Raw genomic sequence first — 204,823 nt, forward strand, 5'->3', positions numbered from 1 at the left:
TTGTATCTCTAATTTGTAATTTTATTTTCTGTCTATGTGCTCTGCTATTGACTATCACCCTGCTAAAGGTTAGTTTCACTGTGCTGAGTGCTGAGGACTTGGTTATCCAATACGAGTTATTCATCAGTCTGAGCCTTCAGTGTTGACACATTTCTTCAGTTTCTGGATCTGCAGACGTCAATGTGCATTTTAGCACTTTTTCTTATTTTTAGAGGCATGTATACAGTATATAATAGTTTTCATCTTTTTGCTTTTTTGTTTGTGTTCTGGTGTTCATATCCTGATCTGATAGTGTCACTGTTATGTGACTAGTACGTGATGTTATAAGGGCTATTTTCTTTATATTCAGTTGAAGAACTCACCATTTTATCAGGTCTCTGTGAATGCATGTGGAAACAATGGAAAGTCTCAGCCAAAAGATGAAATGCTTTTTTTATTTTTCCAGTATGCTGTATCAGTGTTTACAGACAACTTGATGTTGATAGTTTAGCGACTTTGGTGTGTTCCTCTTTTGAGTTTTGATTAGACTTCTAATATAAAAAAATATATATATATATAAAAAATACATGCATAAACCAAAATTATGGCTAAAGCATTGCTAAGTAATTTGCTTCCTGAATCTTTGCTACTTCATTACAAATTTCCTATACTAAACAGTTCCTTTTGAGCCAAAGCAATCATGACAGTTAAGTCATTAACAGAAATCATTTTTGCTTTCAAGTCAACAAAGTTTCAACGTATATTAGTATTTTTCCAAATGGAAAAGAGCAATTGCACAAAGGCAGGGTGGAATAAAAGCTGGGAAACAAAAATTACAGGAGCACCCCAAATTGTAATCGTTAAACAGGTAGGGGTTTAGAAAGCCAGGGAAGTGAATCAGCAAAGCCAAAGTTAATAACCAAAGATCAAACATTAATTCCTCAAAGCCACAGTCCTGAAATGAACTTGTTTTGTTTTCTCCTAACTGTTGTTAGAATAGTTGTTTTTTTTAACAAAAAGAATCCAAATCTTGGCCAATGAGTAATGAGTTATTGGTTTTATAGATGGAGGGTGATGACATGTGTCATGTGACTTCTTCATCACTTGACCAGCAAGACGTGTGGCAATGGAAAGCTACTTGCCATGCAAGTATGGCACAAAATGGTGGTGATAAAGATGCAAGACCACAAAATGGCAGCAAGTTGACATCAATATCATAACAATAAAAATAATTGATCAAATAAATTCAAAGCAAAGGAAAACAAGTGATGACATCTACAGAGACCGGAGAAGGCCGTGCCCCTTTCTGTCAGGAACGAATAAAAGGGGGTATGCCTGGAGTCTCAGTCCAACTAAAGAAGGAACTCCCAAGCTGCCTGATGCCATGATCTGTTTTGTTCATGACGTGCTTTTTGTTTTGCTGTTATTTAGAGGATGGAATTGCTCTTTTTTTTTTTGTTTGCCAGCAACAATACTTCTGTTTAATTGACATTAAACTGGGTTGCCTGGCTCACTCCCCAATGATTAACTGGTAAACTATCCCTGGCATGACCAGGAATAAAATATATGGAGTATACCTACAGTATATACATACAGATGTTTGTACAAACATGCAATCGTGAAGTCATTTACTTGGTGCTTTAACACCTGGTTTAGTGCTGTCACATTACAGTGAAAAGAATGTCAATGACAAGCAAACTAAAAATTTAATTTAGCAAAAAACACTGTAGAAGAGCCCATGGAATCGAATAGCAGATGACTTGCGTCTTTATTGCAGAACACTAAAAATATTTTAAGATTTACTGAACTTGTAAAATACATCTGGCTTAGAAAATATACACAACTGATTTGCTTCACTGAGCCTGAGATTTTGGAAAAGCAAGGGACAAATTTAGAACAGATACTGTAAGTTAAGTTTCCTTATCAACATGTTTAAGAAAATATATTAAGCACAAAAGGCTCATATTGCTGCTTTCCTTGCTTCCAAGTATGACAACATTTGTTAACACTTCTGAACTTTAGATGACATTGGAAAGTCAGTGCTGTACAAAACTTGAACATTCAGATTATTTTTTTATTCATTCACCTACACGGCTATTTGTTTTGGTTAACATTGTTGAAAATACATTTGGATGTAATTTAAAATAAACATGTACAGGTGTCTGGGCAGACACACAAATTACAATATTTTGTGCCATATTTAGCTGGGTAAGGTCAGTAAGATTGCTTTTGCTCGCTCACACACATATTATAAAAATTATTTCCACACATTTTCAAGAAACTGACTTCAAAGCCTTATCAGGTTTCTTGACAAGTTGCATCTCATCAGCTTTCTTCAAGATCTCCTTGAAACTCTGGTGTGTTCAACAATTAACTGATAATTCATACAGACACATGACACCAGCTGTAATCTTCTTCTTCATTCGGCTGCCCCCCGTTAGGGGTTGCCACAGTGGATCATCTAAATAACTGTTGTCCGCATATTGATTTGGCAAAACATGACCAGCTGTAATAAAGAAAAACATAATATGGGTTAATATTTGTGAAAATCCACACAAAATTGTAAAGATCTATTTTTATTTAACTAGACTAAAATAAGAATGAATGTTGCAGTGGGTGCTGATGAACTTAAATGATTTTACCCCAGATAATAGTTGTATCCTTAGGCCAGATGCGGAACATTTGAATCACAAAAGCAAATTAAGTGGCAGTGCAAGTGAGCACACAGTGAAAGACAAAATTAAAGTGGAAAGAGAGCATAGCGTGATAGGATGGTGTCATTTATGATTTACTGCAACTGAGACGCTGACAGAGTACAAACATTCCTTTTGAAAAAGTGGATCACCCACGTTTTGAAGCTTATTTCAACAAGAAGAGGTGCAATTTCAGCACAGTGTAACTCTGCAAGAACTATTTGCCCCAGGGCTGCTTAAATCCTAAAACCAAACAACTTATCAAAATGTTTGGCTTAGTATCTTTTATTACTTTAAAACACACAGATACAAAAGACAGGCGGACTTATGAATTTTTAGGTTAATTAGGGTGCTTTAGGAATCATTCAAGCTGACACACTGAATCTGTATTCTGGGACTTGCTTCCAAACTGAACACATTAAACTTTATAACAGTATCCCTGGAAAGTGTTGCAGAGGAAAATAATTATCCCTCAAGTTGCAAATTTTTCATCACTCCATAAAAAAGTTATTTAAGGATGAAACATTTATCGTCCAGCTTTTTAGAACCGACAGGAATATTGACATTTCACCAAAACCAAAGAAGATACAATTTTGGCAAAGTCTAAATAAATTGAATATATGTCTACCTATAAATGGAAAGTAATGAAAGACTATAGCCCAGTTAGGCAGTGAATGCATTAGAAATGTAGGGCCGTAATGCCTCCACCTACAATGAGATAGATGAATGACTGCTATAGAAACAGATGCTAAGTCACTTATGATTTTTACTCCGACTGAGGGCTGGTGAGAAGGCGGTTACGGATGTGAGTTCGGGAGAAGACTAATCTAGCGAAGGGCATGGCACAAACCTTCTTTCAATATCTGGAAAGTCAGAACAGATGAATCCATGAAGTCTAAATGTGATTATCCAGCAAATATTACAAAGCACCTATTGCACAACACACCTTTACAAGGCATTTTACAAAGCACAATAATAAAGAATGCATTTAAAAGTATCAAGAACAATGGCAGATCATTAATAACAGTGAACTAATGCAAGAGCGATTGTATGAGCTAACAATTTTGAGAAGTCATAAACACTTCAGACGAGGCGATAGCTCCAGGAATAGCCAATTTAAAAGCGAGAGAGTAGAGATGTGATTTTAAGTGTGAAATAAGTATGTTACCAAACAGAACTCTAGGAGGAGTTTCAAAGAGTAAGCACCATAAAGCTACCTGGACATTCTCAGGGTGTTGGCTTTGCAAAAATGAGGGTGGCAGAGTCAGAGCATCACAGATGTCTAGCAAATCGGTATCTGCCAAGAAACAATGGCAGGTATCCTCTGTTCCTAAAAGTATAGCAGCTTTACAACCCATAAGACAAATTCTGAACACAATATAGTGTAGTGAAGCCAGCCAAAGGAGAATGTGGAGAATGGGTTCATTACACTTGGTCCGCCTAAGAACCTTTGAAGTAGCATCTTGAATTTGTTGTATTCTTTTGACATTTCCAGCAGGAAGACTGCTAAAAAAAATCATTGCAATAATCCAGCTAAGAGCCTACAGTAATGTTGCAAAAAGACCACCTGAGTGCTGCCAATATTTAACTTTCAAAGTAAATAGTGCAGTCATCCATAACCTAAAGATTGGTGAAAATGGATGATGGGAAAATCTTACAGGCTATGTCAAACTGGGATAAGGACTGAAGCTTTTAGAGATGAACTGAAGATCTCACAAAAGCTAATCACTTTTGTTGTTATTCAGGTGATGAAACTGGCAGATATCCATGCACTAATGCCATCAGGCAGGTGGTGAGCTTGTTTGTATTGATGTTCATCCAGAATGTAATTTCATACACAGCTGTGCATCTACATATGAAGGGAACATGAAGTTAGTGCTGACAAATCAAATATCCCAGGGGCAATTCATAAATGCTAAATACAACTTCACCAAGCACTTAGTCTAGGGTCACACAACTGGAAATTGCCAAGCTTAAGAGACAGCATCCATCCAATGATTAATGACCACATCAAAGAGTTGCAGAATAATATTGTTGTTGCTTTTTGCACCAGCACCTTTTATTCAGATGTCCCTTCTGGTATCGTCTTCATTCCTCTTTCCATCCTAATGAATTTTTGTAAAGCAATTCAAAATATAACATTCTAAAACTCACTCCAAGTCCAAATCAGGGTCACAGGGGGCTACAGCTTATCATAGCAGCATCAAAAACAAAGCAGAAACCTGCCCTGGACTGGCCACTGTCTTACTTGCGCATAAGCCCAAGTTTATGGCGAAATTCATTTTCATGTGTAAATAGTACAATTACATTTTTACTTGCATGTTGCCTTACAACACTCATGCACACACACACACACACACAAACTTCTGCATCTAATATAACACACAAGGCCAGAAGGAATACCCACACATAAGAAAAATGTGTAAACTCCATGGACTATGACTGCATTTGAAATAAGAATGCTGGATCTGTGAAGCACTACATTACATGCAAGCCTTGTTAAACCAGTACCTGCAGAAAGACCAATGTGTTTCTTCATCAGGAACGAGACCACATTGACCTTTTTAAATGGATGCAATTAAAGGAGACACGGGAAACTTTTGTACTTAGAGAACTGACTTCTCCATTTGTGGCCATTAGCAAGTCTTTGGAAAGTCTCTATAATCCCAGAGACAGCAGATCAATGCTTAACACCTGCATGTAACACAGCATTGCACCAATCCAAGACATTTTAATTTCATGTAGGCGTCCATCATAACCTTCTCTAAATGAGTTTTCCTCCAGATGGTATACTGTATATATTTTTTTTTAATTTCAGTTTCAGTTCATGGGACATATGTTGCTGAATTGACTAAAAAACAAAAACTCGCCTAACTTCACACCTCAGACAGGCTTATCAAATGCAACCTGGTTCTGTCTCTATTTAAGCGGTGAGTTGAATGGGGAATTGATGAATTGATGTGAATATTCCAGTGAATCCAATAAGAAAGTAATAAGCAGTAAAATCAAGAAGAGATTCCCAAGTCTTTCATATATTGAAGCACTATGGATTCATTTGTCTGTTTTTTCCTCTTAAACAACTTAAAGGAAAAACAGAATTATTCTAACCAACCATGCAGAATGCTTGGCCAAATACTGTACATGATGTTAAAGCTAGTCTTCAGAAATGTTTCTTAGATATCAGCTACCCTTGCGATTAGTTTTAGAAAGTGTTATCATTAATTAAAAAATGTCCAGGATGACATTGTTTTGTATCATATTTTATCCGGCTTAGTTCAGGGTCATTGATACTCGTGACGATCCTTGAAACATGAAGAAGAACACAGGAAGCAACCCTGGATCAGGTGCCATTTCATTGCAGACCACACTCATGCACACAACCATACTTATACAAGGTGAATTTCAGAGTTGCTAATTAATTTAACACATACTGTATATACTCGCGGATAAGTTGCTTTTACAGTAAAATTACTGGTATTTTATAAAGTCGTTTGTATAGGTTGAATGCGTAAATCTCATGCTATTGGTACAAGGGATTATGATATGCTAATGCCCACCTGAGAGAGTAACCATGGAGCACACTGCCTTTTTTTTCTGCTGCAATGCGCTGTATCAGTGAATGCTCCTAACCTCTCTCTCTCTCTATTGTGCCTACATGTCCACATGGTAATACTCAAACTATTCTGAAGCAACTTTTGAACTGTTTTGTGTTTTTTGTACCTTCATACACCTTTATCGTAAGAGAATCCCTTATCTAGGATGGAGCGCTCGATCAGAAGAAAATATGAAGCTGGTTTTAAATTAAATGTTGTTGAAGTAGCAAAAGAATTGGTAACTGCGCTGCTGCAACAAAATTCAATGCATCTGAGAAACTGGTGTGAGATTGGAGGAGGCAAGAAGATGAAAAAAAAAAAAATTATTATAAAATTATTATAAAATTAAGTGTCGCTTTTTGAATGGGTGTATAAGAGCCCAATACATGTCCCTCTGACATGTATTTCTGGGTCTGAAGAGATGGTTGGAGATACCCCTTCCTGTTTCAACAACAAAACAGAAACACACAGTGGTTAGTGGTTTCAAATATTGGCACTCCTTGTTGTGTTAGCATGTTTTCCTGTGCTCAGCTCAATAGGTACAAAATTCCTCTGTAGGCATCCTCAGCCAGACTTGCAGCTGTCAGCACCTAATGCCCGTGCTGTTAGGTCACCATTGCCTGTTTTGAATACAACATCTACCAAACGTTAAGGTGCCTTCCACCAGACTACACCATTAACCTCTTACAGCATTACAGACCTGCTCACCTTCTGTACTCCACTGCTGCTGGCAATCTTGTTGTGCCCCAAACTAATGTATGGTCTATGGGTGACCGAGACTTCACTCATGTTTACACCCAGAGTTGGCTGCACTAAAGTAATTTGATTTGCTACTCAATTCATTCTTTTAATAGGTGATTTAAAATACATTTGTTTAATAGGATATTTTACAAAACATTCTGACCATTTTTCCAACTCTCTCTGTCCCAGGGCTTCTGATAGTACATTATGTTTTCTGTATTTTTTCTAGCTTTTTTTATTTTGTTACTGTTAATTAATCTGAAGTAAACATGTGATGTGCCTTTTATTTGGTGATCAATGCTTCAATACTGGTTTGTATCTGTTGCTATTTACTGAGCTCTTCCTGTGTTTCTGCTCCTCTTGTGCCTTTTTGAATTTATATAAAGTGCTTTGATCATGAGAAAGGAACTCTACAAATATAATATATTTGTATTATTATTAAGAGTGTTTAGGCAGGCACTCTGCTTTCATTAACTGGACAGTCTGACTTTCAAACCCTTCTTATCTCCTTTTGATTTTGGTGATTTCAGCTTGTTTGACATTTTCTTCTACCTCAGTGCCATTTTTCTGTTACTGCTCTCTTTGCATATCAGCCATCTGCTTGACGTCTGACTGTTTCATGGTTACCTACTCTGATTATTGAACTTTTGAAAGCTTTAAACAGCACACTTTCTTGTCTAGAAAATGTTTATTCTTTGGTCTGGCCCTTGGCTTTTGTTTACAATTCCTGTGCCACACTGATCAGTTAAACTCTTTTACATTAACAAGAAATAGCTTAGTTATAGCTAATGCTTGTTAGATGAGCAATCAAACACATTTTAGCTGTGACATGTGTAATTAAATCAATTCAAGTTCTTTTGTAAATTGCTCTTTAATAGTATGCATTATAAAGAATGGTACATATTTAATAGAAACTGGAGAAATGTCCCTTACAATAAAAGGTGTCGTATTGGGTGTCTTTCTTTTCTGTTTTACTTACTGTATGATTAAAAATGTTCACAGTGTTTGATGTAAGGATATTTGTAAGGCATATAACATAACATATTATTTAGCATTCTTTTACTGTAAATTGTAAATTGATGCATGAATAGATTCATAACCAGTATTTCTAAATATTACAAAGGAGTGCAAAAGAATCAAATCACTTTCAAGATTTGCTGAAAGTGAAAACATTCATCTCCTACATTCACCTATATTTTTTCACAGTGGAAAGAAAAAAATAGCATTTAAAGTCATATCAGTTTTATAGTTAGTCTTTTGGTTTTAGAAACTTTTAGTCAGGCACTGATCCATAATAAACAGTATAAGGTGAAATCAAGTCACAATCCAAGTAAGTGTAAAGTCAATCAAAATGATTTACTTTTCATTTGTGCCCACTGGATCATTGATTTTCTCTTTTTTGTGAATGGTAAAGTTTAAGTACAACTTAAAGGCTCATCCCAGACTCACTCACAAAGAATTCAAGTGAACCTAAGAGAGTGGAATACTCCTCCATTGCTGACTAAACACTAAAACTTTGCTCAGGTACTGTGGAATGTATGAATTAACTACCGTATGGTATGGTATGAATTACATCTTGCCTGAAGAAGGGGCCTGAGTTGCTTTGAAAGCTTGCATATTGTAATCTTTTTAGTTAGCCAATAAAAGGTTTGCTTGGCTTCTCACTAAATAAGGAAAGAAATTTAGAGCAACACTGTGTCTTCAGCACAGCCAGTTACATTCTACTATGTAACGTATATGTTGCCATGCATGTACGTCAGAGGACCTCTGATCCCACTGGATGAGAGGTGGTGCTGTCGCTAACATTGTCTTCTCCTTCTCTCCCTGCTGCACAGAGAACCTGCCCAGTCAGGGCACTTAGCCACGCCCCTTTCTCATTACCCAGTTATAAGAACCCCGGCTCCATGGAAGGAGGCATCTTTAGTGACCTGAGCGACTCACCAGACGGAGCTCCTCTCAGACAGACCATGAATCTATGGCTAAAGCCAAACTCTTTCTGTTTAGTTAAAGCCTGAGGGTGGAAAGCCTACACCCCATGAGGCATTATTTTTGTTGGAACTTTCCATTAATTAAACAGGATTTCCCAATTGGCATCCCAACTTTTATTTTTCAATGCCAATGATATTGCACAAACTCACTATATACAGCATGTAAACCTGGTGTAGATGTTTAATTGATGCTGTTCAGCCTAACATTGGAATGGGCAGGAAGTATGGTATGATTGCTTGTGCTATTTCGTGGTGTTATAGACATCTCAGAAACAGCTTCTTTGTTTGCTTTTTATGGACCACAATCCCTAAGGATTAACAAGAAATAGCTTAGTTATAGCTAATGCTTGTTAGATAAGCAATCAAACACATTTTAGCTGTGACATGTGTAATTAAATCAATTCAAGTTCTTTTGTAAATTGCTCTTTAATAGTGTGCATTATAAAGATTGGTACATATTTAATAGAAACTGGAGAAATGTCCCTTACAATAAAAGGTGTCGTACTGGATGTCTTTCTTTTTTGTTTTACTTACTGTATGATTAAAAATGTTCACAGTGTTTGATGTAAGGATATTTGAATCTATGGCTAAAGCCAAACCCTTTCTGTTTAGTTAAAGCCTGAGGGTGGAAAGCCTACACCCCATGAGGCATTATTTTTGTTGGAACTTTCCATTAATTAAACAGGATTTCCCAATTGGCATCCCAACTTTTATTTTTCAAAGCCAATCATATTGCACAAACTCACTATATACAGCATGTAAACCTGGTGTAGATGTTTAATTGATGCTGTTCAGCCAAACATTGGAATGGGCAGGAAGTATGGTATGATTGCTTGTGCAGAAACAGCTTCTTTGTTTGCTTTTTCTGGACCACAATCCCTAAAATTTAAATACAATTGTGCAATAAGAAAACTTCTAGTATGTGGCAATTCTGTGGTCAAAGAACAACAGTGTTAATGAGATCTCGGAACAGATTTTCGATATTCATTCAACAGAAAAGCAACAAATATTTGAATAATGAGAAGAGCATCTCTGAAAAGTGCAACATTTTCTACCTTGAAGCAAATGGGATTCAGCAGCAGAAGACCATGACCGGTTCCACAATTGTCATGTAAGAACAAGAAGATTAGGCTTTAGTGGGCAGGCATTCAACAACACTGGACAACTGATGATGGACAAAATGTCCTCTGGTAACAAATCTGAAAATACAAATTAACAGCATGTACCCATGGATTCAACCTGCCTTGGTACAGGCTGGTTCAGGTAGTGTAACAATATACTGATTTTTTTTTGCACATATTACACATCTTAACACCAACTGACCATAATTTGAAGGCCAAGGCATATTGTCTCTAAGCTTTGTTGCTCATACATTGTCACTGCTTTAATGACCACTGCCTAACCTTTTTCTGACTGATACATTGAGCAGGGTAATATGCCATGAGAAAAATAACCCATCATCTTGGGATATCCCGAAAACATGACAGCTACTTTAGTTTATTCCAGTGGCCTGGACAGTCTTAAGTTCCCAGTCAAACAGAAGAGGTGGATTAAGAGGCTTGCAGCATGGAATTGGGGCAAAAAGATCTTCAGGAATTGAATGATGTTATTGAGTCTGTATAGACTAAAATATCAAAGGAATGTTTCTTTGTTAAATCAAAACCTTAAAGAATTCAGGCTGTTCTGGAGGTAAAAGTCATTCCCACATGGCACTATGCAGGTATATCTGAAAAATGTTTCACTGAGTGCATACAATCAAATTATAAATATGTGGGATGGTGTTTTATCTTGGTAGAGTAATATATATATTGCTCTACTGTCCCCTATTGTATTATTAATATGTAGCCTTAGAATACCTAATCTCACAGACTTACCACTGTTTATAACTAATCCCCACCTTCCCTTCTATATCTATAACCTCAGGCAATTAGATGTAGTAAAAAGACAAGCAGGAGTTAAGTTACACATAAAATAATGTATTACTGATAATATTCATAAATAATAACAAAATGCAAAGTACATTTGAATATTGGCAACCATACAACCTGATAAAATGGTGATGTGTAATTCAGGTGGCACACAGACTTGCAGTTACTTAAAATGTCTCTAGTTAAGGCATCATTGGTGCTCAGCTTTCAGCCACATGAGCTGTTGTCTTCATCATCACAGGTTAGCAAGAGAGATGCTTCTTTCATCATATGTTGGTGAGAGAGAGAATGTGGTTGAGCAAGCAAATTTATAGATGTTCTCTCCAATTCCTAGAACCAATAGGACATCATGGTACTTAAAGGCCTCTGAGACAAGCCAATTCCAAACAGCCATATCTCAGACCAATGGGAGAAATAGTACATTTAACACCTGCAACCCCCCCAAGACCATATGTTAAGCTAACCTGGCTTTGTGTGGGGGATCAAACTGGTTTAAGACACATCCCCAAATCCTGTCATAAAATTACAAAGAGACAGTCGTAAAAGGGTTGGGGGGCAAACATGAATACCTCTCACCACTTGGTTTGCCTAAATTATAAATAAAGACATACAAAACATTTATCAAGTTATATGCAAAATCCTACATCACAACACTCCACCCCGATGAATGTTTTGTACAATGTCTTTATACAATGTCTTTAAATTGTTTAAAGAGTCTGATGCATAACTTGTGCATTGATTGGCAGTATTTGCTCTCCCAGTGTTAAAAGTTGTCCGTGACCATTTGTCCATTACATATCTTCTTTATTTCAAAGACAATCTGAAGAACTTGGAAGCGCTCCTGATGACTTGTATCTGCTCCAGCTTGCTTCAACTGTTTCTTTAGCTTTCTGCAGTCTTCATATGTCATCAGATCTGGTGGTTCAAAATGAGACAAGTCCACACCTTCCACTAAACTAGCCCACTACAATTTAGTCTATTGTGTGAATTTTTAATCTGTACTTGTTCTCTGTCTAACTGCTAATTAGACCCCTGTCCCAAACTATCTGTTTAAGCATATGCAGCTGTACAATTAACATCAAAATTTGAAAGGTAACATGCCACAGGTGCCAGTACAACCACTTCTGCCCAAGTGACAGCACATGTGCCACTGCATAAACTGTTCACAAACCAACATTGTGGCCCCTCTGCACACATTTGGGGTTGACTTAGTTGCCTCTTGTGCTTTCCTACCCATGGTGCAACTCTTGACTGCCATCAGCCTTTACCAGTATAGGCTGGCATCACCACCATGAGACATCAAAGCTTTGCAACTCTCATCATTCCCCCCGTAGGCCACCCCTAGAGTTGTTTGCTCACCATATGCATACTCATTGTGCTAAACACCTCAGTTCAGAATTGGCCCACTGGTCCTGTGCCTGTACCATAGCCAACAATCTCAGCAGGGCTTCCATATTTTCCCAATTAGACTATACCTAAACATCGGAGCCCATATGTCTTGCAAATGTATCAGCTGCACCTGCTTTCCTGAAAAGTTCACCAATTTTCTTAGTATACATTTTCCTTAATAGTATTAATTATATTAATTATCCCACTTAATTAATTAATACCCAGAATGTATACTTTATGAGCACAAAAGTAATCCCCTTATTTTGGCATTCCTAACTGGTTTGTTCAGTTTCCACCCCTTGGAATATAAATTTGCTGCAGTAATGAACAAACCTTTCCTTTTAAACTATAGCTATTGTGACTAGCCTTATTATTGCATGACTTGTGGACTTGTTACTCACTTAAACCCCAGTAAGTGTCTTTTCCTGCTGTCTCTTCAGTTCTTCTTCATGTCTTTGTCTTTAGTCTTTGCTTTTGTCTTTGTGTCTTTTCCTCTTTCTTTTTTCATTCTGCTATGTAGGCAGGTCTGCAAAATGGAAGGTGACAAAGCAGTTTCTGTCCATCTCATTTTCTTGGTTGTCGACCTGGTGCCAAAACTCAAACTTTGCTTCCAGGCATTCATTGGAACAGCTTGGCACTAGTGCCACGCCACTCCAATGTGCCAATGGTAACCCGATCTCCTGCATGGATTTTACTCTGCTAATTGCCTTCACTATTTATTACCTGCACCAAACCAAAGTCCATAAAAACCTTACTATAGAAGTAGCACTATTGCAAAAGGCCAGAAAATTGAAACAGAAATAACTGTTTTCCCTTTCCTGTCTTCCTGCGCTACCCTTCTATTTTTTCATTGCCTGTGTGTCTTTCTTTTTATTGTATGGTAACTGCTACCTGAAAGTGTGGGCTGAAACCTCTCCCAAATCCAAGTTCTAAATCCAGCATTTCTGCTAAAACTGACCTGTGTTCTTTACTAAAGACCAGCTCACTTTTCTCCATTTTATTGCATGGAGATTCATAGGCTGTCTTTTTGAACAACTGGTCAGTCAGGTTTCGAATTACTGAACCTAAGTGTGTGTGCTTTTTAATTACTGCTGGCCCTAGCACAGCTGTTAGGACCCTCACACCCCTGTGCATTCCTGACTTGCTAGCTGAGCTTCCTGCTGCACCATCCCCCATCCTTTGTTCTTTGGCTTGTCCTGTTTCATTCAAACCAACTCCTAAACTGGTGCACTTTCTTTCCAACTCAGCCATTCTTGCACTAGCACATTCAGACCTTTCACACACAAGCACTTGAATTCCTTTCATTTCCATTGTTCCTTGTTTAAATTCCACACTTTCTTTACTCAGTACCAATATGCCAATATCCAGTTCATGCCCTCTAGTCAACAATTGCCATTCACACTCACCCCTTTTATCTGATCTCTTTGTCCTAAATCAAATTTCAATGCAGCACTGGTTACCTTTCCTAACAGTGGTGAAATATCTATCAGTGTAGCATGCTCTTTAAATACTGGACAGACCTCAGAATTACTTGGAGATTGTGGTGCAGTGGAGAATAAAGGAAGAAAACACCCTTGCTGTTTTCCTTCCTTTCATCTCTCTCCTTTTCCTCACACTCACATTCCCACTCTTTATCTGAGCACTCATCTGTCTCATGTAAGTCACCCACCCATGTTTTAGGGTTCCAGTCCGATCTGGTTACTATTGCCCTAACTTTCACCATGGGCGGTTTACATTTCTTTTTTCCACTTCTTTCACTGCTTTCTACTTTAGCAGTGGATGTTCTACATGCTAACACTTCACAATTATCACACCAACTGTTACATCTTTCAAAACTCTCACTCAACATTCCATAACTTTCACTTTCATTCACTTTGCTATTTTCTTCCTTATCATGATCTTCCTTATTACCAATAATACAAGCTAGTAAACCTCTTATAACAGCAGCTGTCTTCTTTAAACCTGATCTCTGTTTTCTTGCTTTTAATCCTTCCAGACCCCTTCCATTTTGTGGCACACTCAGCTCAGCTTCTGCTTTCTCTACCTGAACTACAGGTTTCCTAGCTTTAGCCTGCTTGCCTCTGCCACTCCACTGGAAGATGGCTGACTTTAAAATGAACTTAGGCATTTCTAAGTCTACAATTCTCTCTAATACAATTTGCCAAATTCGTTATGGGTTGGCCTACTTTTGCCCCTGTAAGCAAACATACACATACATACACAAAGATTCTAAACGAATAAGTACCGTATGAATGATGAATGCATGTCCCATCACTCCCTAGCACTTTAACCACTTAAATGCCGTATGAATGACGCATGCATCTTTCACCACTCCCTAGCACTTTAATTAGGGACTCACTACCACCAGTACTAACAAACATGCGGGTGTCCTTGTGACACACATGAAGTCTCTACACTTTGTTGGTTATATTCCATTCAGCAACCAAACAATGTTTTACTTCCACCGCATTTGTACACTGGGTGCCCTAAAATTCACATACATAAACAAACACATACATCAAAACAGTATTTGCAAACAGGGTGCAAAACTTGGTTACCCAAAATCCTGCCGACTACGCCAATTGTTTTATCTTGGTAGAGTAATATATATTGCTCTACTGTCCCTATTGTATTATTAATATGTAGCCTTAGAATACCTAATCTCACAGACTTACCACTGTATATAACTTATCCCCACCTTCCCTTCTATATCTATAACCTCAGGCAATTAGATGTAGTAAAAAGACAAGCAGGAGTTAAGTTACACATAAAATAATGTATTACTGATAATATTCATAAATAATAACAAAATGCAAAGTACATTTGAATATTGGCAACCATACAACCTGATAAAATGGTGATGTGTAATTCAGGTGGCACACAGACTTGCAGTTACTTAAAATGTCTCTAGTTAAGGCATCATTGGTGCTCAGCTTTCAGCCACATGTCTGTTCAATATGGCTGCTGAGCTGTGCTCTTCATTCTGTTGTCTTATCATCACAGGTTAGCAAGAGAGATGCTTCTTCATCATATGTTGGAGAGAGAGAGAATGTGGTTGAGCAAGCAATTTATAGATTTCTGTCCAATTCCTAGAACCAATAGGATATCATGGTACTTGAAGGCCTCTGAGACAAGCCAATTCCAAACAGCCATATCTCAGACCAATGGGAGCAATAGTACATTTAACACCTGCAACCCCCCCAAGACCATATGTTAAGCTAACCTGGCTTTGTGTGGGGGATCAAACTGGTTTAAGACACATCCCCCAAATCCTGTCATAAAATTACAAAGAGACGGTCGTAAAAAGGGTTGGGGGTTGTGCAAACACGAATACCTCTCACCACTTGGTTTGCCTGAATTATAAATAAAGACATACAAAACATTTATCAAGTTATATGCAAAATCCCACATCACAACAGGTGGCTAGGCTAACGATGGTGTGTCTCAAATGCTTTATGGCTTCTTTTTAGCTTTTCTTTTCTCTCTAATCAATTTTTGATTTATATTTTCCTTTTTGCCAGTGTGCAGTCTTACAATACATACCAACTAGTGCCTACGGGTTGATATACAATAATCATACCCATTACCACAGTGGGGAAACAATGCCTTTATATCACTATCACTTTTTTTTCTTTCATACTGGCTTAATTTAGTAAGGAATTTTCTTTTTTAGTCCAGTAAACTTGATTTGTAGTTCTAATGAGGGGTGTAGTATTCTTGGAATGTACAAAAAGTGAAATAGTCAAATACAATAAAATAATAGCAAATATACTTGGACATTTCTCTTCTCATTAACTTATTATATTATACTGTGCTCCCTAAAATTAAGGTTTGACAAAGTGGTATTTTTTATTTGTTGAGTTAGCAAAAAGAACCAAAACCCTATTCTTCATTAGCTAAATAACACCTTCAGAGTTGGCATTAAATGAGAAATGGTTTGAAATTCTGATTAACTTTCCTACAGCTGTAAATTTCTTTATGCTTTTTAATGCATGTTGCACTGAAAGTGTTTGTTAAGTAAATCATATTCCAGTGCTTTAGTGAACACCACTAAAGTACATTTTACGACAAGAGGTATACCTATAACGATATTAAAAGTATAAATTGAATTATAATTATTTGTTCTAGTTTTAAACTTCATTTCACTGCTAGCATGCATAATGCATTGCATCTGTAAATAATAATGTTGTACGTTGTATTATGAAAAGCCAACTACAAGTGGTTTAACTAGCACTGTTTATAGTGATTGCTTTAATTACAGTCACTTAATAAGAATGAAAACTCATTTGAAGTTTAAGTTTTATTTGTAAATCATAGAAGAATAAGGGCATGCATAATTTAATTGATGAAAGGGAAATAATATTCTTTAAGAAACTCAATTATTGCAATTAGTGAGAGCTGTCTCAGTATATTTTATAATAAAGTAAATATTTAACTTTAATACATTGCACATAGTGCATCCACTTTTTTAAAACGGCAAAACTATTATTGCAACAGTGGCACCAGCAAATGCAGCAGCAATAGCAACAACACAGCAGGCCCATTCAAGTAGAAAAAAATCATAGCATTATTTGGACCACTGACATATAAATGTCATTTATAGGTGCCCCCTATAAAAGGAAGCAACTGCACAGCCATGTTGTGTTCAGTCTTCTACTGACAACTGGGTAAGCAGTCCTTGCCAGGACAGCAAACCCATAAACAGTCATGAAAAAAAGCTTCATTTCATATGAGCCATACACACTAGCACTGTGCTTCACTTCACTGTCATAACAATAGCATCGTGAAACACCTAGGATGCTGCAAAATAAAAGCATCAGAATACATTAGTGCGTATCCTCTGCCTGGTCATCATGTTTCCAGTTCCGCCCTGGAGCAGACACATAAACTATCTAATTATCTGAGCCAAAGAAGAGCTTCTGTAGCTGGAAAGGCTAATGTCGTTGTTTACGGTTGGAGCAGTGCCATCACCGACTTGTAAATGTTTTAGACATCCATGTATAATAAGAAAATTAGAAAAATGTGATTTTGTGATGGCACAGTTTGCCTTCTGTATTTTGGCATTGTCAGTTTTTAGGCTGCGTCTTGGTAATATTCATCCATTCATTACGCATCATCCCTCACCACAGTCTGTATTTGCTTCCCCTCATCTGTGCTACAGTATTACTCAAAATCAAACACACCACTTTTATGTTGCTTTTACCTGAAATATTTTGCACATTAAAATCTTATTTTGTACAGCTAGCAATACGCTCTCTGTGTTAGCATAATGATTTACTTTCCATGGAGGATGTGTGTTATGACACATTTAGACAGTTGAAATGCTACATAAATTTAAGGCATGCCTCCTTAACTACGTGCATACAAAAATATGTTGCCAGCTTGTGGACATCTATATTCATCTTTATTCCTTCCTTTTCTAGGTTTTGTTCTTGCTTTGTTTGTTTCATTTGCTGATGATTTATGTATCGAATGTTAGGTCATGCTGATTGCATTGTGTGCTTCTGCTCCAAAACCTTTTTTTAACACTATGGACATATATGGTGATTTTCTAGTTTTACTTCATTGTAGAAGTGTCTTTTTGCTATTTTATTTCTTCCATCTGTACATAAACAAACTTGTGTATGCTGAGCAAGTAAATGCACAATCATACTGCCAAGTCGGCTAGGCAGACTGGCCAAGAACGCAGTATAAGCTGTTGGGAGTTTAATTCATATTATTTTAATTCATAATATAAAGAGGAACTTAAAAGAGGAATGCTCATAGTAAAAAGAGGAGTACAAATTAATTTCAGATGAAATGTCTTTTTTAAGCAGTCATAATGAAAAGCTGTAATCAAAGTCAAAACAATCAGAAACTTTAGAAGTACTCATAAACATATCATTTGGATCCTGTTAATGTTAATGATAATGTTGACAGATGCTTGAAAAAAGAGGTATGCTAAGATGTAATTCCCAAGAGACTTGGACATACAATAAAATTTAGCTGGGCTAGTAAAATATCCCCAATCTTTACATGTTTATTTAAATTCTTCATTTTAAAAAAATTAAAGCAAACATTCTACTCGATCTCTGATTTCAAGGAAACTCCTTGACGTAAGATTACTTCTATGAAAGATGCCAGCTCATCTAATATTTCAGGATAGAAATCATTAAATTTAGAGTGGAGGTAAAGTCAGCTGCACTAATTTAATGAAACTGTATGTATTCCATCAATGTCACAGGATGACAAACACTCCAATTCACAGAAGTAGTGACATGTGGATTATTGTTGGACATAAGCACAGGACAAGAACTGAACACTTTCAAGAGTTGTCAGTTCATAGGTTCAAGAACTTTTCAAGAAAACTATGGATTCCAACAACTAATTCTTTGTACAACACTTCAGAAGTCTCTACTTAAATATAAATATCTAGTAGAAGAGGGCTCACTTATTAGGGCAATACATACGTACTGTAGCTGTGGACCGTCAATATGGTTTGTCCATTTTGCTGCTTGGCTAGTGAACAGCAGACTTCATTAAGCAGGTAAATAAATTGCTTTGAGTTGTTGTCGATCCATCTAGGTCAATTGGGGTTGACAAGGTGTTATTGGTTGTGTCCCATTCTCATTCAAACAGGGTCTAACAACAAATTTTCCCTTGGTATAATACAGTCTAACCTATCTAAATCATATAATATATATATTTTTTTTTTTTGCTTTTAATATACCACTTTACTTTGCTAATTACTATCCATTTCCATACATGCAATATTGCTTTTCACATTTAATCATAGTTGATTCAGAGGAATACCTCCCCACCTTATCCTAACTAAACTATAAATGTACAAAGCCTTCCATACTGCTGTTGCTTACAATAACTTTGCAACTTGGCAAACCATCTGGCTCACAGGAGAATCACCAAGGTCATCAAGTGGGCCCCCTTCCCTCAACTGCTGTTTTATTAGATTTACGATCCATGACACTGAGAAGGTTTTAACCGTGCATGTACCATGTTACATGCACTATCCTCCTTTCTTGACAACAGAGGCCCAGCCAATTCTGTACATCTCCCTTAGTTTTAATTATACTAAAATAATCTAAAAAACTTATTATAGAATAATAACATAATAAAACCAATGAGTAAACTCACGTAAGAGCCTGTTCTGCCAACCTCAAAGGTAAACTCCTATCGGAGTCACACAAAACAGGCTTGTACTATGAGCTTGTCTCAGCAACCTCTAAGGTGAAGTCAGATTGGAGTCATGCTGGACTTGCTTGTATTATTTAAAACTGTCTAGCTACTACCTATTAAGTTAAAACCTATAATAAATACATCATAAAATCCTAAAACGTATGTTGCAAAATATGCATTCACCACATACCTTAAAAACCATAGCTAATTATTTGTATCTTAACATACTGTTAAATAACCATAACTACCTGCTGGGGTAGGGCCTCGTTTGAGATTCATAGTCTCAGATGCTGCAGTCATTAAGGCTGTGGCTACTTGAGGGGACTACTTAAAACTTTCACTAGTCTAGGCAATGTCCAATTCTCTTTCTAAGCCAGCTTGATGGCTAACATCTCTCAGTCACTGACATCATAATACTCCTCAGAAGGGGATAACTTCTTAGAAAAATAATCATATGGATATAAAGTATTCATATCAGAAAATGTTGTGATAAGATAATGTTCACTTCTACCTGAACATGTAGTGAAATATTTGGGTGACAGAGAATCAGGGCAGAAATAAACCTCTCTCTCAGAGCAGAAAATGTATTTTGAGGTTCCAGCATCCAAAACAAAAATGACCCCCTTCTTCTTGGTAAGATTTGTGATATGAGCAATTAATTCTCTGAAATTCCCTGTAAAAAAACATTTATAATAATTAGCAAAACTCACATATCTCTTGTTTTAGACAATCAGGTAGTTTCCAATATAAGATACCATAGACCTTCTTTGGGTTCATCTGAAAACATGCAAAACTGATATGATAGTCTATTAACAATGCAAAGGCTGATGAAATTAGCACTTTTATAGATTCAAAAATAACTTATTTGCTCTAAGTCATGAGAAAGCCTCCTTCATCAATATGCGACTCCAAATCTTAAGAAAGAATTAAAATATTATCAATATATAATAAAAAATGTGGCCCAATAAATTCTGGAAAATATCATTAACGAAAGGTTGAAATAACGCTGGAACAATGGATAAGCCATATGACATAATGAGACACTCATATTATCTTTTGGTTGTATTAAAGATCATTTTCCACTTGCCCCCCTCTCTTATGTGAATAACGGTGTAAGTGCTTCAGAGATCATGTTTAGTGAATATGGTGGACTCCGTAATTTAATGAAAAAGTGATAAGATCAATGATGGAGGATAATTATTTTTTAGTGTTATATTATTAGACTCTCTGTAATTACTGAGTAGGGAACTGACAAATAAAATGACTACTGGGTGTACTTAAAAATCCTTTACCAAGATTTCCTTGGATATATTCATCTGTTTCATTGGTTTCAGTACAAGATAAATGATAAATTCTCCATAAATAAAATTTAAATGGGCAAATGTGTGTTCTGTCACAACAGAATACACAGAAAAGATTTTGATTATAAGATCAAGAGATAAAACATGGGTCAAAAATAGGAGCAAGAGTCAATACCAAAAAGACAAACTAATCTTTCACCACGCCAGTAACATAAAACAAGAATCAGAAACCACTGAATGAAAAGAAAGAATACTGAAATCAGAACGACATAGAGTATAATAAATTAAGTATTTTTATCCAAAGCATGGATAAATTAGAATTACACATTTGAAAAGATGATTATGATATCACAATGAAGTGACATCTCCCCAATATGACCACTGTATATACCACACATATACCACAAATATGTACAGCCAATTGCAATGCTTTGATTTCAAGACCACACTCCCCAACAAAATCAATAGTAATGATGTTTTCAGCCGAACCTAAATCAATGAACTCCAAAGTCTTCTTATTTATGAATGTTTCAGGGAGTCAAAGTCAGAAACAAAGTCCAAACCAAAACAGAGAATCTTACTAGGGAAAATAACTACCGCTAAGTAAAAAGATGTTATATCCACTGAGAGATGAGGCAGTGTGTGATTGCTGCCATGTTTAATTCATCACAGCCTGTGATGTCATCATGGTCACATAACTGGAACCAAAATGGCATCACATTAACAAAGAAAGCTGAGGCATTAGCAAAAAATAACTTTGTAAATACAAATTAAAACATGAAACTAATATCAAACATTATTGAGGGTAGAAAAACCACCAAACTTACAAATTTAATCCAACTTTAATATTAGAGCTGTATAAACCTTTACATTTTATGTTTGTATGTGTATGTATATATATATATATATATATATATATATATATATATATATATATATTATGGAGTATGACCGGCCAGTCTAACTGGCCAATACCGTCAGGTTGCCAGGTGGAGCTCTCCCTCCAGCATGGAGGTGCCATGAATACCAGCAGGGAATCATGGACAGTGGAGTTTTCCTTTACAATCCTGCTGGATACCTTGGGGGCCAAAAGAGGAGGCAACAGTGAGGCCCAGAGACTCTTACGCGCCCTATAACCTGGAAGTACATCTTAGTCACAGCGACAGGAGGAATGACGTACTTCTGGGATGAAGAAGAGGACTTTTGATCTGACCCGGGTCAGGAAATATAAAAGGACTGTGGGAGATCCCAGTCGTTGAGCTGAGCTGGGTGGAAGGGTGGCATCGCGTCTGGGAGTGGAGGATTGGTTAGTATTGAATAGTGTATTGTATTTATGAGTATTGTGGAGAGGAGGGTGCTTTGTGCAGCGCCCCCTATCTGTCACTATATATATATATATATATATATACACTGAGTGGGCTGGCACCCTGCCTGGGGTTTGTTTCCTGCGTTGTGCCCTGTGTTGGCTGGGATTGGCTCCAGCAGACCCCCGTGACCCTGTAGTTTGGATACAGCGGCTTGGCTACTGGATGAATGGACTATATTAGTGATGTTCTATTTCATTATGTGATGTGCAAAAGAAAAAAGAAAAGGCTACAATTTTTGTGAGTTCAATCAAATGTACAGAAAGAAAAACATGTAGGCTTTGCTTGCAAAATATTGGAAGTTGACATAATATTGCAATAAGTAATCTGACCCAAATTGAGCAAATACATGTTGAATGACATATCATTTAAAACATAGCCGTAAGGAACCCTTGAGTATATTTGAGAGGCTTGCAGTCATCCATTAATATAAACAATGGAAACTCTCCGATACTGATTTAAAATTAAGAATATCTGACAACTGACAGAGACACCTTCATAACAATCCACATGATGAATTAGTCAATTTTCTATGCTTTACACTGTTCTTTGGTTTATAGTGTCAAAGTGAATGGTAAATGTATAAAGGACAAAAATGGACATCAAAGCTTTTTCTGCATGATTGTATTACCTAGAAACAATTGTCAACTATGGGTGATTAACTTCTGACATTAGGTATATATCACCACTTTTATATTTTACATGAAAATATTAGTATGGAAGATCTGACAAATATCTAGACTCTTGTGCATGGTCTGCAGCACAATACAAAAAACATACTAACCGTGATGATTGATGCAATGACTGGTGAAGTGATTTCAAGCACAACATAAAGGTGCAAAAAAAGAAATAATACGTTTCAAAACACTTCCACAACTCAGCTTTATCAGTTAATAAAAGCCTCGCCACCTCAGCCCAAGTTGCATGGGAATGTAAAAGAGAATGATATGCTTATCAAACCCCCTTTATTTTAAAGCTGTACTGGAAACTGCAAGGCACTGCTAACTGGCCTTTTTCACTTCATGTAATCTTAACGCAAGGATCAAGGATATGGACATGACATAAAACAGCTAATAAACATGACAAATGGCAAGAAAGAAGGGTTATTAATCAAGATACCAGAGAATGCAGCCAGTTTGATCAATGGACTTCAGCTCTTTATGCTTTTGTCAACAAAAAAGAGTTAGCAAACAATTAAGACTGTTACATAGGTTAACCAGTTAGATTATTAATTCAGCACACTGATAACAATTGATGCTTAGCATAAAGAAATGCATTTAACAGACTGATACAGGGTATTTTATTTGGAGGCGCTGGTACATCAAAGAGAGTCAATTAATTTTCTCCATTAGCCTCCAGCCATTATGGGATCTGTCAGCCAAAACCTAAAAGAAGGGAGAGTGAAGAAGAACTATGCCAACTGCTGCTTTTTGTCTCCCATGGCTGTTACTAACATAATTTACCTATTAGGAAGTATCTGATAAATTGAACTATTTTATTTTATTAGTAAATACTAGAATTACATTGTATTGCATAAAATTTGCATTATTCATTCACAAATATTGATGGAATACAAGAAACACATAGAGTGATATTTCTGAAGGAGATACCTTGATGGAGTAAGGGCATAACCACACACGTGTGTTATCTAGGGTAAGTGGGCCATTGTTCTCGGAGGGAATATAAAAAGAAGGCCGTGGATGTGAATAATATCACCTCATAAAGTATAAACAAATACATTATTCCTCTAAATAACTTTAAATCTTTGAAGAAAGTATGACATATTGTTTTCAGAATTATCTTCTTTACTGATCTTCCAATGATACTCAAACATGGTCTGAAAACACAAGGATTATTCCTATAGCCACATGACTATGCTTTAATCAAATTGAAATAAGTATATTACTGAACCACTGCCTCCTTGTCAATCATGTAATTGTGTACATGTTTTAAAATGAGAGGTAATCAAAACATTAAGTGAAATGGTAACAAAGCCAAACAAGTTTTATTTTTCAATATAATCCCCTTGAACAGTAATGCATTTTTATATGCTCACTAAGCTTTTCAATCCCGCTGAAATAAAATATTTTGTCACACTTAGGTGACCATTCTTCTGTAGATGACTTCATAACTTCATCATTGGAATAGCATGCCCAATGGGAAACAGGTGGTAGCTACATGCAGCAGGCAGGAGAATAGGTGGCTGTAGTCTCCATTCAAATCTAGTTTTGCAAAGTAGACTTTGTAAGCTGCGCTGAGTAACCTTACACTTCTTTTCTTTCCTTTTCCTTTTCTTCAGTCACATAAAGCCAATAGTCAACAACACAACAGTTCAAATCAATAATATATATTTTATGGCTTCTACAGCATCACAGTGGAGGAGTGCAATATGTTTTTTCACAAATGTGACTTGTAGTATTTTATCCATACACTAAAATATATCAGTATGAACATTACTGTGTTTTTTCTGTCATTACCTAGCAATCACTTTATTTCTGTTTCTTGATTCCTACAGATGAGGTTCCAAATATGTAAGGTATAAGCTATATGTAGGAATATAATGAGTATACTATCTGTCTCTGAAGCTTCTTGAGAACTGCAGTTATAAAGATTGTTGTCTTATTTGGCAAAGACGGTATCATACCACTAGAACAACCACTACACAAGTCTCATGACTCAACAAAATATCTACACGTGACAGGAGATTAGTCCAGTTATTTTGTTTTTCCATAGAAAACTTTATTTAAGCACGAAATGACAGACAGCCACATGCAAAATTAGCTCTTTAAAATGCCTTCTGACTGGGACTAAACAACTTTTCTCCTGCATAGTTGCAAATTTTGCTTGTTGTGAAACACCATTTGTTTTGAAAAATTCAATGTGAATTCACTTTTACATAAAATGTTAGCTTGTCTCTAGTCCAAATATTAACATGCTATTGTTCATAACAAGGACCTTATTGTTGTGCTACTGGAGGAAGGCATGCTGCAAGGGCAATAGAAAACAGGATCGCGAAATAGATGGGACTTGAAAACAAAATAAATGGTCAAAATCGGGAAGACCATAAACCTAGCATCAAAGTTCAAAAACTCGGTCCTAACTTGTCGTTGCTAACCAGGAACTAAATAAATGTCTTGAAGAATTTTAAATACACATGCTTTGAATTTTTATTGAGTATCAGTTAGTTCAGACAATGAGGAAGTCAAAAGGGCTGATCTTTACCCTCACTGATGTCATGGTGTCCATGACCCCTAATAAGCACACAGCAAACTCTAAACAAATCTGCATAAAATAGTGATACCTGACAGAAACAAAAATGGTTTTGCATTAAAAATGTCAAATTATTTTTATGACCTGTGGTGTACAGCCCGGACACAGACAGATAGACATGATCTTTCGCCACACACACGTTTATTTACAATCTTATTTACAAGTCTTAAGTGCACTTTCCCAGTGCCACAGCACCAATCACCCCTTCAAGTCCAGGCCAACACAATGCCTTGCTCAGTCTTCAGACCGTCTCCACTTCTCTCCTCCAAAGTCCGTCCACTTCCGCCCGACTCTCGTCATCAAAGGGAGGGCGGCGGCCCCTTTTATACACCCCCGGGTGGGCTCCAGGTGCTCCCTGAGGAGCCTCCGCCGACACACCCCCATGTGGCGGAAGCACCAGCTGTGTAGCCGGAAGCCCTCCGGGTGTCCCTGATCCTCTTCCCCCCAGCACTTCCTGGTGTGTCGGAAGTGCTGAGGTCCAGGGCTCCCAAGGCATTGGGGCACACCCTGGTGGTGACCACGGGCCCCAACAGGTTTGGGCTTCCAAGCCCTCTACCCGTGGCCCCCAACATAACCAGGGCGGTCGCCCCCTTGTGGTCTGGAGGAGGCACAAGCCCTCCTCCAGTCCTCCTGGGTGTCCCGGCTGGGTACCACCCCCAGCCGCGTGCCACAGACCATAAAACAAAACACCAAAAAATGAACGCCAGGACTGGGTTCAGTGACCACAGAAATGTATAAAGACAATAACATTCCAAAAACTTTGGATGTGAGTATCAGTAGACTTTGCATCCAACTAATCAGCACAGTTTGGCATTTTTCTGTCCAGCCATTTTATCTCTAGGCCATCCTCAAGAAACTGTGACACACAGACACACACACAGACAGACACAAACCCATCATCGAGATATTGATGTTTTCGATATCCATTGAAAACTGGAGATCATAATTTTTGATGAATCTAAAGCTTTTGCTCCTCCCCCATAAATAATAGGTTATGTTGAGGGAGGTCGCAAAGCAAAAAAGGATAATAACACTTCTAGACATGTTTGGCATCATTAGATTCACTTTGGGAGTTTGTTCCAATTCCTCATTTTCTTGACTCCCCCATGCTGGTTTGCTTATTTTTTTTTAAATAATGCCACCTGACAAGTGACACTAAGTAAGTTAGAAGCAGGGTTTTGAAACAGTTTTAGCTGAGGTATTTACAAAAATGGGTAACACTTTAGTTTAGGTACTGCAGAAATGCATCAATTACTCATTTGCTCTTATGTAACAAAACCTTAACAAAGGCTTTTTTGGTCTTCCTAACACTTGTAAAACATCAGTAGATGGGTTATTTATCTCTGTGCAGTGTGGCATATTGATATGGTGGTAAAATGACTTGTTAATATGAAGGATTCACAGGTCTTATACTGTGAAACCAAAGAAATGTGTCTCTGTGAAGCCAACTCAGACCATTACAAAACGGTGTTTTGTTAGTATGTCACATTGTAGAGATGAATAAACACTTTACTGATGTTGAGTACGTTTTATGAAAATTCAAAGATGTGTTTGTTAAGGTCTTGTTACATAAAAGTGTGGGTGCTCAGGAAGAAAGACAGTCATCCTGGCTGGGATAAAAGGAAGGTTTCATACCCAGCCAGGAGGCCATAATGGAAGGACTGGGAGAATGGACTCACCAAGAGCAGGACATTCCCCCACTATGGCAGGTGACAGTGTTCCTCAGGGCTAAACCCAATTAGGACACCCGCAGGGTTGCATGAGAAATGTAGTTCGGAAACACAACCCTGTCGGGGTCTTTGTGGTCAGTCAGAGGGCACTGTCGAGGGAGGACTGCCCTACTTTCTGCACAACCCAAAAGTGATCTGGATGACTGGAAGAAAAGACCGGAAGCAATTCCAGGGTAGGGCTTAAGCACACTGCTTAATTTGGACTGAGTCACAGTCAGGGGGCAGTTGGCTACACTCTTGGAGGAGTAAGGAAGATTTATTTTGTTGTTATTCCTGTGAAGAAGGCATTGGGGCTCAATAAAATCCTTTATTTGAATTGAAAATGTGTCTGGAAATTACTGTGTCTGAGGTTTGGGGCTCTCAGGCTCCACCTTGTGGTTCCAGCAGTAATTGAGTTATGGATTCATTTTTACAGTACCTAAACTAGAGTGGAGTGGCACGGTTGCTCAGTGGATAGCACTGCTACCTCTCACGGGTTTGCTTCCCGGGTCCTCCCTGTGTGGAGTTTGCATGTTCTCCAGTGTCTGTATGGGTTTCTTCTGGGTGCTCCGGTTTCCTCCCACAGTCCAAAGACATGCAGGTTAGGTGCATTGGCGATTCTAAATTGTCCTTGGTGTGTGTGTGTGCACCCTGCGGTGGGCTGGCACCCCGCTCGGGGTTTGTTTCCTGCCTTGCACCCTCGGATTGGCTTTAGCAGTCCCCCGTGACCCTGTAGTTAGGATATAGTGGGTTGGATAAAGGATGGATGGATGGATAAACTAGAGTGTTGCTCAAAATTGTTGTGGTTACTGTGTTTAGTTCTACAGCTGAATACATGAAACCATTGTAATCACAATTTCAGGCAGAAACATAACTGAAAAAAAGACTAATAATTTTTCATTAACACTTTAGTTTAAAGTACTTCAGAAATGCATTGATTACTCATTTACTATTATGTTACAAGGCAGTAGCAGATACTTTGGTCTTAGTAACACAAAGAATCAATTAAGTGTTTGTTCATCTTTGCAAAATGATCTACTAAAATAACTTTATTTTAAATTGGCGAAAGGTGGCTTACCTGATAAATGTTTCTCTTGAGAATTGCATATTTGATTATATGACCTGTAAAACGTTTATATTCGCAATTCATTTTACCAGCAGGTCAATATGACACACCCCACAAGGTGAATAACGACTTTACTCATAGTTTGTAAATAACAGTCATTGTTAAAGTCTTCCTACATAACAATAAATGAGAAACAGAGGCATTTTTGCAGTACCTAAAGTGGTACCAATTTTTCACAGATGTATTAAAGAGCTGAAAATAGAGAGGTAATGTTTTACTCTTACAAAGTTTTGTAGACATATGTGATTCAAGAGATAAGGTCCAGGGTGCTGTTCAATTCAGGTCCAAGGCTGGTAATATAACATGAACAGTTAAGATGCCAAGATAACTGATGTTAAACAGATAACTATTGAAAGAGTTACTAGAAGAGTAAAAAATCTGTTTATAATGGAGAGCAGGTCTGGAGCTTTGCCGATAAATTGTACTGTCAGAAAAATGCTCAATTAATATACTGTGCAGATAATGCAACTATGAGTTTGTTTTTATTATAACATACTGTTAACTCTGACTACATATTTGTTCACTCTATTATTAGAGAGCGAGGATTATGTAATTACTAGCAAAATACCCGTGCTTCGCAGCAGCGAAGTACTGCCTTAAAATTTTTATTAAGAAGAAAATTAAACCTTTTTAAACTGAGGAAAAATATACCAATAATTATTTGTTCAGGATCTCTTTGTATGCCATATTGTCAGTTCGGCCCTCCGGTTGTAATATGACCAAGCTGTGCACTAAGCTTACTCTTGAGCATGCAACGTACAGTTGGCCATGTGAACAGTAATCTTGTTTCAAATCTCACAGCTTGGATTGCTGCTGTCATAATCGGTTTGAATTTCATGGTTTGTTTCAATTACGACAGTATTTGTAGGACTTGTGTTGAAGTGACATTCGGCATCTGTCAAGCGTTGTAAGCATACAACCGGTTTCATCGATAACTTAACATCCAGCTTTTGAGAGTTTAAACATTCATAAACATCAAAGTGTCCACTACTGAAATCGTCACCTGTCAATCTAAGATGTTTAAGAGGCATTGGCGGTTGTCGAAAGGTGTAAAATATTTGGCCATTTCGGTACACTTGAAAGCGACAACCAAACAATTCAGCGGCAGCCATCAACTCACATGCAGAACCCATAGGTGAAGGTCTTAAGCATTTCACTCTTATAGTGCTCCTGTGTAGTATAATTATCTCCTGTACTGTCATCAGTCCACACCTTGAACCTGTCCCTGTCACTCAATACATAAGACACAATGTTCCTCCGGATATCAAGAGTGAGCCTGATATGGCCGTGCAAAATGTAACAAAGAGAATGGAAAAGGCAGGTGCCATCTCCGGGCATGGAAACCACTCGGTAAGTGACAGTTCTTTGATCGATGGTAATTACCTTGATAGACATGTTAAAGGGGGTACGGTTGGAACGATAAAGGAAATTGGTACCTGAACAATGTAAAGTAAGTCTAAAATACCTACACAATACTATAATCATAATAAATGAACAATAAAACAACGGAGAAACCGTGGATTAAATAAAAAGGCTGTAGTTAGCAGGGAGACGTGAATCCCGTGGCGAAGCAAGGAAGGGAATGTAGAGACCGGAGCGACGGACGGCCTTATATAGGCAGGCAGCCAAGAACGTGGGAGGCATTGGGATGGGGGACCCAACGCTGCCTCACACGGTGACCAAGCTGCAGGTTATGGACATATATATGTACGTAAGTAGGATTCAGTTAGCGTTGGGAACCCGCGTACCAAATTTCTTGAAGATGGGCCCATAAGTAACTGAAATAAATATGTACATTGGTTTCGGTTAGTGCAGGGAAGCCGCCTACCAAATTTTGTGAAGATGGGGCCATAAATAAGAAAGTTCAACATGGCGGACGTTGTCGACCATTATGATCGTTATGTGTAGTATTTCGAAATGAAACCTGCTTAACTTTTGTAAGTAAGCTGTAAGGAATAAGCCTGCCAAATTTCAGCCTTCTACCTACACGGGAAGTTGGAGACTTAGTGATGAGTGAGTCAGTGAGTGAGTGAGTCAGTCAGTCAGTCAGTCAGTAAGTCAGTGAGGGCTGTGCCTTTAATTAGTATAGATTTATCTTACATTCTTTTTTTATTGAATTTATTGAATCTTTTGCTGAATTTATTAAAAGCATGTAACATTACATACAACTAAGTGGAATGTAACTTAACTAAATTCAATTCATTTCATCTTACATTCACTTCTAGATAAGTGACTTTTTTTAGTCAGAAATGAGCTGGCGTACCACCCTGAGCACTTAACTAACTTGGTTTGGGTACCCGTTCAACTGTCTGGAATGACTGTCGGATGAGAAAAAGACGAAGATGCACAAGTTGAACCATCCTGTCTCATGAAATTCAAATGATTGGTAACATTTGAGTGGGCTTCATTTTTTTCCCCTCACACACAATAGAGGTTTTCCAAAGATGGCTTACTTAGCAATACTTTAGTAAAAATCCACTAAAACACTTTAGTGTTTGAGCCCCTGTGAGCATACTTCTGAATGACTTGATATGTGGGTTATACAACACAATTAATGTGATATGTTTTCATGGATATTTGAATATAATTACTATTGTCCAGTGTTGGTCACCATTGATGTCTATTGCATCAGAAAGTTTCTTATCTTCCTTTTGCATGAAAACATGAAATGAAATGTTTTTTTTTAATTATCAGAACAAAGTACATGAGATAAATAACAATCAAAAACATACCACAATTGGGTATTTCCAAAAGAACAATTTTTTAAGTTTTTTTTTTTCCCCCATAGCATAACAGGATTTAAGTTCTGATGCCTGACCCCTGTGTGGATTTTTATATAATTGAGCTTGTGACATCATCACAAAAAAGAAGAAACTAAAGTCAAATACATTTGGTAATGTTTTAATTTCTGGATTCAAGATAATATCCGGATTCAGGTTTCTAGTTTGAAATTGTATACTTTTTCTAAGGTCTGTTCATAAAACACTAAATCTGAAATATCAGAAGCATGAAAAAACTGCAAAATCTCTTAGCCAGTATTTTTCAAGGTTTTACATTAAACAGCAATGTTGTGATAATGACTGCCATGTCTGAGAGCCTCTTTCTCTGCCTTTTCAGGCAGATTTTCTGTCTAATTAGCAACAGATGTAGCTGTGCTTACTTTTTAGCCAAATTATCTTTGATTGTGTTTGAGTATTTAGGTAGACTTAGCATGTACTGTACCGGTTGATGGCCGATTTGTTCCTAGATTAGTGCTCTTGACATCTGCTTTTTTGGTATTCTTTGCTTGCACTTGCTCTAACTTCACATGCTCCTTTCATAAACTCTTCTACAGATACTCACTGATCTATGCTTCTTGTACCTATATTGTAATTATTAAAGCTCATGTCACTGATGTGAGGCCATTTTTTTGAGTAGTAATATTTTAAACAAAAAAAGACTGTAAGCATGTATAATGTGGGACCAGATATCACATCTTTCACTGTACATTACATCTTATTAAAGTTCCAATCTCTTTGAACTTACTATTGTAATAAAAAAAATGTTCCTCATTTTGTAAAATAAAAAATAATAATTTTTCATTGTAAAAGAGGCAGGCTACTTCATGCTAAGAAGAAAAGGTCACTAAATGGACTCGAATTGGCAGGATTATAACAGATTGGTTATTAAACCGGGTTCCAAGGAATTTGAGGTCACATATTTCAAGCATCTTTGAAGATCAAATCATGTATAATGAAAAACTGTGGTTTCTACAGACAAACCCTTTCTTATATGTTTGTGGTAGACCAATACCTTCTGCGTTACAGTTTGTACATTTGCCCTTTCATTTATCCAGACTGGTACCATACGACTTACTATAACCTCAGTAATATAAGAATGTCAATGGCAAGAAGAAAACAATAATTATAATAAGCTATGGATGTGGATTTCATCCAGCTTTTATGAATTCCATATTTTCTGTCCAGTTTTTATTGCCAACATAAATTCTGATTTAAGTCTGAAAGAATTCAAAAATTAGAATTAAGTCCTAGTGCAATTCCTGTTCTTTCATATGATAAAAAAACAAAATAGCTATTTAATGAGCTAAAACAACGCAACGCTTTCTTAGTTTACTTGACACAATACACAAAAGATACATCTCATCCACACATCAATTAAATAATAAATTATGTTAATGAATACTTTGAAGAGCTTTACTCTAACAGGAAAGTCACTATATGGGTTAAAATCTGATTTCTCAGGAAGGCAAATGGCAAAATTTCAGATTGGCATTGCTATAAATTAAGAACATAGAAGGAAACAGGAGAAGGTTTTTAAAGGTTAGTATGTGTAAGAGCCATTTTCCTAGTTCTATAAAATGTATGAATATTTGCTAGATGATAATGCATAAAATATGGGAGGTTCCTATAACCCCCGTGAATAGAATTGAGTTGGTATTTTCCTGTCATTTTTTAACAGTTTTGAGTAACCAATGTTCTTCAGTTAGTGTCTAGCCTCGCCTTGTATAAGGTATAGAGGCATAAGGTTTTTTAACCGTGTTCTTGTTTGTGCTCGCGTTCGTGCTTGCGCACGTGACCGTGCCTGGGCGCATGTCTATGTGCCAAGGGCCTACGGGCCTTTTGAGTGTGAAGTAACTTGTAAAATTAAAGATTTAAGTGTTGAACCGTATGTTTAAGGCATACGGAAGAAGAATTAAATAACCTTTAAATATAGAAATAACCAAAGCTTCTTAAGAAAAGCTAAGTTTATAGAAGATACATTTTTTCTTTTTTTTTGCCTTTATTCTATGTGTGTAACTATTTTTCTTTTTATTCTTGTATGGATTATTTGCTTTTCACTAAATATTTTAAAACGAACTTTTGGACTGAGAGATTTCTTTGACACGCGTCTTACCCGTGCCTGACATCGCCTTATACATTGGCGGCTACAGCATGTGTATACGTTTTGAAAAAGATATTGACATATGACTTTAAAATATCAAATTGAGGACAAGGCGGCACGGTGGCGCAGTGGTAGCGCTGCTGCCTTGCAGTTAGGAGACCCGGGTTCGCTTCCCGGGTCCTCCCTGCGTGGAGTTTGCATGTTCTCCCCGTGTCTGCGTGGGTTTCCTCCGGGCGCTCCGGTTTCCTTCCAAAGACATGCAGGTTAGGTGGATTGGCGATTCTAAATTGGCCCTAGTGTGTGCTTGGTGTGTGGGTGTGTTTGTGTGTGTCCTGCAGTGGGTTGGCACCCTGCCCAGGATTGGTTCCTGTGTTGGCTGGGATTGGCTCCAGCAGACCCCCGTGACCCTGTATTCGGATTCAGTGGGTTAGGAAATGGATGGATGGATGGAAGTTGAGGACAAACAAGCTCATGCAGAAAATGTTTCTGCAGAGTTTTAATAATCTAATTTCATATCAGGTAGTGTTTTGGTAGGGTATAAGAACAACTTCTGGATAAGTCAAATTGTAAAGATGTAAGTTTATTCCAAGACAGAAGAACATGAGCTTTGTGAAATGATTAATGATTTTATTTTTTTCTTTTAAAGCTGGAGGAGATTATTATATGACATAATGTAAATGGTTAAATTTGTAAAGAGAGTAGCCATGATAGCTTTAAGAGCAAGTAAATTCGGAAACATGTTACGAGTAACAGTTAGAAGTGCAGATTCATAGACATTGCTACTGAGAACTATTCTTGAACAAAGCTGCTTAGGGACCTTCTTATCTAATTTCAGTAATATCTGGAAGATGATTAAGATAGTAAAAGCTGAAGTCAGGACAACGGAGGGTCGGGATGACATGGAAGCCAAACAAAACCAAGAAAACCAGCAACAAAGGAGAAAAATGAAAATGAAAGTCAAATGCTGAAAGAGATCGTAACCAGAACACAGATCTTACCACTAGGGCCTAACAGTCTGAAAACTACGTTTCACTAAGAATAATGAGTTTTAAATCCACTGAGAGATAAGGCATTATGTCATCGATGCCCTACTTATATTGTCGCTTCCTGTGCCGTCAATCGTGTAAAAATTTTAGTTAACGAGGCGACACGTAATGAAAAAAACTTAACAGTAATGTAAAAATGAAGAGCTTTACTTTCAAGAAATATCATAAAAATAACTTCAGAATTTGATTCCTCATGTGTCAAGAACGTGAAATAAACAAAAATGCACATATTTATCAGATTAAACACTACACTACACTTGCACTAATGATGTCATGGGAAGTGACAGAATAAATATAGTGGTGACCGCACACTACTTAATCCTTTGGCTGATTAAAAAAAAAACCTTTGTTTTCCTTACCAGTAGTTAGTCTTCAAACAAGTAGGCTCTAGAGGTAAGATTTGTGTTCTGGTTCTGATCTCATTCTGTATTTGACTTTCGATTTTGTCTCATCCTTTTGATTTCTGATTATTTAGTTTTGTTTGGCTTTCCTGTTATTTTGACCCTAGCGTGTTCTGATCATGGCCACATCTGATCATCCACAACAGTGACCCTAATGTGTCCCTTTGACTCCTTTAATAGGAAAAATGACCACTGTGCCTGCATATCCTGATTTATTTTGCGAAATCATAACACTGTTGAAATTTTGTGTAACTGGATAACAAGATTGCAAGATTGTAGCAAATTATAAGCCACAAAAAAAGTTTAAAAAGTGCAAAAGGTTGTTCAAATGATTGACACACCTGATTGAAAGGAACCTTTTGGGAATATCTGTGGCTAATCATTGGGTAGATATAAATGAGGATTGTTTACTGGCATAGTGGAATATAAAGTAAAGTATTTTGGGTTTTTGGAACTGAAAAATGAAGAGAAGGAGTCAGTAAATAAATTACCAGTAATTGTGAGAAACTTTAGAAGCAGAGACATAAACAGTTTAGGTATCATAGGAACAAATTATTGAAAATAATGAATAACCTCTTTGATTTATTGGACCTTCTGTGGCTACATTTTCAAATGAGTCAGGGTCACCTAACATTGCCAATAAATGCCTCAAGAAAAGCCATAGCCACAATGGAGTAAATTTCAAAGTAGTAAATTTCAAAATTTCAGAAAAAAAACTAATATGGTAATATCATAATAATTATGGGGTCAAAAGTCTGCAAAAAAAAAGGATCCTAAAGACAGGGCTGTGCTGTTAGTTTGCAAGGTAAAAGAACAGAAAAAAGGATTTCTATTGTTCTGCAATAATAATAATATAACACTCCAAAAGGTATTCCAAAACACAATTGACTGAAACAGAATGATGCAAATGGAGGGAAGCTTAGTAGCCAGTCAATTTGTTCTATTACTTACAACTTTTAAAAAATCAAAGCTATGGCCCAGGAAGTTGCAGCTGAATGTTGAGAGAGAATAATTTGAAAGTAACAATAGTCAAGTATTTTGGTATACTTTCCATATTAAAATATAGTATTTATCTTATAAATATAACAGGGTTTATAAATGTCAGAAACCTGTTCAAGCATGTCAGGAAACCAGATAAAGGTCAAGTGAACAACAAAGACAAGGATGCACCAGGAGAAGGTTGATGTAATGCACTAAATGTACTAGGAGATGATTAACAGATCAGCAGATGTCCTGTAAATAACAAGATTGGACAGTTGTCACATACACAGAAATTGCAAGAGGGATGGCTAAACCTAAAGTTATTTGGGTGTGTAAGCCAATGAACCATATCAGAGTAAATTCCAGGTTATGTTTATGCATTGATCAGCACTGTTATGTAAATTAGGCCATTTATACAATGGATCTCTGCACTTATTATTTTGACCATTCTGATCATTCTGTGACTCATGATTGTGCCTGGATGAATGCTCCATCTTCAGGTATTTGATGAAGAGATAATTAAAGATGCAATGGACAAGTTTCCTCCTGCCTGGTTTTCCTACTCGGAGAGGTTTTATCAAACCTATCCTAGTAGACGATATTTTTCTTCTTTTAATTAATATGTTGATTTCTACCACAGTGTGAATACCAGTGCTAACTTCAAGAAGCAGGTTATCAAGACAATGGAAGATTCACACAAAGAAGAAGAAATTTGAAACCAAAGGCGGCAACAGAAAATCATTGAAAGATAATTACTGTACATAGAAATCATGGACTAACAGGAATACCTTAAGGAAGAAATGAGTCAGCTGCAGAATTTTATGTTTTTTGGTGGAATATGACTTTAATCAAAATTTATTGTGTGGCTGAAAAAATGATTAATGGAAATGAGTATTACTGATAAACAATATGTGAGCAGATGTAAAGAAATGATTTTGTTTTAAGACAAAGAAGATAATATTTTAGATTCAACCATTCTATAAATCTAACAATGAACAGCAAGCACAGCCAATGGATATAATGATGATGACTTGCATGTTTTGAAAACTAGAATGCTATTTTTTGTTTTGAAATGTGTAGTTCTGCTTTTAAAAATACCTTGTCAACTCGTTGTAACATCACTTACAAATTGTGTTATCTGTGCAATATAAAACGGAACTCCTACAAATTAAATACAAACTGCAAAGAATCTATACTAATAAAAGGCAAAGCCCTCACTCACTGACTCACTCACTCACTGACTCATCACTAATTCTCCAACTTCCCGTGTGGGTGGAAGGCTGAAATTTGGCAGGTTCATTCCTTACAGCTTCCTTACAAAAGCTGGGCAGGTTTTATATCGAAATTCTACGTGTAATGGTCATAACTGGAAGCAGTTTTTCTCCATTTACTGTAATGGAGATGAGCTTCAACGCCGTGGGGGCGGAGTTTCGTGTGACATCATCACGCCTCCCACGTAATCACGCAGTACATAGAAAACCAGGAAGACCTCAAAAAAGCGCTCAAGAAAACATGCATTATATAATTGAGAAGGCAGCGAAACAATAAGAAGTGAGCGAGTGACATATACAACCATATTCATGAGTTCTGCTACTTCGGAAACAAAGCACGATGTAAACCTACACTTTAAATTAAGTTCATAGACAGGCTGCCGCTGGCGTTTGTAATTTAGTGCCTGCCCATATAAGGCCGTCCGTCAGCGGCAATCCAATAGCAAACTCCCACTAAATATTCACGGGTTAAGGACTGTGCTTATGCAGAGGAAGATGAGATGGTCAGCGTGGTGTTTGGCACAAACTCAGCGAAACTGCAGAGAAAGTTTTAAGTGCCAGGACTAAGGTAACATTAAATACAGCCATGGACATAGCACGAGATGGCACCAGCACAACTGGGGAACTTCGATGCATGTACACCGAAGCGGCTCACGTGAACTGACGCAGTGCACAGATAAAAAGCAACAGTTCCAAAGAGCGCTGAACAAAAACCGAATTACACAATTGAAAAGGCAGCAAAAGCATATTCATAAATGCAGCTACTGTGGAAACAAAGCACACGGTGGAAAAAGTCAATGTCCCGCTAAAGGAAGACAGTGTAAAAAAAACCCGTGCATGCAGTGTGTCAGGGTTTGGATAAAGAAGAAGACGAGCTGTTTATTGATGCATAAAGAAACGAATCGATGAATGAAACCTGTTATCTTTACAACGATTGACAAACACGGAATGTAACTTGAACACAACACATCCTACAAATACGAACCTGATTGAAAGAAATAATGATAATCAAATCATTGATGACAGCAACACTCAGTAACACTCACAAAACAAATACTGTATATTGACAGTCATGTTACATTATTTTTAAAATGTTCCCTTTTCTTTTTCTAGCTTTTTTAACACACTACGTCTCCGCTGCGATACGCTGGGTATATATATGTGTATATATATATCCCGATCTACATACTCGAATAATGGATACTTAATTCGCCATCAATGATTGTTTTGGTAAAGCCATACTCAGTGTATTCATTAGATGAACGGTAAAAAGTAAGAGCGAGGAGGATGACTTATTGAGGCATGCAGGCTGTAGTGCGTCAACTCTATCTGAATTGCGATCACATTTGAAAAATATATCTTTTTTTTTTTTTTTTTATTTATTTATTTATTAATTTTATTACAATCAATACATAGCAATCAAGTTTTAACAAAAAAAAAAGAATTATGCTAAGAACAGATCGATCCCCACCCTTGAGAGAGAGAGCAAGCCAAACGTGTAAAATTTAAGGCTTTTAAAAATACCTAAATCAACAAATTCTCTGTGCTTTATAAATCATTTCAAAATATTACTGATTAGATCCTGCCATGTTTTGAAAAAGTCTGCACAGATCCTCTAACTGAGTATTTGATTTTTTCCAATTTTAAATAATATAACACATCAGTTTCCCACTGACTTAAAGAGGAGAGTTTGGGTTCTTCCAGTTTATCAGAATAAGTCTGCGTGCCAACAGTGTAGTGAATGCAATCACAGTTTGTTTGTCTTTCTCCACTTTAAGACCCTCTGGAAGAACCCCAAACACAGCTGTTAATGGGTTAGGAGGGATTGTGAGTCCAAGACTGTCTGAGAGGTAATTAAAAATTTTTGTCCAGAATAATGTTAATTTGGAGCAGGCCCAGAACATGTGACCTAGTGAGGCTGGGGCTTGGTTGCAACGCTCGCAGGTTGGATCATGCCCTGGAAACATTTTGAGAGTTTTAGTCGAGACAGATGTGCTCGATATATAATTTTGAGTTGTATAATTGTATGCTTTATGCATATGGAGCTTGAGTGAATTCTCTGCATTGCTACTTTCCACTCCTTTTCTGATATATTAATTGAGAGGTCATTTTCCCAGTGTCCTCTTGGATCTTTGAAAGGAAGGGATTGTAAAAGGATTTTATATATTGTAGAGATGGAGTCTAACTCCTTGAAATTGAGCAATAATTTTTCCAGCGTGGATGAGGGTGCAAGATGAGGAAAATCTGGAAGGTTCTGTTTAACAAAGTTCCTGATTTGAAGATAGTGAAAGAAATTTGTAGCTGGAATGTTAAATTTGGAACGTAATTGTTCATAGGATGCAAAGACGTTGTCTATATAAAGGTCTCTAAGCAAGTTAATTCCAAATTTTTCCAGATATTAAAACTGCATATGTTTGTGAGGGTTGAAAGAGGTGGTTCTTTTGCAGGGGTGCCACAGAAAGAAGCTTCTCCGTCTTAAAATGCTTTCTACATTGGTTCCAGATTCTAAGTGAGTGGAGCACAATTGGGTTATTAGTGTATTGCCGATAACGTGTGTTTATTGGAGCACAAAGCAAGGAATACAAAGAAGTACTGCAGGATTTTACTTCTATTGCGGTCCATGCCTGTGTATGTTCTTCTATTTGTGTCCAGGTTCTTATCGACTGTATATTTGCCGCCCAGTAATAAAACTGGAAGTTAGGTAGAGCCATGCCGCCTTCTGCCTTTTGTCTTTGTAGGGTCGCTCTTTTGATGCGTGGATGTTTAGAATTCCAAATAAATGAGGTTATTGTTGAATCTAATTGCTTAAAGAACGATTTATTAATGTATATTGGTATGTTTTGAAATAAAAAGGAGCTTAGGAAGAATATTCATCTTAACAGTGTTAATTCTTCCAGCTAGTGTGAGATGAAGGGTTGACCATCTATGCAAGTCTTGTTTAATTTTTTCCATACAGACGATAAATTTTGTTGATAAAGAGCTTTATGTTTACTTGTGATGTTTACCCGAGGTATTTAAACTGTTCTGCAATGATAAAAGGAAGGGTGTCTAATCTAATATTATATGCTTGCGAATTCACGGAAAGAGTACACTTTTATTCAGATTAATTCTGAGACCAGAGAGCTTTTGAAATTCTGTGAGTGCTGCTAAGACTGCAGGCACAGAATTTTCTGGGTCCGATATATACAGTACCATGTCATCTGCATATAATGAGATTTTCTGTTCCAGTCCTTCTCTGCTAATCCCCTTTATCTGATCAGTATTTCGACAATGTATTGCCAGTGGTTCAATGGCAATTGCAAACAGCAGTGGTGACAAAGGGCATCCTTGTCTTGTGCCACGCTCTAGTTTAAAGTAGTCTGAGCAAATGTTATTGATGCAAACTGAAGCTTCTGGGTTAGTATACAGTAATTTAATCCATGCACAAATGTTCGGGCCAAACCCAAACTTCTCCAAAATAGTAAAAAGGTATTTCCATTCAATCATGTCGAATGCTTTTTCTGCATCCAATGATAATAATATTTCTGGGGTGTTTGATTTAGTTGGTGAGTATATTACATTAAACAGGCGTCAAGATTTGAAGATAAGTGTCGGCCCCTAATAAATCCAGTTTGGTCTTGTGATATTATTGAGGGGAGCACTTTCTCCATCCTTCTAGCTATGATTTTAGAGAGTATTTTAACGTCGTTATTCAGAAGTGAAATTGGTCTGTATGATGCACATTGTAATAAGTCCTTATTTTGTTTTGGAAAGACAGTGATTAGTGCTTGGCTAAAGGTTTGTGGAAGAGATTGGTTATCTCTGGCTTCTGTAAATGTTGCTAATAGGAGGGAGCTAGCTGAGCGGAGAATTTCTTGTAAAACTCTGCAGGGTAGCCATCAGGGCCTGCTGCTTTTCCACCTTGGAGTGACTTTATAGCATCCAGTAATTCTGATAATGACAGAGGTTTATCGAGCTCCTCCACACTAATAGCGTCAATTTGTGGTATCTGTAATTTATCCAGAAATGCATTAGATTGTATATTGTCTTCTTTAAACTCAGTAGTATATAGGGATTTATAGTAGTCTCTAAAAGTGCACATTATATTTTTGTGTTCGATGATTTTATCTCCATTCGTGTTAGTAATTACCGAGATTGCGTATGCACTTCTTGCTTGTGAATTTGTTGCTAAAAGCTTATTAGCTTTCTCTCCATGTTCATAATAATGATGTCTGGATTTGTAAATTAGTTGTTCAGTTTCTTTAGTTGACAACTGAAAAAATATATCTTTTCAAGTTCTATTTAGTCCATATGTGTCAAATTTAAGGGCCACGGGCCACATCCGCCCGCGTAATTATATCCAGCCCGCGAGATCATTTTATATACTGTATTATTGTTATTAATGGCCCGGTATATGAAGCGCTGGTAACACAATAAACTACAGATCCCATAATGCAGCGCTTCAGCTGCCTTGCCGTTAACACTTACAGCGTTAATCAAGTCTACCTTATGATGCTGCAAGTTATTGCGGCTAGAGTTATTAGCACTGAGTTTGCACGGCGCTTTGGTGACTTTGAAGAACAAAAAAAGTCCGTCTACATGCGGCTCGAACCTTGTGAATGTTTGGTAGCACATATCTGTGTGAGAAGCTCTTCTCAGTGATAAAGACTAACAAAACAGCACACAGGAGTCGCCTCACTGATGAGCACCTGCAATCCATCCTGAGAATCTCCACAACACAGAACCTCACACCAAACAGTAACGAACTTGTGGCCAAAAAAAGATGCCAGGCGCCCAGCTCTAAAATGACATATGAGCAAAGACAACTGAATGATTTGATTTGTTATTGCACGTAAGAGCGGAGTCAACCGCTTTAACAAACAGCGTATTGCACTGATACTGAAATAGCTGTGTGTGTATATATGTAGATATGTATGTATATGTATATATATGTTTATATATGTGTGTGTGTATGTATGTATATGTGTGTATATATGTGTGTGTATATATGTAGATATATATGTATGTATATATGTGTATATGTATAGATATGTATATATATATATATGTTTATGTGTGTGTGTAAATATATATATATATATATTATATATATATATATATATGACAACAACACTCATCACTCACAACAGTGACAAAACAATTACATTGACAATCAGGTTACGTTATTTTCAAAATGTTTCCTTTTCTTTTCATTGCTTCTTTAACACACTACTTCTCCGCTGCGAAGCGCAGGTATTTTGCTAGTCAATGATAAAATAAAAAACATAATCAACCAGCTCCTAAGCACAGAAATACATCACATGCTGAATAAAAGAACAAAAAACTAAGTGCAGCAATAACATGTTCAAGGAACAAAAATCACAATGAAAAGAATGAAAGTTATAATGACAGAGACTAGCTTTATAGTAGTTTGGCTAAAGCTAGACATATACAGTACATATGGAGACAACCATGAGTGAAGTTTGCTTAAAAGTGGATGGTAACAACTAGATGTCCCATTGAGTGTCAGATTTCTAAACCAATTCATGAAGGTGGTGCTCAAATTAGGGGCTGTAATTTTGAACTGCAAATATTAGAGGTGCTCACGTTACCTTGGTCCAACAGACAGCAATGTTCTGTGTTCTGTTTATGACGAACCGTTTACAGTCGAAAGTCCCTTAAAAAAACTATTAGCCATATAAATGTGTGTCTTGTCTGCAGAAATCACATTACTAGTTTTAAAAATAAACTTAACCCGATGCAAGGTGAAAACCCCTTCTCTAGCATCAGATTATACATTAACATTCATCTGTATCAATGGACGAGTGGTAAATGTGAATGATACGTTGTCGAAGGTGCTGTGTTTGTGTTTTTTGTTGTTCCGTGTTACGGTAATAGTGTAGGAGTTCATGTATGTGTGAAATAACTGGCGGCCATATTCATGAAAATATGAACTGCAAAATATGCCTTTGAAGTAAACAGTGTGTTATGCTCCGTCAAGGGGTCTGCCATTAAGAGAGCTAATAACGAAGAGCAACCAGAGATGCAAATTTCATTACTCAAAACACATGAATCAACAAATCAGTCAAATGACAACAGTAAAACCCCAGATCAAGCTTCACCACATTCACTTTCTGACTGCACGTCTAAACAAATAACTAAAAAAAAAATGTAATATTGCGGTCTAATTGGAAATGAAAACATGCCATGACAAAACAGCCACAGCGTTTCTCAAACTTTAAGTATTTGCGACCTGAGTTTTCATAACAGTTTTAATTGTGCCTCCCCTAACATTTTTTTGAAATGTAGATGCATGTTTTATTATACCTACTTAACTTTTATCGACATTTATCTAACTCTATATTTATTTTTCTAGTATCAGAATGTAGTTTAGGTTAATTTGTTTTGGTTTCAACAGATGTTTTTTTTCATATTTTTGATTCTTGTTTTCTTTATTTCACATCTTCGCGCCCCCCTAGGGGGGCCTGCCACACAGGTTGAGAACCACTATTTTAACATATTATATATCTATAGCCCACTTTGCTTATCTAAACTCTATTTGCTGTTTATATGTCATATAGTGATGCAATAGTAAAAACAACAGAAAGATATAGAGAAAGATGCACTTCCTAAATGTATAGAGCCCAGTAGTGGTCTACGTGTGTGTGTCTGTCTCCTCTGTCGCAGCACTTATTACAATGTGCACATTCATTTTTAAGCTTACCTTGTACTATTGAGTTCCCGAATGGATAACAGCAATTTCAGCTTTTTATTTGCAAGACTTTTGTTCAGTATCTTTTGCTCTCTCCCTGAAACCCTGGCAGTGGTTTAAAATGCACAGACTAGAGTTAGAGGTAAATGTTTTAGAAAGAAGCCCTGTGGGTGTAGTGTTTGCAGCACCGAATGTTGTCGCTATTGACTACACACTTTTTAAAGAGTTGTCTCCAGGCACGCATCCTACTTTGAGGGTCATGTCTGCCACCTTATGACTAGCTTTATATTACTAACTAGAAAATCACACGGGCTTATCAGTGAGCTAAGGCATTTACCCTTTGCCATGTGATCTGTACTTGATCCACAATGGTGGAAGCAGTTAGTATTTCTTTTCAGATCCTACAAATATTAGGACTGGATACAGATAAATTTGTTACTTGTTAAAAAGTAAGCTTGAGCTCAAAATCCAGTTAATTTAAATCAGGTTGCATGGCCAATGAATTGGTTCACTTTTAAGAAAAAATAAAAAGAAAAAATAAGAAATTACAAAATTAGACCAACATATAAAATAAAAAGTTTGTTTAAGTAAGGATTGTTTTTAATTGCAATGGACCAAAAGCACAAAGGAAGCTGCAATAATTTACATTGTCAGTTGTACAAGGCAGGTGTGCTGTTTTCTGCCCTTTGTTTCCTCTACTTTTTATTTTGCATTGCATTGTTGTTATATGTCACATTATATAGTTTCAGTGACTTAAAACCAAAACACAATTCTTGTTTGAAAGATGAACAACATGCTGCAGCAGCTCCATGGCTCTGGTAGCACTGTTCACAAGGTTATTATTGGAAAACCTCATCACACTTCAGATATTAACAATATGTTAGCTTCTAGATCCAAGCCTAGAGGGTGACCTAGGTTATCTGTCCTGTTTCAAAGGCTAAGGGGCGAGAAATGTGGAGGCAATGGTGACCTTTGGGCCCTTAAGGTTCTCACTGCAGTTCCACATCTCTGGTTCTAACCTCCTGGTGCTGAGAATTTAAGAGGTCGCAGGCCATTGTCTCATAGACCCAAATTTAACATTATTAATCCTGTTTAACACTTCAATGAGACACCTAAGTTGTCATCCCCTGCTGTACTGCCTGAACCTCCGAGACCAGAACAATGTAAAAATGTCAAGCAAATTTATGTCAAAAGAGTTTATCTTATTTATTAAAGCACAAACATGAAATACACAGATAAAAGATTTAACGCAAAATATAAGTAATGAAGAAAATAATATGCTTACCACAGCTCGGCAATGATGGCACACATTCAGACATTCTTCTTTATCATCAAGATAATCTTTAAATCTTACAAATCCTACAGAATCAGACATTTCTGCTTCAGATAGTTTGGATCCTCATAGTTCTTAATTAAGTTTTGTCCCACTCTGGATTTTCCCTTCTGAGATGTTGTAATACTTCATTTCAAATGAATAGTTTCTTTTAATGTCTAACAACTAATAATACTTAATTACAATATACTGTACCTTTCTTTGCAAAAGTAACATTCCTTTATTTCTAATTCGGTTTTCACTTCCATGTATCATATACTTCATACTTACTATTATTTAAACATGTTATTAATCTGACCTGGGTTCGCTTCCCAGGTCCTCCCTGTGTGGAGTTTGTATGTTCTCCCCGTGTCTGCGTGGGTTTCCTCCAGGTGCTCCGGTTTCCTCCCACAGTCCAAAGACATGCAGGTTAGGTGCATTGGTGATCCTAAATTGCCTCTAGTGTGTGCTTGGTGTGTGGGTGTGTGTGCACCCTGCGTTGGGCTGGCACCCTGCCCGGGATTTGTTCCTGCCTTGTGCCCTGTGTTGGCTGGGATTGGCTCCAGCAGACCACCCATGACCCTGTGTTAGAATATAGCGGGTTGGATAATGGATGGACGGATTAGGATTCAATATTCAGCTAATTATTTCAAAGCATCACAACTAAAAAGATCAGCTTCCTGTAATAGATATGAGTATCAAAAACTGCCTTTGGTTCAAAAATTCAGTTTTCAGAGCAGAACTTGAGAAGAACTGGATTTTGTGGTCTTAACTGAGGCTCTTATCCTCATATTCAACCTACTGCTTAGTTTTCAAATTTGTCAACATAATGGCCACTTCATGACCTGCTGATTTGAGCCTTTTGTTATCTCAGTCCCTCCAATCCATTTCTGACTCAATTCAATTCTTGGGCCACTCTTTTTGCTGGTGGGCCAGGGTGGTCAGTTTTCTGACATTAGCAACATATTAAAATATTAAAATTGATGACAAATTTGAGCATTTTTTCATGTTCAAATATAAGACTGTAATACCATGAAAATTACATTCCACTGTACAGTTTCAGGCATCCTTGGTTTCTCCAAAAATTGCTCTTCAGTAACTATGAAGTTGAGAGGAAGAAGGTCTTCTATAGAATTGCAGTTTTGGCGTTCTACCAGTCTGTATATAAGACATTTCACAACCTACATCCAAGTCAGTTTGAAAGTTTACACCAGATACCAAATCTATACATCTGGACTTGATTGTAGTTCTTTCAAATGGGTTCATCTAATCATCCGACTAACTTCTTCCTCAAGGAAAAGAAAGCTCAAGTGTCATTAATCCTTTCATTACACGGCTTTCAGCACCACTGCCTTTCATGGTTTCTCATCTGCATGCATTTCTTTTTATATTGTAATATTTCAACGTACCATTATAATGGTGTAGTTTTCATGTGATCTTTTAATGTAATTGTGCACTTATTTTTATATTTTCTGGATTTCTTTAGTCTTAAATGTTTCTCATGGACCCCCTTCTCTTCCAGACCTACTTATACAAAATTATACTTTCTTTAGATCCTGAAAATCAGCAACATTCTACACAGCCTATAGTTCATTGAATAGTGATTATAAATCTACACAAGGCATCTACTGGTTTGTCCATTTGCAAGATTTTCAGCATTCAGCATGTTCAGTTGGCACAGCGACCAAAGATTAAGCAAAATACTTTTTTGAGAAAAAAAAAAATTGTATATATATATATATATATATATATATATATATTCTGAACTCTGGTATTTTCAGTTACTTGAAACTTGCTTGTATTTTACATATATTTTAAGTACATTGCTTGAAGCATCTGCAATAAACTAGCTGAACTCATGAACATTGCATATTTATAGCTTTTGTTTACAATGAAAAGCTTAATTCAGCTCTGAATGTATAAACTGTGACTTCAGTCTGCGGGTGGGAATTCTTTACTGTTGCCTTACTCCTAGAAGCTGGAGTGTTTTTATGAAGCTTAATTTACATTAAATCTTGTAATATACCAATGCTCCTTGAGAGATGTATATTTTTATGGTTTGTTGCAATTAAGCACACACCTTTTGTGTTTTGCAGTCAAAAAAAAACAAACAATCCGTTAGGTCAGATTATCTCGGGGCACAACATGAGCTACCACAGCTATGCTGATGACACACAGCTGTATTTATCAATAGCACCGGATGACCCCAACTTTGTTGATTCACTAACACAATGTCTTACTGGTATTTCTGAATGGATGAATAGTAATTTTCTCAAGCTAAATAAAGAGAAAACTGAAATTTTAGTGATTGGCAATAATGGATACAATGAGGTTATCAGAAATAAACTGGATACATTAGGATTAAAAGTCAAGATGGAAGTAAAAAACTTAGGGGTAACTGTTGACTGCAACCTGAATTTTAAATCGCATATTCATCAGACCACTAGGGCAGCATTTTTTCACTTAAGAAACATAGCAAAAGTTACACCTCTTATATCATTGAAAGATGCCGAGAAATTAATTCACGCTTTTGTTTTCAGTAGACTAGATTACTGTAATGCACTCCTCTCAGGACTACCCAAAAAAGACATAAATCGTTTGCAACGAGTGCAGAATGCAGCTGCTAGAATCCTAACTAGGAAAAGAAAATCCGAACACATTTCTCCAGTTTTGACGTCACTACACTGGTTACCTGTGTCTTTCAGAATTGACTTTAAAATTCTGCTTATGGTTTATAAAGCCTTAAATAATCTCGCTCCATCTTATATATCAGAGTGTCTTACACCTTACATTCCAAATCGTAACCTTAGACCCTCACATGAGTGTCTTCTTAGAATTCCAAGAGCAAAACTTAAAAGAAGTGGTGAGGCGGCCTTCTGCTGTTATACACCGAAAATCTGGAATAGCCTGCCAATAAGAATTCACCAGGAAAATACAGTAGAGCAGTTTAAAACACTGCTGAAAACACATTACTTTAACATGGCCTTTTTATAACTTCACTTTAACTTAATCCTGATATTCTGTATGTTAAATTCATTTTAATAACTATTCATGGTGGCTCTAAAATCCGTACTAACCTCTACTCTCTCTTCTGTTTCTTTTTCCAGTTTCTCTGTGGTGGCGGCCTGCGCCACCACCACCTACTCAAAGCATCATGATGCTGCAACATTGATGGACTAAAAACCAGAAGTCTGCATGACCGTCATTATCGAGTCCTTCCGTGAGAACCCTAAATACAAAGAGGACTGTTTCATTTATGTTAGGTAGAATACCCAGAGGGGACTGGGCGGTTTCTTGGTCTGAAATCCCTGCAGATTTTATTTTTTTCTCCAGCCGTCTGGAGTTTTTTTTTGTTTTTTCTGTCCTCCCTGGCCATCGGACCTTATTTTTATTCTGTGTTATTTAATGTTGACTTATTTTAATATCCTACTATGTCTTTTATTTTATTTTTTTTTATTTTTCATTATGTAAAGCACTTTGAGCTACATTTTTGTATGAAAATGTGCTATATAAATAAATGTTATATTGTATTGTATTCATTGTCAATTGATTCATTTGTCAAATCTGAATAATCATGCTGCCAGTATTTGTCTTTTATGTTTTTTTAACCTGCTGTACTGCAACAAGTTGTTATGTGTCTATTTAGGATTTCACATATATTCACATGATTTGTTGTGTATACATTAACTTCTGGATGCCATTTGGGTATTTAGTGAAGATGGCACAAACTTATAGTTTGGGTACAGTGGTGATTGCTCAGTTACTTGCAAACTACTAGTGGTCTGATTCGATGAGTCAAACATCCCATTTGAATGTTACACCGTCACTCACATGTCTTTCAAATACTACAAATGGGAGATAAATAACCAAGAGAACTTCCCTGAACCTGCTTTCAACCTTCTGCTAACTCCAACCTTTCTGGTCTTTAGGGTACAGTGTAGCCCAGCAGAGATCACAGATGCCTGTCAGGGTAGACCAACACATGCAGACAGTAGAGTGGTGTGTGGAGCTGCCCTGTCCTATATGCAGATCACGCACTGTGGGTGGAGCTCAAGATCAGATAACCAAGGTAGAGGAACCTGTTGGGAGTCCTCAGACCTCCGCGATTCAGCAGCTGTGCTGGACAACCACTTTGAATGCACGTTTTTGTCACTTGGTTTACTTCACTTGAGTCTGGTAACTACTCCCACAAACCTAATTTGAATTATAATGCAACCGGGCATATCGTGTAACAGCACTATTATATAATTCAAAAGGACAACCTCCTCATTGGAGTGGAGCTCAGGAGGTCCACAGCTTGACTCTAATAGGGTTATTGCTGTTTCGTGAATCATCAAATTAGCGTCATTGAGAGTCACCTGTTGTGATCATTTTAAATTAATGAGAAGAGAGATGGCTTCATTCAACACCAGTCCAGAGCACAGAAAAGAAAGAATAAAAAAAATAGTATAAAGAAGTTGCTCAGTTGTGTTTAGAAATCTAAATTTGTCCAACTTCCAGTGAGCTAGCGAATGGTGCATCATTTGCCAATACACTATAGCTAGCAGTTTGCTGGACTAATGGAGTAGCACTATGTGTAACAGTTTTGATATTGAGTGTTTAACAAATATTATCTGATGTTATAGTACCTAGCTGACAATTGGTTGAAGATTATTTATCACCACCATATAGACCTCAGGACCCATACACTTTGTTAAAGGCTGCTTATGTCAGTCGACATATGAAGTGCTCCGAGGGTTGTTACATTGAGGAGACATTTGTAAATATCACCAACACACAGACTTCTCTGCTTACTAGTTAGTTATTGGATGAACTGTGGAAAAGCACCAGGCAAGCAACTTCGATGTAATAAAACAACAATCAGCTCAGATTAACTTCAATTGTTGCTTCATTTTATTGGTAGCTAACACTTCTGATTAACTTAATGCCTTATGCAATCTGCTGTCATTGGAACGGCAAAATAAAGTTTAGATAAATTCATAAGTGTAGGTGATACATTCACATGTTCATTTTTTAAATATCTAAATATTTGAATTAATTTTGACACTTTAATTATGGCATTAAGTAAGTTTATAAAGCATGTTCAGTAATTGTAGTAATACTTTTTAATTTTATTATTAGTAGTAGTAGTAGTGGTAGTTGTATTAAAATTATTTTTGTTGTTCTATTACATGTCACAAGCGATACTGTTGGTTATCAAGAAAAAAGAGTAACAACAAACTGATACTCTGGACCATCATCATTATGATTATTATTAGTTTGCCATTCATTTATAAAGGAAACTAATCATGGTATTTCAGTTTGTAATCTATGAGTTTCCCAGAAAATTGCAGCAACCCTTCCAGTTACCAGTTTTTCAAAACTTAACATACCTGAGGTCTTGGTACAACAACATATAAGCATCGACTTGGAGCTCACACAGAAGCTGTCATGTCATAGATGATTTTGCATTTAGAAAATGTAGTCGTGTGCTGTTGTGATACGCAACAAAGAGACTGGAGAAATCCCTAAACGCTCCTTCTCTTTAACTTTTCCCACTTCTATGTGAGGTCGATGTACTTGATCGACCTTCTCCATACAAATCGGTCCTGCAGCTCCTCGCCAGTCAGACTCTTTTTACCCTGTGCATAGGAAACCCCTAAACATTCACTTTTAAATTTTGATCATAAAAAAAAAAGTAAATTATGGTTACATTTGTAAAATGTGCATTTTTATTTCTTTATTAATTTAATTATATGTATTGTTCAAATTAAAGCTGTTATAATAAATACTAATGTAGTATATTCAGTGGGGTGGGAGGTGTTCAAGAAGATTCATCCTAGGAACTCAGTTTGGCTAGGGGTGTTTCTTTTTGCCAGGTGGAAATAAATATTTTGATGCCAGGTTTTTCTATAGCTAAGAAGAACTAAGAAGAAACTAAGCCCATTCTCACCCTGGAATCTCATATTTCTTTTTTCAGGTCTTAATGACCGACTAACTTTTTAATCTCTCCCTTCATCTTCTGTAATGGCAGCTTTTCACACCTACTCTCACTTTTTCTCCTTTGATCTGTCTTGGCTTTGTTCCCCCTTTCCAATTCTATTTATGTTACCCGCTTTGCCTTTTCAGGTGCACACCTGATGAAGACTTTAAATCCGAACTTTTTTTTCTCTTTGCAGATGTATAAACATAAACAAAACCCTTTTTTCCTGTCATCTGACTGCAGGGGCTCCAGGTAAGCAGAGTTTGCTGGTGGCATCCCCTATATTTGAATAAAGTGCAGGTGCTCCTTCAGCATTTTTCCACATGAAGTAGAAACTACTGAAATAAATCAAAGCATTATTGATTTTGCATCTATGTAAGAGTATTAGGTGCCAAATAGCGCCAATGATTGGGCTGTCTCAACTTTTAGCACAGGAACTGCAGCAGAAGCAGCTAACTTAGGAACTATAAATGTAAAAGTAAATTAGTGGTAAGGAGTTAAATTATTTGGACAATACAAGGAAAGAATAAAAAGGAAGAATTTTGGTGAGGTGTGGAAAAAAATACATTACTTACTCATACTGCTAGGGAAAGAACACCCGACATGAAATGGAGTGGAGTAAGCCCTATATTTAGTCAAAATTTCCTCAGGGCTTGTACATCGATTGACCATTTTAATAGATTCCCCTTTGGAACAATGAGTTGATTCCCCCATTTGCCTTAATAACAGCAGGAATTTACTCTGATGTACACTTAACGAGGCGTACAAAGTGTGGCACAGGATGTTTGACCATGTTGACTTTGTTATTTGTGATAGTTGTTAGAAATGACATCTCATCCTAAATAAGTTAATTTATATTGAGAGATGAGAAGGCCACTGTATTAAGCTGAAGTTGCTGCTGTTCCCTGGCACCTGGTTCTTTGATAGAGGCACACTGCTCTTGTATAAAGATGTGCTTGATCCCTTCAGATGAACTGTGGCTTTCATGTAGGGCTTCATACTGCAGTCACCTTTAAAACACCAAACCCAACCATCATTTACTGACACCCAGCAGGATGGATACTTGGAGTCGCAAACGTTTTCCCATAACTTAGATCTTCCATCAGTGTGTATTTACAGTTCTTAAAATTCATCAGATCGGAAGAATTTTCTCAAGTTTTCATTGCCCCTGTGTTTCATTTATAAAAGCTTCTGAGGATTCAAACTTGAAAGTATGCATACTTGAAAAAAATCTGGTTTCTAAAACCTGCCATACGCATATTTCTAGACAGTTTACCGTTTATAAATCATTATCACCTTGTACATTTGCATACTTGAATGTGCCTTGCCACCCTTAAACAGCCATACACAGACTATGCTAATTAGCCTCATACATACATAATCAAGATACTGCAGAACCTTCATTGGATGGTAGAGCAGCCACTGACCTGACGCATCATGACACCATCACCTGCATTTGAGGTGTCCCATTGTGCACTTCACAACTGAGCATGCACACCATTATACAGTATTATCTCTCATCTACATTCTGGGGCCAGCATATGAGTGGGTATCTGCTATTACCTGGCACATATAGTGACTTGACTGCTGTTGCAATGAATAGTACAGGCCAGTTACCTTACCAATAATCCAGCTGTCACTTTCAGCACCATCAACATGTCGTCTGTCTATGCTATTTTGAATCAAGCTAAATGAAATGATGGAATCAGAGGTTGACCCAGGCCACAGAGCCACGAGATTTGTCAGCCTCATCTTGGCATCACATAATTTGTGCAATAACACCTTCATTCTCTCTATGTGCCCTTCTTGCAATAATAGTGCAGTCATTAGGAAAACTGGACAATGCTGCAGATTTCCTTTTTCCGTTGCCAATTTTATATGTTTATAAAAACATGTTATGTTTTATGTAGGCACAGCCACCAGAATGACTTAATTCTTAGGCCTCCCTGTAAACAGTGCATACACATAATTCAGTCAGTGACATTAAAAGATGGGAGACTCGGTGAACCTGTCAGTGATGGGATAACACATAGTAGACTGTAGATGTTTTTGTGATTGTATGTATTCTATACCATCCTTCCTACTTAATCCTTCCCTGCATGGTTATGAGACATCTATATTAATTGAAACAAATATTTATTTGTTTGGGTTTAATCTGGTTTGAAATTGAATCCGATTCTTAGCAGTGTTTGGCCATACCACAGAACTTCACACAGAACTTCATGTGTGCCTTCGCTTTTCATTATGGCTTAACTGCTTCAGAACTCCCTGATAGCAGAGTGAGCAATCAGAAACATGGCTATTGTATTATCAAAAGATATACAATCAGATATGCAAAACCGGGAAATATTACTAAAGGCCAACAGGTCAGTGCAAAATACTGTTTATTGTCATTTTAAAGAGTATATGTTTACACTTTGCTATAAAGAACAAGACATTTCAAAAATATTGAACTTTAAATCCATTTCTAAAACTAGGTTATAATAATGCCCAGAAACCTTGAATACAAATTCATGCAAATAAGTAGGTTTTTCCTCCTTCTACAGAATTAAAATGCATTTTATTTTTTTTAAATGTAATTTATATTCAGAGGATATTTTAATTGAATGGAACAGGCATCACTTTTTTTGCTAAAGCAGCTGTCAGCCTTTTACTTCCATCTTCCTCCTACTTTGCCCTTGCCAGCTCGGGCACCTTTGGCACTGCTGTCATGAAAGAAAGAAAAGAAAAGGAATTGCTTCTTTAGAGTACAGTGTGAATAGAGTCTTTTAATATATAACTTAAATGTCTTTCCTTCATAATAAACTGCAAACTGACTCACAAATATTAATGAAATGTATTATATTTAATTACTTCGGGGTGGCATGCTAGTGATGCTGTCTTGTAATAAGGAGACTGCAGTTCGTGTCTGGATGGATTTTGCATGTTTTCCTTCCATCTGCGATAACTTCCATGGGGTGCTCCTGTTTCCTCTCACAGTCCAAACAACTCCTTACCATTGCTAAACTGACCTGTGTGTGAGTGTGTGTGTGTGTGTGTGTGTGTGTGTGTGTGTGTGTGTGTGTGTGTGTGTGTGTGTGTGTGTGTGTTCACTCTGCGATGAACTGGCACTCGACGACTGCTGGGATAGACTCCAGGTGTCCCGTGACCATGCCCTAGGTCTGAAAATGGATGGATGGATATTTATATCATATATAGCATAAGTAAATAATATTTTTCATTATTTATTTAACAGGGATTTACTTCTTGCATTTTCATTTATTTACTATAAATTTTAGTGTGTTACAATTAAGGGTTTTTTATTTTGACATGCATAGTACTGATATTGTTTTTTACATATAATATATAGGTGATATAGTCAGATAGCAAAATTTGATAGTTAAAAAGGAAGTAGAAAATTGAATGGCTGCTTGGGTAGCATGATACTATAGTGTTTATCATTTATTTTGGAGTAAATCAGTCTCTACATAGTCCTACTGCACTTTGGGGTCTTATGTTATTTCCTCCTCCATCTCAAAGATTGAATGGTGATTACAAGTACATGTGTCAATGTGACTGTGCTTTGCAATGGACTGTGCGCTATACAAAGTTGTTTTTTATCTCAGTGATGCTAGCATAAGCTCCAATTCCTGGTGTCTCTGTATTGGAAGGATCAGGAAAATAAATGGAAGGAGTGACACAGCAACAAACGATGTACGTTCACCTCAGACTGAGAGGAACATGAAGTTATTAAATCAGCCAAGTTTGCACGTTGCTGCTACAATATGTTGAAAAAAAAATGTAACTGGTCACAGGAATATCTGAGGAGCAGTACTGAAAAATTACAGCATTAATCTAATACACCATTCACAGTTATCACATAAGAATATTTGCTATCCATAAAATTTTAATTGGCTTAATTATTTAACTTTGACCTTCCAACATTAACATTTTGAAATGAACTACCTATTATGCCGCAAACATTCTTGAAGTACCACACACTTACAACCACATTCAGTATTTCTCTCACTCATTCAGTCTATGAATCCTTTATTTTTAGTTATTAAATTATTAGTCTGTTTTGGCTGCCATCACATTCATTCCTAAAACAAGCTGCTGCCTGTTCTTGAACCCAAGTGAGGAGTCCAACATATTTCCTAAGAGAACTAACAGATTTGTGTCTCTAAATCTCACGGAACCTAACTTGAACAAACTGGTATGAGCAGAGTTGCCCTACTGTATATTAACTCATGTCAGATGGTTAATGACTCAGTGAATGCATGTGGATGTTGCAATAAAATTACACTTCAATCAAATTCCACACCACAGGCCATTCATTTTAGGTACAAACAATAATAAATTAAATTGCCTGTCATAATGATGAATAATAGAAAAGTACAGCACTGCGTGATGATCTCAGTGTAACATATTACATTTGACTTGCTTTCAAAGAATGCATTCATCCTCTGACTTTTTATAGTACTTTGTCTTTCAAGAGCATTTGTAATTTCAGGGCAAATTCATTTTTTCTAAATGATTTCGATATGGAAAACTAGTCACTGTGAGTAGTGTTTGTGTTTTTAATCAAAAAAAATGTAGGCAAAAGTTAGTTTTGTACTCTCAGTACCGTCTTTTTTGCTCAGTCTTGAATGCACAAACACTCTCAAAGTGGATCATTTAAGTCAGGGTCATGAGGACCAAAACTTATCCTGGGCACACAGAATGGAGAATAACCCTGGACAGAATGCCAGTCCATCACAGGGGGCACACAACCACATTCACACACTCACACTGCAGTCAATCTGGCGTCAACAATCCACCCACAACACACACCATCAGGGATTTAAAGTGAATATCAAGGACCTGACATGGGGAGAATGTAGACAACTCCATGTAGACAATGAATTGGTATAGGATTTGAACTGAGAACAGCGGATCTGTGAAAGAACAGCTCATCACTGCACTGCCATGTCTTTATTGTGATACAAGCTAATTATACAGTGATGTAAAACCACTACCTGAACACGCAAATTACTTTGAGAATTCTCTTCTTTTATTACTGTCCTATTATGGGTGTTGACATTTTTGTGATTGATTTGATATGGGATGGATCTCCTCCTGCAGTCAAATTCAAATAAATTTATAAATTACTTTAAAAACATTTCTACACACAATGAGAAAACATAATCTAATAAACTGTAACAGATTATTATTATTTGGAAAAGTAAGATTAGTTCATATGAAATCATTATAATACTTGTACTATAATTGAAACAAAGTAACAGGAAAACATTCCATCTTCAAACCCACTAAATCCTGAGCAGGGTCACACCGGGGTTGGAGCCAATCCCAGAGAGCACAGGTCACAAGGCAGGAACAAGGTGCCAGTCAATCACAGGGTAACACCCTCATACACCCACTAGGGCCAATTTAGCATCGTCATTCCACCTAACCTGCATGTCTATGGACTGTGGGAGGAAACTCACCCAGACATAGGGATGAACACACAAACTCCATGTAGGCAGGACTCAGGAGGCAAACCCAAGACTCTTTACTGCAAGGCAGCACTGCTGCCACTGTGCAACCATGCTGTCCATAGGGAAAACGTATTATTTTTAACTAAAAAGAAAGCTCGTAAGTTCCAAGCAAACAACTTTTATTTTAGTTCCAGTGAACACCATCATAAGGCACACCATAAACACCTAGATAAATGACAGTTGTTTAAATGCCATTTTGTTACAATTGGATTATCGACAGGTCAAGTGGCTTGCCTTGAGATTTAAAGTCCAGTGCCTTACCACTGGACTTCCCTACCACCCTACAGTTTAAAATAGATATAGAAAAGGCATTTTCAAATAAGTCAAGTTTTTGATGACAGCCTGTTTTATGTCTTCATTACTTACTGTTTCTGATGATCAGAGACTCTGATGCGAAGAACATTAATCTGAAAAAAGAAAATGTGATAATCCTTTGTAGCACTTACATCTGCTGAAAAGATATTATACTATATGTAAACTTAAAGTGTTGACACTACATTGACATCCTCACCATAATTAATGACTTGAGAAACTCATTGCAGACATTGGCAGACATTTGCACTCCTGTAATAATCAGTTAATCAGTTTTCATTATGTCTAAACTATTGATTTACTGCACTCTATGTGAATAGCAAGAAGAACTTCACTGTCATCATTTATACAAAAGCTGATCAAAAATCCTTCCAAAGTTTGTGTGATGGATATTCTTAAAATATTAATTGGATTATTTTTCTTGCTGTATTTTCAGCCGACGGCCACTTTACATGGTTATAAAAATAAAGACAGATTAAAGATCATATCATTTGACATATAATAAGCTGTTGTAAATAACCTGGAGCAAGCAGATCAGAAAGACGTGTACAGCATTTTCATTTTAATATTTATTTTAATCAGTCAATAATTCAGTGACTAATCAGTGCATCTTAAAAGTGCTGCTCTTCTGTTTCTGTCTTTACTCTTAAATAAAAGTATTTTCTTTTGCTTTGCTAACATTTTTATGAAAACTATTAAACATAACTTTTAGTCATTTATTTTAACCTAGTAGTCTGGCAATTAACCTTAAACAGATTGAAGTGACATTAAATTACTGGTCTTCTCTACAGAATAAATGGCTTGTTCCATTAGTCTGCACTTATTATTGCATTGATCCAGTTTTGTGGAAAGTTGAAGGCGCACAGTATGGATCACTTCTACAACACTTTCTGTGAATACACTATTTTTTTAATCTTAGCAGCTAACATACAAAATGTTAGTGTATTGTATGTAAACATAATTTGTCAACTACATTTTTGTATCATTTAATAGTAACATTTGTGTCATATAGCCCCTGATTTTTCTCTCCCTTTTCTCCTTCAGACCAATGCTTCGGACACAGGCTTGGGTGCCGTGCTGAGCCAAAGCGTCGCCGGTGTCGAACACCCCGTAATCTACCTGAGCCGGAAACTGTTGGATCGGGAGACCAGGTACGCGGCGGTGGAACAGGAGGCTTTGACCATTAAGTGGGAGGTGACGTATCTGCGGTACTACCTGTGGGGCCGGGAGTTCACACTGATGACGGACCATGCCGCCCTTCAGTGGATGGCCCTGCACAGGGAGTCGAATTCCCGGGTCACCAGGGGGTTTTTGGACCTGCAGCCCTACAAGTTCACCATCACTTATTGCCGGGGCTCTCTTCAGGCCAACGCTGATGCTCCCAGGTCCACGACCTCTCGGTTAGGGTCTCCCGGCCCGCCGGGTCAGGGATGGTGGGGGAGTCTTGTCACGCACGAGCACATGGGGAGTGGCTTAAGGACCCGCCGGGCGCCATGATTAGCCGTGCCGGGGGACAAAGGTGAAGTACTGACCTTTCTTCTTTTGTTTCCCTAGAAGGACCGAAACGCCACAACCGTAGACGTACCCGAAAGTCTACAACTCCCTCCAGCTTCCGGGGTCCTTTCTAACCTCCGGTCCCCCGGAGATGACATCATTCTTCCCATCACTCAACACTGCTTTCCCTGTCATTTCCTGTGCACCCTTATAAAATGTCTGACCCAGTTTATTTTGACTGGTCTGTTGTACTCAGTAGAAAATACTGACTAAACCTGCGTTTTTTTTGTCTTTTACAGTATACGGGGCTTAAAACACCCCAAACTTTTACGCTTGTCTGTGCTTTTATTACTATATATATATATATACAAGCCATTTTGAAAACAGACAGAACTGCAAAACAAAAAGCCAAACACAATAATGGCGAAAAACACAACAAAAAGAAAGCCATTTGAAACAGTATAGAGATGCGGTGCTGTGCACACTTTGGAGGTGAGCACATGCCTAGATAATGTTCAGTGTACTAGATGGAATTTCTTAACAGCGGCAGAATAAAACATTTTGCAAAAGTGTGCAGACAACAAAAGTGGGTCCACTGCATTGATGAGAATGACATGGCCAGTAATAGCTTGAGTGATCTGTTTGTAGAGACACTTACAGGAACAAAACAAGGCAAAGATGGGAACACAACATATAATGTGAATTGTTTCAAATTGGACACTGGTGCACAGGTTAATATGCTGCCAGACACAGAACTGGCAAGGATGAAATTTAAGCCTGGGGAAAGAAATTTCTACATGTACATGTACTTCGGTACTGGTTGTAAAAAATGAAAGAGATGATGTTCCATTTTTAATAGTTAAAGGTAATAAGCCACTTCAATGACTCATAGAAGAAATGTAAGAATTTGTTTAAAATGTTATAATCATATTCAAATTAACAATATAGGTAATTGATGACAGAGTTAAAGAAAGATGTTACTGTTTGAAATGTGTAGTTATGAAGTTCTGAGATGTGTAAAGAAATTTCTTGTCCAAACAAGGGAGTTGTGTCATATGGGCTGTATGTAATTTGTATATTATATCTGGATAAATTGGAGAGATTGCATCAGCATATTTATGGCGTGTGTTCTCAGTATTGTATCTGTTAGAATTCAACTTGTTAAATAAAGAGTTAAATAGCTATTAAGGCTGATCCTGAGTGTTCCTTGTAGAAGATAAGAACACCACAACATCTACAATCCTGTGTCTTGGCTTCTATGGAAAACATCTACTTCTTTATTTGACAGTTTTACTGGATAGGTAAGTAAGTCCAACACTCCATACGTCAGTTGTAGTCACTGGTGTATACTACTGAGCTGAACTCAAGTGTGGCCTGGGAGCCAGAAATAAGTAAAAAGAAAAATCTACTCACTGATACAAGAGTTTTACTGGCTCAGCAAGTATGTATGTCTGGTACCTCAGTAATCAATCAGATACTGCATACATCCTACATGTTAGCTTATTACCTCTTATTGTGCACAGTGAGACAAAACAGTGATTTAATTTAAAATAAAAATGCAATGCACATGCCATCTTCCTCCCCAAAGATTAGCACTATGAAGGAGATGGGGTCATGGGAGCTAGATTGGTTACTATGATTTTATAATTTGTAAATGTGTTTGTTTTGAGTATCATCTTAGTGTCCTTTTGAAGTTCAGCCTATATTGTAGAACATTCTGGTCAAATGCCAAAAATGTTTCAAGCATTTAAAGATATGTTACATATACTAGATACATACTGTATGTTATTTAGTCATGGAATAAATATATTTTTGCAAATAAATCATAGAAAGATGATTCAGAGATCACTCTTAACTCAAATTCTCACAAATACTTTAACATAGGCAAGCGTCTGAGCAAATAAACGTAACTTGAATTTTGGAGCTGTTTTGGCATTATAATTTTAAATACAGTTAATTAATCTTATCTTAAAGGTTAAGTACTATATGTACCAATGAAGTGAACTGCAAAGTCTATGGTGTTTAAACAGTCTTAATTAGTATAATGTACTCCTCAATTAAATCATTTGAGAAAAAGTTTCAAAAGTAAGGATTTTTTAAAACAATATTTAAAGTTACTATCAATATCTTACATGTGCCTATAAAAAGCATTCAACGCCATGGAAGATTTCTCATTTTATTTTCACTACAACATTGAATCATAACAGATTTAATTAGGCGTTTTTGACATTCATCAACAGAAAAAGACTATTGTCAAAGTGCTCTAAATTTCTTACAAATACAAAAAGCAAAATGATTGATTGTGTAAGTATTCATAATTCAGCATTTAGTAGATGTACCTTTGGTAGCAATTTCATCCTTGATTGTATGTGCACAGGTCTCTGTCAGTTTTGCATATTTGGACACTACACAAGCCCTGCCACGTTTTTTGGAGATCGTGAGCGAACAGACCTTTTCATATCCAGCCACATATTCTCAGTTGGATTGAGCTCTGGACTCTGACTTGGACATTCCCAAACATTAACATTGTTATTTTAAGCCATGCCTATGTAGCTTTGGCTTTATACCTGGGGTTGTTCTCTTACTAAAGAACAAATCTTCTTCCAGTACGTATCTTTCTTGTACACTGCATCAGGTTTCCCTCCAGGATTTGTCTGTGTTATTCTGCACTTGCTTTCCCTTGTACCTTAACTAGCGTTACAGGGCCTGCTGCAGAGAAGCATCTCCACAGCTTAATGCTGCCATCAACCTGCTTCACGATGGAGATGGTGTGCTTTTGATGTGCAGTGTTCAAACACAAGGTCTGGAAGCCAAAAAGCTCATCTCATCAGACCATAAAACTTTGTTTCAGCTGAATTCACAGTCACCCACGGACCTTCCAGCAAACTCTAACCGAGATGTGTTTTTTAACAGTGGCTCTCCCATGACTCACTGAGATTCAATGTTCTGTAATAATGAAATGTAAAAATACCCAAAAAGTTCAGTACTTTTTATAGTCAGTGTATGTTGTGGTACTAAAGAGTAAAAGTGGCTACAAGGTAAAGGTGCTCCAAATTGTGAATATTTGATATTGCTTTATCTCTGTGTACCTCTCCACTTCAAACACCCTTCCTGCACAAGTCTAGAGAGGAATTATTGAAGGTATTCAGATAGAGCTAATGCACAGAAAAAAAATGGAATTCAACAAAGAAATTGGTCTCTCTTTGTCCTGACTAATATTCGTTGACCAAAGTCAAGTCAAAATAAAGAAATTTCAGTTGGAGGGTACAAGAAGAGCTCATTTATCATTGTTTACCAGACAACATGAGTTGAAAGGATTTTCTTTTTCTGATTTTGCAATTATTTTTCGAATGAAATATTCTGTACAACTAATGCAACTTCAAGGAAAGACATTTGTATCTCGAAATAATTTGGTAAGCCCTGCAAGACATGCTGTACAGAATGTTTTAGAGGTCTCTCTTTGTTTAGTTAAAGTGTCTTTAAACATAATAATTTAAAAAGTGGCTAACTGACCATTCGTTCTCATGGATACTACTTTTAATTAATATAACCATAAAAAAATGCATTTACTTTCAATTGAGTGTTAGCTGCTGCTTAATGTATGAAATCCTCTCCCACAACTATTTTGCTTTTCCAGTTAAGTTCTCCTTACATGTGGCTACTGTTAAGAACTTGACATATACAGGAAACCCCGGCTATACTGTAAATAAAGAGATTTCAGTGCTGCACTTTTTTTTTAAATCTCAGGTGTTGAGTGTTAAAATAAAAACAACATACATCATATTTTTGCCTCTTCAGTTTTTCATTAAGGTCAAACTTTTCCCCTTCCAGCTGTAACAACCACTGATGTAGCTCATTCGCCTTCTCCCTGTAGGACAAAGCATAACATTAATAAAAAAAATTTAAAAAAACATGCTTGGAGCTAAATACTTAGTTTATCATGTCCTTTAGTAAATCCATAAAATATGTATATTGCAGTTGAAATCCATCTTTTATCAGGCATTCTCAAAAAAGAAATAAAAATGGATTGTGTTGTGTGCTTTAGAGGTTGAAGACACACTTATATTCCTTTTAGACAACAAACTGCACATACCACCATACTGTTCGCATGACTCTTTTAAACAAATGTCTTGATATCATGCCATATCTTCCCTTCTAATTTCTCTTTTGAAATTCCACTTCATGTGATAACTCTACAGTGGCACTCATTCACTACTGTTTGCTTACCATCATTAGAAGAGAACCTTAACACCAGCAAGACCAAGGAGCTGGTGGTGGATTTTAGGAGGCCCAGGCCCCTCATGGACCCTGTGATCATCAGAGGTGACTGTGTGCAGAGGGTGCAGACCCATAAATATCTGGGAGTGCAGCTGGATGACAAATTGGACTGGACTGCCAATACTGATGCTCTATGTAAGAAAGGTCAGAGCCGACTATACTTTCTGAGAAGGTTGGCATCCTTCAACATCTGCAGTAAGATGCTGCAGATGTTCTACCAGACGGTTGTGGCGAGTGCCCTCTTCTACACGGTGGTGTGCTGGGGAGGCAGCATAAAGATGAAAGACGCCTCACGCCTGGACAAACTTGTTAAGAAGGCAGGCTCCATTGTAGGATTAAAGTTGGACAGTTTAACATCTGTGGCAGAGTGACGGGCACTAAGCAAACTCCTGTCAATCATGGAGAATCCACTGCATCCACTGAACAGTGTCATCTCCAGACAGAGGAGCAGCTTCAGCAACAGACTGCTGTCACTGTCCTGCTCCACTGACAGACTGAGGAGATCGTTCCTCCCCCACACTATGTGACTCTTCAATTCCACCTGGGGGAGTAAATGCTAACATTAATTTTATTTTAATTTTTTTGATTTTTATTACTATTTAATTTAATATTGTTTCTTTGTATCAGTATACTGCTGCTGGATTATGTGAATTTCCCCTTGGGATTAATAAAGTATCTATTCTATCTATCTATCTAAAGATGTATTTTGTAATGTCTGTCATTTATCATTATTTTTAGTGTAACGCAAAACTGCTGTTGTATTGACTAATTGTCAAATGATTTTCATTACTATTATGTAGAATTCTTTTTTCTTTTTTGCAATGGACTCTTCAGTACAACCCAAAGATGTGTTTGTTAAATTAATGAGTAATAATCGGTAAATTATGAATAGGTTATGACCTGCAATAGACTGGTGTCCTGTCTTGGAGTGGTCCCTTTTTTTGAGCTTGATGGATAAAATATGAACACAGTTGGATTAATATACCAGTCTAAATGCAGACAGAGAACTTGTTACCTTAGCCTAGCAAACCCTGTTTGGCTGTTTATATTGCAACCGTTTGTTAGACATTTGCAAAATACGATTATGGCAGTCGTTAAGAACCATAACTGACGTTTCTTCTATTCTGTTTTTCTTTGTGATATCCTGCTGTGGAGACCTCTCTATAACATCAAGCTACTATTCCTGCCCATGAGACATGACACCAGAGATACTGGGAGCCTAGTAATTCAGCAATGATTTCATCGTCTTCATGTTACACTGCCCAGAACATAATTATTATGCTATAGACAGTGGAAGGTTGGCCTTGGTCACGAGAATTGTGACTGTGCCTGTGTGTCCCAGTTTAACTGGGGCTTTATATGTTATAACTGACTATGGACCCCAAGAGGTTTGTTTTTATCAGGAGTACCATTGACTGAAGTATTTGTTTTCCACTCATATGGCAATATCTTTTATGTGAAAATGTTAATGGACGTACTATATATTATTATGACTTATGTTAATGAAATTGAAATTGCTCGGTTTTACTCATGTATATAAATGATTTATGGTTTAATTATTGTTCAAAATTGTTCACACACCTTGATCCTGCACTCAATGAAGAGTACTATACAAAATAAATCAGCACTGAATTGAATATGCAGAATAACAAAAACAAAAGCCTGGAAATGCACAATATCATTTAAAAAACTATTGTTTTTCATATTTGAGGTTTGGATTTAAATTTCAGTTTATTCATGGAGTATGAGTAGCTTGCAACAGACAGCAGCTTTCTTTAAAGAAATATAATGAATTTAAGCTTTTTGCCTGTTCAGTCTGCTGGCACTGATTCTTGCAGAAATAGAGGCAGGGTCATTATCCTGTCTTGACATTGACATTTTTATTTAGGCCAAGTGAAAATAGGGCTATTTTATTTTTCACATCATTATACAGTAGATAATAGTGAAATACCATTTTACTTCCAAGGTAGATTTTTTTTTTTGCCTTGTGATAATCCTTCTTTAATTTTTTTGTATTAAACTGCTTGAGACTTCACTTGCATCATTGTTGGGAGAGACCTTTGAAAAGGTGAATAGGTGGTCCCTTTATTTAAAACCCTGTGGCAAATTCTATCATTCATTTTTAGTTCAAATGTGGATGAATTTAATTCGGAGAAGAGGTTCTGCTCCACATCTAGGGGGCAACAGTACAAGTTTACTTCCACATAAACATTATGTTTGAATGATTCTAGTGTTTCTTTATAAAACTGTTTTTAACCCTCTCCCAACATAATCTGGAATTTACACACTTCATGGGGTGATACAGCCCTAGCTGATGTGCATACATGAAAGGCATAATAAACTTATATTGCTAATAACTATAAGCTGGCCTGGCATAATGTAACTGTATTTTTTAATCAAGAAAAAATACTGTACATCATCAGTATGATTAAGAGCAAATGAAAAGTACAGATAAACCTACTGTATGTACATAAATGTAAGGGTTCAATAGGGTTCCTGATGACTGCTTTAGTATAAAGTGCTTTTTCTAAAGATTCTGCTTTTTCACACAATTATATAGAAAAACATATGTAAATGCAAATATTGTATGCTTAACTTATGTTGTAGTAAATTCTACAGAACAAAATACTAGTATAATGAGTATATTGTTTATGACATTTGCGTTTTGTGTGTGACATTGTATTCACAGTCTGTGATTGTTGTTACAGTTGCTGGTAATGTAGAACTGTCGCTAATCTATGGGAGACACGCAGGTAAGAATTTCATTGTACACTACAATGCTAACATATGATGCCAAACTTGAACTTAAACATGCCACCAATATTACTGGAGGTGTATTAAGTCTGAAGGGTGGGATATCATATAGGGGAATACTGCAGTAGGTGCAGTATTGTCATGTATTTTGTATGCATTTACTTAATAGCATGCATCACCAAGAAGATGACAGTATTTGTTAACCAATATAGCTCTCGATGTAATTTTGTCAAACTGTGACATGACATAATAGTTGACTATCTTCCATTACTTTGTGACAGCAATTTCTGATCTTTCAAATACTCAGGTCTTGAAAGTGCAAGTACTGTTACGTTTCTCCCAGTAGCCATTGAAACAAAGCAAAAACAAATTGTATATTGAACTTAATCTTTTCTAAAAGGAAGATCCTTGCTGCTGCCTAGTATAGTGATTTACTTAAAATGATTTACAATATACTCTCTGATGAAGTTCTTAGTCACATTACAGCCTAAACTACAACATCTAGGTACAAGCCACTCAGCTTAGATTTTATTATAATATTCATTTTTAGATTTGTCAGATTTTTTCAGATATGTTTATATGACATATTTATATGTCAGACTTTTTCATATATATTTAAAGGAATGTCTGACCCTCATTTCAGTGCCATCCATGAATTAACATTACCTAATATAATTAATACTGTAAGACTAAAAGATTGCAGTTTGCAGATAAAGCATTTCTCTCAACTTTCAACAACAATAAACTTTCCTTGGATAGAATAAATAGTATACACTTTGGGCTAATTATCCTCTAAACTAATTTACATTAGTGAAGCCAAGCAGAATATCGAGAAATGTTTATAGTTTTAATTATTCAGATAAATGATAATAAATCATGTTAAGTAGTCTAAAGCCTCCAGGGGCCCACAGAACACAAATTATTGATGTGCATGTGCCTAGGAAGGTTTACAAAGTAACACAAATGTTATTTAAAGTCAATTATCATACAGTATGAAGTATTATCTACAAAATGAAGAAAATCCAAAATCATATGTAACAGTGACTTGTTTCACTATTATACAGTATCTTCCATAACTGAACATAAGTAATCAAGTGAACTTTGCCAGAGGTAATTTAGAAATTTAACAAGGCTTCTGAAACATCATGTCACAATCTAGTCAGCTACAAAAATAAAATAAAAAAATTACAAAAAAAGAAAAAGTATTAGAAGAATGCATTTTCTTTTAATATGTCCAGCCTACTTGTTCATGGTTTGTGAGACACAAGCACCTAGACAGCAGACTAATCAATAATTTGGTAATAAATCCCTAGCCAACAATTTATAAACATTAGTGTTTCCTGATATGAAAGAAGGGAGACACCAAATCAGTATCAATAAGTTTTAACAAATCAATGTGTAACCGAGAGGTTACACCAAAAATCTGGAATATGGACAGGCTGGCGCCAAAGTCAAAGAATCAGAACCAATTGCAAACAGTTACATTACATTTCCCATTTTCTTAATAAAGTCCTCCCATGCTAAGCGGTTTTCTGCCACTGGTCTGTTTAATAAACTGATGCCCAGGGCCACCTCCTGCCTTGTGCCTAATACTTCCAAGGGGATCAGCCCTTGTGACTTTGAATGTTTTGTGTTCCAACTGTGATAATTCCAACAGTGGCATTTAGGAGATGATGAATGTATTCAAATTCTTAAAGCTTCCAAAAAGATATATCTTGTGATTTTAAGGTGCTATATAGGCGCCTGACCCGGCACAGACTGACTTAGAAGCACGTGTCAAAACACAAAGACTTTTTATTTTTTCTTCCCCTGTGGGCACACCTCTTCCCCGTGACCCACAGGTAATACACAGTCCCAAAGCACTTCAACACAACTAAACCAATCCTTCCTCTTGCACCATCACTCTTCCCAGGCAACCTCGTTCTCTTCCTCCAGATTCTGGCTCCTGAGTGGTGGATGCTGGCCCTTTTAATAGCCCACCCGGAAGTGTTCCAGGTGCTTGATCATCTGTGGCTAATTGCACTTCCGGGCGGGGCTATAGAGGTGTCCATACAGGCTCTGGGATCCATGCAGCACCCCTGGCGGCCACCCCAGATCCCCACAGGGTTGTGGAGAACTCCATCTCCCATGGAGCCCTACAGGAAACTGGGGCACCAACGTCACCCTGGGAGGCTGCCACCAAGCGTTCTGGGGGAGGTACTGAGGAGCCCATGGCTGTTCCCCTGGAACATATGCAGCAGGGCGTCCCGGGCGGGCATGGGACCCTGCCGCCCGTTACCATCTATATATTGTGGTATATGGCCGACCATTCATCCTGGCCAATACTCCTAGGCCGCCAAATGGAGCCCTCCCTGCAGCATGGAGGTGCCCCGAATGCCAGCAGGGAATCATGCACAATGGAGTGTTTATTCACAGCCCTGCTGGATACCATGGGGGCCGCTAGAGGATGCTGCAGGGAAGATCAAGGACTATTTTCCCTACAGCCCGGAAGTACGTCCCAGTCACGTGGACGGAAGAAATGATGTACTTCCGGGTTGAAGAAAAGGAGTTTTTATCTGATCCAAAGTGTTGCCAGTCACATGGACAGAGAGAGAGAAACACTTCTGGGTCGAGGACTATAAAGGACTGTGAGAGATCCCAGACGGGGGAGCTGAGTTGGGAGGAAGGGAACAACGCTTCTGGGAGTGGAAGATTGATTATTGTTTGTGTATTGTATTCATTTATATGAATATTGTGGAGTGGAGGGTGCTTCGTGCACATTATTATAATAAAAAGTCAACATTTTGGACTTTTATCTGGTGTCTGGTATCTGGTCCGAGGGTTCAAGGGGACAACAGCGCCCCCTATCTGTCCCAATATAAAAAAGCCAAACACCACTGACTCACTCCACATGAAATCAATGAAAACATGAGCACTTGAAATTTGGAATGTAGGTTACTCTTGGCCCATAGGTGTTCGCTAGGAAACGGTTTTAAAAATTTCGTGGTCGAAGAGAAAAATTTCTTATAGTTTTGTAGACCCATTTGTATGTCTGTCCGCTTTTCACGACAGAACTGCTTATCAGATTTAGATTTTTTCTATAATTTGCTTGCACATTCCATTGATTTTGTGACTTTCTCATTGCACTAAGAATTATAGTTTGCTTGCAGGAGCGATATATTCGCGCTAATCCAAGACAGAGGCTGTGGGACGAGGGGACAGGGAAGAGTGATGTCAGGAGTAGAGAGCTGGGCGGGCCCTCCTCACTGTCCTGTCTCACTTCTATGTGAGAGAAGCTGCAGGGGATGGCTAGTATATATATAAAAAAAAAAAATCTGACAGAGTCACCAGAATATCTGGCCAAGGGAGGTGGACAGTCGCTCCTTTCATGGATGGAGTCTAGTACTGGGTAGAATTTGGGGAGCTACTGCAAGAGAGGCATACAGGATCATTTAAAAAGGTATCAAAATTAAAAAACTATATATTCTTTAAACAGTTGATTGTTATTCTTTATCTGCATTTGAAAAGTGTTCCTCTAAATATTTTTCGATGAGCTGTTTTGTTGCTTTTAATATAATGTGAAGATTTAAAGATTACTGATTAAAACAAGGGAGGCACGGTGGTGCAGTGGGTAGCACTGCTGCCTCGCAATTAGGAGACCCGGGTTTGCTTCCCGAGTCCTCCCTGTGTGGAGTTTGCATGTTCTCCCCGTTTCTGCGTGGGTTTCCTCCGGGTGCTCCGGTCTCCTCCCACAGTCCAAAGACATGCAGGTTAGATGCATTGGCGATCACAAATTGTCCCCAGTGTGTACTTGGTGTGTGAGTGTGTGTTTGTGCCCTGTGGTGGGCTGGCACCCTGCCCAGGGTTTGTTTCCTGCCTTGCGCCCTGTTTTGGCTGGGATTGGCTCCAGCAGACCCCCGTGACCCTGTAGTTAGGATATAGCGGGTTGGATAATGGATGGATAGATGATTAAAACAATGACAGAATAAATAAGCAAACCAAAATAAGTCTACATGCTTTAACTGTGGTGTAGAATATTATAACCAGTTTCTCATAATGCACCTTAATCCCATGTGGTAGGTCTCCAAATACCACAGCAACTACGTGAAGAGTAATTTTAAATCCAAGAGTTTTTTTTTTTACTTAATTTTAAATCTGTCAAAGAGATATGCAAACATTTTTCACCAAAACAATTTAAGTGCCTGGCATTCATAGAATGGATAACCTAGCAATGACAATGCTCATACATTGGACCTTGCCTTTGGGTACTTTTTGGATAATTTCAAACAAGATATTGACAAAAAAATATATATTTTTTTGAATTAGCACCTATTGAACAAGAACAAGAATGTAATCTGTGAATTGGTGAGTTTCACTTCTTTTTAGAGATTTTAATTGTTTCCTATGATCATTGAAGTATAAATTCCTTTTATTTTTATATAGTCAGAATCACCTCAGGGAAAGGTATGGATAAGAGGTGTGGGATATTGACTACATTTATTTTAATAAAGTTTCTCATTAGTACAATAGAAAACGTATGTAGCTAAAAGATTAGAGTTGGAGTGTAATTGTTCCAAAGATGCAAATACATTATCAATAAAGAAATCTATATCTATCTAAAATCCCAAGCATTCCATATTGGCTTCATAATTTTGAAAAGGTTGAAAATGGTGATTATGATATGTAGGAGCAACACGTAAGAGCTTCTCTGCTTTAAAATGTGTCCTGCATTGGTTGCTTATCTTTAGTAAGTGGTGAACTTATTTTGCTGGATGAGAAGAATCCCAATCCACCTTCTATAATTCAGTAGAAAAGTGACTTACAATATTATCTCAAATTGAAAAAAATAATTTTTCTGTATGAGAATCTGCATGCTGGACCTGTACATTATTTTCTTATTTTGCTTGCTATTTAATAATATGTAAAGAAGTATTTTAGATTGTACTCCTCACATTCGGGCGGCACGGTGGTGCAGTGGGTAGCGCTGCTGCCTTGCAGTTAGGAGACCCAGGTTCGCTTCCTGGGTGCTCCCTGCATGGAGTTTGCATGTTCTCCCTGTGTCTGCGTGGGTTTCCTGCGGGTGCTCCGGTTTCCTCCCACAGTGGGTTAGGTGCATTGGCGATTCTAAATTGTGCTGTGTGTGTGCCCTGCCCAGAGTTTGTTTCCTGCCTTGCACCCTGTGTTGGCTGGGATTGGCTCCAGCAGGCCCCCTGTGACCCTGTAGTTAGGATATAGCAATTTGGATAATGGATGGATTCCTCCCATTTTTCTGTTTGGATGGGGACTGAATGCTTAGTTGTGCTTTATGGATTGATGATATTGATTTTTACTAAATTAATCTTATATGTTTTCAAATAAAAAGAAAAAAGACAAAGAAATAGAATATGATTGCACTGAAAAACAGTGTAGAGTGTCTGTAGGGTCATAAGAAAAAAAAGCAAGCTGAATACTGAAAATATTGGGAGAAAACAATATTTTTGTTTTGCTTAAAAAGTTTTTTTTTGATGGGTGAGATGAAGAAATATTGATTAGCGCCACTTGCTCACAACATCTGGGTTTCTGACAAAAATTCTACCTTTGATTTCCTAAGTAAAATCAATCAACTATCCTAACCAAATCAGTGAGAAATCCAACTAAAATACATAACACACTCTTCTTGAAATCATCAAGAGACCCAAACTGACATACTCAGTTCTTGATGCATTAACGTACACCATTCTTAAAGCTTAACCGACTAAATCGGATTTGGACCTACGTAGATACAGAAGTTATAATTTAAGCTTACCTTTTACTAAATAGTATCCTCCCAACTTCACTCCCATTTTAATCATTATAAATTCTTTTTAAAAGGTTTTAGGCTGGTGAGAGTGAGCCATATTATTTCAACCTAAAATTGTTTTTTCAATTGTGTTTGTAAAAAAGAAAAATTGAAAAGTACTCTTCTTGCCAGAGCTATAAAAAAATCACAACATGAAACAATGCAGCCTTTTTCATTTAAATCACTGGTGTAACTATTGTTCTTGGAAAACAACTGAAAAAAACTCCTGAATCAACGTAAAGGTTAGGGGTTGGGCTGGCCATTCACGGCTTGTGTTTTTTGCAGATCACTTCATGCTGTCATTATTTCAGGGCCCCCACACAATAGAGTGCTTTTAACTATTAAACAATAGTCTTCTTTAATCAACTGCTTCAATACATTTAAACAAATAACAAAATGTATACATGGCATAACATTTGGGTACTTTGGGGACTTGGTTAGCTGGTTTTAAATTTTCTTGTCACTTCATTAAAGAGTTTGTTGTCACAGTCTTGTTTATTAAATATTTCTGTAGGACAGCACATGGTAGCATTGTTGCCTTGCAGTAAGAAGACTATGGTTCATGTCCTGGGTCCTCTTCCCTGAATACAGTTTGTATGTTCTCCCCATATCTGCGTGGGTTTCCCCTGGGTGCTTCGGTTTCCAAAGACATGAAGGTTAGGGGAATTGGTGACGCTAAATTGGGCTTAATGTGTGTTTGTTTGGGGTGTGTGTGTGTGTGTGTGTATTCATAAAAGAGACTTGTAATTTCAGCATAATGGTCGTGGTGTTCCTTAAGTTGGTGAAAATCTGCTACTGGCGACAAGGTAAAAAATGGGAAATTATAGTAAGTTACACTGGCAATGAAGAGTCTTCAATTCAGTAAGCCAGAAACTAAAAGAGTAAAGTGTGTCACAAAATGGTGACATTTGGGCAAATAGAAGAATTTGAAGCAGATTCAGGAAGCACATGCGGATCTTCAATGTTTTTTTTTTAGGCTAACAACATTGAAACACCCGAGAAGAAGAGTTTGGTCCTTTTGAATGTGTGTGGGGCTGCTACTTAGATCTCTTGCAGAGCTATGGAAATCTTGTCAAGTGGCATATGCCAAATTAGTCAAATTTCTGCAGAAACATTATGACTCGACACCATCTATTACTGTGCAGAGGTTTCATTTTCAAAACTGCAGAAAACTACCAGGTCATCTCATTGTGAACATACTCCTGATTAAGGAAATTATCAATTACTCTTAATTAGGGGACCAACTAGAAAATATGCTGTGAGATAGATTAGTGTGTGGTGACCACAATGAAACACTGCAGTGCCAACTGCTAGCAGAGCCAAAGCTACCATTTAAAATGGCTGATGATAAAACACTGGCTTTTGAAATGACTGTTTAAAAATCTTGCGTACTAAGACAAGAACATGAAAACAACACTTCTGTTCAGTTGGAATTGTATTAGACAAGACCCCGAAAGTCTAGGTAAATTAGAGTCCCACATCAGAGCAGATCTTTAGATGTGGCAGTCCACACAGTGGTGGTGATTTTTGCTTTTCAACAGTAGCATCCTGAAACTGCGGCAAGAGAGGTCACATTGTAGGTCAAGTTTACAGAATGGGGCAATACTCTCTACAGCTATTGTCAATAAAACAGGTTCAGGACAAAGATTTCACAGAACATCCATCTAAGCAGCAAGATACTGAAATTACTGAATGTGGAATTAACAGTGTACAAATGGGAACTGTGCCTCCTCCAGACCGCAAGGGGGCGATCGACCTGGTTGTATTGGGGGCCACGGGTAGGGGACTTGGAAGCCCAACCCTGTAGGGGCCCGTAGCCACCGCCAGGCGGCGCCCTGGTGCCTGAGGAACCCTGGAGCTCAGCACTTCTGCCACACCAGGAAGTGCTAGGGGGAAGACGACAGGGGACACCCGGACGGCTTACGGGTGCGCAGTCGGTACTTCCGCCACACTGGGGTGTGGCCAAGACTGATTTCTGGGAAGCAGCTGGAGCCATTCCAGGTTCCCATTTAAGGGGCCGCCTCCCTCCAGTCAGCAGTGGATGTCGGGTGGAAGAGGACAGAACTGGAGAGAGGACGGGAGGCGGTCAAGAGAAAGGCAGAGAAACTGTGTGGCCTGGACTTGGGGGAATCGGTGCAAGAGGCACTGGGGTGTGAGTGCACAAAAAACTTGTATATATTGTAAATAAACGGTGTGTGGTGGAACTATGTTGTCCGTCTGCCTGTGTCCGGGTCCCAGTTCACTGAACACAAAGGAAAATGCCCTGTTATGCAGAAACAATGATTAACAATAAAAACTACAGAATGGAAGAAGATTCAGAATCAGCATGTACACCCATAAATGAGACAGCTTATTTTCTGTGTCCGAGAGATCCTCTTCAAATCATCCCCATAATGGCAGTGCTTAGACAATTGCCACCAACACCATTGATGATTCTTGAGGATATAAAAGTAAAAATGGAGTATCAAGGTAAGAGACACAAGTTTCCACTCCTCATATCAATAGCAAAGGTTCCCGTCTACTCAGGCTAGTACTGGTTTGAAGTTCTAGGCATCACAGCAACAGGCGTTAACCAAATCAAAAATTCCTCAACAGACATTATTATACAACCACATGCACAAGTGTTTAAGGACTGAGGGGCATATCAGGGTCCATCAGCGTGAATTCAGGTGGACCCTTCAATCACTACTGAATTCATGAACCCCTGAGCAGTGCCATTTGCTTTACGTCACAAGGTAGATGAGACACCAGACAGTTTAGTGCAGCAAGGAGTTTTCACAGCAGTGTGTTACTCCAAATGAGCAACCCCAGTTGTACCAGATATCAAAAGGGATGGAACATTAGGAATCTGTGGTGACTATCTCTGTATAGTCAATGCAGCTGTGAATCCAGATATTTAGTCCCTTCCTAAAGTCACAGAGATTTTTGCATCAAAGGTTGGGGGGACAGCTTTCCAAAAATTCAATTTGAAACAGGCATATCAACACCTAACCATGGATAAGAAGTCAGCTGAATTGTTAACAATAAACATGCATTGTGGCCTTTTCGGAGAAAACCATTTATAGTTTGGTGTTTCAACAGCTGCTGCTATATTTCAGGGCTTCATGGACACATTTCTGGCAGGGATAGAAGGTGTAAAGCCGTATTCAGAGGATATTCTCATATGTGGAAGAAAGGAGCAAGAGCAAAATGAACGGCTACAACAGGTGCTGCAAAGACTCTCCGCATGTTGAGAACATCTGCAAGAAGGGAAATGTATTTTTGCAGCTACTCAAGTGGATTTGTTGGGTTTTCGGTTTGTTTAACTCCTGGCATCAGACTAACCAAACAAAACGTAAAAGCAAGTAAAGAGTTGCTGACTCCTGGGAAATAAACAGAGCCACAAGTCTTCTTAGGATTGCTTATCTTTGACAATTGTTTCTTAAAACACAAGGCTATTGTACTTGAGTCACTATACTGCCTGCTAAACAAAACATTCACCTGGAAGTTGACCGGAAAACATGATGCTGCATATTTACAAGGTAAAGAGTTGCTTCAGGAAGAAGGGTTGTTGCTACATTACTATGATAAAAAAAACCCTGGCCCTGGTATGTAATGTTTCACGTTATGGAACTGGAGCAGTTCTGGACCTTGTAGAGCCTAATGGACAGGACATACCAGTAAGTTTTGTTTTGCACACACTAATGAAAACAGAAAGAAATGATGTTACAAATTGATACGGAGGAACTGGCTGTGATCGTAGCTGTAAAAAATGTAACCAGTATTTGAAGGTGCATCATTTTGTAATTTATGCAGACCACTAGCCTCTGGTTAGACCTCCTAAGTAACATGAAAACAGGTTTTTGTTTCCAAGGATGCCATGGTGGAGTTTCATGATTATGATTTGTGCCACAAGCCTGGAGATTTCTTTAATCTTTAGAAATTCAAAGGTTTCTTTAATGTTTATGCTTGAAATGTAACTTGTCGGCTACTCTCATCTCTTTTTTACGTTTGTTACTGGAAATGGCACGTCTTCATTGAAAACAAATTGCTGACTTCGCAGTGAAGGACTCAATTTTGTAACAGGTGCTTCATTGGGTACTAAATGAATGGCCAATTAAAATTACAATCCCCTTTTTTCACCTCATTTCCAATGGCAAAAAGAATTGATGGCTCACAAGAAGTTTGTGTTGTGGTGCTGTAGAGTTGTGGTTCCTTAGCTGATCTAAATTTCAGTTGAAAAAAGAAGCAACAATCTGCTTTGATAAAATTAAACAAAATCAATTTTCTAATACAACATTCCTCTAATAGACAGAATTACATTCTTAGCTTTGAAAAATTCCGTTTTTTTAAACCACAGTTGTGCACCCTTTAAAGAAAGGGTAACTACAATGCAATGATATCGAAGGTAAAGTGAGAATTGTTTAGAGCAACTGTTTAAATTGCAATCCTGGAACTTACTTCAGCTTGTCATCACTTAGATTATCAATGTTAAGTGGCTTTCGTCTTTCTGCCAAAACCTTTTTCTTCTTCTCTTTTTCAGTTTGCTTCTTAGCACCTTTTTTACGTACTTCAGCCTGAAAAACATGAATGTTTTAATCCAACAATTGATCTTTCACATCCATTTTAATATTAAGAATTATCCTAACCTAAATGTCTTGGGGAAATCTGAGGAAAATCAAAAATACCTGAAGAAAAACATACACTGGCAGAACAGAACATACAGAGAGGGAGAGGTTAGGAGTATGCACTGATACAGCACGTTGTGCACAAATTCTTCACAAACAGTGATAGGATTCACACCCTGTCAGATGTACAGAACCTGTGTGACAGCAGTATTAACTACTATGACACTATGGTGATTCCCAAATATTTTAATGAAGAGTCAAAATAATCTGAGAATGAAAAACGTAACCAAAAATGCCTTGTTGTGTAAGAACTATCCTTTATTCACCCATTTTTCCAGAACTCACTTGTTGGTTGGTGGCAGTGCAGTGTTGCCCAACAAGTAGCAGTAAGTCCAAGGCACCTAACCCTCACTTTTACCAAGTAAATTTATAAATGAGAAAAAAAACTAAGATACAAACTCTATGAATTCTGTAGCCACCGCACTTTTGACTGTGAGGCATCAATTGCAGTGTATTGCCTCCACATTAGCATTAACAAATGAGTTTCTGTAACATACACTGAAATCCAAATTTTATCCCGACAGAAGAATATAAATCGATCAGCCACAACATTAAAGCCACTGACAGGTGAAGTGAATAACATTGATTATCTCGTACAATGGTACCTGTCAAGTGGTGAGATATATTAGGCAGCAAATGAACAGTCAGTTGTTGAAGATGACTTGTTGGAAGCAGGAAAAATTGGCAAGTGTAAGGATGTGAGTGACCTTGACAAGAGACAAATTGTGTTGGCTAGACAAATGGGTCAGAGTATCTCCAAAATAGCAGGTCTTGCAGGGTGTTCCCCGTATGTAGAGATTAGAACCTACCAAAAGTACTCCGAGGAAGGGTGGCCAGGGACCTGGCAACAGGGTCATGGGCACTCAAGGCTCATAGATACCCATGGGAAGTGAAGGCCAGCCCATTTGGTCCAATCCTACAGAAGTAGTACTATAGCACAAATTGCTGAAAAACTTAATGCTGGCCATGAGAGAAAGATGTCAGGAAACACAATGCATCACAGCTTGGCTGTGTATGAGGCTGTGTAGCCACAGATCATTCACAGTGCCATGTTGCTCCCGTCCACCACTGAAAGTGCCTACAGTAGACATATGAGCATCAAAACTGGATCATGGAGCAATGGAAGAAGGAGGCCTGGTCCAATGAATCACATGGATGGCCGGGTTCATGTGGGTTCTTTATCTGGGGAACAGATGGCAGCACGATGCACTATGGAAGGAAGGCAAGCAAACAGGCAGTGTGATATTCTTGGCAATGCTCTGCTGAGAAAATATGGGTTTTAGCATTCATGTGGATGTTATTTTGACAGGTACCATCAGATTGTTGCAGACCATGTACAATGCTTCATGACAATGGTATTCCTTGATGGTAGCGGCATCTTTCAGCAGGATAATGTGCCCTGCCACACTGCAAAAATTGTTCAGGTTATTATTATTATTTGAGTAACATGACAATGAGTTCAAAGTGTGACTTTGGCCTCCAAATTCCCCAGATCTCAATCCAATCCAGCATTTGTGGAATGTGCTAGAAAAATAAGACTGGTGAATTGAGGCTCTACCTCACAACATACAGGATCTGCTACTAACATCTTGGTGCCAGATACCACAGGACAGCTTCAGAGGATCTACACAATATTAGGCAATTAAATTTAATCGTGTGGCTCATCTCTCTATTTTAGATATTAACTTGGAAATGTCATGTATAAAAATAATAAAGTGATAGTCACAAAGCCTCTCATCTGGCACTCGTATCAGTGAAATTGCATTCACCTTGATACATGCAGTGTAATAGAAGAAAATGACTGTCATCTGCTGCTATGACACAAGGGCTTTTAAAGAGTGACTTTTGAGTCAATAGCTTTCAGTGCCCTTCATACAGAGTAATTTAATCCAAGGTCATAATATTGCCTACCAGTATTTCTGCTTCATCCAGATGTTGTAGAAAGTAAGCACAGTACTGCTGCCAAATATTCTTTGATTTGATTATTCCTATGAGACCCGCATATGACAGGCATCAAATTTCATCAAAGAGACTCTTGACTTAAAGATTTGACACTGTAAAGGCCTCCACTTAAATATTTTTGCCACTTGTATCAATGGCAATCTGATTTAGTGTGGGAAAGGTGAGTCTGTGACAATGTGAGTCTCCCCAAATGTCTAAATATAAACTATAAAAAAATTCCATTCAAAAACAAACAAAATGCAACAATTTAGTAATTGCCCAGATATGAGTATAAGCTGTAGTACTGGTACACAGAGGTTTATTTACTGTTGCTGCTGGTGTTGTGATGTGACCACCATGGCTAATGTGATGATCTATGCTTTGATCATGATTATGCTTTAAGTGAGCTTATTTATGTACAGTAGTTACAGTACATCATAAATATGCCATTATGTTTTATAAACTTAGGCAAGAAAAAGATTGTATGTTCGCATGAATTATAATTAGGACTGAAAAAATTACAACATTGTGGTAATGTGGACAAGCTCTTTCTTAAAGATAAAAAGTGATAATCAACGAGCCATATTTCAAAACAGTGCAACAAATAAGGATATTTGAATGTTTTTAGTTATAATCAAACAAATTTCTCACCTTCTGCAGGTAGCCTCCATATTGGTAAGACCTGTTTGACAGGACCTTTTTCTTTTTAGCATCCTCTTCTTGTCTCTTTCTATGCTCTTCTTCCTCCTTTCTTGCTTTTTCCTCCTAATTGAAGACAAGTAGTACTCATATAAAGTTACTGATGCTTACTTTTTAAGGAACCATATCTATCCTTTCCCTGCACCCCTTTTACACAATGTGTGGGGTCACCATGTTTTGCAAAGACTCAGCTTTTAAAACTTCTAAAAACTCATTGGCCATGTCATAAGGACAAAAATAGCTAACATTCTAGAATACATCACTATAAATATAGAAAGAAATGTATTTTTCTTTTTTTGAAAAAATGTAGTGAAAATAAAAAATAAATATGTAGTACTGCAAAGAATCTTGGTCTTTTTTCAACATTCTGAAAGAAAAATGTATGTTTTGACTTTCTTCTCATTTGAGAAGGCGATAGTGAGATAGAACATTTTGCTCGATGAATACCATCTGACTGACTAGAGTTTGGAACATAGAGTATCATTAATACCACTGACAGAATAGAAATATTCGTCAAAAATCTCACTGCAGTAAAATAACCTTGCTTGAAAAATTGGTATTTAACACGTTGTAATACAAAAATCATGGTTACTGTACGTGTCTCTAATTAAGTCATATATTAAGCATTTATATCTAAGCCAGCTCTTGTTTTATGAACTGGTATATGTTCATATTAGGGTAATAATAACAGTAAAAGTTCTGAAATCAGATAAATCACTGCATTCTTTATGCATTTATTGCGATCTTCTGAATAAATATTTTAACTGTCTACCAATGTATGTTGTTTCTATATAAAGCCATTTACAGTTTTTTTAAGTGGTATATTAAAATAGAAGGTACTGAGATTGGAAACTGAGACATACTGATGTGGTGACATCATCCTTATGAGTTGAACTGGAAGAAGAATTGTGGTTTGTGCTGTGTTACTATTGTGTGAGAATGAAGTAAAGTACAAATTGTGCTCTTAAAAACATTTTTTGGTTGCCTCTACAGAGTCAAGCCAGAATTTGTGAAGCTTTTTTACCTTTAGCAGGGTTTTTTGCTCTTTTTTTCACTTGCACAGTAGCAAAGGTAGCTGAGTGTCTGTAATATTTCTTGTATTTCAAACTAGCGTTGGTGGAGATAGGAGCAGATCTGACAGGGTAGAAAGTAGTTGTAGAAAATGGCAAGTCCGTAAGTAAATAGCTTGGATCATAGAGTTGAAAATTTTAAAGTAACAGCGATTCCTTAGTGGGAAAAAGTTCTGGGTTATAAAGAATAATTGGATAGAATACTCGAACAGTAACGCGTTAGCTAAAGTAGAAAGCAAGGACATACACATTCATTCCTTAAGAAAACAGCAAGTTCAGTGAGGCAACTCTCTGCAAAGCAGTTAAGAGAGAAGCTCAGTGTTATGTAAACAGCTATCAAGAGAGGTAATGGCGATCGGGAGTAAGCAGCAGTAGAAACAGAATGGAACAGAATATTCATAGTAGAAACAGTAAATAAGGAAATAACTAACTGATAGAAAAGTTCTTAGTGGTTAGGAAAGTTAGCACAATTAAGAGGGTGACAGCATAAGGTTTCATTAATAAGAAGGAATATAAACCGTATAAGTGGAGAGTTTCAAAGTAAGGAAGCAAAAAAATGGGGCACAAAGTTAAGAAAACAGACAGGGAAAAGAGTAAAGTTAATAACTTCAAAGAAAGACGAACACCAGGCAGTCAAGGGAGAGAGTATTACAGGAGCTTAAGTGGTCAGAAGGTGTTAAGCAACTGCAGTAGTTCTTTAATCTATTATCTTATTAATTTTAAAATTTTAAATTAAATCATTTAACTTTAATAAAAAGTTAAGCAGTTTAGTAATCCAAACCAAAATGTTAAAACTTAGGCCCGTGCAATGCAATTCTTGTTGGATGTTGGACTTTTTGGAGGATGAGTTGGAGGAGTCAGTCCTCCTTGAAGGCTACATCTGCAGGAGATGTCAGCTATTTTAGCATCTTAAGTTTAGGACCACTGAATTGGAGGAGAAGTTGGTTATTCTGTGTTGTGTTAGATTGGCTATCCTGTGTTGTGCATGATTGGCGGACATTTCCCTGGTGTCCTTTAGGGAGATAATGTGCAAATCTGAGGTGAGGTGGGAATAGACTTAAGACCACTAAGGTAGAGATAGATAGGCCATAGTCACAATGTACAAGGCAAAGAGTGTATAATGTCCAGGAGCATCAACTCCAGAACTGGAAGTGTCAAATCAATTTCAGATCCTTGCGGAGCTGGAAGGTGTCTATGCAAACTCTTAGGTGGTAGGCAGGCATGAGAAGCCCCAAATGGCCTTCTGAAAAACAGTCCCAAGAAAGAGAGATAGTGGAGGATTCAATCAATAGGTGGACTGAAGAGCAGGTTTGCTTAAAAAACAGAGAGTCTTGTGCATTGTGCTGACTTTCGGGTGCACAAGTGGGAGACATCTCTAGAAGGCTGGAGGGCTTCTTGTCTGGACCAGTGGTGGATCTAGTTGTCATTGTTTTGTTGGAACAAATTACATAACAGCAGGCAGTCAGTTCTGCAATCCAAATTTAAACAGTTGGGTACTAGGCTGAGGAGAAGAACTGACAAGGTAGTCTTCCTTGAAGTTCTGCTTGTGCCATGCACTAGTTCAAGTAAGATTAAGGAGATTAGAAGAATTAGCATGAGGCTCTAATCTCAGTGTAGGATAGAAGGAAATAGTTTTATTGGGCATTGAGACATTGGGAAGTATATAACCTCCCAGCAGTAACAGTGACTATTAAGGAGGCACTGACTGATTTAGTAATTGTAGAGGCAGAAGTACAGCTCATATTAAATAGGCTGAAATCAAACAAATCATTAGGACCAAATGTAATATCACATTATATAAAAAGGTGAACAGACAGATCCAAGTAACTATAACCCAGTAAGGTTAAAGTGCATCACATGTAAATTAATGCAAAGAATTATTAAGGAAAAGATTGAGCAGCACATGGCAAGAACAGGTGTCTTACTGAACAGTAAGCATGGGCTGAAACGAGGGAGTTTGTGTTTTACTAACCTGCTGGAATTCTGTGAGGAAACAACAAAAGATTACAACCAGATTAGTGCATACGATATTATTTATCTTCATTTTCACAAAGTATTTGAAAAGGTTTCTCATGAGAGGTTTGGCATCAAATTAAAAGAGGTAGGAGTTCAGGGTGTAGTTTTTAGATTAGCGAAGAACTGGCTAAAACACAGGAAGGAGAGGGTTATGATGCAATCAACATTATAAGAATTGGGTAAAGTTAAGGGTGGTCTCCCTCGGGGGTCAGTGTAAGGGTATCTACTGTTTTCAATTAATATAAATGATTTGAATAGGTCTATAAATAACAAGTTGGTTAACTTTGCAGATGATATCAAGATAGGTAGATTATCAGATAATCTCAAATCCATTGAATCATTTCAGAGGGACCTGGACAACAAACAGGCTTGTGCAGGTTTTTTGGAAAATTAAATTTAATGAAAGTTAATATAAGGTACAGTATTACCTGCAGGAAGTAAAAATGTTATACTGCTAAATTTGAATAGACAATAGGAGGTCTGAAAATTGAAAGTATGCCTTATGAGAAGGATCTAGGCATCATAGTGGGGTCTACGCTATCAACTTCCAGACAGTGTTCAGAAGCCATCAAGAAGTCTAATAGAATGTTAGCTTACATAGAAATGTGTAGAATACCAGTCCAAGAAGAGTTTGCTCAAGCTTTATAAAACACTGTTGAGGCCTCTTCTGCAGTACTGTGTTTAGTTTCGATCTCTAGGCTACAAAAAGACATAGTAGTATTAAAAACGAATCTAGAGATGAGCAACTATGCTTATTCTAGGACAACACTGGATGAGTTATGAGAAAAGATTAAAACATCTGAGACCTTTCACTTTAAGCAAAATGGATTAAAAGGAGACACGATTGAAGTGCTTAAAATTATGAAGGGAATTAATACAATGAATACTTTAACATGTGTTCGACAAGAACATGGGGACACAGTTTTTGTTAAAGGCAAATTTTGCTCAAGTGTTTGGGAGTTTTTCTTTACACAAAGAACCATAGACAAATGGAATAAGTCACAATGTAGTGTGGTAAGACTTTAGAGACCTTTAAAAAATAGACTATATGCTATTTTGGAAGAATTATGTGAATAGGACTGACTGTCTTTTGTGGGATGAATGGCCCGTTATCATCAAAATTATTGTAATTGTTTAATACATGCATCTCCATATACAGTGCAAACACTTTGGGGTCCCAAACTGTCACTTAATTTGCTTATGTCAGGAAGCTGCCCTGCTTCATTACGTGCAATATGTCAACACTTACTGCCACTCTGTTTTGTCTTTTTTTTTCCCTTTCAGCCCGGTCTCTTTGTTGTTCGGCTCTTTCAGTCCTTCGTTTTTCCTGTGAAGATTAATTAAAAGGTTGATTTAAAATGAGCCTAATATGAATTTTCCTGGTATAAAAAAAAAGTCTGCTCATTTTTATTTTGTCTGAAGAGAAGACAGATTATTGTGAGCTCAAATTAACACTAGATGTTTGTGAACACGTTCATTTACAGCAAGAAACTCTCTATCCAAAGTCTATTGCCAAAACCATTTGAAAGACTACAGAATTCACTTAAAAAGTCTACTTATAAAAGAATGTCTTACACCTAATATTATCTGCTCAAATGTAAATTTAACAAATGACAGGAAACCATTAAGTCCATCTAACTAGTTTGTTTAGCTAATAGCTATGTTGTTCCAGTATTTCATTCTGATACTTCTTAAAGGTTGTCAATTTTTTTGCATTAGCTACATGTCTTGGTAGTTTATTTCAGATTCTCACAACTCTTTGTTAAAGAAGTGCATCCTAGCTTCAGTTTTAAATACACTTCCCCTTAATACAAGAATTCTACATAATCAATATATTAAAATAAATAGTCAAAAAGGAAAAGACCTAAGAGTTCTGCAGTTCAAGGATTATTGTTACTTTGTGGGTAGAGTTGTGTTTAGGCTCCATACCGATTCTGAAGAGATGTGCCTTCCAGGTGGAACTTTAACAATATCCACCACAGCATCTTTCCTCCTACAGTCCAAAATCATGTTGTTCGGTCATATGCTATCTATATTTTGTCCCTCTGCTACTGTAGGTGGTTTTATGACTGCATAAATTGTGAAGTCAGCTGCAATGCACTTTAAAGGGTTTCAGCTTCTTATACTGGAACAAACAATTTATCAAAGAAATTGATGCAGTTGTTCTATTGTTATCTTTGGCATTGGGTTGACTTGGTTTAAACACCTAAAATGTTTTATTATTTAATAAATTTGTAATTTGGTGTTCAATGAAAATAATTTTGAATATAGCTTTTATTCTCTGCACAGTTCCATACACTATTCATAATACACAACAACATCAACATTTATTTATATTGCATATTTTCATACAAATAACGTAGCTTAAAGTGCTTTACAAGATGCAGAATCAGAAAAGAGACAAAGTAAGAATTAAAATCAGAGAACAATAATTAACATAGAATAAAAGTAAGTTCTGATGGCCAGGGAGGACAGAAAAAACAAAAAAAACTCCAGACGGTTAGAGAAAAAATAAAATCTGCAGGGGTTCCAGACATGAGACCCATCTATGGCATTCTGCCTAACATAAATGATCAGTCCTCATTGTATTCAGGGTTCTCATGGAAGGACTTGATGACGACGGCCACGTGGACTTCTGGCCTTTAATCCATCAATGCAGGGACATCACGGTGCTTTAATTAGGTGGTGGTGGCGCAGGTCACATATCTGACCCAAGTAAAACAGCTCTCAAACAGCTTTGTTAATGTGTTCAAGTACAATGAAATGTTTAGGTGCATGTCCTCTCAGAATAGTGGCAGTAATGCCATAAGAGCAGAAACACTGAGCCTATTTAGAGTTGCTAATGTGTATCCATCATTATTATCATATTATTATGATGTGATTTTTGACATTATGTAATTTGAAATATGATATTTATAATTCATTTATTTTAAACTGTTTCAGTATCCATAATTACAATAAACATCTATATTCACAATTTTTTCTTAACTATTTCTATTGTGACTTCATGTATTTTACATAGGCACTGGTTGCTATTAATCAACTGTTTTCTAAAAATGTCAAAGAAATTGTCAGAGAAAAGAACTTATTTAACTGTAGAATTCCCATTATTACAGAAAAAACCTGACAAAACTAGAGACCAATGCATATAGGTGATTTGCGATACTGTATAAATCTGATACTCAGTCAGTGTATTTAACCAGCAAGTAACCTTTAGTTAAGAAACGCAGTAAATGAGATTTAATAGAATAAAAAGCATACTAGTTAAAATTTTACTTCTGTTTCTATTTTAAAAAATTGTATCAGTTTAAAAACCACTAAAGAGGATCGTTGCACTAAAATGGACTCCATACTGGTAAATCACAAAAGCTCTATTAGTTAACCATCATTTTTAAAACAGTACTTTCTGTGAACTGCTTTTTATTCAAAGCTGCTCACCATGTGTATATTACTGGGAAGGCTGTGGAAACTTTAGGGTCATGGGAGGTAGCACAGGCTGGCTGCAGGTGAATTCCAATTCTTGTGCCATTAAATATTAGGTTTTTTCTTACATTAATTAATTAACTATTTTCACATGGCTGTGTGGTTCTCTGAAAATTACTTCCTGCCACTGCAATAATGTAACACCTCTTTAAAATGTTTTATAAAATATCTAAGACGAGGATAAATAGTTGAGGAAAGCTATTCACTTTCTTTATATAAGCTCGAAATCTTAACTCTTTGCTTAATTTTCTCTCTATCTGAACTTTTCTTGCTGCCAGTCTTCAAACTGATCAACCTCTTTCTTTGTCTGCATTGTGGACCAATGGAATCTGATGAACAATGTGAAATAGTTTTAATATTCTCTGCCATTGTAAAAAAAAACATTATTTAATATATTGCAAAGGATTTTGTATTTGCTATGAGACATAAAGTCTGACACACAGATTTTTAAAAGTAGGCCGTGGGCACAGAGGAGCACACATCCACAGGCAAGTTCATGTCTAATGGTATGCTAAACACAAGGATTCTAAAAACATAAAACAAATTAACTTACTATTCGTTCCTTTAGAGCTATTAACTCTTCTTCCTCTTTCCTTCTTTGTATAAAGTGTGCCTCAATAAGAGACTGTAGTTCCATCAAGTCCTTCTCCATGCGCTTCCTATGAATATCCTGTAAAGGATTAAAAAATAAGGTTGAAATATTTAAGATCTGTTTTCCTTAGATTAATCTGGTTTATCAGCAGTAATACCCTTACTTTTATTCTAAATCTAATTTGGACTGTAAATATCACTACCATCATCCAGTACTTTTTAGGCTTTGTTAAAATATGTTAAATCCATCCATTGATGACTTTGCTTAATCTAGTTCCAGTTTGAAAATCCATTATCCTCCCTGGCAGCATCAGACAGAAGGTAGGAAGCATCCCTGGCAAACTCACTTATTCATATGGCCATTATAAATGTATACCTTTGGTATGTGGGAGAAAAAACAGAGTATCTGGAGAATGAAACCACAGAGACACAGGAAGAATGTGCAAACAGAGACAGGCAGTGTGTGCCTTCAAACCTAGTTTATTTAGCTTGAAATGAGAGGCAACAGCTTTTATAACAATTATAAATGAAAGGAAATTGCTTGACTAAAAATGAGTTTTTTTTGTGTCTAGACATCCAAAAATAGGAATGAACCCCAAAAAAGCTTGATATCATGCAAAACCAGACGTCAAGATGAGTCAAATAGTATATCATATGTGGGGATTTTCTCATATCAAAGAGTCAAGTAATTTCAAATCGTCCAAAAGTAATTTTAATGAATGCAAACATTAGGAAAATACAAAATAGAATCCCTCTGTGCATCTCCCACAGGAGGTTTACCATACACGGCCCACAGCAGGAAGACAGGAGGACAAATATATGGACAGTCAAAGTAGGTGAAGTAAAATGTAGTATTTGGAAGGTACTGATCTATCCACACCTTAAAAAACTTTAAATTAGTTTCACCATAGTGTGATCTAAGGAAGCCCTCAGACAATAACCAGAGGATCGTGAGGAAAATGGAGTATATTAAAACAACAATGATGCAAATAATTTATACTTAAAATTATACCAAGTAAGAAAAATAATAAATTATTTCTAGTCAGGAGGAAAACTTTAAAATCTGCTGATTTTGCAATGTGACATAATGTGAGATGTTGCTATAGCCCCACAAATACTTCAGAAATGAATACTAGATGGCACAATCATTCACTTTATTGGATAGTGGAGCATTGAAAAGAACTAGGATAAAATCACTCATACTCTTTCTGTTTAGAAGGAATAAACCTAGCGGTCTATAGCATATTGAAAAAAAAAGAAAGAAAACCCTATTGGACACATCACGATTTGTTAAAAATTAACCTATGGGAATTGCTGAACGCACATGATTGTTGTGGCGATATTTTGCTCCCAGGGTTGCCTTCCAGATCCCAACAATATGCCTGCTAGATCAGTTGGTTTCTCTGAACTCTCTGTTCTCTTTGAACAATTGATCAAACTTCCATTAAGGGCTGGATTTTGCATTATCCGCTTCTTGTGACTGTGTAGTAGGAAAGGCATTTAGTTTGTGAATTACAATACTGCACTCATTTCTGCATTATAAGGAAATTGTTTTCTAAAAACGGTGGCCTCCAACTTGAATGCCATCGTCATTTTTAAGGTATTCCAAGGAAATCAGAAAATGTTTTGAGAAGTTAAGTTAAATTGCTCAGCTATATTGTGCACTATCCTTGCAGAATGTTAACTAAGCTATTAAGTCTGTTGAGGCTTGAAAAAATGCTATAAAATATAATATACACACTTGGAATTTCATTTAAATATTGATTTATTTAGCATCACTGCCTACAGACTACGATATCATTAAAAATGTGCCCGTCACCACACAGAGTCTTATGCCACCACACACTTTAATATTTTGTTTTACAATTGAATAAGCTACATGTCACTGTATTTAATTGAATTAATTATTTTCTAGGTAAAGTAACAATTAAAGGATTATTGCTTTTGTTTTATATTGCATTATTGACGTGTAGCGTTCAGGAGGCTCCTTGTGTCTGTAGGTTTTTTCTTTTGGTATTCTAGTTTTTGTCTTACATCCCAAAGATGCACATTTTGGGTTAGGTGATGATCCTAAATCGGACTGTAAGAGGGAATGTAGATGTTTCCATGTGTCCTGCAATGGACTGATATTCCATCAAAAGTGAATTCCTGCCCTGTTTTAATGCAACCAAGGCTCTGGCCTTTGTGAGCCTGAACTGCATTAAGCAGGTTTGACAGTAGACATATTAAATTATTTTACTGGGACTTTTAATTTCCATCCATCCATTATGCAACCCGCTATATCCTAACTACAGGGTCACAGGGGTCTGCTGGAGCCAGAGGCAGGAAACAAACCCGGGCAGGGCACCAGCCCACTGCAGGACATTTAATTTACCATTACTTATTATTAATTTTTTAATTCTACTTGGAATATTTTTGCTTACATTTTAAATTATATAGTAACAACTATAAGTCAAAGTGGGCATTGCCCATTCTGCTAGACTTTAGTAGCGCACCAGGGACCTCATGTATATGCACTTATTATACTTCTATATTCCTTGTGCCTCAGTCACCTTGATATATGCAAGTCTAGAGGCAGAAAAACTGCTTCATACAAAAGAGAATGGTAAAGTAACTAAAGGAGGAGACTTGCCAGATTATTTGGTTAATTACAAATATAACCAAAGGTAGCACTGATGATTAATTAACCAAGTTAAAAATCACTCAGTTCCTACATTTAAATTGACTGTCCCTTGATGGGCAAGTTAACATGTCTTTTTCAGCTCCTTTACCACTTACTTGAAGAGTCATGTGATCAGTTTCCTGACATTTGATAGGGTGGTACCTGCTAGAATAGTTCACCGTTTATTAAGAGATGTTTTTTGTAGTATATGGATTATATTGTAAAAAGAGAATTTGACTTTAGATTTTAGTATTTTATTTATTTTTCATTTTTGAAACATCTCGTCTCCTTGTTTGGAAAAGCTAAACTCAAATCAAAGATATTTCTTTAACCTTTGTCGTTTGCCTAGGTAGTTCATGTAATTAGTGCCTTGGACTGAAATCCTGTGCTGGTTGTCGTCTGTGTGGGTTTTCCTCTGGACATTCTGGTTTTCCACTTAAATACCTAAAGATCAGTATGTTTAGGACTCTGTAGAGAGGAATGATTATAAGGAATGCTTAAAAGAGAAAAAACTTTTACAGACGTGCTATATATATATACAGTCATTGAGTTCTATATTTTCACATACTGGGATAACTAAATATAAAATCAAACTAGACATGGATTTCAAAGCCACTACATTCTTTGTGCAGTAAAGAGATAAAACCTTTTTTAAATCTTACTTTGGCTGGACATGACAAGTAAGGCAAAGGACAGATTAACTAGAGACATACTGTATATTAGGATGATAAAAACTGAGGACATTTCATTTAGCATTACTGTAAATGTATGTGGAAAAACAACTGTTAATCTAAATGTGATAGCCTTGCTGAGGTCAAGGAAATAGTGTCAAGACTTGACAGTGACTGCAGTAATGGCCTGCCCACAGCTTTAGTAGAGCAGGCAGCTGAGGTTAGAGCAAAGGCTCACACCACCATATAACTTCCTTAGGTGCAAGTGTGGAATCTCTGATCCCTGAATAGAGTATCTTTGGTTGCTCCCACTAAAGTATGCTGAATCTAGAATATGGAGGTGACTAAAGGAGGAAGGACGGGAAAGAGAAAGAAAGGAAAAGCAAAAATTATCAATAGGGAATTTGGCAAAGAGGAATGGGGAGCCATCCTGTGTGGCAGGCTGTTTTGAGTTACAAATGATTAGGACCCTAAAGAGCAGCCACGCTTTATTATTTTAGCTTGTGTATATATAGTTCTTCAGTTTTATGGGTACTTATGTTACACTTCTGCTAATAGATAGTAAATTCCTGAGAAAGTAAAGTAAAAAAAATTGCCTTTTATGCTGTGGTCTTTTTATTTGTTTGAATTCCTTGGTGATATAAAGGCACACAACAATTACAATTTTAAGAGGATGAAGTTATGAATAGACAATGAAAAGAAACATCTTCAAAAGAATTGAAATTTGCTCACACTTTTCTTCTCAGTTAATTGCTTCCTTTTAGTTAATGTTTTACACTTTTTATAATTACAAAGAGCCTCTTTTGTATTTAACTGACAACAGTATTAATTTATTGTTAGATAAAAGTTTTTTACACATTGCATGATTGCTAGAAAATGTCTGATAAATGCCTTACATGAATTAACTGAATATTGCCTATTGTTTCTTAATTTATTAAAGATACAAAGAAATTAAGTTCATTTCATAAGAAAAAACATCCATCCATCCATTTTCCAACTCGCTGAATCCTAACACAGGGTCACGGGGGTCTGCTGGAGCCAATCCCAGCCAACACAGGGCACAAGGCAGGGTCCAGTCCTGGGCAGGGTGCCAACCCACAGCAGGACACACACACAAACACACCAAGCACACACTAGGGCCAATTTAGAATCGCCAATCCACCTAACCTGCACATCTGTGTCTAAAATATTATCATGTCAACATTTTATTGCATAACATGCTACATGTCACAATTATAAAAGCTGCAAGTCTAGTGGGTTTTTTTTGTTAAAAGAGATGATCATTGCTTTGAGTCAAACATGATCCCTTTTTGTATCATATCCCTCATTATTCAGTGTCACTTGTCACTTTTTTACCAACCTCAAAGATAAGGTTTTCTCATTTGATGAAACCTCATCTGATAGAGTAAATGGGCACTTCACTTACAATATGGATATTTAATCAATTTATAGAATCTACCGCCTGCATAGCCCCTACAAGCAGAGAATGCAGTCTGAGTTTGTAACATGAAAAGTGTGAATTTGAGCGAAGCATCTACTTTGGAACTGGAGAAGTTGTCTTGGCCCACACAACAGAATAAATACCAAAGAAATGTACTATGGAGTAATGTATTTTTTTATGCCTTATTTAGTATTATTTTAAGTTTATAAGTAATTGCAAATTGAAACACCTGGCAGTTATGCAAGAAACAAATATGGTATAGTTTTCATTTTTTCGTTTGTGAATCATCTATTTGTCCATTTGTAAGGTCAGTATCTACTGTACTTGTCCTCCAGACTTATTTACCAGACAGGGACAGGAATGTTCTGGCACATCATATATTTGCACTGTGTATTTACTTTTATTGAAGGTTAAAGCCTTGTAATTATATATTAGTATTTCCTTCTTCAGTTATAAAAAGCCTCATATAAATTATATTAATGTGGAGTTCCAACGATACAAAATTGTAATTAGAAGACAAAATTAAAGGAAAAAACATGTGCATTGGGCATCAAAACAAATTAGCCAAGATGGAAGCAGAATCCCAATTAAAATGTGTATCTAGTCTACTGCTAGCGTTAATGCCAATCAAGGGGTACCCCTCACAAAACTACTGGTCTATCACTGTATAAAATCTCATGGTCACACCCATGTCATGTCCAGCTTCTATGCCACCATTATGGCATATGAGGACATCCTTAATGCTTTAAATATGAGCTTTAATGTTTTCTTCAATAATACTGATAATATGTATAGAATACTTTGTCATACTTTAGCTTGGTTATTCATTATAAACCATCTAGTATCAGTCTGTAAATATTTTATTAGCCTTGAAAAGAAATAATGTAATTAACAATAATACGTGTAATTAACTGAAATATGTTACTTTGTTGTATAACTTTTTTTTTATATATAATTTGAAAAGGCTAATCAATTTTTTATAGCGTTAAGAGTGCTAAGAGCTGCTAAACTGGATATAAATATACAAATATAAAGTGATGCAAACTATTTACATTTAAAGCAATCCAAATTTGTAGCCTATCCGTACATTCATTTTTCTAGGGAGGTTCAGAGGGAGCAAGAGCCTATTATGATAAGATCACAGGGCCCACTCGAACCAATCGGGTCAATTTACAGTCACTAATTAAACTAACTGGTACACCTTTGGGATGTGGGGAAAAAAAATGAAGTAAGCATGGAGAATATGAAAACTCCATATAAACTTGGCCTGGACAAAGATTTGAACCCAATCTCTGGAACTATAAACGAGAGGCTCTAACCACAGTACCACTATGCTATACATGTGTAACCCCCAAGTGATTAAAAATGGAAACAAGTCAAATATTACCACTGTTATTGGAGAAAAAACTAAATCAGCAGTACATTGCAATTTTTCATTCTATTGTTATCATAAACTGAATAGTTTCTTTGAATGGTAAGCTTTTAATGGGTTGGGAAATGGACAGCCTTAACCCCATTAGCCATATGTTTTTAGAAGAACATGGTTTTCTCATACTATCACATATTTTCCACTTTTACACACAAATGTTTTAATAAATCCTATTTTTCCTAAACAAACTATTTTAAAAGCACATTATAGGTTGATGCTACTGTATAGTTACAGTATCTAGCAGCTTACTTCCACAGATTTCAAAAACTGCATTATAAAGTTAGCCAATCATATAAAAAGTCTTACATCAATGTTCTGATTAAGCGTTTTCTTACACATATAAAAACTGGATGCTTCTTTAACTATTAAGTTCGCATTTCACAGGCTCATTAGAAATACACATTTTTTAAAAAATGAGAAATACACATGCTTTCCATTTCTACACAGCATCTCCCTGATTATAATTCATTTTATTCAGTTTATGTATTTGAAGTTTCTCCAATTGGAAAGCTAACGTGAACCACTGATTAATGGGTATTTTACAACAGATGTAAAAAAAATTGTTAGTGAAGCTCTTAATAAACGTAAACCACAAGCAATATACTGAGCATTTTGCTCTGAATTTGACAATATTTAACTGATGAGAAAAAAAAAATGACTAACTTACATCGAAATCAACTTTTTCTCCTTCTGGCAATTTAGGCATTGTAATATTTGGCACAAAAATCCTAATAAAAAAACAAGATGACAGACAAAAACTTCAGATTGTGGTGAGTAAACTTAATTTATGAATTAAGTGGTTTTTCTTATCCCTTTTGGTAAATCAAATGTTCACTATTAACTCTGTAATTTAACAAATAAATGCTCACATTTTCCATCATGACCTGCCCAAAAAGGAGGTGCACTCAGTAAGAAGCTTACTTGAGAAAGTTGAGATTTTGTATTCCTTACAACAGCACTGGCCCTTCTCACATGCCCTATAGAAATAAGTCGTTGTGAAGTAACACACGGTACATGTGCTGTAGATTTCCACTTGAAAAATTAGATGATATTTAAACACATCACACTCCAGTTTCTAAGTTTGAAAGGTTTTCTTCATATTTTCAAAATATGTGCCTTCCTCATCAGTTTGTCTTTAAAACATAGATAAAACAGATTTTCATATTTAAATCTTCTGTTTCTTGCTTCTTGGCTGTGCTACTTCAGACGACAAAGGCTAATCACATCCATTTGGTTGAGAAGATAAACATTTCAGGCCGAAAAAGGTGTTACTAATGATTTTATCTATTGTTGTAAAAATAATAGCTTTGGGACTGTTAAAATAGATTATTGTTATTTATTTTGATATCTGAAATGATTTTTATGGCACATTATTATTTTCTGACTCTTTTTTTTACCAAAGTTTCTGCCATTTTGAGACTTTTTTTTTTTTAACTAGCAGCCATTTTATGAATAGTCACAGAATCTCATTGCCATCACATTACACCAGGAAGCTGCATGTCCTGACCTTGTTACCCAGAACATTTTTAAAACTATGGCATGCTCCTCCTGGGGTCCAGAATCATGATCTGCTTCAGAATTACGTGATTTGTAAAGAAACAGGAGATGGGAGTAGTGAAAAACTTGTCAGCATCAGGTACAAGAAAAGCCCTGGATGAGGCAGCAGTAAACCTAATTAATACACTCGCCTTTGGGATGTGTGAGGCAGTTGATGAATGCAGAAAAAAAAATCTGTATGGCTATATGAAGGTTATACAAACTCCACAAAGATGTCATGGGGTTGGTATTTAACTAATTTATCCAAATGTTTGTTATTAGAGCTGCTGAGGTAAAGTTTTGTCGGCTCCATATGCTATCTGAAGTTCTTTCATGGAAGCAGCAACATTCTTTTCATCAACTCTCCCCACAAAATGGTCCTAATTGTCAACCAGCTAATACTGCTTAACTTTACAAATATGTTATTTCAAATAGTTTGCACACAGAATTCTATATTATTATGTGATAGTAAGGCTATACATAAAATAAAATTCTTAATATGTACTTTACATAATGCAATTCAGTGTCAAGGGGGCTGAAGCCTATCTAAGCAGCACTGGAGATATGAGGAATGGAAACAGCACTGGACAAGATGCCAGTCTGTTTCATTGTCTGTTACACAGTCCACTTAAACATGGACCAGTTGGGAAACACCAATCTACTAAACTTTCATGTGTGAGGGTGTGGGTGGAAACCCAGTACAGACACTGGGAGAGTGTGCAGACTCTATAACAGTGAGCGACTGGGTATGGAGTTTGAACCCAGGACACTGGCTCCATGAAACACTAGCACTCACCCCAATGCCAACCTATAGTAAGATCAGACAAGAAATAATTATTCCTACATATTTACATTATGTTACCAGGCTTTCATTTTTGTTAAGTGTAATAATTTGATTATTTGACGCTGAGAAAAGAAAACGAATTTGCTCTCCTAGGCACATAATACTTTTCCAAATAGTGTAAAATACAACGGAATGACTTTTAATTGCTTTTCTCCACATTGCCTCATTAAAATATGGTAAGATAAAAAGAAAATTATTGTAACATACCATAAAAACAAAATACTATATGATAGAAAATCGAAAAGTTGATACTTACTTTGGTTTGGGTTTTGCTTCATCTAAAAATGAACATGTGAAAAGAAAGGGAAATTATTCTGTACTATATATTTTTTAAAAAACAACAACTTCAGTAGCAGATAGATAAACAACTCTTGCTTTACATAATATTGATACACAATCTTAGTGCGCCATCTACAAAAGCATTTTTACATATGATAATCTCTTCCACAGGGCAAATACACAACATTGATACTCTTTCACTCACTGAAGTTTTTGCTGCCATCTGAACTTCCAAAGAGAAAAGGAATAAAAGTAAATGGATTACAAAGGCAACTTGATTAAAAAACCAACAAAATCACTATACATTATTCAGATATTTATTTATACATTTCTGGTGTGCCATTCACAGGCTGCATTAATTAAAGACTCCTATTTTTCATTAGCATTGCAATCAATGTACCACTGCGGAGGCCAAATAATAATTTACTGAAAATAAAGGAGATGAATATGGCATTAGAAAGTTTACATATTTCAAAACAATAAACAGTTCATTTAAGGCAGTAGAGGAGAAAGTGTTGCACAAGATTCAATCCAAGTTCTAAGAAAGCAACATTTCCTGGCTCTTTCATGTGTCATTTTTGATTAATTTTTGTCATGGTCTAAATGGGCAAAAGATACGTGTATCTCTGCAGTCTGGAGTGGGTTCAGCTATGATCATCTAGTTTTGGGATTGTGAAAACCACACATTTGCAAGGCTCTGTTTTGAAGACGAAGTATAGCTGAGATTTTTTAAGAGTTCTCCAAGAGCCTACTTGTATAGAACAGACAGGGTGCTTAACAACATGATCAAGAGGTACAGTATGTGCATCTTAAAATCCCATTACAAAAAAAAGAACAGTATTTCACACAAAAAAAACTATTGATTAACCAAGAAAAGTTCATATACACTGAAAAAATGTAAATATTGAAATTGTTTAATCTAGTTATCTAATCTATTTAATCTAGTTGTCTAATCTGTCAACAGGTTTTACGTGACTTGTAAAATTAATCATTAACTAGTATGATTAATTATCCATCCATCCATTATCCAACCCGCTATATCCTAACACAGGGTCACGGGGGTCTGCTGGAGCCAATCCCAGCCAACACAGGGCGCAAGGCAGGAAACCAACCCCGGGAAGGGTGCCAGCCCAGCGTAGATGATTAATTATGAAATCATTTATTAGTTAAAATGCAATAATAATTAATTTGTAATAAATGTTTTGCTGCTGTTTTACCATTAGTCCAATGTGAGTGTCATGGGGGACAGACAGCCATCCTGAGTGGGACAGAGGTTGACTTCCAGCCAGAAAAGGAAGCCACAACTGAAGGACAAGAGGCGTCTGTCACCCATAGGAGTATCCACAGGGCAGCCTGGTATTTGTAGTCCTATGGGACAGTCCTGTTTGGGTCATTGGTTGCCACCAGGGGGAGCTATAAGGTATCGATATGACATCTTCATAATAATCTTCATAATAATTATTCACAGTGGCTCCAAAATCCGTACTGACCCCTACTCTCTTTTTCTGTTTCTTTTTCCGGTTTCTTTGTGGTGGCGGCCTGCGCCACCACCACCTACTCAAAGCATCATGATGCACCAACATTGATGGACTGAAAGCCAGAAGTCTACGTGACCATCATCATCAGGTCCTTCCATGAAAACCCTAAATACAAAGAGGACTGTTTGACTAATGTTAGGTAGATTGCCCAGAGGGGACTGGGCGGTCTCGTGGTCTGGAACCCCTACAGATTTTATTTTTTTCTCCAGCCTTTGGAGTTTTTTTTTGTTTTTTCTGTCCACCCTGGCCATCGGACCTTACTTATTCTATGTTAATTAATGTTGACTTATGTTTATTTTTTATTGTGTCTTCTATTTCTCTATTCATTTTGTAAAGCACTTTGAGCTACATTTTTTTGTATGAATATGTGCTATATAAATAAATGTTGATTGATTGATCTTTAATAGACTTTCACCTGACCTGGAAGTGCCTCCAGTGTGCAATGCTGAGGCACCAGAAGTGCTCCTGGATCTGGCATAAAAGAAGACAAGTTTCCTGTCAGAGTAGTCAGAGCTGGGACGAGTGTGGAGGAGGCTTCAAGGGAGGTGTGGAAGAAAATGAAAGAGTTGTTTTGATAATTGTGTTATTAAGGAAGAGAATTGGGAGAATGGTGGAATTAAAAATACTAAAGAAGATTTTACATTTGAACCCAGTATTGTGTTGTGTGGTTGGGTCTGAGGTTAGTGTCTGTTCACAGCAAGTTGGTATTGTTGTTGTGTAGCTGCAAAATGATTTTATTTACTCAAACCTAAGGACTTCGCATATTATCAGTTAAATGAATATGTTCAAGTTCAACTACTTAAGGTGGTCCATTAAAATGAACACATACATTTTATCAACATATGCAATAAAACAAGAAAAGTTCTATGAAAACAGGCAATGATTCACACAATAATGTGTATAGTGAAAATGATTTATTTTCATTGATTGCACTTTCTGAACAGTCCTACAGTTAGTTAGCAGTCATGTTGCATTAGCAAAGAAGAAAAAAAAGCTTTTGTTATGTGGGGTGGGTTTGCCAGCGTATTACAAAATGTATCAAAAATTCTATTACTAAAAATATTTTATTCTTTAACTGTACTGAGGTTTACGGGTCACAATACAAAAAGGGAAGGCTGTGTTTACTAAATATCATAGTTATACAAATAATGGATAGTCATGTAAATAAAACCTGTTTAATTTAAATGAAATCCACTTAATACAACTGAGTACTGTAGAGTGAAAAAGAGCATGACATATACTGTATATAAAATTGTGTTAATTTTGAGTAAGATTATCATAAAATAGGTGAATGATGACAACAATTCCCGAGACACATTATGTCTCTATTTAAAAGAAATAATCTGATGGTGTTGTTTCAACGTTAATTGTGTTTTTATGTCAAAATAACTTAAAATAGATATATATTTTGATAATTACAGCAGTGTCACCTTGTAAAAGAAATTAGAAACAGAAGAATTTAAAAAAATGCTAACTGTAAGTGACTTGCTCAGTACTGACAGGTTGGAACAGAGTAAGGAACGCAAAAATACAGATGGAAATAATAATTTGTCACATCACTTTTTCAGGCGGGGCTGCAAATGCACATTTGCAATGTGCAAATACATAAAAAAGAAACAGTTACTAATTTAGAATAAATTAGACTGTCATCAGAATAAATTAATAAATAAGAAAATTAAAAATATATAGAAAACCATAAGAATAGGGCATCAAGATGTAGTGAATATATGAAAAAAACATACAGTAAGTCTCAATTTAGGTTTAAAATACATTTTAATTTCTAAAAAATGAGACCAGAAAAAGCTCTAATGATATCTGAAAAAAGCTAAGTTTTATATGAGGAAAAATGCAAATAAATACCAGGGAAGAGGTTTTTGATTAAAGAATGAGTTAATCAAACTTTTAACACAAGCCCAATAACTAAATAACAATAAGAACAAGCTGAGCAGCTTAACAACAGACTATTAAATGCCAAGAACTCTGCTGGGTGCATAGAATTAAAACTATAAATGTCCATTTGTGTTTGTTGCTTCATGTGTCAGTGTTGTTTTGAGACCTCCTGTATAGTTGAAAGACAGACTTCTCTATTACTTCCACTGTCGAGTTTTTTCTTTAGGGTGCTTCTTTTTAGCAGATGCACTACTTGTTGTCAAAGATTTAGCGAAAACAGGAAAAAGCACACGTGTCATATCTTCCATTCCGCTGCTACTTTTGTGGGTACTTTAGCGGAAGTGAAGTTATAAATATATGTTGCATGCTTATTGATGCCTTATTTTACATATAGTTCATAATAGATGCTCAAGATGTTCATGGGTTATTTTTTTAATTCCATCTGGAGAGAATTAGGCCGGGTTTATACTTCACACGATGCGACGCATGCTCCAGTGGATGCTACTGTATATGCAAGCGTTGTACTGTTAATACTTGTGCGTGTACTTTATGTAAAACTGGAAGATTCCACCAGGTATATATCATCATGGAGAGAAAGCGTTCGGCTTTGCTGTGTTGTGAATTGCCTGAAACATCCATTAATTTCCAAGGACACCTTGCCCCAATACAGTAGAACCTCGGTTCATAACCATAATTCGTTCCAAAACTCTGGTCGTAAACCGATTTAGTCATGATCCGAAGCAATTTCCACCATAGGATTGTATGTAAATACAATTAATCTATTCCAGACCATACGAACTGTATGTAAATATATATTTTTTTAGTTTTTAAGCACAAATATAGTTAATTACACCATAGAATGCACAGCGTAATAGTAAACTAAATGTAAAAACATTGAATAACACTGAGAAAACTAACACTGCAAGAGTTTGCGCTATAGTGCTAGGAACCACTTGCTAAAAACACTTTTTTTTAATGAGTTTTAAGCACAGGGAAAAAAATGAACATTTGAAAAATCCGTAATTAAATAAACCACCAAGAAAAGTAACATTGCCACAATGCACACTACAAACTGATCGCTGTAAGCAGAACTGAAAACAAAAACAAGCCTTTTCTACCTTATGCGTCCCGCTCTCCCTCTCTCGCTCGCTCTCTCTTTCTTTCGTGTGTGCGTGTGTCTCTTTCGCGAGCCTGGAGCGCCTGTGTGTGTGTGTGTCTCTTGCGCGCCTGTGTGTGTGTGTGTGTGTCTATATCACGTGCACCTGTGTGTGTGTCGCGCTCTGCCTCTCTTGCTCGCTCGCTCGCTGCATAGGAAATGCACAGGGAGAGACTTAACATGTACAGACCTAAGGGGAAACTGGCTTGTTCGTATACCGAGTGTGTGGTCGTGAACCGAGGCAAAAGTTTGGCAAACTTTTTGGTCGTAAACCGATTTCGTGTACCGAGACGTTCATTAATCGAGGTTCCACTGTATGTCTGAAAAAGATGTTTAATAATTACATCCATCAATCCAGGGACACGCCCATTCTAGCAAGCATCGGATGCGAGACAGAAACAATCCCTGGATGAGGAATCAACTCATTGCAAGGTGAACACAAGCATACACATACATTTGTGTCATTTTAGTGTCACCAAATCCCCAAACCTTCATGTCTTTGGAAGGAAACTGGAGCACACTATACAAACTCACCAGGAAAAACTGCAAACTCCAGGCAGGGAATACCGGGGACGTGACTCCCTGAGAGGCAGCAGCGCTACCGCTCTGCCACCGTGCCACCCCCATATGTGTAATTATTAACAGTATTCATTATTTAAATGAAGTTAACAGTTTATCTGTAAAATAGTGATTAACAACTGAGTTGGTTTCAAGATGACGTTTACGACGGTCTACTTTAATGAAAAAATAAACTATGTGGTTAAAGTGGACATTTCAAGATTAAAGAAAAAATTTCCACTTTAATCACAAAATAGACCTTTTCACTTTGTCCTTAATTCTTTTCTCTGTGGCTCAAATAAAAAAAGACAGCATAGAAGATGGTATGTGAGACTTTTAAAATGGGGAATATGTGAATCTTGAATAAAAAAGCTCCACAAATGCATTTATTTGTATGTCAGCATTTTGCTTCACCACATCAAAGCATTAATCAAACATCGAAGCACGCACATCGCTCCTGTAGGAACGGCATAGCAGCTTTCTGTCACATGCTGATAGTGAACAGATACTCTGACGTCACTTTCGACTTTATCACACTTCACCCCCCGACTTTTTGCTGGCACTACAACTTGTGCACATGTCACATTAATTTTTGAGGATGTGCTCAGAAGACACATCAAATGAACACTGGGAACATGTGCCAACCATGATGCGTGCGCGTACGCGTTCTAAACGTAAAGTATAAACCGGCTCTTAGAAACTATCACGTTGAGAACATCTTTGGGATATGTGCTAAATGTTATCATTAAAGTGATACCGCCAAATATTCTGTTCAACTTTCAGTGTACGCACTGTGCATGCTGTGTTAAGCCTTGAAAGCACCACTGCTAGTTTGTAAGGTACTTTTGTGTGCAAAAAGATCAGCAAAGCAATCATCTAAAGGTGCTGAACAAATCATACATCAACAAAACAAAATGTTTAGAAAAGAACTAGATAAACTTTACCTTCATCAGCTTCTGCAGAGACTACCCATTGAAAAAGAAACAAAACAAATTTAATATAGGGGTACTCAACTTTTTGAGTATGCAAATTTACTATATCATGTAACATATTTATTATTAAAAGGTTTAAATTATAAAGATTCTTTTGACCATATTTCTTAAAGGAAAATGTAAAAGATTTTTTTGTTAGTGCTTTCAGCTCATATCACTTAAAAATCTCTAAGGTGGGAGAAAAACTGAAATACTTGGAGAAGAAACCCACACAGACACTGTGGGAATATGCAAACTCCACATAGATAGTGACTGTGCTGGGGTTCATTAGTGGTATCTAAAAGATGTGAAGCCACATTGATAATGTCTTTTTAATTAGTTTAAATAAATATTTAATATTATTTAAAATTGACTTCTGAATACCTTAAAATGGAAAAAAATTAAATTTATTCCATTTGTTTTTTATATAAAATCAAACAAGTATATTGCCAGGATGTAGCTTTGCTTCTTGAAAAGCAATAGGCTTAGCATAAAATGTCTTGTTTTGATTTAATAGAATTTATCATTTTAATAAAATTCAAAAACAGAAAACATCATGATGCCCAAAGTAAATTCAAACCCTTTAAGCAATTTGCAAAGTACCCCATGGTAATCAGGGGGTCCCATAAGTGCTTCATTGTCTGCTGAGCACTAAAATCTTAATTTGCTCCTGTAAAATACAGAAAATCTATTTGGCAGAATGATGTTAATTAGAATGTACTGACATCAAAACTAAGCCAAGAAACATAAGCGGGAACCGTAATCAGAAACCAGAGCAGTAATTCATTAATCAGAACAACAACAATGAAATGAGAGCTATAAGGTTTGTGTGAATCTGTTTCTTGGACAAACAGCACAGCATAACAGCATTGTAAATAGCATTAGGCTAGTGACATCGTGTGACATGACTTTCTTGGGCATGGCCTAGCAACTGGGAACCGAGCCTTAGCATAGGTGCCCAATTTTTCCATATCTCATAAAAAAAAAGTAAAATGGCATCATGGGAGAACAGCTGTTAATATCAATAAAAATCACTCAACGTGGAAAAAAAAAAAAAATTATTCAGTGGTCTTTAAAATCCCAGTTTAATGTTTCACCAAAAACATGAAAGGTGCCGCCAGCAAAAATTAAATAAGATCCTAGGTCATGTGATTTCATGTTACTATATACTGTACATATTTTAAGTAAACAAATCACATCATATCTGGATATGCAATCTTCAAACACACTTCTGACAAGCATCACACAGTTTGTCACTTTTCATTAGACATCACATACATACTGTGTGTGCAAGGCTGAAATGGTTATTTCATCAGGCGGATTAAGCTAATTATATGCCATTTACCAGCTCACCACTTTGCCACAGACAACCGGTGCAGCATGTCATTTCAAGGGTAAAGCAGTGTTCCCCTACAATGTAAACTCTGTTAGTATCACAGTAACAACAATAGGGTATAGCGGGTTCATTGCCCAGCAATAGGTGGCTAAATAATAATAATTAATCACGCCCCAGAGAGGGTGCAGGCACCAACTGGGTGCGTGTGTGTGTGAGTGTGTTTAGCTCCGTGATTAATGGAGATGCTCGTTGGCAGTGCCGCATACATATGTGGATGCGGGCAGATCAGTTAAACTCCTCAATGATGTCGCAGAGTTTACGTTTTACATAAGATACATTTTAGGCATCCCTAAGCAAGCTTTTACCACTTCTGGAGTGAATTCTGGACATGTGGGTCAAAATGTGCATCTACATATAATAGCTCAAACCAAATACATCTCTTATCTTGCCAGCTGCTTTTCCTGGTGAGGGCTGCAATGGCAGCAGGCCAATCAGGTCAATCCAGACTTCAATGTCCTCCATTTACAGATTCCAGCAGTTCTTGGAGAATTTCAGGTTGTATCCATGGCCAACAACAGCTGAACTTAGTACAGTTTTTAACGGTGTTTACCAAGCTTGATTTACGACAAGGCTACTTACAGGTACCTCTGCATCCTGACAGCAGGAATTCAACTGCTTTTATGACCCACATGGGAGCTTTCTATTATACACAGATGCCTTTTGGGCTCTCTTCAGCGCCTAGCTGTTTTCAAAAAATCATCTGCACCATCTTGCAAAACATGTCTTGTGTTGTAGTGTACCTGGACAGCATAGTAGTGCATGGCTCAGATAATGTTTATGATATATGCTTCAATTTAGTGTTTGTTGATCTGGCCCAGAATGGGCTCACTGTGAATGCAGAAAGTGCCCCTTTTCTGCATCAGCAGCAGACTTTGTTGGTTTTTGCCTGTCAGCACATGGTATTTCACCATTACAGTCAAACACAGATGCTATACACAATATACCTGAACCATCAACTGCATCCAAAATAGTTTAATTTGTGGGAATGACGGCATTCCCACCTCCACTTTTTTCCCCAATTACCCATCAACAACTGTGCCACTATGACAACTGCTGCAAAAAGGTACACGGTTGGACTGGCAGAAGGACCAATCTAACCTGTATTCATGGGGAAACCTGGTGGTATCAGTCCAACAATTACTTCATCAATTATGACGACACTTGCTTTGATTGTAGGAAGGACCGTGCTCCACTGATTCCCAATCCTTTGGTTGACCCTTAGAGCGAATAGGGGTGGACATTGTCAGGTCCCTTGATCCCTAGGCTAGAGGATATAAGTACATCCTTATCCTAGTAGATTATTATGCCCAATGTCTTGAGGCTATCCCACTGAGAACAGCCACTTCCAAAAACATCATATGGGAACTAGTACTGGTCTTTGCGCGCGTCAGCATCCCCAAAGAAGTTTTAAAAGACCAAGGGACACCTTTTACCTCGGAAACGTTCAGGGAAGTCACCAAATTACTCAAAATTAAGCACTTAAAGACTGCAATATATCATCCTCAAACTGACAGTTTAATCAAACCCTTAAACAAATTCTTTGTAAGATGGTCAGTGAGGAATGGAGAAACTGGGATCAGTTACTCTCCTTCATAATTTGTGCCAAACAAGCCTCTAATAGATAACCTATGGAAAAAGTGCAGGCAGAACAGCCCAATGTTATTATTGTGGCAGGATCCTTTGGGAATTCAGGCCTAAAGACTGTATCATGGTCCATGTTACCACCTCCCATTGCAAATTACTTGCCCATTGGCAAGGCCTGTATGAGGTTAAAGGAGCAGAAGGTGACTGTTGACTATTTAGTTAAACAATCTAACTGTCAACCGAACAAGCAGGCTTACCATGTGAATTTGCTGAAACTGTGGAAGGAAAGGGTCCAAGATCCTTACTCTGGCCAGCCCAACTCTCTTTTAATTCATAAAAAAGAACTTAACTTTGACCCTAATTTAACAGCCAAACAAAGAAGGGAACTGAAATTAGTAATCCTATCAGTGCCGGTAGTGGTGAACGAGAAGCCCGGTCAGACCTCTGTGGTTGTGCATGATATCATAATTGAACCCTGGGTGATAATCAGGGAATGCCCTATCAACTCCTGGAGGCAAAACTACTAGAAGTGGGGCTTGAAATCAAGGAAATGTTGAATGTAAGCCTAATAGAGGAGAGTCATAGTCCCTGGTCTAGCCCGATTGTCTTGGTTCCTATGCCCAATGGGAGTTCCGTCGGCTTAGTCAAGTCTTCCAGTTTGATGCTTATCCTATCCTGAGAGGATTACCTGCTCGAGTGATTGGATAAGGCAAAATATTTGACTGCCCTAGACATGACAAAAGGTTAATGGCAAGTTCCTTTAATGGACTCCACGAAGGTCAAAACTATGTTTAGTATCCCTAGTGGACATTGGCAATATTGTGTTCTCCCATTTTGGTCACAAAGTGCTCCAACAATGTTCCAGTGCCTGGTGGACAAAGTGCTACATACCCACAATTCCTATAGTGTCGCCTACTTGGATGACATCATCATCTATTCAAACACATGGGAGAATTACTTAGAGAAGGTTCAGGCCATGCTTCATCCAAAACAAATGTTTATTTGGGACAAATATCTAAGCCTTTCTCAGATTGGTGGCATATTACCGCCAGTTTGTCCTGCGCTATTCTGAGAGAGCAACGTCCTTGATAAATTTAACAAAGAAAGAGGACCTGAATAATGTGCAGGTCGCAAAGTAAAGACAGAGAGCGATATTTTATGATAATTGAATTTACATAACAGTGTAGAATGAATGCTTACTCGGATTTGTTCACTAGCTTGTATTCACTCTAATTGGTTAAAAGACATGAGGTGTTTTAGCCGAGAGCATTAACTAGTTTACATACCCCAAAATAAAAGTCTTTATTGCACGTTATGTGCAATAACTATATTACACATAAATGATTATGTGACCCCTTAATTCTCATTTTTTCTTCCACAGTCCATGTATTGTGTGTAGGAGTTGAACCTATGATGGATTGGTGTCTATCACAGTTTCCTGCTTATCTTGTGTCCTTTTATCGCAGTAGAACCCTACACAAAATCACAACCTAACCTGCATAAATGGGAAAAAATGTTTGTATGTATATATTACATTAATGCCATTAGAGTTCATTTAACACTGACAATTTTGCTCTGTATAATAGCTAATGATGAAAGTAGGTTCATAAAATGTAGCAATAGAATTTTACAAGAAAAACAATCTTAAGACACTGCACAGACATAAAATAAAATCTAAAAAGTTACCAGCACTGATTTTCTTAATATGCCAAGAATGTAATATACACAAATAAGGGGCAATAACACAAACGTCCTGCTGTTTCCAATTTGAGTTTCTCTCTCATGTAATCTGAAGAGAGTCCAGTTAAACAAGACTTGAAAATATGTTACATAACACATTTACTGTTGCACTGCATGGTTGTACAGCAATCAAGGTTTTAAAGTATCCATATATTAATTTTATACAGAGTTTTCTTCCACTACCCATCTGTAAAACACAGACCTTGGATGGTATACCAATCCACTATGACTCACAACAGACCATTTTTAATGATGCTGATAAAAGTACCATTATTTCTTTGAATTTTGGCTGGAAAACAGAAGACATTAAAATTTAATGGTGGTTCAAGTGCTGAACTGCCAATTTTTAATAAGTACTTGGTTTTGCTGAGAGCAAAATTTTGCAACGTAATCTTTGTAAGAATGAAAAAAATTAATCATCTTCTAATTTTTTATGAATAAAGTCTTTTAGCTACTTTTGCTGTAGTAGATAAGTAATGTTGTGGATTAGAGTAGGAAAGGGTGATCTGAAAATCTGCTGCATAAGAAATGATTTTGAACTGTAAAAGAAAGATTCTTACCTTGTTGAACAAAACTGAAATAAAAATATCTTCAGCAAATCAGTGTATTAGACTAGACACCGAAGGTCAAAGCTCCTTACCTTGGTCTCTGCAAAATGAATTAAAAGAACATTAACTTTGGCAATAAAATATTATACATAGAATAATATTCCTCTTGCAATCATCATAGACACCAAAAATGTTACAGTACATGTCATGCATGTGCACTTGGGATCACCTTCAGGGCTTAAGAAATGTAAATGATACCACCCTGGATTGACAGGAGGCACTTAATTTCTTTTTTTCTTCACCTGCAGTACCAAGAACCCTAGTGAAAGCAAATGATCCTGCCTACGGAGCCTGAAGAAAGCCACCTGGTCAGGACCAGTTAAAAAGGGGTGTGTCCAGAGAACGGCATCTTATTCTGGACCCAGATGTCAAGGTGGAAGGAGATCCCTGAAAAGTGCATAACAATAATTCTTTACTTTTATATCTCACTGCTCAAAGTGCTTTCCATGCAGGGATGACCCAGAAATAAACAAATGATCTCCTTACTGCAAGGCAGCAGCGCTACCACTGTGCCACCTGCACACTGTCACACATGCATGTTTAGGAGACAACTAAAGGGCTTGAGTACATGTAATTCCATGCCGGACCAGGGGTGGTGAAATGCACTAATTCTCCCTCTTGATCTTTTGCAGACCATTCTAGGGAAATCCCGCCCAGCTCTGGGGCAGCCAACGACATCATTTCTGGTTCTGATGACACCACTTCCTCTACTGGCCTTTAAGCTGCCATCTTGTGTATAATGAATCAGTTTTGTTTTTGACTCTGTTGTGTGAACATGTCTGTTCTTTGGAATCAATTTTGCAGCTGGGAATAATTATACGGGTGGCTGCCCCAAACCTTCTCAAGGTCTTATGGTTGTTTTTGTGACAACACATAGTCTATTTTGAGTGCTATTGTTAAGGCTGATTTGGCTGAGTTGTTGTTCATTATACTGTAATTCAAACGTTTTAGTTTTCCTTTTATTCAATGGGGTTGTCCGGCTGGCTGATGTTCTGCTTATCAAAAGTTTATAATTTTTTAAATGTTAATTTCCTTATATTTTGAAGAGGGATTTTCATTTTAGTACATGTACAATATATTGCCTTGCATCGACTTGGGACTTGAGTAATGAGATTTCAGTATGTTGTGTGTAGCTGTGATGCCAAACTTTGTGTTTGTAAACAATTATTTTTTCATGATAAGTAATGTGGTGAATTAATCTTATTTGAAAGCATGCTTGTATCATAAGTAAACTCTTCTCTTTCTGCTTATTAAATGTGAACAGCTGGCACAGAAGAATAATGTTGAACAGAATCAGACAATCAATTAAATGCAGTCTTGATTAGGCTGCAAATTGTCAGCTTATCATGATAATGTGAATTAACACAACTCTATGGCATTTTATTAAAAGACCTGAAAACCAATGCAGCTGCGCTGTCAGGTGTTTATGATGACATTTTTAACATTCCACTTCCACTGAACTCCTTCAAATTTTCCATCATTGTCCCACTTCAGTTCCAAACTATTCTTATTACACATGAGAAACTGCTTATCACTCCACCCCCTCTACTATCACCTTGCCCTGCTCCATAACACTCCAATAAACGTAATAAGTTATAACGTAATAAAAATTGCATAATTAGATCTGGACCATATATATATGTGATATATGATATATCTTGTCACGCTTGGGTATAAATTTTGCACAGAGACACAGGAAGTTGTAGAAAACAGGAATTTTATTCAAACACTGCAAACAAACATTTGTTTATTTTTCAAAAGCTTAAACGTGCTCCATGACAAGTCAGAGATGTCAGTTCCGCTAGGAGCAGACAATGTCAGAGAGAGAGATAAAAGCAAAACAATCGATTCCAAAACTGACAGGTGCTGCACAAGGCTTTTAAGTTAGTGGAGTGCCACACGAGAGGTTTATCACGTGTTATAGCGCAAGTGAGAAGGGTAAGGAGCAATGTGAAGACAGAGTGTGTTTCAGGGGTATACCCAGGGGCATCTGTGTCCTCTTGGGGTGCGATCACCCTTCCAGCTTACAATATATATTCCGCCACACCAGGAAGTGCTGCCAGAAGATCGTCACAGAGCAACTGGAGCACATCCGAGTTATTATAAAAGCGGCTGCCTCCCTCCAGTTGGGAGGAAGAAGACGGAGCATGGGTTGAGAGGAGTAAAAGTGGCAGAAGTACTGAGAGACTGAAGGAAAGAAGGGACTGAGTTGGCTGATTAGGGCATTGTGAGGTGCCGTGTAATATTGAAGACCATAATAAAGGTGTGTGCTTTGGATATTTGGTGTCATGTCTGCTGTGTACAGGGGGTTTGGCTTACCACAATGCATATATATATAGTTTGTTTATGTCTGTAATGTGTTTCATTGCACATGCTATACAGTGCATCCGGAAAATATTCACAGCGCATCACTTTTTCCACATTTTGTTATGTTACAGCCTTATTCCAAAATGGATTAAATTCCTTTTTTTTCTCAGAATTCTACACACAACACCTCATAATGACAACATGAAAAAAGTTTACTTGAGGTTTTTACAAATTTATTAAAAATAAAAAAACTGAGAAATCACATGTACATCAGTATTCACAGCCTTTGCTCAATACTTTGTCAATGCACCTTTGGCAGCAATTACAGCCTCAAGTCGTTTTGAATATGATGCCACAAGCTTGGCACACCTATCCTTGGCCAGTTTCGCCCATTCCTCTTTGCAGCACCTCTCAAGCTCCATCACATTGGATGGGAAGCGTCAGTGCACAGCCATTTTAAGATCTCTCCAAAGATGTTCAATCGGATTCAAGTCTGGGCTCTGGCTGGGCCACTCAAGGACATTCACAGAGTTGTCCTGAAGTCACTCCTTTGATATCTTGGCTGTGTGCTAAGGGTCGTTGTCCTGCTGAAAGATGAACCGTCGCCCCAATCTGAGGTCAAGAGCGCTCTGAAGCAGGTTTTCATCCAGGATGTCTCTGTACATTGCTGCAGTCATCTTTCCCTTTATCCTGACTAGTCTCCCAGTTCCTGCCGCTGAAAAACATCCCCACAGCATGATGCTGCCACCACCATGCTTCACTGTAGGGATGGTATTGGCCTGGTGTCTGGTTTTCTACAAACATGACGCCTGGCATTCATACCAAAGAGTTCAATCTTTGTCTCATCAGACCAGAGAATTTTGTTTCTCATGGTCTGAGAGTCCTTCGGGTGCCTTTTGGCAAACTGCAGGCGGGCTGCCATGTGCCTTTTACTAAGGAGTGGCTTCCGTCTGGCCACTCCACCATACAGGCCTGATTGGTGGATTGCTGCAGAGATGGTTGTCCTTCTGGAAGGTTCTCCTCTCTCCACAGAGGACCTCTGGAGCTCTGACAGAGTGACCATCGGGTTCTTGGTCACCTCCCTGACTAAGACCCTTCTCCCCCGATCACTCAGTTTAGATGGCCGGCCAGCTCAAGGAAGAGTCCTGGTGGTTTCGAACTTCTTCCACTTACGGATGATGGAGGCCACTGTGCTCATTGGGACCTTCAAAGCAGCAGAAATTCTTCTGTAACCTTCCCCAGATTTGTGCCTCGAGACAATCCTTTGACTTCATGCTTTGCTTGTGCTCTGACATGAACTGTCAACCGTGGGACCTTATATAGACAGGTGTGTGCCTTTCCAAATCATGTCCAATCAACTGAATTTACCACAGGTGGACTCCAATTAAGCTGAAGAAACATCTCAAAGATGATCAGGGGGAATTTTGAGCTTCATGGCAAAGGTTGTGAATACTTATGTACATGTGCTTTCTCAGTTTTTTTATTTTTAATAAATTTGTAAAAACCTCAAGTAAACTTTTTTCACGTTGTCATTATGAGGTGTTGTGTGTAGAATTCTGAGGAAAAAAATGAATTTAATCCATTTTGGAATAAGGCTGTAACATAACAAAATGTGGAAAAAGTGATGCACTGTGAATACTTTCCAGATGCACTGTACATACATGTTTTATGTTAGGTTTTCATTTAAAATAAATCAAATGATTAATCTACACAGTGGTTGATGCAAAAATATGTTTTTCTAATAAGTTTTTATTGGTCATGAAACATTGGCATAGTAATTAATGCTGCAGCCTTACAGGGTATCAGGTTAAATTCCCAGCAAGGCCACTGCCTAAATCTTGTTGGTGTCCATGTGGGATTTCACTTTCTAGCACAATATACTGTAGAATATGTACACCTTTTAGACTCTAAACTGGCCCAGTCTGCGCTAGTGTGTGGCAGCAGCAGTGTGACCTGCGAGGGACTGCCTTATGTCAAGACAAACAGTACCTTCTTACGGGCGGCACGGTGGCGCAGTGGTAGCACTGCTGCCTCGCAGTTGGGAGAGCCAGGTTCGCTTCCCAGGTCCTCCCTGTGTGGAGTTTGCATGTTTTCCCCGTATCTGCGTGTGTTTCCTCCGGACGCTCCGGTTTCCTCCCACAGTCCAAAGACATGCAGGTTAGGTGCATTGGCGTATCTAAATTGGCCCTAGTGTGTGCTTGTTGTGTGGGTGGGTGTGTTTGTGTGTGTCCTGTGGTGGGTTGCCACCCTGCCCGGGATTGGTTCCTGCCGTGTTGGCTGGGATTGGCTCCACAAGACCCCCGCAACCCTGTGTTCGGATTCAGTGGGTTGGAAAATGGATGGATACCTTCCTACTTTATGCCTTAGCCATCTGCTCCATGCAAACAAGGCTTAATGGAAAACTTACTTTGTAAAAGAAAAGGACAGATGGATGACTATTTTCATGTGAAGAACCATTAAAGGTCGTCCAATAGTGCAAGTCAATGTATTTAATCAGTTGGTTTTGAGCTACACAAAATATATACAGTATGCATCTATTAAAGCATATCATCTGAGAGGCTTTTCAGCCAGAGTACAGATAGGTAACAAAAATGTAGCATTGTAGGAGTTAAACAGTACAAATACAAGAAACTGATGGGTAAAAATCAGAATCTAAAGTCACCTAAATAAAAATATTCTAAAAATACAAGCTTTTAATGAAGTAATGTTATGATAATATATATATATATATATATTTTACAGATTATTGGCTACTTCACAAAAATTTAATTTGGCAGATTGTTGTAAACAGGTGTATACTGAAAACCCAGACAAAAATTCCCTATAAAATGCCACCTGCCGGAGGTTTGTGCTCTCCAGAACTGCGTGTGCTGGTGTTTGTTGAACAGCACCATCTGGTGCACACAATTAACAAAACACATGAGCATCAGGTCACAGCGTCAGTCACTCTGCTGTCAATCAGACTGAATGCCAACGTTATGCTGCAATATTAGATTGTGTAAATAAGATGTTTAAAATTGACATTGTGCTTGTGATTTGAGAGTAGATTAATAATAGATCTTTTCAGTTGATTTTGATTCCCTCAAAGGTTTTTATTAATATTTTTATAAATGACTCAAGTGAGTTTCACTAAAACAAATATGTGTTCTTATGGAATCTATTATTGTCACTCATACTCTTTCTGCAATAGGTTGTTATTTATTATGTGCTCCACTACATCTGGAAGAATTTTTGGAAATTGAACAATTAGATGTTTTTTTATGGAACAGCTTTGCCAATAAAATGAATGAAGGAAACGCACAGTGAAAGCTTGTTACTTTCATAAAAGACTAACTAGTCACCCATTTTATTAACCTGCTTGTTCTATTACAGGAGTGTGCAGGCTGGAGCCTTCCCAGGTGACATCAAGCGCAAGGAAGGAACCATCCCTGAAATAATTACAAAAATGTAAGTTTCAGTTTCATGATTAAATCACTACCATTTGGGATTTCACCTAAATTGGTGAACACAGCCTGCCATCTTTGCCTGTGCTATTCATGTACTAAGTCTTCATATTTGGCTGACCTTCTTTCATTGGCCTCTTTCATTTATTTCTTTCAAGAGACAGTCAACTGTGGACAGTTAGGTGTTTCAGACAGACATGCTATGCCTAATCTAAATGTTATAACCATAATGTCAGCTAGAAATTAAATCTACCTTGTAAAGCCAGCCTATACCTGCTGGTTTTAATGATGTTCCAAAAAGCTCCACTAACTCTCCCATAGAAGCTGGGTCTCCTGTTCAAATATGGTGTCACACAAAGTTGGTCTGCCATAATTTTGTGGTCATGGTGCTAGTGATAACATGTCTCTGAGAGAACAACAACAGCTAAAAATCCAAACTAGCAATTTTTTTCTTGGGCAAGATGTATTTTGGGTTTATTCTATAAGTTGGTAATTTTGGTAAAAATTGGATGACATTGTACACTGAATAAATCATGAACACAATAAAGGTTAACACAATATTCTTAGAAATCGCCTTAGTCAATGGGTGGGCCTCTCTGGCAGTGTCTTAAATTGGTTTGAATGCTACCTTGCAGGGAGAAAATTCTTCGTTAGTTGTGGTAATTACAGCTCAAAGACACATGATATCCAATATGGTGTTCAACAAGGCTCTATCCTGGGTCCGCTGCTCTTCTCAATCTATATGCTTCCGTTAGGTCAGATTATCTCAGGGCACAACGTGAGCTACCACAGCTATGCTGATGACACACAGCTGTACTTATCAATAGCACCTGATGACCCTGATTCTATTGATTCACTAACAGAATGTCTGACTTGTATCTCAGAATGGATGAATAGTAATTTTCTCAAGTTAAATAAAGAGAAAACTGAAATTTTAGTGATCAGCAATAATGGATACAATGAGGCTATTAGAAATAAACTGGATACATTAGGATTAAAAGTCAAGATGGAGGTAAAAGGCTTAGGGGTGATTGTTGACTGTAATCTGAATTTTAAATCACATATTCATCAGACCACTAGGGCAGCATTTTTTCACTTAAGAAACATAAGTAAAGTTAGACCTCTTATATCACTGAAAGATGCTGAGAAATTAATTCACACTTTTGTTTTTAGTCGATTAGATTACTGTAATGCACTCCTCTCAGGACTACCCAAAAAAGACATGAATCACTTACGAGTTCAGAATGCAGCTGCTAGAATCCTAACCAGGAAAAGAAAATCCGAACACATTTCTCCAGTTTTGATGTTACTACACTGGTTACCTGTGTCTTTCAGAATTTACTTTAAAATTCTGCTTATGGTTTAAAAAGCCTTAAATAATCTCGCTCCATCTTATATATCGGAATGTCTGACACCCAATATTCCAAACCGTAACCTTAGATCTTCAAATGAGTGTCTACTTAGAATTCCAAGAGCTAAACTTAAAAGAAGTGGTGAGGCAGCCTTCTGCTGTTATGCACCTAAAATCTGGAATAGCTTGCCAATAGGAATTTGCCAGGCTAATACAGTGGAACACTTTAAAACACTGCTGAAAACACATTACTTTAACATGGCCTTGTCATAACTTCATTTTAGTTTAATCCTGATGCTCTGTATATTCAATTAATTATCATTACTATTCATGGTGGCTCCAAAATCTGTACTCACCCCTACTCTCTCTTCTGTTCTTTTTCTGATTTTCTGGGGTGGCGATCTGTGCCACCACCACCTAATCAAAGCACCGTGATGTCCTTGCATTGATGGATTAAAGGCCAAAAGTCCATGTGACCGTCATCATCAAGTCCTTCCATGAGAACCCTAAATACAATGAGGACTGATCATTTATGTTAGGCTGGGCAGTCTCATGGCCTGGGACCCCTGCAGATTTTATTTTTTCTCTAGCCGTCTGGAGTTTTTTTTTTTTTCTTTTCTGTCCTCTCTGGCCATCGGACCTTACTTTTATCCTATGCTAATTAGTGTTCTCTTATTTTAATTCTTACTTTGTCTTTTTTCTCTTTCTTCATCATGTAAAGCCCTTTGAGCTACATTATTTGTATGAAAATGTGCTATATAAATAAATGTTATTGTTGTTGTTTCATTAGATCTATACTAATAAAAGGCAAAGCCCTCACTCACTCACTGACTCACTCATCACTAATTCTCCAACTTCCCGTGTAGGTAGAAGGCTGAAATTTGGCAGGCTTATTCCTTACAGCTTACTTACAAAAGTTGGGCAGGTTTCATTTCGAAATTCTACGCATAAGGGTCATAACTGGAAGCTATTTTTCCCCATATAATGTAATGGAGTCTTGAGTTGGAGATGGCCGCGGGGGGCGGAGTTTTGTGTGACATCATCACGCCTCCTACGTAAGTACGTAGAGCACAAGGAAGAACTCCAAACAGCGATGAGCACAAAACGCCATTTCACAATTGAGAAGGCAGAAAAACATTATGAAGCAAATGATGCATACAAGCATATTCATAAGTACAGCTACTGCGGAAACAAAGCACGGCGTGAACCGTAAGTTTATATTAAATTAAGTTCATAGGCTACCACTAGCGTTTGTAATTTAGTGCCTGCCCATATAAGGCCGCCCATCAGCGCAATCCAATACAAACACTGCCGGTAAATATTCACGGTGAAGGACTGTGCTTATGCAGAGGAAGATGAGATGGTCAGGGTGGTGTTTGGCACAAACTCATTGAAACTGCGAGAGAAAGTTTTAAGTGCCGGGTCTTAGCTGACATTACGAGATGGCACCAGTACAGCTGGGAACCTTCGATGCAAGAACACCAAGTGGCTCACGTGAACTGACGCAGTGCACAGACAAAAAGCAACAGTTCCAAAGAGTGCTGAACAAAACCGAATTACACAATTGAGAAGGCAGCAAAAAATATGAAGCGCCTTATACATAGAATCATATTCATAAGTGCAGCTACTGGAAACAAAGCACACGGTGGAAAAAGTGAATGTCCTGCTAAAGGAAGACAGTGTAAAAAAAACCCGTGCATGCAGTTTGTCACATCACAGATAAAAAGGAAGACGAGCTGTTTATTGATGCAGTAAGGAACTAATCGATGAATGAAACCTCTTATCTTTACAACGATTGACAAACACGGAATGTAACTTGAACACATCCTACAAATACGAGCCTGATTGAAAGAAATAATGATAATCAAATCCTTGATGACAGCAACATTCAATAACACTCACAAAACAATTACTGTATATTGACAATCATGTTACGTTATTTTTAAAATGTTCCCTTTTCTTTTCATAACTTCTACTTCTCCACTGTACACGGGTATATATATAAATGTATATATATACCCGATCTACAATACATACTTTAGCATAGACAAGCCACAGCTGTGGCTAATTGTAGAGTCTTAAGCCTCTAACGCCGACATTCGAGGTTCGATTCGAGAGGGATGTACTGACTATGTACGCGCTACCGATTCATTTTACCTTCGCATCTCCTTGGTTTGGGACGTATGAAAAATATTAGGTTAACGAGAATCATGTTACGTTATTTTTAAAATTTTCCCTTTCTTAGCACAAGCACAGCTGAGAAGCTTCGATGCATGTACTCCATAACGCGTTAAAAATAACGCATTTAATCACACTTTCAATTCCAAGCAAACGGAACTTTTGTCAATGCATGATTTCCTGGTACATCCATTACACTGATGCACACATCACAGCTACAAAAATGTTAGAGTCGGAATAAAGCGCGTTCCTACGACTGATCATTTCGACTACCCGAGCGAAGCCTTGATAAAAGCATGGTTTTGTGCACACTGAAAAGCAAGCAAAATTAGATGCATTACAGAAAGCGGACTTTGTGGCTCTTACTGGGGATCATTGGACTTCCGTGACCGTTAGTAATTCTAAATACATCTAATTACAAAATGTTCAATGATCACACTGTTTTAGCCTAATGTACAAAATAATTTTGGCTAATGTTACTCAGAGTTTAAAGAGTAAGCTGGTCAAATTACCTTTTATGTTTCTGACTTATTTTTTGAAGAAGAAAAACTGCACTTTATGGTGAAATTTTGGTTATTATTATTTAAAGACAATACTATTCTGAAAATGTACTTAAAGTACTTAAACTACCACTTTATTTTTAAGTCTGCCCAATTTTAACCAGGGATGATATTTTTGTTTCTGTTTTGAATTCAAATGCAGTTTAAAGGCTTTTTTTCAGAAATTAAAACAGCTTCAGTTTACAATATTCATGTCCATGTCTATTATTTGATTCTGTAAGCCCACTAAAACCGTTTTAAATAAAAAAAAAAAACATTTACGATTTGGGGCAAATTTACGTGTGCGATTACATACGATTAATCAAGATTAATTCTTACACAGCCTCTAATTAATTGGATTAATTTTTTTAATCGAGTCCCACCCCTAATATATATATATATATGTAGATATATATATGTAGATTTGTATATATATGTGTATATACAGTATATATGTAGATATGTATATGTGTATATACAGTATGTATATATATGTGTGTGTGTATATATATATATATATATATATATAAACTGCTCAAAAAAATTAAAGGAACACTTTGAAAACACATCAGATCTCAATGGGAAAAAGAAATCCTCCTGGATATCTATACTGATATAGACTGGGTAATGTGTTAGGAACGAAAGGATGCCACATCGCTTGATGGAAATGAAAATGATCAACCTACAGAGCCCTGAATTCAAAGACGCCCCAAAAATCAGAGTGAAAAAATTATGTGGCAGGCTAGTCCATTTTGCCCAAATTTAATTGCAGCAACTCAAAATTGTACGCGGCACTTTGTAAGGCCCCTGTGTTCTTGTATACATGCCTGACAACATCGGTGCATGCTTCTAATGAGATGACAGATGGTGTTGTGGGGATCTCCTCCCAGATCTGGACCAGGGCATCACTGAGCTCCTGGACAGTCTGAGGTGCAACCTGGTGGCATTGGATGGACCAAAACATAATGTCCCAGAGGTGTTCTATTGGATTTAGGTCAGGAAAGTGTGGTGGCCAGTCATTGGTATCAATTCCTTCATCCTCCAGGAACTGCCTGCATACTCTCACCACATGAGGCCAGGAATTGTCGTGCACCAGGAGCCACTGTACCAGCATAGGGTCTAACAATGGGTCCAAGGATTTCATCCTGATACCTAATGGCAGCCAAGGTGCCTTTGTCAAGCCTGTAGTGGTCTGTGTGACCCTCCATGGATATGCCTCCCCAGACAATCATTAACCCACCACCAAACTGCTCATGCTGAATGATGTTACAGGCAGCATAATGTTCTCCATGGCTTCTCCAGACCCTTTCACTTCTGTCACGTGCTCAGGGTGAACCTGCTCTCATCTGTAAAAAGCACAGGGCACCAGTGGTGCATCTGCCAATTCTGGTATTCTATGGCGAATGCCAATCGAGCTGCATGCTGCTGGGCAGTGAGCTCAGGGCTCATTAGAGGACATGGGGCCCTTGGGTCACCCTCATGAAGTCTTTCTGGTTGTTTGGTCAGAGACATTCACACCAGTGGCCTGCTGGAGGTCATTTTGTAGGGCTCTGGCAGTGCTCATCCTGTTCCTCCTTACCCAAAGGAGCAGATACTGGTCCTGCTGATGGGTTATGGACCTTCTATGGCCCTCTCCAGCTCTCCTAGAATAACTGCTTGTCTCCTAGAATCTCCTCCATGCCCTTGTGACTGTGCAGGGAGACAAAGCAAACCTTCTGGCAATGACATGTATTGATGTGCCATCCTGGAGAAGTTGGACTACCTGTGCAACCTCTGTAGGGTCCAGGTATCGCCTCATGCTACCAGTAGTGACACTGACTGTAGCCAAATGCAAAACTAGTGAAGAAACAGTCAGAAAAGATGAGGAGGGAAAAATGTCAGTGGCCTCCACCTGTTAAACCATTCCTGTTTTGGGGGTCATCTCATTGTTGCCCCTCTAGTGCATCTGTTGTTAATTTCATTAACACCACAGCAGCTGAAACTGATTAACAACCCCCTCTGCTACTTAACTGACCAGATTAATATCCCATAAGTTTCATTGACTTTATGCTATACTCTGATTAAAAAGTGTTCCTTTAATTCTTTTGAGCAGTATATATATATATGCGCCAGCAACTCTCATATCAATGACAAAACAATTACATTAACAATCATCTTACGTTATTTTTAAAATGTTTGCTTTTCTTTTTCATAACTTCTTTAACACACTACTTCTCCGCTGCGAAGCGCGGGTATTCTGCTAGTATACAATAATCAGCAAAATGTCACATTTATAGTTGCTCACATTGTTTCACCATGGGTGGTGAAGAAAAAATAAATCTGATAACTGTCACCATTTCAGTTATTTCAGGTAGGTAAACAATGAGTACAAACTCACTTGAAATGGCATTTCAATGTTTTCAGCACACCATGGAGTACAGAGTAAATATTCAGCATAAATCTGACATGGAGAAAGGAGAAAATGCAAAGTGGCACATACTGGACAGAGCGAATGAGCGGCAAGAGAAGAGCACAATAGCGAATGATGATTCACTCACTAAGTTTCTGCAGACAGAGCAGACCTGAAAATGCAAGAACGAATGTTGGGCTTTACTTCTGAAAATGAAAGAGTCAATGTAATGTGGTACTTTACCATATATATCGCACCTTTAAATGCTGAAATCTTCAGCTTTTATTCAGAACTGCATTACCAGTTATAAGCATGTGTGATGTCACATAACCCGATCAGTACTCCAGCTGGATTTGCACCCTACAAAAAAATTTTCATCTATGAGGCAAATTTGCTGTCCATAATGAGAATACTATAAAAATACTTCATTGTTCTGCATAGGTTTATTGTATGTTGTGTGTTCACTGCTTGATTAAGCATGTTATGCCCCTCGCTATGTATCAGAGATCAGGTAGTGACAGGGACAGCCTGTCTAGTATACAATGCTGATCCCCGGCATCACAGATTCTGTGGGTGTTGGTTAATCATAGTGATAAGTGCTTGGAAGATGCAGAGAAAGGTAAAGGACTTAGAGTAATCTTGACTTGGAACATAACTTAATCTCAGGGAAACACATTTGAGCAGTGGTTAGCACTGCTGCCTCACATCTTAGGTCACATTTTTGACCACAGTAATCAGTCCAACATAGCTGGTAGATGATTCTGTAGCCCGCCATGCCACTTTTTGCACTATTTTAATCCACTTAAAATTAGTTCAGTTATTCCTTCTCCCCTACTTCAATGTATCTTGCAGAGTGCACAGAAATTCCCAAATATTTCCAAAACTTTCTGCTGTGCTTGTGGAAAAAGTGAATTCAATGTGGTTTATTCATCACTATTAATCATTGGTAAAAAGGTTTTTGAGAATATCCATAAACTTAGACAATGAAGAAAACCTGGCACAGACTTACAAATTGTCTTGCTGATGACATCATGTGGCACAACTTTCAGGACAATGACACTAGCAATGGATAATTGTGTCATAGCAAACACTCCTTAAGATGGTGGAGTAGTAGGTTTAGAAATATAATGCTTAAAAAAATGAAATGTTTTTTGAATACAGTGATCCCTCTCTATATCACGCTTCGACCTTCGCGGCTTCACTCCATCGCGGATTTTAAATGTAAGCATATCTAAATATATATCACGGATTTTTAAGCTAGTTCATGGATTTCTGGACAATGGGTCTTTTAATTTAAAGTACATGCTTCTTCAGTTTGTTTGCCCAGTTGATTTCATACAAGGGACACTATTGGTGGGTGGCTTAGAAGCTACCCAGTCAGAGCACGTATTACGTATTAAATAAAACTCCTCAATGATATACGATATGCTTCCCGCGCGGTGCTTGATTGTTTGCTTTTCTCTGTCTTTCTCACTCTCTCTGCCTGACGGAGGGAGTGTGAGCAGAGGGGCTGTTTGCACAGAGGCTGTTTGCGTAGAAGATACGGACGCTCCTCTACAAAATGCTGCTTTATCGCGGTGCTTCAGCATACTTAAAAGCACATATTGATTTTTTGATTGTTTGCTTTTCTCTCGCTCTCTCTCTCTGACATTCTCTGCTCCTCACACGCATTCTTTGAAGAGAAGATATGTTTGCATTCTTGTAATTGTGAGAAAGAACTGTCATCACTGTCTTGTCATCGAACACAGTTTAAACTTTTGACTAAAATGTGTTATTTCATGTCTAGAGGGCTCTAATAATGTTAACAGCGTGGGAGAGTTTATAAGGGCTTAAAATATATAAAAATAACCATACAAATATATGGTTTCTACTTCGCAGATTTTCATCTATCGCGGGTGGTTCTGGAACGCAACCCCCGCGATTGAGGAGGGATTACTGTACTTTTTAAATCAAAGTAAAAAATGATCCATCTTATAAGAAAAATTTACAAAGCAAAAAAATGTATGAGCATGGGAAAGATGCTATATAAATAAAACATATTATTATCAAAATATCACAAAAAAATTCCAAACTGAAAATGGGATTGTAAAACCATAACTTCAACAAAATGTGTCATTTAGCACAAAAAAATGCTCATAATTTCAAGTTTTTTAATTGTGGCATGATTCCTCATGTTTCATCCTTTCACACAAAAGACAGGGAAGGAAACCTCTTTATGAATTACTCGGCTTGTAGTAAATGGAACAAACCTTTTCATAAAGCATGGCAGTATAAACACCAGTGCAATTTTGCTTGAAATCAACCATATTCACTTTTTTCATTTACAGAGAACTACACGTTAAGTACGGTAGGAGTTGACCATTTTCAAACACAAGAGATCGATATTATAGTTTTGTAGAATTCAGCCCATATGGTATGTAATGCTATAGTTTCTTAAAGAAACATGTAACTTTTTTTATAACTTTCTAATCTAGTAGCAGTAGCAGGTAACTCAGTGGTTCTCAACTTGTGGGGCGGGCCCCCCTAGGGGGGCGTAAAGTAACAAAAAGGGGGGCGCGAAGATGTGAAAAAAAGAAAACAAGAATCAAAAATATGAAAAAATCTGTTGAAATCATAACAAATTAACTTAAACTACATTCTGATACTAGAATAATAAATTAGGAGTCAGATAAATGTTGATAAAAGTTAAGTAGGTATAATAAAATATGCATCTACATTTCAAAAAAATGTTGGGGGGGAGCGCGATTAAAACTGTTATGAAAACTCGGGTCACAAATACTTAAAGGTTGAGAAACGCTGAGGTAACTATTATTGAGAATGAAAAAGTCTTGACAGATATGCTCTGTTGCACCATGACCTTCACCAGAAGAAATAAACAGAAAATGGAATGAGATAAGCACTTCAGAGATATACTTTAGGACAATTGTTTACTTATATTTAAACAGAAACACTGGCCAGTTAAGTAACTGTGCTTAATGTCTCACAGTACATTAGTGAGATCCTCATGCTTCTAATTTACTTTCCAACTTCTTAGGTGCAAACAAAATACTTCCTTTAACAATCATAAGCTTAAACTTTTGCGTTACTATTTAATCTCATCAACTGATTTTAATGTGTATATATTTACAAGGCACATTCAAGCCCGCGAATAAATCACTCATACCACACCAATGCAAAATTATCATTTTACATGCACGCCTTTGGGACTTACTGGAGGAAAACACTGGAATATTTAAAGAAAAAGCTCACATGGACCCCAGCTTGGCATTGTCCAGGCTGGGAAAAGAAAAAAGCCCCAGAAGTTGTGAGCCAGCAGCACTGACTACTTTGACACCTTTCATCCTACTAAAAGGTATACCTTTTCTTAATAATCTAGTAATTTTTTTGTTACTTACTGTGTTTCCTCAATGACCTCTTCAATATCTTCCAATCTGTCACCTGGCAAGAGGAAAGCAGAAGCCTCAGAACCATTCTATGCTTCTTTTAGATGAGAAATAACATAAAATCAGTTTTGGTTAATCTGTCCCTGTATTCCAGAGTTATAAACGTGGAGCCATTGAGGATTCTTATACTGGGTGATTAACTCTTTCAGGGCGGATGTCAACGTTTGTCGACATTCAGGGGTAGAGGACGGTAATCAGCTGTATACTTTGACAAAACTTGCCATTCTGTTTTAGTTGGACCCTCTTTGTTAGAAGGAAAATTCGCTTCATTGCCTTGACCTTCAATTCCCTGCACATGAGAAGAGTAGCGATGAGTAAACAGCCTCTAAAACGACATAGACATCTGGCGACAGACCAAAGCAAAATTTGATGCAAGTGATCTGGAGATGGATAGCGAAAACGAGAGTGAGGTGTTCAGCTCATCGTGGTGCTGAACACATTCACGTAGCTGACGCACCTTCAGGATGGCAGTTTACAATGACAGGTTGCGTCTCACTGCGACTGCCACCACCACCTACCTTCCACGTAAAGACAACCAGGCAGCCGGCCCACCATGCATCCCTGTTGGCCATTGAGCCCACAGTCAGGCGCATGGAGCAGCAGATGCTTTATGTTGATTTATATGTGAAACCCTCACTTTGTGTGATTTTTAGAAAACTTGGGGAAAAAATATTCAGCCCTCAAATGGTTAAGCAAAGCTTCAAGGTTCACTATTATTTCCCATAACACAATGAATTACAGTTTATCTAAAGCTAGTCAGATATATAGAGAGAGAAACAGAGAGATCGAACACAGCTTGGTATCAATTTAGCTATTAATCATATCTGGAAAAGTTACAGTATACTTGAAATTTAGTTTTTTGGTTGGAAAAAGTATTGTCAGATAACAATACTAAAAACAAACATGGAAAAAATATATATTTACCTTCACCTAAGAAATTAAAAAACTATTTAGCAAAAATGTTCTGTATGGATTCTATGGTAAAGGTAAAGCAATCTAACCACTAAACAAAGTCAAAATTTAATTGATAATGAAAAATGCATCCATTATTAAAACAATGACTGTTTTTAAGCAGGCAGTGCAAAGTTGGATTGAAAGTTTCCCTCTGAACTTGGGTCGATCACTGATTTCAGAATATTTTTAATTTTAATTATCATAACTATTCATGGTGGCCCCAAAATCTGTACTAACCCCTACTCTCTCTTCTGTTCTTTTCCCAGTTTTCTGTGGTTGCGACCTGCGCCACCACCACCTCATCAAAGCACAGTGATGTTCCTACTTTGATGGATTAAAGGCCAGAAGTCCACATGATCATCATCATCAAGTCCTTCCATGAGAACCCTAAATACAAAGAGGACTGTTTCATTTATGTTAGGTAGAATGCCCAGAGGTGGCTGGGTGGTCTCATGGCCTGGAACCCCTGCAGACTTTATTTTTTCTCCATCTGTCTGGAGTTTTTTTTGTTTTTTCTGTCCTCCCTGACCATCGGACCTTACTTATTCTATGTTAATGAGTTTTGTCTTATTTTAATTCTTACTTTGTCTTTTTTTTCATCATGTAAAGCACTTTGAGCTACATTATTTGTATGAAAATGTACTATATAAATAAATGTTTTCAAGAATTAACCATGAAAGTGAAAGGAACTGCTCTTCTTCTTCATTAACACACTTTAGCTAGTAGTTCAAGCTTAAATATGTCATCATCCATTTTTTATAATTAATTCACTCAAATTAAAATCAATAAATTTTATTTAAGACTTTTATGATGTCTTACTTACTTGATCTGGTAATTTTACACATTTGTACACTTCTTGCAGGTAGAATATTCCTGGAGATCTGTTTAAGCAACCCCTAAGCAAGCCCAGGATGGAGATCACATTGTCATGTTGTCCTTTTTCAGGCTGTGGTTCCTCTCTGTTTTTTGCCCCCTGGTTCTAAAGACTTATTTTTCCATAACCACAGTAGCATTGTACTGTACACCTTGCATTGCAGTGCTTTGGCATACAACACATTTTTGTATAAGAACGCACCCCCCCTCCCCGTCTCTGTGCCATTGCTTTACCGAGTGCAGGAGAAACTGTGCTTTGTGCTTCCCAAAGACTTCAACCCTTTACTGCCATTGATTAGATGGGTTGGAATGAATGGAAGAGGAAGAAATCTCTGCTACTCAATTCTTTGTTTTCAAGAGACAGAAAAAAATACAACTAAAACTAAATTGCATAACCAAACGCTGATACAGAAATATTGTGCCCTGGAATGAGTTTGGGTCCACTTGTCTTAGCAGACATTAGAGTCTGTTGTGCCTGTTTTGTGAACCCATGTTTTGCCACACAATCATTGATTTGAATTCTGCTTATTTATATGACTTTGTGGATTTATTTTCCTCATCTCTCTCAATGAAGAAAAGTGTATAATTATCTAGCAATGCAAAGTGCAAATGGGATTGTAACAGTGCTAAGATTAGAAATAAATAGGGGTACTAAGAAGGCCAAAAAATAACTCTTTCAAATAACTAGGAAGCATACCTTGTACTGAGTAGCAGCAAGGTTCTGCTAAAGACTAAATGGGATAAAATCATAGCAGCTTTACTGGCTGTGTCTTAACTTTTCTGATTAAAGTTTAGCCTACACAGAAGAGACTGAAACTTTTCACGAATAATAATAATAGTAAATACTGCCTGTTTAAAATGGGATGCAATCTAAGTAATCAATTTAGACCAGTAGTGGGCAGTGTTGGTCCTGGAGAGCTGGAGTGGCTGCAGGTTTTTGTTCCAAGCCCGTTTCTTAATGAGAAGTCAATTGTTGCTGATGAAGTACTTATTGCTTAAGTGATATTTGGATGCTTCATTTTAGTGGTCTCGCTTGTTGAGGTTCCCCACCCTTAATTGATTATTTCAGTTTTAAACAGCAGCATTCACTGTTTTAATGGCTCCTCATAAGCAAAAAAATGCAAATGCAAAGGAGCCCGCAGTTCTTCATCTAGCTTGTTTCCATTTATATTTGTGTGAGTTCATCATGCACTATTTGATACAATAAAACACTTAAGAGAAAATGTAACAGAGTGAAAAGGATCTGCTTCAGGCTTCAAATCATTTAGATGATATTCTGGGAAAGGAAAAAAATCTACTAAATAACAGCCTAACATTGTAGACTAACAAGCCATAAAACTAAATAAGGTCTGATATTAGCAAGGATTGGTTTCTAATGAAGCAGTTGGGTTGGAATGAAAACCTGCAGCCACTGCGGCCCTCCAGGAGCGACATTGCCCACCCCTGACCTAGACCTCAGCATTAACGTTTGCAGTGCGCCATGCAATGCTTATGTCTCACATACTGTATATGCCATTTGTTATTAGATTCATAAAAGCAGTGTTAATGTTTGTGATGCACCATCTATTGGAATGGCAGAAACATAGCAAACAGGACAGGCACACGGCAGACACACAGAGACATATTCTTTTATTAAGTTGGACGATGAATGTTATTTATATAGCACCCTAAAATAGCATAGTCATCCATGGGTGCTTTACAAATTAAGATAGTTAAAACAATAAATACAAACAATAATACTATTTAAAATTATAAATTAAAAAAAGGAAACATTTTAACAGAATAAAACAGAAATAAATATTTTTTAACTATAGATTGCTAAAAGCACATTGAAACAAATATGTCTTTCATTTTTTTTTAAAAGTAGTCAGTGTCTCAAAGCTTCAGACAGACGGTGGGAGATTGTCCCATAGGCAAGGTCCAATAGAACAAAAGGCTTTGTTGTCCACTGCACACAGTCTCATCTGTGGAACAGCCAGGAGGTTAGGGGACTCGGAACTGAAAGAATTAACAAACGTACATGTGATAAGTTAGTCTCAAAGATGGACAGGCACAGTCCACCCAATACATTTGTAAAGAGTAAGATCTTAAAACAGATCTTCTCTTTAACAGATAACTATTGCAAGGATCATAAAATTGGACTTCTAAGAATGAATTTATGGGTTTTTGTTAAAACATGTGAACCACTGTTTTGGTGTGTCGAAGAGGGAATTACAGCAGTCAAGACGAGATGTGACAGAAAACATAACAAACTTCTCGGCCTCATGCATTCATAGAACAGTTCTAATTCTTTCTTTATTCTGTAAATAGCAGAATAATGTTCTGGAAAAGGATGCAATGTGACTTGAAATGAAAGTGAAGAATTACATTTAACCGTAAGATTTGTAACCAATGAGGAAACAGGTATTAAGTGAATATCAATACTGAAATATTTTATGTTGGACTTTTTTACCTGACAAGCCGTGCCTACAAGTATAACCTCTGAGTTATTGCTATTTAACTGGAGATAATTATTATTAATCCAATTCTGAATATCACTAAGATAGCGAGTGTCTTGAGTCTGTAGAACATGAGTACGGGGACTGGCCTAGAAAGAAATCTGAGAATCATTAGCATAACCGTGGAAAGACATGTTACACTGACTTAAGATTTTACTCAAAGGTAGCAAATAAATCAAAATAAAATGGGGCCAAGTACAGACCCCTGCAGAACTCTAGAAAAAGAACCCAACTAGTTTTTAACTGATGTTTCCCAATAGCAGTTAATTCCTTTCAGCATTTGAGATAACTACAGAACCACTTCAATGCAGCACCAGAGATCTCAGTATCAGTCAGACAATAGAGTAAACTTCCACGATCTAAACTATCAAAAGCAAAAGTTAGATTAGGCAAAATAAGAAGGCTTTGTACCCCTAAATCTGTAGCATTGAGAAGATCTTCTACAATCCTTACTAAGGCAATCTTAGTGTTGTGGAAAGCTAGAAAACCAGACTGATAAATCTCATGTAGCTCCCCTGCATCTAAATAAGACTGAAACTGCAAAGCAACAGTCTATCCACCATTTTAGAGATAGATAGATAGATAGATAGATAGATAGATAGATAGATAGATAGATAGATAGATAGATAGATAGATAGATAGATAGATAGATAGATAGATAGATAGATAGATAGATAGATAGATGGCAGTCACAGTGAGGCATTATGCAGACATATCTCTGTTGATATAAAATGGCACTACTGCAGCGGGTGGAGGAAGACCTGTCCAGACACACTTATCACAACTATGCTCTGACCCCTGCTGTGTTATGTCTCTATTATTAAAAAATTCCTAGTTTTTCAGCTGGTTTTGAGTATATTTCTTTATATTAATTTTATGTTTGCGTTTTTTTTTTTTTTGTTATGGGGAGTTATTTGGAGTCATTATAAGTTTTGTTGCCATTTTATTTATTCTCCTGTTGTCGTTTTGGTACTGATCATGTAACCATGACCTTCACCTATGCCGATATCTTCAGTATTTAACAGTATAAATATGGCAGCAATTGGACATGGCAATTATCATTCAGTGAATAAAACTGTTAGTGGAAAATTTGTAACTTAGTTTCTAAAGCAAGAACTGAGGTTCGTTTTAAGTTTTCTGACTTTGACTTTCTGTTTTGTTTTAGCCAGGGGTTTTTCCTTGGCTTAGGTCTACATTTCTTTTCTTTATCTTCTTTTTTTAAGCTAAAGTATTCGTTCTGCGAGTATATAATTTTTGTTAATATTGTTATGTTTATGCTTTATTTATTATCAATGTATAATAAACTGTTTTATTATGTCTCTTGTGCCCTGTGTGTCAAACCCTCAAGAGGCAGGGCCACCCTGATGTCACCATTCCCAAGACTTCCCTCTGGATATTTCAGATCCAGAGAAGAGGACATTCAGGTAATGGTGCACTGAAGTTTTAAGTCATTTTATAAGTATTGTTTTTTTATTAAATTTACTGTTTTTTAAACCTTCTTTTGCTCTGTTTGCTGGATTTTGGCTTTGGATGATGAACTGGGGCTTGTTTTCATTGTACCTTCAGATGTACCTAAGATATTTTTGAAACCAGACCCTCTTTTCAGGCCTGTGCAGGCTGAAGCAGGTCAGTAGATTTTGTGATTAAGATGTCTGGGATGAGTTCTGTTCTGGGCTAGCCTTGTGGGCTTATTTTGGAGGCCTTACAACCTTTTTGCAATTTCTGGGACTCTGCATAATAACACTTTGTTATAAGACTATTCTCTCATTTTGCCCCTAAAAACTTGTCATTCCTATTCTTGTGTGTTGCTGGTTACTCCCTACAACTGTTTTAATCAGGTAGTTTTGATTAAATCACCTTCTGTTTATTTGCTTTATCACAATAATATTCAGGTAAGATACATGCCCACATCAACCTAATCTGCAGTCTTCTGTATCAAACTAGGAATGACCATCAACCAACATAACATGAGGGTGATTAAAAACATAAAAAAGAATTAGAATCACTGAAATGCACAGAAAAAAGCAAGTTGAGAGAGAAACCTTCAATAACTGAAGTAAAGCTAATCTCTATGTCATAGGGCTATGTGACACACTACTGTTGTATACGTAGGGCAATGTTGCAATGAGAAACTTTATTATAAACCTGAGGGCAAAATAGACAGCCATTTTCTTTGACGAATATGATAACATATTCCCTCGCTATATCTCGCTTCGACTTTCGCGGCTTCACTCTATCGCAGATTTTATATTTAAGCATATCTAAATATATAACGTGAATTTTTTGCTGCTTCACGGTTTCTGCAGAAATGGGTCTTTTTACTTTTGGGAAATGCTTCCTTAGTTGGTTTGCCCTATTTGATTTCATACAAGTGATGCTATTGGCGGATGGCTGAGAAGCTACCCAATCAGAGCACGCAGTTAAGTTCCTGTATGCTGATTTGCTCAGCAACGGAGCTCTGAATTCGATTCCACTGCGTTAACCAGGAAGTCTCGTCTCGCTTATTCAGCATCAATGTGTTTCGCTGTGTAAAGAGTTAACTTTTGTGCTCTTTTGTGTTTATCTTAACACATCTTTAACTTTGTTAAGTTTGTTCGACCCTCTCCGCGTCCCCAGTTCACCTTCAGCCCCTTGTGATGTAATAGTGGTAGGTGATTCTATTGCTAGAAACCTTAATATCGCATGCCCTAATGGGAAATCGTTTGTTTCTTGTTTTCCCGGTGCTCGTGTCCGAGATGTGATGAGACGTGTGGCGATAATCTACAAGAAGCACAAGGAGAGGGCAGTTGGAGCAATCATTTTGCATGCCGGGTGTAAACGATATAAGGCACCGACAATCAGAAATCCTCAAGGCTGACTTCACAGCTTTGATTAAAGACACGAAGGAGAAGACCCCATCAGCAAAGATCTTCATTTTGGGTGCACTACCTCTCGTCAGGCGATCCAACGAGTACTACAATCGTCTGCTAGGATTGAACAACTGGCTACAGGGTTTCTGCAAGAAGCAAGACATCGGTTTTGTCAACAATTGGAATCTCTTTTTGGAAAGGCCGCGTTTCTTCAAGCGAGATGGCCTGCATCTGAACAGTTTCGGCGCCCGGTCCTCTCCGAAAACATATCTAAGGTAATTCGTTTATCTTGACTATCTATCTCTGCTCTTAACCCCTTCCGAAATGATACTGTTGTGCTAGGAAATGATAAGTGTTTAATAGAATCTTCCGTTAAAGTGCACAACATTAATACTGTAATAAGCAATTTTAATGAACGTAGAAAATCTAGGTAATACGGCATAAACTCCAATAATCTAATTAAAATTACTATTTTAGAGGAACAATGTATTAAAACTATAAAAACAGATCACAGATTAAACAAAAAATACACACAGAGCGGCGCTAATAAAAATAATTTAGTTCCTATTCCAAATATCAATAACGCATATAGTATTCATCTCTGCCCATCCGCAAACATTAAATATGGCACTATTAAATGTTAGAGCTTTAACTAACAAAACGTTTTTTATCAACGATTTTATTAGTGATAAAAAAAATAGATTTTATTGCACTAGGTGAAATGTGGCTTAACTCAGACGGCGCGACTGTTTTAATCAAATTTGCGCCTCTGGATTACCGTTTTACTCTTTGCAAACCGCTAGGGAAAAAGGGGGGCGGCTTGGCAAACATTTACTCGAGACGGTTAAAATGTAAAGACGTCAGTTTTGGTAAGTTCAAGTCCTTTGAGTATCTCGCCGTTGTTATCCATGGAGTTTCTCAAGTTCTAGTATTATCCGTGTATAGACCTCCAAAATTCAATGCGTCTTTTTTTGAGGAATTTTCTGACTTAATGTCAGTTTTAATTACGAACTATGACACACTCCTAATAAATGGCGACTTTAATTTTCAAATAGATAATCAATGTGACCTAAAAGTAAAAGAATTTATGAACCTCCTGGACTCTTTTGATTTGAGACAGCTCGTTAATCAGCCTACACATAAAGCAGGTCATACGTTAGACTTAGTGATTACTAAATGAGTAAAGTTGATTTAAAGCAGATCATTGATATCGGTCTATCGGACCATTTTCTTCTACTTTTTAATATAGAAATAATGATAAAAAACACCCATGAGAAGCATATTGTTAAAAAACGCTTCTTTGACTCAGCAGCTTTAAAACTTACAAACATTCTAAGCAATCAGTCCGTTTATAGTGCCAACTATAATAGTGAGGATAATGTAAATAGTAAGGTGGAAAGATTTAATACTAAAGTGAGAGCTGCTGTTTACATAGTTGCACCTGAAAAGACAGTTAAAAAATCTTCTAGCATTATTATACCATGGAAGACCCAAAGAGTGTCGAATTTAAAGATAACATGCCATAGAGCTGAGCGTAAATGGAGGAAGACTAAACTAACTATCCACTATGAAATATTAAAAGTTAAAATAACAGAATACAATAACACTGTCCGTCTTGATAGGTGCTGCTATTTTTCTAAGATTATAAATAACAGTCTTATTCTCGACGATTGATCATCTGCTAAACCCAGGTAACTCAAAAGAATGCCTCCTAAGTACTTTCAGTAAAACCTGTGAGGCTATTGCTGTATTTTTCAACCAAAAAATTAATATTAGAAATAACATAGTGTATCTTTGTGCATAGTCAAGCCCTTTGTTATGGCTCCAAAACGATCTGCTCCTGCTACTGCTTCAGGGGTCATGCCCAAGCGCCAACAGAAGATGCTAATGATTGCCGAAAAGGTAAAAGTTTTGGATATGTCGAGGGAAGGGAACAGCTACACCGCTGCAGGATGCAATTACAGCATCAGTGACTCCACGATTCTTTTTATATAAAAAGGAGGAAAAGAATATAAGATCTACGGCCACAGTGTCCTTTAACCAGGGCGCAAAACGAATTGTAAGTGGACGTCATAAGGCGGTAGTCCAGATGGAATCTGCTTTAGGGATTTGGATTGAAGACTGCCGGAAGAACAACAACGGCGGTGCTACACAGTCGCCTGAAGAGGCTCCTTTGGAAGAGCTGTAATGCTGTCCTTTGTTTTGCAGTAAAATTAAACTTATCGTCATCGAACAAGTCGTCGTGTCATTGTTGGTGAATAACCATAATTAATTTTCTATGTACAGTACTTAGTATATGTATGTATGTTTAGTTTCACTGTACACACATTTTACTGATACAATTTTTCTTGCATTGTATGTATTTATTGCTGGTGGCCTGTCGTAATGGCTGTAACATGTGATATCGGAGATACTCGATATCTTTAAAATAATATTTAGGTTTTACTGTATATAAACAGTGTGTTTACATACATAATTTTAATGAATCTTACCTAATATCTAAGAGAATACAAAGGGTTTATGCTGTATAACTGTGCGGGAAATGTTTATAAGAATGTGGGAGAGTTTTTAAGGGCTTAAAATATATAAAAATCACCATATGAACATATGGTTTTTACTTCACGGATTTTCACCTTTCGCAGGGGGTCCTGGAATGCAATCCTTGCGATTGTGGAGGGAACACTGTATTGTAAACCAAAGAAAGTTCTCAGATAAGTCAAGCAACTCCAGATAAACTAGGCTAAATGTAAATGACTGCAACTGTATAAGAAAAAAAAGCTTCAAATCATTTTTCAAACATTCCATCCAAGGCAATAATTTACTGCTGCTGTCAAGAGAAGAAAAAATGTGATAATAAACGAAGAACTCCATGTCTTGATGATCACTCTAAGCAGCACCAAAAGAAAGACATATACAAATGCCCATATGAATACGAAAAAGTGTGTCAGAATCTGTATACTAGCCAAGGACCATCTGTCTCAGAAAGACAAAAGCGATATCCATCATCTCAGCTGTGAATTCAATTTTACTGACAGAATAAAATGGGCAACCTTAGAAAATAAAGCAGCCATTGCCAAATGAGTAAATTGATTCATTAATATTGTATACACAATTAATGACTTGGGAGGCAAGGCAATTAAGAGTATGTTGTGATGTGAAATTTTGCATACAACTTGATAAATATTTTGTATGTATTTATTTGTAACTTAGGCAAAGCAATGTAATATTAGTGTTACATTAGTGAGAAGCATTCATGTTTACCCTAATTTAAGGAATGGGTCTCTTTGAATTTTATGACATGGTTGGGGGGGAAGTTCCTCAAACCAGTTTGGTAAGTGTTTCTCTACTAAAGTCTCTCTCTCAACTCCCACACAAAGCCAGGCTGCTCTCTATGTCAATACAAAGTGGTGCAACTCAGGACATGTAAACGTTAAAATCTCCACTTGCTGCAGGGACATCGAACTGTTGGCCGTAAGTCTGCGCCCCTATTACTTGCCCAGAGAGTTTGGACACGTGATTGCTGTTATTGTTTACATCCCCTCAAGCTTAACGCGAGATGGCGAGTGACATCATCCATTCCGCAGTTGCTAAGTTACAAACGCAGCACCCTGAGGCACTTGTGCTAATCGCTGGAGACTTTAACCATGTAACGCTGGATAAAACATTACCTGCCTTCTCCCAGTATGTGGATTGTAACACTCGGGAAACAGGACTATCGACCTACTATATGCAAACGTTAAAGACGCATACAGTGCCACCCCACTGCCTGCGCTTGGGAAAGCAGATCATAACCTGGTTCTGTTTCAGCCTCAATACAAACCAAGAGTGAGGGCGCTACCTACAACCACACGCTCATTCAGGAAGTGGTCCCCTGAGGCAGAGCAGGCTCTGAGAGACTGCTTTGGAACTACAGACTGGGATATATTGCTGAGATCACATAGTGAGAACATTGAAGAGGCTGTTGAATGCACAACTGATTACATCAACTTCTGTATGGACATTGTAGTTCCAGTAAGAACAGTACGCTGCTATGCTAACAACAAGCCATGGATTACAAGTGACATCAAGGGCCTTTTGAACCAGAAGAAAAGGGCTTTTAAAGGTGGTGATAAGCATGAGCTGAAGTGCGTGCAGAAGGAACTCCGAGTCCAGCTCAGGGCGAAAGAGCAGTACAGGAGAAAGCTGGAGCAGAAGTTGCAGAACAACAGTATGAAGGAAGTGTGGGATGGGATGAAGATTATCACTGGCTGCAGCTCAAGCGGGTGCCGCCATCGAGACACGTGGAGAGAGCAAACCAAATGAACAACTTCTTTAATAGGTTTGATCACAGTAACCCACTCTCACCTCGAGTACTGCATCCTCCAACCATCCTTCTGCTGATACCAGCATAGGTGAGACATCCCCACCCACAATTACAGCAGCCCAGGTGAGCAGAGAGCTGAAAAGACTTTGTGCCAGCAAAGCAGCGGTCCAGATGGTGTATCGCCACGATTGCTGAAGGCCTGTGCGTTGGAACTGGGGAGTCCTCTACAGCGCATCTTCAACCTGAGCCTGGAACAGGGAGAGTCCCAGGCTTTGGAAAACATCTTGTATCACTCCTGTCCCAAAGGTATCACGCCCTAGTGAGCTGAATGACTTCCGCCTGTTGCTCTGACGCCACATCTGATGAAGACCATGGAGCGGCTGCTGCTTCACCACCTGAGGCCACAGGTCCGCCACGCCTCGACCCTCTGCAGTTCGATACCAGGAGAAGGTGGGAGCGGAGGATGCCATCATCTATATGCTTCATCGATCCCTCTCCCACCTGGACAGAGGCAGTGGTGCTGTAAGAATTATGTTTTGGACTTCTCTAGCGCCTTCAACACCATCCAACCTCTGCTCCTTAGGGATAAGCTGACTGAGATGGGAGTAGATTCACACCTTGTGGCATGGATTGTGGACTATCTTACAGACAGACCTCAATATGTGCGCCTTGGGAACTGCAGGTCTGACATTGTGTGCAGCAATACAAGGGCGCCGCAGGGGACTGTACTTTCTCCGTCCTGTTCAATCTATATACATCAGACTTCCAATATGACTCGAGTCCTGCCACGTGCAAAAGTTCGCTGATGACACTGCTATTGTGGGCTGCATCAGGAGTGGGCAGGAGGAGGAGTACAGAAAGTTAATCAAAGACTTTGTTAAATGGTGCGACTCAAACCACTTACACCTTAACACCAGCAAGACCAAGGAGCTGGTGGTGGATTTTAGGAGGCCCAGGCCCCTCATGGACCCTGTGATCATCAGAGGTGACTGTGTGCAGAGGGTGCAGACCTATAAATATCTGGGAGTGCAGCTGGATGACAAATTGGACTGGACTGCCAATACTGATGCTCTATGTAAGAAAGCTCAGAGCAGACTATACTTTCTGAGAAGGTTGGCATCCTTCAACATCTGCAGTAAGATGCTGCAGATGTTCTACCAGACGGTTGTGGCGAGTGCCCCTTCTACGCGGTGGTGTGCTGGGGTGGCAGCATAAAGATGAAAGACGCCTCACGCCTGGACAAACTTGTTAAGAAGGCAGGCTCCATTGTAGGATTAAAGTTGGACAGTTTAACATCTGTGGCAGAGCGACGGGCACTAAGCAAACTCCTGTCAATCATGAAGAATCCACTGCATCCACTTAACAGTGTCATCTCCAGACAGAGGAGTAGCTTCAGTGACAGACTTTTGTCACTGTCCTGCTCCACTGACAGACTGAGGAGATCGTTCCTCCCCCACACTATGCGACTCTTCAATTCCACCCGGGGGAGTAAATGCTAACATTAATTTTATTTTAATTTTTTCATTTTTATTACTATTTAATTTAATATTGTTTCTTTGTATCAGTATACTGCTGCTGGATTATGTGAATTTCCCCTTGGGATTAATAAAGTATCTATCTATCTATCTATCTATCTATCTACCTATCTATCTAACTGCCAAGCTTTACCTTAACATATGGTTTTGTGGGCAGGTATGAGGGTATTCTTTTCCCCCCATTGGTCTGAAATATGGCTGTTTGGAACTGGCTTGTTTTAAAAGCCTTTAAGTACCACGCCGCCCTATTGGCTCTAGGGGTTGGACAGAAAACCTATAAATTTGCTTGCTTTACCTCACCCTCTCTCTTTTACCAAACTGATGAAAGACCATCTCACACACAATGAAATGAAAAGGACAACACAAAGAAGAGCACAGCTCGGCAGCCATATTGAGACAGGCATGCGGCATGTTCTAAAGAAAGCTGACCACAAAATGATGCCTTAACTAGAGACATTTTAAGTAACTAACAAGTCTGTGTGGCGCCTGAAACTACACATCACCATTTATCAGGTTGTATGGTTGCCAATATTCAAATGTACATTGGATATTGTTATTATGCATGAATATTAGCAATAATACATTGTTTAAATTGTAACTTACCTCCTGCTTGTCTTTTAGTACACCTAATTGCCTGAGGTTATAAATATAGAAGGGAAGGTGGGGAGAAGTTATATGGTACAATACCTTATAAATGTAAGTCTGGGAGATTTGAGGCATTCTGACAAAGGCTACAAATTAATAATACAAAAGGGGAAAGTAGAGTAAAATATTACTCTGCCAAGACAAAAGAGAGTGGATCACTAATTGAGTTCTTGGGCTGCTTGTAAGTAAAAAGTGACCCACTATCTTCAAACACAGAGAGCAAAGAAAGAATAGCCCAAATAAAGGGAACTGAACAAACGACCCAGAACAGCCGCAAAGTCCACTTCACCCAAGGGTGCTCACCAATTAAAACAGTCTGCCCTCAAGGCACAACAGCTGTGTCTCAGAAGTTGGGCTAATTATGGATACAGATAATTTTACCTTATCAAAGAAATTTTATGCATTCATTTTAAGATCTTCAAACTGATATGCCGGGGGAGTCTGTTTTATGCAAAGAGAAATAACAAATCCAAAAACCTTCAGAAGAGAAAGGCAATTTAGCACCTCTAGGGGTAAGCTATTTAGTTGAGTGTAAATTAGACTGATTATTATTATTATTTAGTAAAAATTACAAGTGGAAGAAGTGATTTCTTTGCCAAGTGTTGCTATTATTGTGTTTCTCTATCGCCAAAGTCAACGATGACAATCATTAATTTCCAATATCAGCATTTTGTTTCTTCACATTAAAACAGTTTGAAAGAAATGTACAAATATGTAACACTCAGAGTAGACTAAAGGGTTGTCAGAGCACAGTTTCAATCACCAGACCAAGTCACTTCACCCAAGGGGGATCATGATTATTGTGTAATGGCTTGAGGAAAAAGCTCCTTTAAAGTATTCAAAAGCAGTTTATGCCTCAGAATGACAAGTAATATAGTATATTAGGGCCACGGTGAATAAAAAAAAATACAGACACAGTGAAGAAAAAAAAAATCTAAATGTCAAGATTAAAGTCGACATGTTGACTTTATTCTTGACATTTCCGCTTTATTCTCGTAGTTTATTTTGTCAGTAGAATGTCACAAACTAAACTTCATCTTAAAATGAATGTTTCATTTACTAGATTTTCTCAAACCCTATCATAAGTTAATGTAGCACATTAGAAACTTTATATTAAGTGTTCTCCGACCCAGTTGTTAATCTCAACGCACTTCTTAAACTGACTTCCTCTTACACTGAGGAGGCACCAGCAGCGATCGCCGCACATTGATTTCATGATATTTCTGCTCTATGAACATTCAGAATACTAAGATAAATACTTGATATCTTTTTCACGATGAAATGCATTAAAGCATGTATTAAACGTGGGTGGCAGGGGGCATGGTGGCGTGGCTGTAGTGCTGCTACTTTGCATTAAGGGGTCACCAGGTCTACATTCAATGTAGAGAACTTTATGGCAGGTGTGATGAGGCGCCAAAAAACTGGATGTATTAATGGGTATTGCACAGGTTGAACTTAAATACAGTATTGTGTAAATGTTGGGTTTGTAATCTGGTGGTCGGAGACACAAACGCAGAATTCAATGGATGTTCTTCTGAGCCGGCTTTCTTTATTGCATGCATGCTGTCTCTATCTGACGTACTAAACCTCCAGTTCCTATCCTTCCTTTTTCTTTCTCCACATAACCAATCACCCCACGATATACGTCTTTGTGAAATTAAAACTAGTTATAAATTTAGACCTCAGAGTTTTCAGAACTTTAAATATATTAAAGCATGTGGGGACACGGTGGCGTGGTGGTTGCACTGCTGCCTTGCAGTAAGGGGGTCCCGGGTGTTCCCTGCCTTGAGTTTACATGTTTTTCTGGTGGGTTTACTTGGCGTGCTGAAAACTCTGAGGTCTAAGTTTATAACTAGTTTTAATTTCACAAAGACGTTTATCGTATGGTGATTGGTTAATTCCTCCAAAAAAGTAAAATAGATAATTAAAGTCTAATATGGCAACCCAGTTTCATTATTGGAGGTGATTATTTTTGTTTCAGATTCTCAATTCATTACATACCATTCGCCTTATGATAACTTTCTTGCTGTCTCTACCCAGAATCCTCCACCTGTTGTTAATATGTTAATTATATTACCAAAATGGACTTAGTCATTCTTTTAAAATGATTTATGGGCAAGGCAAGATAAATAGTTTTGTGTAAAATCTGAACTGAATATTGTGTCTGCCAGATCACAACTGAATCCTAACATTTAGCTGTTGTCATGTGTAGGCACTGAGATACAAAATATGAATACTTACTAAGAAGCAGCTTTCTTTTTTAAATTTAATATTAATGTTTCATGTAGTTCAACTATATTATGGTGATGCAGGTAAGATGAGTAAATGTTTCAGGTTTAAATACAATTAAAAAAAAAAGTCTGCACCTCTAAACACTGATAAGATGAGCTACAACATTTAATAATGCTTTAATGATTGTTCCTTGTACACTGTGCTTAGAGAAATAATAAAGCAGAGGATTAGGTGCCATATCGGCATGAAGGAATAAAATGTCATGCTCTGATAATTCCCCTTTGAAAGTTAAATATAGCAAGCATGAATAGTAGTACATTTTACTCAATGTAAATTACCCCATGTTATTTTTTACACCTAACTTTTTAATACAAATATTTTTGCCATTCAATAAGATTACTTGTATTCAGTTATACAAATATTTCACAGAAATGTATTAATTGCTTTGTAGAATGTTAAATGTACAGGTCAAGTAATCTCTCATCTCTGAACATGTCAGGCACAGACCTTAGTAATGGTGTCAAAATAGATGTGCAGTAGAACTGTAGAACCTGAGGCATCAAAATCCCCCACTATATCAAGCACGAAAACTGAAAATCTTAGTCAAATATTTTTGCCAAAAAGTCTGTGTCTAAGAAATTGTAGATTGAAATCACATGCTAGCTTTCTAGAGGTTTATTCACAAACTTAACAATTACATAAGTAAATGGGCTGGCAACTCCACCAATGATGGTCCCAAACCCGGCTACAAAAGGGTTAACCAAGGAAATCAGGCAGGAAACCACATGTTAATTCAATCAGACTTATTTACTTATGTTACCACATCTGGGTTAGTCGATGTGCTGGCACTGGTAACCCAGGGTGCTGGTTAGAAGTAGGCTACTGGCCGAAGAAGAAGTGGCAAACATGTAATGCCTAAGTCAGAAATCTGCATCACAGCATGGAATGTCAGAATTGGCCATTACGTTGGACAAAAGCAAATTATTGCCAAAGAACTGTCAGCATGCAAAATCTCGATAGCAGGAATATCCAAATTATGACTTACTAGATCAGGGACACTAACCATTCCACCACGGATGATTGTGAGATAATGATGTTGTACTACTACTCCAGTGGTGAGAAAGAGAGTTGGGTGTTTATAGTGGACAAGCAGGCGAACAAGACTATAACTGCCTTTCAGCCAATATTACGCTGCCTGACATTGTTTACCATCGGTGGCAAAATTAAGATTCATATTTCTTCCATCTATTCACCAACTAAGCCCAGCACAAATGTAGTCAAGGATGACTTCTATAACCAGCTGCAATATATTCTGGACTTGACTGTAAAGACTGAGATTATCATTCTAGCTGGTGACTTCAATATCCAAGTTGGTAGGATCAAACAATGAAAATAGATTGTGCCTCCTGTCTTTCACCTGTACAATAATCTCATCATTGGAAACAGTTATTTCCAGCATTCTCTGAAACACCATCTTATATGACAAAATCCATCTGACAAAGACTGGACTATCCTGAACTATATCTTGATCAGCAACCACTTTCGATGATTGCTCAAGGATATGCTTGTAATGAGGGAACCCGATGGTTAATTGGACTACTGTATCATCCATGCCAAATTCCAGTTCCAGCTCCAAAAGGCATAGTGCAAAGCAACACCAGCATCCAAATTGAACAAGAATTAATTGAAATACAAATTCCAGATTGCCATGTTAAACAAATCAACAGCATTCAGTATGTTGGGTGGTGTGGAATTAGCTATCAGCGTGTGGTGAGCAGCTGGGGGCAGTACCCAGCTGGGACAGCTGGGACGGCTGGAAGGACTGGGAGAGGGACTACGCCTCCTCCGGACCACGAGAGAGCAGCCACCCTGGTTGGTATGGCGACCACGGGAATGGAGCATAAAAGCTCAACCCTATAGGGGCCCGTGGTCATCACCTGGGAGCCCTGGACATCTGCACTTCCGCCACACCCGGAGGTGCTGGTGGAAGGAATACCAGGGACACCAGTAGTGCTTCCGGGTGCTCGTGCGGCACTTCCAGGAAGTGCCGCCAGAAGCTTCTCTGGAGGCACCTGGAGCACAGCCAGGTGGACTTAAAAGGGGCTGCCTCCCTCCATTCGTCAGCTGGAGTCGGGTGGAAGTGGACATAGCTCGGAGGAGAGGAGTGGAGGCGGTGAAGAAAGGCAAGACTGTGAGAGGACTGGACTGAGGGTGTGTGGTGCAGGGGCACTGGGTTGTGTGCGGTAACTGTATATATTGTACAAATGGCAAATAAACGTGTGTTGGTGACTAAACCATCGGTGTCCGCCTGTCTGTGTCTGGGCTGGTTCCCCCGCTGGTTCCTGTCAATTCCAGGATGTGCCATCCCTCTATGCCTGCTTATCTATCAACAAACACAGCCATGGAGTTTAGAGGAGTTTCTGGACCTGGTGCATGAACTCAAGCAAGCTAAGCTCACCACCTCTGAAAGATAGCCACAGCTGAACAGAGTTCAGAGTGCCAGAAGATGAAGACCGAATGACAAACCTACTGGAATAACACTGCAGCTGACCTCAAGCAAGCAGAAGTTAAACATGAATATCGATTTTTGTATCAAACCTTCAAGAACTTGAGTGGATAGCCTCCCTTTACTTCTTGCTGCACAAAGCTTCCTACAATAGCCTATCACTTTCCATTCCCATAGAAAAATGAAATACTTGTATGATATATGATGACTTATATGATATAAATGATATACTACTACCTATTTGAATGCATTTTAAAATATTTTATAAAATAGTTAAAAGATACATGTATTATACTATCTTGCAGTTTACTGAAAGGTATTATAAACTATGTTAAGTACTTCTGTTTTTATGCATTGGAATATATTGTCCAAAATATAAAAATCTATTATTAATATAATTTAAAATACTAGGAACATACTGTAAGAATCATTTAAGAAAACTATTACAATTTATTTTAGAATGCTAGTTATAGTGTACTGTACACTATATTTTAGAGTTTATGTTTCAAGATACCTCTCATTTTTGTATGTTGCGGTATATTTTAAAAATATATTAGCCTAGAATTGAAAATAACATCCAACAGATATCTCATCTTTGTTACTTATATTGAGATACAGTGTATCCAGAAAGTATTCACAGCGCATCACTTTTTCCACATTTTGTTACAGCCTTATTTATTCCAAAATTGATTAAATTAATTTTTTTCCTCAGAATTCTACACACAACACCCCATAATGACAACATAAAAAAAGTTTACTTGAGGTTTTTGCAAATTTATTAAAAATAAAAAAACTGAGAAATCACATGTACATAAGTATTCACAGCCTTTGCTCAATACTTTGTCAATGCACCTTTGGCAGCAATTACAGCCTCAAGTCTTTTGAATGTGATGCCACAAGCTTGGCACACCTATCCTTGGCCAGTTTCGCCCATTCCTCTTTGCAGCACCTCTCAAGCTCCATCAGGTTGGATGGGAAGCGCGGTGCACAGCCATTTAAGATCTCTCCAGAGATGTTCAATCGGATTCAAGTCTGGGCTCTGGCTGGGCCACTCAAGTACATTCACAGAGTTGTCCTGAAGCCACTCCTTTGATATCTTGGCTGTATGCTTAGGGTCATTGTCCTGCTGAAAGATGAACCGTCACCCCAGTCTGAGGTCAAGAGCGCTCTGGAGCAGGTTTTCTTCCAGGATGTCTCTGTACATTGCTGCAGTCATCTTTCCCTTTATCCTGACTAGTCTCCCAGTTCCTGCCGCTGAAAAACATCCCCACAGCATGATGCTGCCACCACCATGCTTCACTATAGGGATGGTATTGGCCTGGTGATGAGCGGTGCCTGGTTTTCTACAAACGTGATGTCTGGCATTCACACCAAGAGTTCAATCTTTGTCTCAACAGACCAGAGAATTTTGTTTCTCATGGTCTGAGAGTCCTTCAGGTGCCTTTTGGCAAACTCCAGGTGGGCTGCCATGTGCCTTTTACTAAGGAGTGGCTTCCGCCTGGCCACTCTACCATACAGGCCTGATTGGTGGATTGCTGCAGAGATGATTGTCCTTCTGGAAGGAGCTCCTCTCTCGACAGAGGACCTCTGGAGCTCTGACAGAGTGACCATAGGGTTCTTGGTCACCTCCCTGATTAAGACCCTTCTCCCCCGATCGCTCAGTTTAGATGGCCGGCCAGCTCTAGGAAGAGTCCTGGTGGTTTCGAATTTCTTCCACTTATGGATGATAGAGGCCACTGTGCTCATTGGGACCTTCAAAGCAGCAGAAATTTTTCTGTAACCTTCCCCAGATTTGTGCCTTGAGGCAATCCTGTCTCTGAGATCTACAGACAATTCCTTTGACTTCATGCTTGGTTTGTGCTCTGACATGAACTGTCAACTGTGGGACCTTATATAGACAGGTGTGTGCCTTGTCAAATCATGTCCAATCAACTGAATTTACCACAGGTGGACTCCAATTAAGCTGCAGAAACATCTCAAAGATGATCAGGGGAAACAGGATGCACCTGAGTTCAATTTTGAGCTTCATGGCAAAGGCTGTGAATACTTATGTACATGTGCTTTCTCAGTTTTTTTATTTTTAATAAATTTGCAAAAACCTCAAGTAAACTTTTGTCATGTTGTCATTATGGGGAGTTGTGTTTAGAATTCTGATGAAAAAAATGAATTTAATCTATTTTGGAATAAGGCTGTAACATAACAAAATGTGGAAAAAGTGATGCGCAGTGAATACTTTCCAGATGCACTGTACATTATAGGCCGAATCACGCTGTGAAACAACACAAATTATAATCTTATTATTAACGGAGTACAACTTACATGGAAGGCTACATATGCTAGCGGAACAACCTACCTGAACTTGAGTTACAGATTTTTCAAAAGAAATTGGAATTGTTTGGATGTCTGTGTTGCACTTTTTTCAGGTAAAATGATAAGGCATGATTGATCTGTCCTGGGTCTGGACACACAAAGCATTCCATATCTTATAAAAAATATATTTGTAAATGTGTTTGTTACTGTATATTATAGAAAGTATGTTTCTTTAGATTAAAAAATAAATATTTGAACAACATATGTGTTACATTATATTGAAAGATCAAACCACATGTTTTGGATATATTGCCATTTATTTTCCTTGCTCTTTCTCATTGGGATTCAGTCTCATCTATTTGCTGGCTAAATGTTGGACTGTTATCCCCTTCTGGGTTTTTTTTTTGTTTCCTTTAATTACATTCACTAGTACCCAAGAAATGATGGGATGAGGGTGTTTTGGTGTTTTCTTTTTTCTGTTGTTAAGATCAAAACAAAAAAAAAACTTTTCATGGTTTTCTGTTATGTATTTATTGAACAATTCTAACAAAAAAAGATCACAAGGAACAGAAAACCTTGCATATATTTGATATGTTTGAGGAAATCAGAGTACCTGCTGAAAATGAACATGATGAGATGCAAAATTCAACACAGATAATCGAGGCAGCAGCACCAAACACTCCACCATCAGGCTTCGCAAAATGCAACTTGCAAATATAAAATGTCAATAGCACATTAAGGTATTAAGTAGACCAACAGTAAATTAGTTTTATATTATATCAATATAATGCTATAAACTCTTCACAGGATGTTAATGCTTTTACTGATTCTAAATATACAGTGAAAGATTAGTTATAATATACGAACCAAAAATAACAAGAATTTTTTTCTGGAGTTCTTTAGTTCCAACGTTTGCCAGCTAGGTGCATGTACTAGACTGCCCTCTGCATCATTTGGCCAAGTGGCATCCTTGGGGAAAGGTCTGTAAGGTCAGTGTAATTTTTTTCTTGAGCTTCTGTTACTGTCTTCGTCGATTTTGTAATGGCAGACTTGAAAGAACAATGTGTTTGCATCAAGTTCTGTTTCCTTTTGGTGAAAACAGTAGCAGAAGCTGGCACAATGCTTCGAGAGGCTTTCAAAGGAGAAGCTTTGAGCTGCCAAGGGTTTTTACCTTACCTTAAAGTGCTCAAGTGATACAGTGTAGAGAAAATGACCAGAATTGCAATGAAAAGACGAGTGGCTTCTGCATCACATCAACACTCCCGCCCACACAGCATTGAGTTTCAGGGCTGTCTTAACACATGGGCACACTGAGCAGTTGCCTGGGGGCCCCACGCTAATCTATGTATGTTGTGACTTGCTGAGTGAGGGGTTGTGTAGGTAGCGGCCCCAGTGCGCTGCTTTGCCCAGTGGCCTATAATGCTGTTAAGATGACAACTGTTGAGTGTGTGACAGTTTCTCATGAAAAATAGGATGACAATGGAAATCTCCCCCATCTCCCCCATCTCACAGAAATGTATTAATTGCTTTGTAGAATGTTAAATGTACAGGTCAAGTAATCTCTCATCTCTGAACATGTCAGGCACAGACCTTAGTAATGGTGTCAAAATAGATGTGCAGTAGAACTGTAGAACCTGAGGCATCAAAATCCCCCACTATATCAAGCACGAAAACTGAAAATCTTAGTCAAATATTTTTGCCAAAAAGTCTGTGTCTAAGAAATTGTAGATTGAAATCACATGCTAGCTTTCTAGAGGTTTATTCACAAACTTAACAATTACATAAGTAAATGGGCTGGCAACTCCACCAATGATGGTCCCAAACCCGGCTACAAAAGGGTTAACCAAGGAAATCAGGCAGGAAACCACATGTTAATTCAATCAGACTTATTTACTTATGTTACCACATCTGGGTTAGTCGATGTGCTGGCACTGGTAACCCAGGGTGCTGGTTAGAAGTAGGCTACTGGCCGAAGAAGAAGTGGCAAACATGTAATGCCTAAGTCAGAAATCTGCATCACAGCATGGAATGTCAGAATTGGCCATTACGTTGGACAAAAGCAAATTATTGCCAAAGAACTGTCAGCATGCAAAATCTCGATAGCAGGAATATCCAAATTATGACTTACTAGATCAGGGACACTAACCATTCCACCACGGATGATTGTGAGATAATGATGTTGTACTACTACTCCAGTGGTGAGAAAGAGAGTTGGGTGTTTATAGTGGACAAGCAGGCGAACAAGACTATAACTGCCTTTCAGCCAATATTACGCTGCCTGACATTGTTTACCATCGGTGGCAAAATTAAGATTCATATTTCTTCCATCTATTCACCAACTAAGCCCAGCACAAATGTAGTCAAGGATGACTTCTATAACCAGCTGCAATATATTCTGGACTTGACTGTAAAGACTGAGATTATCATTCTAGCTGGTGACTTCAATATCCAAGTTGGTAGGATCAAACAATGAAAATAGATTGTGCCTCCTGTCTTTCACCTGTACAATAATCTCATCATTGGAAACAGTTATTTCCAGCATTCTCTGAAACACCATCTTATATGACAAAATCCATCTGACAAAGACTGGACTATCCTGAACTATATCTTGATCAGCAACCACTTTCGATGATTGCTCAAGGATATGCTTGTAATGAGGGAACCCGATGGTTAATTGGACTACTGTATCATCCATGCCAAATTCCAGTTCCAGCTCCAAAAGGCATAGTGCAAAGCAACACCAGCATCCAAATTGAACAAGAATTAATTGAAATACAAATTCCAGATTGCCATGTTAAACAAATCAACAGCATTCAGTATGTTGGGTGGTGTGGAATTAGCTATCAGCGTGTGGTGAGCAGCTGGGGGCAGTACCCAGCTGGGACAGCTGGGACGGCTGGAAGGACTGGGAGAGGGACTACGCCTCCTCCGGACCACGAGAGAGCAGCCACCCTGGTTGGTATGGCGACCACGGGAATGGAGCATAAAAGCTCAACCCTATAGGGGCCCGTGGTCATCACCTGGGAGCCCTGGACATCTGCACTTCCGCCACACCCGGAGGTGCTGGTGGAAGGAATACCAGGGACACCAGTAGTGCTTCCGGGTGCTCGTGCGGCACTTCCAGGAAGTGCCGCCAGAAGCTCTGGAGGCACCTGGAGCACAGCCAGGTGGACTTAAAGGGCTGCCTCCCTCCATTCGCCAGCTGGAGTCGGGTGGAAGTGGACATAGCTCGGAGGAGAGGAGTGGAGGCGGTGAAGAAAGGCAAGACTGTGAGAGGACTGGACTGAGGGTGTGTGGTGCAGGGGCACTGGGTTGTGTGCGGTAACTGTATATATTGTACAAATGGCAAATAAACGTGTGTTGGTGACTAAACCATCGGTGTCCGCCTGTCTGTGTCTGGGCTGGTTCCCCGCTGGTTCCTGTCAATTCCAGGATGTGCATCCCTCTATGCCTGCTTATCTATCAACAAACACAGCCATGGAGTTTAGAGGAGTTTCTGGACCTGGTGCATGAACTCAAGCAAGCTAAGCTCACCACCTCTGAAAGATAGCCACAGCTGAACAGAGTTCAGAGTGCCAGAAGATGAAGACCGAATGACAAACCTACTGGAATAACACTGCAGCTGACCTCAAGCAAGCAGAAGTTAAACATGAATATCGATTTTTGTATCAAACCTTCAAGAACTTGAGTGGATAGCCTCCCTTTACTTCTTGCTGCACAAAGCTTCCTACAATAGCCTATCACTTTCCATTCCCATAGAAAAATGAAATACTTGTATGATATATGATGACTTATATGATATAAATGATATACTACTACCTATTTGAATGCATTTTAAAATATTTTATAAAATAGTTAAAAGATACATGTATTATACTATCTTGCAGTTTACTGAAAGGTATTATAAACTATGTTAAGTACTTCTGTTTTTATGCATTGGAATATATTGTCCAAAATATAAAAATCTATTATTAATATAATTTAAAATACTAGGAACATACTGTAAGAATCATTTAAGAAAACTATTACAATTTATTTTAGAATGCTAGTTATAGTGTACTGTACACTATATTTTAGAGTTTATGTTTCAAGATACCTCTCATTTTTGTATGTTGCGGTATATTTTAAAAATATATTAGCCTAGAATTGAAAATAACATCCAACAGATATCTCATCTTTGTTACTTATATTGAGATACAGTGTATCCAGAAAGTATTCACAGCGCATCACTTTTTCCACATTTTGTTACAGCCTTATTTATTCCAAAATTGATTAAATTAATTTTTTTCCTCAGAATTCTACACACAACACCCCATAATGACAACATAAAAAAGTTTACTTGAGGTTTTTGCAAATTTATTAAAAATAAAAAAACTGAGAAATCACATGTACATAAGTATTCACAGCCTTTGCTCAATACTTTGTCAATGCACCTTTGGCAGCAATTACAGCCTCAAGTCTTTTTGAATGTGATGCCACAAGCTTGGCACACCTATCCTTGGCCAGTTTCGCCCATTCCTCTTTGCAGCACCTCTCAAGCTCCATCAGGTTGGATGGGAAGCGTCGGTGCACAGCCATTTTAAGATCTCTCCAGAGATGTTCAATCGGATTCAAGTCTGGGCTCTGGCTGGGCCACTCAAGTACATTCACAGAGTTGTCCTGAAGCCACTCCTTTGATATCTTGGCTGTATGCTTAGGGTCATTGTCCTGCTGAAAGATGAACCGTCACCCCAGTCTGAGGTCAAGAGCTCTGGAGCAGGTTTTCTTCCAGGATGTCTCTGTACATTGCTGCAGTCATCTTTCCCTTTATCCTGACTAGTCTCCCAGTTCCTGCCGCTGAAAAACATCCCCACAGCATGATGCTGCCACCACCATGCTTCACTATAGGGATGGTATTGGCCTGGTGATGAGCGGTGCCTGGTTTTCTACAAACGTGATGTCTGGCATTCACACCAAGAGTTCAATCTTTGTCTCAACAGACCAGAGAATTTTGTTTCTCATGGTCTGAGAGTCCTTCAGGTGCCTTTTGGCAAACTCCAGGTGGGCTGCCATGTGCCTTTTACTAAGGAGTGGCTTCCGTCTGGCCACTCTACCATACAGGCCTGATTGGTGGATTGCTGCAGAGATGATTGTCCTTCTGGAAGGAGCTCCTCTCTCGACAGAGGACCTCTGGAGCTCTGACAGAGTGACCATAGGGTTCTTGGTCACCTCCCTGATTAAGACCCTTCTCCCCCGATCGCTCAGTTTAGATGGCCGGCCAGCTCTAGGAAGAGTCCTGGTGGTTTCGAATTTCTTCCACTTATGGATGATAGAGGCCACTGTGCTCATTGGGACCTTCAAAGCAGCAGAAATTTTTCTGTAACCTTCCCCAGATTTGTGCCTTGAGGCAATCCTGTCTCTGAGATCTACAGACAATTCCTTTGACTTCATGCTTGGTTTGTGCTCTGACATGAACTGTCAACTGTGGGACCTTATATAGACAGGTGTGTGCCTTGTCAAATCATGTCCAATCAACTGAATTTACCACAGGTGGACTCCAATTAAGCTGCAGAAACATCTCAAAGATGATCAGGGGAAACAGGATGCACCTGAGTTCAATTTTGAGCTTCATGGCAAAGGCTGTGAATACTTATGTACATGTGCTTTCTCAGTTTTTTTATTTTTAATAAATTTGCAAAAACCTCAAGTAAACTTTTGTCATGTTGTCATTATGGGGAGTTGTGTTTAGAATTCTGATGAAAAAAATGAATTTAATCTATTTTGGAATAAGGCTGTAACATAACAAAATGTGGAAAAAGTGATGCGCAGTGAATACTTTCCAGATGCACTGTACATTATAGGCGAATCACGCTGTGAAACAACACAAATTATAATCTTATTATTAACGAGTACAACTTACATGGAAGGCTACATATGCTAGCGGAACAACCTACCTGAACTTGAGTTACAGATTTTTCAAAAGAAATTGGAATTGTTTGGATGTCTGTGTTGCACTTTTTTCAGGTAAAATGATAAGGCATGATTGATCTGTCCTGGGTCTGGACACACAAAGCATTCCATATCTTATAAAAAATATATTTGTAAATGTGTTTGTTACTGTATATTATAGAAAGTATGTTTCTTTAGATTAAAAAATAAATATTTGAACAACATATGTGTTACATTATATTGAAAGATCAAACCACATGTTTTGGATATATTGCCATTTATTTTCCTTGCTCTTTCTCATTGGGATTCAGTCTCATCTATTTGCTGGCTAAATGTTGGACTGTTATCCCCTTCTGGGTTTTTTTTTTGTTTCCTTTAATTACATTCACTAGTACCCAAGAAATGATGGGATGAGGGTGTTTTGGTGTTTTCTTTTTCTGTTGTTAAGATCAAAACAAAAAAAAAACTTTTCATGGTTTTCTGTTATGTATTTATTGAACAATTCTAACAAAAAAAGATCACAAGGAACAGAAAACCTTGCATATATTTGATATGTTTGAGGAAATCAGAGTACCTGCTGAAAATGAACATGATGAGATGCAAAATTCAACACAGATAATCGAGGCAGCAGCACCAAACACTCCACCATCAGGCTTCGCAAAATGCAACTTGCAAATATAAAATGTCAATAGCACATTAAGGTATTAAGTAGACCAACAGTAAATTAGTTTTATATTATATCAATATAATGCTATAAACTCTTCACAGGATGTTAATGCTTTTACTGATTCTAAATATACAGTGAAAGATTAGTTATAATATACTGAACCAAAAATAACAAGAATTTTTTTCTGGAGTTCTTTAGTTCCAACGTTTGCCAGCTAGGTGCATGTACTAGACTGCCCTCTGCATCATTTGGCCAAGTGGCATCCTTGGGGAAAGGTCTGTAAGGTCAGTGTAATTTTTTTCTTGAGCTTCTGTTACTGTCTTCGTCGATTTTGTAATGGCAGACTTGAAAGAACAATGTGTTTGCATCAAGTTCTGTTTCCTTTTGGTGAAAACAGTAGCAGAAGCTGGCACAATGCTTCGAGAGGCTTTCAAAGGAGAAGCTTTGAGCTGCCAAGGGTTTTTACCTTACCTTAAAGTGCTCAAGTGATACAGTGTAGAGAAAATGACCAGAATTGCAATGAAAAGACGAGTGGCTTCTGCATCACATCAACACTCCCGCCCACACAGCATTGAGTTTCAGGGCTGTCTTAACACATGGGCACACTGAGCAGTTGCCTGGGGGCCCCACGCTAATCTATGTATGTTGTGACTTGCTGAGTGAGGGGTTGTGTAGGTAGCGGCCCCAGTGCGCTGCTTTGCCCAGTGGCCTATAATGCTGTTAAGATGACAACTGTTGAGTGTGTGACAGTTTCTCATGAAAAATAGGATGACAATGGAAATCTCCCCCATCTCCCCCCACCAACGGACCTTACACTGTGTGATTTTTTTCTTATTTCCAAGAATGAAGAGGGACCTTAAAGGAAAGCATTTTCAGGATGTAGAGGAGGTCAATAAGCAAACGATGGAGGCACTGAAGGCTATCACTTTGCAAGAGTATCAGAACAGTTTAGAACAATGGAAAATACTCTCAGGGGGATTAAATTTCAGAAATATTCTGCGAAATATACATTTTTTTTTTTTAAATTCTCATTATTTTTTTGGTCCCCCCCTTGTATGATTCTAACATAAATTTCATTGAAACAATTTGCTAAAAGAAACTACAGGTTGTTAGTGTGTTACTAACAGTAAATAAGCTGTAATGTAATAGATTAATTATTATACACTACTGTGTATCTTTTCAACATACAGTTTTTTACATATTTCAAAAACAGGTTCAATTCTTTTTAACTGTGCAATTATTCATGAAATATTCAGTCTTAAATTGTCTTACCTTCTTGCTCACTTCAAAAAGATTAAAAAAAACGAAATGTTAGATATACAATTTATTGCATAAATAAGATTTCAAATAACATAACATTCTGAAACCTGATTAATCCAATTCTGGGTTTACAGATGCTGAATTTAAAAAATGCACTGCATCTAATTCATCAGTTATCCTGGTAAAGATTAACAATTATAACCTGTTCTTTAATACAGTACTATATCAAACTTACATATTTAGGTTTTATTAATACTTAATACAACTTTTCCAAGCTTGATACCTAACATTGCTTATCAATCTGATCAATAAATAATATTGCTATGTTCAAACTTTAGCTAAAAGTGACCCAGTTCTGATTTTTGGTTTGCATTTGATTTTTGTGTTTGACAGTTAAAATAAGATTTTAGCAAGGGATCCAAATTCAAAATGAGTGTGAACAGTTATCTGTCCTTAATGTGCCCCACATGGACAGACGTGGTAAAAACGGAAACATCACAGAAATGTGAATACTAACTGAATATTAAAAGCTCACTGGCTACCACACTTTTTCTGAAAATTCCTCAGCTTGTAATGGCAAGGAAGATAAACAGGAAATGAAAAATGACATCCATTCCTTTGTGTGCAATTGTCACTGCCATATCTATAGCCAGTAACCTGTGGGGACACGAAAGAATCAAGGACTGGTAAAAGTGAAATGTTAATGGTTGGAATGCAAAACTTTGGTTTGACAGTTTCAGAAGTTTAAGGTAGGTGTTTCATTTCCAATGATGACCCCTGTATATAAGGCACTCGGGTAAAAATGTGCACTTGAAGTGCATCATTTCTTTCAAAAAATACATAGCAGCTGTGCATTGCTAGCTGACATCAGCCTCTCCAAATAGCAATGAAGTATACTAGCTGGCTTTCTTTCCATTGGCACGCTGCATCAGTTCTTAACTATCACCTGTCTTGATTTTCACCACAGCGATATGACAAAAGTCATATGAACAGTGAAATAAAACTGTGTATATTTAAAGAGAATTCCAGTCGTGTTTGTTTGTATCGTATTTAGTACCACACTGTATATGTAAAAGTGGTCCAATCTGAAAAGTTACTTGTTACCTGGATCTGTGTCACATATGAGTGAAAAAATTGGAGCTGAGCTGCAGTGTAAACATAGTTTATGTCTGCCTCACACAACACCTTCCCTTCATGTCTACAATATTTAGTGCATTTGGACAAATTCACTCACCGTGTTTGTCCAGTAACCTCTTCAGCTTCTTCTGTTATTTCCTCTAGTTAAAGGAATGCAAAGACGGAAAATTAAAATTAAATACTAATATTGTTGTATGAATGTAATACACTGTATGAAACATTAGAAACATTTATTGATATTTTTCAGTCTTATCCTATATAATCAACTGCACTAACCAGCTCCTTTGGGTAAGATTGTAACTAAGTCTACAAATTTTTTGTTCCGTGTGCATGTGTTTCTTTAACACCAATCAGATAAAGGACTGTCTAGAAACTGTTTTGTATTTATTTGCATAGTAATAAATATCCAAGCAGGAATGTCTTACAATAAATTTTGCCACTGATGTAAAATAATAATCTACTAGGATATCAGGTTCAGGTTAGAGTTAGAGCAGGGTTGTGGCTCCTTTCTGAGGTGATTTAGCCAGAGTTTTGGTGCTCTCTCTCTCACTCTGGTAAAGCTATTCTAGTCCATTTACTGGCTAATTGCATACAGCATATTTCATGCAGTGAATGCATGCAGTGCAAAGTGTTACAGAAAGAATACAATAGCAATTACTTTTACATATGTATGTATATTGTACACATTACAATCTATTTTCTGAGTTGTAATATCTTTTAGGCCTTGCAGGTGGCAAAATTCTGTCGATAAATTGTGTGTGCCTGAGATGCAATCAGAGATCAATATGGCTGGTAGAAAATAACATAGGAGATTTCTGAATGCAATATTGAAGGCACTCATTATAAGCACATTGTCTTGGAGCAGGATATGTTGTGTGCTGTAGAAATCTAGAGTAAAAAACCCTCAAACCTTAAAATTCACCTACATTTCACTACAAATTGGCCCATTCTGGACAATAAAACGAAAAAATGCCAACAATCAGCGCACAATTGTTCAGCACAAATGATATAGAAGATATTTTAAAAATGATAACATTGTTCATATTCAGTATCTGGTTCTGATTATGCTTTTTTCATCAGACAAAAAAAAAAAACAGACAGTAAAACATGTATTGTAGTAAGCTTCCACTAACATTAAACTTGTATTACATCTAAATCCATTAAGTGTACAGATCCATTTGTGACACCAAACTAAACTCATAGCAGGTCCATGACATAATTACTAAAACTAAAACTGAAACTAATAGATATAAAAATAAAATAAAAATGTATTTGTGAAATAAAAACTAAATTAAAACTAAAAATACATGATAGAGGAAAACTAAAACTAAACTGAATTTCCAGAAAAACTACAGAAATAAAAACTAGTATAAAAAGGCAAAACTATAACAACCTTGGACAGAGCACACTTCTCTCTCTGTGTGTGTTTCAGATCCTTGCTTGGGGGGTTTTCCATGTCCCTTTACCTGTCTAACAATTCATAACTACCCAGTAAACCCATTATAAGAAGAATATTTTGAGGCAGAAGCTTTAGCTGTATGCCCCAAAACTTTGCAATGATCTATGTGCCGACATTGATAAGCATTCACATACTGTTCCACTACACAATAATTATACTGTAGCATTTCCCAACCAATATACATATATACATTCCAAGACCTATAGTGGATGCCCAAAACTGCATATAGTTGCAAACCCAAAGTTTAGGTCATTTTTTATTTCCATATATACCTATGATAAAGTTTTAATAGATAAATTACAAAAATTAAGATGTTATCAACATTAAATAATAGTAAAATATATTGTACATCATTATACATGTTACATTATACATGTTCTCTCTCTTTTTTTCTGTACATGTTCTCTCTCTCTCTCTCTCTCTCTCTCTCAAATGAATGCAACAACATGACAAGATGAAAATGACATCAGACACAGCGGCATGCCCCCAAGTACTTTGCATACGGAATGCAGCAAGTAGTGAAAATATTTGTTTATAATGATGTGTAATTTGAATCTGATGAATCACTTATCTTTGTAATTTTCCAATTAATATTTCTGGGCCATGGTAAATCTTGAAAAACTAACTGCAGAAACTTATAAAATAATTTGCACATTTTTTAACTTCTCTCTATCGATCATAACATTTCTCTTGAACATTGCATTTGAAAAGCATATAAATAACAAAATTCAAAGTTAAATAAACTGCATCTGGTCATTTTGAGAACAACTTTTTTTCAATTTATTTTGCAATAGGCCAGAGCCTTTCATAATAGCACTGGGTACAAGACAGGAAAAAACAGTGGCTCAAATACAACTCTGTGACATATACACTCGATGTCATGAATACCAAATCATGTATAAAAAAACATATTTCTCCCTGTGGACAAATAAAGCGCTATCTATCTAACAGACAGACAGACAGATAGATAGATAGATAGATAGATAGATAGATAGATAGATAGATAGATAGATATGACTGGCACTATATCATTGATAGATAGATAGATAGATAGATAGATAGATAGATAGATAGATAGATAGATAGATAGATAGATAGATAGATAGATAGATATAATGCCAGTCATATCCATCTATCTATCTATCATTTAGTGCCAGTCATATCCATCAATCTATCTATCATTTAGTGCCAGTCATATCTATCTATCTATCTATTAGTGCTGGGCGGTATACTGGTTCATAACGAAAACCGTATTTTATTTTTGTTATGATATGGATTTTTCTTCTACCGCAACACCGTTTAAATTGCCTAAACAATGTTCAGAACGTGGCGCAGTGGAAAAACTGTTTAAGGGGGACCTTTTTCACTGCTACACCTCTAAACACATACAACGGAGTACATGCGTTAGTGGAGGTGTTGTGCAGGGGCTCTTTTTCACTGCTACACCGCTAAACAGGCATACACCAGAGTACATGCGGTAGTGGAGGTATTGCGCGGTGAAAATGGACAGAGAACATTCCTAAACAAAAGCTGTAGCAGACAAGAAAGCTGAACATGATGACACAGAAGAACTTTTGCTGGAAAAAGGAGTCATGTCTGTTGTCTTGAGATACTTTGGATTTGGAAAAGGTCGGATGTGGACCATTATGTTTAAATGTGTGAATACTGTTTCTATACTACTGGATAATACTGCAAGCCAAGTTGTACTTGTTTTATTTTTTTCAATACTGTGTAATGTACCTGGGACGACATGTTGACTTTATTCTCGATATTTCCACTTTAATCTCAACGCTTATGATGAGAATAAAGTCATCATGTTGACTTAATTTTCGACATTTCTACTTTATTATCTCCATTTATGTTGACTTTATTCTCGTAATTTGTCATTAAAGTAGAACATTGTAAACTAAACGTCATCTTAAAATGAATATTTAATTTACTAGATTTTCTCAAACCCCGTCTTAAGTTACGTAGCACATCAAATGCTTTGTGTTGTGTTCCCCGAGCCATGTTAAACTGACTTCCTCTCGTACTAAGAGGGAGGTGCAGGCAGCACACATAATACATTCATTCCGGGGAGTCCGGGGGTGTACCCTGCCCTGAATTTGCATGTTCTCCTGGTGGGTTTGCTCGGCGTGCTTAAGTTTCCTTTCAGAGTCATGTAGGATGTGGGGTTTTATTATGCCATATTAACCCTGCTAGTGTATGTATTGCTCATATTCACCCAGCGATGTACTGGCGCCCCGTTCAGGATTTGCTTCTGCCTCTCACACAATGCTTGCTGGGATGGGTGCAATTCTAAATGGATTCCATGTTTAAACACGTATAACGAAGATTTTTTTAAAGTTCTGAACACTCCATGGTCTAAGTTTATAACTAGTTTTAATTTCACAAAGACGTTTTATCGTGTGGTGATTGGTTATGTGGAGAAAGAAAAAGGAAGGATAGAAGCTGAAGGTTTGGTACATCAGACAGAGACAGCACGTATGCAATAAAGAAAGCCCGCTCAGAAGAACATCCATTGAATTCTGTGTTTGTGTCTCTGTACACCAGATCACGAACCCAACATTTACACAATATTTAAGTTACACCTGTGCGATACCCATTCATACATTCAGTTTTTTGAAGCCTCGTCACACCTGCCATAAAGTTTATACTGAACGTACACCTGGGGACCCCTCACTGCGAAGAAGTAGCACTACTGCTACATCACCGTGCATGTTTAATACATGCTTTAATGCATTTCATCATGAAAATGATATCAAGTATTTATCTTAGCATTCTAAATTTTCAGAGAGCAGGAATATCATGAAGTGAATGGATTCTATGCGGTGATCGCTGCTGGCGTCTCCTCTTAGTGCGGAGGAAGTCAGTTTAAGAAGCGTAGTGATTAACAACTGGGTCGGGGAACATAACACAAAGCATTTAATGTGCTGCATTAACTTATGACGAGGTTTGAGAAAATCTAGTAAATTAAACATTGATTTTAGAGTGAAGTTTAGTTCACGACATTCTACTTTAATGAGAAAATAAACTATGAAAATAAAGTGGAAATGTCAACTTTATTCTTGACATATAGTTTTTCTTCTTCACTGTGGCCGCAATACGCTTCCATAGGGCTATACTACAAATAGCATTATAAATGCAAGTTTCAGTTTTATTATTTACTAGCAGAATACCCGCGCTTCGCAGCGGAGAAGTAGTGTGCTAAAGAAGTTATGAAAAAGAAAAGGAAAAATTTTAAAAATAACGTAACATGATTGTTAATGTAATTGTTTTGTCATTGATGAGTGCTGTTCTCATATCTATATACAGTATATCTATATATATATATATATCTATATATATCTATCTACAGTACAGGCCAAAAGTTTGGACACACCTCCTCATTCAATGTGTTTTCTTTATTTTCATGACCATTTACAGCACTCCATCACTCTCCTTCTTGGTCAAATAGCCCTTACACAGCCTGGAGGTGTGTTTGGGGTCATTGTCCTGTTGAAAAATAAATGATCGTCCAACTAACCTGACTTCTGCACAACACAACTGCTGGTCCCAACCCCATTGATAAAGCAAGAAATTCCACTAAATAACCCTGATAAGGCACACCAGTGAAGTGAAAACCATTTCAGGTGACTACCTGTTGAAGCACATCGAGAGAATGCCAAGAGTGTGCAAAGCAGTAATCAGAGCAAAGGGTGGCTATTTTGAAGAAACTAGAATATAAAACATATTTTCAGTTATTTCACCTTTTTTTGTTAAGTACATAACTCCACATGTGTTTATTCATAGTTTTGATGCCTCATTGAATGAGGAGGTGTGTTGGCCTGTACTGTGTGTATGTATATATATATATATATATATATATATATGCATATATACACACACACATATACTATGGGGTGCCAAACAGGCAAATAAATTGATTTTGTGAATATATAAAGTCGGCATCAGAATATATAAAGTCAAAACTTGAATATATAAAGTCATTCCCGAATATATAAAGTCAAAACTTGAATATATAAAGTCAGCATCAGAATATATAAAGTCATTCCTGAATATATAAAGTCAAAGTCAAAATCTATTGATTGAAACGACTCTGAACTGAACTAAGTGAACAAAAACTTATTCAGAAAAATAAATTGAAAAAACACTGTTTGGTTAATGTTTTGAAAATGATGCATGTGCCCTGCCCAGGATTGGTTCCTGCCTTGTGCACAGTGTTGGCTGGGATTGGCTCCTGGAGACCCCCCATGACCCTGTGGTCAGATTCAACGTGTTGGGAAATGGATGGATATTCCAGCGCTGACTTTGTATATTGAAGTTTTGACTTTATATATTCCAGCGCTGACTTTATATATTCAAGATTTGACTTTATATATTCCGACGCTGACTTTATATAATCAAGTTTTGACTTTATATATTCGGGAATGACTTTATATATACAAGTTTTGACTTTATATAGTTAAATTTAGTCATCATTGCATAACCTTTTCTTTACCATAGAAATTTAAAGACTAAATTCAACTTCCATTCCTAACAAAGATATTTCTGGTGACTAAATAGAACCTACTTATATCCAAATTCGAGCTATTGAGCTGTCGCCTGCCTGCCTGAATAAGTGACCCTCGCTTCGCTTTTATTTTGTTACCGTTCATTTAATCATGGCTAGTGGCGGAAAAATTATAAAATGGAAGGAGGATTACACTGAGTATGGCTTTACCAAAACAATTATTGATGGCGAATCGATTATTCATAAAGCTTCAATTGGTGATCTGTTTTTCTGTGTTAACCTCATATTTTTTCATATGTCTTCTCAAACCAAGGGTGTGTGAGGGTAAAATGAATCGGGATGTGCTGATCAATGTAATCGGTGTACCAGGAAATCATTCATTGACAGAAGTTCCCCTTTGCTTGAAATGCAAAGTGTGATTAAATGCGTGATTTTTTAACGCGTTATGGAGCACATGCATCGAAACTTTTCAGCTGTGCTTGTGCTAAGAAAAGGAAACATTTTAAAAGTAACGTAAAACGATTGTCAATGTAACCTTTTGTAAGTAGTACCAGGAGGATTCAGTGTGGAGAAACTGTAGAGACAGCGTGTGTATTAACTTGTGGATTTTTCTGTGAGTATTTGGTGGCAGCATCACAAACTCGCTTCCGTAACACCGCGTTAGCTGCGGAGCTCAGCTCAGAGCGAAATGAGGTGAATGGGAGGGGAGATAATGACGTCACTCCCCCACCCGCCTTAACTGTCAATCCCCCACAAACACAGTCTCTCGGAATTTGCATAAGCGCAGCCCTTCATGTGTAATTTTAACTTAGTTACAAAGTGATCAAAACTCTCGTTTATATCCTGCGTCCTCTCATTAAACTTGTATCCCGCATTACCCGTGGGCATGAGAAACGCCAGTGGCAGCCTGTCTATGAACTTAATTTAAAGTTTAGGTTTACACCGTACTTTGTTTCCAAAGTAGCAGCACTCATGAATATGGTAGTACATGTCACTCGCTCGCTTCTTATTGTTTCGCTGCCTTCTCAATTATATAATGCATGTTTTCTTCAGAGCTTTATGGAGCTCTTCCTGGTTTTCTACGTACTGCGTTGACAGTCAGTTCACGTGATTACGTGGGAGGCGTGATGATGTCACACGAAACTCCGCCCCCCACGGCTTTCAAGCTTAACTCCATTACAGTAAATGGAGAAAAATAGCTTCCAGTTATGACCATTACCTGCCCAACTTTTGTAAGTAAACTGTAAGGAATGAGCCTGCCAAATTTCAGCCTTCTACCCACACAGGAAGTTGGAGAATTAGTGATGAGTGAGTGAGTGAGTGAGTGAGTGAGGGCTTTGCCTTTTATTAGTATAGACTAGCAGAATACCCGCGCTTCGCAGCGGAGAAGTAGTGTGTTAAAGAAGTTATGAAAAAGAAAAAGCAAACATTTTAAAAATAACGTAAGATGATTGTTAATGTAATTGTTTTGTCATTGATATGAGTGTTGTTGTCATATCTATCTATTTATATATATATATATATATATATATATATATATATATATATAGCAAAATAGCTGCATTGGCAGCGGAGAAGTAAAAGAAAAGGAAACATTTTAATAATAACGTAACATGATTGACAATGTAATTGTTTTGTAATTGTCATGAGTGTTGCACATATATATATATATATATATACACACACACACACACATATATAAACATATATATACATATAAACATATATATATATATATATATATATATATACACATCTATACACATATATATACAAATATACATATATATATCTACATATATATATTAGGGGTGGGACTCGATTAAAAAAATTAATCCAATTAATTAGAGGCTGTGTAAGAATTAATCTTGATTAATCGTATGTAATCGCACACGTAAATTTGCCCCAAATCACAAATGTTTTTTTTTTAATTTAAAACGGTTTTAGTGGGCTTACAGAATCAAATAATAGACATGGACATGAATATTGTAAACTGAAGCTGTTTTAATTTCTGAAAAAAAGCTTTTAAACTGCATTTGAATTCAAAACAGAAACAAAAATATCATCCCTGGTTAAAATTGGGCAGACTTAAAAATAAAGTGGTAGTTTAAGTACTTTAAGTACATTTTCAGAATAGTATTGTCTTTAAATAATAATAACCAAAATTTCAACATAAAGTGCAGTATTTCTACTTAACAAAATAAGTCAGAAACATAAAAGGTAATTTGACCAGCTTACTCTTTAAACTCTGAGTAACATTAGCCAAAATTATTTTGTACATTAGGCTAAAACAGTGTGATCATTGAACATTTTGTAATTAGATGTATTTAGAATTACTAACGGTCACGGAAGTCCAATGATCCCCAGTAAGAGCCACAAAGTCCGCTTTCTGTAATGCATCTAATTTTGCTTGCTTTTCAGTGTGCACAAAACCATGCTTTTATCAAGGCTTCGCTCGGGTAGTCGAAATGATCAGTCGAGGAACGCGCTTTATTCCGACTCTAACATTTTTGTAGCTGTGATGTGTGCATCAGTGTAATGGATGTACCAGGAAATCATGCATTGACAAAAGTTCCCGCTTGCTTGGAATTGAAAGTGTGATTAAATGCGTTATTTTTAACGCTATGGAGTACATGCATCGAAGCTTCTCAACTGTGCTTGTGCTAAGAAAGGGAAAATTTTAAAAATAACGTAACATGATTCTGCGTTAACCTAATATTTTTCATACGCCCCAAACCAAGGAGATGGGAAGGTAAAATGAATCGGTAGCGCGTACATAGTCAGTACATCCCTCTCGAATCGAACCTCAATGTGGCGTTAGAGGCTTAAGACTCTACAATTGCGCCACCGCTTGTCTATGCTAAAGTATGTATTGTAGATCGGGCTATAGATATACATTTATATATATATACCCGTATCGCAGTGGAGAAGTAGAAGTTATGAAAAGAAAAGGGAACATTTTAAAAATAACGTAATATGATTGTCAATATACAGTAATTGTTTTGTGAGTGTTATTGAATGTTGCTGTCATCAAGGATTTGATTATCATTATTTCTTTCAATCAGGCTCGTATTTGTACGATGTGTTCAAGTTACATTCCGTGTTTGTCAATCGTTGTAAAGATAAGAGGTTTCATTCATCGATTAGTTCCTTACTGCATCAATAAACAGCTCGCCTTCCTTTTTATCTGTGATGTGACAAACTGCATGCACGGGTTTTTTTTACGCTGTCTTCCTTTAGCGGGACATTGACTTTTTCCACCGTGTGCTTTGTTTCCACAGTAGCTGCATTTATGAATATGCTTATCAGACGCTTCATATTTTTGCTGCCTTTTCAATTGTGTAATTCGGTTTTGTTCAGCGATCTTTGGAACTGTTGCTTTTTATCTGTGCACTGCATCAGTTCACGGAGCCACTCGGTGTACTTGCATCGAAGGTTCCCAGCTGTGCTGGTGCCATCTCGTGCTATGTCCATAGCTTTATTTAATGTTACCTTAGTCCTGGCACTTAAAACTTTCTCTGGCAGTTTCGCTGAGTTTGTGTCAAACACCACCCTGACCATCTCATCTTCCTCTCCATAAGCACAGTCCTTCACCCGTGAATATTTACCCGTGGCAGTTTGCTATTGGATTGCCGCTGACGGACGGCCTTATATGGGCAGGCACTAAATTACAAACGCCAGCGGCAGCCTGTCTATGAACTTAATTTAAAGTGTAGGTTTACATCGTGCTTTGTTTCCGAAGTTGCAGAACTCATGAATATGGTTGTATATGTCACTCGCTTGCTTCTTATTGTTTCGCTGCCTTCTCAATTATATAATGCATGTTTTCTTCAGCGCTTTTTTGAGGTCTTCCTGGTTTTCTATGTACTGCGTGATTACGTGGGAGGCGTGATGATGTCACACGAAACTCCGCCCCCACGGCGTTGAAGCTCATCTCCATTACAGTAAATGGAAAAACTGCTTCCAGTTATGACCATTACGCGTAGAATTTCGATATAAAACCTGTCCAACTTTTGTAAGGAAGCTGTAAGGAATCAACCTGCCAAATTTCAGCCTTCCACCCACACAGGAAGTTGGAGAATTAGTGATGAGTGAGTGAGTGAGTGAGTGAGTGAGTGAGTGAGTGAGTGAGTGAGTGAGGGCTTTGCCTTTTATTAGTATAGATACATATGGCTTAGCTTGAAGTAAGGTCCATATTAATGCAGTTTGTCTTAATGACGGTTCAGTTGGTAAAGATGTCATCACCAAGTTGCACTTGTTTTGTTTTATTTTATTTTTATTTGGTGAACACTGTGTAATGCACCTGGGTTTGAAGTCTTGAAGTAATAGTATTATTACTGGAAGTTGCACTATTATTTATTTTATTGTTATTATTTATTAGTTTAAATATTATGCAGTTTAATGATGCTAAAGTTGTTTAAAAACACACTTTGACGTGTCAGTAGACAGAGACTGTTAACTTTAACAGAAAGTGTAGTTGGTTTACAAAAAATATTTACTATTTATTCCTTTTCTAAGGCATGTTCAGTGCAATGCAACTTTTCAAAAGCACCTCTGGATATTCTACTAAGTCTAAATGCCTCTTTGGATGGTTGAAAATATGTTGTCAAAATTTTATCTTAAGTTGTTTGCAAAATATGTTCATTTATAAGGTTCTATATTTTGACTGCATCTGTCATGCAGTGTGATTCCTTCTCTTCATTAGTGCCACCCCCTTGAAAACTATCACTTTATGGGGCCATGCAAACCTATATTAATACTTGTGTGCACATTAAAATGTTTTTTTGTACAATGTACAATTCTCATGACAGTGGAATAGGTTATTCTTAGCCAGTTTACTGCAGTAATTGCAGTGGAAAATGTGGTTAACATCCACTCATGCATGGGAAAGAAATACAGCTGAATACCGTGAAACTGGGATAATTTAGAAAAATACCGTGATTTGGAATTTTGGTCATACCACAAAGCACTACTATCTATCTATCTATCTATCTAAACACACAGAAAGAATCTGGAAAGAATCTACAAAGACAAAAAAAAATTGTCAAACTCCATGCCGGTCACATTGGAATTTTGATTCAGCAGTGCTAACCTCTGTGCCATCATGAAAAAAGGTACATCAAAAAAATTAATAACATTGATTTCCACAACTATGAGTATTTTCTGCCCATAAATACCATGTTTTAAAGAGTGAATAATGTGCTTTACAAAGTCTAAAGTTATGTTTCTATGGTGGCAAAAATAATGTAAAAAACATGTACAATTATAGTACAAATTAGGGCCATTATATTGCTTGAACATTTCATAAAAATAATTGAGCCTGCAGGACTAGCTACAAATTAGATGGTGATGTCACCCTTTTGATTGGTGCTGTATCCCACAGACGGCGTCAATGTTTTATACAACTTTAGAAATAATCAGTTGCTTGAGAATGAAAAGAACAAAATGTCTCTGGAAAATGCAATGTAGCAGCACCACTCAACATCCTAGCAAATTAGACGCAAGCAGGCTGCATGAAGCCTTAAATGGCATCCAATCTTACTTTTTGTGCTTGTCAGTATAAAACAACTTACTGCATATACTTTAAGGTTAATCTTTATGAAAAGTATGATGTGCTGTATGCATATTTTGTCAAAATCAGCCAAATAATAAATTTAAAATGGATCGATGTTAAAGTAAACAGTTCTGATATTGAATTTGATGACAGGAAGATTGCAGCAAAAATGTTTATGTGAAGAGAAATTCACTCTGATTCCTGATGATACCAAATTGAATTGATGATGAATAGATTAATGTGTTTTTACTGAAAGGTAATGATGAAGATTTCTACCCAAAAACAAAGTCATTAAAGGCAGAATATGTCCAAAATGCTACAGAAAGACATAGAAACTGAATTATGTGCCCCTGGCCTTTAAAGGCAGACCTCAGGGGTAACACTTACTTATGGGACTGCAGTAGTAAAATGGATACATTCTTACGTAGTGTAGAAGACATCAGGACTCAGTGACCAGACCAGTGGCATTTACGTCTGCATTACGCCAGCATTAATACTGGACAAAGCTGGCAGCAATGTGAGGATGGTTTTTGATTTCTCGAGTACCTTCAATACCATCCAGGTTAAGGGGTAAACACAGAGATATGCAGCTGGATAAGCATTTGGAGTCCTGGATTTTACTGATTTGATTCTATCAAACCACCCATTTAAATGAATCAGTTCTTTTCATTCATTTAGATTCGTTTAAAAGCAAGTGTATATAGGAGGTTTGGTGGAGGGAGTCCCCTATGATCATATCACAAATATCTAATTTAATAATATGTACATTATTTTCATGTATATATTTCTGTATGTGTCTATATACAATATATAATTAATTTTATTGGTTGTTAATTGATGTTTAAATATTTGCTAAGTATCCATCCATCCATTACCCAACCTGCTATATCCTAACTACAGGGTCACAGGGGTCTGCTGGAGCCAATCCCAGCCAACACAGGGCACAAGGCAGGAACAAATCCCCAGACAGGGTGCCAGCCCACCGCAGGACACACACACCCACAATTTAGAATCGCCAATCCACCTAACCTGCAAGTCTTTGGACTGTGGGAGGAAACAAGAGCACCCGGAGGAAACCCACGCATTGAGGACCCGGGAAGCGAACCCAGGTCTTCTTACTGCGAGGCAGCAGCACTATCACTGCGCCACCATGCCGCCATTTATGGAGTATATAATTCATTATATATTTAACATGATAAGTCATATACCATTGTCCTGTTTCTGTACACAAATAAATGATTGAAATGAAACATTTTGTTACAGAATCACAAGTGAATGAGAATTGTGCAGCTCATAATGATTTGTTCATGAATCAAACGAACAAGAAACGTTAAACCGATTCTCGAGTAGAGACTTGTTCACAAATCAAATGGATCGAGGACTCATGAGTCAGGAGGTTCTTCCAAATGTGCTTTAAACATCTGTCACCTGGAGAGAAACTAAAAACAATGACAACATCATGCGTGTTAGCACTCCCTTTAAGTGTTCATGCTCATGAATCGATTCATATGATTCACTGAAAAGAGTCATTCAGAAAGAACAAATCATTCATGAATAGCCCATTACTAGTCCTGGGTAATGGACTGTGTGTCAGGCAGCCTGCAGTTTGTGGGGCTCAAGGACTGTTTCTCTGATGTGGATGTGAGCACCACAAGGAACATTCCTGCCTCCTTTTTTATCATTCTGTACAACTTAGAGTATAAATATAATATGTCCGCCGCAGAAATTTTCTGATGATTCTGTGCTTATGGGGTGCATTGATTAAGGGGATGACACAGAGTATAGGAGTCAGCTGGAGAAATTTGTTTCTTGGTGCAAAGAGAATTGTCTTCATCTTAACATCAGCAAAACCAAGAAATTGATTATTGACTTTCACCACTCTAAACAGCCTCTATTGTCCAGTCACTATTCAAGGAGTGGGTGTAGAGGTGGTCCACTCCTACAAATACATTAATGATGGGTTGGACTGGTCCCGGAACACAGGGGAACTATATAAGAAATTACAGAACAGGCTCTTTATCCTTAGGAAACTGCTTTCCTTAATGTGGGAAGTGACATCCTTCACATCTTCTATAAATCTGTGATGTCCAGTGTGATTTTCTGTGCTGTGGTGTGCTGGACTGGTAACATCACTTCAAGAGAGGTCTACTGAATCAATTAGCTAATTAAAAAGGAAAGCTCAGTTATAGGACACACTCTCACTGCTGCCTAGAGTCCAAATAGAGAATTAAAACAAGACTGAGCGCCATTATGAACAATGCTGCACATCCTCTCTCTGATACAACAACACTGAGGACTTTCAGCCAACAAATTATTCGGCAAAATTGTGCCAATAAAAGCTCCTTTATATCAACAGCGCTATGTCTGCATAATGCCTCACTGTGACTGTGACTGCCAAGTCAGAAGTTTCCTTCCTTTTTTTTCATCATATTTGAGAGGGGTTTGTCATAATTTAATAATATTTATTTATTTTTTGGGCTTCTGTAAAAAGATTAATTTCCTCCTATCTATCTATCTATCTATCTATCGGAAAGTTATTCAGTGTATGTAACACATGTGTAAGAAGCACCATATGTGCTGTTTTATTTTTTGGCTTCTTGACCTAACATTTTTTTAGGAGCATTTGCACTCCCAGTTACATTAAGACTCCAAAAGTTCAGGTTTATATGACAATGAAGAAGTGCAGCCACATTAAAATTGATCATGCACTATATAACAGAAACCAATAGAAGAAAAACACGCTCTTGTACCTTTGTATACACTGTGGAAATTACAGTGCAGATATTATGTGACATTCTTGTGAGTCGGCAAAAAAATGATTTTGCAGAGACAGGAAAAAGATAAGTGTAAAATGGTTGAAAAAACTGCTATGTCAGAGAGGTGCATTGAAGTCTTAAAACAGATGAAATCTAACAGACACCCCACACTAGGATGTAAATTATTGCAGAAAATCTCCACGAGATCAGAATAATCATGAAATTGCAAAATACAGAGAAAGAAGATGGTTTAATTCAAAAACATTTTAAATAAAGAATGACTTGTATATAGAATAGAAAATGATATTTGCAGAAGAAATATTTAGACAGCAGATGAGACAAAAATAAAAAAGAAAATCACAAAAACATAACTGTGAAATTGCAGTATAATAAGTTTCTCATACTGAATTTAATGTGCCTCTCCTGTATATAAGGCTTTGAATAACTAACTTTGAGACAGAAAGCTTACAAGCAAAAAATGGTTCAAATAATTGCAGCTAGTAAGTTTCAAGCTGCTTTGGGATTGGCAAATACAAACTGAGTGAAGTGAAAAGCTGCCTTTTTCATATCAAGCCATTAAATCGTGTTTTCCTTATGGTATGATTTATAGACTTACCATTGAGTTTGTAAGAGTATTTAGCTTATTGTAAGAAATCTTGTCAAGTAAATTTTTCTTACTCAATTGGCAGATTTTTTTGTTGCTAAAAAAAGCAATTCACCTTAATATTAATTAATTTTTTTGCAGATAAATAATGTATTATTACAATATAAATCACAAGTTTAAAATACTTTAAAAAATGGTGTATAATAATTAAGAAAAAGTGATATTAAGGAAAATCCCTCTTTTCACTCAGCTCACCTATCAGTGAAAGCAGGATGTCAAAACGAGACGTTTTAAATATCTTTTTTAAAAATATATCTGGCAAGGATACATTGTGAGGGATGATGCAGCCTAAAATGTAAGCACAAAGTTTGTACAGAGATATAAAGGTCAGCAAAACGTGGCTGGACACTGTATAGTTTTTAAATTCTTATTCACTTAATTAGAGGAGGAATATAAATTTAATGTAACAGATGTAGCAGAGACATTTTGCAGTAAAAGCACGTTATCTTAGTTCCAAATGAATTGTATACAGTAACATTATTTTTGGAGGAGAAGGTGAAAGCTAAAGCTTGATGGTGTTTAATCTTTAAAAATATGACTAGATGAATCAATTTTATTAACTTGTATTACAGTGGAATCTGAAAGTATTCCGGCTCCTTCATGTTTTTCACATTTTCCTATGTTGAAGTTTTAGGTTTTCCCTCATTAAGCAACACTCAATACCCAAGAATGACAAAGGGAAAACAAGACTTTAAAAAAAATCACTTGAAATATCACAATGACTGAAGTATTCAGGCCTTTTACTTAATACTTCATTGAAGCACCTTTGGCAGAGATATAGCCTGGACTCTTCTTGACATGAGAAGCTTTGCATACCTGGAGTTGGGGATTTTGTGCCATTCTTCTCAGCAGATCCTCTCATGCTCTGTCAGGTTAGGTGGAGATCATTGGTTGACTGCTAAGTCTCTCCGAGATGATTGATTGGGTTCAAGTCTGTGATCTGGTTTGGTCATTCAAGGACATTCTCAGAGTTGTCCCTAAGCCACTGCTATGTTGTCATTGTTTTGCACTTAGGGTCATTGTTCTGTTGGGAGGTAAACCTTCGGTCTAGACTGAGAATATCTCTGTACTTCTTTCTATTCAGCTACCCATCAATCCTGTCTAGCCTTCCAGTCCCTGCTGCTGGAAAGCAACCCCACAGCATAATGTGGCCACCACAATGCTTCACCACTGGAATGATATTTCTCAGGTGAAGAGCAGTGCCATGATTCCTCCAAACATAATACTGATCTTAGTTCCATCAGACCAGAGAATCTTGTTTCTCAAAGTCAAAGTTCTTTAGCTGCCTTTTTGCAAACTCCATTTACTGAGGGAATGCTTCATTTGGGCCACTCTGTCAAAAATCCCAGATGAGTGGAGTTTTGCAGTGATGATGGTCCTTCTAGAAGTTTCTCTTATCTCCACACAGGTTCTCCGGAGCTCACTCACAGTGATCATTGTCTTCTTCTTATCAAGCTCTTCTCCCAAGATTGATTAGTTAGGCAGCAATCTCTAGAAAGAGTTATGGTTGTTCCAAACCTCTTCCATTTAGGAATTATGAAGACCACTGTGCTCTTGGGAACTTTCAAAGCTACAGAATCATTTGTAGCCTTCCCCAAACTTGGGCAGGGACAAAATCATGAATCTAAGCTCTGTAGGCAATTCCTTCAACCTCCTGGCTTGTTTTTTGCTCTAATACACATTGTTAGCTGTGGAACCTCATACAGAGAGGTGTGCCTTTCCTAAGCATATCAAATCAATTGAACTGACCACAGGTGGACAACGTACAAAGTGTAGGACCACCTTGATGATGATCAAGAGAAGGGGATGCATGTGAACCAAATTTCAACTGTATGAATAGCACACTGTCTGAATACTTATATCAATGGAATATTTCAATTTTTTGTGTTATTCTGGGGTATTGTGTGTTGCTTGAGGAAGAGAAATTTTTAAATGATTTTAAGCACAAGGATGCAACATAATATGTGAATAACACGGAGGGTACTGAATACTTTCTGGATCCACTATATTTGGAGTTTATCCAGGAAATTTGATTTCCTAGTACATCCCTAAAATACATGTTTAGTTAAATGGCAACTCTGAGCAGGCAGTGCAGTTCATAGGGTAAAGTGTTGGCCCAGAAACTGTAAAGTTGGAGGTTCAGTCCCCAACATTATCTCACGTTGTGACCCTGAGCAAGTCACTTAACCTGTATGTTTTCTGACAGTTGAAAAAATAAAGAATGTACTATAAATAGCATGGGATGGTGTTTCAGTTTGAAATTGTGTTCTCTGCTATATTATTGATACTATTTTTGCAAGGATATTAATGATTATCATGCTATCACTAACAATTATACAAAAGGTTTTATACTACATCCTGCTTATGGTTTATCACCATGACTATAATTGCACCTAATAAACAAACATGATGCTATATTGTTCTCTAAAAATTGATTTCTTTACTGCAAAATAACAAAATAAAAAAATGCAATCATCCACAGTATAGTGCAGTATAATCACAATTACAATGACTGCATAACTGAAATGTATACTATAATTAAATTTAGTGACTTGCCAGACCTATGTGTGGTGGAGTCAGCTCATAATGTAGTCAAATGTAGGACAATTTATAAACTAGTAACGCAATATATGGAAATGGAATAATATATGGAATAGGATATTCAAACGGTTGTGAACACACGGAAAATAACTGGTATTGCAGATGGATTTTGAAATGTTTGAGCAGTACTGGCAGATGGAAAAGTGATGGGCAAAATCACAGGCAGAAAAAGACTAAGTTCTGGGAACCAAAAAGCTCATCAGAATCCAAACCTTATGCAAAAAAACTCTGCCAAGTTTAAACCTGGTGGCATGGATCGTGGACTATCTTACAGACAGACCTCAGTATGTGCGTCTCAGGAACTGCAGGTCTGACATTGTGGTCAGCAACACAGGAGCGCCTCAGGGGACTGTACTTTCTCCAGTCCTGTTCAGCCTATTTACATCAGATTTCCAATACAACTTGAAGTCCTGCCACGTGCAAAAGTTCGCTGATGACACTGCTATCATGGGCTGCATCAGGAGTGGGTAGAAGGAGGAGTATAGGAACCTAATCAAGGACTTTGATAAATAGTGCGACTCAAACCACTTACACCTTAACACCAGCAGGACCAAGGAACTGGTGGTGGACTTTAGGAGGCCCAGGCACCTCATGGACCCTGTGATCATCAGAGGTGACTGTGTGCAGAGGGTGCAGACCTATAAATACCTGGGAGTGCAGCTAGATGACAAATTGGAATGGACTGCCAATACTGATGCTTTGTGTAAGAAAGGTCAGAGCCGACTATACTTCCTTAGAAGGTTGGCGTCCTTCAACATCTGCAACAAGATGCTGCAGATGTTCTACCAGACGGTTGTGGCGAGCGCCCTCTTCTACGTGGTGGTGTGCTGGGGTGGCAGCATAAAGAAGAGGGACGCCACACGCCTGGACAAACTGGTGAGGAAGGCAGGCTCTATTGTAGGCACGGAGCTGGACAGGTTGACATAGGTGCCGGAGCGACGGGCGCTGAGCAGCCTTCTGTCAATCATGGAGAATCCGCTGCATCCACTGAACAGGATCATCTCCAGACAGAGGAGTAGCTTCAGTGACAGACTTTTGTCACTGTCCTGCTCCACTGACAGACTGAGGAGATCGTTCCTCCCCCACACTATGCGACTCTTCAATTCCACCCGGGGGAGTAAATGCTAACATTATTTAAAGTTATTGTCTGTTTTTACCTGCATTTTTATTACTCTTTAATTTAATATTGTTTTTTTGTATCAGTGTGCTGCTGCTGGATTATGTGAATTTCCCCTTGGGATTAATAAAGTATCTATCTATCTACAACAATATTACTTTGAGAATATCCTTTTAATTTTTTTAGAAAATGATCTGGCGCTAGCATAACAAGTTGTTGACTGGTGCCCTCTTAAAGAGGCAGAGCATTATGATAAGAAGTGTCATGTGATTTCTGTCATCATATGACCGGCAACAGGCACAGCAACAATAAACAAAGGTGAGGCAATAAATTTTCAAGTATACAGGTTTGTGTAGTCAAAAGGCAAGCTAATGTCAGAATGAAAAGACAATCCTCTCTTTCAAACAAACTGGAAACATAATCAGATGACATCATAGATGATACACAATATGCAGAAATGTAGGAGAATGCTATGACAATGGGAGATGCCAAACACCCCAAAACATTGGTGCCATAGGAAGCAAAGATGGCATTGAGGCATAACAGGAAAATCTTTAACTTGATCGATTTTTTTTTGTTCTTTATTTTGCCTTATACAATTTCTCATATTAGGAATTTGTTAGTTTTCACATATCCCTTGTGGTCAGAGCTCAGGGTCAGCCATTGTACAGCGCCGCTGGAGCAATTGAAGGTTAAGGGTCTTCCTCAAGGGCCCAGCAGAGTAGGATCTCTCTCTTTTGGCAGTGACAGGGATTCGAACTGACAACCTTTGGGATACCAGTGCAGATCCTTAGCCTCAGAGCCACTACTCCGCCCTTATTTATACTAGAAACAAAAACTAATGGAAAAATCAGTTCTAAGATCTGTAGATCAATTCATGGACTGTATAAATCCATCAAGAAAATTCCTTAAAAACTTAATAAAAGACAGATCAGAAAAATATGATGGTTGTAGGCATCTGAAACTCCACCAAATTATGTTGCCTTTGAAAACCCACCATTCCCAAAACAGAGCCGACATAACGTCAGAAGAGTAAATCTGTACAAAATGTTACAATTGGGCACATATTTTGTAAAAATAAGATATACAACATTCTGAGTTTCCGTAATGAGAATTATACACACAAAGAACATAATACTTTCTTGAACAGACAGTACATTTTCTGAGCTTCTGAATGAATATTTTCAGCTATTATTTATTGCCCCTCTACTGTAGATTGAAAACCTTTGCACAATGTAGAGGCTGAGCACATCCAAAATTCTTATGACCCTTGGAACCCTGAGCTCCTGGTAGCTTTAACTGAATGGTTCAAAATCCGAGACCCCATAATGAATCTAATTAAACAACCCAATATTTGCCCAAAAGAGTGATAGTGACATACAATTCCTAATTTAGGTCTGGATACAGTGTTGACCAGAATGCACCTGGGGCCTCATGTATAACACACAGAAATGTTGCGTAAGAACATTTCCACGTTCAAATCTCGATGTATAAAACCTACACTTGGCGTAAGGCCACGCACTTTTCCACGGTACCTCATGTCTTGTCGTACGCAAGTTCTCCGCTCGGTTTTGCAGACTGGCGGCACCCAGCGTCAAAGCAATCCCACTGTTCCTGTGTGATTACTCATTATTTTCATGACGCGGCTTTATAAATACACAGAAACTAACCGCATATTGTTTATTAGTGTAATGCATCTGCTGGTAATTAACTCGTAACAATATAATGGTCCAGGGAACAGCCATAGTATTCCAAATACCATAACTGCTTTAGCGTTGTTACTCTCACTTCTTCTTCTTCTTCTTCTTCTTTCAGCTCCTCCCGTTAAGAGTTGCCACAGCGGATCATCTTTTTCCATATTACTCTCACTGCACGACTCGGAGTATTTATATCACTGTATCTGAGTGTGAATCACAGCAGCAGCTAATCGGAAAGAGAATTATCGGTATACAGCTTTAAGGACACGCTGTCTCAGCCACGGCAAAATGTTTTAAAGCCTTTCCTGTACGGACCTCGCGGTTCAGAAACAGTTTAATCCCAAGAACTTTAAATGCTCTCAATCAATTGCTCCTTGTAGAACTGTTTGTACTTATAAGTACAATCACCCCACTGTAAACTTGCACTACAGTTATAATATCTCACAACCTGAGCCACTTTATAAAGCGTATTTACATATGATGACGATATCATTTTTAAGGTGAAATGCAGCAAAATATGTTTGTTAAATTATACACATAAAACTTTAACTTCATTTAAATAATCTATATTCTTCACTGGGAGTGTCGTGAAGGATAGAATAATTTAACATGTACTACGAAGATATTTCAATGTTCCTTAAACGTTTTGAAGAATCGGCACTAAGCTTACAGATGGCTTAACGTCTATTACAGAGCTGATTGTATGGCGATCGGTTACTTGGGGAAAGAAAAGCAAGGACTCTTGGGCGTACGCCAATATATATTGAATATAAAACAGAAAGAGAAAATAACAACACAGCTAAAAACACAGCGACAAATTTCGACAAAAGATAAATGCTTGTCATGAGCACGAGGCTCATGAAACCCATGTTTAATAATGTGCTTTAGCTCCTATCATCATGAAAATGACATCACGTATACATCTCAGTATTTTAGTTATTCAGAGAGCTGTAATATCACAAATGTAATGGACTCTGTGTCCAGTTGGAGGAAGAGAGCCAGTTTAAGAAGCAAGTAGTGATTCACACACATAGATCACATACGAGTAGAAGATCAAATACAAAACAAAGCATTTAATGTGCTACTTTACGATGTAATTTTGAGAAACTGGTTAATTAAACGATTTTAAGATGAAGTTTATAATGTTCTACTAAATGACAAAATAAACTACGTGATTAAAGTGGAAAATTCGAGATTAAAGTTGACATTACGTGCTTTTTCCCCACCGTGTGCCTTTTTTCTCTGTACCCTAATAAACTTTCATATGACACTCAGACAGTGGGTTTACAACTCTTCTTTTCACGGCAACTTTGATATGTGACTTCTTTTTTATTTCCGGTATTGTGTGATTTTGTTAATGTGAGCTTTCAAGTTTCTCCAACACGCTATGTCACTCGATCAACTTCCTTTTGTTGATTATACCACGGTTTATTTGAACAAATAGTATGTTTTTCCTTTGCCTCCACTTGGTATTCGCTGAAATTCTTATATTTTCCCCGTGCTTTTCCCATTGTCTTTTCACAGAAGGCTGCGCTTAAGGGCGATTTATATTGATTTGCATATTCAAATAGGCGTAATTCTGGGAGGATTTGGGGCGTTACATAATCTTGGCGTGCACGGCGTTAGTTTTCACGCTGATCGGGATTTATGTAGCGGAAGGAGGTGGAAGTTAGAGTACGCACAGATTCCTGCATCTGGATTTTTCTGTGCGTAAGCACATTTCGGCTTTTGTGCTTACGCTATGTTATAGTGCGAGTTCTACGCACGGCGTTATACATGAGGCCCCTGGTGATCGAGTGTTTCACTTAGCCTGAAGAAACATCTGCAGAGTAAAATGTGAAGATCAGGCGAGAACCTACTATAGATGAGTAACAGGCATGTGTGTAAGAGATCTCAATATAAGGGTGCTTTTACATGGCAAAATATTATAGTACTAATACGTAATAAGGCAGCTTGTACAAGATGTTGAAATGTATAGGGTACACTTGTTTCTAGAAGTAGTTTTAACTCTTTGTTACTTTTATCCTTGAGCGGCCCAAAAGAAAACAGACATTCAGTGGTTAACGTAGGACATTATTTACATGTTCTTTGCTCTAAGGGTTACAACTAGTATCTACATAGAAAATGAACATTGTCACGTCAATATTACTTCAAGTTGCTGCAAGAAAAATTTTGACCGTTGATTGGACCATCACACCTTTTAAAAATATTTGTCTTTTCTAGGGACAGTAGGGTTTTTTTTTGTTCTTTATTTCACCTTATACAGTTTCTCATATTAGGAATTTTTTTGCTTTCACATACCCCTTGGGGTCAGACATTGTACAAGTGCCCCTTGAGCAATTACAGGTTAAGGGCCCAGCAGAGTAGGACCTCTTTTGGCAGTGACGGGGATTTCAACCAGTAACCTTTGGGATACCAGCGTAGATCCTTAGCCTCTGAGCCACCACTCTGCCCCAGGTTTGGTAGCCCTTGTAGGGAACTGTTAATTTTTATTGTGGAGAATTATGGAGAAGACAGGATTGGAAGAGCAATCATTGATGTGAATGCTGGAATAAATAACTATACATTTTCTCTATATAATTTTGCTGCTGATCCTAATTTAATTAATTTATTTTACGCTTACTCCATCCTTCAGACTGAGAATTCCTTTTTTTTTTTGTTCCCATCACAATTCACAGTCCTGTATTGATTATATTTTCCTTTTAAATACTCCTGCTCCATTACTTTCAGATGTGTTCTTAGTCCCATTGGCTTTAGTTGACTTTTTGCAGTTGCGACTTGCATTTATTGTGGCCCTCATTCCAAGGTGGAAGTTTAACACTTCATTTTTGAAAAAAAACTTTTTAGCAGACAACTTTCTGTCAAACTAGACAGATTTCTAGCATTCAGAAGTGACTCTATACTGCTTTTGGAGACAACTAAAGGCTTTATTTCTCTTTTTTTTTTTTTCTCACATTTGGCATTTACTAAACTTCCAGAATAAAGGAGTTTAAATCTAAGCTCTCATGCCTGGAAAGAGCACGCCCTCTTGTGGTCAAAAAAGATCATGAACTTCTAATTGCTAAGACTGGAACTGAGCTCAAAAGGTGTTCAATTTGAAAGAGCGAAATGCTTAATTTATTGTACTAGGACTCACTATTAGGTCTTGGGGGCCAAGCCAAACAAGCTGCTTGCTTCCCGAATCAAGAAATATGCCTTTTTTGCCCCCATGCCTTGTATCCACATCAAATCTGGCTGAATTTCAAACAATTTAATCACGTCACACCACTGGAACAACAAAATGTCAATGCCCATAAACAATAAAAAAACAAGACACGAAAAATTATTAGCTATGTCAAAACAAAGCCAAAAATGAAAGTTAATGCCACAGATAAATTCTCCATCATTCAAAACACTCTCAATAAAACATGAGAATAAGGAAACAACGAATACCGAAAACAAAAACTTCAAAAACAAAATTCAGTCATGACAGGAAGGAGTTTGATGTGGCAATGGACACATTTTTGGCAGAATTCTTTTGAGAACTCATCAAAGACATGTGGAACTTCTTGCAGGCAGTCCTCAACAAATTTGTGATTTAATGAGTAGTGAAAGGGACAGTCTGAAAAACTCTTAAATTGTTTGACACGTTCACTTCAAAGGTGTTGTTTACCTAAAGATGAATCCTACCTTCAGTTTAACCAGTTCGTGTATCGGTGATTCATACCTATTTAATTCAGGTCCTTCTTATTGGGTTTTTGAACGAAAAGATTATATTTATTGCATTAGTCATTGGTTTACCGGTGTGCACCACTATTTGCTTACAGGCTGCTTTGAAAACTGCTTCAAGATGCATGCTAGATGATGGAATGAAAGGTCGTCGTCTCTGGCTTATGCACATAACAACTTTAGTTTCTTATGGTGTTTCTGAGAGGTTTTCTTTGTAATTTGTTAGCAAATTTTAGGGTCTCCTTTTTGACTGATTTTGCTACAAATCTATGTGTTTTGGTGTTCATATTTTTTTTCAGTAATGATCTTTGCCTGCCGCCCAATTATATCTCTTCTCCTGATCCTCTTCCTTTTCTTCTGTTATATTTTTAGTCTTAGCACAACTCCAAAAAATCATCAAGCGAAAGCAAAGGAAAGGAGACTCTAAAAAAATTAACATTTCATCCTGCAAACACACAAAAGTGAAAATCTTGCCTCTTTTCACATTTATTGAAATTAACATTTAAGAGACTAATGTCAGCTAGGGCTGTATGGAGGCAGCACTTGAATGCAGGCTCTAACCAATAAGAGTGTGCTTAGGTATCAAGAAATGCTCTAACCTGGAAAAAGCTAAAAATTGTGAACAAGTTTTAAAAATATGAACAAAGGGTAGAGGGTAGAGTCTGCAATCCATTTTCCTGAAGAAAAAAAAAATATATAATTTGCTGATTCTCCATAATATTGTCATGAACTAAAAACTGATATGATGGGTTTATACACACACACACACACACACACACACACACATACATACATACATTGAGGGTGCCAATAATTTTGTCCAGCCCGATTTTTGAGTTTTGTGTGGAATGATGTCAGATTTGGCCTTTTTTCTCTGCTGTTTTGTGTTGTTCCAATGCACATAAAGGAAATAAACATGTGTATACCAAAATATTTGTAATTGCAACAATTTTCTGGGAGAAATGGTGTATTTTCTGGGAAAATTCCAGGGGTGCCGATAATTTACATTTTACATGACTGTAATATATATATACATATACACACACACAAATATATTTATATACATATATATACTATATACACACACACAGATATATACAGTGGTGTGAAAAACTATTTGCCCCCTTCCTGATTTCTTATTCTTTTGCATGTTTGTCACACAAAATGTTTCAGGTCATCAAACACATTTAACCATTAGTCAAATATAACACAAGTAAACACAAAGTGCAGTTTTTAAATGATGGTTTTTATTATTTAGGGAGAAAAAAATCCAAACCTACATGGCCCTGTGTGAAAAAGTAATTGCCCCTTGTTAAAAATAACCTAACTGTGGTGTATCACACCTGAGTTCAATTTCCGTAGCCACCCCAGGCCTGATTACTGCCACACCTGTTTCAATCAAGAAATCACTTAAATAGGAGCTGCCTGACACAGAGAAGTAGACCAAAAGCACCTCAAAAGCTAGACATCATGCCAAGATCCAAAGAAATTCAGGAACAAATGAGAACAGAAGTAATTGAGATCTATCAGTCTGGTAAAGGTTATAAAGCCATTTCTAAAGCTTTGGGACTCCAGCGAACCACAGTGAGAGCCATTATCCACAAATGGCAAAAACATGGAACAGTGGTGAACCTTCCCAGGAGTGGCGGCCGACCAAAATTACCCCAAGGCGCAGAGGCGACTCATCCGAGAGGTCACAAAAGACCCCAGGACAACGTCTAAAGAACTGCAGGCCTCATTTGCCTCAATTAAGGTCAGTGTTCACGACTCCACCATAAGAAAGAGACTGGGCAAAAACGGCCTGCATGGCAGATTTCCAAGACGCAAACCACTGTTAAGCAAAAAGAACATTAGGGCTCGTCTCAATTTTGCTAAGAATCATCTCAATGATTGCCAAGACTTTTGGGAAAATACCTTGTGGACTGATGAGACAAAAGTTGAACTTTTTGGAAGGCAAATGTCCCGTTACATCTGGCGTAAAAGGAACACAGCATTTCAAAAAAAGAACATCATACCAACAGTAAAATATGGTGGTGGTAGTGTGATGGTCTGGGGTTGTTTTGCTGCTTCAGGACCTGGAAGGCTTGCTGTGATAGATGGAACCATGAATTCTACTGTCTACCAAAAATCCTGAAGGAGAATGTCCGGCCATCTGTTCGTCAACTCAAGCTGAAGCGATCTTGGGTGCTGCAACAGGACAATGACCCAAAACACACCAGCAAATCCACCTCTAAATGGTTGAAGAAAAACAAAATGAAGACTTTGGAGTGGCCTAGTCAAAGTCCTGACCTGAATCCAATTGAGATGCTATGGCATGACCTTAAAAAGGCGGTTCATGCTAGAAAACCCTCAAATAAAGCTGAACTGCAACAATTCTGCAAAGATGAATGGGACAAAATTTCTCAAGAGTGCTGTAAAAGACTCATTGCAAGTTATCGCAAACGCTTGATTGCAGTTATTGCTGCTAAGGGTGGCCCAACCAGTTATTAGGTTCAGGGGGCAATTACTTTTTCACACAGGGCAATGTAGGTTTGGATTTTTTTTCTCCCTAAATAATAAAAACCATCATTTAAAAACTGCATTTTGTGTTTACTTGTGTTATATTTGACTAATGGTTAAATGTGTTTGATGATCAGAAACATTTTGTGTGACAAACATGCAAAAGAATAAGAAATCACGAAGGGGGCAAATAGTTTTTCACACCACTGTATATACATATATATATATACAGTGGAACCTCGGTTCACGAACGTCCCGGTACACGTACAAATCGGTTTACGACCAAAAAGTCCGCCAAACTTTTGCATCGGTTCATGACCACACACTTGGTATATGAACAAGTCAGTTTCCCTTTAAGTTTGTACATGTTCAGTCTCTCCCTGTGCATTTCCTGTGCAGCGAGCAAGAGAGAGTAAGAGAGCGCGACACACACACACACACAGGCAGCACGAGAGAGGCGCGCACGCACACACACGAGGCGCACGTGCACACACACAGGCAGCGCAGAGAGGCGCGCGCGCACACACACACAGGCAGTGCGAGAGAGACGCACACACACACACACACAGAGGCAGCGCCAGAGAGATTGCGACACACACCCACACACACACAGAGGCAGCCCGAGATGCAGACACACAGGCAGCACGAGAGAGAGCTGGATGCATTAAGGTAGGAAGACAGTTAAAGAATGCACTGGTCTTGATTTTGTTTTCACTTCTGTTTCCAGTGATCGGTTCGTAGCGTGCATTGTTGCAATGTTATATCTCTTGGTGGTTTATTAAATTACGGATTTTTTCAAATATTCATTTTTTTCCTTGTGCTTAAAACTCATTTGAATTCTATGGTTTAATTAACTATATTTGTGCTTAAAAACTTAAAATATATATATATTTACATACAGTTCATATGGTCTGGAACGGATTAATTGTATTTACATACAGTCCTATGGGGGAAGTTGGTTCGGTTTACGACCAGAGTTTTGGAACGAATTATGGTCGTGAACCGAGGTCCTACTGTATACACACACCTACATATATATACATATATACGCACACACACACATACATATATATACACATATATATACATATATATACACACACACACATAATACATATATATATATATACATATATATACACACACACACATATATATATATATATATATATACATATATATACACACACATATATATATATATATATATATATATACTGTCACACACGCGCATGGGAGGCAGCTAAAGGGCTTGAGTGAAGGCAGTTCGGAGGCATGCCGGGTGTGGCAGAGTGCACTGACTCTTTTCTCCTTTGCCTGTAGACCATCCCGGGATTTCACCTGGATCTCCTGACATCACTTCGGGACTGAGCCAATGGAACTCGGCCACACCAGCTCCAGTCCCTCTGATGTCACCTCCGACTCTGAGCCAATGGTGGAAGACCACGTGCCAGATCCATACGACCTCACTTCCTGTCTCCCCTTTAAAACCTGCCCCCTTTCCTTTGTTTCCTCAGTCTTGTTTTGGACTCGGTTGTATGCACTTCAGTGCTCTGTATTTCTACGAAACGACTTTGCAGCCAGGATACCACAATATACGGTGGCTGCCCCAACTCTTTATCTGTCCATGTCTCGTTCTTGTGACAATACATAAATATACACACACATATATATATATATATATATATATATACATATATATACACACACAAATATATATATATACATATATATACACACATACACACACATGTATATATATATATATATATATATATATATATATATATATTGTCACGCACGTACGAGTGGGGGGCCACGGACGGACCCAAATGATATCGCAAAATCATATGCCAGGATCCACAGAAAGAAAGACGCACCGCTGCCATGAATCTGCCTGCACCACTACCCGCACTACGTTACTTCCGCCCTTCCTCAGTATTCAACCTATGACGTCAGCAATCCCACCATTCAACTCGGCTCCTACCCAGCATACCCCTCGTCTTCCGGTCCCTCCTCCATAAATGTCCTCCGCCATCTTTGGGCGGTCAAAACTGACGTACTGTATGGATTGACCGTTGTGGATGTGTTTGTCCAACAAATTTATATTTCTACAGTATACGGGGCCGGAAACCCCAAACCTTTATGATTGTTTCTTGTCTTTTTTACAGTGGCGTAGTCGGCAGGATAGAGAAGTCCGAACATGTCTGAAGGACAGGACCTAAATAGCGTGCTGCAAGGGATGGCGGCGCAAATACAGTCCCTCCAACTTGAGCAGGCCGCAACAAAGCGGGAACTAGAAGACACCAAGGCAAGACTGGCCACCGCAGAGATGATAAGGCCAGATCTGCCGCAACCTCCTCCACCTCCGATCGTTCCATTGACTAAGGCGGACGATATTGAATCATACCTCGGCATATTTGAGAGGACGGCCACCTGGAACCAGTGGCAGCGGACCGAGTGGGCGTCCGACGTTTCTGTCAGTCCTGTCCGGAATGTCAAACCCGTCAGATTCCTAGGAGGGACCGTGCTCCTCTTGTTCCAATACCCCTGATTGATGTTCCCTTTGATAGGATAGGGGTAGACCTTGTAGGACCCCTGGAGCCCTCGAACAGTGGCCACAAATATATATTGGTCATGGTCGATTACGCGACTCGGTATCCAGAGGCGGTTCTGCTGTGCTCCGCTAACACTAAGAACATCTCACGGGAATTGGTCAACCTATTTTCTAGGGTGGGTATACCCAAGGAAGTCCTTACAGACCAAGGTACACCCTTTACCTCAGATACGTTCAGGGAAGTTGCCAAGTTACTCCGTGTTAAGCATCTGAAGACGTCTGTCTACCACCTGCAGACGGGTTGGTAGAACGCTTCAATCAGACTCTCAAGCAGATGCTGCGCAATCTAGTCAGTGCGGACGGTAGGAACTGGGATCAGCTCTTGCCCCTGGTGCTTTTTGCTTATTGGGAGATACCCCAAGCCTCTACGGGTTTCTCCCCTTTTGAGTTATTATATGGACGCCAACTTCGGGGGCTTTTGGATATAGTAAAAGAAGGATGGGAAGCTGAGGCTCTACCCTCCGTGAGTGTATTAGCAACTGCGCGACAGGCTAAACAAAATCAGACCCCTCCTAAAAGATCACATGACTCGTGCGCAAGCACGGTGTTATAACTGGAACTCGACTCTCCGGGAATTCCATCCGGGGGATCGAGTGATGGTGCTTGTTCCCACCTCCCACTTCAAACTGTTGGCCCATTGGCAAGGGCCATACGAGGTTAAGGAAAGAAAAGGACTTGTCGATTATTTGGTAAGACAACCAAATCATCGACCGAGCGAGCGGGTTTACCACGTAAATTTGTTAAAACCTTGGAAGGACCGGGACGAAGCTCCTGACCCTGGTAGATCCCTCTCCCTTTTTGCTTGCACTCCGGCCCTTAACAGTGGACCAGACCTAACGCCCCTACAGCGACAGGAGCTACAACAAACGATCCTGTCCATCCCTGAAGTGGTGAGCGAGTCACCGGGCCGTATTTCGCTAATTGAACACGACATCATCACAGAACCCGGCGTGGTAGTCAGGGAGAGACCCTATCGCCTCCCGAAAGCAAAACGCGCCGAGGTGGAACTTGAAGTCCAACGCATGTTGGACATGGATATTATCGAAGAAACCCATAGTCCCTGGTCTAGCCCTATCGTTCTCGTTTCTAAGCCGGATGGCTCTTGGAGATTCTGTAACAACTTTAGACGTCTTAACCAGGTCACCAAATTCGATGCCTACCCGATGCCCAGGGTCGATGACCTCATTGAACGATTGGGTACGGCTTGATGACTACCTTAGACATGACCAAAAGGTACTGGCAAATTCCCTTAACGGCATCTGCCAAAGAGAAAACGGCCTTCAGTACTCCTAGTGGACATTGGCAATACAAGGTCCTGCCATTTGGGCTGCACGGGGCACCAGCGACCTTCCAGCATCTGGTAGACAGAGTGCTAAAGCCCCATCAGTCCTATTGTGCTGCCTACCTGGATGATGTAGTCATCTATTCCGGCACCTGGGAGGAACATCTATTACAGGTATTCGCTGTCCTCGCGACACTAGCAAAGGCTGGTCTCTGCATAAATCCTCGTAAATGTTTTTTTGGCTTGAAGGAGGTCAAGTATTTAGGCTACCTAGTGGGACAAGGACAGGTGAAACCACAATGTTCCAAAGTAAAAGACATCCTGGAATGGCCCTGCAGGCTTTCTTAGGGCTAGTGGGGTACTACCGCCGGTTCGTGCCCCACTTCTCTGAAAGGGCAGCACCCTTGACTAACTTGACAAGGAAGGGTGCTCCCTTATACGTGGTATGGAATGACCATGGCGAAACGAGCATTTAGTGACTTAAAGAAGGCCCTAACCTCGGCACCAATACTAAAAACCCCTGATTTTTCTCTCCCTTTTGTTCTCCAAACCGATGCTTCGGACACACACGTGCTGAGCCAAAGCATCAACGGTGTCGAGAAACCCGTGATGTACTTGAGCCGTAAACTGCTGGACCGGGAGACCAGGTATGCGACAGTAGAGAGGGAAGCCTTGGCCATTAAGTGGGCAGTGACTCATCTACAATATTACCTGTTGGGTTGGGAGTTCACTCTGGTGACTGATCACGCTGCTCTTCAGTGGATGGCACTGCATAAGGAGTCGAATCCCCGGGTCACCAGGTTGTTTCTGGACCTCCAGCCCTACAAGTTCACCGTCACTTATCGTCGGGGCAACCATCAGGCCAATGCCGACGCCCTCTCCCGACTTCACGACCTCTCGGTTCGGTCCGCCCGACTTGAGCGGGTCTAGGCTGAGGGGGTCGTGTCACGCACGTGTGAGTGGGGGGCCGTGGACGGACCTAAATGATATCGCAAAATCATATGCCAGGAGGGAGTGGTGGGGTACTAACCTTTCTCTCTTTATTTTCCACAGAAAGAAGGATGCACCGCCGCCATGAATCTGCCTGCACCACTACCCGCACTACGTTACTTCTGCCCTTCCTCAGTATTCAACCTATGACGTTAGCATTCCCACCATTCAACTGGCTCCTACCCAGTATACCCCTCTTCTTCCGGTCCCTCCTCCATAAATGTTCCTCCTCCGCCATCTTTGGGCGGTCAAAACTGACATAGTGTTCTGATTGACCGTTGTGGATGTGTTTGTCCAACAAATTTATATTTCTACAGTATACGGGGCCGGAAACCCCAAACCTTTATGATTGTTTCTTTTCTTTTTTACTATATATATATATATATATACACACACACACATATATACTATGTTGCTCATTTAAATGTGGGAACAGGAAGGAATTTTAGGAAGCAAATTACTACCAGATTTGTCATGGAATCACACCACAATCCATCCCAGGATTCCCATTTTTGCACTGTGATATCTGCTGGTGGTATATGCCGTAAGCGTTAGAAGAAATCCCCTGCTCAGTTGTGCAGAGACCACCAGTAAGCCCTGAAAGTACAGACCTTCATGGTGATTTAGCTGAGCTTTCTCTCTCACTCTCAGACCCCACCGTTCTGTGCTGCACTACCACTCCACTCCGCCCGTTCATAGTGAATATCCTGCCAACTATGGCAAATGTTTAGTCACGAAATTATATTGCAATCCATCCCATGTTGCACATTTTTGCACTGTGGTAACTGCTGCTGGTCAGCCATGAACCCACAATGCCGGGATTATAATGGTTCTCAGAAGCAGCTCTCTTTTCTATGTCATGAGCAATGGAGGAACTCCTATTCTAGGCTCACAGAAACTGCTGGTAAGCACTGCAGACAAAATGCTTCTTGGTGATGTCAGCTGAGCTCTTACTCTGCTCCGACCTTTCTACACAGCACTTGCTTCTACATCACCCATTAGCCCATAACAGGACAAGATGTAGTTCCACAACTGGAAGAATGACACCATGCTTTTCTTTTAAGTGCTTGAGAATTTTGAATGTTTCAGGACTACTGAATTGTTAGGAGAGCAGAAAGACTGTTGTCAATAGAGGGAGTATACGGAGTCCGGATCCGAAGGAGAGAATGCAAATAGGCTCGCTAGCAGAATAAAGAGGCCAAGTTCCTGATAGGGAGAAGACAGAGGGAAAGAGAAAGAAGAGAGAAGAATGGAGAGTGTGGCAGTGTAACTGGAGATGTGTGCAAGCTGGTAAGTCACTTGTCCTTTCTGACAGGATTGGTCACCAGAAGGGTTTTGTTTGGCTTCTTCTATTTTGGTATTTTGAGGTTCTTCCTTGTTTTTCTAAATTGTAAGCATATTATGTTTTTTTACATTTAACATCCTTGACATTATTCTGGCTGGGGGCAAACTGTTCTTATTTTTTCGTAATTATTACAAGCAAAGCCTTTCATTCTGTTTTCTTTCAGCTGGCAAAGCAAACATTTGAAAACATTTATCAAGGAAACTATAATAATTACATATAAGTAAGATTTCTTACCTTCATTCTGTTCTCTGTTGAAAACAAAAGAAAAATAATATGAAACATATTTACACACTTTTCAGCCATCACAGATTTTAAGCATCTGAACATTTTTTACCTACTTAGTAATTCCTGCTTCATGACTTGCAATGTGTTCTCATGGTATGAACATTTAAACTTTTAATGTGTAATCTAATGGACTAATACTTATTGTGTATAACCACACTATTGCTCAGGCTTCTTTATTCACTTATGAAACAAATTTTGTACTACTATACTAAAAAACACTACACCTCAACTGAGAATTTGACAGTCTTCTCTGACTCAGTGCCTTGGAAACCATCATGGACTTGCACGTTTTTGCTAAAGAAATGTAACATTTCTTCCCATTTGCAATGACTGTAATACAAATCATTGGAATAATTATGATAGTTTCTAAAATCTAGTTAATATCCATTATAAGATGTAATTAATGCTTCGGTAAAATGTTAAGATTAATGCAGACAATAAGGTGGACTTTGCAAATCTCTCTGAATAGAAAAGCAGACAACAAAACACAATGTAATTTAAAAAAAATATCCAAGTAAAAGTTAAGGCATTAAAGTAGAACTAATCAGCATAAGAAATATGGGGATGGCAGAAAATAATGGTGCACAACAGTGCTCAGCTCAATTTAATATTTGACTTGTCAACACAATCAGCTGTAAAATAGCTAAAGGGTGAACATTTAAAGAATTATTTATTCTGTCTTTTAAATGTAATTAATTTTGATAGTTATTTTAGTTTTTCATGACTTGCCAAAAATTCAAATAAAGTACAATATAATCTGAAAAGGTCAAAGAAGATTTTACTTCATAGCCAAGATTTCGGATATTAAAAGGAAAAATGACTGAACTATTACTGAAATGATAATATTACTATGCAATGATTATGATTCAGTCCTTATACTGCAGGAGGCTGGACATTCCCAACTGCACCACTCACAAGGTGCCCAGTCTCGCCTTACTCTCTGCCATGGACATACATGCTTTTGCTAAACAAATGTAAAATTTAATTATGATAAGGTAGAAACCAAACCGCTTGACACACACTCACGCTCGCTTGCATAGGGCCAGTTTATTGGCCTTTCTCAAAGTCTTGTTAATAATAAAACAAATTGATAAAAGATCCAAAGCTTGATAAGTGTAAAGGTAAGTGATTCAGTCTTTTTGAGCCCTTTCTTTTCTGCCTTCACTACCTAAACAAACAAGAATGCAAGCAACCATGAATCACGAGGCACTGGTTTTAAATGACAGAAAGCAGGCATAAGATGTGAAAAAAAATAATTAAAACCAGGAAAGAAAAGAAAAGAAAAAAGAAACAATGGGCATTAAAGAAGGAACAAAATGAGATGGGAAAAAAAACTAAGAGACGTGAAACAAAGAGATTGTTTAAAAACCACATCTGAGTTTATTGAAACTGAATTTCTTGATATCTCTAATAGAGTTGACTATGTTAAACGTTATACTTGTCGGTAATATGCAATCTCCAGTTTAGGGGAAATTTCCCTTTTTTGTTCCATGTCCGTTCAATCAACTGTATATACTGTCTTTGGAGCCAATTAACCATTTTGATTATTTTTTGGCGTTCATAAAATCTAAATATTATTCAGGAATTCTTTGAAATCACTCACCGGTATGAGAAAAAACCCCACACATGATATACTATTTGATGTCTTGCAAGACATTGAGCTTTTCAGGGTTTCAAATATTTTTGGCCATCTAGACCAGGAAAACTCTCACTTTAGGCAATTTTTGGACCGTATTTTGAACAGGAAATTATACCCTTATGATAAAAGCAAACAAATAGCTGTCTTCAGGAAAAGTTACTTGAAGTTGTGCGTGCCACATTAACTCTTTGAGGGCTGAATATTTTTTCCAAACAACATACAGTAGTTTCTGAAAAGCAATGGTTTCACACATAAATCAACATAAAACGTCAGTTGCTACATGCTGTGGCTGCCAGTTTGCCAAGAATGTGCGTCAGGCTTGCTGCCAGGCTGTCTTCACTGGTCGCTGTGCATTGCAGTCTGGTCTCTTCCTCTTATCATTGTTAAGTGGCAGTCCTCCTGGTCAACATTGTCGTAGGCATGTCAGCTACATGAACCTGTTCAGCACCACAATTAGCTGGGGACCAGTCAGCTGAAGCTGGAACCTCACATTTGTTTTCGATCACTTGTATCAAAATTGGAGTCTGAAAAGTCATAGTCCAGTTCAGAGAGAATAGGCAAAACTTCATCCACAGAGTATTTTTGCTTTACACATTTACTTTGATCTCTCGCCATTATGTCAGTGCCTGACTCCAGGGATTCATCCCCGATTGGGATACAAGGGGTCAAAGTTACTCCTTTCACAAAACGTTTCGAAAATGGAATCAGTAATAGAGGCATGTGAAGTGTCATTTTATGCTATTCTGAAGTTACTAATTACAAATATAATATTTTTGATATTAGTTTCTTTACCGGTGGTCTTAAGCTCACAAGAAGACACAATCAGAAAGTTAAAAATGACAAATTTCACACATAAGCATGAGGATTATCGCGTTAGACTATGTCAAGGTCAGTGATTATGATATGATTTTTGATCCTTTACTAGGGATTTAGCCCTCTATAGTCCTCCATCAAATCTCTATCACACGCTAAAATATTTAACTTTAAACATTTAAATTCAAGTACACATTTTTAATATTTCAAATATTTGTCGTAACTAACAAGAATTATGCAATTCTACCTCATGAAGTAAATCATTACATTTGGTATGAACGCTCCACATTAGGTTGGGCTATTTCAGACTTTTTCTACTTCTCAGATGGTCCCTTCTCTTATTAGTCAGCTATAGCAATAGTGGGTTGGCTGTTAGCCCAATGGCATGTGCATGCCTGACAGTTAACAGATGATATGATGTTTTGCGGTCTCAATTTTCATTAAACATTAGTTTCACTAAACACAAACCAAGCAATTTTTAAGTATTATGTATCAAATCAAGCTACCCATACCAGAACTATATAATATTTTACAGAAGCAAGCATTATTATCTGGCAGCACAGATGGCATTCTGGTGTGGTGGTTAGAACTGCCACCTTTGCAGATCTAATGTCATGGGTTCATGCTCGGTCATTTTTTAATTGGAACGTTTTACTCATGGATTCACAAAGATCCACAACACATTAGGTTCATTAAAGTAGGTGTGTGCGTGTGTGTGGACCCCAGTACCTCATTCAGCTCCGAAGTTTGTCTGGCACAGTTGCTGTTATAGGCACCAGCTCTTCTATGATCCTGAATTGGATGATAAAGATTTGAGGATATCCTGTCATGATAACATTACCCTGTATTTCATTATATTTAAAGAGAACGTGTACTATTTATGTTACTAGTGACAGTTAAATCTACACAAAAAAATACTGTAATTTATTGGAAATACTCATTAAAAAGAAGGAACAAACCTAAAGGGAGCTGAACAGCAGAAGACAAAGACATGAAACAGTGCGACAAGAAAGCAGTTGGAGGCTATTTTACCTTCTAAGAACTCGTCCTCAGTGGGTTCGACAGCAAAGTCTCTTTCACGCTTTGATGAAATGGGGGGATTCAATCAGCAATTTTAACACGAACAGGCTGACTACAGCCTGCTTTAAAACCTACTCAGTATTTTAATATCCCAATAAGTACTTATAATCAAAATCATACTAATAATTGCAACACAACCATTGGGGTTTTGCAGTGTGACTGCATCTCATGGTAGCAGTTTGAAAGAGAAAACAATTGATCTCAATATCTTTGCATTGTCACCATCCCGTATTTTTGGTAGCATGAGAAGTCCTTTAATGTGTAGGGAGTGTGGTACCCTATACCTCATGAGTTGTGACCATACACTAGCTTTTTACAAAACAACATGTGAGCGGCAAGGCAGCTCTTACTGTACTCTGGCTTGAATTCTAACAGCAAGTTGTTGAAGAACAGGCTTTCCATAGCACTGAGTGGTTGCAAGTCTCAAACGATAAAATCTGTGACTCATTTTTTAGCCAATATTAAACTACATGACTTTATAGTCGGAGAATTTAGCATCTGCAGTTGTTGAACCTCACTGCGTCAGAGTGTGTCAAACTATATTGATTAGGAATTGCAGGGGGTGATTTCTCTTACAATATTTCATCACCATTCTAAGTCTACTATTATGCCGCCAAGTATTGTGAAGTCATCTTATTCTGGCAGCAAATCAATATAAACATCTGCAGTTTTCCTAGTAAACAGATTAAGCACTTATGAGTGTAATGAAATAGGGTTTCCACCAAAGCAAGATAAGATGAAGCCTCCAAAACAAGCTATATAGCAGGCCAAAATCATACCTGGTACACCCAAGAGTGGCAACTTTGACTTCAGCCCGTCCTCTAAGTCTACCTGCTGGCTACAGAAGGATCAGACCCAAAATGAGGAGCTGGAAAAATACTATAACAGAACCAAAATAAAGTGAAAACCTCAAAAGAAGAAGGAAAGCCATAAACTCTTGGCTTGTATCAAAAACACAAACAAAGAATCTTCACAAATAAATGACTTGGAAAAAAAATGCCTTCGGCCATTGGGTCACTGTTTTTTGCAGATGATGATGTCCTGTTTGCTTCATCAGGCCGTGATCTTCAGCTCTCTCTGAATCAGTTCACAGCTGAGTGTGAAGCGGCTGGGATGAGAATCAGCACCTCCAAATCCGAGACCATGGTCCTCAGCCGGAAAAGGGTGGAGTACCCTCTCAGAGTTGGCGGAGAGATCCTGCCCCAAGTGGAGGAGTTCAAGTATCTCGGGGTCTTGTTCACGAGTGAGGGAAGAATGGAGCGTGAGATCGACAGGTGGATCGGTGCGGCATCCACAGTGATGCGGGCTCTGCATCGGTCTGTCGTGGTGAAAAAGGAGCTGAGCCGTAAGGCAAAGCTCTCAATTTACCAGTCGATCTACACTCCTACCCTCACCTATGGTCATGAACTATGGGTAGTGACCGAAAGAACGAGATCGTGAATATAAGCGGCTGAAATGAGGTTCCTCCGCAGGGTGTCTGGGCTTTCCCTTAAAGATAGGGTGAGGAGCTCAGTCATCTGAGAGGGGGTCAGAGTAGAGCCGCTACTCCTCCGAATCGAGAGGAGTCAGATGAGGTGGCTCGGGCATCTGATCAGGATGCCTCCTGGACGCCTCACTGGTGAGGTGTTCTGGGCACGTCCAACCAGGAGGAGGCCCCGGGGAAGACCCAGGACACGCTGGAGGGACTATGTCTCCCGGCTGGCCTGGGAGCGCCTTGGGATTCTCCCGGAAGAGCTGGAAGAAGTTGCCGGGGAGAGGGAAGTCTGGGCCTCTCTGCTTAAGCTGCTGCCCCCGCGACCCGACCTCGGATAAGCAGAAGAGGATGGATGGATGGATGGATGGGAAAAAAATGCACAAAGAAGTATTTCAAAAGAGAAATCCTAAGCAAACAAACTCCCGATATGTTAGCAAAAAAAAAAAATGAAATCCAAAAAACCATAAAAAGCAAGACAAAAAACACAATACTCAGTGTACAGTAAATCCACCAGAAACAAATGATTTCCACTTCTAGGCCTGCTCAGCTTACTTATAAAGCCTGGGGGAGGGCCTTGGAATGGTGACGTCCACTAATAAAGTTGATGGAATATATCCATCCATCCAATATCCAACCCGCTATATCCTAAGTACAGGGTCACGGGGGTCTGCTGGAGCCAATCCCAGCCAACAAGGCAGGAAACAAACCCCGGGCAGGGTGCCAGCCCACTGCAGTGATGGAATATAACTATATCTAAAAACACTGTGCACTATTACAAAATCACATAGGAAATCAACAGAAATAACATAAAGACATGAGAAATAATCACTCAAAATCAATTCAAACATGAAAACCAGGTATGCCATGCTTGGCCGCAATCTTCGCTCATGTTTTTTTCTGACTTTCGAATAAACAAACGTATGTGCTGGGCCCAAAGCTCAATAATCCTCTCATTCATTTGGACATTCCAAAACACTGACTTTCCTTCTTTTCTTGTATCTGCTCTGGTTCTTCAGATACTGTGCATATTGTATACATTACATTTCCGCTTGAGCACTTATTTGTTGTCAGCTCTGACGCCAAGAAGATTTTACATCTACAAATGTCAACTCACAGTGAGAAAATCAAACCAGCTTGATTTTGTCATAGCAAATTAAGGTATGATACAATTGTGTTAATGGGGATGATGAACTACACAACAGCTGGTCATGGGTGCATGCTGTTCTTAAAATTACATAAGTGAAGATCATGACTGAAAATGATTAGAAAAGTCATGAAGTGTGAAGCCAAAGTGGAAAACCATCTGGAAAACTTTCTGTAGTTTATGGCTTCTGTTATTATTTTCTCAATTTAACTAGTTTATTTTCTACATTAGTACCATTGTTTGGTGTAGAATCAGTTTAAGTGGATATCAAAGTTGGCCATGTTAGATTAAGCTACCTCAGTCTTGCAGAGCTCGCATATAGTTTTAATTTTGTTTGTGTATTGGTTATGTGTGCCCTTATAGTATTATGACTCCACCTGTGAGGGAACGGGCAGGTGACACTCTGCAGTGGGTTGGGCAGAGTCGTGCATACTGAAGGAGCATAAGAGGAGCTGTGATGAACAGTGGAGGATGTCAGGACAGGCAAAGGAAAGAAAGCAGCTGGTGTGGCTGACAGCGAGCATGATGACAGCGATCCCCCTTGAAGAGGAATAACACTGTCTCACAAGTCTAACAGTGGGAGATGATCATGGAGCCTCTCTTAATGGGACAATAAATGGTCCTTTCAAGAATCTTCAAACAGCTACTTGCATCTGTGTGTCAGTTTTTCCTCCTCTGTACCTCCAAATTTTATATGTTCCAGACATTGCTTTATTTTCCAATCATCCAAAAATCCACAATGGCTTTATTCGCCATTTCATTGTTTAGAAGGAACAAATGCCTAAATAACGTGACCAAAAAAAAAAAAAAAAAATGTGCAGGAGAAATGAGTGATAAATGATGTAAATTACGTGACATTATGCATGCCCGTCAGTGAGCAATATTTAATAGAACAGAATATTTAGAAGAAAGCTGAGGATATCCCAGTTGAAAACTGCTGATCATGAGAGGAGAGATAGCTGAATGGGCATCCAAATCTTGCCCTGATAGGCATGTTATTAGTAATAAGAATGATCACACCAGTTTAAGGATTCCAACTAACCAGTTTATAGTGGTTGGGGTGACACAAAGATTCACACCATCGAAGGGACAGTGGTTTATTTATCTTTTCAGTGGGGACCCCAGAAATACACCTAGCCTTGGTCTGACTCGCACACAGTCACTCATACAATACATTAAATGAAATATAAACAAAAAATCCTACAGCGATAACAAATAATAACACGACTCAACAACGAGGAACCAGAACAATAAACACTAATGACAAAGTCCAAATGTAGTGGCAACAGATGATGATGGATGAAAGACAGAGAGAGAGATATCCTGTGAGCCGTTCACTGTAAACAAAGTTTGAATTACCTGTATCCCAATGTGGTGAGAGGTGATGAGATTGGGAGTGCTCCCTCTGACAAAGACGAGACAAGTCTGATCAATACCACACAACTGGCAGACACAAGACAGACCATACATCCAGACAGGAACAGTAATCCAGGACAAGAAACGGTAATCCAAATGGGTGTGACAGTGATGAAAAGACAAATGGATGAATTCAGACCTCAGACATCAGAACTCAGCTCGTTTGGCAAGTTTCCTCTTTAAAGGGCCCGCCTGCCCGATCTTCTTCCCAGCAGCCCCTGCATCCTCCACTGTCATCCAATAGTGCCACATTTCTGGGACCACTGGGATATGCAGTTCTTTTTTTCTGTAGCACTTCTACAGGTTCACAGACTAAAGGGAGTTTATGAATTAGTATTGCTGGTTGATGCCTAACTTCTACATCAAAATAAAAAGTTAGGATAATAGTTTGATGACTTTGAGGTTTTGATTTTTCATGTATTAGCTATAGATTGTGAACAAAATTATTCACAAATCAGATGTGACCTCTAACACTGTGGCTCTCACTGTAGTGCTTAAACATCATGAAGTCCTGAAAGCTACCACTGCTATGCATTAAGAAGATATAAGCAGAACGTCTGATGTTCGTTGCTAGGTCAATGTGTGAAGCTTTTCTTGAAGTCTTAATGTTTCTGAAACTTTAGCAGATAATCAAAAAGATGAGGGAAGCCCGCTCATGATGGTATGGCCACATTACCCAAAGTGAAGACCACTCGGTGACAAAGAATCCCTTCATCTCAGCCAACAAGGAAAGGGAATATGTGGATACCCCAGGAAGTGATTGCTAGATAGATTGAAACACGACATGACCCAAGTTAAAGCCAGCCTGGAAGACTCTCTAGATAAGGAGAAATGGAGATACAGTAGATGCATAAGTTGACAGACTCACAGCTGGCATGGGGCAAAGAGAAGAGTATGTTAGTGATGGCGTCTCCTCTCATCCTGGCAGCTTATTACATATATCAATTGAGCCTGTAAGGAGATCCTGCGATGCGCATGCATGACATCAGATATTAACAAGTAGATAATAAAACAAGTTTCTTACATGTGTTATAAATATTTATTTCCAAATAGTATACTGTATGTACTATAATAAATTATTGCACATTTGTCTGATTAGGTCCAAAGGATCTACTTTTAAATGTAATAGTTGTGTTTTGATTATAGCCATAAAGGTTACCTTCTCCTAAAGGACAGCACAGTCTTCTGTAGCATGCAGGCCAGGTTGTCTAATGCTAGAAATTGAGCAAAACAACAACAATAAATGCATGGTCTCAACATGTAGAGTGGTAATGGTCCACATGGGGCAGAAAGGTCACGCCGAATATTGAATCTACTCAAAAATCATTAAGAAGTAACTTTCTATTAATTTGTCACATTTTAACATTTTTGTTGTAAGTCAGAGTTTAGTCAAATAAGATGCATTTAACTATTCCTGACACAAGCTACTTGGGAATATAAAATGTTTCTGAACATGGGAGTCGTGAGAATGTTTCATGCTTGTGTTGGCTCGAATTCTTATTTAAGGGACAGACATTCCTTCAGCAATATGTAAAATTGTGTGAGCTAATTGAGAAGATGTAATAATTAATTCTGATCCATATGATTAATTTTATATACTGTCACAATGTGATCCTCCTCCACCTCACGATGTCTGAGCCAGGAACACAGGGAATGCATGAGGAAAAGGAATATATGACACCTCAGAGCAGATCAATTTGGAAAACATCCTCAGCAGGACACACCCAGGAGGATCACTGGAAACCCAGGGTCAAGGACCACCCCATCATGGATAGGCCAACCCTGTCTGGTCATATGACCTCCATCTTTACAAAGTAAAATGTACATCAGAACCTCAGAAGTCAGGACATTTCCATGAAGCCTGAAAGAAGGAACTCTGATCTGTGACTTGGGTATGTATTGTGAGAAGAGGAATCTAAACTACTTTGTAGTACAACTGAGAGGATCTCAGCTCTGTGTTGGCTCACTGGAATAATAAACTAAAAGAAAGTTGAGATATGAAAAACTATTTGTAACTCCTGTGGACTAAGACCTTTGGAGTCTGAGAATTAAACATGGAATGGCTTAATACCAAACAAATAAATAACAAGTACTGTATCTAACTTAATGCGGTGGGCTTGTTCCTGCCTTGCGTCCCGTGCTGGCTGGGATTGGCTCCAGCAGACCCCTGTGACCCTGTGTTAGGATATAGCAGGTTGGATGATGACTACTTGACTAACTTAAATGGTTAATATCCCAGCTAAATGGCAAATATTTGACTTAAATGGTAAATATCCCTCGTAGTGTCATTTAGCTCTGCTAATTAGCAAATAGCCAACTTAAATGGCAAGATTACTCTTGCCCAGTAAGCTTGATATATAAATATCACATTTCTTCCATTAAAGTTGCATATGGTACTTAAAGATAGTGTTACGTATAATCTTCATACTCAAACCTGAAGATGGGAGTTTAACTTGAAATTTTTTATAACTATTATTTTATTTACTGTATTTCATTAGTTGTTATTCATTTATGTATTATTTTACTTATCTTTTGCTATTCTTATTTATTTACTGTATTTATTTATACATTACTGCAAAAGTGGCACAAGTTTTACTATGCTCTTGCAATGTATGTGACAATAAAGATGTGAAATTTAATCTCTAGTCTAATATCATATGTAAATGGAAAATACTTATCTGAAACATTCATTGTTAAACTGTGAATCTGTATATGTTACAATATATGCAAAATGGTTATGCCTACTGATTCCAACATCAGTCATAAACACTTTAACAAGATTTACCATAATAATAACAACAACAACAATAATAATAATATATAAAGCAGAGTTGATGTATGTTTGTTTGTCCGCCATACAAATCTGCACCGGGCATCCGATCGCCACCAAACTGGGCATGGGGCTCCTTTGTGACCAGGAGGAGGTCATGGGGTATGTTTGGTTAGGAAAAATGTCTGATGCAAGAGCGGATGAAACATCTCAAGAAAGGGAAACCAGGCTGTCTGCCAACAGGCGAAGGGCTGCTGATGCAACACGTGGACAAATGCAGCACGATTTTAAAAATATGGCTTTCGCATATAACCAACAGGTTGCATATCATGAACATCCTGTCACTGTTATTGGCCGAATGGATCATATCTGTGTTCATTGTAGAGCTCTAAAATGGAAAGGAGGGTCACCAGGATTGTGCTGCTGAAAAGGGAAGGTGAAACTGCCATCTCTGCTTCGTCCACCTGAACCTCTGCACTCTTTGATGTCAGGATCAACACCAATTTCAAAGCATTTCTTGAACATCAGGAAGTACAAGTCCTGTTTTCAAATGACTTCTTTAGGTGCAACTAAACAAATACGAGAGGATGGGTTCATGCCCACATTCAAATTGCAAGGTTAAGTTTACCATACAGTAGGATCATTACTTCCATTAACTGATGGGACAATTGAGTTCCTTCAGATCTACTTCATGGGAGATATTTCCACAACAGCGCATCATAGACACAGCAGAATACCGAACGTGAGACTGAACATTGTGATGGATTTAGAACGATTCCTTCATGAGAACAACGCGTATGTCACCCTTTTCAAGACTGCAGTTCAACATATGTCAACAGATGATTATAAAGTTGTCATAAGAGCTGACAAAATGCCACAGGGAGAGCATCACCGATGATTCAATGCTTCAACACTTGATGAGGTTGCCATTGTAATGGTAGGCAATGACTTTGGGAAGCGGGATAACATCATTGAGAAAAGGAACAGAAGTCTTCAGCGTATGGCAGACACACACACATCGTATGATGCCGTTCAGTATCCACTAATCTTTTGCTAAAACGAAGATGGGTATTACTTTGGAATTCCATAAACAGATCAATCTACGGGCAACTCTGTTGCTGGCAAGAAACTCAGTGTAATGGACTTTTATGCTTACCGACTAATGAGCAGAGTTTCTGAAGAGAATCGCATCTTGAAATGCCGGCAACTTTTCCATCAATACATATTATTGAAGCAACTATCATAACAGGTTGCACAAGACATGAAAATGTTTTCATACAAAGAATACCGCCAATTCCGAATGATTTACCCTTTCATTTTAAACGGCTACAATTTCCTGTTCATTTAACTTTTGCTATGTCAATTAATAAGGCTCAAGGGCAATCACTGCAAGTTGCAGGCATCAATTTGGAAAATCCATGCTTTTCACACAGACAGCTATACGTAGCATGTTCTAGAGTGGGCAATCCTCAGAATTTGTTCATTTTCGCACCACAGGGAAAAAAAAAATATAGTGTATCCAAAGGCTCTGGAATAACCACTTGTATAACCTATTACAATAAAATGTGAATCAGAAAAATGTTTGTTCTATTTCTATGTTGTGTTTCTTTCATTTGGGAAATTCATTATACATTCCCAGGCAACGCCAGGTATTCCTGCTAGTAAATAATAAAACAATGCACTCAAATCAACACTCAGCCCACAACACTCAAAGATATCATGGCAAATGTCAGGGAATTTGCAGAAATTGTTGAGCATGCAGGAGTGGCCGGAGAGTCTCTCTACAAGTTCAAGCTTAGACCAGACGACATTTACTTAAACTAAACTAGGTGTCCAAAATTAAAGCCTTCACTACTACTACACAAGAGACATTCACAAGAGAGTATACTTCCTAACATTTGCATTTCTATTAAGCATCCTCAGATACATCTCAATGCAGTCTTCATTCTTCATCATCACATACAGTATGTAATGCTATATAATGTAGTGATGTGATATTTAAATAATCCTGGTGCCCATCCGTTTATTTTCGATCCCTATTTATAGATGAAAAACCCAGTAGCACTGGATGACAATATGGAACCACTTGCTGAAGTGAGGCCAATATAATGTGCAGAAAATAACACAGCTCTGCAAAATTAAACTCGTAAAAAATGTGAATAGTAATTTGTACTCATGAACGTAATAAAAACTATTTAACTAGAATGTTTCCATCATGTCACATTTAAGTACAAAACGGAAAATAAATTTAATTAAAATGTAACAAAGTACACAATTTATTGATGTTATACAATATTTTTCTAAATAAGTTTAACATGAAAATATCTAGTCAATTTAATATTTTTATACATATTTGTAAATAAAACAAAAATATATTTTCATTGAGTTAAATGTTGCTCTTCAAGTTTTTGTCACTTCTTAGTTTTTTGTTCCAAAACTTCACTTGATGGCCCGTAATTTGTAAACTTTTTCTGGTACAACCCTATGAATCATCCAGCAGCGCTCGGCCATCATAATGACATCCCAACATCCCTGGTACCTTCTTTTCATGTCCTTTGTATCCTGATGAAATCTTTCATCCTGCTCGTCGCTCACTCGCTGCTCCAAGATTTCCAGGGAAAAAGTCTCAAAGGCGAATTCAAACGTGAACTTGGAGACTCATGTTGCAACCCAATTCCTTAAACTTAACCATTTCAGAATTTCCTTATAATTTTGACCTAAAAACTTTGAAATCAATTCTATGAATGATACCAAAGGCTCTTGTTTCAGATCATTCATTGCAACATCAAGTTCTGTATAACAAATTGTATTTCTAATATCAAGTCCAGCAAAAATGCCCTCTTTCAATTTAGCTTCAGAAAGACCTGAAAGGTTTGACATAAAGACGAAAAGCAGGCTCCATCTTCTGATAGTGCTTTGACAAACTGTGTCCTTAAACCAAGTTTAATATGAAATGGTGGGAGTAGCACTTTAACTGGAACCATTTTGTTATCTCTGATGATGTTTTTGGCTTCATGCTGTAGCTTCTTTGTAGCTGGCCATTCTTTCTGACCCCAATGTTAGTTCTTGGTCTTGCTATCCCTTTCCCAGAGGGACCTGGGAATTTTGTATGCCTTGACTACAGTTTATGATTAATCACAGTGTTTAATTCCAGCTATATTCTTGATTTTTGTCAGAGCCAATCTTAGAATGTTTAATGTTAATGTTAGTATTCCTTACTTTCTCATAGTTACTTAGAATCTGGTATAGTCTTTTAGCCCTGCAAGTTAACATGAAATCAAACTTTCTTTGCTCTAGCTGTAAAACTGTGTGTTAATTAAGCCAGGTAATAACTAGTTTTGTTGCTAACATGGACTGTTAGATGAGTTTTCAAATAGGAGATGGCATACTGGCCGTGTTTAACTCTTTGAGGGCTGAATATTTTTTCCGAAAAACAGTTTCTGAAAAGCAGAGGTTTCACACAGAAATCAACATAAAACGTCTGTTGCTGCATGCTGTGCAGCCGCCGCGGCAGTCACTGTCACAGTGCATTGCAATCTGATTTCTACCTCTTACCATTGTTAAGTGGCAGTCCTCCTGGCGAACATTGCTGTAGGCGTGTCAGCTACACGATTAGTTGGGGGACTAGTCAGCTGAAGCTGGAACTTCATATTCACTTTTGATCACTTGGCCTTGAGTCCGGCAAGTCATAGTCCAGTTCAGAGATAATAGGCAAAACGTCGTCCACGCAGTATTTTGCTTTACTCATTAGCTTTGATCTCTCACCCTTATGTCAGTGCCATGTTTGCTCTTGTTTTCACTTTACTACTCACACGAGCGCAGAAAATCTCGGTCAGACTAATGAAGCTAACTTTCCTTCTAGCAACGACAGTCCAACTAAAACATGATGGTTTGTTTTGGCACAGTTTACAGTTGATTACCATCGTCAACTCCTTCTTTTGACAAAAGTCGACACCAGCCCTGAAAGAGTTAATGTGCCTAAAGTACGACTGTTATAAAGTTATAAAGAGAACTTTTCTTAAGCAAAAACGTTTCTTTAATTTAATATCAATTTTCCTCTATTTTTTGTGTAAACGGTTTTGCTTTGAATACTAATAAAACTTTTAAAATGACGAAATTTGGTCTGTGGAATTATTTGTAATATGTGTCATACTATTCGAATAATTAATTTTGGACAAACTCAATCTTATCATCAAATCAAACTTTTAAATGTAAAATTTAATATTAGAAAATATTAAATTTAAACAAATATCATTTAAATGTTGATATTTAACTATAGTGCAAAAGTGATACATACATCTATAAAAAGTGTTTTATTAAAAACATGGAGAAAATTGATTTTCATTTTTGAATTCAGTGCCCAAAAATATATAGAAATCACATGAAATAAACAATTTTTTTTAATATATACCCGTGTAGTGTTTCATTTTGAAAAGCCTTAAAATTTGTATTTTAGAAAACTCATTATATACATGTAACATTTAAAGCATGACAATTACACACCATGCAAAAATGTCTTCTATGTCAAGTTCCTTGGCAGCATCAGCCCAAATCCTAAGAAGCCCTTAAATCTGAGAGAAGATTTCAGTACGCTGTGTGATATGTGCAGGTCAAGTTGGGTCTAAAATCAATGTACAGCACTGGAGCAGTTTTGACCAGTCATTCATTCATTCACTCATTTATTCATTGTTTAAAACCACTTATTCTAATACACAGACTCGATCATTCAAACATACATGCATTCTCAAACCTTCTTCATCCAACTCAGGCCTGGGGGAGAGTTAGAGCCCACCTTGCAGTACTGACTACAAGACAGCAATCCATTGCAGGGCCCGTGTTTAATCACTGCACTGTATGTGAATAGCACGGTGGTGTAGTTCTTTAGCTCTGCAGTCCCAGAGTTCCAGTAAATCAGTACAATTACAACCCAGTTACTGTCTGTGTGTAATTTGACATGTCTGCCCAAGTCTGCAAGGGTTTTCCCTTTGGTCAGACACCAGAGAAAGGTGTGCTAGGCTGACCCAGTGTGAGTGAGTGTACGCTTCAGTATGGTCTGCTGTAGTAAAATTCTGCCTCTCTGTGATTCTGAAATGGATTAAGCTGGTTAAAAAATGAATAGATGGAATTCACGTCCAAAACTTGAAAGAAGTGCTATTGTTTCAGCCAAGCTGCTAAACTTGCTGCACAGAAGGTAAAACCCAGTTTATAAAATATGTTCCATCCATTATGCTTGCAGTAATTTTTGTTTTGCTCCTTCAGTTTGCACGGACATTGTCCTAGAGATACTCCAGTTTTCCCCTATCATCCCAAAGATACCCAGGCCAAGCCTAGGAACTCAAAGCCGGCTCAGTGTGGGTGACTGTAAGTGTGTCCTAAGATACACTGGCAGCCCTCCTGGATTCCCAACTTACACAAAGAGTTTCCAAGAAGAACACCAGCTTATGGCGATCCTATTGGATAATCATATTAGAAAACGGGTAGGTAAACTGTAAAATTATGCTGCAACCAGTAACAGTGCTCTGCATGATAAAGTGCAGCGAATACACTTCACTCGAGCATTCCTAGTTTTCATACTCTTTCCCTTTGGGATTAATAAAGTATCTATCTATCTTTCTCTGTACATTTAGCATTCATTTGTTCAGAGGTTGATGCGCTTGCTGCATCTTTTCTTCACCCTAGCGACCTGCTTCCCTTTCGTCAGCATCTTTTCAGTGTTATAACTGATTAAGTCAGTGTTTATGCTGCAATTACTTAGTACATTTTCTTTAATTTTTCACTTATGCTAGCCCTTAAGTCTTCAATCTGCCTCAAGAATGATTTAAGATATAAAGAGGTAGGTGAAGTGACGGTGAAGGTGGTAGGAATGAGAACGGAGCCTGTACGCATGCGCCACATGGCCGCCCTGCTGCCCGCTGCCGAGAGTTGATTCTACAATAAAATAAAAATAAAAAGAGGAATATCCTTGGATGTCAATCATCACTCCGTAAGTGGAGTGTAGACGTCACATAGTATATGTGTACCAAAGTTCAGATCAATAGTTCAAACGGTTTGCAAGCTACAGGTGATTTAAAATCCTGGACAGACAAACCGACAGCCACGGTAGCATATTATATAAGAAGATAAGTTGTCAGTTTAAGGCTGTAATACTGTACACATTCACTTACTGTATTTCGTCCATAACATCTTCTCTGTTTGCCATTCTTCCACCTAAGAAAAAATAAAAAAGAGAATACTGGATTTTTGTGGTGACATTTATTTTTTATTTTCTTAGTAATTCAAGTTCATTCTTAAGTGGCTGATGTTTAGATACAGCCATCAAATATAAAGTACTTTGCTATAGCACATTTTTAAGGGCAGCACCTCAGCACAGTAATTACGATATGTCTGCTGCCTCACAGATCCAACGTCCTGTGCCTGAAGTCCTGTGGATAGCACATTCTCCCCATGTCTAATCTTGGTTCTCCACTTTTCCACCTTTATTCATAAAATGTGTGTGTTTGATTAATATCCATCCATCCATTATCCAAACCGCTATAGCCTAACTACAGGGTCATGGGGGTCTGCCGGAGCCGATCCCAGCCAACACAGGGTGCAAGGTAGGAAACAAACCCTGGGCAGGGCGCCACCCCACTGCAGGTTTGATTAATATGCTATGTTGAAATGCCACAGCATAGATGTGTGCATAAGTGGGTCCTGCAGAAGATTGGCTCCAAATGTATTCTGCTCTTGGGATACAACCTTGAGTTGAACAAATGTTATGTTATTATGACAGACACCCAAGTGCCTAATGCACTTTACATGTTCATTATAGGGTGGCGCAGTGGTAGCGCTGCTGCCTCACAGTTAGGAGACCCGGGTTCGCTTCCCAGGTCCTCCCTACTTGGAGTTTGCATGTTCTCCCTGTGTCTGCGTGGGTTTCCTCTGGGCACTCCGGTTTCCTCCCACAGTCCAAAGACTAGGTGGATTGGTGATTCTAAATTGAGCCTAGTGTGAGCTTGGTGGGTGTGTTTGTGTGTGTCCTGCAGTGGGTTGGCACCCTGCCCGGGTTTGGTTCGTGCCCTGTGTTAGCTGGGATTAGCTCCAGCAGACCCCTGTGTTCAGATTCAGCGGGTTGGAAAATGGATGGATGTTCATTGTAATCAATTTATTGACATATAGCTAACATTTTTCCTAAACTAAATTATATTTTCTTCCATATGCAAAATAATTAATCTTTCCAGAATCCAGCTGACCTAGTACGGCTATAATTTTGGCATAAATTGCATGACATTTGCCTTCTCCAGGAGAATCTTCGACTTGCACATCCATTTGAATTTTTCTTACCTTCTGAGAGAGGATGGAGATATGAACCTGACTGGGCCATGTTCTATGATTATATTGGTGAAGTGGCTACCGTAATGTTGTTAGTGTCTGTCACAGTGGCAATCCCCAAACCTGATGGTGGACGCCAGCAGTAAAGGGAGCTGTCAGGCAGAAGAAGGAGAGTTTTCAAGCTTGGTTTGCTTGTGGAACATCAAATGCAACTGACAGGTATCAGCAGGCGAAGCAGAGCATGGTGATAGCAGTTGTAGAAGCAAAAAAGTTCGGTGTGGTCATGGAAGATGACTTTTGGTTTTGGTGTTATACTTTGTGTTTATCTCCCCCACACTATGCGACTCTTCAATTCCACCCGGGGGAGTAAATGCGAACATTAATTTTATTTTAATTCTTTTCATTTTTCTTACTATTTAATTTAATATTGTTTCTTTGTATCAGTATACTGCTGCTGGATTATGTGAATTTCCCCTTGGGATTAATAAAGTATCTATCTATCTACTTTGTAATGATTACTGTATATAGTGCAGTGGGCTTATAGATGAACGTGTGCTTAATAAGAAAACCATTTGAAAACTGTGATTTTAATTTAAATGTTTCATTTGTACAATATGAGTATGGACTCTCTTTTAGTAGGATCACTCTGTAACTGAGTGGTGAAGAATGAGTCAACATCCTCATGGATTACACAATATAGCTTTGACCCATGGCTGGACTTCACTTCCTTGTATGATTAAAAAATTACCATACCTTCTCAGGGTTAAATGAAAATAAAACAAGAGCCAGACAGACTGAAAATAATTTATGGACAGTTTGAGGAAAATTCTGCCAGCCTTGTTCAATTATACTGCTTACTCCATGTCCATTTATCCTTCTTATTGAGGATGTCTTAATTGGCTCTGTGTATCACAGTTTCTTGGCTCACAGACAAACTTTGAAGATGAACACCCAAGGGCACCAGTTTAGGCTCAATACCTGATGTAAACAAGGCAGTAACTGACCCACTGAAACCGACATTCTCACTACAAGATGGACTCTCAATCACATTTCTGAATGTGTCCTTCTACATCTGAACATGAGGCATAAAGCTTCTGGTTCAGTTGTTTCTTGAGTGTTTGCTTCTTGTATTTGCTACTGACAAGAAATTTTCTACCTTGGCTCGGGGGTGCCCAGAGTATAATTAAATCTATTGCATACATCAACATTTCGACGGTGAAAAACTGCATGGTACGAAAATATTTCAAGAGCTTGCAGTCCATAAAAGTACCTTTGAGAACACTGCAATCTACCAGAAAAACACTATGCTACAACTAATCATTGACTACAGAAGACTGGGGTGTTTGTTACAGGATAACAAAATGAACATTTTTTTATTAAATATAATTAATTTGTCGTCAGAAGATGAGAGAAATTCAAACTCTGTCTCAGTCAATACAGGATCACTAGCAAACCTATCAGCATGCCTTTAAGAATGTGTGTAAACTCCAAGAGATATGGCGAGATATAGCAGAATGGGCCAAATCGAGTGATCAAGCTAAAAACTGAAGCCGGTTCCTTATCTCTGTCAGATATCTTATAATTTTCTTGTTTTTTTTTTCTTAATTACATACGAGAACGTGGCACAGTGGTGTAGTATATGCCATTTTGGGTTTGAAACCCACTTCTATTCATTGTGTAGGTGGAGTTCACACGATTTGGTTAGACTTTTCTTTTCATTCTAAGTTGTGTTACACCTTTGACCCTCGAATTGCCCAGATGTGAATAAATGTAGAGGCACACCTTGTGTGCCATCTGATAAACTGAACAGTGTTCAGGGCTTACCACTCTCAGCCAGCTGTGACCCTGAAGTGAATAAGATTATCTGAGTGTGAATGTAACTATGTGAGAGAACAGAATTGAAATCAGATGCATACTCGATCAAATTCATACAGCAGTAAAAAAACAAAACAAAATGCAGCCGATCGAAAATGTTCATGCTCCCAATTTAATCATCATAAATCCCATTAATGACAAATAACATCTAAATATGGCTCTGACCAATGTTTCCACTCGAAATGTCTGGCATCCCATCCAAGGTTGATAACCGCCCTGCACTCGACGTTCTCTTGAAAGTTGGCAGTTAACAACTCTCTACTGGAAAAAAAGGTTCATGCAATGGATGGATGGATGGATGACATGTGCGTTCGAGAATGCTAAAGAACAAGAGGGTGAAGATGGCGTGTGCTCAACAAAACTCCTCACTGAAGGAATTTAAAATTGTTTAAGTTCATTTTAAAGTATTGAAACATCAATGTTAATATCATCATAATCCTTGAATTTTTGAAGTTAAGACATGCAGTTTAAAAGCATAGTATTCACTTACAATTTCACCATTTAATGAATGCTGCCAGTCACATTACATAAATTCATACACACCTCTGGCTTAAAGTAAAATTGCATTCACATATTATGCATGTTAAAAACTGATTTACTCCACAATCAAAAAGCATCCTACGGGATGCAAGTTAGCCACCGTGTTACATCAAGTATACCTTAGATTACAGTTTAAACAGCAGCAATGAGAGATAATAGTTTAGAAGCGTAAATGCTTCTGTGAAATCCAAACATATTAAGAAAGTGTTAAAGTAGAATTTCCAGCTCTCTGTTCATTTAAGCTCAGGCTTACCTTTTGAAGGGGGAAATTGAATGATTCGGTGGATGAGACAGAAGGTTGAGACTGATTGATGAACAGCTTGCACGAGTCTTTAAGACTGTTTCATCACGTGATTGTTTGCTCAATTTGCACGGTTAAGAATAGCAACTGAGTGGCTCCTTCATCTATAGTTACAAGGAATGGCATCTGCTCTCACACTGTTTCACATAATAATAACTGCCACCCTTCTAAGCTATAAATGAATCAAGGGAAGTACAGTAATTATTTGTCAGGAGTCTGAAACCAATTTTCCAGTGGGCAGAGCAGAAGATGAAGCCATCTATATTTCAAAATGACACAGAAGAATATTTCTTAGACATCATGCAA

The 204,823-nt window shown here is 37.9% G+C and overlaps 1 protein-coding gene and 1 long non-coding RNA gene across 5 annotated transcripts; both read right to left on the reverse strand.

Annotated features, from left to right (window-relative positions):
• Positions 1–2,455: 2,455 nt before the first annotated feature.
• On the reverse strand, positions 2,456–44,884 carry LOC120539397. Its single transcript, XR_005635607.1, has 3 exons — positions 44,811–44,884; positions 19,996–20,157; positions 2,456–2,485 (listed from the first exon to the last, which is right to left on the reverse strand). It is a non-coding gene; the product is annotated as an uncharacterized LOC120539397 (long non-coding RNA).
• Positions 44,885–53,340: 8,456 nt separating this feature from the next.
• On the reverse strand, positions 53,341–204,566 carry LOC120539398 (troponin T, fast skeletal muscle-like). 4 transcript variants are annotated; one of them, XM_039769413.1, is made up of 17 exons: positions 204,470–204,566; positions 200,655–200,697; positions 184,104–184,117; positions 151,165–151,207; positions 149,943–149,953; positions 121,323–121,365; positions 105,753–105,760; positions 100,366–100,386; positions 94,257–94,278; positions 92,288–92,348; positions 85,380–85,496; positions 82,593–82,670; positions 78,210–78,323; positions 75,391–75,506; positions 61,899–61,989; positions 56,682–56,722; positions 53,341–53,501 (listed from the first exon to the last, which is right to left on the reverse strand). In XM_039769413.1, exons 2-17 carry the CDS (start codon positions 200,687–200,689, stop codon positions 53,450–53,452), a joined length of 867 nt encoding a protein of 288 aa, XP_039625347.1. In that variant the 5' UTR covers positions 200,690–200,697; positions 204,470–204,566; the 3' UTR covers positions 53,341–53,449. The 4 variants fall into 4 exon arrangements, with proteins under 4 accessions (XP_039625347.1, XP_039625346.1, XP_039625349.1 ...); XM_039769412.1 differs by having other exon boundaries at positions 53,341–53,504; XM_039769415.1 differs by lacking the exon at positions 100,366–100,386 and having other exon boundaries at positions 53,341–53,504.
• Positions 204,567–204,823: the final 257 nt, after the last annotated feature.

Source organism: Polypterus senegalus, chromosome 11 (assembly GCF_016835505.1).
Source record: "Polypterus senegalus isolate Bchr_013 chromosome 11, ASM1683550v1, whole genome shotgun sequence".
NCBI classification, from domain to species: Eukaryota; Metazoa; Chordata; class Cladistia; order Polypteriformes; family Polypteridae; genus Polypterus; species Polypterus senegalus.

Bases quoted from the DNA above. Each gene is read 5' to 3' on its own strand.
- LOC120539398 (XM_039769412.1), bottom strand. From the start codon at position 200,689: ATGGCAAACAGAGAAGATGTTATGGACGAAATACA. The intron at 92,349-94,256 runs GTAAGTATCAAC...TTTTTTTATTAG, and splicing joins GAAGCAAAACCCAAACCAAA to GATTTTTGTGCCAAATATTA. The intron at 85,497-92,287 runs GTAAGTTAGTCA...AATCCTTTACAG, and splicing joins GAGAAAAAGTTGATTTCGAT to GATATTCATAGGAAGCGCAT.